The 288,358-nt window shown below is 39.1% G+C and overlaps 2 protein-coding genes across 2 annotated transcripts; one reads left to right on the top strand and one right to left on the bottom strand.

Annotated features, from left to right (window-relative positions):
- The first annotated feature begins 33,252 nt into the window (after window positions 1-33,252).
- Window positions 33,253-219,049, top strand: OPRM1 (opioid receptor mu 1). Its single transcript, XM_062186957.1, has 4 exons — window positions 33,253-33,545; window positions 88,864-89,216; window positions 89,949-90,469; window positions 219,011-219,049. Exons 1-4 carry the CDS (start codon window positions 33,253-33,255, stop codon window positions 219,047-219,049), a joined length of 1,206 nt encoding a protein of 401 aa, XP_062042941.1.
- On the bottom strand, window positions 138,622-219,078 carry IPCEF1 (interaction protein for cytohesin exchange factors 1). The gene is made up of 8 exons (XM_062186958.1): window positions 218,909-219,078; window positions 189,224-189,297; window positions 187,287-187,358; window positions 179,702-179,760; window positions 178,341-178,429; window positions 171,991-172,363; window positions 144,833-145,026; window positions 138,622-138,851 (listed from the first exon to the last, which is right to left on the bottom strand). Exons 1-8 carry the CDS (start codon window positions 219,065-219,067, stop codon window positions 138,651-138,653), a joined length of 1,221 nt encoding a protein of 406 aa, XP_062042942.1. The 5' UTR covers window positions 219,068-219,078; the 3' UTR covers window positions 138,622-138,650.
- Window positions 219,079-288,358: the final 69,280 nt, after the last annotated feature.

A 288,358-nucleotide genomic window follows, 5' to 3' on the forward strand; every position in this document is an offset into this window, starting at 1 on the left:
TCTTCCATCAGTAAGTGGGGATAAGGAGAAAGTTTACTTCATAGAATTTTTACACGGACTGAAATAATTGAATGTGCCAGGGTTGTGGTGCAAGAGATTAAGCCATTGTATCCTATTTAACATCTTATTTGGGAACTGACTCAAGTCCTGGCTGCTCCCCCTTTGATATCTCTCTCCCTCTTTCTCTCTCTCTCTGTAACTTTGCCTTTCAAATAAATAAATATATCTTTTAAAATAAATTTAAACCATTCTAGGATAATTTACATAGACCTTAGTAAATGAAAACAATTAGTCTGTCTTCTCTTAAGAACCCTTTTTCTCTACTTAAGAAGATCACAATTTTATTACAGCATCCCTAATTAGTTTAGTGAATTGATATGTTTCACAGTCAAATCACTCTGAGCCACTTTTGATCCTGTATCTAACACAGACAACTAGAACTTTAATTTCAAAATCTTGGTGAAATTGCCTACCCATCACTGCATATGCACTTGCTTGTTGTGTTAAAACTTCCCCCCTACCAATAACTCTTTGTTTGTCTTCCCATAAAGAAAAAAACAGGAATTAAATCCATCAGCACCAAAGCTGGGAAGCTCTCCAGGTTCATTTGGAGAGAAAACACGCCACAGAGCTCAGAGAAAGTGTGATCTGTCACAATATTGTAGGCTTACATGAAGCCTGCATTCTAAACACTCACTTGGAAGAGGGAAAGAGAACACAAAAGAGCAGCTGGGTCAGGCAGGCTTTTGAGTAATGACTTTGCCTGAACTAATTGCCCTTTTCTCATACAAACAAGAAAAGGCAGTCAAGTGGATGTGGCAGAACTGGGTTACTCTAAGAAGATAGAAATGGGCCTCAGCTTTTTCTGTAACTGCAGCCCCTTGTTCTTGTGCTTGTTACATGCAATAAATGTCATTCTATGAGAAGGACCAGCTCTTGAATCCCATCAAAATCTTTCCTGGAAACCTGGAGCATAGAGCTCTGATATCCTCTCACATCGAGCCGGGAGCAGCAGAGCATGCCATGTGACTAAAAGAGAATGGTCCAAGGAAGGGAAGCATAGGACTGTTTTGTTGTAGAAACCTTTCCTACCTAATTGGCTGGAAAAACAGAAATAAGGGCTACTTGACACTAATCTCCTGAATATTATGCAATCTAGCCAGGCCCTGTTGTAGAAGAACAGGCAATTGAGGAACATCAAGCACAAAAACAATAATTAACTATTTTGAGAGTTAAATGATAAGGCAAGCGTACATGCCTATGCTTTCCCAGATTGGCTATGGAACAAATGATATTTTGGCCAAATGGTATTACAGAAGTTATTTCAGAGCTCCTGTGATTACTTCTTAATTTTATCATACATATGGGAGCTTGGAAAGCTTATACCCAGATCTAGGGCTCCCAGCTACAAAAATTAGATATTTAGAAAAATAACCAAAGTTAGAAGAGAAGAGAGAGACCATCAACAGATGGACAGTTTCACAACTGTTCTTCCCAGCATAAATATAAACTACCTTTTGAGTGACTGTATGTATGTTTCCATATGGTCACACACACTAAGAATTTAAGTCCCTGCCGTTTGAATTGAAATACTGTGTATTTCACAATTATCTGAATGACATAAGAAAAAAGCAAAAAATAATCTAAGCTTACAATACTTTTTAAAGTATTTTCATTAATTTCCATTTAATTTATGTGTAGACTGTTTTAGAATATTTTTTCTTTTCAAAAAAAATCGTATTTGGCAGTCATTGGTATAAAGAAAAAGATTCATTTGTGTATTTATTTCACAGATGAATTGCCAACACAGATGCACTATTAAAAATTATGACACAGCAATGTTTGCAGAAAAGTTGTATTTAATGTCAATCATGAAAGAATGTTCATTCAGTGCTAAAAATAGGGATACTCTGAGGGTCAAGTTGAATTGAATTTTTAAGCAATCCTAGCAATAATTCAACTCTCAACCAATTGAATTATGAGATTTCCACTTCAAAATGCAAAATTTTAAATGTCTCCTTCGATTCTATTCCATATGCACACTACAGAAGTTCTGTCTGAAGGAGAGGATTAACTACATTTCTAGCAGATATGTGATGAAACTAACTCAATAACAGCAGTAGAATTGAATATTTATGATGAATGCTGCAACATAAAGCTTACTATGAGCTAAACAATAGAATTGTAACAAAATACAATATTTATTAAGTGAGTTTGAATAGTTGACAATCTTCCAAAATAATATCAGGCAAGTAAAACAGTACAAATAAACATTTGCCTTCTAATTACTGTTGTGATGAAAGCTCTCAATAACTCATAAATTATTAAGAATCGCTGCTTCTCAGGAAGGAGCAGGAGATAAATCATCAATCTTTGTTCTGGATAATGAACGAATGTATGTCTTTCTTTTTCCTAAAAGCTATTGGGCATATTCTGAGGTCTCACTCTTTTTTTTTTAAAGATTTATTTTTATTTATTTGAAAGACAGAGTTACAGAGAGAGGTAGAGACAGAGAGAGAGGTCAGAGAGAGAGATCTTCCATCCAATGGTTCACTCCCCAGATGGCCACAATGGCCAGAGCTGTGCCAATCCAAAGCCAGGAGCCAGGAACCAGGTCTCCCACATGAGAGTGTCACATGGCATGCTCTGCTGCTCCCGGCTCGATGTGAGAGGATATCAGAGCTCTATGCTCCAGGTTTCCAGGAAAGATTTTGATGGGATTCAAGAGCTGGTCCTTCTCATAGAATGACACTTATTACATGTAACAAGCACAAGAACAAGGGGCTGCAGTTAGTGAGGACTTGGGCCATCTTCTACTGCTATCCCAGGCCATAGCAGAGAGCTGGATCAGAAGAGGAGCAGCCAGCACTTCAGACCATGGCGTTAACCCACTGAACCACAGCGCTGGCCCCCTGAGGTCTCACTCTTGACAAAATTTTGGTCTTTATGGTAACATCTTATTTTCAGAGCCATCTCAAGTATTATCTCTCCAAAAGTTTAAAATGATAGAGAGGGGCACATTTCAGCACCAACAAGCACAGCCTAGAGTCTCACATTCAATGTCAGAATTTTTAGCATGATTAGTCTGATTTCAACTGCATTTCAATCAATTTAAATTTTTTTATATCTTTAAACAAATATATACTTAACAATGTTATGAAGTCAAAATTGATTTCAAGCAGCTGCAACAGAATACAATAGATCAAATGGTTTAAACAACCAATATTTATTCTTTTATAGTTCTGAAGGCTGAAAGTCTGACATTAGGGTACCAGCATGGACGTACTCTGGGGAGGTCCTTCTTCCTGATTTTCAATGCCTGTCTTCTTGCTATATTATCACATGACAAAGAGCAGAAGGAAAGAAGCAAGCCTTCTTCTGCATCATCTTATAAAGACACAAACCCCAGCACAAGGACTCCACCCTTAAAAACTAATTGCTTCCCAAAGGCTCCATCTCCAAAGACAATCACATCAGAGAGCAGGTTTCAACATATGAGTTATGGGGAGAGGTCTCAACCGTTCAGTCTATAGCATATGAGTGAATTTTTTGTATTATCTATTGCTCAATGCCCATCATGATTTAGTGCTACATAAAAGAGAGTTTCCAATTGGACATCAGCCTTAATTCCCAAGTAATTTGTTACTGATTTTTTACCTCAGCCAATAATCAACAGAGCATAATAATAATGGAAGAAGAGAAATACAGAGTCCCAACCAGTTATAGCCAGTAAATTCTCAAAAATAATATATAAAATTCTAAGGAAAGTTTAAAAATCACTATGCTTTTTTTAAATTTAAATCCTTTATATATCTTTATTTTTTTAACTTTTATTTAATGAATATAAATTTCCAAAGTACAGCTTATGGATTACAATGGCTTCCCCCCCACACAACTTCCCTCCCACCTGCAACCCTCCCCTTTCCCGCTCCCTCTCCCCTTCCATTCACATCAAGATTCATTTTCAATTCTCTTTATATACAGAAGATCAGTTTAGCACATATCAAGCAAAGATTTCAACAGTTTGCCCCCACATAGCAACACAAAGTGAAAAAACACTGTTGGAGTACTAGTTATAGCATTAAATAACAATGTACAGCACATTAAAGACAGAGATCCCACATGATATATTTTTTTAAAAATTAATTTTCTATGCAATTTCCAATTTAACACCAGGTTTTATTTTTTTCATTTTCAATTATCTTTATATACAGAAGATTGATTCAGTATATACTAAGTAAAGATTTCATCAGTTTGCACCCACACAGAAACACAAAGTGTAAAAATACTGTTTTAGTACTAGTTATAGCATCATTTCACATTGGACAACACATTAAGGACAGATCCCACATGAGATGTAAGTACACAGTGACTCCTGTTGTTGACTTAACAATTTGACACTCTTGTTTATGGCGTCAGTAATCTCCCTAGGCTCCAGTCATGAGTTGCCAAGGCTATGGAAGCCTTTAGGGTTCGCCGACTTTGATCTTACTCCAATAGTGTCATAGTCAAAGTGGAAGTTCTCTCCTCTCTTCAGAGAAAGGTACCTCCTTCTTTGATGGCCCTGTTCTTTCTGCTGGGATCTCACTCGCTGAGATCTTTTATTTAGGTCTTCTTTTTTTTTCCCAGAGTGTCTTGGCTTTCCATGCCTAAAATAATCTCATGGGCTCTTCAGCCAGATCCAAATGCCTTAAGGGCTGATTCTGAGGCCAGAGTGCTGTTTAGGACATCTGCCATTCTATGAGTCTGCTGTGTATCCCGCTTCCTATGATGGATCATTCTCTCCCTTTTTGATTCTATCAGTTAGTATTAGCAGACACTAGTCTTATTTGTGTGATCCCTTTGACTCTTAGACCTATCAGTGTGATCAATTGTGAACTGAAACTGATCACTTGGACTAGCAAGATGACATTGGTACATGCCACCTTGATGGGATTGCATTGGAATCCCCTGGCACGTTTCCAACTCCACCAACCGGGGCAATATATAACTTTATAAGGAAGAAAGAATAAATAGGTTGAGAAATTTTATCAGTAGTGTTATTCAAGTATCCGAATGACGCAATGCATGTTGAAAAACTCTCAGGGAAGTAAGATGGGATGGAGGGAGGTTGAATAATGTATATCAAATCAAAGTTAGATAATAGGAATAAGTTCCTCATGTTACACAGCCTAGTGGGTTGACTGTAGCTAGCAATAACCTACTATATATTTTATGAACAAATAGAAAGAAGGAGCTCCAAAGGATCCAAGCATAAAGTAACATTATTCAGGAGAAAGTGTTAATTATCTTGTATACATGTATTGAAATGTTACAATATACCCCACTAATATGTACATTGTTAATTTATTGTTAATTTATTTATTAAATTAATTAATAATAATTAATTAATAATTATTCTATTGTTAATTTAAAATGTTTTCAGAAATTTTGGATTTATTTCTCCAACAAATGTTTACTGAAACCAATTTTATACTGGACAAAATTCCATACTTTTATGTATTTAATGTAATAGGAAGAAAACAATGAATGCACAAGTGAAATTTAACAGTGATGAGTGTTAAATAAATCTTAGTAAAGTTAAGTGTCAGTGGTGTGTCTATTGGCTTACCATTGTCACAATATTTCTTTCAGCAATGACTGATTATTGCACATGTGCCTGGGACCAGTTAAGTGTGTTGACCTTGGCTGGAGTTGGCTGACTATAGGCTGAGGAAGGCTGACCTTGCCTGAGGTGACATATGCAACCCATTTCTGACCCCTGAGAGTTTCAACCCCCAGTAGGCTAGTCTGAGAAAGCTCTCAGAGCCTTGGAAGAGATGTGGGGAGCAAGTGGGAACAGCAAGCATTTGTTTGAACCAGGCTTGCAGCTGACACAGTGTTGCTTACAGTTCATTCTGCTGTTCGAAAAGGTCCTCGTACTGAACCTAGAATCAAAGAGCAGGGCATCTCACCACCACCACCACTACCCCCTGTCCAGAGAGCTGGAGAGTCACATGGTAAGTCACAGCTGCAGAGAAAGTGTAAGAAATGAGGCCAATGATAATTTTCCATAATGTGGATGCTACTTTAAAAGAATATTTGGGAAGGAGATGAATTGTTTAGTTAATAAAACACCCTAAGAAGATGAAATAATGAACCACGGAGATATCTAGGAGAAATATTTCAAATGCAAAATCCATGAAAGAGTATGGAGGAAATGAAAGGACACTGGTAGAAAAGGAAGTTACAGGGGATATAGAGGAGGTAAATCAGGTATAAACTATGTAGAGCTCTCCTTCTATGACAATAAAAGAACATTGATGTTACTCTAATAAGATTTAAAGGGGTCGGCACTGTGGCATAGCTGGTAAAGCTGCCACCTGCAGTGCTGGCATTCCATGTGGGTGCCTGTTCAAGGCCCAGCTGCTCCACTTCCAATCCAGTCCTCTGCTATGGCCTGAGAAAGCAGTAGAAGATGGCCCAAGTCCTTTGGCCCCTGCACCTGCATGGGAGACCTGGAAGAAGGTCCTGGCTCCTGGCTTTGAGATCAGCATAGTTCTGGCCATTGCAGCCATCTAGAGTGAACCAGCGGATGGAAAAGACTTTCTCTCTCTCTCTCTCTCTCTCTCTCTCTCTCTGCCTCTCTGTAACTCTGACTTCAAATAAATAAATAAATCTTTAAAAATATTTAAAGATTATGAGAAGGAGCAATATAACTTGCGATTTAAGGGGTTTCATACCACAGAAAAAATGGTAGGCTGCCTTGTGGTCATGAAAAATGTAAGTTGAGAGCCACAGAGAAGCATACTTCTATACTTACAATGAGAGAAATTGATTAATTGTATGTGCAGAATCATATATGCAAAATTATATACTCATAGTACCTTAAAGGCAATTTAATGACTATTCCAGCTAAGGTTATTTACAATTTGATTATGCTGAATTTCAGAAATAGCCAACCTAAGCATAAACTTCAACAAAGCTATGCTCTTGTACATATTATTGCAAGGCTCATTGGGCACAAATGTCTCTTCTTTGATATAGCACATACATTTCTAAAAAGTTCTATGGGATTTTGAATTTTAAGTGACATAATTTCCACATTGCCATGTTTATGCAAAAATTAAATTGAAATTTCCCCAACTAAAAATTTTTCTATAAATAGCAGATGAATTTAATAATTAGAGTTTATAAAAATTTAGCATACAAAATGTAATATCATTTATACATAGAAACATAACCAAATTGAAAATATGATGGAAAGAAGACCATATTTTCAATTAAAAATATATAATTACATCTCTAATCTTTGGTGGCCTGAACTACAAGTCTATAGTCACAGGCATGTTCTGTAGTAGTTTTTCTAAGGTAGACAATGCCCATGAGGAAAATTATATTCTCACTTTAAAACTTTCTTTCCCTTTGGTCTGAAAGGGAGGTTTTTTTTTCTACTTACTGTATACTTCGCTGATGGCGATGTGAATCTAGCTATGAGATTATTAGTTAAGTTCTTATTTTGGCTATGCTATTGCAGAAAAATATTAGCCATCTCTTATAAGGTCTAAAGATTAAATTGTGCATCCTACAGATTCCTTCATAATAGAATTAGTTCCCTACCTTGAAGAGAATAGAGAAGTGAAAGAACAAGTTGGGCTTAGAATAGAGAAATGAGGGAGCAAGTCCTAGATCACTTGCTGACAATAGCAATATTACATGAATACTTTGCAAACCGTTTCAACCCTTAGATAAGAACTTAATAAAACATTTACCGGAAGGTCCAATGCCTTCTATAAATTTTAAGAATCATGTATTTGAAAACACGTCTTAAATATCTAACATGGTGTAGTTTGTTTAACCAGTAAACTTAAGCACAACCATCTAAAATGTTTTTAGTTTCTTTCTACCAACAAGTTTAAAACATATGATACACAGATTCAGGTCATACAAATTAAAATGTATCTTTGATTGATTTTAGCAGCTTAAATTTATGGACAATCTTATCTAAAAGCCATTTAAAATAGAACTCTTAATAAAATTTCCCCCTGTGGACATACAATATGTACGCACATATAACATAGCATAATAGACCAATATCAAAATCCAAAATATCTGGTTGAAATAAGATTCCTTAAAATCATGACATAACATAGACCAAATCTGATCATTGTTACAAGGTGATTATTCAAGTCTTTGAAAATAAGCACATAGTTAAACATAAGCACATAGTTAAACATAAGCACATAGTTAAACATAAGCACATACTCAAACAGTATGTTTCACTTTGTGTTTCTATGTGGGTGCAAACTGTTGAAGTATTTATACTAAATTGATCTTCTGTATATAAATAGAATTGAAAATGAATCTTGATGTGAATGGAAAGGGAGAGGGAGCGGGAGAGGGGAGGGTTGCGGGTGGGAGGGAAATTATGGGAAGGGGAAGCCATTGTAATCCATAAGCTGTATACTGGAAATTTATATTCATTAAATAAAAGTTAAAAAAAATATATATATAATTACAAGAATATAAGATACATATTAAATTTTAATAAGAAATGTCCACATCTCTAAAAGGACATCTTATAAATGCCATAAAAGTAAAATTAAAACATACCATAAGATAAATCGTGTACTTAAACAGGAGGAACCAATATTATATATGGATCAGTTCTCCCGAAAGTAGTTTAGAAATTCAACACAATACTATTTTTAGTTTTCTAAAATTGGACAAGTTAACTATAAATTTAATTTGAAAATAAGCAAAAAAAGTGGGAAAAAAGTGAGGAAGTGAGGGATTTGTCCTATCAGTTATTAAAATGCACTGCAAGTCTCCTAATTTTGTGGAGTTTGTTCTATAAAATGACAGACTAATGTTATAGAATAAATTTTCAGAAATTAATTATGTTTCATACATACATGTATACAAACATGTATATATACTTATAAGATAGTATACCTTTCAAAATCGAGGTTAAAGAGTAAACTTTTCAGAGATAGTCCAAAAAGGCACAATTGGAAAGGTGCTTAATGCTCTAAACTAGAGGAAGTTAGTTTAAAAAATGGAGAAACTGCAATCTCAGGAAAGAGTTAGAGAGAAAACAGCAGTGGAGACTGCACAGAAGGAAGAAAAGGGACACTGTGGCTCTACATGGAGGGTGTGGATGCATAGCACAAGCACGCATACAACACAGGATTCCCCCAGCCATGAGCCTCAGCACCAGCTTTGAAGAGTGAGGTGAGACAAGACTGCAGCAGCCCAAGCCACTGACAGTGTAGCTGCAGGGAGAGCCTGGCATGAGTCAGGCCTGGAGCCCTGTGGGGGTCAGGATATTGCCAACTGAGAGGGGAAGAAGTGGCATGTTTCTCTCTTCCCATCCTCCCAACAATGTCACCCTGAAACTGACTGAGAGAAGGTCAGTACCATGATGTACACACATAGCAGCTAAGGCAGCTTGTGCCCCCATTCCCAACAACCAGCCAAGAGGAGATGCCTGAGTCTGGCTGGGAGGATGGACAGGGGGCTGAGCACCCACATAGGACTGTGAGGTGCCTGCCACCTCTGAATACATTGCTGTACTTGAGCAAGTGCAAACCAAGGAGTATCACACATTGATAAAATGTGTGATGGTCCTTTATTGCCGGTGGTGGAGAGTGGGCTCATGCCCTAAAAAACTCTTGACCCTAAAGCCCAAAGCTACAGGGTTTATAAAGGCAAAAACCTAAGTCTCTTCACCCATAACCAGTTACATCTCTAGTTGTCTCTAGTGTCTCTGCCTCTCTATGAACGGGACTGACTGGCAGGGAAAAGCGGATCTTTGGTGCTCTGTGGCTCAGAGTCTTGTGTGCTGGGACTGTAGGAACACTGTAGCTTCATGGGAGAGCAGGAGGTGTGGCTGGGTCTCTGGGCAGTTGCTTTGGGTAGCTCCACATGTGCAGGGCTCCCTGATTGCCTAGGGTAGGTCAATGAGGCAGGACTCATGCCAACACTGAGGACTGCATGGATCCTTTGTGTGGTTCTTGTGGCAGCATGGATGAATATTGCACCCACTGGGGCTAGCACCAGACATTGATTACCTTGGAAGAGAGGAGGTAAGAGTGAGATTATGTCAACAGAGCTGTTAAAACCCTCCACTCTAATAAAACAAAAAAGGAAATCTGCCATGTCCAACTTGGGTGTCATCCTGGATATTCCCCCTCCAACCCCTGGAGCACTGAACAGAGCTCCCTGGCCACATCCGGCACACTCATGTGAGTATGCACTGAAAAAGCAGATGCTCCACGAAGCCACAGAGGAATAGTCCAAAGACAGAAGCCATCAAAGGAAAGAAAATCAATAAGTATCTCCACAAATGCCTAAAATAAATGCATAAATTCAAGAAATAAGAATAAGAAAGAGGGCTTGATGCCCAAAAAAGAACACACAAACACTTCAGTACTAGAATGTGAATATGAAGAGATTGATGAAATGCTGGAAACAGAATGCAAAAGATTTATCATAGGGTTATTCAGAAGCACCTCAATGTTGATTGCAGCTCAATTCACAGTAGCTAAGTTCTGGAATCAACCTAAATGCCCATCAACAGAAGACTGGATCAAGAAATTATGGGATATGTACTTTATAGAATACTATACAGCAGTAAAAAAAAAAAAAGAAAAAATCTGATCATTTGCAATAAAATGGAGGAATCTGGAAAACATTATGCTGAGTGAAATAAACCAGTCCAAAAGGGACAAATATCATATGTTCTCCCTGATCACTGAAAACTAACTGAGCACCTAAAAGGAAACCTGTTGAAGTGTAATGGACACTATGAGAAAAAATGACTTGATCAGCCCTTGTCCTGACTGTCGAGGAACAACTTAATATTTAATTCCTTTGAGTATTTTTTTGTTCTACTTAATACTATTGGTTGAACTCTTAAATTAACACACAATTATTCTTAGGTGTTTAAATTTAGCTAAAAAGTGATCCCTGTTAAATATAAGAGTGGGAATAAAGAGGGAAGAGATGTACAGTTCAGCACATGCTCAACTGGGCTTGCCCCTAATGGTAGAGTTAGAAACATGCCAGGGGATTCCAATTCAATCCCATCAAGGTGGCATGTACCAATGCCATCTCACTAGTCCAAGTGATCAATTTCAGTTCACCATTGATCATAATGATAGGATTAAGAGTCAAAGGGATCACATAAACAAGACCAGTTTCTGCAAATAATAATTGATAGAATTAAAAAGGAGAGAATGATCCAACATAGGAAGCAGGATACACAGTAGACACATAGAATGGCAAAAGCCCTAAACAGCACTCTGGCCCCAGAATCAGCACTTAAGGCATTAAGATCAGGCTAAAAAGTCCATGAGAGTATTTTAGACATGGAAAGCCAATACACTGTGGCAACAAAAAATGACCTAAATGAAAGATCTCTGTGAGTAATATCCCAGTGGAAAGAACAGGCCATCAAAGATGGAGTTTCCTTTCTCTGAAGAGAGGAGAGAACTTCCACTTTGACTATGACCTTGTCTAAATAAGATCGGAGTTGACGAACTCAAGAGGCTTCTATAGCCTTGGCAACTCATGACAAGAGCCTTGGGTGATTACTGAGGCCATAAACAAGAGTGTCACATTGTTAAATCAACAACAGGAGTCACTGTGCACTTACTCCCCATGTAGGATCTCTGTCCTTAATGTGATATATTATGCGAATTAACTGTAAAACTAACACTCAAATAGTACTCTATACTCTGTGTGTGTGGGTTCAGTCTGTTGAAATCTTTACTTAGTATATACTAAATTGATCTTCTGTATATAAAGATAATTGAAAAAAAAATCTTGATGAAGAATGGGATGGGAGAGGTAGTGGGAGATGGGATGGTTGCAGGTGGGAGGGAGATTATGGGGGAAAAAGCCACTGTAATCCAAAAGTTGTACTTTGGAAATTTATATTTATTAAATAAAAGTTGAAAAAAAAAGAAAAAATAATTCAAAATCAAAGAAAAAAATCACTATATAGAACGATGTAACAAAACAGAGAACCCAGAAATTAATCCATATGCATACAGTAAACTATTTTTTTATTTGAAAGGCAGAGACAGAGAGAGGGAGAGAAAGAGAGAGAGAGAAAGAGAAAGAGAGATCTTCCATCCACTGTTTCACTCCCCTATGGCTGCAACGGCCAGAGCTGGGCTTATATGAGGCCTGGAGCCATGAGTTTCCTTCAGGTCTCCCACATGGGTACAGGGATCCAAGGAACTGAGACATCTTCCACTACTTTCCCAGGACACAGCAGAAGAGAGATGGATTGGATGTGGAGCAACAAGGACTCAAACTGCTGCCTATATGGGATACCAACATTGCCGGCAGCAGCTTTACCTGCTACGCCACAGTGCTAGCCTTCCAGTGGATTTTTGACAAATGTGTTCAGTACACACAGTGGAGTAAGGATAATCTCTACAACAAGTAAGGCTAACAAAACTAGATGTAATATGCAAAAGAATGAAATTAGTTCCACACCTCTCACCATATTCAAAAAACAAGTCACGAGGGATCAAGGACCTAAATTGAAGAGCTGAGACTGATTTTGCTGGAAGAGAATGTACAGGAAACACTCCAATCATTGGTGTAGGGGGTTATTTTTTGGACAAGACACTCAAACACAGGCAACAAAAGAAAACTAAACAAATGGGACTATATCAAATTCAGAAGCTTCTGCACAACAAAGGAAATAATCAAGAGTGAAGAGACATCCAAAGGAATGGGAAAAAAAAATATTGGCAAGCTACCTAGCCAACAAAATATTAATATCCAGAATATATCAGCTTAGAGCAACCTGTGTGTACTGATGGTCCTCTTCCCCACTTAATGCTGTATAATTGTTCAAACCTGGTAAATGCCACTCTTAGGATCATTGGTTACTATCCTCACTCTGTCTTTTAAGACCTTGTCTAAATATGATCAGAGTCGGCAAACTTGGAAGGCTTCCATAGCCTTGGCAACTCATGACGACAGCCTAGGGTGGTTACTGGCGCCATAATCTAGAGTGTCAATTTGTTGGGTCAACAACAGGAGCCACTGTGCACTTGCTCCTCATGTGGGATCTCTGTCCTTAATGTGCTGTACATTTTGATTTAATGCTATAACTAGTACTCAAACAGTATGTTTCACTTTGTGTTTAGATGTGGGTGCAAACTGTTGAAATCTTTATACTAAATTGATCTTCTGTATATAAAGAGAATTGAAAATGTATCTTGATGCAAATGGAAGGGGAGAGGGAGCGGGAGAGGGGAGGGTTGTGGGTGGGAGGGAAGTTATGGGAGGGGGAAGCCATTGTAATCCATAAGCTGTACACTGGAAATTTATATTCATTAAATAAAAATTAAAAAAATATCCAGAATATATCAACAATTAAAAAAACTCAACAACAAAAAAATCAACAAATCTAGTTTAAAATAGGCCAAAAGATTTCAATAGACAATTCTAAAGAAAAAATATAAGTGGCCAACAAATATATGAAATAATGCTCAACATCACAAGCGATCAGGGAAGTGCAAATCCAAACAATAATGAGATATTACCTCACCTATGTCAGAATGGCTAAAATTTAAAATACAGAGAGTAACACATGCTGGCAAGGATGTAGACAAAAGGAAACACTTACGTACTGTCAGTGGGAATGCAAATTAGTGCAGCCGCTGTGGGAAACAGGATAGCGATTTCTTAAACAACTAGAAATAGACTTGACGTATCGTCCAGTGATCCCACTACTGGGTATTTACTCAAAAGACATGAATACACTATATCAAAGAGATGCATGAACCCTCATGCTTATAGCAACATGGTTCACAATAGCCAAAGTTTGGAATCAACCAGGGTGTGCATTATCAGTTAAATGGATAAAGAAAATGTGGTATATATACACAAGGGAATATTATTCAGCTGTAAAAAAAAAAGAATGTAATTCTACCATTTGCATTAAAATGGATGCAACTGGAGAACATAATGTTGAATGAAATAAACCAGACACAGAAAAGAAAATACTCCATGTTCTCCCTTATATGTGGGAGCTAAAAGTTAAAAAAAAAAAGAAAAGAAGGATAAAATAAAAAAATAAAAGAATTGCCTATGTGTACTAGTGTTGCTGCAATATAGTTTGTAAAATTTCATTTTATACTTTTGTCAAACCAGTGGTTTAGAATGTTACTCTTTTATTTATTTATTTATTTTTTATTTGACAGGTAGAGTTATAGACAGTGAGAAAAAGAGAGAGAGAGAGAGAGAGAGAGAGAGAGAGAGAGAGAGAGAGAGAAAGAAAGAGAAAGGTCTTCCTTCCGTTGGTTCACTTCCCAAATGGCCGCTATGGCCGGCACTGCGCCAATCTTAAGCCAGGAGCCCGGTGCTTCTCCCTGGTTTCCATGTGGGTGCACCTGGGCCATCCTCCACTGCCCTTCCGGGCCACAGCAGAAAGCTGGACTGGAAGAGGAGCAACCAGGACTAGAACCGGTGCCCTTATGGGATGCCAGCAGATTAACCAAGTGAGCCATGGCACCGGCCCTGAGAATGTTATAATTCTATAGTTTTAGTGATCTGTGATTACTTTAAAATTTACTGTATATGGGTGAAATGGTTATTTTTCCTTTCAATTATTGTTGTTAGCTATTGTCTATATTTTCACTACACTATTGTTTTTTGCTTTTTCTTTGTTAAACTTTTTTTTGAAGCATTAAGCCGTTTTACTACAACATAAATTTAATATATGTTATCTCAAAAACAAAAAGTAGGAAGGAAGGAAAGAAGTACAAAAACAGAAGATCTTGAAATAATGAAGAAAAGAGCTGAAAATCCTAAAATTAAATGTGATAGAAAATTAAACAGAGGACTTATAGAAAAATAAAATTAAATAGCTCATAGGAAAGATGGTCAACCTTACTGATAATAAAAATACAATCAAAGCTAACTGAAATGAACCATTTCACACAGTCAAAAATCCAAAAGGTTGAAACCATATTCTATTGTCAAATGAAAGAATAAACAGTCAGTCATATAAATTTCTTGATGTTATACAATGTATAATCCCCAAGGAAAGGGATTTGATAATATCCTATAAAATTACATAGGCAAGTATCATTTTGCCCAGTAGTAACTCCAGGAATCTGGCTCAAGAATACACTGGCAGAACCACAGATGGTAAAGGATGCTCATGGCAGTACTGTTTGTAACAGAAAAATAAACTGAGAACAATATTAATAATAGGTTGGTTGAAAAAACTATCATACACCTACACAGATCAATTGCTTAAAGCAGTAAAAGAAATAAGTAATATATCTACATTTCATTATGTTTCATCAAAGGAAAATGTATTAAAGTAGAGGTTATAAATTTATATTAAAAAGACATAAGAAAGGCCGGCGCCGCGGCTCACTAGGCTAATCCTCCGTCTGTGGCGCCAGCACCCCAGGTTCTAGTCCTGGTCAGGGCGCCGGATTCTGTTCCGGTTGCTCCTCTTCCAGTCCAGCTCTCTGCTGTGGCCCGGGAGGGCAGTGGAGGATGGCCCAAGTCTTTGGGCCCTGCACCTGCGTGAGAGACCAGGAGGAAGCATCTGGCTCCTGGTTTCAGACTAACGCAACACCGGCCATAGCGGCCATTTGGGAAGTGAACCAATGGAAGGAAGACCTCTCTCTCTCTCTCTCTCTCTCTCTCTCTCATTGTCTATAACTCTGTCAAATAAAAAAAAAAAAAGACATAAGAAAACAATGAGGAGAAAAAAGTTGTAAGCCTGTCAACAATTACCAAAAATTAGAAAAGGACATACCATTAATATATCTGTTTATGATAAGAATTTGTGTAGAAAACATAACATTCTAAAAAAATCACTTTTAATAAAGAGTGAAGTAGATAATGAGTAGCTAAAACTTTTTTGAATGCACTTTACTTTGTATGCTTGACTATGATAATTCAAGTTGCCAATAACATATATTTCAATACTAAAATTCTTGGAAATTAATTTGAAGAATTTATGCTGAGAGATATTTTTAAGCCTAGGAATTATAATTCAGCATTTTAACAAGATATTAAATTATTTTCTTAAGTTAGTTAAATATAACACATTTTGGCTTGCGAGAAAGCACCATATGCTTGGACTGTATTTTTCACTGGAATGTGAACTCTATTGTAAAACAATGAAAGAGTCTGAGTCTGGTGGTGAATTTCTTAATTAAAAATCAGGTTATCAGCCAAACAGAAAAAAAAGAACATTTTATATATATAAAGAACACCAACAGCTAATCATTGTAAACAAAATAATTATATAGCTATGATTTATCTACAGTGGCTGATTCAATTTATATAAACATATACAAATATCCCAGTATAGTTCTTAATTTGATTTCTCATTGAAATATCAATCTAATTTTGATACAGTATTGATTTTCTCTCCAGTACTAATCACCACCTAACTTTTTTTTTCAAAGATTTATTTATTTATTTGAAAGTCAGAGTTACATAGAGAGAAGGAGAGGCAGAGAGAGAGAGAGAGAGAGAGAGAGAGAGAGAGGTCTTCCCTCTGCTTGTTCACTCCCCAATTGGCCATAATGGCTGGAGCTGTGGCAATCCAAATCCAGGAGCCAGGAGCTTCTTTGGGGTTTTCCACACGGGTGCAGTGGCCCAAGCTCTTGGACCATCTTCTACTGCTTTCCCAGACCATAGCAGAGGGCTGGATTGGAAGTGGAGTAACCGGGACTGGGACTGGCGCCCATATGAGATGCCCACACTGCAGGCGGCAGCTTTACCCACTACACTATAGCACCTGCCAACCACCTAACATTTTATTCTAAGTTATTTCTTTTCCCTCTGTCTTCCCCTTTCTCTCTCCCTGCTTCTTGCCTCTTTACTGCCACCTGCATCACTCTTTCCTGTCTCACTCTATAATGTAAGCTCCACTAAAGCAGGACCTTTGTTTATCTTTTAACTGAGTACCGTGCATCAGTGGCTGCCATAGAGATGATGCCCGATACATGTTTAGGTAAATGAACTTGTCAAGATGTTTTATTTGTCATAACAAAAAAATCTCTTGGAGATTAGGTATGGTTAACAGTTGCAAACCCAGGTGTTCAGTATAGGCAACAACTCTTCCAAACTTGTAATGACATTGATGCACAGGGGTACATGATAGCATGGCAGACTGAAGTGGTTAAAAAGAACATGTGAACCACTCACTCCAACTTCTCCCAGAACCTAGTTTATTCATTCAAATGGAGAGATTTAAGGTAGTATCTATTTTTTAGGGCTATTTACAGTAAAGACCCCATTATGTTGCTTAGAACACAGTAAGATTTGAGAAAATGTGCTATTCAAACTCATAAGTTATGGCAAGGGGTTAAGGAAAACCAAAGGAATCATGAAGATACCCCAGTCCCCAGGTTCCTTAAATCTCCATTGTTATTTTGTATATGGGTAACCACTGTTAGGTTGAAATTATTTGAGCATCTGTTTCTGAACAGTAAAGTGGGAACAAAATAAAATCATTAATCAACAAGAAATCATTTAAGTAGAAGTGCTGTGTTACTGTGTAACTGTGCTGGGTTCTTTGTCATCTACCTACTCAATCCATTTAGCCAATTAAGTCAATCATTCACTCAATCAAACAGTATGTATCATGATCCCACACAGTGTAAAAGGCACTGAACTCTTCACAAAGCAGAATAATATGGCCATTCATGCACTCCTTCAGGAAACCGCAGACAAAAGACTTATTAATTTCTTCTTAATTGTGTTTAACTTTCCTCTACTTGCCCCCAGGTTAAACATAGAGAACTTTTTTTTTTCCTGTAAAGAGCATTTCCCTGATTTCAGACTCCTTTCTCATTTTCAGCTGGGCCCCAATAATTTCCTTCCTTGTCTATTCAAGTTGTGCTCATTGAAAAAATGGAAGTCTAAAACCTATTATAGTTCTGGTGAATAGTAAAAGCAGATGAAGTCCACTTATAATGTCCCAAAAAAAAAGGTGTTAGATAAGTATTATTCTCTTTTCCAAGCTGCAGGCCCAAGAAATTTTCAACTACTGAAAATAATACTGTCCCCTGACCCAGAAGGACCTATCTCTTCATGTTTCCCACATCCCTGGAAAAACAAAGCACTTTCTATTGAGGTTCAAGGTCCATCTTCCCTAGATCCACAATTAAGATATTCTCCCAGGCACCCCACCCACCCACTTTAATAAACCTCTTTTCTTGGGTTGAGTGTTTGATCTAAAGGTTAGGCCACAAGTTAGAATTCTGGCATTCCAGGTGGGAGAACCTGTATTGGTGTCCCAGTTTTCCTCCCTTTGCCAGCTTCCTACAAATGTGCACCCTGGGAGGCAACACATGATGGCTCAAGTAATTGGGTCCATACCGCTCATGTGGAAGACAGTGACTGAGTGCTGGTTTTGCCCTTGTGGGCATCTTGGGAATGAACCAATGATGAGAGTTTTCTGTGTCTGACCTTCTTCTCTCCCTCTCCTTCTCTGTGTCAAATAAATAATTTTTTAAACATCTCTCTCTTCCTGGACACATAATTTCTCTCTTATAGACTTTTTCAGCATATCATAACTTTCCTTAATAGTGTCATCATCTTTTTTGATTCAGCTTATGCATCCCTTCTCTTGTAGAGCTCTCTATGTCTCCTCTAGGGTTTTGCTGAAATCAAATTCAGGATAACATATTGAGATGTGCTATCTTTATGCTATAATATGCCATTAAAATGCTTACATATACATGAGATCAATATTTTCTAAGGTACTGTGTATTAACTTGTTTAAAAAAACATAAGCATTCGAGAACACAAATATCTAAATAAATGTAGTCTTTCAAATTGGCCATTTTTAAGACTATATATTTCTAGAAATATGTGTTATTTCAAGAGCCAATCTTGAAATTGTCCTCAAAAATTTTACAAATCAAATTATTAAAAATTCTTCACCATACTCTAGAGCTGAAAATCATTTTTAAAAACCCAAAATAGGGACTAGCATTTTTGCATAGCAAGTAAAGCTTCCACCTGCAACTCTGGCATTTCATATGGGTGCCAGTTCTTGTTCTGGCTGCTCTATTTCTGATTCAGCTCCTGCCTGTAAAAAGCAGCAGAAGATGGCCAAAGTACCTGAGCCCCTGCCACCTACATGGGAGACCACAATAAAACTTCCAGCTTCAAACTGTCCCAACCCTGACTGTTGACGCTCTTGAGGAGTAAGTCAGCAGGTAGAAGATTTCAGTCTCTTCCTCTCTCTGTAACTCTTACGTTCAAATAAATAAATAAGTAAATAAACATTTTTTGAAAGGCAATATACACAGTGGCAACTAACTGAGCACCTAAATGGAAACCTGTTGAAGTGAAATAGACACTATGAGAAACAATGACTTGATCAGCCCTCCTGACTGTTGAGGAACAACTTACTACTTTATTCCTTTTAGTGTTTTTTCGTTCTACTTAATACTATTGGTTGGACTCTTTGATTAACACACGATTATTCTTAGGTGTTTAAATTTAACTGAAAAGTGATCCCTGTTAAACATAAGAGTGGGAATAAGAGAGAGAAGAGCTGTACAGTTCGCACATGCTCAATCAGACTTGCCCCTAACGGTAGAGTTAGAAACGTGTCAGGTGATTCCAAATCAATCCCATCAAGGTGGCATGTACCAATGCCATCTCAGAATCAGCCCCTAAGGCATTTGGATCTGGCTAAAAAGCCCATGAGAGTATTCCAGGCATGGAAAGCCAAGACACTGTGGCAAATAAATAAATAAATAAATAACCTAAATGAAAGATTTCTGTGAGTGAGATCCCAGCGGAAAGAATGGGCCAGCAAAGAAGGACGTACTTTTCTCTGAAGGGAAGAGAGACCTTCCACTTCGACTATGACCTTGTCTAAATAAGATCAGAGTTGGCAAACTCAAGAGGCTTCCATAGCCTTGGCAACTCATGACAAGAGCCTAGGGTGATTACTGACACCATAAACAAGAGTGTCAATTGTTAAATCAACAACAGGAGTCACTGTGCACTTACTCCCCATGTAGGATCTCTGTCCTTAATGTGTTGTACTATGTGAATTAATGGTATAACTAGTACTCAAACAGTACTTTATACTTTGAGTTTCTGTGTAGGTGCAAACTGTTTAAATCTTTACTTAGTATATACTAAACTGATCTTCTGTATATAAATATAATTGAAAATTAATCTTGATGAAGAATGGGATGGAAGAGGGAGTGGGAGATGGGATGGTTGTGGGTGGGAGGGAGGATATGGGGGGGGAAGCCTCTGTAATCCAAAAGTTATACTTTGGAAATTTATATTTATTAAATAAAAGTTTGAAAAAGCAATATAAAATCCTATGTACACAATACATAAACATGACTCAAAATGGGTTTTATAAGTATTTCATTAAATATATTCTGTCATAGATCAAATAAATAAACACTTACAACTGTTGTAGAGTTTATGTCAATTATAAGGAAGCAGAGTTCCAGAAAAGAATTTCTAGAAAAACCAAACCATAAGTTGTCATTGAGAATTCCATTGCTTCCCGTTAGGGAGAATTTGAAGATATATCCCTAATACATTATATCCAGATCTATTTCCTTAATGGATAGTAGAATACCTGAAATAGTATGTCCTTATGAGAATGCCCTCTTGTTATATATTTATATTTAAGTAATGCATTTTAATATGTTTACAAAGAAGTGTAAATCCTGATTGTTGCTCTAGAGGTTCCTAAACTTGATTAAGGAAAGAAAAAGAGAAATGCTACAGGGACTTCTATGCTCAGAACAAATTTCAATATTCAAAACAGGGCTTCATATGTCTCTTTAAGAATTTGACACTTGACACAGCAGTTAGAACAGTACTTGGGACACCCACGTTCCATATTAGAGTACCTGGTTTTGAGTCTTGGCACTGTTTCAGATTCTAACTTCCTGCTAGTGCACTCCATAGGAAGCAGCAGGTAATAGCTGAAGTGGTTGAGTCCCTGACACTCAAGTGAGAGACCCAGATTGTTTCTAGCTCCTGGCTTTGGCCTGACCAAGTGCCAGCATTTGGGACATTTGGGGAGTGAACCAGCAGATGAAAGATTTTTCTGTTTCTGTCTGTCTCTCTCTGCCTTTAAATAACAAGAATATAAATAAATTGTAAAGAATTTAAATTTCCAATAATAAATTATTTTAAAGGATGAACTTACCATCTTATTATCATCTTATCATCTTGCTTCAATTGAAAGTTGTACTGTGGAGTGGGTGTTTAGTGCAGCAGTTCAGATGTCACTTGGGATGTGTGCATCCTGTATTAGAGTGCCTGGGTCTGAGTCCCACCTCCACTTTCTAATCCAGCTTCCTGATAATGTGCACCTTGGTAGGCAGTGGCGGTCACGCCAGTACTTAGGAACCTGCTACCTATGGGGAAAACTCAGATTTAGTTCCCAGCTCCCAGGTTTGCCTGGCCAAGTCCCAGCTGCTACATGCATTTGAGGACTGAACCAGCAGGTGTGAAATCTCTCTCTGTTTCTTTCTCTCTGTCTGTCTTTCAAATAAAAAAGCTTGTTAATAAAAAAAATCTTACTATATGCCTAGACTCTTCAAGGGGATTGAGGAGAAACCACATAAAAGTTTAACTTACAAAAAGGAGAATAAATAGTATCAACTAAATGCACACACTTATTTTTCCCATTAAGTACACTTTTAGTAAAAAAAAAATAGTGTTTTCTCCAGAGATATAAGAGAAAATGTGAGTTTCAGGCCCCATCCTATATTAAATTGTACAATCTCTTCACTAAAAAGAGAAAGCTTTTGATGAAGATGAAAAAGAATCAAGGTGAAAATTTACATAAAATAAATGTATTTCTTTCATTGTTACAATATGAAAAGAATCACAGAATGGACACAAACTAAGGTGAAGTCATAATAATGTAGTTTTCTCTACCTTTAAATGGATGCATATGAAGATGATAATATGTAATTCAAAATTAAACAGACAGCCACATAGAATCCAAGTGTGTGCTACTTCTACAGTAGAATCTGATCTTATCTTTTTATCAAAAGCAATAAAAAATCAAAATTTCTATGATGGTTTAATATCATCAAAAGCTCTATGATGCCTGCGCCGTGGCTCACTAGGCTAATCCTCCGCCTGTGGCACCTGCACCCCGGGTTCTAGTCCCGGTCGGGGCACCGATTCTGTCCCAGTCGCTCCTCTTCCAGTCCAGCTCTCTGCTGTGGCCTGGGAGTGCAGTGGAGGATGGCCCAAATGTTTGGGCCCTGCACCCGCATGGGAGACTAGGAGAAGCACCTGGCTCCTGGCTTCGGATCAGCGCAGAGCGCCAGTCACAGCGCGCCAGCCGCGGCGGCCATTGGAGGGTGAACCAACAGTAAAGGAAGACCTTTCTCTCTGACTCTCTCTCTCTCATTGTCCACTCTGCCTGTCAAAAAAAAAAAAGTGTGAATAGGAGTTTATATTTCTTTAAATTTTTTTTCCAAAATGTAATCTCTACATGTTAATATAAAAATAAGTATTTAAATAATTTGAAATGATTATTTTACTTAAGGTGCTTAGATCAGTTAGTTGTTGGCACAAGTGCATTTAAGTTCTGAGATACTTTGTCCCATATTTCTAGAATGCATCTAACCATCTGACCTAAATGACTGAAGATCCACCATATTCCATCACCACACATTGTCAACAGAAGCAGTGGCTTACTGTCAGTCAACAAATGTCTATTAAAAGTTGACTATGTACTGGAGAAAATGAGCTAAAATGCAGAGACAAGGAAAGCCATGTTATGTACAGAGAACTATCCATTGTTCAGTACTTAAGGGTAAAGTACAAGCCTAGCAGCCAAAGATGTTGCTAGAAGGATTTTTGTCCTGAAGGACCATAGGTATCAGAAGATTCAATTTTACCCCGTAAGCTTTGGGGAGCCCAGAAGCATGATCAGCAATAGCACAGTTCAATTTGTATTTCAAAATCTCATTTTGGCAAAAGTATATAGGGTGATACAGGGTGAATGTGTGCAGAGGAAGATAGATTAGTTAACAGATCACAGTATCATTTTGTATCAGCAATAAAAGTCTGAGCTAGTAGAGTGCTGCCATGAGGGAGAGAGGACTAAAAAGACAGAATCAGCAACCTGGTGACTGAATGTAGAATGTAGAATGAAAAAGGAAAGAGTGCAGTCTATGATTTTATTTAGCAAATATTTGCATCAGGTTTACATATACTAAAGACTTTTATAAGTGCCTTATTAGCAAAACTCATTTAATACTCATAACAACACATAAATCAGCACTGTTAACCTAATTGTGGGGCCAGGGCTGTGGCATAGCAAGTAAAGCGGCCACCTTCAGTGCCAGTATTTCATATGGGCACCGGTTTGAGTCCTAATTGCTCCATTTTTGGTCAGGCTCTCCACTATGGCCTGGGAAAGCAGTAGAAGATGGCCCAAGTCCTTGGGCCCCTGCACCTGCATGTGAGACTAGTAAGAAGCTCCTGTATTTGGATCGGCACAGCTCTGGATGTTGCAGCCATCTAGGGAGTGAACCAGTAGATGGAAGACCTCTCTCTCTCTCTCTCTCTCTCTCTCTCTCTCTCTCTGCCTCTGCCTCTCTGTAATTCTGCCTTTAAAATAAAAAATAAATCTTAAAAAAAAAAAACTAATTGTAGGGAATGAGTAGTTAGCCTAAAATTTAAGGTACCCATATCCCACAACACCGTGCCTGGGTTCATTTCTCAGCTCTAGCTCCTGACCCCAGATTCCTGCCACTGCAGATCCCGGGAGGCACTGGTAATGGCTCAAGTAATTGAATCCCTGACACCATGTGTGAGATCTGGATAAAGTTTCCAGCCCCTTGGCTGCACCCTGGGCCCAGTACCAGCTGTTTTGGGCATTTGGTGAATAGAAACCTTCTCTCTCTCTCTCTCTCTCTCTCTCTCCCTCTCTCTCTCTCTCTCTATCTTTTTTTTTTGACAGGCAGAAGGCAGAGTGGTCAGTGAAGAGAGAGACAGAGAGAAAGGTCTTCCTTTGCCATTGGTTCACCCGCCATGGCCACTGTGGCTGGCGTGCTGCAGCCGGCGCACTGCGCTGATCTAAAGCCAGGAGTCAGGTGCTTCTCCTGGTCTCCCATGCAGGTGCAGGACCCAAGCACTTGGGCCATCCTCCACTGCACTCCCGGGGTCACAGCAGAGAGCTGGACTGGAAGAGGAGCAACTAGGACAGAATCCGGCACCCCAACCGGGACTAGAACCCGGGGCACCGGCGCCGCAGGTGGAGGATTAGCCTATTGAGCCATGGCGCCAGCTCTTTCTCTCTCTCTCTCTCTCTCTCTCTCCGCCTTTCCTTTTCCCTCTCCCTTCTCTTCTCCCTCTCCCTCTTCCTCCACCTCCCCCTCTCCCTCTCCCTCTCTTTCTCTTTCATATAGAAAATTTATAAAACATGATTTTACCAACAAATGAGGTACTTGTGTTCTTGAGTTTATACTCTAAACCACTATAAAATGACACATTACAGAGTGTGACTGCCAGGTTTGTGATTTGGGAAACCTGGGATGGTGGGATCATTAAATGTTTTTGATAGGAAAGTGGCAATATTTGGGGCAGGTTGCATTTCTAGTACCTTTGACTATTCAAGTGGAAATTTCCACCAAAACCATATATACAAGACTATGAAGCTTTAGATAAAAGTAACAGCTAGAGATGTGATTGGATCCATCCACATACAGCTTTAAATCAAGACAATGATGATTTACAGTTACTTGAAAGTAACCGTAAATGAAAAGGAAAGTAGAGAGGATGCTGAGAAACATTCACAGGTATGATGCAAGCACAGGAAAAAAAATCCTTAAGATAAACAGAAAGAATTGTCGAGTGGGAGGATAATGAAGAAATGAAGTTGTGGAGAGAAGTAGTTAAAAATATCAAGAACAGAGAGTCTGTAAGTCAAAGACTAAACTGATAATGGGCTAAATATTAGGAGTTACTGATGTCTTTAGGAAAGAAGGCAGAAATTTAAAATGTGGAGGAATAATTGAGGCTGTGTGGAAGCAGAGAGAAGCACTTGGGTAAGAGATGAAAATTGGAATAATGAAAATGGAGTAAGCTGAGGGTATTCACACATAAAGAAGACCTTTTACAGATAGGCAGCTGTGCAACTGTGTGTTAACTGCTCAAGCACTGGAAAAGAGCCACCACTTCCTCTGTGATCTGTGCAGCATGGAATTTCATGGAGGAGGGAATAGAAAGAAAACAAAAGAACAAAGGATCAGAGGCCCAGAGCAGAAAATACATAAGAATGCAGATTGATATGACTTTTATTTTCTAGTGAGTCATCAAAGACTATGGTGCAAAGGAGTGATTTTCTCAAGGAAGAATTTTAGGAAGATTTCTACAGCAGTGATACTTATTCAGTGAATTGATAGAAAACAAAAGCAAGAAAGCAAGCATGTTTTTATAAGAGCCAAATTCTGTGGTTCTGAAAGGGTGATTGGTGGACCTTGGGGGTCTGTAAGACTGTTTCCAAGAGTCAACGGGGTCAAAACTGACTAAATAATAATTTTAGGAAGTCATAAAACTTTTTCATTGTATTTATGTTTCCATCAATGTTGCAATAGAAGTGGTGGGCAAATCTACCGTCACCTTAGCAGGGGTCAAGTCAGTCACTCCACAATGTACTTCAGACTCATATCCACAGAGGGGAAAAAACAAAGTTCCACTGATGGATCAGTAAAAATCATTAATTATAATAAATTATGACCCTTCAGTAAGACTCTTTTTTTTTAATGTGAAAAAGATACACATACAGCTCTACTGCTATAGTAGGATGCTTGTCCTAAAGAAAAGCACCTGTGTGGTTGTTCTGAGTTGTGGACTGAACTAATCACTTTTCCAAAGAATATTATTTTCATGAAAAAGAATGGCTGAAATGTAAGCTGAATTTACTCAGAATTGCACGTTTGGCAGATATTTTCCTGAAAATGAAGGAAGTGAGTGTATTGCTGCATGAAAAATTGAAAATACTAATTACTAAAGATAAAATCCAGGTTTTCAAGTAAAATTCGAATTTGGAAAACTTTTTCCTCCATTGTGCTATTGACAGTATCTCATTCCTGGATGATATTTCCTATAAGGTAAGTGGTGATATTAACAAATGTGATTTGTAGTTATTATATTTCTATAATGAAATATTTCACATAGAAAGTAACATGATGCAATCCACTGGTATTCTCTGAATGATCAAGGCATTTCACAAAATCATGCATGAGTAACAGATACATTCAAATCAGGAAACAGATCAATAGACTGTTCCAATTTTAGTATATGTGCTGTCCAAATGAGCACAAAACCAATAGATTTAGTTGTATCACAGTACCAAAAGAATCATTAATGTAGCTTCAATTTCTACATTCCAATCAACGTTTAATAAATTAGAACTTGCTGAATTTAGCATCAGTGAAAAATATGCTCCATTGTGTATATAAAATACACCAAAATGCTTCATCTTCTTCCAATCCTTTGTCTGGGTCAGTCCATGTTTTCTTCATATACTTCAACCTAACATGTTATAACAGATTCAATGCAGAAGCAAATATGAGACTCCAACTGTCCGCTTCTATATCAGACATTTCATGACATGTATGGATTTCTTCAATTTGAGAATTTTCTTCTGATTACTACTAAGTATCCTACAATCAATTTTTTGAATTCCATTTCCAGCATTTCTTCTGTCTTTTCATCTTTACATTCTAGTACTGACATGTTGTTATGTTCTTTTGTGGGTGTCATGCTGTCTTCCTTATACTTGTTTTTTAAATTTCTGCATTTATTTTTAGACATTGATGGAGATATGGTTGGTTTGGGTTTTTGTTTGTTTGTTTGTTTGTTTCCCACTCTGATTGTTTTTATCTTTGGACTGTGCCTCTGTTTCTACTTAGTGGAGTGCCTGCTCTTTCAGTGAATACCCAGAGGCGAGTGCTGAGTGTGAACAAGGAGCTCTGTTTGGTGCTGCAGGGTGAGAGGAGTATCCAAGGTGACATCCAAGTTGGGCATGGTAAATCTCCTGCCGCGGTCTGGTCTCACCTCACTCTCCAAAGCTGCTGAGGAGGCTCTCAGCTGCTGGGATCCTGTGTTGTGTCCGTATTCATACTACATGTCCACACCTTTCACATAGATCCACAGCTTCCATCTAACTTGCACAGATTTTCCACTATAGTTTTCTTCCATACTACCCCAAGATTGCACTCTCTCCACTTATTTCTAACTATCTTCCCTAGACTAGAGCAGTAAGCTCCCTCTCTATTCCACCATCTTGAATTCCAGTTAGATGAATTGTTGAGAGTACTGATAAGTTGGACCCAGAGACACCACCTTCAGTCTTTTGAGAGAATCAAGTCCTTTAAGGTTAATCCTGTGCTATTAAGTACAGTATAATATTTCCAAGAATTCTTATTCATTTGCAAACAATGGGAGTCACTGTATACTTGCTCCCCACGTAGGATATCTGTCCTTAATGTGTTATACTATGCAAATTAATGGTAAAACTATTACTCAAACAGTACTTTATAATTTGTGTATCTGTGTGGGTGCAAACTGTTGAAATATTTACTTAGTATATACCAAGTTGATCTTCTGTATATAAAGATAATTGAAAATTAATCTTGGGGGGCTGGCGCTGTGGCACAGTAGGTTAGTCCTCTGCAGCGCCAGCATCCCATATGGGCGCTTGTTCTAGTCCCGGCTGCTCCTCTTCCAATGCAGCTCTCTGCTGTGGCCTGGGAAAACAGTAGAAGATGGCCCAAGTGCTTGGGCCCCTGCACCCATGTGGGAGACCAGGAAGAAGCACCTGACTTCTGGCTTCAGATTGGCACAGCTCCTACCGTTGCTGCCATTGGGAGGTGAACCAACGGACAGAAGATCTTTCTCTCTGTTTCTCCCTCTCACTGTCTGTAACTCTCTCTCTCAAATAAATAAATAAAATCTTATTTAAAAAAAAAAAGTAAAACCAATCTTGATGAAGAATGGAATGGGAGGAAGAGTATGGGATAGGATGGTTGCAGGTGGGAGGGAGGTTATGGGGGGAAAAGCTGCTATAATCCAAAAGTTGCACTTGTGAAATTTGTATTTATTATATAAAAGTTTAAAAAAAGATAAAATGAGCCAATATGCAAAATAATTATATATATGTAGAACTGCAAAACTCCTTTGAATTTTATTTTATTTTATTATATAGTCATGCATACTAAACAGCAGAGATGTGATGTGAGAAATGCATTGGGAGACAGTTTCTTCATTGTCTGAACATCATAGGATGTACTTACACAAGCATAGATGGTATAGGGTGGTCACTAGAAGTGACCTCTTGATATAATAAGAAGACTAACACAAGATTATGAGGCTGCTGGCAGCATAACACAGTACACTGTTTTTACCCTTTTAGAGTCAAGTTTTTATACACACTAAAATAATAATAAAAATATAGTATGTAAATATATAAATCAATAACACAGTTCAATATTGTTAAGTATTATGAAGAGTACACAATATTTGGGCTATTCTTTTGTATGACTGGCAGCAGAGTAGGTTTTTTACACCAGCACCACCACAAACATGTGAATAATGCATCACAACATGACATCATGGTGGCTACAATAACACAAGGCAATAGGAATTTTACAGGTTCATTACAATCTCATGGTACCACTATCACTGAGTGTGTGGTCTATCATTGACCAAAACATTATTGACCATGTTAACCAACACTCATGGTTTAACTAAGTCACAGAAAGTAAACAATAGAGCTTGGATTTTGAGCTTCTATTTTATTTAAAGTCCAGGGTTTTTGCCTATTCTATCAGATGAAGTTGATGTGAAGATTTTACATTTATTTATTAATTCATGTATATACCATATAAATAAAGAGCATTTATTCCATTTTAGATTTTTTAAAGATTTATTTATTTATTTATTTATTTGAAAGGCAAAGTTACAGAGAGGCAGAAGTAGAGGGAGAGGAAAGAGAAGTCTTCCATCTGCTGGTTAACTCCCCAAATGGCTGCAAGAGCTAGAGCTGAGCTGATCCGATGCCACAAGCCAAGAGCTTCTTCTAGTTCTCCCACGTGTGTGCAAGGGCACAAGGACTTGAGCTATCTTCTCTGCTTTCCCAGGACATAGCAGAGAGCTCAATCAAAAGTGAAGCAGCCAGGAATCAAATCAGTGCCCACATAGGATGTCAGCACCACAGGTGGTGGCTTAGCCCATTAGGCCACAATGCCAGCTCCCCAATTTAGTAGATTTTTATGCAATAATCTGGTGACCAATGATAATATTGTATTTTAATTCCATTAACTATACACATTTAGATGCTGGATGACATAGAAAATATCTACAAACAAATCCATGAAGTGTTCTGCCAATGAAACCTTGGATGTTCCCTTTGTTCTGAGCATCACATCACGAAATTGTTTCATGCATAGTATTTATGTCTGTTCTTCCTCATTAATAGCTGTTAATCATGTGTTCCAATAACACCCACTCAAAAAATCAGGACCAAGCTATTAACATAAGTGTAGGATGCTGGCAATTATATGAATTAATAAAGCCAACATACTTTGAAATTCAAGAAATGGGTGACTTTTAGCGCTCTCCTGGGATACATCCATGCTATGATTAAAGGCATTGTTTTGAAACAATTGTTTTTCTGAAAAATTTGTATGATGTGAGATTTATATCAATACTAAAGCTACATTGATAGTTAGAATTATAATAGATTGATTTATTTACAGTCTATTTTATTTTGATGGGACACTTGAGCTTTCATAATAGTTTTCAGACCACTGTACAATTATAGAAGAAGTTAAAACATAAGATAAGCTAGAATATGAGGTCTTTTTAAACCATGCATTGAGTAGTACTAATTCATTGTTTTTATAACAAACCCAGAGGAGAGCTGTTATAAGAATAATAAGTTAATGTCACTACCTCTTGGTTTCTCAAGACTGTCTTAGTGGATATTATTGAAAGAGAAATAAAATTTGTTCTGTGTTTTCTCAAAATATAAATTGACTGGATAGGAGGTACTGTGATATAAGTGTCAATACAGTTTAATGGAGGATACCCAATGTTGTCCAGAAATTCTGCACCAAATAAAGAAATGATAATTTTTTCCAGAAACTTTTTATTTAAGAAATACAAACTTCATGCATTGCATTAGTACAAGTTTAGGAATATAGTGATTCTTCCCAACATACCAACCCTCCCACTCACACTCTCACCCTTCTTCCTCCTCCCTCTCCTGTTCCTATCCTTATTTTTTACTAAAATCTATTTTCAATTAACTTTATACACATATGTTCAACTCTATACTAAGTAAAGAGTTCAACAAATAGTATGAAAAAAAGCTTCTTGAACAGTCAAGACAAGGGCTTAAAGTGTCGATTTCACTTCTATAGATTATCTTTTAGGTGCTCTATTAGTTATCACAGATCAAGGAGAACATATGGTATTTGTCCTTTGGGGACTGGCTTATTTCATTAAGTATGATGTTTTCTAGTTTCATCCATTTTATTGTGAATGACAGGATTTCATTTTTTTTTTACCACTCTAGTATTTCATGGTATACATATCCCATATCTTCATTTGATGGACATTTGGATTGATTTCATACCTTAGCTGTTGTAAATTGAGCTGCAATAAACATGGGGGTACAGATCAACTTCATTTATTTCCAGAAATTTTTTTTATTTCTCTTTTGATTTCTTCAATGACCCACTGTTCATTCAGGAGCATGTTGTTCAGTCTCCTTGTCTTTGCAAATGTTCTAGAGATTCTTGAGTTGTTGATTTCCAGCTTCATTCCATTGTGGTTAGAGAAGATGCATAGTATGTTTTCCGATTTTTTTTTTTAATTTGCTGAGACTTGCTTTATGGCCTAGCATTTATATAAACCATTGCATGGTCTATCCTAGAGAAAGTTCCATGCAATGGTGAGAAGAGTGTGTATTCTGCAACTGTAGGATGAAAAGTTCTGTAGGTATCCATTAGGTCCATTTGGTCTATAGTGTAGATTAACTCTGTTGTTTCCTTGCTGATGTTCTGCTGGTTGATCTGTCCAGTGTTGAAAGTGGAGTATTGAAGTTCCCTATTACTATTGTATTGGAGTCTATGTCTCCCTTTAGATCCATTAACATTTCATTTAAATAGCCAGGTGCCCTGTAATTAGGTGCATATACATTTATTATAGTCATATCCTCCTGTTGAATTGATCCCTTAATCATTATGCAGTGCCCTTATTAATCTCTTTTAACAGTTTTCTTAGTAAAGTTTCTTTTATCTGATATTAGAGTGGCTATACCAGCTCTTTTTTGTTTTCTGTTAGCATGGAATATCTTTTTCTATCCTTTACCTTCAGTCTGAGGGTATCTTGTTGATACAGGTGTTTCATCAGTCAAATATGAGAAAGAACAACAGAAGGAAAACACCAATCTTAGCTGTGAATATATGGTTAAAGCATAAAGTTCAAATTCTTACTCTGAGGAGAAAACTGCCTCTCCATGAGGTAAAGTAACATTCCCGAATTCATACAAGTAAAAAGTGACAAAGCTGATTCACAACATGATTTGCCTCCCATATCAGGATCTCAGTTCCACATGCCTACTTGTCCTTCATTTGAAGTTTATGTGGGTTGGTTTTATGGGTCCTCAAGGGACAGAATGAATAGCAGAGCTCAGCGCAAATGAGATGACACATTAAATCAAATAATATAATGTTTTTAGGCATTTTTACTAGTCTTCAGAAAACAACTTGTTGCTGAAATTACACCCTTTAATAATAAAGGATAAAAAATAACACTGAACATTGGCAATATCTCCTATGATTAATACAGCTTACCTTTGAGGTATCTGTTTTCAAGACAGATAGCCTAAAAGTAATATTGGAATTAAATGCTGATTTCAGGTTTCCCTCTTCCCTGCTCACAAAACACTGTAGTTATCTTCCCATCAGCAATTGAGAATATTTATTTCCAGTGTTTATGGCTAAACGATATTTTCATGCATGGAAATGAGAATTACTGCAGAATAGTGTTGGCTTTTTACAAATAACATTCTTACTGTATTTACAGATTTGTTTTTTTTTTTAATTGGAAGAGCTCATGGACTTAAAAGTGAATACAATTTTTTTAATGCATCATTGTTCCTCGAGAACATTTTGTGGGCCACTCCAATCCCAGAAGTTTATGTACTTCCTCCTGGAATGTCTACACTAGAAAATACAATGAAATAAAACAAAATTTGTTGGGTTTAACAGCCTTCTTCTGAAAAGTATACGCCTATCTGGGATGTTCGCGGATGGAATGTATAATCATTCCAAAAGGGTCTTGGAGACTTCAGATGTGGATCAATAATATCTTCAGTTGGCTTTTTTGCATGTCACAATCTCCTAATTCTCTGGAAGGATTCAAATGGAACATCTATTCTTAGAGAAACTGAAACAATGAAAAATAAAGGGAACAGGTTTCCTCCACAAAGTTTGTTTGTTTGTTTGTTTGTTTGTTTATTTTCAGAGAAAGGATCTCTCTGGGTACAAACAGGTTTGTAGAGTTGGAAATTTCAAAGACGAGATTGTCTTCTGTCGGGTGAGGCGACGTAGAGGAAAGAGGATCTTGTGCCCCCTACCTCCAGTAAGTGTGGTGGTCCATAGAGATGGAAGGGCATTGGGGTCCAAGGGCTTAGAGTTACATCCTGCCAGCGTCTTTCCTCGTAGATTAAAAAGAGAAACCGGCGCTGGAAAAATGGAGATCTATCAGCCCCCTTGTTTATGCTTCACTGCTATCAAAAGTAGCTCTGTTCCTCTCTGGCCACCCCTCCCCTCCAGCTCCCTTCCAGCTCCGCCCGCCCTGGAGCTGTTTGCTCTCAAGAGCGCGAGGGGTGACACCAACTCCTCCGATTGCTTTGCGCAAAATCCACCTCCCCCCTCCGCCCCTCCAGCCTGCGGAGCCCGCACCGCCTGCCTTGCCCTCCCAGCCCTGTGGTGCGGGGTTGGGATGAGCCTCTGTGTACTACGAAGGTGGGAGGGGCCACCAGCAGAGGATAATGTCAGACGCTCCGCTGTCGCCCTTTGCCTGACGCTCCTTTTGGCTCCGCGAGGCTGGTCCCGGTAAGAAACCGCAAAGAGCTGCGGCCGCGGCCAGAGCCGGTGGCTGAAGCGCGCAGAGTCCGAGTCCCAAGGCTCCGGATTAGCTCGCCTCCCGCTCCCCGGAGCTGTCAGCACCATGGACAGCAGCGCCGTCCCAGCGAGTGCGAGCAATTGCACTGATCCCTTTGCGCACTCCTCCAGTTGCTCCCCAGCACCCAGCCCCGGGTCCTGGGTCAATTTGTCCCACTTCGATAGCAACCTGTCCGACCCGTGTGGACCGAACCGCACCGAACTGGGCGGACGCGACGGCCTGTGCCCTCCGACCGGCAGTCCCTCCATGGTCACAGCTGTCACTATCATGGCCATCTACTCCATCGTGTGCGTGGTGGGTCTCTTCGGAAACTTCCTGGTCATGTACGTGATCATCAGGTAAGGAGGGCGCCAGGGCTGCGAACGGGGAGTTCAGCCGCTAAAAGGGCTCCCAAAAGGTCCTTGCATCCCAAGACTAAGCGTGTGGTTGGGGGCGACCCCAGATGGAGCAGTTGCTGTGTGTGTTTGTGGAGGGGGAGCTACTTTTCTGTTTTTTCTTCCACTGGTAAAGAAAGAATCCAAAAATTCAGGAACAGAGAAGCTGTTCTGATAAAAGGCATAAAGCTCTGGGGGTGAGAGTTGGGGGAAAATGCTTTATGTTGAAGCTCTCCCTTGTACAGAGACAAGAAAACTCTTGGCACAGAGTCCCACGGTGGCTCCTTTTGTAAGAGCTATGGCAATGTAAGTTGTGAAGAATGGAGGAGGACGATTAGGTGTTTTTTTTCCGAATTGGGAGGCTGAGTCCACTCAGGTGGCAACTTTCCTACTTGTGCTGGTACAGAAGGACTTCTCTGTAGACAGCGCCACCCTTGATCTTCACGTGTGCCCTATTCCTGCTTCCACCCTAAGGCCACATGAGGCAGAGGAAGTTTTCCTGGTATCTCTCCCTGGTAATGTCACTGTGTTACCTCCACCCTTTGCAGTTGACAGCTGAGGTTCTGCTACAGCAATTACAAGCTGCATCTTGAGTGGGTAGGGTGGTTCAGGAGAACAGGATTGTTTTTCAGTGTCTCCACACATTGGAACCAATGAAGAGTGACCCATCATAATTCTCCATTAGAAACTGTTACATAGGAAGTTGTCACAGGAACTCTGGGAAAAAGAAATGTGTCTTTATTTAGTAAAATTATTCCAAAAGAATTTATGGTTTACTGTCTGTTTACCCAGATGTTCTAGCTTCATTATACAAGGGGTGAGCAAATTTTCAATTTTGAGTGAGATTGATGTTGTTTGTGTTGGTCTTGATATGTATATCAAACACATCATGTGAATGTGGAATACTAAATATTCACTTTTTAAAAAGTAAACAAATATTTTTAGCTGTTTAACATAATTCCTTAGTAAGGCTTTTTTTTTCCCATTGGGGGTTATAGGTATGCAGCCAATGTGTCATTTTCATATTTAGTTACAGTGTTTGCTTCACCTATTCAGAAGTATTTTGCAGGTTTCAGTGGAGTACTTGAATCCTTTAACAAAAAATCACTGTTCCCATTATGCTTTCCTTAGCAAAGTGCTACAAATTGCTTGTAATTGATTTGTTCTATTTATATGTCTGATTTCTTTAATTAATGTTTGTTAACTAGTAAAGCTAATTTCCCTGATCCTTTGATAAGAAGTGTCTCTGAGAAAAGAGCACCATCTATTGAGTGGACAGCTAACAACAGAAGGAAAATTTCAGGAAAAGAATCAATGAAAGAATTTATTTTAAAAAAAATGCTTTCTGTAATTCAATAAAAAATTCATATCAGAGAAAAAACTAGTCTTATTCTGCAATTATGACAATAAAAAGCATAATTGAAGGTCTACTCTTAAAAAAGAAAATGTTTCTCATTTATCCCTTTAAAAATCACATAGACTGATAAAACTAGAATGACTACAGATTATCCTTGCTCTGTGAATAAAAGGTAAAGAAAATATAAATGATTACTCTTAGATATCACTATGCTCATAAATGTGTATACATGAAATTTGTTCACTTTGTATAAATAAAAAATTGAAAAAAAGATACCACTGAATCAATCTTAGCTAGCATAATTTTCTGTTTGTTAAGATGACAAGCCATGATTTAAATTAGCCAACTATTAGGTTGACAGAGTAGTTTTAGTTAGCAGTAATAATGATAGAACAATAAATTATCAAAAATGTGTATCTATGGAATCCTGCAGCAAAAAACACGATATAAATTACTGAGACATCTATAAACTCTGCCATCTGAATTATAATCTTTTATCCCCTTTCATTGCTTCTCCTTAGCATTTTACTCCCTCCCCCTACCCTCTAGTTTATTCTTTCCTATAAGGAGACATCCAATAGCACAGGGATGGACTGTGAAATAAACAGATTGCCTTTATTCCAGTGTTTAAGAGATTGTTGCTTGGGTGAGTTTGTTTTAAAGGCATTACTTCTGGCTCCTTGTTGACTTGGAGAAACATGGTGACATTGCGTCTTGCTGAGAACGTGATATTATGCTTTCTTCTCTGTACTCAAAGTTCTGAAAAAAATGCAGTACTCTTTTAAATGTCACCCCAAACACCCACCTGTGGTAGGTTGAGTGTTTAATTCCAAGGTCAGATAACCCTCTGAGGATGTGGCTGTGAAACAGAAAACTAGGCAGTTCAACAACAAATGATGTGATGGGAAGAGCATCTAAGGATGGAAGAAACTGTGTCAATTTATCTGATATTATTTAACTGACTGCCTCCACTCCAAAGTTTTAACTATCAACTGATGAGTTCAGGGTATTACTGCCCTGCTAACAAGATGGCTTAATGCTACCTTTATTGAAGTACTGAAGAGAAATGCTCACTTCCTCTCACTATTTAAAATCCAGAGCACTGGTAAATGGTCATCTTGTTAGTTTTGTGAACAGATTAAGATTAGAATGTCTTAGTGCATTGAGTAAATCATGAAGTTCAGATGACTATGGCAACAGCAACATAAACAGCTGGAAATATACATACTGTGACTGATGCTTTATGTTGTGTGTCTCTTGACGCCATCATTATCATACCTTCATCAGCAATGTAATTGGTATTAAGTAAAAGGAATTCTTATACAGTGCTATCCTAAGCTATGTAAGAGTGGAAGAGATACTGCCCTGTGATGTAGAGAATTAAGCACCAGATGTTAAATGACAAAATTTTAGTAGCCATGCCTGAAAGTGGTTTTAGTTGTAAAGAGAAAAATGTTTGTAGGATAATGACTTTTGGAAAACAGAATAATACAAATAGTACAAAAAAGTAGTACTTATTTAAAATTGGATAATAGAATGCTTTTGCCTAGAATCTTAAATAAAAAGTGAATAAAAATAGTACACACAGTACCAGAGATACTTCACTAACAGAGTATTTGATCAAAGTATAGAAGTAGCCATTCCTATAAAAACTAACGTAATACCAGATGTATTCATTTCATGAGTTGTTTTCAAAAAAGATTTGTCCATGTACCTAAGAACATGGTATGGACAAATGTTGTTGAAGAAATCAAAGGGTGAGAAGCATTTGGATCACTGAAGTTCGTGTAAACCTTCCTTCCACTGAAGAGTGCCAAATGCTATTATCTTCATTTTTAAGATAATTTCTTCATTTGAGAAGATAAATTCTCAGTTTGGCTATTATCAAAGAGCACTTAAATATATGGAAGATGGTAATAACATTTTTCTTCCCTAAAATATATTCCTGGTGTTTGAAAAAGTCTAATGCTTGGGCTCCTGTCACCCAAGTAGGAGACCCGGAAGAAAGTCCTGGCTCCTGGCTTCTGCCTGGACCAACTCTGGCATTTGTAGCCATTTGGGAAGTGAACCAGCAGATGAAGATCTCTGTTTTGATTTGTCTCTCCCTCTCTCCCTCTGTAACTCTGCCTTTCAAATAAATTTTAAAAAAATATTTAAATATATGTATGAAAATACATAAATACATATGCACTTGAATTAATTCAGTGCGTATGTCAATAAATATGTTCACCAGTAATTTTTATAAAAAAATAGCAATTGTTAAGGGAACCAAAATACTGATGAAATACACTCTACTTTTTAAGATCACAAACTGTTCTAATATAAAATAGATGTAAAGTGATGAAAATGCCCCAAATAAAATTATGTCCCTACTGTAAGAGGACATCAGAACTTAACAACTTTTTTTTTTTTTTGGACAGGCAGAGTGGATAGTGAGAGAGAGAGAGAGAGAGAGAGAGAGAAAGGTCTTCCTTTTTGTCGTTGGTTCACCCTCCAATGGCCACTGCGGCCGGCGCATCGCGCTGATCCGAAGGCAGGAGCCAGGTGCTTCTCCTGGTCTCCCATGCGGGTGCAGAGTCCAAGCACCTGGGCTATCCTCCACTGCACTCGAGGGCCACAGCAGAGAGCTGGCCTGGAAGAGGGGCAACTGGGATAGAATCCGGCGCCACAACCAGGACTAAAACCTGGTGTGCCGGCGCCGCAAGGTGGAGGATTAGCCTGTTGAGCCACGGCTCTGGCCAGAACTTAACAACTTTTGCACAGTGGTTAAGATTTCACTTGGTGTTCCCGCACCCCATATCAAAGTGCTTGAATTTGTGTCTTAGCTCCACTTCCAATTGCAGATTCCTGCTAATTCACATCCTGGAAAGCAAAAGCAAGTACTTGAGTCTCCAGAACTCAGATTGGGTTCCCAATTTTTTGGCTTTGGCCTCGCCCAGACCCAGTTTTTGCAGGCATGTGGGGCATGAACCAGTGAATGGAAGGTCTGTCTCTGTCTACCTTTCAAAATCAAATAAAAATGGACATGTTTAAAACATTTTTAAAAATGCCTTTCATTTACTATTTCCCATAGGGATTCTATCTCCATTGGGAATACCTCTTTATTTCTCATGAACATACCAAATTGTTTTTCCTTTCTTTAGCTGTATGCTGTGTCTTTAACACTTGCATGGAGATATCACTGAGTCTCTTTCTTTGTTTAAAAGAAAGAATGATTTTATATTTTGTGAATTATTTCCAACACAAATTGATATATGTTATATAATTTTTCTCTCTTAAAATATATGTAATTTTAGTAATTTCATCTATACTTCTGTATATGCATACATAAATCTGAAAATGTGTGTATATATATATATATATATGCACTTATATGGAACAGATAAAGTCTCCTCTCTGCTCACATTACTATCTTCCCTGGAGATTGCACTATCATAACTTTTGTGGTGATTATTCAAACGAATATTTTTCAACAAACAAAATACTTTCTTCCATCTTATAACCTTTACAAATTTTTATTATTACTTTAGAGTTGTATGTACATATGGGACACCAACTGATGTGTCAATAAATGTATTCATTATGACTGGTATCACAGTGATATGTTAAAATAATGCACATGATTTCACTATCTTAAATATTGTATGAAAGTTTAAAATACAAGAATTTCAAATCTTTAGTCCTAATTCAATCAGAGTTACACTCAGAGAGAAGGGGAAACAGAGAGAGAGGACTTCCATCCACTGATCCACTCCCCAAATGGCTGCAACAGCCAGATCTGGGCCATTCTGGAGCCAGGAGCCAGGAGCTTCTTCCAGGTCTCCCAGCAAACATGCTTTTATAGGTAGACATTGATGTCAACAACTTGGAAGTAAATATTAAAAATATATCAGGCCGGCCGGCGCCGTGGCTCAACAGGCTAATCCTCCGCCTTGCGGCGCCGGCACACCGGGTTCTAGTCCCGGTCGGGGCACCGATCCTGTCCCGGTTGCCCCTCTTCCAGGCCAGCTCTCTGCTGTGGCCAGGGAATGCAGTGGAGGATGGCCCAAGTATTTGGGCTCTGCACCCCATGGGAGACCAGGATAAGCACCTGGCTCCTGCCATCGGATCAGCGCGATGCGCCGGCCGCAGCGCGCTACCACGGCGGCCATTGGAGGGTGAACCAACGGCAAAAGGAAGACCTTTCTCTCTGTCTCTCTCTCTCTCACTGTCCACTCTGCCTGTCAAAAAAAAAAAAAATTAAAAAAAAAAATATCAGGCCGACGCCGTGGCTCACTTGGTTATTCCTCCGCCTGCAGTGCCGGCATCCCATATGGTCGCCGGTTCTAGTCCTGGTTGTTCCTCTTCCAATCCAGCTCTCTGTTGTGGACTGGGAGGGCAGTGAGTGGAGGATGGCCCAAGTGCTTGGGCTCCTGCACCCCCATGAGAGACCAGGAGGAAGCACCCGGCTCTTGGCTTCGGATCGGCATAGCTCCAGCCATAGTGGCCATTTGGGGGGTGAACCAATGGAAGGAAGACCTTTCTCTGTCTCTCTCTCTCACTGTCTAACTCTACCTGTCAAATATATATATATTTATATATATGTTATATATATATATATATATATATATAACAAAGAGTTGTTCAGGCTTAATCATGTGTTGGGGTTCAAGAGCACTGCTCAATTTGTCATCTCTACCCTGCTTCTACCATTTGTTGGTGTCTTCAAGGCTCATTGAATTTCTAGGTATCTCTTGGGCAGCAGTAGAAAAAAAAATGGCTTCTGTACTTTTTTCAGATCCTTCTTGGGTCCTGCCTTCTGTGCTTCGCTTCACCATTGACTTCATCCATGATTAGAGTTACCAGGTTTGCCCAGAGTTAACTCAGTAACAGCACCTTAGCTGCATCATGATCACTTGCTTTCATGGTTGAAACTTCTCTAATCCTCGGGCTCTGTCTCACAGCAGCCTGATACTCCCACAGAAACTACCTGAACGTGCGAGAAAGTCAACATCCCATGGAACCAACGTGGACTGAGGAAAAGGAAATGTGTGGGCAAACACTTTCTACTCCCTCTTCTTCTCAGTTGCATGATTTTAAGGCACCAACTACAAGGCACATGAGAGCATCCTGCTCACATTGTGATAATCTCAATATGCCTTGTTTTAGGTTTTCCTCTTTCCTATTTCACTCTTCTAATTCCCCACTGTTTTCCCCTGCAGTCACTTTTCAAAATGATTCACCTTCACACATACTTTGTCTTATAACCTACAAAATATACCCTACATATTTCCTGATGGTTCCTATATGTTAGCACAGTAAACATTAGTTAAGAGAACTCTTATAGTTTTTCTTAATAATTTCAAAGTCTTTAAAAGAATTCTAATAAGTAGCCCCAATCAGATTTACAAAAAGATTTAACAAGCTAAGTTTTTCTTTTGATTTGTGTTCTTAAAGACAAACTTTTTTTCTGAATGTAGAAGGGAGGGGCAACATTCATATTTTCTTCTCACACTGTCAGGGTGTTGAGAGAAGTATGGTCTCTTATATGTAAAAACAAATGAAACCACCTATGTCTTTTGACTAATTATCTGATACCCCGTTATCCCCACTGATACCAAGTTACACATTGACCTCAGTATTTTGTAAGAATCTAGCTCAGGAAAATTTTGGGCCCCTCCAAAGGGAGTTAAAACACCACATACAAGAAGCATTGTGCAGTGAACGTGCATATCAGCTTCTTTCCTTAACCATCCTTTCTTGCTTCAGGAATCTTATGTCCTTTCCCACAGTTCCTTAGATTAAAGTTCTTTGTACCAAGATTTAAATTATAAAATTGACATGTTGAGAATTAATTACTCTTTACAACCCTTGTCTCTACCATTGAGGAGCAGTGTTTATTCTTCCTACTACTTTTTGAATTCTTTACTTAGTGGAGGATTAATTTTATGATTATAAAATAAATTAAAAGTATGTCCTTAAAATGTGTTTAAAAATGAATTATATTTAAAGATATGAATTCAGAAAGAGAAAAATAGCATGGAAGGAGTTTGGTTTTGGCTCAGAAACCCAAGAGCCAACTGTGGCTCAACTTGAAATCATTCTGTAAGTCACTTTCCTCATCTGTAATTTGTGTGAACTGGACTAAAAATCATAAGGTCTTTTCTGGTAACAGGACTTCCTATGGCACACTCAAGAACTATTTATCCACAGAAAGGGTAGTCATACAGAAAATTAAATAATCCTGATTCAATTCCATCAGAACCCCTTGGATTCTACAGGAGCTCAAATGAGTTCTTAGAGAAAGATTGGAAGACAGAGAGAGAGGGAGAGGAGGAAGTAGAGAAGAGAGAGGACAGAGAGAGTGAGAGAACTGAGCTGCCAAGTGTCCTTATGGCCATGTTCAAGGCAATAAGCCACATAGAAAGTAATAGTCAAGCTTTTATTCACTTGGTATAATGTAAGCAAGAGGTTAAGCAGAAAGCAGGGTGCTTTACCGGCTGTTTGTCCTTATGAAAGATGATAGAGAGTGAAGAGAGAAAATAATCTTTTTAAAACATAAGGAGCTCCCAACCCAAGGACACTGCTATTTTATGGACCCAAGGACCTAATAGAGTCATGGGAAAATAAGTTTAGGAGTGAGAAAGTCCTGATAAGATAAGAGTGATAAGAGTGTTCAAAGAACCGTAATAAGGAAGTCTCAACAAGGGCCCCCCGGAGAGCCCTTGATATGGAGGATTCCAAATGGAGACATTCGGGTTATAAATGCATAAATGTGTAAGAGCTTACTTGGGGAAGATGAGCATCTTCCTCTCCCTATCAGTGTTTCTTTTGTATTTATCAATGTTTACTTTAATATTTTCCTACAGTCATATTTGGGATGTCGTACTCCAAAACTGGTGCAAAGAGTTACTGGTTCCACCAAATGTAATCAAGTGAACCTTCATAAAGTAACAACTCACATGCATCATGGGTTTTAAGGAGAGAAATCATTCAGTTCTGGATTAGGTCTCTGTCCAGGCAAGAATAGTTCAAGTAGTTTTTCTAATTCAGTCATGACATAGAGTATCAGTTGTATGTAAGTAGCTGTCTTAGTCCATCGGGCTGCCATAACTGAATGTAATAGACTGCATGGCTTATACACAACAGAAATCTCTTTCTCACAGTTCTGTAGGCTAAGTTCCTGATCAATATGCCAGCAGATTTTGTGTCTGCTGAGAGCCTGCTTCCTGGTTCATAGATAGCTATCTTAGCTCAGTGACCTCACATGGCAAGAGAGGTGAAGGAGCACTCTGGGCCTTTTATATGGACTAACCCAAGTCCTCATGGCCTAATCACTTCCCAAAGGCACAATCTCCAAACGCCATTATACTGGGAATTAAATTTCAACGCATGAGTTTAGAGAGGAATCATTCAGTCTACAGCAGGAGGTGTCCTGAAGTGATGTAAATAGTAACTCTTCATGTTTATAAATAAAGTATATAATATAATATTTGAATAAGCTAAACCAACCTGATTCAGCCTTCTAATGTGCTTCATGTTTAATCTCATCTATACTTTCTCCTTTAGTTTTTCTTTTTCCCCATCTCTCTACTCATTTTTCCCACTAAAATCCTTAAACTATGATATACTTTTAAGTAAACAAAAGAGAGGAACTCCAAAACTATAATCATAAAATAATGACAAAGAGAAAAGTTAATTCCCCTTATTTGATCAGTACATACTGTATACATGTATTCAAATATCACATTGTACTGCATGAATATGCACAATTGTTACCAAACGTCTTTAAAAGCACCACAAATAAAATATTGAAATATTTTTATACAACCCTAATTCAAGTCTCAACTCAACTCCATTCCTCTTTGCAGCCTCCCCAAAGTACTCCTATAGCCAACTCCCCAAGGGATACGCTAAAATTGTGAAGAGTCTTTGCATTTTTTTAGGACCTTACACAATGTCCCATCACAATTCTTGAAGACTTGAACTAAGTGTATTACCCTGAGTGAGCTCAGAAATTTCATGCTTGAAATTGACTAAAAGAGCTGTATATATTTAAAATACTGTATAATTCAATTTTTTAACAATTCAAATTTATGTCACACTATTTAAGTATAAATTATCTTCCAGACAGTTCCCTCAATTCATCTGTTCATGCATGTTTAGCTTGTATCACTTGAGTCTTGAAAAGTAATCTGTACCATGAATTGATATTATCAAATCATAAGTTCAAGTACATACACACACACGTGTGCATATGCACTCAAAAATCCACAAATTTTGAATAGGAAATAGATTTGTACACTTATAATAGAAATGCAGAAAATAAAATGTGAAGAAGTTTTTTTAAAAAGTAGACACAGTTGATTCTCATTAGCCATGATAGATTATAAAGTCTTCCTGACCAATGAATTGGTAACTACTGCAGCTTCATTTCCAGAGGAAATACAGAGCTTGGTTTCTGGGAGCCTCTGGTTACATTTTCACTGACTAACCAATGTAGAACCTTGTTTAAAATGTGTTCTGTCTAAAAATACATTATTGATTATAGATTATTGATTCATTATCATTTGACTCCCCATGAACAATGCTATGACTCATGTCTGAATACACATGCATTCCCAAAGGCTAATCATAGCCAACTTGTGCTTGGGGACCCTAGACAATACTCCAGTACTGTATGTTGAACCATTTTAAACTGTGAAGTCACACCCCAAATGTACAAACCTCAGGAAACATGGCAATAAAGAGACTGTAGAAGTAACCCCTTTTCTCAGAGTGAGCTGGGACAAGGAGGAAGAGTGTCACCTTGCTTGTCTTCACCTGAAAACTTGCACATCAGGAAAGTCGGCATATAGTTCGGGACCTGACGGAGCCGCACAGACCTATGCTGGTACTGACAACCAGACGGACAGAGGGTCTACCCTGCTAGTGAACCTGCTCCACAACCAGCCAACCCAGGTCACCAGTGGGTTCCTGAGCCCAGCTCAACAGCCAGCAAGATGGTGGCCCAGCCCACTGTGGAGTGTACCACACAAATGCTGACCCTCAGCTTCTGTTGGCAGCCAGGCATCAGTCCGGACCTCGGAACAACTGAAATTTTTAACCGTTCTGCACGTGTCACATGAGTCCTCAAAATCAAGCCCACAACTATTGCTTTGAAATTCCAAATAAGCTATAATAAGTGAACACATTCACAAAAATAGGAGCCTCAGATAATGAGGATCAAATGTATATGTAATAATTTTCCAAGAAATGGCTTTTTGAAGATTTAGTTTATTTGAATGGGAGAGAGAAAGAAAAGAGAGATCTTTCTTTCTCTGCTTCACTCCCCAAATGGCTGCAACAGCCAGGCTGAGCCAGGAAGAAGCCAGGAACTGTGTTCTGGTCTGCCATGTGGGTGGCAGGGGTCTTGATCTGCTGCTTTCCCAAGTACATAAGCAGAAAGCTGGATTGGAAGAGAGCTGAGAGACAAACTGTCACTCAAATATGGGATGCTGGTGTTAACCTGATGTGCCACAGTGCTAGCCCTAAAGAAATATTTTAAAAGCACAACTAGACAAGAAAATGAGGAAGTTATATTCCATATAAAATATGGTGACAAACTCATGACTTTTTATACATAATTTATTATAATCAGGCAGAATGGTTTGAAAACAAAATGGATGCCTATTATTAGTCACTCATCAGTCTGTTACCAAATACACAAAAATATATATGGCATATTTTATTTGCATATTAAAATGTTCAAGATTATATTGATTTCCTCATATTTCTAAGAGTAGAAGTTTAAATTATGTAATGTAAATATGTGAATGTCTTGGTTATACTTACAATTTAGGTTTCAGTTTGGGTGTCAGAAATCTTATGCTTTTATTGTTGGTAAAGTTCTAAAATTCAGAAGAAAAATTTACCTAACAAATAGTAACTGCTATATCTATGAAATAATAACATATTGGCTGGCACCGTGGCTCAACAGGCTAATCCTCCACCTAGCGGCGCCGGCATACCTGGTTCTAGTCCTGGTTGCCCCTGTTCCAGGCCAGCTCTCTGCTGTGGCCCTTGAGTGCAGTGGAGGATGGTCCAAGTGCTTGGGCCCTGCACCCCATGGGAGACCAGGAGAAGCACCTGGCTCCTGCCTTCGGATCAGTGCGGTGCGCCGGTCGCAGCCCGCCGACCACGGCGGCGGCAGCGGCCATTGGAGGGTGAACCAACGGCAAAAGGAAGACCTTTCTCTCTGTCTCTCTCTCTCTCTCACTATCCACTCTGCCTGTCAAAAATAAAAAAATAAAAAAGAAATAATAAGATATTGATATTTAAAAATTTTTGGAACAATTTTAAGCCGCACAATCCTAACTCTGGTTTGTTTTTTTTTTTTACTTTTTTTTTTCATTTATTAAACTTTTATTTAATGAATATAAATTTCCAAAGTACAGCTTATGGGTTACAATGGCTTCCCCCCTCCCATAACTTCCTTCCCACCTGCAACCCTCCCCTTTCCCGCTCCCTCTCCCCTTCCATTCACATAAAGATTCATTTTCAATTCTCTTTATATACAGACGATCAGTTTTGTATATATTAGGTAAAGATTTCAACAGTTTGCCCCATATAGCAACATAAAGTGAAAAAACTACCATTGGAGTACTAATTATAGCATTAAATAACAATGCACAGCACATTAAAGACAGAGATCCTACATAATATTTTTTAAAAATTAATTAATTTTCTATGCCATTTCCAACTTAACACCAGGTTGTTTTTTTTCATTTCCAATTCTCTTTATATACAGAAGATCAATTCAGTATATACTTAGTAAAGACCTCATCAGTTTGTACCCACACAGAAACACAAAGTATAAAAATACTGTTTCAGTACTAGTTATAGCATCACTGCACATTAGACAACACATTAAGGACAGATCCCACATGGGGTGTAAGTACACAGTGACTCCTGTTGCTGACTTAACAATTTGACACTCCTGTTCATGGCGTCAGTTAATCTCCCTAGGCTCTAGTCATGAGTTGCCAGGGCTATGGAAGCCTTTAGAGTTCGGTGACTTTGATCTTATTCCGATAGGGTCATAGTCAAAGTGGAAGTTCTCTCCTCCCTTCAGAGAAAGGTACCTCCTTTGAAGGCCCCGTTCTTTCCACTGGGATCTCACTCACAGAGATCTTTCATTTAGGTCTTTTTTTTTTTTCCATGATATCTTGGCTTTCCATGCCTAAAATAATCTCATGGGCTCTTCAGCCAGATCCAAATGCCTTAAGGGCTGATTCTGAGGCCAGAGTGCTGTTTAGGACATCTGCCATTCTATGAGTCTGCTGTGTATCCCGCTTCCCATGTTGGATCCTTCTCTCCCTTTTTGATTCTATCAGTTAGTATTAGCAGACACTTGTCTTGTTTGTGTGATCCCTTTGACTTTTAAACCTATCAGAGCCATCAATTGTGAGCTGAAATTGATCACTTGGACTAGTGAGATGGCATTGGTACATGCCACCTTAATGGGTTGTGTTGGAATCCCCTGGCACATTTCTAACTCCACCATTTGGGGCAAGTCCGATTGAGCATGTCCCAAATTGTACATCTCCTCCCTCTCTTTTTCCACTCTTAAATTTAACAGGGATCACTTTTCAGTTAAAATTTAAACACTTAAGAATAATTGTGTGTTAATTACAGAGTTCAACCACTAGTACTAGAATAACAACAACAACAACAAATACTAAGAAACCAAGAAGGGATCTGCCTACAGTTTAATAACTACAGGTATGTGAATTATCCTGCTCCCTCAATACTGAAAATGGTGAGAAAGCACAAATAGATGAAGGATTTCATATAGAATATAAAAATCTACTTTAAGCAAAAGTTTGTTCATTAGATAAAAAGCTGTAATTTAATAATTCCAAGTAAGAACTCACTTCACTTTACTGCATTTCAATGTGAATGCAGTCATACCCATTGGACCAAGAGTGGCCACCTTACTCAGTCTTTACCTTTAAGGGCTAGAAAGCAAATATTGCAACCCAAAGATCTTTTCCCCAGCTACTCAGCTCTGCTGTTGGAGTCTAGAAGTTGCCATAGATAATACATACATGAGTGACATTGTTACATTCCCATGAAACTCTATATGGACACTCAAATTTGAATTTCTATGTAATTTTCAGATTCCTCAAAATGTTGTTTTTCTTTCTATTTGTTTAACCACCTAAAATTTGAAACCACTTACGTGGCAAGTTATAGAGAGAAAAAATGAACTGGACTTGGCTCACAAGGTATCAATTTGTCAATCATTGGTACAGAATCTGCTAAATAAAATTCATAGTTTTGTAGTGGTCATGAAATCAGAACAGGGTACCTGCTTGGGCATATTTGATTACAAGTTATTTAATAGATGGAGAAAAAATCTTTTGCTATAAATAACCTACTCCCAACTTATGGTATCTTTCAACATCATAAAACATCAATACAAATATGAAGTTATCACAAATCAGCCATGGTTGTCAGGAATTGCTGAGTCAGAGTAAATGCTGCTCTGGCTCTAGTGCTGATGTTGGGTCCTAGCAGCACTCACATAGGATCCTCTCTGTGTCATTCCAGGACCTCATCATAACTCCTAGCTGTGCATTTGGCCAAGAAGATCAGCAACATTCATTATCACCCTTACCCAGTGATTAGGGAGCAAGTGCTTGTAAAAAGATATTTTGGAAAAGTCTCCCTCTATTGGATGACTTGTGGTTATCTTAAATCAGGCAATTTTCTAGGCTTCTTCACAGTATTTTCATCTTCAATCATTTGAAAACTTGAAACTGAAAAGTTGAAACTGTCATCTGCCAATTCGTATTAACTTCTTAGCACTATAAAATATGTCCTCAAAGGTATCTCTGCCTGCACATCAGCCATCTTGCACCCATTGCGTACATCTGGATAATTAGGGGCACCCTCACTAGATTCAACCACTTATGCCATCTCTAACAAAACAGCTTATTGCTTGGAATTTTTTTTCCTTTTCTTACTGACTTATTTAATTTGGTTTTTTTTTTGTATTTATTTATTTTTCTGTGGCTCTCAAAGGTTTTTTTAAAGTCATTTCTTATATTTTAGAAGTAAGACCAGGGGCTGGCGCTGTGGCACAGTGGGTTAAAGCCCTGACCTGAAGCACCAGCATCCCATATGGGCACTGGTTCTAATCCTGGCTGCTCCTCTCTGATCCAGCTCTCTGCTTGTTCCCATCCTATCTGTGCTCTGTGTGGACTCATAGCATCTCCTTGTGGGCAGCATGTCAGTACTCACCTTGTGCTTTTGCTTCCTGCTGGATCAAGTCTTTTACCTATTGTAAGATTTTTAATGATAGTTTATCCTTTCAGAATCACAATTTCTGCACAAAGCAAATCATTGCATAGGTGTCACTGTTTTCACTCTTCTCATTCTCTTCAACTCTTTCCCAATGCACTGTGTCATTTCAAAACCATCTAGTTGGTGACCCATGATGTGAAAGAGAATTCTAAGATCAAATAACTGCAACTCATTTGATTCCCTACTGATCACTCTTTTTGTATCATCTAATAAATTCAGTGGGGAAAAAGATACCAACCAATTATTTTTCAGTAAAATATCATTTCTCTGATTTAATTCTTCTATGTTTGAATTGTTATTGCAATTGAAGAATCAAAAGCACAATTCTAGTGCTTACTGTATCTGATTAAATTCCTATTCTCTGCAGTGGTGCTCATTTGAATCCGAAGAAATCACATGTAATAATAATTCTAACACCAACTTTGGAAATTTAAGCATTTATAATTCCACCCTGACTCCGTTGCATCTATTTCTCCAATCACAGTAAAATTGGTTCCAAAGATGGAGATCTTCATAAAGGGTGATTAGTGATGATTCAGTGACTCTATGAGTCTATCTATCCTGACACTTCCATAATGGATTTTTCCAGGACTTACAAAGTAATGTCTGTCAACTTCCTAAATCAGGCTAAGTAAGTGCTATCAATAAAGCAAGCACACAGATTAGTGGAGAACAACTTTGAGATTTACTTTGCCCCTGAGAACTAAGATTCTCCCAAGTGTAGAAGCTGTGTGAAATAGAAGGTCAATGAAAGGGAAGGCCTTTATTTGCAAGCATTTTTTCAATGAAACCTTGGCTTCAGTGCCAGTGAGAGGCTGAGCTTTCTGTGGGCGAGTATGAAATGTGAATTGAAATGTTTCCAACAGTAAAATATGAACATCAGACCCTCCTTGCTGTGCCTGCAAGAAGAACAAAGGAAATTATTTTTCAACATTATAATTTCATACTTATTCCAACCCCACTGGCTCTGGAAAGGAAATCATATGGACTGAATGAAATTAAACGTGAGCATGCTTCCTAAGATGTTAGTGATGTAAGGCCACCAAATAAGTGGTTCTATTAAAAGCAGACAGCATCAATTAAGATCCTTCAAAGAGTCTTTCCTTCTGATGACAAAAGGAAACTTACTTAACTTCTTGGCAAAATAAACAAAGCATGTACCTAACAAAGTTCAGACTAAAGATGATGCCTGAAACTTTTTCATTATATTGAGTAATATGACCTCATAGAATTTTTACAAGTATATACATGGAAGAAAGTGTTAACTAGACTAATATTACAGAAAATGAAATATAGTTACTGTCTTTATTGAGTACAAAACACTCTTAGGTGCTCTAGAAATTCCAGTATACAACATAGATAAGAGTCTTACCTCTTTCCAAAGGTAACTCTAATGAAAAAGAAAACTAAACCATTTCACCAATTAATAAATACCAGGGACAGGGCCAGTGCTGTGGCGCAGCAGTTAAAGTCCCGGCCCTCAGTGTTGGCATCCCATATGGACACTGGTTCAAGTCACTGCTGCTCCACCTCAATCTAGCTCCCTGATAATGTGCCTGGGAAGGCAGCATAGGATGGTCCAAGTACTTGGGCCCCTGAACCCGCATGGGAGACACAGAGAAAGCTTCTGACTCCTGGCTTTGGTTCAGCACAGCTCTGGCTATTGTGGTCATTTTGGAAGTGAACCAACAGATGGAAGGCATCTCTCTCTGTGTGTCTCTTCCTCTCTCTGTAACTCTATATTTCAAATAAATAAAATAAATCTTTAAAAATAAATAGATATCAGGGATAGCACTACAATAACTAACCTTTTGTTCTCTCCGCCACACTATAAGAAAACTCTGTTCTTGAGCTTTATTGAATCAATTACTGCAGTTCATCTTATTCCATCATGAATCCCATTAATGGTAAAAATCCTGCTTCAGTGTTTATTCTATTTCCAAAATTTGATTAAAGACATTTTTTTGTGTCTCATAGACAAGACAGAGAAAAATTCATAGAAAGTGTCTTGGTTAATTTTTATAAAAGAATGAAAGAGAACACTATTGACTATAATTTGAGTATTTTCCTCAAAATAGATATATAAACATTTTTATAAATAGTAAGGATTTTGCAATAGAATAATAGTATCATGAATGATTGAATAAATAGAAAGAAAATCTCAAGAGTTATTACTTTAGGACATTCGATTGTATGTCATTGTATTGAAACAAAGACATGTCTGCTTATGAATATCCTGTCATATAAATGCAGACAGAAGAAAGATTAAATTGGTAGACAGAATTGCAGCTTCTGACCTTTTTATCAGTTTTTTGGTGAAATTAAGTATATAATTATTTTGGAATAAATTGATGCCATCTTTTTTATTTTACATTTTTTGTGTAAGCTTTTTTTTTCTATTTATTTGAAAGGCAAAGTTACATCAAGCAAGAGAGAAGAGAGATCTTCCATCCACTGATTCACTCCTCAATTGAGTGTGTCAGCCAGGGCTGGGCCAGGCCAAACCCAATGTTCCTGCATTGGTGGCAGGGGCACAAGTACTTGTATCATTGGGTGTGTTCCCAGGTGCATCACCAGAAAGCCAGACTGGAAGCAGAAATGAAGCAGCCAGGACTTGAACCAGTGTTCCAATATGGGAAGCTGGCATCACAGACTACAGCTTCACTTGCTGCACCACAGCGCTGGCCCCTGATGCCAGCTTTAAAAAAAAAAAAAAAAACTTTTAAAATATTATTCTTTAGATTGGTGCCATCCTTTAAGAAAAGAATCGTGGTTCTGAAGAAAGGATAAATTGCTTGGCTGTAACCAAATTTGTCACATCTCCATAAAGTACAATGGTACATCAGCCAATGCCACAAAACTTCCTTCTAACTCAGTCCTTAGGAAGCAGTGATGATGGCTCAAGTGATTGGGCTCCTAACACTCATGTAAAAGACCTGAATTGAGTCCTGGCTCTGGCTTTGGCCCCATCCAGCCTTGGCCATTGCAGGCACTGAGTGAATGAACCAGCAGATATGAGATATGAGCATGCTCTCTCTATCTCTTTCCCTCTCGTTTTCCCTCTCTGTCTCCATCTCTCTCTTCTTCCTCTCCTTCTATCTTTTCTGCCTCTCAACTGAAAGAAAAAAATAACTATTATATTCAGCTTCTTCTAGGAGGAATTTTCAAGTCTCTTATTGAGGATTACTTTGGATAGCTGACAGGTGCATTATCTCAGCTTCTATATCTTACTTCCCAGAATGTTCCCGAATTGGCAACCATTATTGAAAGGTCTGTCTCATGAAAATGGGAATGGAGGAGATAGGAAATCGTTCTTCTTACAAGTATACACCTGGAATTTTCCCCTTGTATACGGCTGTGACATTTTGAATTAACCTTTTGTCTCCGAACTAACTGGATCCAGGTCTTTAACTCAGTCTGTCTTTCAGCCTGGAAGGATATAATTCATCAAAAACTCAAGTGTGATCTAAAGGTTCTCTTATCTTCTCCCTCTAATAGCATTATTTCTTAGGCTGTGACTGCCCAGAGGATACTATTAATTCAGGTCAATAAACAGATCAGAAGACAAGCACTGTGCTAGGCTCAGTATTGCAGTTTTAGATCTAGGTAACATTTTTGGATTTTTAAATTATGCCAAACACCATCACATTTTAGCATTTAGTATTAACACCTGTGATCTCTTTTTATAGTTCTTGGGAAAATGAAATTTCCAGTTTGAAGACTATAAGCTCTTTGAGGCCAAAGAGCATGCTTTCTTTTTCACTTTGATATCCCAGCTCCCAGTGAAGGAGCAAATGGTCATGGGACAGACAGCAGTGAACAGTCTCGGGACACTGAGTTGATTATACTTGTAACATTATGTAAATGCTGCATTTAAGCCAGTCCTTTAGGTTTCAGTGCCCTGTCTCTGGTTTATGAAAATCAGCTGTAGACCGTTGTTCCCCTGCAGTTAATGGTTGAAAGAAACTGGGAAATTCCCAAGAGTAAAATTCTTATGCAAATGGTAGCTATTTTGATTTCTAAGCAAAGATGTTTTCTGAGATCATTTTTCACATTCAAGAGGAGTAAGAAACATGAGCCCATGATGGTTTTGCCTGTTCCTTCAACTTCATTCTCCCAAGAAATCCAAATGGGAGGAGAGTCATGAAGAGATAGTAACAGAAAATTCAATCTGGAAAAAGAGCTAAACCTGGCAGAATCTAAGAGATATAAAATTGAAAAAAAAAAAAAAAGGGGGGGAGTACAGCTTTACTCAAAGATTTCACTTAAAGTATCCACCAGGTTAAATTCAAAGAAAGGCATTCTACTACAAGCCCTTGTCTCCCATCCTTATTGAACAAAACACCAGATGGACAGGCTGAGGGCATGTCAGCTGGGATTCTTGCCAAATGCAAGTATCCAGGCTTGTCAGTGTTACTCCTGAAATCCTAGATGAACAGATACCAGAACTAGAAACCGGCCCCCGCCCCCTCAATCATGGCCAAATTCTTGTCCTAGAAGAATTATTTCTCTCTTCCAGCTTATTCCACATTCCATGCCTTAGAAGCAGATAGGGAAAACATGGAGTACCTAGGAAGATTTTTAGTAAATGAGATATTGCTTTGTTACACCAGTATGATAATATTGAAAACTAGAAAACACTGAGAAAAAAATTCTCTTGAGAATATTTTCCGCTGAAAAATCAATAGACTTATGCCTCCACAGGGGGAAAAAGATGAGATGGCAACGCCCACAGTAGTAGGAAAAGGAAGTAGGATTCACCCCTCAGGAACTGAGGGAAGGAAGATATCCCAAGATAACACATTAATTAAGGAGTCCAGATCATTACATCTCACTAGGAGTTAACTAGGTGCCCAAAGGAAATTTCTAACCTCTACTCTCTATCGACCATTTCACAAACACTGTAAAATGCAAATCGTAGGACAAGAAAGGAAGTCCTGGACCAGGGTTGTGGCATACCAGGTAAAATCACCACCTGCAACCCCGGTGTCCCATTTAGGTACCAGTTCACATCCTAGCTGCTCCATTTCCAGTCCAGCACCCTACTAAAGATCTGGGAAAGGCAGTGGCAAATGACCCAAGTATTTGGGCTCCTGCACATGCATGGGAGATCCAGGTTAAGCCCCTGACTCCTGGCTTCAGCTTGGCCCAGTTCTGGCCCTTGCGGCCATCTGGGGAGTGAACCAGGGACAGAAGATCTCTGTCTCTCTCTTTCTCTCTCTCTCTCTCTCTCTCTGTGTGTGTGTGTTTTACACACACACACAAATTCACTGTCTCTTTGTCTCTCTCATACTGACTTTAAAATTAAATAAACCTTAATAAAAAAGGAAGGAAGTCCTACTTCACAGAATGGAAAATACAATGTCAATAAAATTTACTAATATCTCACATCAGTAAAATAGCATAAAATACATAGTAAAATGTGTGACTTTAAATGTATTTAATATAAGTTTATATTCATTTCTGGAAAAGTACAATGGCTAATTAAAGAAAGAAGATCTACACTTGTTTCTGGTAAAAAAAAAAAAAAAACTCATTTGCGTTTGATCCTATGCTAGTGGATTCCTGCCAGTATCAGACACAAAGTTTTTGGCAGAATGAACGGGGCACATGACCCTGAGAAGCAAATTTAATATTGTCATGTGTGGAAACAATTTTTTGGACAATTACAGCATTCCTGACACATGGGTACTCCTCTCAATATTGCTCTATTTGCCAAAATTTCTAACCATTTTGCCATTTTGAAATCCCTTGGTCTGGTTTCTCAACACAATGACAGCTCCTCTAAGTTAAGAGAGACTTGTCTCAGTTGAGAACCAGTGTCTACCACATATTTAACAAAAATTAAAATTTAAAAATGTTAAATGGATGTTGATGCAACGATGACTCTTAAGATTTTATAGTGAACCAAAGTAGTTATGAAAATGTGCTCTATGAAAATTGAAAACATACAGATAATTCTTTGGTTACAGACATAAAGTCTAATACACCTTTTATCTTTACCTAGGAGAAATTGAGTATGACTCTCATCACAAAATAAGAGTTTTAAATTTACTAGGCCGGTGCCGTGGTTCAACAGGCTAATCCTCCGCCTTGCGGCGCCGGCACACCGGGTTCTAGTCCCAGTTGGGGCGCCGGATTCTATCCCGGTTGCCCATCTTCCAGGCCAGCTCTCTGCTGTGGCCCTCGAGTGCAGTGGAGGATGGCCCAAGTGCTTGGGCCCTGCACCCCATGGGAAACCAGGAGAAGCACCTGGCTCCTGGCTTTGGAGCCTCCTGCTGCAGCGGCCATTGGAGGGTGAACCAATGGCAAAAAGGAAGACCTTTCTCCGTCTCTCTCACTATCCACTCTGCCTTTCAAAAAAAAAATAAATAAATAAAGATAAAAAATAAAAAAAAAAGAGTTTTAAATTTACCACACTGTTCTCAGTGTTTGCTTGCACATGTTGTTTACAAGGATTTATATTTTAACTTTAAATAGTTCAATATTCTTAAGACATCTGAAAATTGAATGTGCAATGGAAAAACACAATAACATGAAAATAAACAAAGGGAGAAATTTTTCATAAGTAGATTATCTTGAAAAGCAATAAAATATCACATTAGAGAGCTTTTTCACTAAAATATAAATCCAAGTCATGGTTGGAGTTTTCCTATTTGAAATAAAATTATCTACTTTAATTTGTAACTAAAAATATTGTTAGTGCGAAATGAAATCTATTCCAAGTTGGAAGACAATCCTGTATTGATTTAATAATACTTACTGCACTGTAAGACTAAAATTTCTTCTTTCAAAAACTAATGGGACTTACATACATTGCCAAATTACGGGCTTATTCATGAATCACATTTTCTCCTAACAAATGCTATTGAATTCTCCACAGGGGAAGGATGGGAAGGAAAATACCTTCCAAAAAACCACTTTGCTTGAAAATATTTAGAAAAAAAAAATTGAGTAAGCCTCATTCTGTTTCCTAGAAAAATCCTAGGGTAGTGTGAAAGTACAGTTGCAAAGGATTATTTACCTCTTAGGTGAAAAATGCTTATCATAAATACACAGTTTCGAATAAATCAAGATCTGCAGGACCAAATTTCATTGGCTTATTTTTTTTCCTTCAATTGGACCTAAAAGATTTTGGAAAATTCTGCTGCAGGAAATAATTAATTGCCAAAATATTTATACATCAGCATGCACAATAAAATGGATAAATGGGGATTGTTAATCAATATGTTTTGAAAAATGAAATTTGAAATTAAACCTTCATGGATCTTAATTAAGTCTCCCTCTTGCAAAACAGAAGCAATAAGAACATTCCTATTTGAATTTCACCTCCCTACACAATATCCTGATATATAATTCTCTCTTTATGTACTATTAATAAAACATTGCAAATGGTTATATCTCCAGGACAATTACACACGCATACACACACATACAAAACATAATTGTCCAGATATTTTGCTTGGGAAGCAACAAAAGCTAGATAGTGTACAGTGTTAAACATTTTCATTATCAAATCCAATGTTATGAGGTTTTGCCTTCTGTTTTCTTGTAATAGTTTTGTAATTTTAATTCTGATATCTTGGTCTATAATCCAATTATTTAGCTAATTTCTAAGTGTCACATTAGGTAAAGCTCCAAGATCATTGTACTAAATAAAATTATCTAGTTTTTCACTCATCATTTGTTGAAGAAGATCACCATTTCCTAAATGAGTCGTCTTCTAACTCTTGTTCGAAATTTGACCATGTATGCAAGAGTTCAATTCTTTGTTTTTGGTTCTAATCCATTAATTGGTATGTCTGCCTTCATGTTATTGTCACAGTATTTTGACTAGCAAAGCTCTGAAATAACTTTTGAATGGGGCCCCAAATCCCATTAAGTTGATATGTACCAATTCCATCTTAGTAGTTAGAGTGATCAGTTTAAGTTCATAATTGATCATAATGATAGGATTAAGTGTCAAAGGGATCACATAAATAAGACCAGTGTCTGCTAATAATAATTGATATAATTAAAAAAGAGAGAATGACCCAACATGGGAAGTGGGATACACAGCAGACTCATAGATTGGCAAAAGCCCTAAACAGCACTCTGGCCTCAAAGAAGGCGGTACCTTTCTCTGAAGGGAGGAAAGAACTTCCACTTCACTTTGATTATGGCCTTGTCTAAATAAGATTGGAGTTTGTGAACTCAAGAGGCTTCCATAGCCTTGACAGCTCATAACAAGAGCCTAGGGTGATTACTGACACCATAAACAAGAGTGTCAAATTGTTAAGTCAACAACAGGAGTCACTGGGCACTTACTCCCCATGTAGGATCTCTATCCTTAATGTGTTGTATTATGAGAATTAATGGTTAAACTAATCTTCAAATAGTACTTTGTACTTTCTGTGTCTGTGTGGATACAATCTGTTGAAATCTTTATTTAGTATATACTAATTTGATCTTCTGTATATAAAGATAATTAAAAATAAATCTTAATGAAGAATGGGATGGGAGAGGAAGTAGGTTATGGGATGGTTTGCTGGTGGGAGGGTGGTTGTGAGATGGGGAGAAACCGCTATAATCCAAAAGTTGTACCTTTGAAATTTATGTTTATTAAATAAAAATTTTCAAAAAAAAAAGAAATAAGTTTTGAAATCAGAAAATATGATGCCTTCAGTTTGTACTTTTTTTCAAGATTGTTTTGGTTGTCCTGGGTCCCTTGAGATTCTATATGAATATTAAAATGCATTTGTCTATTTCTGTAAAAAATTTCCTTAGGATTTGTGTAAACATTGCATTGAATCTCTAGATTGAATCTCTATCAATATCTTGAAAATATTATGTTTCCAATCCTTGAACATGAGATGTCTTTCCATTTATTTGTATCTTCTCTAGTTTCTTTAAACAATATTTTTTATTTTCATTGTACAAGTCTGTCATATCCCTGAATAATCTCTAAATGGTTTATTCTTTTGTGCATTATTGTGAATGGAATTGCATTTCTGATTTCCTTTTCAGATAGTTCATTGTTCACACAGAACCCTAATTGATTTTCATGCATTCACTTTGTATGCTGCTACTTTGAGGAATTCATTTTTTCAGTTTAAAAGATTTTTGTCTGAATTTATCCTCCTTCTAGAAATTTTATATATTGAAATTCCGACTCCCAGATTAAAAATATTTAGAGATAGAGCCTTAAAAAGAGAACTAAGATTAAATAAAGTCTTAAGAGTGAGATCCTAATTTGATGGAATTGATAAGCTTATAGAGAAGAGAAATAGAGCCAGAAAGATGGAGAGGCACCATAATTTTGGATGGCTGTGCCTCCAGAACAAAAGAAATAAATTTCCCCGTTTCATCCACTCATAGTGTAGTATTTGGTGTGACAGGCCAAGCAGAGCATTTCAGTAGGTTTTGTGTATTCCAAAATGTGTCTACTTCATCCAGGTTATCCCATTTATTGTTATATAATTATTCATAGAACTCTCTAGGATTCTTTTTATTTCTGGAGAAGCAGCAGTAATTTCCCACTTTCATTTCTGATTTTAGTAGTTTGTGTTTTCTCTCTTTTGTTCTTAATACATCTAAAAGTTTGCAATTTTTCTGATCTTTTTGAAAATACAACTTCTAATTTTGCCCATTTTCTCTATTGTTTTCCCATTCTCTGTTTCATTCATCTCTGCTCCATGATTTCATCCTGTCCACCAGACTTTGAATTGACTTTTCCTTCTTTTTCTAGTTCCTTAAGATACAAAGTTACGTTGTTGATTTAAGGTCTTCCTTATTTTAATGTAAATATTTATATCTATAAATTTCCTCTTAGCACTGCTTTATAGCACTCCATAACTTAGTATGTTGTGTTTTCATTTTCACTTTTCTTAAATGTTTTCTAATTTTGGTTATGATTTCTTTTCTGAGTCATTTATCATTTCAGAATGTGGTTCGTTTTCACATATGGGTTAATTTTCCTGTTTTCCGTGAGTGATTTTTACTTCACCCTAAGGTGGTCAGAGAGACACTATGTATAATGTCCATCTTTCTAAGGCCATTGAGTCTTAATTTGTATTCTACCAAAACTTGGGAAATTTCTTGTGTGCATTTGAAATGCATGTATTTTCTGTTGCTGGGTAGATTGTTCTGTGTTTAGCCGTGAAAGTTGGTTGATTTACTGTGTTTTGCAAATTCTCTATATGTCCTCACTTGTCTTCTACCTGATTGTTCTATCCATTATTCAGAGTGGAACACTAAAGAACCGTCTACAGTTCTGTTCATTTTTACTTTATATATTCTGATGATCTGCCATTGCATGAGTAACTCTTTACAATCATCATATTTTCTTACTGTTTTGAAACTTTTATTAATATACAGTGTTCTTTATCTTTTAAAAACTTTTCACAGAAAGCCTGTTTTGTCTGCTTTAAGCATAACCACTCTTATTTTGGTTACTAATTTCATTGAATATTTTTCCAGCCTTTCACTTTCTTTTTTTTATGATTTTTTTTATTTTTGTTAAATTTAAGGTAAGCAAATTTCATGTAATTCATATATACAGATTTAGGAAAATAATGGTATTTTTTTAAACTTTTATTTAATGAATATAAATTTCCAAAGTACAGCTTATGGATTACAATGGCTTCCCCCACCCCAAACTTCCCTCCCACCTGCAACCCTCCCCTTTCCCACTCCCTCTCCCCTTCCATTCACTTCAAGATTCATTTTCAGTTCTCTTTATATACAGAAGATCAGTTTAATATATATTAAGTAAAGATTTCAACAGTTTGCCAACGCATAGTAACACAAAGTGAAAAATACTGATGGAGTACTAATTATAGCATTAAATCACAATGTACAGCACATTAAAGACAGAGATCCTACATGATATTTTTTTGAAATTGATTAATTTTCTATGCAATTTACAATTTAAAACCAAGGTTTTTTTTTTTCCATTTTCAATTATCTTTATATATGGAAGATCGATTCAGTATATACTAAGTAAGGATTTCATCAGTTTGCACCCACACAGAAACACAAAGTGTAAAAATACTGTTTCAGTACTAGTTATAGCATTACTTCACATTGGACAACACATTAAGGACAGATTCCACATGAGATGAAAGTACACAGTGACTCCTGTTGTTGATTTAACAATTTGACACTCTTGTTTATGGCGTCAGTAATCTCCCTAGGCTCTAGTCATGAGTTGCCAAGGCTATGGAAGCCTTTAGGGTTCTCTGACTTCGATCTTATTCCGACAGCGTCATAGTCAAAGTGGAAGTTCTCTCCTCCCTTCAGAGAAAGGTATCGCCTTCTTTGATAGCCCCGTCCTTTCCACTGGGATCTCACTCACAGAGATCTTTCATTTAGGTTGTTTTTTGTTTTTTGTTTTTTGTTTTTTTTTTTTTTTTTTTTTTTTTTTTTGCCAGAGTGTCTTGGCTTTCCATGCCTAAAATACTCTCATGGGCTCTTGAGCCAGATCCAAATGCCTTAAGGGCTGATTCTGAGGCCAGAGTGCTATGTAGGACATCTGCTATTCTACACTTTCAACTTAACTTATGCCTTTGGATCCGAAGCAAATCTCCTATATAAAGGATATTGTAGAATCGTATTTTGTTTTACAATCCATTCAACAAAAACTGTTCATCGATTGAGGAGTTGTTCTGTATAAATTTAAACTAACTACTAAGAAGGGACTTACCTCTGTCATTTTGTTTTCTTTGCTATAACTTTTTGCTTGTCATTTCCTTTATTAGTGTTTTCCTTTTGTGTTTAGCTGTTCTTGTAGCAAAGTATTTTAATTCACATCTCATTTTCTTTTGTATATATTCTATAACTATTTTCTTTGTGTTTACCATTGGGAGTACATTCGACATCCTAAAGTTTTCACACCTTAATTTGAATTTATGTTAGCTCAATTCCAATATTGTACAAGAATTCTAATATTTCACAGTTCTATTATTTCACAGCTGTGCCTCCATTGCTACCAATTACTAATGTCACAAAATTGCATGCATATATACTTTGTGTTCAAAGACATAAATTAATCATTTTAAATGTTACTCTCAAATAGAAAACAAAAGTAGAGTTATAAACAAAGTGACAACCATAAAATCAACTACATTAATAATGCTTTTGATGCATTCATCTCTTAAATCATGTAGAACACAGAAAATACAGCATAAACACAAATTAAATCAGTATATGAATTATCTGTACCCTCACATTTATCACAGCTCTGTTCAAAATAGCTAAGATATGGAGTCAATCCAGATGTCCATTAACTGATGATTGGATAAAGAAATGCGATATATATGGAATATATATATATATATGGAATATATATATCACATTATATATATGTATATGTCACATGTACATATATGTATATATCACATTATATATATATATATATATATATATATCACCATAAGAAAATGAAATCCATTGTTTGCAACAAAGTAAATGCTATTGGAGACCACTAGGCCTAGTGAAATAAGCCAAACCCAGGCAGGCACCGCGGCTCACTAGGCTAATCCTCCACCTGCGGCACCTGCACTCTGGGTTCTAGTCCTGGTTGGGGCACCGGAGCCTGTCCAGGTTGCTCCTCTTTCAATCCAGCTCTCTGCTGTGGCCCAGGAAGGCAGTGGAGGATGGCCCAAGTGAGTAGACCCTGTACCCACATGGGAGACCAGGAGGAAGCACCTGGCTCCTGGCTTCGGATCCGCACAGCGCGCCAGCCATGGCGGCCATTTGGGGGGTGAACCAATGGAAGGAAGACCTTTCTCTCTCTGTCTCTCTCTCACTGTCTAACTCTGCCTGTCCAAAAAAAATTTTAAAAAAAAGAAAGAAGCCAAACCCAAAAAGATAGTTTGTGATTTGTGATCTGTGGTAGCTAACATACAGAGTACAAAAAAATGTAATGTATGAGTGAAATTGACATCTTAATATTTGATTATTATTTATAGCCCTTGTCTATACTCCTGAGGTAGAGTGGTCTTTCTACTTGTTGAATTCTTTACTTATTGGAGCTTTAAGCTTGTGATTACAAAGTAAATTGAATGTATGTCATCATAAATATTAAAAGAAAAATAAGAAAGGAAGGAGGATAGAGGAGAGAGAATGAGAGGGAGGGAAGGAATGTGGGAAGTATCATTATGCTCTTAAAATTTCACATATGAAATATATAAACTCTATTCTGCTTATATAAAAATAAATTTATTTTTAAAAGGAATACATAAGTTAACATGTGAAAAAATAAATAAGACTAAACTAAATTGTTACTACAATAGTAGCTTCTGTATTTTTCCAAACATTCACCTTTACTGCAATCATTATTTCTTCATATGCCAGTAGCTTATTTTCTATTCTCTTTTGATTTCAACTTACAAAACTCCCTGTAGTATTTCTTGCAGAGCAGATCTGGATGTAACAAACTCCCTCAGCTTCCGTTGACCTTATAATGTCTTAATCTCCTCTTCACTTCTAAAGGACAGTTTTGCCAGATGTAAAATTCCAGATAACAGGTTTTTTGTTCCCTGCTAGTAGTTTGAGAATGCCAAACTACTACCTGCTGACTTCCAGAGTTCTGATGAGAAATCTGCTGATAATCTGATTGAGGAACCCTTCTATGTGATAAGTTGCTTCTATCTTTCTCCTCTCAAGAGTCTATCTTTCTCCTAGTTTCTTGATGATCTGATCATTTGTCTCAATGTGAGTCTCTGAATTCATCCTACCTACTTAAAAGTCATTTGTATTTATATCTCACCAAATTTAGTTTTCAGTTATTATTTATTTAAATAATCTCCTCTATTTCCCTCTCTCTTTTTCGCTCTTTCTTTGACTCCAACCATGTATATGTTGTTGGTTCACTGGATTGTGTCCCACAAGTCCTTTACGTTGTTAACTTTTATATTTCTTTTTCTTTTTCAGACTTAATATTTTCAATTTCCTATCATTGAGTTCATTGATTCTTCTATGAACTCAAATCTTTTTTTTGAGTCCCTCTAGTGAATTTTTAAAGACTTTCATTCACTCATTCATTCATTTTAAAGAGTGACAGAAGTATGAGAAGAGATACAAAGAGATCTTCCATCTGCTGGTTCACTTCCCAAATGGACATAAGAGCCAAGTCTGGATCAACCAAAGTCATGTGCCAGGAACTCCATTCTGAGTCTCCCTCATTGGTGGCAGCAATCCAAGTACTTGTACCATCTTCTGCTGCCTTCCCAGGGACATTAGCAGGAAGGTGGATCAGAAGCAGAGCAGCTGGGACATGAACCAGCACTCTCATATGGGATGACATCACAAGCGGTACTTAACCCACTACACCACAATACCATCCCTCTTCTAGTGAATTTTTATTTCAATTATTGTAATTTTTAGCTCTAGAATTTCTTTTTAATTTCTCTTTAGATTTTCTATCTTTTTATTGACATTCATTTTGTCTGCAATGTTTAACTTTCCTCACCTCTTCATTTAGTTGTTTCAATATCTTTAAAAAGACATTGTTTTAAAGTCTGTTCTAGTAGGTCTGTCATCTAATCTGCTTCATTGACAGTTTTGCTTGTTTATGGTTTACTGGTGTTGGAACAGAATGTCTTTTCCTATTTTTTGCTTGCCTTATGCTTTTCTGTTGTTGTTGAAAGTTGTATATTTAAATGGGATAATGAAGTAACTTTAAATATGATAATGTAGTTCTGCCAATAACCCTGGGATTCTCTACTATTCTTTTGGCTTCAGTTTCATTTGTTTTGATTTTTAGATTTTAGTCTTCACACCAGTGATAAGCCTGAGATTTTCCAGATTTTGTCTGAGCCTGTAACCATTCCCTGGTAATCTTTACCGAATTTCTAATTTTCCCTGTATATACAGTTGCTTTTGAATGTCTTGGACTTTAACGCTTGGTTCTCAAAAAGAGATTATAAAAGAAAAATGAATAAAGATGAATGGGAAATGCCCTTTAAGTCCTTTATAAGCAATTTCAGCTATAAGGGAAGAAATTTGCAACATTGCTTGATGAGGATATAGCCAGCTGCGTCTCTGTCTGCATCTCCATGGTCAGAAGCAGCAGGCAGCAATTAAAGCACAGATCCTAATATTTGGAAGACAGTTCTTGTTTCCTATCCTGGCACCTGCGAGTTGCATGCCCCCAGTTTGTGGTGAAACATGGAGAGTTTCTAGCCAAACAAAAGTTACAGTTAACCCAAGCTGAGCATAGTTTACTGCCCAGGTGTTTCTCTGAAGTTGTAAGACTTTAACATCCTCCAAAATTTCAAAATATTTACATTGTACAAATCATGCCAGCACAATTGTTATCTGGATGTACAAAGAGATTCTTGGTGCTTCCAACTTGATCTTCTGTCCAACTTGTTATTCTTTTGTTATAAAAAAAAAGATTTTTTAATTTATTTGAATGTCAAAGTTACACAGAAAGAGAAGGAGAGGCAGAAAAAGAGAGAGGACTTCCATCCACTGGTTCACTCCTCAATTGGCCACAATGGCCAGAGTTGCACTGATCCAAAGCCAGAAGCCAGGAACCAGGAGCTTCCTCCAAGTCTTCCCACACAGGTGCAGGAGCCCAAGGACTTGTGCCATCTTCTACTGCTTTCCCACAGTGCCAGCCTCTCAACTTGTTATTCTTGAGCAAGTTATTTAGCCTCTGTCAATCTTAATTAACCATCTTAAAAAAGTGACACTGTGTGTATTAAAGCCTGTTTTAAGTAAGAAAATGCAAGTGAACTCCCTAGAGCAATGTCCAGCATAAATAAACTAAATAAACGTTAGCTGTGATTATAATGCTCAAAGCATAGCATCTATCTACATTATCACTGAATTTGTTTGAGTGATAATTTTTATTGGTAATACAATCTCTTCTTTACAGTTGTGCAAATTGAGGCTAAACTATTTAGGTAAGGTCACAGATACAGTGCTATGTATTCTAATTCCAAACCCAATATTCAGCCTACTAGACTATGCTGATTGTTGTATTCCTAACTTGGTTAAGAAGCCAAGTGAGGTGAAATTCAAAAAATCAAATAAAAAAATTCAATGGTTCATAGCTCTTTGATGAAACTGGCCATGCTTTTAAAATAGAATAAGTAGTTAGTATCATTCAGGAAATCCTAAGAATACCTTTATCCAAAAAGGTAGGGATTTTTCCTTAATCACTAACACTTAAGATTTCAGTTTAGAGAAAATTGAAGTCATTGTAGCATGCAAAATCACTCTAGGAGATATTGAAAATATGTACTATAAATATAAATCATTTCATTACAATTGAGTTAGAAGCTTTTCACTGTAATGATTTCCATAGGTAAAAGCAATGTGCAACTCGTCCTTGCAATGATGTTTCCCATAATAGGGAAAGAGAATTACCTAGACCATGATGAGTATCTAGCTAACGCACAGTGCATGGTCATGGATCTGAAACAAGATAGAGTCTCTGTAAATGGTGACATGCAATCCAATGCCAACTTTTACAATTCCTCAGGTCCACTTTCAGTGGGTTTTGTCTGCTACAGATAGGCATTTGGTGAGTCCATAGATAGCATTCCAAAGGTACAGCAGCCACTGTAGCTACAATGTTCCCTGTACGGCCTATATCCATCTGTGAATATCACTGGAAAATTCCTAATGCTTCCCTCTAGTTGCTGAGCTTCATTTTCCTAGTGGTGCTGATGCAGACTCCTGACCCTCATTGTTATCTGTAAGTGCACTGCACTACCATCATCAGGAATATACCCGTATTTTTTTAAAAATTGATTTATTGAATTTACTGCAACAGGGAAGACAGAATACTATAGATATTTTAGTTTATGTTTCATGATCTGGAAAACCATTCAAAGATATAAAGGAATAGCCATACAGAATGCTGTCCCAAAACAAGAGTAATTTGATTAATGGCATCAATAGCTTTTTATCTAAGAGGCAAAATTAAGAGAGTAAGACTAGAATTTTCATTGACCAGGAAATGGTGGTCATTTAATGTTAACCAGAAGAGGGAAATATTTTTTTATTTATGGGTGCAGGTGAATATAGTTCTATCTCAGTTTCAGATATGGTTACAAAATCAGCTTGTATTTGTCTTATTTCATCACAGTCATGAAGAGTTGACTGAAGTTGATAATCTACAAAATTTGTTTCCAGGAATACCACAACCTAACTAGCAACTAGGCTAGCTCTCTGAAAACTTTTGGGGGATTATTTTTCTTTCCCAATATCATTCACATGGAGGCCAATCCCCTTAAAACTTACCCCACAGAGTAGTGGTATAGAGCTTGTGCTCTCTCTGGGAGTTGGAATCTCAAAGAGGGGGCGGGGATTGGTAAGGCCATACATATCCAGTTCTTCATCCTAAACATATGAATTGATAAAGTCATCCCTCTATTTAAAAAGTAAAATCGTGTTTTCTCTGATATGTGGCAGTTAATACAGAATACAAAAAAATGTATAGGAGTGAACTGCATATATTGTGTTATGATTGTGGCTTCCAGCCCTAGTTTATAATCCTAAGGAACTGTGATCTTCCTACTTTTACTTGTTGAATATTATGGTTAGTGGTGAATTAAGCCTGTGATTGTACAGTGGATTAAAATTGTGTCTTTGCAAAAATTAATAAGAGGCAAAGACAGGAGAGAAGGAGAGGGTTTGTGGGAGGAGAAGGGATGGAGAGAAGTATGGTCATCTTCTTAGAACTAAACTTGCGAAATACATGAAATATTAAAATTTCAAATTTTTTCATAAACAGTAAAAAATGGAACTGAGAGATAAAGAGTGTCAGTCATGGATGACTTTACTCATGAAATGTAAAATCAGAAGAAAAGAAGTCCTCCCACTCCAGATAAAAATCCCAATTTCAGGTAACCCTGAAAGAATATCTGAGACTATGAATAGACAATAGATGCCTCAAATTGTTGAGGTAGCCCCCACTCCATGTTATTCCACAATGAAGCAGATTTCCACAGTAGCAGCAGCCATGTTGTCTCTTGTAAACCTTCCAAAATAGAATCTACACAGAATCAACTGTGTCCATTTTAAAACTGTGTCAGTTCTTGGGCAGAGATATGAGGCTATTTCTGGGAGACTAGCAGTTCTCTGGAGGAGGACATGGCATTCCAAATAATATAACTAGCCCCCAGTGCATTATGTCATTCTCAAGCCCATCTCATCCTCCACTTTCTTTTCTTTAAGATTTTATACATTTATTTGAGAGATAGAGTTACAGAGAGACAGGGAGAGAGAGAGAGAGGTCTTCCATCTGCTGGTTCACTCCCCAGATGGACAGGGAGATAGAGAGAGGTCTTCTATCTGCTGGTTCACTCCCCAAATGGCCACAATGGCTGGAGCTGTGCTGATCCAAAGCCAGGAGCCAGGAGCTTCTTCAAAGTCTCCCACATAGGTTCAGGGCCCAAGCACTTGGGCCATCTTCTACTCTTTCCCAGGCCATAGCAGATAGCTGGATCAGAAGAGGAGCAGCCAGGACACAAATGGGCGCCAATATGGGATTCTGGCACCACAGGCAGAGGCTTAGCCCACTATGCCACAGCACCGGCCCTCATCCTCACTTTCACTAGACATTATATAGTGCACAAGGATAGGGTCCCATTCTGCACAAACAGAGGCAGAGTACAGTTTACCAGAGAATGTTTGTTTTGAGAATCATCTAAAAAAAAAAAAAGAGAGAGAGAGAGAGAATCATCTTAAAATCAATATTCATTGTCTTGTTAATGAAGGACTTCACCATGAAAGGGAAGATAGGGGTAAGAACACAAAGAAAAGAAAAAATGACACAGGATGAAACAAATAAAAAGCAATCGCACAGAACTTTAAAATAAGGGGCGGGTGTTGTGATACAGAGAGTTAAGCCACTGTTTCCAATGCCCACCTGGGATCAAGTCCAATCTAGCTTCATACTAATGAACCGGAGAGGCAGCAAATGATGGCCAAAGTATGTGAGATCCTGTTACCCACGTGAGACAGAGATGGAATTCTAAGCTCCTGGCTTTGGCTTGGCCCAGCCTTGGCTGTTGCAGGCATTTAGAAAGTGAACCAGTGAACGGGAGATTTTTCTGTGTGTCTCCCTTTCTATTACTCTGCCTTTCAGATAAATAATAAAGCTTTTTGAAAAGTTCTATAAGGGGGAGCATTTTAGCCTAATGGTAAAGACACTAGTTAAGAAGCTCACATCTTAAATCAGAGAACAGTTCCTTTCTCTAGATCTTAATTCCAGCTTGATGCTAGCTCTGCAAGGCAGTGGTGATAATGCAAGCAACTGGGCTCCTGGAACTCACATGGCTTTGACTATATCCCAGCCCAGGCCACCGTGGACATTTGGGGAGTGAACCAGCAGATGAGCTCACTCACTTGCTCCCTTGCTCTCCCTTGCTCTCTCTCACTTTCTCTCTTTCTTTGTCTCTCTGTTAAATAAATGAACAAGTTTTATTTCATATTTTCAGAGAGATGAAAGAAAACATTTTTTCCATGAAGTAGTAAGATATAATTAGAAAATAATAGGAGGTGATTAACAAAGCACAACTGAGGGCCCAAATAACCTGTGTTCAAATGCTGTCTCCAACAACAGCTAGTGAGTGCCTCTGAGATCAAACACTTAGCTAATCTGTGTCTTAGTTTTTTCATCTGTAAAATAGAAATGGTTATAGCACTAAATTCATAACTTGGTGGGTAGATTCAATGTTTTAACATTTTTAAAACACTCTGAACAAGGGCTGATATATAAGTGCTTATTAAGGAAACAAATTGGAAATCTTAAAAATAATAACCATTATTTTTAAGATCAAAATTTCTGGGTGGGCTAAAAAACAGAAAGAGGGGAGGGAAAAAGCATGTTAATGAGTTAGAGGGATGTAGTAAGTCTGATAGAAATGAACACTATGCAGAAACAGACAAAATACCAGCAGGATGGACACAGAGAGGCTAGCAGTTACATACTAAAAGTAGATAGACTAGCAGTAAGGAAATACTTGAATACACAATAGTTCCAAATTTCCCCTGACTAAATGATGTGATGAGACTTTGAGCTTGAGGACTTCTCTATGTGTGAAGCACAATATCTTTTTTAAAAAGCTCATACCATGTTTTAATGAAATTCAAGAACATAAAAGATAAAAATAAGATTGCAAATGCTGAAATAGGGAAATGGCATTTTTATAAGGGAATAGAATCCAAGTTCTCATCAACACGTGAGGGATAGAGAAGGCAGTTGCTTTGTTTGTTAAGCCAAACTAGATATTTTAGAAGTTGCATTCACAACTTACACTAGAAGCATATAACTTACTGACATCGAAGTCAAGAGTAAGATAATCTGTTAAAAATATTGAACATCATCTCATGATCAACAGGAATGAGACAAGGAAAGAGAAGAACACAACAAAGTTCTTTGCAACACAGGAATGAAATTATGTTTGTACACTTTGTTGATAGAGATTAGATCTATTTTTAGATAGCCAAATAAAATAAGTGTTTTTAAGTGCATACTGTGTACTGGCCTTTGGAGAATTGTTAAGACTTATCCCTGCTCCCTACTAGAGAAAGACAAGTAGAGCAGGGAACAGACCCAGCCTGTCAATTATTGGTTTTACAATGTGGGAAAAGGAAGCTGATCTCTGAGTCTTATTTTCCTTGTCTGTAAAACAGAAATAATAAAGCGCTAATCCCATAAACTTTATAAATTGCTTAGATCAATACCAGGCACATAAGCAGTATTCACGAATGTTTGTTTTCCTCTTACTCATAGGAAGATGTTTAGAACGAATGCCTTCTTCAGATGGTAGAATTTCAACTTTTAGTTCATTCTTTGTACTTTTCTGGATTGTTTCAAATATTTTTACAGTAAGTTTCTATCATTTTTACAAACCAAATTTAAAAGTACATTCTAAAGAATTGATATTTTTAAATTATAAAATAGAAAATTCAGAGATTAATTTTAATAACCTCAGAATAAGGAAGGTGTATGGTAAACACACATACCCATAAAAAGTTAAAGTTGATATTGATTTTTAACAACCATATAATTTTTTAAATTGTTATAATTAACATGTGATATTTGTACATTTTCAGGGAATCCAGTATAATAATTCAACACATGTATACCATGTAAACTGGTCGAGTTAGGTTATTTGCATTTCAAGCCCCTTATCTTTTTTATGTTTGGAGCCTGGGTATTCCTATCTTTCAGTTTTCCATGCAGTATAAAATACATCGTTGTGAATTATGGTCACCCTACTGTGGTGTGGACAATGGAACTTGTTGCTTCTGTTTATCTGGGCTACTGGTGCCTGTTGTCTACATTCACCCTCCTTCCTGCCACTGTTTCCAGCCTCTATAAATCACATTTTAACTCCAGATTGGCTTTTATTCATCTGAGTGAAAGCATGATATTTCTCTTTTTGTGTCTGGTGTATTTCGTTTAGCATAACGACCTCCTTTGCTACCCATCTTGATGCAAGTGTCAGCATTCCATTTGTTTTTACAGTTGAATAATATTCATTGTTTATGTACGTCATCTTTTCATCCATTATTCTGTTGATGGGCTTCTAGATAATTCAAAACCTTGGCTATTGTGACTTCTGCTTCAGAGAACATGGGAATGCAGGCTTCGCTTTGCTAATGCTACTTTCATTTCCGTTGTGAAATACCTGGCTTATATGGAAGACCTAGTCTCATTCTTTTGAGAAGCCATCATATGGTCCTCCATAATAGCCATATAATTTGCTTTCCTGCCAACGGTGTACAAGGGTTCCATTTTTTCTGCATCTCCACCAGCGTTTGTTATTTGTTGTCTTTTTTTAAAAATGATCAGTCTAACTGTAATGAGATGATGTCTCACTGCTTTTGGCTTGTAATTCCCTGAATGGATAGTGATATTTACCATTCTTTCATATATTTTTGGTCATCTGTTTTCCTCTTTTGAAAATTGTCTGTTCATAATCTTTGCCCATTTCTTACCTAATTTTTTGTGTTATATTTTTGAATTTTTCATCTTCTTATACAGTTTGGATATTAATCTTTTGTCAGATGAATAGTTTGCAATGTTTTCTCCCATTCTATTCATTATCTCTTCACTCTGCTGATTGCTTCCTTTGCTATGGTGCAAAACTCCTAGCTTACTTGCTTATTTTCTTTCTTTTTTTTTGTTGTCTTTTGTTTGATGTATTTTATTTTATTTTGTTTTTTAACTTTATTTAATAAATATAAATTTCCAAAGTACAGCTTATGGATTACAGTGGCCCCCCCCCCCCCATAACTTCCCTCCCACCCACAACCTTCCCATCTCCCACTCCCTCTCCCATTCCATTCACATCAAGATTCATTTTCAATTCTCTTTATATACAGAAGATCAGTTTAGTATATATTAAGTAAAGATTTCAACAGTTTGCACCTACACAGAAACACAAAGTGTAAAAGTACTGTTTGGCCGGCGCCGCGGCTCACTAGGCTAATCCTCCGCCTTGCGGCACTGGCACACCGGGTTCTAGTCCCGGTCGGGGCACCGATCCTGTCCCGGTTGCCCCTCTTCCAGGCCAGCTCTCTGCTGTGGCCAGGGAGTGCAGTGGAGGATGGCCCAGGTGCTTGGGCCCTGCACCCCATGGGAGACCAGGATAAGCACCTGGCTCCTGCCATCGGAACAGCGCGGCCGCAGCGTGCCTACCGCGGCGGCCATTGGAGGGTGAACCAACGGCAAAAGGAAGACCTTTCTCTCTGTCTCTCTCTCTCTCACTGTCCACTCTGCCTGTCAAAAAAAAAAAAGTACTGTTTGAGTACTAGTTATAGCATTAATTTACATTGTACAACGCATTAAGGACTGAGATCCTACATGGGGAGTAAGTGCACAGTGACTCCTGTTGTTGATTTAACAATTGACACTCTTGTTTATGGTGTCAGTAATCACTCTAGGCTCTTGTCATGAGTTGCCAAGGCTATAGAATCCTCTTGAGTTCGCCATCTCTGATCTTATTTATACAAGGTCATAGTCAAAGTGGAAGTTCTCTCCTCCCTTCAGAGAAAGGTACCTCCTTCTTTGATGGTCCCTTCTTTCCACCAGGATCTCACTTCCAGAGATCTTTCATTTAGGTTTTTTTTGTTTTTGTTTTGTTTTGTTTTGTTTTGCCAGAGTGTCTTGGCTTTCCATGCCTGAAATACTGTCATGGGCTTTTTAGCTGGATCTGAATGCCTTAAGGGCTGATTCTGAGGCCAGAATGCTGTTTAGGACATCTTCCATTCTATGAGTCTGCTGTGTATCCTGCTTCCCATGTTGGATCATTCTCTCCTTTTTAATTATTTCAGTTAGTATTAGCAGACATTAGTCTTGTTTATGTGATCCCTTTGACTCTTAATCCTATCATTATGATCAATTGTGAACTGAAACTGATCACTTTGACTAGTGAGATGGCATTGGTACATGCCACTTTGATGGGATTGATTCTGATTTTTAAATCTACTATTAGCACTTTATCATAGAGAATGCTTCATGTGCAGATACAAAGAACATGTGTTCTGCAGCTGATGGGTGAAATTCCTGTGTCTGTTAGACACATTTTGTCTATGGTATTGATGAACTCTGATATTTCTGTGTTGATTTTTTTTATTATTGCTCTGCATGATCTGTCCCCTGATGCAAGGGGTTTTGAAACCCATGTCTCCCTTTAGATTTATTTTTAAGGAATCTATTAATAGATTTTCATGGTCACAGAAAATGCATGATAATCACTACAACACAATTTTCATCAAATTTTCCTGTTAATGTGATGTTAACACAAAGAAAAGCAGCTCGATGTAGCGCCTAGGTAAAATTCTAATTACATAATGACACTTCCCCTTTTCCCTCCCTCTTTTTCTCTTCCTCCCTCTCTCCCTCCCTTCCTACCTCTCTTATTTCCTTTGTTTCTTTCTTTTTTAATTTGTGAAATAATGTTTTTTATTAAATCTATTTTATTTATTTGAAAGGCACAGTTACAGAAAGAGAGAGAAATAGTATGTATGTGTGTGGGCAGGGGTAGGGGGACGTCAATCTTCCTTCTGCTGATTCACTCCCCAGATGACTGCATTGGCTGGGACTAGGCCACACCTAAACCAGGATCCAAGAGCTCCATCCAAGTATCCTACATGGGTAGCGGGGCTCAAGCATTGGGCCATCTTCCTATGCTTTTCCCAGGTGCATTGGCTCGGAGCTGAATTGGAAGTAGAGCAGCTGGGACTTTAATCGGTGCCCATATTGGATTCCAGTGTTGCAGGCCATGGCTTTACCCACTACATCACAAGGCCAGCCCTAGATAGCATATTTTTAATTTACATTATAGTTGAAGGCTTAATATTCTACTAAATAGTTCAACATATAAAAAGTAAAAAGATCATAGCAGAAATATAGGTAAGAGCTATAAAAATAATCAAATGAAAAGATGTCCATTTCATTAAATACAGTAAATTTTAAAATAATCACAGAACATTAAAACTATACTAGTATATCAATCTTAACCATGCATACTATAGAAAGTCACAGGCTGCACCATTACTTACATATACATTTATGATCTTTATATCATCTTGCTGAATTGGTGCCTTGACCGTTATGTTACAACCTTCTTTGACTCATTCGACGGTTTTTATCTTAAAGTCTGCTTTGTTTAATATATCTACTTGTGCTCCCTCTTCCTTTCCATTTGCATGGAATATCTTTTTCCATCCTTCCATTTCCAGTCTATGCATGTTTACTGGTGAAGTGACTTTCTCACTGACAGAGAGTCATTGGGCCTTCTTTTTATTATACATTCAGCAAATCTGTATCTTTTAATAAGGGAATTTAGTTCATTTACATTCAAGATGATTATCTGAAAATAAGGGTTAGGGTTTTGCCATTTTGTTGATGTTTTCTGTTTTGTTTGAATAGTCTTTGTTCTTCTCTGCTTCTATTGCTGCTCATCTTTGTGGTTTTATAATTTTTTTTTTCACTTTTTTGACAGGCAGAGTGGACAGTGAGAGAGAGAGACAGAGAGAAAGGTCTTCCTTTTGCCGTTGGTTCACCCTCCAATGGCCGCCGCGGCTGGCGCACTGTGGCCGGCGCACCGCACTGATCCGATGGCAGGAGCCAGCTGCTTCTCCTGGTCTCCCATGGGGTGCAGGGCCCAAGCACTTGGGCCATCCTCCACTGCACTCGAGGGCCACAGCAGAGAGCTGGCCTGGAAGAGGGGCAACTGGGACAGAATCCGGTGCCCCGACTGGGACTAGCACCGAGTGTGCCGGCGCCGCAAGGCGGAGGATTAGCCTAGTGAGCCGCGGCGCTGGCCTTGATTTTTTGTATTGATAAAATTTAATTCTGTTATATTTATCTTTTGTATATTACTCCTCTAATGGGTTTTATATTTTCAAGTGTTTCTGTTATGGTAATTATCTTCCTTTTGCTTCTATTTGCAAAACTCCATTAAGCATCTTTTGTAAGATTCATCTGATGGTGAAGAATTCCCTACATATTTCCTTGTCTTGAAAAGTCTTTATTTCTCTATATTTTAGGAAGGATAACCTTACTGGCTATAGTATTCTAATTTAGCAGTAATTTTTTTCCTTCTAGAACATGCAATATGTCATTCTATTCTCTCCTGGTCTGTAACGTTTCTGATAAGAAATCTGCTGTTCATTTAATGGAATTCCCTCAAATGTGACATGATACTTTTCTCTTACAGTTGTTAGTATTCTCTTTGTTTTATTTTGACAATTTTACTATAACATGTCATGATCAGGGTCTTTTCTGGCCATGTCCACTTAGGCTTGTATGCGTCAAATATACATGTGCATTTTTTTCCCATGACTGGGAAAGTATGCAGATCTTACATCACTGAATACATTTTTTTCCTCTCTTGTCCCAAAATTCAACTATTTGCTTATTCAATGGATTCCCAAAAGTGTCAGAAACACTCTTCATTGTTTTTTAAGCATTTTTATTTTTTTCTTTCTGTCTGAGTTATTTCAAAAGACTTTTCTTCAAGTTCAAAAATTCTTTTTCTTCAAATAGTCAGTTGTTGAGATTTCCAACTGAATTTTTTATTTGATTCATTGAGTTGTTCATATCTGTTTGGTTCTTTCTCAAGATCTCTTCGCTGAATTTTTCCTTCATATGATGCATTGCTTTCCTAATTTCATTAAACTATTTATCTATATTCTCCTGTATATCTTTGAATATTCTTATAATCTTTTTTTTCTGATTTCATTTCATTTGGGTCAATTCCCATGAATGAAATGTCTGGGTCATCTGGTAGATTCAGTTTCAGAGTTTTGAGGAATTTCTATACTGTCTCTCATAATGGTTGTACAAGTTTGTATTTCTACTAACAATGAATTAAGGTACTTTTTCTCCCACATCCTCATCAGCATTTTTTCTATTTTTGAACAATGGCCATTCTAATAGGGTGAAGCAAAACTTCACTGTTGTATTTATTTGCATTCATCTGGAAGCTTGTGATCCTGAGCATCTTTTCTTGTGTCAGTTGGCCATTTGTATTTGGTCCTTTGAAAAATACCTGTTCATGTCCTTTGCCCATTTCTTAGCTGGATTGTTTGTTTTATTATTGTTGATTTTCCTTAGTTCTTTATATATTCTGGATATTAATCCTTTATCAGATTTATATTTTGCAAATATTCTCTCCCATTCTGTCTGTTGCCTCTTCACTGTCTTGAGTGTTTCCTTTGCAGAACAGAAGCTTCTAAGCATGATGTAATACAATTTGCCTATTTTTTTATTTTATTGTTTGTACTTCTCGGGTCATATCCAAGAAGTCTTTGCTATGCTAACATCTTGCAGTATTTCTCCAATCTATTCCTATAGTAATTTGGTGGTTTCATGTCTTAAGTTTAAATCCTTGATGCACTGAGTTGATTTTTGTATAGGGTTCAGCATAGGGGTCATATTTCCTACTACAGCATGCAGAGATCCAATTTTCCCAACACCATTTGCTCAAGAGACTGGTTTCGCCAGGGGATGATTTTAGCTTATTTGTCAAAGATCCCTTGCTTGTAGATGTATGGATAAGTTTCTAGGTTTCCTATTCTGTTCCATTGATTAACATGCTATTTATGTGCCAGTATCAGGTAGTTTTGATTATATTAGCCCTGCGGTATATCTTGTAATCTTGTATTGTGATTCCTCCAGCTTTCTATTGTGTAAGATTGCTTTAGCTATTCAGAGTCTCTTGCTTTTCAATATGGATTTTGGGATTTTTTAAAAAGATTTATTTATTTATTTGAAAGAGTTACACACTCACAGGGGGTGGGCCGAGAGAGAGAGAGAGAGAGAGAGAGAGAGAGAGAGAGGTCTTCTACCCATTGGCTCACTTCCCAATTGGCTGCAATGGCTGGAGCTGAGCCAATCAGAAGCCAGGAGCCAGGAGCTTCCACAGGGTCTTCCCATGCAGGTGCAGGGGCCCAAGGACTTGGGCCATCTTTTACTGCTTTCCCAGGGCATAGCAGACAACTGGATTGGAAATGGAGCAGTTGGAACTGGAACCGGAGCTCATATGGGATGCTGGCACTGCAGGCGGTGGCTTTACCCACTATGCCCATAGTGCCAGCTCCAGGATCATTTTTTTTTAGATCTGAGAAAAATGTCCTTGGAATTTTGATTGCGATAGTATTGAATCTGTACATTGATTTGAATAGTAAGCACATTTTGATCATGTTACTTCTTCTAATACACAAATATGTAAAATTGTTAAGGTTTTTCTATTTTTGTATGTGTGCCTTTTATTTCTTTCCTTAATGTTTTATAATTTTCATTGTAGATATTTTTCAGGTCCTTGGAAAAATTTATCTTAAGGTATTTAAATATTGGTACCTATTGTAAATAGGACTGATCTTAGATACTCTTTCTCAGACATGACATTTTATTATATTATGAATGCTATTGATTTTATGTGTTTTTTTATATCCTGAAACTCTGTCAAACTCCCTTATGTCAAACTCCCTTATGAGTACCACTAGTCTCACAGCACAATATCTTATTTCCATTTTATATAGGATCATGTCATCAGCAAACAGGGATAATTTGACTTCCTCCTTTCCAATTTGTACCCTCTTTGATTTTTATTTCTTTTTCTTACTAATGGTTCTGAATAGTCTCCAGAATTGTATTAAATTGTAATGATGAGAACGGACATCCTTATCTGGTTCTGATTATTACTGGAAGTGATTCCAGTTTTTCCCCATTCAATATGATGCTGGCTATGGATTTGTTGTTTATGACCTTGATTGTGTGGAGGTATGTTCCTTCTATATCCAATTTTTTAAAATGCTTTTACCATGAAAGGATGTTGTACTTTGTCAAATGCTTTCTCTGCATCTATTGAGATTATCATACAGTTTTTGTTCTTCAATTTGTTAATGTGATGTGTTATGTTTTTTGATTTGTGGATCTTGAAGCATCCCCACATCAATGGGTTAAATCGTACCTGGTCCAGATGAATTATATTTCTTATGTGTTGTTGGATTCAATTATCTGGTATTTTGTTTAGGATCTTTGCATCTAACTTCATCAGAAATATTGGTCCATAGTTCTTTTTCTTTGTTATATCTTATTCTGATTTTGGAATTAAGGGAATTCTGGCCTCATAGAAACAGTTTAGAAAGATTTGCTCCCTTTCAATTGCTTTGAGTAGTTAAAGAAAAGTGGTATAAGTTTTTTTTGTTTTTGTTTTTTTTTAATTTGTGAAAATTCAGCCATGGGGTCATCTGGTCCTGGGCTTTTTTCGTTGGGAGGGCCTTTATAACTGACTCAATATGAGTCTTAGCTATTTATCTACTTGGGTTTTCCATCTTTATCCCTCATTTTTGGTAAATCATATGTGTCTAGAAACCCACTCATTTCTTCTAGGTGTGGCCACTTGTTGGCTTACAGCTGTTTTTAATAATTCCTGGTAATTCTTTTTATTTCTGTAATATTACTTATAATTTCTTTTCATCTATGACTTTATTAGTTGAATCTTTTCCTTTTTGTCTAGTTGGGGCAATGGTTTATCAATTTTATTTATTTTTTTCAAAACACAAATCTTCATTCTACTTACATTTTATGTTATTTTAATTTTAATTTTGCTATTTCATCTTTAATTTTAATTATTTTCCTCCTGCCACTAACTCAGTTTTGGCTTTTTCCTATTTTTCTAAGTCCTTGAGATGCATATTTTAGATCATTTATTTGATACCATTCCAATTTCTTGATGCAGGCACTAATCACTACAAACTTTCCTCTAAACACTATTTTTGCTATATTCCACAAGTTTTGGTGTATCATGTTGTAATTTTCACTTGCTTCAAGAAATTTTTTATTTCTCTTTCTTCCATGACCCTCTGTTCTTTCTGGAGCATATTATTTAGCCTCCATATGTTTGCATATTTTTGTAGTTTTTTTTTTTAGGATTTATTTATTCATTTGAAAGTCCGAGTTACACAGAGAGAGAAGGAGAAGCAGAGAGTGAAAGAGGTCTTCCACCTGCTGGTTCACTCCTCAACTGGCTGCAATGGTCAGAGCTGCACAGATCCAAAGGCAGGAGCCAGGGGCTTCTTCCAGGTCTCCCACATGGGTGCAGAGGCCCAAAGACTTGGGCCTCCTTCTATTGCTTTCCCAGGCTATAGCAGAAAGCTGAGTCAGGAGCGGAGCATCCATGACTGGAACCAGTGCCCATATGGGATGTCGGCACTGCAGGTAGCGCCTTACCCGCAATGCCACAGCATTGGCCCCTCTATAGTTTTTTATGTTGTTAATTTCTGGCATAATTCCATTGTGGTTAGGAAAGATACATGATATGATTTCAATTTCTTTGAAGTTGTTGATATTTGTTTTATGGCCTAGCATATGGTCTATCCTAGAATGCTCCATGCATTGATAAAAAGAATGTATATTCAAATTGTGGGATGAATTGTTCTGCAAATATTACTTAGATCCATTTGATCAATAGTGTAGATTAGCTCTGTTGTTTGTTGATTTTTTTCCTTGTTAATCTGTACATTGATGAAGGTGGGGTGTTGAAGTCCCCCATTATTATTATATTGGATTCTATGTCTCACTTTAGATTCATTAATATTTATTTTGAACAGCCAGGCACCCTATTACTGGATGCATATATATTTACTATAGTTACATCTTCCTGTTTAATTGATCCCTTAATTACATAATGACCCTCTTTGTCTTTTTAACAGATTTTTGCCTTACTGTCTGTTTTGTATGAAGATAGCTACTCTTGTTCACTTTTTATTTCTATTTACATGGAATATATTTTTCCATCCCATCACTTTCAATCTGTTTGCAACTTTGTTGTTGAGGCGTGTTTCTTGTAGGCAGCATATAGACGGGTTTTGTTTTAAATCACTTTAGTCAATCTGTATCTATTAATTGGATAATTTACTCAATTTACATCCAAAGTTATTACAGGTAAGTAATGACTGCCACTTTTCCATAAATATTCCTATTGTTTTTATTTGGGGGTGATCTCTTTTCATCTTTTACTAGGAGGTTTTCTGTCTTCACATTGTTTCGTGATACTAATTATCTTTCTCTGTTTCTTGCATAGTACATCCTTAAGTATCATTTATAAAGTTGGACTGGTAGTGACAAATTCATTCAATTTTTACTTGTTAGTGAAAATCTTCACTTCCCCTTCATTTATAAATGACAGTTTTTCTGGGTAAAGTATTCTAGGTTGACAGTTTTTTTCTTTTAGGACTTGGACTATATTTCTCCATTCTCTTCTAGCCTATAAGGTTTCTGATAAGAAATCTGATGGTAATTTGATTGGACATGTTTTAAAGGTAATCTGACGTTTCTTCTTACACACTTTAGGATATTGTCTTTATATTTTATTTTTGAAAATTTGACTATAATGTGTTGTAATGAAGATCTTTTCTGATCATGCCTATTTAGAGTTCTTTCCACATTCTGTACCTGGATGTTCATATCTTTCTCCAAGTTGGGCAAGTTTTCTGCTATTATTTCACTTAATAAGTTTTCTAAGCCCTTCTATTTTTTCCATACCTTTAAGAATTCCTAAGACACGTATATTTGGTTGTTTAATGGTATCCCACAGATACCAAACATTGTTCTCAGTTTTTCTAAATTTTCTTCTTCTTTTTTTTTTTTTTTTTTTTTTGTTTGTTTGCATGAGATATTTCAAAAGATTTGTCATCTGGCTTGGATGTTCTTTCTTCCACTTCATCAGGTGTGTTGTTATAGCTTTCCACTGTTTTTTATTTGACATATTGAATTCTTCATTTCTAACACTTTGTTTTGGTTTTTCCTTAATATCTCTGTCTCCCTAAAGAATTTCTCAACCGTGTCAAGTACAGATTTTCTTATTTCATGTAACTGCCTTCCTGTGTTTTTGAGTAACATTGTCCTTCTAATTCACATTTCATGTATTTCTATATTTATTTTTATGTATTTGGGGGATCATTTGTTAGTGTCACCTCTGAAAGTTTTGTTCTTGGAAATGTACCTCTGTGGCTTGGTAGAAAGCCCGCATCTAACAGCAGATATACAGTGACGTGTACAGGGTGGGTCCAGGGATCTCTAGTCAGCATTTGTGAGTGGGACAAGAGTCCAAAATTACACTCAAGTTGGGCATGTTAGAGCTCCTCTATTGTCAGTAGGGGAAAGGGATGATCCAGCTGGTTGGCATGTTCACAGACCCAGCCTTTCTGTGTGCCAAGGTGAGCAAATAGACTCACTGCCTAGAGTGAGCTCACAATGCCTGTTTACCCCACCCACTCAGGTGCATGAACCACGCATAGCATATAGGTTCTCTGTAGTATGAGCACAGACCCCTCCAGATGAGCCTCCCCACCACAGAGGGAGTTCTGAGCTTCCAGTGTTGGACCAGGCCAATGACCAGAACATGCCCAGGTGCTTCTGAGTTTCACAGCCTATGCAGAACTTGCACACTCATAGGATTCCCACAGTCAAAGTTTGAGAACTCCCATAATCACAGGGTGCAAGCGATCCATTCTCTGTCCTACAAGCTTCCCATCCTAGGAGGGTGTCAATTGGATTTGGAAGGGGTCAGTTAGCTCCTTGCCATAGGTCAGTTAGAGCCCACCTTAGCAAGCTGAACCTGTTGGCTTTGAGCCATGTGGCCTCCCTTCTTGGAGTTAACAGGACGCCCTGCCCCCTACCAGCTTCCCAGGTCAGACTCAAAGTTAGTGGGGCTGTGTAGTTCTCCCTCAGACAAAATCACCTGTGGTGTGTGAGCACAGCCACATCCTCCTTAACCCTTGCTCTGAGAAGAAGGAACATAATCTCTGTTTGTAAAGAATGGCTTGGGACCAGCATTGTGGCTCAGTGGGTTAAACTGCTACTTTGGGCATCCCGTATCAGAGTGCTGGCTTGAATCCCAACTGCTCTGCTTCCAATCCAGCTTTCTATTAATGTGCCTGGGAAGGAAACAGAAGATGAGCCAAGTGCTTGGGTCCCTGTTACCCCTTTGGGATACTCAGATGGAGTTCCTGGCTCCTAGCTTTGGCCTGGTGCAGGCCTGACTGCATTTTGGGTCTCTCTCTCTCTCTCTCTCTCTCTCTCTCTCTCTCTCTCTCTTTGTGTGTGTGTGTGTGTGTGTGGAGGTTCTCCCCCCGATTTGATGCTATTTCAAATCAATAAATAAATATTTTAAAATATAAAGAATGACTTGCACTAAAGGGATATCATAAGCACATAACCAAAATGTAAAACAGGGACCGTCTCTGTGGTATAGTGGGTAAAGTGCCAGCATCACATATGGGCACCAGTTCAAGTCTCGGCGGCTCCACTTCCAATCCAGCTCTCTGCTGTGGCATGGGAAAGCAGTAGAAGATAAATAAATCTAAAAAAAAAAATTAATGTAAAACAAAGTAACTGGGGCAATAAAAGCAGAAGAAGGAAGAAGAAAGGAGAAAAAAAAGAAGGGGAATAGGAGAAGGGAGTAAAAACATAACAAGAACAAAGAGAGTAAGTAGAGACGCCCAAGCAGCAGTAATCACCAGGGGAACTCACAGGCTAGAAGGATTCCACCTTGGGGAAGAATCAGGAACCATGAAAGAGATGCTATGTGAACCAAGCTTAATAATGCTATTTCATCCTACCTAAGTTTTTCCCTACCTCCCATAGTCACATCCAAGAACTAGCTACCATCAGTAACTCCAAAATCTCTCAACAGCAGCACATCTTTCCAGACTTTGAACATGAATTTGCCCTCAAAATAGTTATCCAATCTATCATCCTCACTATTTTTTTTTTGGGTTTCTGATAAGCTACAAAACTTCTTCCATGAGCCCTTTAATGATGCTAAGCAAAAACTTCTTTATTAAATGTATTTTCTTGCTCTCCTCTCATCTAGGCTTCTTGCTTTCCTCTACCAGCTTCCATTGATGTTTTATGATTTTACTGCATTTATTAATTTAACCAAGATTTGTAGCGTGGCTATCCAATAGAAAACAGAATTTAGATTCTTTCTTAAGGAAAATCAGAAATGGAAATCACAAAATAGAAAATGAGATCAATAAAGGCTTCCAAGGAAAGAATACAAGCAGGCACTATGTCTTCAGCAAGTCTACAGACCTTTTCTATGTAATCAAATGACCAACCATTCCTGATGTGCTTTGAATTCCATCTCCTTCCATTTTGTTTAAGGACATTACTCATCCCAGAAATTTCTATTTCATTTTACCTTTCATGCTTTACCTATTTTGCAAGATTATATCATCACCAAGGAATGATTATCACCAAAAGTGTACATGAAGCTTTATATTATTTATACTAAGTATGATATAAGTCACTTTTACTGATGGTCCATACTCTAAAAATTTATAATTTACAGCATGTACTTGATTTTCTACAAAAAAATCTATAAAATATTTTCTAATACTAATTTTGACATTTTTTCAAAAAGTAAGAACATTTACTCCAATGTAATTCTTTTATCGCATTTCAAATAGTCTTTATTGTTGCTTCAATATTCAAGAAATATCTATGGATGTATCACTATTTGAAGTTTTGGTAATGCATAGTTGATTTTTCTTTATATATAAAACCCTTAGATCCTAAAACAAAAGAAATTTCCTTCTCTCTTAGAAGTCTTACACTTGAAAGCTAAGGTATGTCTAAGTTATAAACACCAAGCCATTAGAATAAAAAATAAAACACTGTCATCTATGAACCAAAAAGCAGCAGCTTCCAAAGTGGATGCTCTGATGCTGATTTTAAATCATTCAATCCAAAAAATGAATATTGTATATATTTTAAAAGAAAAACCTAAAATCACAGATAGGAATATTTTATTCTACTATAACTATTTGTATACATCATAGAATATGGTATAGTAATATTTCCCTATAACACATAAATATCACATAATACAGAAATCAAAAATGTAAAACAATTTTTCATTTAAATTTATGGTAAAAGTTATTTATGCCCTGAATTAAAATTTCAGAAGTCAGATAAAGCAGAAAATTGGCACTTCCAAAAACGTATAATCTAAAAATGAGTTAGCAAGCTCTCTTGGTTATAATGGAAGGATCTTGCCTTTCACTTTCTTTCCTATGCCCAGGGAAATGGAGTCCTGACTTGTGGCTATGTTCTTTCCCTTATCCATCTCAACTTCCAATTCCAGAAAGAGGATTTGAAGAGGCTTATAAAAATTCACACAATAATATGATAGAAATGAAGAGAACAGAAAAATAGAAATCAAAAATAACATCATGAGATCAGGAGAGTTAATACCATAGAATTGTATGACATTAGATTCTCCACCGTTCTTCAGAGACACAAATTTTACTGATATTTTCCTAACACCACATGCAAAGTTAAAAACATTATTCATTACTCACTTCATATTTCTATGTATAAAGCTCACCATTGCGCCAAGAAAGTAGAATTTCCCTTTGCTTTGTCTGATGGATACTTTTCTCATGCCTTGCCATTAAGAGGACCTGGAACAGGAAGAAAGAAGAGAAGAGGAAAGAACCAAAGTGAAGAAAATGTGGATATAGAAAGGTTAACACTCTACCAAAATAACTCTGATGCTCGTCCCACTTTGGTGGCACAGAGAGCATCCAGTGGATCTGTTGGAAGGAGATCTCTCTTTATTTAGTTTCCTGGAAGCCCCTTTCTATCTTCTTTATTGAGGCAACCTAGCAAGCAATAGTCACTTTGCTTCTGCTGGGTTCACATTCTGAGGTCACTACCCGCTGCCTTCACTAATAATATTAGCTCATTAGAAAGTTGATAAATGACTTCATGACATTATTTTGAAATCAATGTTAATGAAGCGTTTTAGAACATTTAACATAAATTGAGTTATCCACTGTTCTCTCCTTCAGTAAGCCAGCAGAGAACATAACAAAAGATACTAAACTAATAAATGGTCTCTTTCTGTTAATACTAAGTGAGAGTATAATCACTGGTTTTGGTTTTAATTATTTTATAACTTTCTCTCTCTCTCTCTCTCTCTCTCTCTCTCTCTGTCTCTCTTTTTCACTTTCTCTCCTCTCTCTCTCCCTAACACACACACACACACACACACCTCTATGGTATCAGAATTGAATGGATAAAAATTAAAGAATCCATGTAGATACTCATTTGATCACTTTCTTCATCTAAATAACAATATGGAATGTAGAATGAATGGATTCATTTCATTGGATTTAACAACTTAATCAGACTATTTAAAAGGGCACTCAAGAGAGTTTCATCTCCATGAAAATTGTGGATATCTATGTAAGTCTAAGTGAATATAAGAATCATGCCAAGTGCAAGAGGTACACCAGTCCAAGTACAATATAGATTGCATAAAAGGGCTCACTGGTGCCAGCATTCTGACAAGGTGGGTTCAGCCACCACCTACTATATTGGCATCTCATATGGACACTCGTTCATGATCCGCTGCTCCAGTTAGATCCAACGCCCTGCTAAAAGGCTAGGAATGCAGCAAAAGATGTCTGAAGCCCTTGGGCTCCTTCAACCCATGTGGGAGACCTAGAAGAAGCTCCTGGCTCCTGGTTTTGGCCTGACCCAGCCCTGGCCATTGTAATCATTGGGGAGTGAAGATCTCTGTCTCTGTCTCTCCCTCTCTTTCTCTCTCTCTGTAACTCTGACTTCCAAATTAGTAAGCAAATAATAAAAGGGACTCATGGAGATATCTTTCTTTGTTTAATTTAGTAGTAACATGAAAGAGCAGAAAAATCAACCCTAAAAAGGGAGACAGCCTTCAGTACATCCCAATTGGCTCTATTTGGAACTCTAATAAAGGTGGTTGGAAAATGTGAAGAGCTGCTGTGGTAAAAAACCACCAGGCTGGATTCTAAAATATATTTTTCCTCTTTTCCTTTGTCTGTTTCATTTCTGAACTTAGATAGAGTCATACAATTCAAATAATTTATGCAAAAACTAAAAAACAATAAATTGCAAAGTCCATCTCATAGACATAAATTATTTATTTAGTGCAGCTTCAATTGGTACAAGTTGTTCAAAATCAAAGATTTGGTAAGTGGTGGTAGTTGAGGAAATGTGTGAATCTTGGGTCTGAAGATAAATAGGAATTTTTTTATAATCATAAAAGGGACATTTACAAATAAAAGGTAAATATGTAACACAAGGCATGTGAGCTGTCAATAAAATACTGCTCTTACCCAATACAGTATCTGGAAACTAAGTAAAATCACTGTATTAGGTCAAACATCAAAGGTCCTAGAAGAACACACTTTAAAAAATGCATAGCAATTTGGGTTCATAAAAAAATCTACTGTGGGGCCAGCTCTGTGGCATAGTAGGCTAATCCTCCGCCTGCAGCACCAGCATCCCATATGGGCACTGGTTGAGTCCTGGCTGCTCCAATTCCACTCCAGCTCTCTGCTAAGGCCTGGGAAGGCAATAGAAGATGGCCCAAGTGGTTGCACCCTTGCACCCACATGGGAGACCCAGAAGAAGCTCCTGGCTCCTGTCTTCTGATTGGTTCAGCTCCAGCCATTGCGGCCATTTGGGGAGTGAACCAGCGGATGGAAGACCTTTCTCTCTGTTTCTCTTTCTCACTGTCTGCAACTCTTCCTCTAAAATAAATAAATAAAGTCTTTATAAAAGAATATACTCAATCTCTTGGACACATTTAAATAAATATACTTGCAACAAAAATTTCAATGGAATGATTTGAAAGCTTAAAAACATAGCTTGAAGTACTGCCTACAAGAGAAGAACCAATTTGGAGGTATCATAGAAACCATCAAGATCAGGAAGAGCCCGTGAGTCCAGATGAGACTGTTTAAGGAAATGCCACATATCCCTCTCAGTCCACTTTGTCCACCTTGCCATTAAACACATTCATGGCACAGTTAACCCACAGAGGATGGAAGTAGGATTGTGTGTTAACAGCCAGAATTGTGCTCAGGCAAAGTTAATCCTTCCTTCAGCTCACCTCTGCTTCGCTGATAAGTTTAGTTTGTATACTCCTGCACGTGGCTTATAGTAGGACTCAGATCCTTCCTTTAGCTCTGCTGAGGGCAATGTTCATACCACCATATAAGAACAGAACAGAATGAAAAAAGCCTGTGTTGCTAAATTACATTACCCCTTTTCTGATGAGAACATCTCTTTAGATTAAATCTTTGAGTATACCTTGGAGACAGTTGGAATTCCAAGACTTGAGTGTTGTATAATCCTCTTTCTTACATTTAAGAAATTGTTGTATGCCTTTTTATATGTTGCTGTGATTCAAAGCATGAGTAATGGAAATCAGAATCATGTATCTTTAGATGGAGGCTTTTGGAATAAATTGGGAAATTTAAACACCTTCACCATTTTTCCTGTAAAATTCCCATTGAATTACTTTCTATAAATAAATATTTATTTGTCTTTTTTTATTCTTTCTTAGTTGACAGATAAAATTGTATATGTTTATGGTGTTCAACAGGATGTCTTGAAATACATATACATTGTTGAGTGGTTAAATCAAGGTAATTGACATATGTATTTCTTTCTACCCTGCTTTGCCTTTTGTGATGTAGGACCTTAACCCAATTTTGTTTCACCAACACATCATTCTGAGGGAGGAAATGAGGGGTTCTTTTTAGTGGAAATAGTCATACATTGTAAGTGCATGGTTTCAAGATAAATCTGAAGAAGTTAGAAGTGTGATGAGTCAGAAACCTGACTGTAAAGAACCTGACTGTTTAACATAAACACTGTATTAAAGATAAGATGTGAAATGTAAGGTTGTTGGGTAGGAAGTGACTCATGCAGTCAATCACGCTAGTAGATCATGGAGGTCTAGCATCAACAATCATCTGGCAGAAACGAGTCTGTGCCTTAGGGAAGACAGCTGCTCACAAACAGAATCAAAATTAACAACTTGAAGTAGAGGTCAGTTACTCTAAAAGCTTCAACTCAGTTTTAATTTTGGTGTTTATTTTTGTACTTTGGAGGAATTGTCTAAATTATTTTTTGTGTGTGTTTGCCACATCTAGAGTCCTCAGTGAAGTCAAATGTCTTTCTCTACTTTTTTTTTTTTAAATCTTTTCAGGAAGTACAGTTTCCATAGTAAGTAGAAAAAAAAATATCCCCCAAATGCAAAACCAGGGAGCATTTCTATCAGTAATATGACTTCTTCAACAATTGCAGACACTATAAGGTATCAGAATTCCAGAGCACAGGAAACAGTTCCTACCTGTTGGCCTGAGGTGGTTCATGAAATCCCCTGTGTAATTTTGGATTTCTTGTCTTTGGTGAAAACAAGTCATTTTCCTGGCACAGTGAAAGGCCAAGAAGGCCCTATCCAATGGGCCCATAATACCATCTCCTCCAACCAGTGACATACTCGGCTGCATCAGTGAGACTTTAAAACCCCTTGTGACTAAGAAACAGGAAACACAAAATGAAGTTTGGGAAGAACATTATTATACCACGTAAATAAAAATTCCAAGAAGACCTGACTTTGATATGGGCTTTTCTCTCATTCTCAAATCTATGACCTCTAGGTTGGGTCCATTTTCAGATCATATCTCTGAGGCAACTACTCAGCTATGCCATTCTGGCATCAAATATTACCTACAGAAAATTAGGCCCAGCTGTTGGACGTTACAGAGTTGATACACCAGAGGGGAACATTCGGGGGAAGGCACACTCTGGGCCCAGATACGCTCTTCCCCTCTTGCAAGTTAACAAGAGAGACTTTAAAAAAATAAAACAACAAAAAAAAAGGGAGCAAATAGTCAAGCAAGTTTCAGGGTTCCTCAGAGACTTCTTTGATATGAAATTTTGGTGGGAGACCAATGTTTTGCCATACATTCCTCTCTTATCTGGGGTTTGCTATTATATGGCCATCTCCTTGGAGCTACAAGATGAACAGTTAGCTTTTGTTAATTAGGTGAAAAAGAAGATCTGTTTTGTTGTTGTCGTTTTTACAATCACAAATATGTGCTAGTCACAAGGTCAGGATGTAGAAGAAAGAGAAACATAGTGAGATTATTAAAAAAACTATAAATATGATGTAAGTCAATACACAGTGGCCCAATTAAGGGTGCAAACCACAGTTTGTCAATCCCTAATCTTAACTATAGTGCTGGCGTCAGGGGTGTATATACATCCAAAGCTTATATAATTATGCACTTTATGTGTCATTTAGTGTGTGTTAACTAGACCTTAATAAACATGTTTAAACAAAAGCAGAACTGTTCCCCATCACAGACTGCCTGGTCTAATCTCACTGCGATACAAGACTCAACGCACTGACTCTTCATTATGAGGATTCTTCAGAAACATCATGGAAAATGCAAACTGTGGGAAAATTATGTGTGGATTTCAACATTTTTGCAGCAAAATAGCATTATCTTTTTATTCCATTTTTATACAACATTTGTGAAATGCCCTCATATTTTTCCTCTGTCATATCCATTGCCATTCCCATTAATAGTACCAAACTCTTACATTATACCATTTCAACTCAATGCTTTTGTTGGGGTTCTCTGGTTTTTCATTGCTTGAATGACCTGCTCCTAGCAAAACTGATTAATTCATACCCTTCCTTACACTTGAGGATTAAACTTGGGCATCTGCACTTTCAGAATGCCTTCCACATCTTACTGCTCCTGTTTCCTTTGCCTTATTCTGTTAGATACCTCTTCTCTATGATTGCAGATGACCCTGTGTGCTTGAATGTACATGTGTGTATGAATACATGTATGTGTATACGCATATCTTTGTGCTGTTTCAAAGTTCAATAATTTTAACTATATCTATATATTTAAATATTTCTTTTGTATATTTAGAATTATCCAGTCTCTGTCTATACTACTTGATTGGGAGCTCTCTGCATTTATTACACCTATCACAGTGAGTGGCATATTGAAAACAATTTCAATAAATCACCATGGCTGCTATTATTATAACCAGTTCACCGATAGAAAACTAAGAAGTGGGGCAATTGTTAATCTAGTCCACAAGCCATGGTTGTAAATAGCCAAGAGAGCAGTTTTTTTAAAAAAAGTTATATATCTAATCTTGAAAGCTTTCCACTAAACAATATAATTTCTTGTTGGAAGCCAGTCTATATTTCAAATTGGTGTCTTCACTGGCTCTGTCATTGTTCTTCCTTTCTCTCTTAGATACACCAAAATGAAGACTGCCACCAACATCTATATTTTCAACCTTGCTCTGGCAGATGCCTTAGCAACCAGTACTCTGCCCTTCCAGAGTGTCAATTACCTAATGGGCACATGGCCATTTGGAACCATTCTTTGCAAGATTGTGATCTCCATAGATTACTATAATATGTTCACCAGCATATTCACCCTCTGCACTATGAGTGTCGATCGCTACATTGCAGTATGCCACCCCGTCAAGGCCCTGGATTTCCGTACACCCCGAAATGCCAAAATTGTCAATGTCTGCAACTGGATCCTCTCTTCAGCCATTGGTCTGCCTGTAATGTTCATGGCAACAACAAAGTACAGGCATGGTAAGTGATGTTGCTGGCCTGAGAGTTGGGAGGTTTGTAGCTCAATATATTGGTGATGTTTTGACCCCAGCAAAATGTATGAAGGGGTCCAATATGTTTGTCAAATGTAATTTTAATTATTCTCTCTATCAAAATGTCTTGGAATATTTTTGAAAAAGAAATTTTTCCTTGTAAGTTCACCAACTATATGATCTATTTGTCTCTGATTTTTCTGTACTCACATCATAAAAATGGTATGGAAATAAGAATATTGATCACCTAAGAGTAATTAAAGATTAAACTCAAAATTACCTTGGGGATTGTGTTGAAAATTCAAGTGGCTGCCTACATGACAAACACATCTTTCTAGATCTAATAGCAGACTAATGAATTACCAATCAAAAAAGCAGAGTGAAAATGACCATTAGCTAAAACCTTCTAATGAATTAGACAGTGATTATATGTTTTATATCAATGTAGACTCTATAAAGAGTCTATCTCATGGTCAGAAGTCCATAATTGTTCTCTGAATGGAAGCTTAATGTGGTCAAAGTGGACCAAAAATAATCAGAAACTTAGAGAAAAATAAGACACTCTCTGAAAATCAACAGAGAGCTAAGTTCTTTCCATTAATTTTTTAAATCTTTTCTTATTGTCTTGTGCAGTAATATCCTTAAGGGCAAGATAAGCACAATGAAAATATTGTCTGATGATATAACCACGTGTTTCTGCCCCTTTTTCCTCTTCATCTAGGCTCCATAGACTGTACACTAACATTTTCTCACCCAACCTGGTATTGGGAAAACCTGCTGAAGATCTGTGTCTTCATTTTTGCCTTCATCATGCCCGTCCTCATCATTACAGTGTGTTATGGGCTGATGATCCTTCGCCTCAAGAGCGTCCGCATGCTCTCAGGCTCCAAGGAAAAGGACAGGAACCTGCGCAGAATCACCAGGATGGTGCTGGTGGTTGTGGCTGTGTTTATCGTCTGCTGGACTCCAATTCACATTTATGTCATCATTAAAGCATTGATCAACATCCCAGAAACTACTTTCCAGACAGTTTCGTGGCACTTCTGCATTGCTCTTGGGTACACGAACAGCTGCCTCAACCCCGTCCTTTATGCATTTCTGGATGAAAACTTCAAGCGATGCTTCAGAGAGTTCTGTATCCCAACATCCTCCACCATTGAGCAACAAAACTCCACTCGAGTTCGTCAGAACACTAGAGACCACCCCTCCACAGCCAATACAGTGGATAGGACTAATCATCAGGTATGCAGTTTCTAGAATTAGATATACCTACTGAGGATGATGTAAAAATTAGAGTTTTATAGGAGTCTAAGATTTTAAATCATTATAAGGAGATCAGTAACTAGAGGATTGCAATTCATTATGAGAATGGGGGGGGGGGAGCAGATTGTGATCACAATGTCACAGAATGGCTTTGTTATATAAATGGCACACATGTATTTGGCTGCATGTATTGTCCAGGTATAAACATAAGCCAACTACAAATCCACAAAGCTGCTAACAAATTATTATCTTCATGGCCTTTGCTTCTATGCAAAATTTAAGATTTTATCATATTATAGAAGTGATCTTGATCTAGAATCCCTATCATTTCCCAAAGAAATGTTATCGATTTCACAGATACTACCTCAGTTCCCTTGGAACTTCTCAAAAGTCACTGCTGCTCTGGTTCTGTGGTTAAAGAGAAGGGATTAGTGCATTAGTGCCTCGCTCACTGTGTCCTTGTTTGCCCCATTACCACCACCCGGTCCCGCCCAGGATCACCGTTTTTGATTAACCACTAATGAAACATGGCCAAGATGGACCTGTCCAAGAATCTGTACACCCCTGTTATTAAGTACTGCTACAAGGATCCCAGAACTCACATGCCCTCGAAGTCATGTAGTAATGCTGGTAGACCCAGTTCCATCCAAGGAGACATTTTCACTTATACCTCACTCTAATTCCATTTCAGAAACAAAAGCCAGAAAGAAATGGTTTCAGATTTTTCTTCTTTTATCTAATTTTTTCCTCACCTGAAGATTTCTGTATCTGCTCTTTTTACTAAGCGGCTCTCCTCTTCCGTTGCTGTCAAAACCTAGAGCCACTTAAAGAGGGAAAGGGTTTAAACAAATTCTCTCCAACCCAATTTAAAACTCTCACTTCTAAGCTTGGGTTAACATGTTCTGCAGAGGAGTGAAATATTCCTATTGGTGCAAACTGAGAGCCATTGTAAACCATTGACTCTCTTTCCTTTAGGGGCTACAGATTCTTCCTCCTCCTTCCACATGCTACTGCCAGGGCCTCCTTCCATATCTGACCTTCTCAGCTCCATTCCCTTGTCTCACTTTTGGGAAATAGCACTCCCAGCATGTCTGCTGGCGCTTTCTCCTGAGTTAGGCGTCATCGTCTTTCAGTAGCCCAGACCCTGTCCTTGAATCCCTTCCAGCTCAGCAGTTCCACCTGAGTGTGTGCTTCTTGCACAGTCAGATACAGAAGAAAAGAAGCTAATTGGAGAAGTTCTAAATTTTCTTTAAAAATGCATCCAATTAGGGCTTATCTTTGTGGTGGCCTCCATGAAGCAGTATCAGTGTCAGATAACAGCAGAAACACTTTACCCAGGATTTGGCTGCTTTCCCAAAATACCCAACTGGGAGAGCTGGACAGAGAAGGAAGACTCCAGGAAAAGAGGAAAAGGCATCCTGACATGTTTGAAAATTAGGATAAATCAAAGATCTCTTTCACTAATCTCTACTGATGTGTCATCATTAGATTTTTGGCAGTAACATGCAAACAACTGGAACAATTTAGAAGCCTCTGATCAGAGTTTCAATGACATATCAAAATAATGAGGTCATTTGGAGAACTCAGAGGCTTTATGGCTGTTTCCATAAGATTTATTCAATTAGAAGTACAAATTGGGAATCTGACAAATAGGTGTTTGGTTTCTTTTTATTTATTTCCTGGTTTTTTTATTTACATCATGGGACATCATATTAGGAAACAAAGATAATTTGATTTGCATTGAATTTTTAAGTGTTTGTTGTCAGTTTATATTGGTTTTAGGTGTTTATGTTCTACCTGTGTATTTGTGTTTTCTCCAAGAAATATGTTTTACTGTACAAGTATATGTCACATTTTAAGTGCATTAGTCCACTTCATATTCTGCAGATCAGAGATCCAATATCAAACCTTCCCAGGGTGTCTGTACTCTGACAACTGTACCCTGAGACCATGTCTGTACCGCGCAAAGTGAAGTGGCGATTTGGCAGTTACAAAGGTAATTTGATAAGCCATATAAGAAAATTCTGTGCCAAAAATAAACTTCCATAGCTAAGGGCTGCTGAACCAGCTGCTGTTGCACAATTCCAAACTTTAGTGATTTGAAGCAGCCATTTATTGAGTTTATATTTCTATAGACTAATGATTCACACTGGGCTGGACTGGAGCATCCCTCCTGTCTCAGCTGGGCTCGCTCTTCACTCAGCTGCCAGATAGGCTGACCTAGAAAGGCCTCAGCAAGACCATCTGGCTCCACCTGGGCTCTCATCCTCAGCATGGCAGTACATGTCCTCAAGGGAGCCACCAGTTCTGAGAAAGGAAAGAGAAGGCGGCTTCTTGAGGTCTATGGCAGGGACTGGTACCAAGTCGCGTCCATGCTTTCTTGGTTTTGCTTTGCTTTTCATTATTTTATTTTTTAAAAGAATTCATTCACATATTAGATTCCAAGGATCACAGCAAATGCATGATAATTACTTCCATCCTTTTTACAGGTCAAGTAAAGTCACCATGTCAACCTATATTCAAGGGGTGGGAAAAAGTACTCCATGCCTCGCCCATAGGATCTGCAGTCACACTGCAAAGGGATGAGGCAATAGGGAGGGGAAGAACTGTGGCCACTTTTGCTAACAATCTACAGTAGGAAAATGCTGCATGGATCAGCAAGCCATCACTTACAGACAGGAAGATACCTGTCTTGCTCTTTCTTCTCCCTCCAGTACTTACTGAGCAGAGGATCTAGCACAGTGGAAAGTACTAAAAAGTACATATGGAATGAATGAATGATGAGAGGATGCACGTTGTTTCAGGAGATGTGAAGAGCAATGGGAATGACCCCTTTCTTGCACAGCCAATTGACAACCTACATGATGGCCTCACATTGTGATATTATTCCACGCTCACCCTTCAGTAACCAGAAAGTATTCACTGTAGGGCTTCTTCATTTTACCCTCCTAGTCTTCGGTGCTGTGATTAAAAGTTATACTTTTCAAAAAATTAGTTACATACATGCTTGTCTTTTTTTATTATTATTTTTAAAGGAAGGGACAAAAGTAGATTCAGAGCCCTGAAGATGTCTTCCCTAGGCTAAGTATTAAAAAATGTGAACTTTCATGTTCTCTTGTTCATTTCAGGGTACAGCTGACTGCTCCAGCTGCAGCATCCATGTGGGGTTTATGTTCAGTTTTTTTGTCTTTATGGCTTCTAGGTCTTTATTTGGTAGACACAGGCATAGGCATTCATTTTCCATCTGTTCTCAGTGTAATTTAATTTCTCTGCCCTGCTGTTGTCTTATTGAACTCCACTTTGCTTCAGAACTCTTCCCGTATGTACTCAGACCAATTCAGATCCAGCTCAAATCTCAAATGCTGGCTCTGCGATTCTGCATTCTTTGTTGATTTCTACCCTGCTGGTATTCAGTAAAGCATTTTTCTATTTTGCCACTTAGGTGATTTTTAAATGTTGCATGTTATTTTGGAAAATGTATGACTTCTAGGTCATTTAGGTCATTATTTAAACATTTTATGCTAATTACCATCAAAATAATAATAATTTCTTATGTTCATATGGCAAGATACAGATTAAAAAGTGCTTTCACATACCCTGTCACATCTACTTCCTACAACAATCATGATGGATAAACATGAGAAAATAAATGCTCACAGAAGTTAAATGATTATAAAATATCAAACAACCAGGAAAAGGCAGAATCCAGATGAGCACCCAAGGCTTCCAACATTAATCCAAAGCTTTTCTCAGCCTCGCCACACAAGGCCACTTGACACTCAAGTGTTATTGTGTGGTCCCAATCAGGGAGTCTCAAACTTTACCATGAGCTCCAGAAAATATAATTTCTTAGGAGTTCCTCTGGTATATTATGGATCATTGTATGGATATGGGGTCCAAGAATTTGTGTTCTCAATAAAGCACTAAACTACAAACTCTGATTTCAACTGTAACTTCTTCTGAAACACTACCAAATTTACTCTTTTGTCTAATGTGAATGACCAATTCAGACAAGCTAATGGATATGAATTTCTTCAAGCAATGTGTTGAACGATGTGTTTTACAAAACAATGAAGTTATCCTTAGAAAAGGCCTTAACCTTATATCACCAGTGTGCTTTAGAGGACAAAGTAATATAACAAAGAGAAAGCTCAGTTTATGGTATGTCCTCCTAATCCCCTCTCATTATGCAGCAAGTCCATTCCTCAACACTGTGACCCAAAAAGCTAGGAGTTGCTATGCATTTGAATTAACCATAAACTGTAGTAGCCCCAGCTAAAGAGAAAGCAGAAGCCTAAAGTTTTAAACTACTACTAACTCTCCAAAGCTGGATCTCAAATTTTTAAAAGACATCTGTGGAGAGTTAATCTGGGAAGGAGATTATTTCAACTCCATGATAAAAGCCCCAAATGAGAATAGCTCACAAAATTACAACACTAGACCACATTAATGCATATTTGTGAATGAAAGCAAAAAAATTTGTTTCAATTCTATAGTTTAAAAAGAAAATGGGTCCAGTTGCATGTGTGTGCATGGTCAGGGGTATGGCTCTTCATGAAGTTCTGGAATTAGAGTATATCAAGGTTGAAAAGGAATACTATCTCATAAAAAAACAGGAGAAACTAGCATGCTTCTATAAATTCATTATAATCTGGGAGGGTAAGTTACTTTTATTGGGAATATGTTTATTCACATAAAGATTTGGCTAATTATTGTTGATAATAACATTTATTGATCAGTTTGGATCTAAGACAAGATATCTCATTTAATCCTGATGTATGGATTACAATTTTTACTCTACATGTGAGAAAACCTATATTTAACAAAGTAACTTACCCATAATAATACTTTAAAAGTGGCTGATCTTGGCTCCAGTTGAATTTGAGCTTATAACCCAATCAGTTCATTACTCAAAGCAATCTCTGTTCTTTCAAGATTTAGTCCTAAAGATTGGATTAACTGATGTAAATGGTACACCATTTTCTGTTGTCTACTCTTTCAACTAAAATATAGCAACATATTATCATTTAAAATGATAATTATCATTTAAAATTTATTATGTAAAAATTTATCATTTAAAAAATGACTTACAGTGAGCTGTCCTCCTATTTAATTAAATTTAAGTAGTGAATTTCTATTTTATAGCCATCTGTGAGTAAAAATGCATTTTCATGTATTGAATTTTTGAACATGTATATCACATAGTTTGAGGATTGAAAGAAATGTGAATGAGGAATAAGATTTATACAATATAATCCCACTAAATAAATAAAGACAAAGAGTAGAAATTAGAGGGAAAGGTAGCTCAGTATAAACAAAGAAGGAATTGTGATTTTTTTAAAAACTATTGAGATATGATTGACACAAAAAAGATCCATTTAAAGTTACAGTATGGGGAGTTTAGAAAGAATTATCCAAGCTTGGAGACACAGCAGATTCCTTGTTACTAGAGATTTCTAATGTTAAAATATCAATGTTTTTCCCAGAAAAAAATGGCTTTGAGAGAATTCAGATATTAAGATTGGATGGTTAGAGAATTGAAGGGATGATTATCTGTAAGCTTTTCAGTTTTTTCATTTCTATTAGATTTCTGTAGAATGTTAATACTAAAGTAAAATATTAATGTAATCCATGAAAAAACTACATAAACAAATGTTTATAAATATTGTCTATTTTATTTTGGTCTGGGGGATGGATTGCATGTGTGTTTGTGTGTGTGTGCATGTGTGTGTATTGCATACATATCCATTTCATTTTTTAGGTCAAAGTTCTCAAATTCATCTGAGCATAGGCCCAGTTTTTTAAGGGACATCTTATAACATCTCACACAAAGCAGCTTTCACTCGGCAATTATGAAAAATCCACTGTATACAAGCATGCCCTGACTAGCCATGAATCTATTAAAATTCAGTATTTCACTGGAATAAATGATGTAACTCACAATTCCAGGTATTAACCAGAATCCTAAAATTGTCTGTCAAACTCTTATTCTCACTCCTTTAAAACAGATGATCTAAATCCTTCAGTATTCAGACGAGACATAAACTTTTCATATCTCTGAAAACAGAGCAGGTTGTATTTTTGTTTGGGTTTTCACTTTTGTTTTGCATTTGTTTTGAAGCTTGACACTTTCTGGTTATAATTATAAGGAAAAGAGTATGTAGCTTTTGGGGTGTGTTTTTATTGGATTAAACTGCACATTGCTAAGAAAAAACCTTATAATTGACACATTCTTTTTTTGAAGGAAATATTTTTGCAGAAAACATACTTCTTTTAAAAGGCACAAATACTCAGCTGTGGGAGGTTGATATGACAGTATTTTCTGGTGAAATAATGCATTTAGAAGGCAGGGAACCTGGCTTCTGGCGCCAGCCCTACTGATGACCACCTGCGTGAGCCTAGTGTCCGAAGCCAGCCATTGCTTCAGTTATACATCTTTACAAGCAGGAGTTTCCTAGCCTCATTTTCCTGCCCAAGAAAAAGGACTCTCATTTGGGCTTGATTGATTACCCTGTTCAGACCACGGAGCCAGTGATTCTTGGTAGACCACAAAAGTGACCACCAAAACTTTCTTTCAGGAGACATAAGTTTTATCACACTGAACAAAATAAGTCCATATCAAAAGCAGGAGGAAGCCTATGGCAGCTCAAGTCTGCATCCTTTGAGCGACCAAACGATTCCTCTGCTCCTTGAATTCTCCCTTCCTGAATTTGGACCCTGGTGCTCTAGTTTTCAACATGTCTAACTAGAACTTGGAAAGATGAATGAGCTCCAATTACTTAGGTACATGGATATCTTTGCTTATGAGTCATCAACACCAAAGAGGTGTGTGTGTGCACGTGTGTGTGTGTGTAATGAATGAGATTATGAACTACCTGAAACTATAATCAACTTAGAAGTTTCCAAGTCTGTTATTGGCTCCAACTGCTAACTCATACAGCATCACAAGTAGTAAAAAGCAAATGAAAGTGAAGGAGATTAACTGAAAATAAAAATACTAAACTATCCTTGTCCAACACACTTGTGCACATTGCTTCACTTCTAACGGTTTCTGCTTCCTGCCATAGATTGATGATGCCGAAAGGCATAATTTCTTAAATTCTCTCCAGCTCCAAGCTATAGGACATGAATATAATTCTTAATATAGATGGAGATTAAAATCACCTCAAATAAGCATTGCTTGAAGCTTGAAAGCTTTTCAAACATTTTATTTGTTTTATCAAGCCCGAAAAATAACCCAAAAGGATTTGCTAGTTGACCTTCCGGAAAAATCACAGTTTATTTTTTCCCAGAAACCTTTTATTTAAGGTATATAAACTTCACACATTTCATAAATACATCTTTAAGAACATAGTGATTCTTCCCACTGTACCCATCCTCCCGTCTGCACTTCCATCGTTCTTCTTCCTCCCTCTCCTATTCCCATTCTCATTTTTTACTAAGATCTATTTTCAAATAACTTTATGCAATAAGATTAACTCTATGCTAAGTAAATAGTTCAACAAATAGTATTAAAAGAAAAACCGCTCCTCAATAGTCGAGGCAAGGACTGCTCAAAGTCATCGCATCTCAAAGTGTCAATTTTACTTCTATAGATAACCTTTAGATGCTTCATTAGTTACCACAGTCAGGGAGAACATATGAAAAATCACAGTTTAAAAACCAATTGACAAAAGTGGTGCTAGAATGTTATATCTCTGTATCTAAGTATTGTGGCTAATATCACATGTCAAATCTATGGAAAGAGCTCCGCCATGGTTACCGTCAGGGGGAAAAGTCCACTCTTAGGACAGAGAAGGTAGTTCCAAGTCTCTGAAGGCAGGAACTCAGCAAGCAAGCAGGTTGGTTTTGTTACTACTCTATGGCTACCAAAAATAGACAAAGTGACTCAGAGACCAGCAAAAAGACTTTATCACTCACAGCACAGCAAACAGTAGGAGCATGATAGCACCAGTTCCACTGACCCAATGTCGATGTCTTACAGCATGACCCAAAGGGTCCCAGTTGCTGCTACACATAGAGTGGGTTACACCACAACTGAAGATCCTACCACAAGGATTAAGTAAGCAGTAAACAAACCAATCTTCCTCCCCTGGGAACAAGAATTACAAAGTGGTCATCTTGTAGTCCTCCTATAGTCAGGAAATGGAGGTTCTTACCTGACTAGGCGGCTAGCTATAGAAAAAATAAGAGTCAGGAGATAGTAAGGTCTTGGAGTTCATCTCAGTAAGAATAGAAGGGGATGATCAGTGAACAACCTCTCCCAATAATTCACCTGTCAGTCCAGTGTGCTCTTAGACAAACTTAAATTTTCATATGATTATATCAACCCATCAGCAATTTGGATAGCACATAGTGGGCTGGAACCAAACCTGTTGCATTCACTATCCTGGGTAAGTGAGGATTATTATCAACAGAATCCCATCAACCAGATGAGGTCAATCAATCAATCATGCAGTGCAGTATCCTAGAAACAGCTAAGTCCCAGAGAGGCTAATTTCATACAACCATGTAGCTTCCTTATTTATTGTTTCCATAGATTGTGTCTCTATAATGTAACTGTTAACAACAATCACAACATGAGCAACTGGGAGTAACACAAACCTTCCCTGTGCAGCCACAAAGTAGTCTAAGGCCAACCTGTAAACCATTTACTGTGAGGGAGGAATGCAGACTGACCTGCTGATCGCTGTGGTTTGTTACATCTCATTACCTGTGGTAGCTAAATTTAAGGACAGGGTCCTGATATGCCTCTAGAATGTGGACGCTAATACCAAAGAACAGTACTCGAGTATATGGAAATACAGCACCACTCTATCCCTTGTTACTTGTGGCCTGAACAAGGACAACATGGCCACTGCCAATATCACAGTGGGTCAAAGATGAGCCAGTAGTAACCCCTGTGTTCAGGTGTGGCTACTGTCTCCCAGGTGTAACTAGTGGATACAAGTTTCTCTAGTTTAGGTTTAATCTAGATGTGAATCACTATTACACAGTTTGATGAAACCACCTCTGCATAGCCTGGGACAGTCCTGCATCCCGAGGGCTCTCAGGTGTCAGGAGAAGCATTTGAAAGGCATGAGCTTAACTGAACAAGACTTCACTTGTGCTTCCTCCCAGAGTGGTCCTCTAATCCCCCACCTCATAGGAAAGCAAGCAGAAATCATGGCAGCTTGCTAAGTTTTATTCTTCTCAGCCTCGATCTATTGATCCAAGTCACAATCTTCGAAAGGTAGCACATAACTGGACCACTCACTACTCCTTTCTTTATCACAAAAGCCGGAATATTTGCTTTCAGCTCCAGGAAGTTTCCAAACTTCCTTGAACCCAGTCCCTGAGTTCTGGTCTTTTTCCTTCTGAGAAGTCATTGTCTATCCTGGTACTGTGTACTTTCTGCCGATTTTTCTGGGATGAATCTTAGCATACTAGAAAGTAGCAAGAGGTAATGAAACTTCAAAGAAAATGACTGAACAAGCCAGTAGGTTGCCTTGCCTCAACTCTAGAGATGCCAAAAGTAAACAGAGACTCAACACAACAAACATTCAAAATTTTGCAAGAGTACCAGTTACCTTGCCCCCATATCCCACAAGGCAATGCAATGAAAGCAGGTGATGATGGCTACACACATAGTGGATTCTGTCACAGTTGAGATCCAAAGCTAAATTTCAACACCTGGAGGAATGATAAACAGATATTTGCCAGGAGACAGCAGCCATATAGTGGCTAGTGCTGTGGATTCCTGCCCATACTGGATTGCCTGTGTGACCAGCTACAGAATTGGTCAGTCAGAGGCCTGTTGGAACAATCAGCAAAGGTATGTAGCACTTCCTGACCCGCAGTGACAGTGATCTGACCTATTATCAAGTTTATGAAACACATAAAAGATCCTTAGGAAGAAAGAGCAAACTTCATGTCAAAGTTTTCTAAAGATAATGTGTGTGTGTGTGTGTGAGTTGCAAGTAGAAGAGAGAGACTCAAAAGAGAAAGCCAAGTATAAAGAACATTTGATAACTCTAATCTGTAAGTGAATCTGGGTAGACAGTAGACCAGAGTTCCTTGTATCATTTAAATTCTTGCACCTCACCTGAAATTTGAAATTGACCAATAATAATTTTAATAAAGTTTTTATTTCACATTCCTTTACATTTACAAATATCTCCTTTTCTCCTCACCAAAACGGCAATGGTGATAACAACAACTACTTGTTATATATGGCACTTGTTTCATTTCCACAGTCTTATTCCTTAACTGAAAAAAATTAAACCACATTTTTTATGCATCTGTACAAGTGTCATGTTGCTACTTAACATAGAGATTTTCAGAAGGTTCACAGAAAATAGAATTTAATAGTAAGCTTATTTTGGTTCAAAAAATGAAATCATGCATCATTTTCTCATACTGTAAATTTTCCATGAACATTTTGAAGACTCCTTGTCATAACTGGTGGCACAATGGGGGAGGGGTGTACTTCAAAGAAGTTACTTCAGGAAAAAAAAATACATTAATTATGAGAATGTGGTAAAAATATCTCTACCTAGAAGTGAAGAACGCAAATGTATTTCAAAGAAAGGCAATGCCTTGCGTTTGCAATCTTAGCCAAATCATAACTGATGAGAGGACAAAGAGAAGGAGGCAGAAGGCAGAGGGAAAGAAACAGCTTGAGTTAAAATAAGCTTTTTTCCAAGGAAGTATTGATAGCACCTCTAGGACACCCAGCATATAATACTTCAGCAGGGGACACAAATACCAGAGCAGGTTCATAATTACCCAGAAATCACTAAAGAAATTAGTTATCATCTTCGTGCTTAGAAAACCTCGGAAGGTGCAGGAGAAAGTATATCTGATGGTCCTCGATAGAGCTCTCCCACCCATGGGATGCTTAATGTGTGCTGCCACCAACTCTGAAGATTTCACTGTCTGTTTTTTTTCTCTTTTCAGCTAGAAAATCTGGAAGCAGAAACCACTCCACTGCCCTGAGTCTCATGCCATTCTGACCATCTCTGAGCTCAGAAGCCACTGTATGTGTGGAAGCAGGCCATTGCGAGAGTATGTAGGCAGGCCTGGTCTCCAAGGAAAGTGACTGCCTGTGAGTCGTCAAAAGTCTTTAGTCTCTGGCCATTCCACTCTGCACAAATCAAGCTCTGGAAGGAAAATAATACATAATACTAATAGTCCAGCTTGTGTATATAATCATGAGAAAGATGCCCAATGAGATCAACACACACCATGGTATGTGAATTGGGGTCATCAGAGAAAGTGACCCTTCTATAGGTAATCTTGTTTCCAAGCAACTACTAATGACCTCATCAAAGAAAAACCAACTATTGTTAAATTCACCATGGCAACACATAAAGTAAATGCTACCTCTGACCCAAGCACCCTGTGCGGAAAGTCCAAGTCTTTCCAGTCTTTTGTAAAAGGGAATACATGATTTTTTGACCAATAATGTCCACCTTAACAGCATCATTTGGTTGATATACCATTTTCGCCAGCTTTCTTGGTTTTGTATTGTTTAGTGAAACCACATCTCCCTTACCCAACTCTTCAATTGCAGGGGAAGAAATTAACACAAAGATAATTCAAGACACAGTCATGGATACGTCAGCTGCAGCAGGACTGATTCTAAGGCACCGCAAGTGCTTCCCAAGAGTTTAAATGGGGCATTCTTAATGCTTAGGGTCTTTGTGATTGGCTCCCCAGTTTCGTGAAATTCCCTTTCTCCCTCACACCTGAGTGTTCACATAAGATAATAGCCAATGAGCTCGCCATTTCACCAGTGCAGGAAGTCAAGCATTCAAATGTACTCTTCAGTCCTCAGTGGGTTCCCCGCACTGCATGCTCCACTTACACTATTTTTTTAACAGCTCAGAATACTCAGACCTTTTCAATCAGCATGATAAAATGCCAGAGGTTTTGTTGAATGTAAAACTTTAAACCTTTTAAAATATATATATACCCAATCAGCTTAATCTCAAGACAAAAAGACTCAAATGAACTTATAAAAAAAGTGTGATCTATTTTTTTTTTTATTCTGTGTAGTTACTTGGACATGAAACACTAACAATAGCCCAAAAATATTTCCCAGATTATGTTTTTATAATGTCACACCAGTATTTTGGCCTTTTTGGTATCTGCTAAATGTCAAGGTTTCCTTTGTAACGTGTTGATCTTCTCGAAGCAGTTTCTCTAAGACAATTCTCTTTGACAGGGTTTCTTTGTTGGAAAATACAGTAGAGATTTGGCAATCATCCACTGTACTTGATCTATGTAGACAGCCAAGTCAGATGGCCCATGACAGAAAGCTTTCCACTTTGAACTTTTGTCAGCATTGATTAAATGAATCAAATGCATTGTAGTTGTCTATAAAATAGAAGCAGAAAAATAGTATCTACTTCCTTCTGACATTCTTGAGTCTATAAGCTGCCAACAGACTCACCTGTAAAATTTGTGTCCCTTCATCAGTTCAGCAAGGTACAATATGCACCAGACACCCACAGGTAATATTTCTGGAAGACAGTTGTTATGGATCAGAATAACTGAACTCACTGTGTCAGATCCAATTATCTATAGTGGTGTGAACTCAACTCATGTATCCATGATAGCAGAAAAAAAAGTTAAATGCTTTAGTGTTGACTTGTGATGATGTCTCATATTTGCCAATAATAATCTCCGCTATTATGTTCCAGAATAGATGTGTACCAAGTTTGATTTTCTTACATTTTCAGATAAAAGTAATTAAAACCAAGGCCTTAAAATATTAGAATGTTAAATAAACCCATTTACATATATACACTACTGGAGATTCTACATGTAAAATGAATCATACAAATGAAACACAACAAGAGAATGAAATATTTGTAGATAAATCATTGGGAAAGAATTTTCTCACTTTTAATAGGCTATGATAACATGAGTTTTATCAAGAGATGACATAGAATTTCTTTTGCTCATAAGATTCTTTCCCAAAAATCATTGTTTCTGCTTCATGATCAGCTCTTTGTCTGAATTAGATGGTGTATGATTGAGAGCAACTTAGCCTCAATGTAAAATTTTATCCATCTTTTCCTGCAAATGTCTTGTGTGTAAACAAGCTTCTCCCTTGCCTTCTCTTAGACTACTTAGATTATTTAATGAAGGGGTTATCTTAAAAGCAAAATATGCTAAAGTGAATAATAAATGTGTTGTCAACACTTTTCATTCAAATCATTTTTTTATTGTGAATTTGCTCCAACTACCTTGCAGTTCCATGGCAAATAGGGAGGTAACACCTCTGACTCAGTCAGGAAGGCTGTTTCTATAAATCTAAGATAAAAGAAAATGCAAGGTTCTTCTTTGTCCGTTCTTCCTATTTCACCTTTGCCCTTTAGAATATCCTTTCTTCCTAGACTTGTATCCCAGGAATGCAGACTGGAGCTGTGAAGTCAAAGTGTTGCTTCTTCATCTGATTATTTCCTGGGGAAAATTGCAGTTGATGAGATCCCCAGTAGTCAGTGGCCTTTCATCTTTCAATTACCACCTGCACTGTTATTTTCTTCCTGCATCATTCTTTCATTCCCAATCACTAGAAAGGAAAGAAGAGGGGAGATGAGACTCAGATGGTGGGAGTGATTTTCCAGGATCCAGCTACCAGCTACTCCATTGTGGGGAGGAGGAGAGTGCCCTCAGAAAAGGCTTTAATCATAAATTTGTTTTAAATCGTGTAATATTCTGGAATTACCATAACAATTTGATGACATTTAATAAAAGAGCTTAGCAAAGAGACTAAAAGCGTGAACTTTAAGGTCATCCAGATCCACATCTCAATGCCCATCGTGAATTTCTTTTGGCTTTGTGGTTTTGAGCAGTATGTTTATGCTCCCCTAGCTTCAGTCTTCTCTTCTAAGCATAGATGATAATAGCAACCTTATAAGAGTATGGTGAGGATCAAATGAGACGATGTATATAAGAGACGTGGCCTAGGAGGAAGCAATTGCTCCCTCTTTGTAGTGGAAATTCTAAATGAAAACCAGCAGTGTCAAAACAAAGAAAATATGAGAAATTCACTGGGAGCCATCTCTGATCACTTCTGGCACAAAATCCTGAGGAAGACTTCATTTGAGAAGGCAGGAGCAGCCTGTAGGACACGTTAACTGCATTGCCTTCCAATGCAGCCATTGGAAGAAGGACTTTTTTTTTTTAACTTTTATTTAGTAAATATAAATTTTCAAAGTACAGTTTATGGATTACAATGGCTTTTCCCCCCCATAACTTCCCTCCCACTCGCATCCCTACCATCTCCCACTCCCTCTCCCATTCCATTCACATCAAAATTCACTTTCAATTATCTTTATATACAGAAGATTAATTTAGTATATATTAAGTAAAGATTTCATCAGTTTGCACCTACACAGAACATAAAGTGTAAAATACTGTTTGAGTAATAGTTATAGCATTAATTCACATTGAACAACACATTAAGGACAGAGATCCCACATGAGGCGTAAGTACACAGTGACTTCTATTGTTGACTTAACAATTTGACACTCTTGTTTATGGCGTCAGTAATCTCCCTAGGCTCTAGTCATGAGTTGCCAAGGCTATGGAAGAAAGACTCTTAATTTGGTCATTTGAAACTTTTCTCAACATCAAAATAGGAGGTTGTCAGTTTTAAAATAAATTAAAAAGCAACTTTCAGTTGAGAGAGGATATTCATTTCCTTAGATATTGGGATTTGTGTTGCCAGAACTGGTATCCATTCCCATGCAAATTTCATTATTTGAAAAAGGCTCACTTAGCTTATCTAATATTACTCAAAAGATGCCTACAAAATGTTGTTCCCAGAGTTTCATGGCATGCCCTTTTCATCTCAGGATCCAGGCAAAAGTTGAAATTCAGAAGCATAGATACAAAGCCTGGTAGGTAAGTGTAGTTGATATAAAAAGTATCTCCCAAAAGACCCACTGACCACAGTTATCATAAAGCAGTCAAAACCCTAAGTTAGATGGACCTACATGTCTGAAAGCTGAAAACAAGAGCTTCCTGGTAATGCTTAAATTAAATGTTCCATTGAGAGTGCATTGAAACACCAAGATGTGTGCTGTATCTTTCATAAAGCTAAGACAATCAGTTTATACAAACATATATTGACAGTTATCAAGGTGAGATGGCCCACTAGAAGTTTTTCCAGTTTCAGTCATTTCACCTGAAGAAGTTGATAGTATTTCTTGGAATATTACAAACTTTGGAGAGTTCTAGCCAAAACAACCCAAGGACAGGACATGATAGCCTAAGCTCACTGGTTTCTCAATTAACCACAAATTCCCCAGCTATAATTGTGCAATGCTTGAAATCACTCATAATAACCAACATAAAACACCAACATACTCACCAACAAAAACAGATTTCTTAGGGAATCCTCACTGCTATTGTAAAAACCTCAAGATTCTTGCCTATTTTCTTAACCTACTTCTTTTCTCACAGGTCATGTTGCTTGGGCTTGGGGATGGGAGAAACAAACATTAAACTTCATGAATGCCTAGGCCACTGCAACCCTCACTACTGTATTTTTCCTGGTTTGAGATGCTTCAGGATCCATGGTCAGAGAATAGGACATGCAGTTTGTATTTTAGACAGTTATATTAAGGTCCAAAGCAAAAATCAACTAAAGCATCCAACTTCGGAACATCTATCCTGGAACCAGTTAAATTTAATTAGAAATAATTTCATATCACATTGTTCTTCACTGTCATCAAAATAGTAAAAAGACAAGAGATTATGTACATTACTAACTGTTCAAAACCAATGGCCAATAGCTTCATGCTATAGTGTGTGGTGAATGTTCAGGTTCTTGTCGTTATTAAACTGTGTGACATTGCTTAAAAGAGGAGACAGGGCCGGCGCCGCGACTCACTAGGCTAATCCTCCACCTGCGGCGCCGGCACCCCGGGTTCTAGTACTGATTGGGGCACCGGATTCTGTCCCGGTTGCTCCTCTTCCAGTCCAGCTCTCTGCTGTGGCCCGGGAGTGCAGTGGAGGATGGCCTAAGTCCTTGGGCCTTGGACCCCATGGGAGACCAGGAGGAAGCACCTGGCTCCTGGCTTCAGATCGGCACAGCGTGCTGGCTGCAACATGCCGGCCATAGCGGCCATTGCGGGGTGAACCAACGGAAAACGAATACCTTTTTCTCTGTCTCTCTCTCTCTCACTGTCTAACTCTGCCTGTCAAAAAATAAAAAAAAAATTTTAAAAAGAGGAGACAGATGAGTCAAGCTCAATTTAATTCAACCAATATTATTGTGTCTTAGGAACTGGAATTACCATCATAAGGACACTTGACACTGAGATTTCAGGATTATGAAAGGTGAATTGAAGCTAGATTGAAGGTGCATCCTCAAATAGAGAAATTTTCTAATAACATTAAATAAATGCTGCATATGCATTTTAATGGAATTCTAAGCACTCAGAAGCCATTAAAATTAAATATATCAATCATTAAAAGAACCTCTTGACTCAAGTATATGAAAATATGATTCTACACCCTGGGCACATATTCAAAGACTGTTTTGCCAGAGTTCTTCCCATCATACATTTAATGCAAATTTAATAAGTAAAAAAAATTTTTTTTTCAACTGATGAGCATTGCTATAAGCTTTTAGAGAGGGAGAATTTACTGAAAATCTACACTTTGAATTCCATTTAAAATTTACAAAGTTATAGAGCAAGTTGGGAGAGTCAGTGCTCCCTCTGCACTTTGAGAGTTCATGTGTCTGTATCTGAGTCAGTCTGGAGGCTAACCCTTAGTGCTCCAATGTCCCAGGTCCTAGCACTTGCACTGGGGAAAATGACCATGTGATCTACTATGGTATAAGGATAAATTCCTTCCATTCCCATCTTCCAGAAACTCAATGTCTCTGATCTATCAATATCCCAAGAACTTTATGTGTTTGAAATAAAAAAAAAGAACAACTCTACCACCACAGCTTAAGTTCCTACAGCATACTATTTGGTCTGAGATAATTATTTATTTATTTGTGAAATACTCAAGAAAAATCAAGTAGAACCAATGAATGGGAAGGAAGGAAGGAAGGCAAGAACATACATTATCATTCCACTTTTAACATCACAATTATCACTTGCTGCCACTCAAAGAAAGTAGTTTGCCTTACCAGGCTTTGTCCAAAAACTTATATTAAAAGTGCTTAAATGTTCTATGGAGCAGGAAACCATCTCTTTAAGTTGCAAATAGTCTATAGAATCTATCAGTCCAGAAATAAGACCTACTGAAGGCCACAGTCGAGTGCAAGCAGCTTTGCGAGATATTTTGCAGCCCAATGTTCCAAGAAAATTGTCCTTGTGAGAACAATGCAGAGCTATACCAGTTCTTTGTTAGTATAAAAACTGTCCCATGTTGATTAGAACAATTCCCTAGATTTCAATGTGAACATAGATACAGTTACATTTTTCAAATGATGCATCTTCATTTTTTGAAGGAGGATACTCATAATATGTGATAACTACAGTCTCCTCTGTCTGTACATTTCAGTGACTTATTATCACCCAAAGCTATTTTATGAATCAAATGCAGCATGCTTCTAACCCCAAAATCATGCACATGAATTCTAAACCTGTGCAATTAAAAGAGATGAGTTACTTATAGTTCAGCTAACACCATCACATTCTTATGAAATAGTCATTGCCTATAAAAAAAAAAAAGATGTGCATTTGTTTCATGGTTTATGAGGGAACAGAGAGGCCCTTCTCATTTTGATGTTGTCACAGAAATTGCAATAGGAATGTTTAGTAAGAAAACCCTTCTAAGAAAATATCTTAAGTGTTGCCTACACTTTCTTCTTACCTTTTAATTTAATTTTGAAAGGATTTAAATCTTAAAAATAGCTTACCACTTTCTATTTGCATTCAAGTCACTTAAAAGATTTTCCAATGCTTTCATTCAAATACATAAATGTTTTATTTAATTAGTACTAACCATTAATGTTAGAAACTTTTCTGGAAGTAGTCAGAAAACTTACGAAGTACCCAATGGAAATGAGGGAAGAGGTGGTTTAGACCAAGAATGATATAAAGCTCAGAGAAAGGGAAGAAATAACAGAGATATCTTATTTTCCTAAGATCTGGGTAAAATGGAACAAAGTTGTATACACTGAACAGCATGAGTGAGCTTCGTTAGTTGGACCACAGTAAAATCACTTTAATGAATGTATACCAATGAAAATGGAGCAGAGATTACATTTGTGTGACCCGTTGGTTGTGATTTCAGTGTTCAAGAGGGCAAAGCTGAGGTCTCTTTGGAAAGAAGAGAAGCAATTATTGTTCCTTATTTCCAGAGGAGAAGTGCCCAACACGACAGGACTCTGCTTCCCCTGATTCCCTCCAGAGTTGGGTTTCTGGGCTGCAGAGATACTTATCTCATCCTGTATCTCACGACGGTGGTCATGTCACAGTCCCACATGGCTGTGACACCTAAAAACCAAACCTAGAGGTGAGCAGATACCTATTTTATTCTGCAAACACCTGGGTAGACTTGGCTTCCTTAGCTCTTCACATCTCTGGGTAAGAAGGTACAGTTACAAGTGTTCATCCCTCAGAAAGTCTTTCCCCAATATGAAAATGTCATTTGCTTGGTTTCCTTTTACAGCATAAGCACAACCACAAGATGCAGTATTCAACTGTAAACTTTGTCTGCCAGGGTGTACATACAGCTTCCTCTTGGATTTTCCTAGACACAACGCTTAAAAATCAGTAGACATCATTGCCAGCAAGTTTAACTAGCAAAGACACCCTCCAAAAGAAGAAGTCTCATTCGTGAGGTGAATCTGATTAAAATGGCCAGTGAGATGTTCCCGCCTAGTCCCTTACTTACACAGTCTTTGAACTTTGTGGTTTGTTTTTGGGGTCTGGGTTTTGTTGTGGTGGTGGTAGCAATTGTTGTTCAGTTGTAGCTGTATTTCTCTGTCATTAAACTGTTACATTCTCCTTAGGATAGGAACTACATCCCCTTCTCAATTTTGTCTTCTGAATGAATTTCCCTTTGTAATGACCAGTATGGGAAATCAATAACACCATTGCAGAAGTCCCTAGGCTCTGGCTTGACAGGTGGTGCCACCTACATTCTCCTTTCTCTCCAGCCTTTTGACCGCAGAACCAGTCAGAATGCCATCCCCAACATCCTAACTAGAACAAGAAAGGCATAAGCTGAATCTTGTTCTGCATCTCTGCAGGTGGTAAACCTGCTGCCCAGGCCTGCTCCTGCCTCTGCAGGGGTCCATTCACAAAACAAGAAAATAACAAGAGCTTCCTGTTACTCTCTTCAGCTATAATACAATTTGTTCCCATCTGCCCCCTAACTCACCCCTGCTCTGACTCAGTGGGGAGCTGCTCCCGATCTGCTGTATTAACTAAAAACTCATTTGCTTTATGGAAATTTTAGGTGCTTATTTCTTAAGGGGATAGAGAAAACCATAGGCCTGCTTCTTTGCTGGGTACTTTCCATGCAAGCTACTATATCCATATAAATTAAGTTAAAAGAACAGGTTATTTTCAGGATTTATGAATTCAGTATTGCAAGAAGTAGTCTGGCAAATGTTCTCAGGATTGCATTGTTGCTTATGAATTAGTCACATAACTTCTGCATGGGTTGGGGGAAAACAAAAATAAGAAAAATGTGGGTTAACCTGAAGAGCTGCCTAGTGATTTTTGCTTGTTTTAATAAACTCCATCCATTTATTGCAGAAACAAAATGGGGATGGGGTTAACCCTGATTATGAGTCCTTTTTCCCTTCTATAATGAATGCCTTCCAACTAAATCTTATAATGAAATCCATAAACCAATTTATACAATTTCCAAAGTGATGATTAATTCATCCTAAGCAATGTTCGTACAACAAAATTTCAGTGAAATCTAAGACTTGGGGTAGTCCATTGAGGTTATTTGCAGGTTGGCCCTTGGGCATGGAAGTGCACGTGAAAATAGGGAGATCTCTTTTTTAAAGCATCATTTTTCTTGCAATAAGGCTGAAGTTCCAGTAGGAAATCGGAGATCAATTTGACCACTGTTTTCTTATTGATTCTGAAGACAGTTGAAGCAGTCCTGCTGCCTGCCCTCTAAATAGCTGGCTTCTCACTTACAGACAGCTGAAAACTGCATAATTAAAAACACAGCGAGGCAAAAGATTCCCCAATGCTTCATGCCCAGCTGACAGGGAGCAAAGGGGAACCTAGCAACTGTCAGGTCACAGCTGTGCTATTTCTCACATACATTTTTAAGAACTAGTATTTCTTGTGGCTTTTTTTGTCTAGTGCACAGATGGCTTTGTAAAAAACAAGGATGAAATTAGTGTTCAATTGGATCTAAAAACTTAAGTCAATTTGACTCCATTATGTTAAAAACAATAAGAATTTTACCCAAAATCTGTATTTTATAATGTTTTGAATTATAAGAATCTCATGTCACTATCACCTGATGTTGGGGACTGTCGCATTCTAATAGAATTGGAGTGTTGGTGCTCTTGGTTCAAGAAAATCTATAAAGGAAAGTAAGATGCCAATGATTCTGTTAGAGGTGCATGTTATTTCTCAAGAACATCTGCATTCACTTGGAAAATAGTTCTGGACATATCCTTGAGAAATATTTAGTTAATTCAAAGCCAGAAAAATGTGTGACAGTCCAGACGGGAGGGAAGAGCGCCTCAGTCTCTCAAGAACCAAAAACGCACCTGTGAATTGTTTAATGTCTGGTGTGGTTGCACATTCTGTTGTCAGTCTGGGACCTTTCATTTTAAGGGCTCTGTTAAATAACCACCACCAGCTCCAAACACTCTTTCCCATGTGCAAGCATGCACACGCACAAAACGTAGTGAAATGAACTGCTGGCATTATGTGTAACTGTAACCAAAAGAGAAAGCAATCAATAAAATAAAATGAATCAAGGGCTGGCGCCGTGGCTCAACAGGCTAATCCTCCGCCTTGCGGCGCCGGCACACCGGGTTCTAGTCCCGGTTGGGGCACCGATCCTGTCCCGGTTGCCCCTCTTCCAGGCCAGCTCTCTGCTGTGGCCAGGGAGTGCAGTGGAGGATGGCCCAAGTGTTTGGGCTCTGCACCCCATGGGAGACCAGGAGAAGCACCTGGCTCCTGCCATCAGATCAGCGCGGTGCGCCGGCCGCAGCGCGCTACCGCGGCGGCCATTAGAGGGTGAACCAACGGCAAAGGAAGACCTTTCTCTCTGTCTCTCTCTCTCACTGTCCACTCTGCCTGTCAAAAAATAAATAAATAAAATAAAATGAATCAAGGGCTTATCTACTTATTTGAAAGTCTGGAAACAATAAATAACTTGCACAATTTTCATTTACATTTGTGCTCTGGCAATAAGCTTAATGCGGCGCCGGCATCCCACATGGGCACTGGGTTCTAGTCCCCGTTGCTCCTCTTCCAGTCCAGCTCTCTGCTGTGGCCCGGGAAGGCAGTGGAGGATGGCCCAAGCGCTTGGGTGTCTGCACCCACATGGGAGACCAGGAAGAGGCACTTGGCTCCTGGCTTTGGATCTGCGGCCATTTGGGGAGTGAACCAACAGAAGGAAGACCTTTCTCTCTGTCTCTCTCCCTCACTGTCTAATTCTATCTGTCAAATAAATTTTAAAAAATGAAAATTAGAATATGCTTTCAACTATACTTTCTCTATTAAATCTCAGTTTGAAATCTCATTCTATTAGCTTTACACAAAACATCAATTTCAACAAAATATTTGAATTGTTATAAAATTCATAAAATATAATACTACCAAATATAATTTGATATTCCTACCTGAACAATTACTATGCTGAGCAAAGCTATATGAATGTCATCGTATATACTTCCATTAATTTAATGGAAATTAAGTTGGAAATATATGGTACATATATTCCCATTATATACTAGTTATATATATATATATAATTGTATATGTATATAAATACATACATACATACATGTAATGGTGCCAATTTTAATATATAGGAATACAAAAGGATACTTCAAAAGGTTCACTTAAAAATGGAATTAAAGATAGTGTGAACTTCCCATGAACTTGTTGAAGATCCCTCTTATAACCATTATATGGGAATATATCTACCAATACAACTGGGATATATAAAGGGAATATGTGTGTGTGCATGTATGTGTATGTGTGCTGATACAAATGGGAATTTGTGTGCCAGTGTAAATTAATGGGAATTACAGAAGTCTCGGTTTTCACTAAGTCATTCTTCCCTTAGCTATACATCTCTTGAATTTTTTCCTAATTAAATAATAATTTTAATGTAAAATGGCAAGTGATCTTGTTTTCATTCCATTGTATGAAAACAAACCATTCCAAAGTGAGGATTCATAAAAATAAGCTTCAAATGTGTTACACCAAATGTAGTAGAAAGACAACTTTCAGAAAACGCGAGTCTCAACATTAGGTGTTATGTCATTTGTTCTTAAATTTTTTTGTAAGGTGTAGGGTTAATGACACATTTTGTTATCCAAGGATATTTTCCTTCAGAAAAAAATGTGCTACATGCTTTTCATTAAATTCAAATGTTTCAGTGGGAAAAATATCAATGTATTATAAGGAATCTGTTTGGATTCTTTCAAGGGTGATTAAGTTCAAATACAATTATGAATGAATTGGAAAATTTTTTCAAGCACAAAAACCTTTTTTTAAAATGCATCTTGTTTTTTAAGAGGCAAAGAGACAGAGACAGAGTGACAAGCAAGAGAGGGGATTCTCAGACATTGGTTCATACTCCAGTTTCCTGCCAAAGTGGAAGCTGGGATTCAATCTGCTTTCCCACAAGGGTAGCAGGACCCCAACTGCTTGAGTTACCAGTGCTCCCTCCAAGAGTCTGCATTAGTAGGAAGCTGGAATCAGGAGCTGGAGCTGAGTATCAAAACCAGATATTATGCGGGATGCCTAGCCTCACCGGTTTTTTAATTGGTAGGCTAAACCTCTAAACTTATCTTTTAATTTCATTTCCATGAATTTATTGCAGTACCCTGGAATTTTAAACAGATTCTTGCCCACAAATTAGTTTTCTTCCCAGCAATAGAAATGGCAACAGAATTACCCCTTCTGTGTTCTCCAGGATTAAATCAAATGTAAGCAAACAGCCCATTGCTCTTTCTAGAGGCTTGCATTCAGGAATATGAAAGAGCAGAAGTGAAAGTGCTGAGGGGGACATGAAAGCTGGTATCCTGCTGCTGGGCATGTGGATCCAGCTTCTTAGGGCAGGGTAACATTTTAATTTGCAATAATCCAAACATCTAAGATCACACATAAATACCCACTGGTAGCATGAAAAACAAGCTATAATGATTCAGGTTTTACAGATTTTGTATTCAAGTAAATGAAAACATAACCATATCTTGCAACACATAGCATAAAATCCATAGAGTGAGCAGTCAGCACAACATTGCTTCCTGTGTTTGCTTTTCACATCTTTCCTTCATCTGCCTTTTAAATCCGTTTGCCCAGGTATCTATAGTTCACTTCAAATGTGTTACATATTTGAAGGATCCACTGCTGAGAAAATAGAGACAAAATATACACTGCTTGTTGTGGCAATGCATAAAGAAGAAAGTTTCATTGTTTTCATTTTAAAAGTCTGGGGGTTTTTCTTTTCATTTTTTTGTTTTGTTTTGTTGTTTGGTTTTCATTAGTATTTCAGACCTAACATAATATCCTTTTATTGTTGAAAAATATGTATCTTCACTTGGAGTAGAGACTAAGCTATTATATCATAATTTACATTTCTAGATAGGACATGATGCTCAGATGTAGCTTTGGAAGGAATTATCTGCCAGATTAGAGTGGTTTTCTGTACACATCAAAATGTTAATCAGTACATCAAACAGGAAGCACATCAGTGAATTTACATTATTTCCACTCAACTGTTCATGATTGTTGTAAATAAAAATTACAAATTTTGCATTGTGTATTGTTGATGGGCCAAAATCCATAAACATTATGGGCAATATTGTGATTTCCTTGCATGTAATATGTGATATTATATATATATGACTAATAAAGAGAATAATAGTGATACAAATCTAAATCTCTCTTATCTTTATTATTCCCACACAATAACTGACTTCTTTGCAAAAAATATTCTCCAGGTAAATATTGAAATGTAGGAAAACAGCCTAAAAATTAAACTAGCAGATGACTTTAATAATGATTAAGTGGGGCCAGCACTGTGGCTCTGCCTGCAGTGCTAGCATCTGATTGCAGTCCCAGCTGCTCCATTTCTGATCCAGTTCCCTGCTAATGTGATGGCCCAAGTCCTTGGGCCCCTACACCTACATGGACAGTCAGATGAAGCTCCTGGCTCCTCGCTTCTGCCTGGCCCAGCCCTGATGGTTGCAGCCATTTGGGGAGTGAATGAACAGAATGAAGATCTATCTATATCTCTAGCGCTCTCTCTCTCTCTCCTCTCTGTAACTCTGCCTCTCAAAATAATAAATCTTAAAAAATACAGAACGAGAACTTCAATCTGAATGAAGGATTTCTATTTTTAGAACTTACATATACTTAAACTTTGATAACCACATTCCAGAAGCCAGAGCTGGGGAAAAAAAAAAAATGTTCTGTTGTGAAGTGCATAGCTGAAAGAATAGGAAGATAAATTCACTTCTAGTCTACTTTTTAAAAAATATGAGCTACCAGTTGTTTAAGCAGTGAAACTGCAAGAAACATGGAGTTCAACAAGTGAAATTTATAACATACTTTAAGTTGTTAAGCATGAAAGAGAGTTGGGGAAGGGGCTTATTAGGTAAGGAGAGAGAAAGAGAGAGAGAGAGAGAGAGTTCAGAGCTCCCATCTACTGGATTTCTTCCCCAGATGCCCACAATAGCCAGGGCCAAAGATGGGAGACAGAATGTAATCCAGGTCTCCCACTTGGGTGGAGGAATCCCATTACTTGAGCCATCACCACTGCCTCCTAGGGTCTGCACTGGCAGGAAAATAAAGTCAGAAGCCAGAGCTGGACATTGAACCTGGGAACTCTAATATGGGTTGCAGTTGTCTTAACCACCAGGCAAAATGCCCACACCACGCATGATTTTTGAATGTGGAAGCAGTCTCACTTTGAAAGCATTTTATGGTTTAAAAAAAAAGCTACTTCAAAATGACATTGTACAACTTCCGATTGCCTATTAAAGCAAGTTAGTAATGTGGACCTTTCGAAAGTATGAAAATGTGAAAAACCCCTTCTCTGCCTGACATTACCAGATGCAATTTCCTGACACAGTTTTATTGTTCTCTTGCTGCTATTCCAAACCCTCGAGTGGCGTTCCATTACCTAACACTTAAAGTCCAATGCCAGCCCATGATATTCAAGGACAGGACACTTTACGTGAATTTACAACTGATTTTTCCATTCTGCCAGTTATAGACATTTAGGTTGTTTCTATTCTCAGACAATCATAAATAATGCTTAGATGCACACATCTTCTAGCGAACATATATATGCATTTTTTCTGAGTGTATACCTAGGCATAGAATTGTTTGACAAATAATAGAAATAATCTCTTAAAGTGACTTTACCAGTTCACTCTCCAGTGCTACTGAGTTGCAAATACTACTCGTCCTGGTCAACATTTGATATTGTCAATTTTTAACAATGTTAGCCATCTTAGTAATACTTAGTGATACCTTATTTGGATTTAATTTTCATTATTCTGATAATAATTATGCTGAGCACCTCCCTGTATCCCTACTGGCATTTGGACTATTTTTATATAAAATTTTTACCTACTTTTTATTGAGTTGTATGTTATACTCTATTAAGTTGTAGTTGTTTGTATTTTCTGGATATAAGTCCTTCATTGGATAAACATTGTAAGTCTCTTTATTTGCATTTTGCAGCTTGCCTGTTCACGGTTTGAAAGGTATATATGGATAAATTAAGGTTCCAGATTTTAATATAGTATGATTTTCAAGTGACAGTGGTTTTATGACCTGTCTTAAAACATATTTGCCTATTTCAAGATAAAAAAAAATATTCCCCTATGTTTTCTTCTAGAAGCTTTTACCTTTCACAGTCTATAATCCATCTGGAAACTGCTTCTGTTTATGACATGAAGTAGGCTCAATGTTCATCATTGTTTCCATATGGACATTCAATTGACCCAGCAAGTTTTATTGAAAAGATTAATATTCCTTGCTGCATTGTCCAGTCCCTAAGCTGTCACTCATGTAATCCTATGTGCATAGGACTGTTTTTAACTCTTTAATTTCTTCCATTGGTTTGCTGACACTGTTTTAGATTCTGCAACTTCACAATCAGTGTGGAGTATCTAGTAGGCTAAGTCCTCTGAGCTGTTTTCCTCAATACTTTTGACTTTGCTATTCTTGGTCCCTTACATTTGCATACAAATTATTTTAGAATGAAATTGTTAATTTCTACAGAAAAGGCCAAAGAGATTTTGATGAGGACAAAGCTCTCCTGCTGGGAATGCCTATAATTTGGTAGACAGGAGCAGAGGTCCAGTTGAGAGCTGACAAATGGAAGCAGCTTTGTTTGGCTAAATACACATTTTAAACAACCTTGAATGCCACTTGATTCAGGGGAACACAAGGAGCCACCAGCCATCTTTGAGCAAGGAGAGCAGATGGTTAGATTTGTAGTTTCGAAAGATCTCCAGGAAGCAACATCCATGCCCAACTCTATCCTAAATTTGTGTTATGTTCATAGTCAGGTGCTGGGAATCGGCTATGTCTTCTAGTGCTAGAAGGCACGGGGTAAGCTTTACGCCCCACATTGAGAGCAGAAATCTCCCCATTTGATAAGGTAAAGACAGCCAAGAGAGATGCTCATTCTTGATGCACCAACACTCAATCCACACCTTACTCTGATAGCTGGGAGAGGGCTACTCTCACTGAATCGGTTGGTGTCTTCTGGGAAGACAGGTTAAATTCCATGGGGTGTGAAAGCTGCTGGCAGCACAATGGCTCTGGCTCTACAGCTATGTCTGAAGGACCATCAGCCATTCCACCCCTCCTGTTCCCCCTAATGCCCAGGCTGAAACTAGAACATACTCAGCACCAGAAGACCTAGAGACATGAAACGTCCAGAAGTCACACTGCGCACAACAAAGACTAAGAACCCCCTGTAAATAGGAATAGTCTTGATTTCATCCAGATCCAGGGATGAAACTTAGCTCTTTTTGTTTTAATTATTTTTAATTCTATCTTCTCTCTACTAAGGTACCCCAGGGCTAGCTGATGAAAGGTTTGCAGCAGTTATGGTGTTCAATTTCTCTGAGCTACCTAAGCCTCATAGTCAAGCATATAGACCTTCTCACCTTGACAGGGACACAAAAAGAGTCCCAAGGAATGAAGATAGTTGCTGTGGGATCCATACAAATTTTTTGCTGGCACAGCCTGGTAGTTTCAACCATGCAAAGTTGCTAGTTTCCCACTGAAACTAGACATGTGCTTCCTGAAACAAAAATCAAAGCAGGTATGCCAGGCATCAAAGCGAATAATTTGATATTAAATAATCCCTAAAGAAACATAGTAAAATTTTAAAACTCACTGGGCTTTATCTTTTTAGTGTTGATGATTTCACTATTTTTATTTACATGTGCAAAGTAAGGAAATCATTATCTCTTGAGTGGTCAGTATCTATAAAGACATAGTTCAGCTCTGCCCATCTAAAAAGCCTGAGTCAACAAAACCCAGAGCCTGGTTGGCTGAATGCATTTTTTGGGTTCTGGCTGTCAGGAAACATGAGAGGCCATGTCAAAAGGATCATGCATCCCACTGGTCACTGGTGCTACTGGGTTCCCAGACCACCACCTCTCTCTCTCTCCCTGTCACCATTCTTCCAACTCTCTCATTGCTGCCTGCATCCTGGCCCCATTTTGAGGGTAAATATTTAATATGAAAAATCCTCTGTCTAGGTGCAATGAGATAAACCATCACTTGGGACACCTGCATCCCATATCAGAGGGCCTGTGTTTGAGTCCCATCTAACCCAAGCTTCTGATCCAGCTTCCTGCTAATGTGTCTGGGAGATAGCAGATGATGGCCCAACTACTTAGGTTCCTGCCACCCACACGGAAGACCTGGATAGACATACTGACTTCTGGCTTCAGCTTTGTCCAGCTCTTCCAGTTTCAGTCATGTAGGAAGTGAACCAATGGATAGAAGATTCTCTCTCTCTCTCTCTCTCTCTCTCTCTCTCTCTCTCTCTCTCTCATTCTGCCTTTCAAATAAGTAAACAAATTGTTTTAAAATACCTACTTTTAAAATCCTATGCCTAAAGAAGAAGGAGAGAAATAAAAGAAACTCCCATGGGGATTTATGCTATTAGGCTACCCTTGACTCTTCTAGTAACTGATAATGGTATCAATTTCAGCTGAATAATCCAGAAAGAAATGTCATACACAGCCAAGTGAGTCTGCAGCTGAGCTCCTCTAAATCTCTCAAACCTTCTTACAAGAGGGACTTTTGAACAGCTGAGGACCTCATGTCCCACATAATCCCTCAGCCCCTAAGTCCCATTCCTCCCACTGGCCATCCAATTCTCCCACTGGCCAGCATCCCCCATGGACAACGTTTCAGACACATTCTGAATTTCAGGCACAAGAAAAGTGGGTAGCTCCTTGAATCATACATGGGGAGAGTAGTGAAAACTTGAAACTGCTTTCCACAATATGCCCATGTAATGTGGATGGAACTGAGGGTTGAAGCTCTAATCTGTTACTGACAATGGAAGAGCAAAGAGTGATCCAGACAAGGTCATGGGTAGCTGCCCACACCCATCTACTAAAAAACTCCCACTCTGATTTGGATACAGAGAGTGCCCCTTTAATGATAAGAAGGGTGTTAATCTTGACATTGTGAATGTTCACCAAGGACAAACTATTTATATGTCCACCACTATCATCTCATATAATCTTTACAATAGCCTTATCAGAAAGTTCTACAAGACACCTGTTTTATAAATGAGACCTCAAGACCATGAGATCACATTATCCACAATAACCTAGCTAATATGTTAGTCAAAACTGTGCTCTTAACCCCCATATCATATGTCCTCTTTCAAAAATTATTCCTGAAGCCTGCCAGTGCCATTGAAATGTAAATAAAAATCATGATGGGAAAAACAAAGAGAGAGGTGAAAGGTGGGCCTAAGGGCAAAAGAATATTATATCTGTGCAATGAAAAAGAGAAATGCTAAGGTAGGAGTGCATTTATCATTTCAAGGAGTATCTGTTACCTCCAAATATGCTTGCTTTCTGGGATATTACTTGTGTAGGATTAACAAATTATTTTATACAAATTATTTTTAAAATATTCTTTTACTCAAATTAATTTAAAAAAACAAACATTTATATACTCAATTCTTTATGTAGATAATTTTATTTCCAAAGTTAGAAATATTTTTCTATAATTCAGGTGGAATAAATTAGGCAACAATTAGTTAGCAAGTACTTCATACCCAAGGCTACATGGGGAGCTACTGGAAATTCAAAATAAAAGATTCTGGTGATGTTTTACAGTCTTACTAAAATTATCTCACAGATCAAAATGCAAGTGAAGGGTTTTTAAATACAAAACAATGAATAGTGTAGACTCAGTTGTAAATCAAACAATATGAGTATGCTTCACATGTCATGGCGTTTGGAAAAAGAAAAACCATTTCAGCCTAAGTGAGTCTGGAAAAATGTACAGGTAACATAAAGCAACGGAGAATGAAATCCGGATGAGTGAATAGCAAAACGAAGGGCACTGCAGAAAGAGGGCTTTGCATGAGGCAGGTGCAAGAGGATGACTAATTCCCAAGGCTCTGAACTCAGGGCTAATTCCCTTTAGAAAGACTGACATTCGTGAATAATATCCAGTATTCATCCGTTTCCAGCTAGCATCAAGCATAATGCTAAGCACTAGAAACAGAAATATAAAAAAGCTTTTCCTACAAGGAATTTTGAGCCCAGTAAAAAGCAAGAAAATTAAGCAAGTATCTACAAGAGTAATTAAAATTCTCGGATTTTGAGTCACAGTGACCAGGTGCAACCCTCCTCAACTTTCTACTTAATAGCATACCCTTAACCTCTCTGAACCTGTTTCTCTTACTGCAACATCACACGAGGGTTAAAGTAAACAATATACAGAAATCCTTCAGTACAAAAAAAAATCTTTAGAATGCCTTCATGTAGAAATGATTCTCATCCAAGCCATTCATTAGACACCCTTGGTTGCTTTACATTTAAAAATTTCAGTGTCTATGCCCTGCTCAGCTGAATTATATCAGGTAAGCGTCTGGAAGTAGTTCCTGGTCATCAGGAATTTTTTTTTTTTAATTTGAGAGAGAAGACAGAGATGGAGATAAAAGAGACATCTGTCATATGCTGGTTCATTCCTCAAATGTCCACAACAGCCAGAGCTGGGCCAGAGCAAAACCAGCATCCAGGAACTCAAACTGGGTCTCCAACATGGCTGGCAGGATTCCAAGTGCTTGACGCCATCCCCTTCTGACTCCCAGAGTGTGCATTAGCAGGAAGCTGGACCTGACAGCAGAGTCAGCACCTAAACCCAGGTAATTTAATACGGGATAAAAGCATTCCAACCGGCATCTTAACCTGGGGCAAACACTGGCCCCTAATCAGGTGACTCTCATGTGTATGTTTTATAGGTTGAGCATATTGAAGATATAAATAGTTCTGCTTACGTATTTGGAGAGAGGCAGTCAAGTTGACCTCCTGGAATTGGTGATTCCTGACTCTGTAGCTGGTATAAGAATCTGGCAGGAAAGAAGGTCAGATGCACACCGAATATTAGAGAGGTCAGGAGCACAGGATTATGCACACCTCAAAATATCTTTGAGTTCTCCCCCTCAGAATCACTTGCCTTTAAAATTTCTTTCAATCTGGAACACATTAAAAATAAGAAAATGTGAGCAGCTACAGTGCTACAAGGTAGAGTAATTAAAGCAGTGGCCCTCTGAGTGGTCCCATGTCCCTCTTCACATCCTCACCTAAACCAGTAGCACGTCACAACAAAACCCTAAATATGCAGGGCACTGGGAACGCCTCTTTTTGGTTTACAGGACTTTTTAAGGATTTATTTTATTTATTTGAAAGGCAGAGTGAGAGAAAGGGGGAGATACAAAGAGAGAGAAAGAGAAATTATCCATCTGCTGCTTCACTCCCCAAACGCCCCAATGGTGGGGGGTGGGCCAGGAGGAAGCAAGGAGCCCAGGACTCCAGCCAAGTCTACAGTTTTGGTGGCAGGATTCCAACTACTTGGACCACAATCCACTCTCTTATCACAATCCGCAATGCACTATCAGGGAGCTGGATTGGACCCAAGCAGCCAGGAGTCACACTGTCACTCCAATATGAAATGCTGGCATTACAAGTGGTGTCTTTACCCACTGTTCCCCAACGCTGTCCCCAGTTTACACTTGTTCTTAAGGAAAGAAAGGGCATTGCTATGGTTGCAGCCAAGTCAGCCACATAGCCATAAATCTGCCATTAGCTAACTGTTTTTCAGAGAGGCAATCAGAGGGAAAAACACTGAAGACCCTGGCAAGCATAGTAGAACTTAAATCATCCCCTAGCTGGTGTCTAGTTTGCAAGAAATTTGATCAAATGCTCTTTATCTTCACCACTGTATTTTAAAAGGAAGATACGATATTCAGATCAAAATGGCCAGAAACAAGGAAGCTTAATCCCACTAACCACATTTTAAGTTTCCAAGGGATGTTGGTTCCTGACAAAAATTATACCTGAATCTGTCTAACCCAAAAACATCAAGGAAGCAAGTGGGCTGACTTCAGTAACATGTTCCCATCCTTAAGATAAAACCAGCAGAGAGGGCCTCCAACACTGAGATGCAAGTCACTCTCTGGCGATGAGTCAGTTTTCTTCTTAGAGCAATTAGCAATTACCAGCATTTATTCATTGAACAGGAATCAGGCACACCGACAGACACTGACAGTCTGTCATTATCGCAACAAAAGAACCAGAGATTTTATCCTCCCCAGAGGAAGTAAGACTTTAAGAACTCTTTAACTTTCAAATTCACACACTTACCAGACCTATGATTTATTTCATCATCAACCCTAAAAATAATATAAGGTTAAACTTCTATATTTATGGAGCTACTTGCAGGAAGGCCTCCCAAGACTCAGGGGCATCTCCAGGAGGTGCTGAGGGAGACGATTAAGCATGGATGTGGTGGGTCAACCCACCGAAGGCACTATGTGTCACTCCACCCTGAGACACCTTTTGTGCAAGCTTCTTTCTTTTGCCGCACCCTAACTGCCCAGGTGCTGTTTGTATATGGTCAATTTAATTGAATAATTCCTTGTCACATGCCGATTGAGATGAGCTGTAAAGGCAAGAATAAGTCAACAGCCCCTGGATGGACCCAGCTCTCAAGTATTAGACTTGAAGTTTGGGCAGAGCCTGAGTCATGGGGACAGAGCCAATCCTGAATGGACACTTCCTGGGAGTCTGCTAGTTAGGATCCTGCACTCTGGGAGGTCAGTCAGATCCATCTCCAGTGTCACTGGATGCCTGACTTTGGCCAAAGCATTCAGCTACTCTGAGTCTTATTCTAGTTTCTTATCAAAAAGGATGTGAGGGTAGAGTACTTCACAAGCTCCTGGGAAAACTAGAACTTAAAAATAAGTTTATATTGGTATAAAAAAAGTTGAAATCTATGAACTTTTAGAATATCTCATAAACAAATCTCATGTAAAAGAGGGGAAAATTATATATACATATGTATGTACATGGAAATATATATATATATACACACACAAACTGTACAGAACTCATGTGCTAAAAATTAAAAAAACCTAATGACAGAAATCAAAGAGACCTAAATAGAGGGATATCCTTTGTTCATAGCTTGGGGTATTCAATAAAGTAAAAATATTATTTCACCCTAAACTGGTACATAGGTTCTTATGCAATTCCCATAATACTCTCAGCAAGACTTTTTTGTAGATATAGATAAGATTATTCTAAAATTTACATAAAAGGGCAAGGAACCAGAATAGCTAAAACACTTTGAAATAGGAGAATAAAGTGGGAGGAAGCAATCTGCCCTATTTCAGTACTTACGTAGCTACAGGAATCAAAGTCTGTAGATAGTGACATTGAGATAGAAACATAGATCAAATGAACAGAATAGAGATCCCGGAAATAGACCCATAAAAATATGCCAAACTTATTTTTGACAAAGGTGAAAAAGCAATTCAATGGAGGAAAGAACATTTTCAACAGACAGTACTTAAGCAATTAGACATCCCTAGGCAAACAATGAAACTTGATTCATGAAGTTCATAATTTTCACACTTTATTAAAAAAAATACCATTGTCCTTTTAAAAAGTGTCCTAAAAATAAGGCAATATTAGGATGGGTCATCTCTGCAAGGCAGGACCTTTTAAAGATATTTGATTTACTGGATATTTAGATAATGAAATACAGTGAGAGAGCAAATTTCATACTATCTACCTTGTTCAAAGTTTGTAATAGTGAGTAAATACTTCAATTTCAAGCAATGTTTTTGAGGACCACAATGGGTCATTTTGTGCAAAGTCCATAAAATCAATGTTTATTACGTATTATGTATTTGCTCATGAATGATTCTGATACTTTTTCATAGACTGGAAGATATGTTAAGGGGAAAACTTAGGGACAATAGTGCTTGCATTTAGGTTCATTCTCAGGGCTGATAAACTATTGAGCAGGAGAAAATATGAGTGTGCTTCAAAAAGTTCATGGCAATGGAATTCAAGAATAAGTTTATTTTGGTGCACAAAAAATTGAGGTCAATTCATAGTTTTTCCATAATACATATTTTCCATGAAGTTTTTAAAGACCATTCATACAATATCATCCACAGTATACTGTTTCCCAGGGCACCCTGAACAACATGGGATAGAAAGAGCATCCCACTTAAAAGAGCCATTCAGAGGTAAGCAACTGTCTAAGGTCAGGTTCAAAGAAAGAAAACAAGGGATGGGAATTTTTACTGAAGAGGTGAGTTGAAGACAACCCTCAGACCAAGGGGAGCTGGGGAAGCAACATGCAGCAACGGGAGAAAGCTACGTAACGAAATGCTCTGGGTGGAAATTAGCTCCAGTCTAGTCTCAAAAGCAAAACAAGATCACACATTGCTCCACCACGCTGGACCTATATTAAGACAAGAAAAATGGACTTCCACACCCTATGCAAATCAGTTGTTGGTCCCTGGCTGGTAGGCCAGGAAGAGTGAGGAAGAGGAATGGAAGGACAACTTCTCCAGGGAGGTGGCTGCCACTGAGCCACAACCCGAGCTCTGAACAAGGGGCCGGCCACTGGTGAACTGTTAGTAGCCACCATTTACTGGACCTTCAGTCTTTTGTCTGGAAAGGGAGATCTAACAGGATCCCATAAGTGCCCAATGAAGTCTACCTCTTGCGCTATTCAGATCTTCTAGCTTTTCGTACTAAGTTTGCTATATAGGCATGTTCACAATTCTTGGAAAATCTTCCAAGAAGCAAGTACAGGTGATGAATTACACAGCCTTGTTGTGCCATTGATCCTAAGGCCTTAGATGATACATCACCCCCTGAGCTCATACTTCTGCTATCTAATATCCGTAGGCATCACCCCTGAGCCATCTGAGCCCCTGGTTACTATACACTTATCAGGCCAGTTGCTACACCTGCCCAACATTGGAGTACCAAACAGTGCCCCTGTAAATAATCTAAGAGCCAAACATATTCTTCTCCTTCTATTAAGTACCAGAAATCCCACCTCCCTTTGGTTATCATGGCCAATAATCCGGCTAGTTTCAGTGCCTTTCAATGTCTGCTTGTCTTCAAGCTGGAAGAACCCAAAGTAATTAGAAGGCATCCACTCTTTTAGATTTATTGTGATTCTCACAATGTCCTCTGGAAGAAGCAAGACTTCTTGATCCACAGAGCTTAAAGTTGTAGGGATGGGAAAACTCAAATTCTCCAAGTGGATTATTTGGAATCTTGTGAGTTGGGCCAGTACAGCTTCAACTCTTGTGTCCATAACCTATGGAAGTAAACCTACTGGGACCATTATATTACATAAGAGCCACTATTTTTAATATATCAAATTCTGATTTTAATATAGCACAATTCTGAAGAATGGTGCTCCACACACACAAGGTATCTTCCAGCTGCACCTTCAAGAGAATTCTCCAGGGCTCTTTCAGGCCAGCATGTTCTGAATGGCACAGAACAGAGAAGAACCACTGGACACCATGGCCATGTGCTCATTACCCTGCTTCCTAGCTGCTTGTCTAACAAGATATTTTGTGAGATCCCATGCGTGGATCAACGGTTCTGTGAGTCCTTGAATAGCAGTGTTCACTGCAGTACTGAATGAAGGAAAGGCTAATCCATATATGAAACACTTGTCAATTATCATCAGAATGAAACATTGCCTTTTTCCAGATGTAAGAGGTCCAATCTAAGCAACTTGCTGAGAAAATGTAATACAGTACTCAGATTCTCCATTGGTTTTGTTACAAGTGGCAAAACATTCAGCAGCATTAGTATTTTTATTTTTAAATTTTATTTAAGGTATACCAAATTCATGCATTTTATATACACAGACTTAGGAACATAGTGATTCTTCCCACCCTACTCTCCTTCCAGTCCAGACTCCCACCCTTCTTCCTTCTCTCTCTCCTATTCTCATTCTTATTTTTTTGAAAAAGATCTATTTTCAATTAACCATATACTCAGAAGATTAACCTTGGGGCCGGCGCTGTGGCGTAGTGGGTAAAGCCTCTACCAGAAGTGCCTGCGTCCCATATGGGCACCAGTTTGAGACCTGTTGCTTCACTTCCAATCTTTGCCTCTGCTATGGCCTGGGAAAGCAGAAGATGGCCCAAGTCCTCAGGTCCCTGTACTGCATGGGAGACCTGGAAGAAGCTCCTGACTTCTGGCTTCGGACTGGCCAAGCTCTGGCTATTGTGGCCATCTGGGAAGTGAAAGCTCTCTCTCTCTCTCTCTCTCTCTCTCTCTCTCTCTCTCTTTCTCTCTCTGTCTCTCTATAACTCTGCCATTCAAATAAATAAATAAATCTTTTAAAAATAAAAAGATTAACCTTACACTAAGTAAAGAGTTCAATAGATAGTATGAAGAAAAAAGAAAAAAAACACTGTTCCTTAACAGTCAAGACAGGGCTGTTCAAAACCATCACATCTCAAAGTGTCACTGTCACTCCTATAGCTTACTTTTTAGGTATTCTACTAGTTGTCTAATTATTAATAACTCTATTAATTAGGATTTATTTTTTACTGCTGTGTAGTATTCCATAGTGCATCCAAACCATAATTTCTTTATCCAGTCTTCAGTTGATGGATATTTGGGTTGATTTCATTTCTTAACTATTGTGAATTGAGCTTCAATAAGCATGGGGGTACAAATCACTCTTTCATAAACCAATTTCTTTTTCCTTTGGGTAAATTCTCACTAATGGGATGGCTGGACCATATGGTAGGTCTATATTAAGATTTCTGAGGTAGCCCCATATGCAGCATTATTTAAAAAAAAAAGGATGTATGTATGCATGTATGTATTTAGAAGGCAGTTACAAAGAAAGACAGAGTATATCTCCCATCTACCCATTCATTCTCCAAATGATGGCAACAGTAAGGACTGGGCCAGATTAAAACCCTGGAACTCCGTCCAGGTCTCCCATAAGGGTGTAGGAACCCAAGTACTTGGGCCATCTTATGCAACTTTTCCAGACACATTAGCAGAGAACTGAATCAGAAACAGAGCAGCCAGTACGCTAACTGGCAGCATCCATATGGGATGCCAGTGTCACAGGCAGCAGCTTAACCCACTACACTACAACATCAGCCCCAGCAGTAGCTTTTAGCAGTGCTGAGTATGCAAGTGTCTGGGGGCCATGGCCAGCATCCAACTCTGCTGGACCAGCAATCCTACCTGCCTTTGAATATCATGGCAAATAATCCAGCTAGTTTCGGTGCCTTTCAGTATCTGCTTTCATTCAGTGTCCTTTAATTTCAGTCCACCACAATTTCTCTGGTCATGAGCCCTTTGCACAAGTCCAGGGCTGGTCAGTGATTGAGGCTGTTAGATGTCAATTAATTTATCTTACTTGGTTACCCAATGCTTCTGAAATGGATGCTCTCTGGTGGCTATTAACAAACTCTGTAAAGATCAGATTGGCTCACACACTGTTCCCACTCAGGAGTACATCCATAAGCCTCTCCCTCAGAACTCCTTGACTTTGATGATTTCTGGGTCATGTTTCTCTCTACACAAACCTGATAAACAGACACATTACCTGGAACTTTTCCTCACGGGAGGTTTTCCACTCATCATTGGCTTTCAGAGGCAGTCACAAATGCGGCCATAGGGTATTAGTAGTCTGTATTACTCAGTTTTGTGTTACTATAGTGAAATACTTGATGCACTCTACTTATGAAGAAAACAGTGTTCACAGATGTGCTAGGGCATGGTGTTGGCATCAGCTCAGTTCTTGGGAGGGCCCTTTGGACTGCATTACCCCATGGCAGATGGCAATAGCAGGAGAACCTGTTAGAGTGAGAGATAACATCTCAAACAGGAAGACAAGGTGAGACCAGGCTCGAGCTTTTATAACAATGCTGCTGCCAGAGCTCACCACAGTAGCATCAGAATTACCTTAATCCCTTTCGAGAGCATGCCCCCAATTCACCTACAGATGCTCCACTAGGCTCCACTTCTGAAATGCCCCACTTCCAACAGCATAATACTGAGGACCAAGCTCTTATCATATAGACCTTTCTAGAACAAGCCACATCAAACAATAGTAGAGTCTATTTTTGGCTCAAACCCACATATCAGGCTCATACAATAATGGACTAAATTCAGATAGTTTTCTCCTCTGTATTACAGTGAGAATTCCCCTGTGAGGTCAAATGTCTGAGCTGGTAAGAGATGACTATGCAATAGTGGTAAGTGACTTGGGTGCCTGGCTCACTTGTCAATGTCATTTTCTCCTGCCCTATGCCACTGCTTAGCTCAGCTTATAGTATCCTAGCTCTTGTGAGTTAGAACTGGTTGCAAAGGTAGCTGATATCCTCTTGTTAGACACTCTGCCATGGTTATTGTCTGCCAGGGCTAAGTAGCATGTCAGGAACTAGTCTTTAGTAGTGAGTCTTTCTATCAGAGATGGCATGCCCTTGCCTCAGAATCCTAGGGCTCTATTCTGTGACTCTCCTATTGGAAACTATCATAGATTCAATATTTTTTAACCATATGTGCAAGTATCTCTAATACTATGAGATCTTCTAAGTCACATGTCCAAAACAACAGAGCTATTTATATCACAGCCTGATCCTGTTGCACAAAAATGTCTTGGTCCAGTTCTCACTCAAAATGGAAACTTTCCCATTTCACTCAATGAATGAAGTCAAAACAGTCTTCCCAACTCCAGAATATGTTACCTTGAAATCTTGAACAGGACCACCAACTTAGTGCTTCTTTCTTTACTGGTAGAAGCATAAGGTATAATAATTTGACCTTTATTTTCAATGAGGTGTCCTGGATTGCCTCAGCTCATTGGACCATGAAATATTTCACATATTTGGAAGGTTCCTGAGTGTTTATAGAGTTTAGCTCTCACTCTCTAGAGTTCATGTGTCTAATTGTAGTCTCCAGAATGCATGCCACTTCTTGCTCACCAAGTTCTTATTGTTTATTATATGGCCTGATCGGTAGAGTGGAAGAAGGTAATGCTGTGTGGAGTGTCCAACTGCAGGTCCCTTGTCACTTTATTGTGACACAATGCAGAAGCAATCACCATGGCGTAATAGTATAAATATAATAAATTATGCATTGTTTCCATCCCACATAAATCTGAAATGCTCCCATCTTCCTTCATGGGTGATATTGAGAAGAATGTACTCACCTAGCCAAAGCCCACCTGCTTACAACTGTAATCTGTGTCAATAAAAAAACCACACCCCAAACAACAGCTATAATTGGAGCTGTTGCTTGGCTGAATCTGCAGGAATATGTGTTGGGTGTGGCATTTTATTAACAGATTATAACTGTAAGCACGTGGGCTTTGGCTGTACAGGAATATATTGTAATTGGTCATGATTCATCTAGATTTGTCAGTGGACAAACTGGTGAGTTGAATAGGATGCATAGGGACCACTATCCTTGCATCTTTAACGTCTTTAAAGGCAACACCAATCTCTGCCATTCCCTTTAGATGAAACATTAACTTTATATTTTCCCCTGAAGGAGGTGGATTTGAAGATTCTGCTTGGCCTCTCTCTCTATGGTAACTATTACTGGTCAAAGAACTGACATGAGAATTCTTCCACTGCCAGGTACGCTTAGTCCAATTATACATTTAGAAACCAGTGAATGTATGAAGCATTTATTAGTTGACCTCCACATGCCCCTACCTTAACAAAGGGGCTGTGATATTTTCCAGTTGTTCCCAGAAATCGAGAGCAATTTGGAAGCAATTTGGACCCTGTATCTAATTTCCCTGGAAAAACATACGTATTCCACTTCCCCATTGTGTGATTTCCCAGGTAAATGGTTATTGGCTCCCTTAGGAAAGACTTGGGGAAACACCTGTATCTCATGGTGTTTCTAAGATCTTCCTCATGGGAAATGGCCTCCTCTTAAGTCTTAGGTCTAAAAACAGAACAAGAGATTGTGACTTTTTTTTTAAAGATTTATTTTATTTATTTGAAAGAGTTACAGAGAGAGGTGCAGGACAGAGAGAGAGGTCTTCCATCCACTGATTCACTCCCCAGATGGCCGCAACAGCCGGAACTGAGCCGATCCGAAGGCAGGAGCCAGGAGCTTCTTCCAGGTTTCCCACATGGGTGCAGGCACCCAAGAATTTGGGTCATCTTGTACCGCTTTCCTAGGCCATAGCAGAGAGCTGGATTGGAAGTGGAGCAGCCAGATCTCAAACCAGCACCCATATGGGATGCCGGCGCTTCAGGCCAGTGCTTTAACCCACTGCGCCACAGTGCCAGCCCCGAGTGACTTTTGTTGAAAGAACTCTATTTGCTCATTTGTTTTTTATAATTCATTTTATATCCCTTTACACCACACCTCCAGGCCTTTAGATCCATTCCTCCACAGTTTGCTTCCACGGTTGTTATCATGGACTGTCACTTTTCCAGGCTTCCTGGGGAGATCATGTCAGTGGCATGTTGGACCTGTGTCCCAAGACTCTTGCCAGGGCATCAACTCCTGTGGCCTGGAAAAGATTGGTGCATTGAAATTGTGTTAATAAGCTTTCCCATATCTAACTTGAGGTCCTCTCCTTGTTGTCCTGAATCCAGCCCCTTCAGGATCTGTTCCCCTGCTTTGCTCCCTGGTTCTTGCCAGCCAGTCAGCCAGGTTCTGAAGTGAGTTGATGTGTACGTGTTCCCCTCCTTTAACCAACACAGTCCTTCTGCAGTTGGATTATGCTGAGGTGGCTCTAACGACAGGCTGAGTGAGCAGGAAGGTGAGTAAGGAGAAAGCCTGACAAAGACAAGCGTCGTCTTCTAAGACACCTGCCTCACAGGAAGCCTCTGAATAATTGTTAAGCATAATGGTTTGGAGGCACAGATCTCCCAGAAAGCAGGGCTAAGCCTCATAGGTAGGCTCGCAAGTTTCAGGTGAAGCAAGGTTCAAGTTCCTCAAGCGCATTTCTCAGGATGTCCCCACCCAAAGCAGAGGGTCCTGTTACTTCCCTCTCAGGCTCCTGACTTTTGCATTGGAGACTTGCAAAGGCTAGGAATTTAATCTTGTTTGAAGTTCTGTCAATCTTAGTGATTGAGTTTTGCATCTGTTTTTTTTTTTTTTTCAATTCTGCCCTTTGACTACAGAAAATTATTTTATCTTTAAATACTGCCAAGGGGGGGCCGGCGCTGTGGCACACTAGGTTAATCCTCTGCCTGCAAGGGCTGACATCCCATGTGAGCGCCGGTTCTAGTCCCGGTTGCTCCTCTCCAGTCCAGCTCTCTGCTGTGACCTGGGATAGCAATAGAAGATGGCCCAAGTGCTTGGGCCCCTGCACCCACATGGGAGACTAGGAAGAAGCTCCTGGCTCCTGTCTTCGGGTCAGCACAGCTCCAGCCATTGAGGCCATTTGGGGAGTGAACCAACAGATGGAAGACCTTTCTTTCTCTCTCTCTCTCTCTCACACACACACACTGTCTGTAACTCTACCTGTCAAGTAAATAAATAAAATCTTTTAAAAAATACTGCCAAGGAGCCTCATTTTCACACTTTGCTTTAAATTGTTCATAGATCTGGGCCTGGTACTGTCTTTTTGCATCAGTTACCAGAACCCCCTCAAACACCAGAAACATTGCACCAGCTGTCTTTGAATGTAGGTATTATGAAACTCTGACCACAGTGTGGAAATGCAGTATTTTATTACACCTGTGACCATGTGATTTTTTAAACCCATGAGTTCCTTCCTTTTCTCCTCATAAAGACAGAATTAACCTTCTTATAGTAAACATGTCTTGAAAGCAAATTAAAGCCACATGCTATGAGAAAGAACTCCCATGCATGCAGTTAAAACATGGGAATCCTGGAATTTAAGGGAGATACTGATGGTTCCTGGGGACTAAGCAAGCTCGCTCTCTGAAATGTGTGTTAATCAGGACAACATCCATGTTGTCACCACTGGAACCTCTGCAACAAAGGTAAATGAATGGCCAGGGGAAGCTAAAGTTGCAGATTCACTGACTTTAAAATAGATTATCTTGGATTATCCAGGTGGGCCCTCTGTCATCCTGAAGGGCTTTAAAGATTAGTCTGAGGAAACTGTGGCTACAGAGGAAAGGCTCAGAAAGACACACAGTTGCAGACTTGGAAGACAGGAAGAGTGCCAAGAGGAAGGCAATGTGGGCGCCCTCTTGAGCCCAGAGAAGGTAAGGGAATGGATTCGCTCCGGAGCCTCCAGGAGGAACACAATCCTGCCAAGACCTCAGTTTTATCCCGGGGGACCAGCCTCAGACTCCTGACCTGCAGATCCCCGAGATAAAATTGCTTAAACTGTTAAATCCAGGTCCTTTTTCCCAGAAGCAAATTAGGAAACTAATACAAGACAGTTCTAGAAATCAGGAACACACCATACCTATGCCTTAACCAACCCCCCCCCCACCCTTTTTTTTGACAGGCAGAGTTAGAGAGAGAGAGGAGAGAAAGGTCTTCCTTTTTTGTTGCTTCACCCCCCCAAATAAATGGCTGCTATGGCCAGCACTGCGCTGATCCGAAGCCAGAAGCCAGGTGCCTCCTCCCCGTCTCCCATGGGAGTGCAGGGCCCAAGCACTTGGGCCATCCTCTACCACCTTCCCAGGCCACAGCAGAGAGCTGGACTGGAAGAGGGGCAACCGAGACTAGAACCTGGGGTGCCGGCGCCACAGGTGGAGGTTTAGCCTAGTGAGCCACAGAGCCAGCCATACCTAATCCCTTTGATCTAAAATAAATTTTACTTACATGTGGGAATCTAGAAATATGTGGGGGTGACAGGATGGAAAGAAGAGACTGCAGCTCAGCACGTAAGGTCAGAAGTGAAGGAGGAGAAGGAAAAAATGAAAACTCTGTGTAGTCAGCAAACAGGGAGAGGTGAATCACATCCAAGTGCAGGCTAACTTCCTCTGATCAGCGGATTCAAAAGAAAGAATTTATTATGCTATTTCAATATTTTCTGTTTGATTTTCACATAAATGTGTTACATATTTTTAAAGAAATTTATATTCCATAGCATATAACGTTTATAATATGCAAGCATTAAAAATTTTTCAAACTAGATGTAGGTACCTAGTAGTGGTAAGAAGTAATATAATGCCAACATCAAATTTTTGAACCAATAGCAATTTTTGAAAAATATATATATTATCTTATAAAAAAAAAAAACCTGCAAACAGAACCATCAGAGAAGACCGCCGCAGCTATAGTTGAAACAGATTTCTCAATGTAATTAGATCTTTTGAGTCTAGAAGCCATTTTCCTTCTGACTCCACCAGAGGGCACTGTAACCTTTGGAGAAGATCAAAGAGCAGCCACTAAGTCCCAGAGATGTTTTCTTTTGAGGAAGCCAGAGCACAATGCAGAAAATGAACACCAGAAATGCATTTCAATTTTTTTCCATGTCATTTTACTAGATACATTTTCTCTTATTTCCATCTTACAGGTCAACCTTGAAAACAAAAAGGAGAAACGAGCCATGCCGCTTTTCTCAGTTTCGTCAAAAGGACAAGGTGACAAAGAACAAAAAGTACAATTAAATTTCAGGTATCATTCTCACATTAACATCTTGCCCCAAACACCATGCAGTGCTAGAAGTCACATCCCCGACATGCAAGAACACGGTGACCAGAAGGCCTGGTTTTCAGTGGGGGATATAAAATGTCCCTATGGGTCATGCTCCCCCTTCAGACTAAAGGTAAAGAGAGATCTACACAGAGCAGTTACCTCTTCTCACAACAGGAGAGAGATTAAAGCAAATTGTTAAATGCAGACTCCATTTTTTAATGTTTTCTATGGTATGATGGGAAAGAGTTGAGAAGTGCAGAAGAAGCAAAAGTAAAAATGAAATAAAATAGCTTCCTGTGTCTCTGCACACTGAGAAACATGCAGCCGCTCGACACCTTACCATGGAGATAGGCGGCTTTCCCTTTCCATCAGGGGTAGATTACGTACCACCACTCCCAGCGCATTTCAGGTAGGGTGAAAGGCAGAGTTAGACTGGAGAAACTCCAGTTCCCCAGACCTTTGATTAGCAATGATGTATTTCAAAACCTCATCAAGGCCACCACCTCCCATGCCTGAGACTCGGTTTCTCTTGGGAGATAAGTATACAATAGTGGAAGGGAACTAAATTGGCAACTCCCAATCAGATACCATATTCTATTAGACAGAAGAAGAGACGCTTTCTAGAACTTTGCATATAATAGCTTTTCAATATAAAGTGATTTGGGGACAGGAACACTGTGTACCTAAATTACTTACTACATCATCTGTGTGGCTGTAACAAAATATCATCTTTCTTACAAAGAGGTATGTGTCTGTGAATCTAAATATGGCTCGAATCTGTGCAGTACCTCTCCTCAAAAGACTTAAAAGTATTTTTCCTTTATTTTATTTACCTTAATGGCATTGTGATGTGAAAGCTACATGATGAAATTATAATTACACAAGAGTAGAGTAAGGATGGTTAAGGGACTAATCCCCAATCACAAATCGAGTCTGCGATTATCCCCTGACAAGACTTTAAATGGCAAACAAAACTAGCATCGCACTCTTCAAGTCTTTAACCATACCTCTTCCCACAGGATCTCACAGGGCTACCAACAAGTGTAATCCACAGTGGAAAAACAGGACCATCTAGTGACCGGGTCAGACCACACTGCAGACAGTGCGGCAGCAGATCACAGCAGAGGGCAAACAGATCCTTCAGGGCTCAAATGGAAAATTTAGCAAAAAGCCACCACAACCAGCCCAGTGAGATGCAGCCCATGCCCCACATCACAGGCATTGTTCCCTGAGGGGCTCTACTACAACAGGCATTTTCAAAGTATTAGGGGAGGGAGTGCTGAGAGTCCAGGGGCTCAAGCTAGAGTTCTGGCTCCACCATTTGGGGCTCCAGGCCAGGCATTTCACTGCGCTGATAATCCACACTCATGCTGCCTGGGCCACTGGGGGGGCAGGAGAAGTAGGGGTTGAGGGAGGGAGGAGGGGAGAAGATTGTGGCTGGAACACACCAATTTGCAAACCATAAGAGCTCTGTAAAAAGGCATGGGTTTCACACTGAACTCTGAGTACAAACACAGTCTCTGTCTTAGGCTTCTAGGAGTCCTCAGCATCATATGCTGTATGATTCTTTCCAGTACTTTCATCTTATTCTATTTGAGCTGTTGTGGCAGAGCTATGAGTTCCTAAAGGTCACAAATGCCCTTCAAATGCAAGGCTGACAATCGGACTCAGCATGTGTTTGCAATCCGCCAGTCAGGAGGAGTCTGTTATATAAGGTTCCAGTCTAGATTACGGGTTGGCAATAGAGAGATGTGCTCCCCACAACCCCAAAATGGAGCCCTCTGCAGACCTTAATCCTTAACAGGTTACATGGGTCTGAACCGACGTGGAGAGTCTCACCCTCTTCCGGAGCAGCTCACACATCCAATGGCCATAGGAGTCTCACCTCAGGCCCCATCAAACTATCTAAAATCCATTTCAGAGAGGACTCACTCCCCAGCAATAAACAGGAAGTAATCCAGTTCTCCCAATATCATTTGGACCAGAAAAGCGATCCGAGGCCCAGAGAAAAGTTACCAGGGTTGCCCCTGCGTAAGTGTCATGGAAAGTGTCCCCTCTGTTTCACTTAGTCTACCCTGGCTCCTACATCCCTTTAGTGGCCACAGCGGAGAGTGGGGCATCATGGAAGCAGCCCCTTACTTCTTAGTACACAGTAAAAGCATTTATAGAGGTATAAACACTAACGAAGGGGTGATTTTGGTCTAGAAGGGCAGGGCGAAAAATCGGGCAGTTCCCTCTAGCTTTCATCACAGGAGGTTCCACTAAGTAAGCTTTAACCAAGAAAATAGAAACTGTAGGCCAATCTCCCTGAAGCAACTTTGAAAAATGACTCTAAGTCTTGGTTAAGTGATCTCATGGAGATATTTTGCTTTTAAGTCTGAATGGTACTCAAGGAGTTCCCGCTGAAAGATCAGTTAAATACAAGGGCTTAAAAAAGTTCATGGAAGATGGAATTAAGAGACAATGCACATTTTCCTTGAACTTTTTGGAGACCTGTCCTTTGTAACAAGGAAAAGCCAAAGCATTTCAAGGTTTTGCCAAACATGGCCAAAAACTTTTGGAGCTCTTCCACTTAGGAAAAATCTCTGGAAGTTTATCGGAGGTGCAAACCAAATCAAAAGGCTGGAAGAACACTTTATGCTGTACTGGGGGCACTCTGAATTATTATTTCTGCTTGCTTTAGCACCTTGCTGATATGGTGAATCCCAAACCAATAACCTGCCAATCACAGAAAGAATCCATGGCCTTTTCCGGAGTAAAGAGGCTAAAGGCAAGGCCTCTCAAACTGGAAGCAATAGCCAGAGGATTTGAACAGCCACCTCTCCCAGGCACTGACCACAACTTCACCTGGGGTCAGAGCTCCCCTTCTCCATACCCACTTGGTAGAGAAAGGAGGGTCTAACCACTTGCTGGAACTGACTGATCATGGTGCCTCTTAGCTTAGAGAAGCTTCCAATACTACACCTTGTTTTCTTCATTCTTCTCGCTGAGGTTGATTTGTTTACAAAGTAGAGAAAAAAAAAAAAAACTTTTTAGTAAAGCTTGAGGAAATATTCAACAACTATTTCCATTGAGCTTGCAGACACAGTTTAGGTGGTTATTTCCATCCAACTGTCAAGTCACACTTAGACTACAACATGAAATGTGTTATGTCAACAGTTTGCTAGGACAGGGAGGGCCCAAATGACTCCTTGGCGGATTATGATAATTCTCACGGTGAGAAGTTCAAGCAGATAAACTTGTTTTGGTATAAATAAATTTTGAAGTTCAAAGTTCTTTCATATATGTATTTTCCATAGTTTGTTAAAGACCCCTTATATTCATGGTGATTAAAAGACTTTCACATTATTTCTCTATGGGATACCTTGAAAAGTGATCGCAAAGTTTTCTATCTGTCCTTTAGTCAAAAGATTACATTATTTGTGTTTTATTTGGTAGAGGTTTGTGGGCATAAGTGGCACAAAGTGTAAAGCTTATTAAAAAGAAATAATAATGTATGATGGAAGTCTTTTTCTGGTTAAGATCAGTGCTTAAAATAGAGAAACCTACAAGCTGGAGGGTATGGGGAATGGAGAGTGAGAGAACTGAAATTTAATCCACGCCCCCATATTTTTCCTACAAGATTTCCTGAGCATTCCTCATACATTATAGTGCAACATATTAACTCCAATGAATCACTAGTATTCTTATTTTTCTCAAGCAAAAAGTATATACTTTAAGAATATACGCGAGCAAAACATATAATAGTATATCATCTTTTTAAAACACTAGTAATTTTAACTTCTATAAATATATTTAAATAACAAACATATTATTCACATAGCACACAAAGTAATGAACAAACATACAAAAATAAAACAATCGTGATTTTAACTCTTGTTGGTTTTGTTTCGTTTGTGTGTGTGTGTGTGTGTTCTGTCTGAGGTTTGTTTGCTTGTTGATTTCTTGAGTGAGGATATTAAAATTTCAGACATCAGAATCATCTTGTCAATATTGATCCATGGAAAACTGGATATAAATTCATATCGTGTGAAGGTGCCACAACCAAGGACAAAAGCAGCAAACATTCCTTTCTGGGCTTCTTACCCTGTCCTATAGTTGCTTAGATAAGAGAGGAAGGAGCATAGGTCTCCAACCATAATGGGACAGTTTCCTCTCACAGTTTCAAGAAAAAGAAACATTAATCAGATCCTTCAATAGGGGTGTGAAAATAGCAAGCCGTCCTCTGAGTGAGTGGAATGTAGAACACACCCCCTTTTTGGGCTTTCCTGTGCTCTATGAAGTATTTCCCAACAAGCGGAAAAGGCACCACACCATTCTGCACCAAAGGCAAGAAGATTTGGTCCACAACATCACATCTGTCCTCCACCAATCACTGCTGAAGGAAGTTTTCCTCCACTCAGAACATGATTCATAGAACTCAGCTACCCAACCAGGTAGAAAGTGCATATTCTTCTTTTTGGAAAACAGAACATTTCTATGAATAAGTACCTTATTAAAATCTGATCTTTTGTCCATAGAATGCTGTAATTCTTTTGAGAGCAAGGAACAAAAGATAAATTTCTCATACTCCACCCAGAACCTCGCATCCTTGTGAGCTTCCAATAGAAACACACAGCTGGGAACACACTGTTCAAGTGAAATTAGTCATTGTGTCCTCGATGGTGTGTTATAAATGCAATGAGAAGAATGCTGTCTTTGGTGATGTTTTTCATCTACATTGCATCTTCAGAGGGGAAGCTGATGTTTGAGGAACTGGGTTTCAGTTTTCCTTTTAAGGAAAGACCTAAGTTCTTGCAACCTCTTGAAGAATTGCCTTGGTAAAGTGTGAGATGAGACAATCCTGGCGTGTCTTCAAATAGAATTTTCAACACAGCCAGAAGGTGACTTCCTGAGTTCTGGGGGGTCACCCTCGGGGACAGGTGCAGCCCTCTGCTGCTGGTAGATGTCCTGGATCAGCAGAGTGTTCATGACTTTCCACTCTCTATATTTCCTTGCTGTCAGCTTTGGATCATCCAGCAACTGGTTAATCATGGCCAGGTCATGTTCTTTACACTGTTCAAGTAGGAAAAAAAAAAAAAAAAACAGGAGATGGTATGTTGTCAGTGTCTTAGTTTCAATAGAACACGTTTGTCAACACTTTCACATGTACATTCATGAAATAATTATCAAAGCATTTTAACACATTAATATTCTAAGCCGTGCACTCAGCCTAAAGAAATATGTCAGGACATCCATTTACATATGCTAACCACAAAGATGTTTAATATCGTCCCCAAGAGGAAGCAGAAGAACTAGGCATACAGCCAAGGTTTTCTTTGCTGCTCTCCCTGATAAATCCATTATTCCACATATAATGAAGATTCTGCCTTGTGTGAGCATTATCCCTCCTGGAACTTATAACTGAATTGACTATGCAAACTTCACTAAGTAAAACCAGGACATAATTACCTAAGACATGAACTTACACAAAATATATCTTATTATTTTTATTAAATTATTTTAACATTAACAAATCATATTTAATTACTATACATAGAAGAAATGTATAGGTTATCTTCGTATTTTAAAAAAGAGCCTACTAATCTCCCATCAAAATAGTATGTATGGGGGCGGTGCTGTGGCATAGCAGGTAAAGCTGCTGCTGCAGTGCCGGGATCCCACATGGGTGCCAGTTCGAGTTCCGGCTGCTCCACTCTTCCAGCTCTCTGCTGTGGCCTTAGAAAGAAGTAGAAGATGGTCCAAGTCCTTAGGCCTCTGCACCCATGTGGGAGACCTGGAGGAAGCTCCTGGCTCCTGGCTTCAGACCAGCACAGATCCAGCCGTTTTGGCCAATTGGGGGGTGAACCAGTGAGTGGAAGACCTCTCTCTCTCTTTCTCTCTCGCTCTATCTCTCTCTCTCTCTGCCTCTCCTTCTCTATGTGTGTAACTGTGACTTTCAAGTAAATATATAAATCTTTTAAAAAAAGCATGTATGCCAATAATGCTAATAGTGTGAACAATCCATGTGTGTAATTTTACCCTGCCTGTGGATTCAGTGACACCCATTTTTTAAATGAATGGCTCAGTTTTGTTTTCTGTACTCAAGGAGTGGGGTAAAATTAAGACACACCATCCTCCACACTAAAGAAAAAAAAAACACTCAGCCCCGACAACTTTATCACAAACCCATTACTGTGTTTTCCATCCCTATGCCTACAGTCTTAAATTTGCTTTTTTTTTTTTTTAAATTTATTTGACAGATAGAGTTAGACAGTGAGAGAGAGAGAGACAGAGAGAAAGGTCTTCCTTACGTTGGTTCACCCCCCAAATGGCCGCTATGGCTGGAGCTATGCAGATCCGAAGCCAAGAGCCAGATGCTTCCCCATGCGGGGGGAAGGGGCCCAAGCACTTGGGCCATCCTCCACTGCCTTCCCAGGCCACAGCAGAGAGCTGGACTGGAAGAGGAGCAACCGGGACTAGAACCTGGTGCCCATATGGGATGCTGGTGCCGCAGGCAGAGGATTAACCAAGTGAGCCACGGTGCCGGCCCCTTATAGTCTTAAATTTGTACATACAGTCCAATACCTCACACTGATCCACTGCTGTACCTCCCAAGTGAGGTCTCCACCATGTCTCCCCACTTTAAATCCATCCAGTACCTAAATGCTGGGTCCTCTCAGATTCCCCTTTTAAAAAAAGATTTTCATTTATTTGAAAAGCAGAGAGAGAAAAAGAGAAAGAGAGCAAGAGTGAGAGAGAGAGAGAGACTTTCCCTCCACTGGTTCACTCCTCAAATGGCCCCAATGACCAGGGCTGTTCCAGGCCAAAGTCAGGAGCTTGGAGCTTCTTCCAGGTCTCTCATGTAAGTGCAGGAGTCCAAGCGCTTGGGCCATCCTCTGCTGTTTTCCCAGGAGTATTAGCAGAGAGCTGGATCAGAAATGGAGCAGCTGGGTCTCAAACCAGCACCATATGGGATGTCAGCATAGGAATCAGTGGCATAGCCCACTATGACACAATGTCAGCCCCTTACGATTCCTCTTAGTGTCCAAAGTTCCTCACAGACTTTCAGCTGCACTTCCTTCTTACTCTCTAGTCCAATAGTATGAGAGCATTTTTCTCATCTCCACAAGTCTACTTCCATGACACAAGGCTACTCCATAAAAGCTCATGGAAAATCGAATTAAAAAGTAAAAAAAAATTAGTGAAAAAGGCTTTGAAATCTACGCACACAAGAGATAGTCAAAAGGTTAATGAAAATGAATAGTAGGCCGGCGCCGTGGCTCAATAGGCTAATCCTCCCCCTGCAGGGCCCGCACACCGGGTTCTAGTCCCAGTCTGGGCGCCAGATTCTGTCCCGGTTGCCTCTCTTCTAGTCCAGCTCTCTGCTGTGGCCCTTGGAGTGCAGTGGAGGATGGCCCAAGTCCTTGGGCCCTGCACCCGCATGGGAGACCAGGAGAAGCACCTGGCTCCTGGCTTCGGATCAGCACAGTGCGCTGGCCGCAGTGCAGCGGCTGCAGCAGCCATTGGAGGGTGAACCAATGGCAAAGGAAGACCTTTCTCTCTGTCTCTCTGTCTCTCACTGTCCACTCTGCCTGTCAAAAAAAAAAAAAATAGAATTATACCGTGAAAATGAATAGTAAGAAAAGCTATGCATGAATTGAAAATCTGTTTGTACAAAGATAACTTATCTTTTAATTTCATTTTCCATGATCATGTTGAAGTTGCCTTATACTGTACCACACAAAGAACCTTCCTCACCTTTCTTCATCTGATGAACTCCAATATCTAGAGTGTCTTTCACACTTTCCAATCAGTTATTCAACTTTTAACATATAAATTTATACTCTTTTCCGGCATCATGTTCGCCAGAAAAATCTTCATTGAACCCCCAAACTGGACTGAGAAACTGTTTAATTTTGTATTCTCATAACTTCCAAGGCTTAGAGCCCTCTTAGAACTACAGCGACACATTTCTTTTGATGCTTATTGATCCTCTATGTTACCTTGTTTAAAGTTTACAGGAGAAGTATTTTCTATCCTGTATTCCCTGCACCAAACACAGTACCAGCACCACGTTCATATTCATGGCATGTTTACCTTTGCACCAGTTCCTCTGCCTACCCCAAGGACAGCATGCATGCAGCAAAACCACCACACATTCACTTGTCTTTCTTCGAATTCAAAACCACTGCCAGTGGACTTTCACTCCCATCCAGTACCCAAACCTTTACCGACCTCTTCTCTCTCCAAACACTGCTTCAAAGGTTCTCAACTCAAATCTTTGCCCCCATCCACACCTGCAGCTGATGACCTTGCCCTATTCTTTGAGGAAATAGAGACAATCAGAGGAGTATCCCAAAGTTTCTTGCCCACCACCTACCTCTGCACAAATATTTGCTGCCCTCCCTCCAGTACAGGCACATGAAATGTCTGCACTCCTAACCACGCCAACCTTCTCTCTGCCCTATCTATATTCAGGACCTCAGTCAGGTCATGTAGTCTCCACAACTCTCTGTCATGTATAGACAGTCCCAAATTAATACCTCCTCTATTTCTCTCCTGGAATCTAAAGTTTGTCTAAAGTTCCTCCTTAGCAGCTCCATTTGGATACTTAAGAAGCATCTCAAGTATAAAGTGCCCAAAACTTAGTTCCTTGTATTCTACCCAGCCAGCTCCTGCTCCTACCCTTGTCTTCTGCAAAGCAAAGATGGTAACTCCATCCTTCAATTGCTCAGGGGCGCCCCAACTGAGACTAGAACCCGGGGTGCCGGTGCCGCAGGCAGAGGATTAGCCTAGTGAGCCATGGTGCCAGCCGGTTTGCACTTTCTACACAAAATAAACACACCCATGGGGGCAACACTGAGGCCACAAAGGACCCTTAGCCAGCAATTCAGGGGCTCCGCGTGTGCCCCTCAAATTCCTATCATGCCCTGTTCCTCAATGGAACTAACTGCTCTCCTGAGTGCTTTGAACTTGAAACCCAGTAAGAAGCAAACCATCATCTTTGACAGGAATCAACATGCAAGCGTCAAATCACCTGCTACTGAAGAGGCTGATGGGCTTTGTTTTGTTTTGTTTTGTTTTGTTTTGTTTTCCAGCAAAGCCAACTCTCACATCACATGACTGCCACTTCCTGAGGTTAGTAGGACCACGGGGCGTGGGTACCATGTCATTAGCCCCCTACACTACACATTTGTGAGGCCTCCAGGATCCTTGGAAAGGACTGCCTTCCACAAATGTCCACAGAGCAGTTCTTTGCTGGGTGTGGGAACTGGCCCCTGAGATGACCCTCAACATTCCCTGCTTCCGGTTGTCATTGCCTCCCTGAGTATAAACTGACCAGCAACTTGCTTTCACTGAATAGAAGATGGCAAAAGAAACATGATGTCACCACTATGACTGTGTTATAACCCAGCTTGCTTACGGCTCTCCCTGTCTGGCTCACCCAGAGGGAAGCCAGCTCCCAAATGGTGAGCGGTCCTATGAAGAAGCCGGCATAACAAGGAACTGGGGGTAGCCTCCAGACAATAGCTGGTGAGCAATTTGAGACCCTCAACCCAACAAGTACTAAGGAACTGAATCTTGCCAACAATACATGCGAGAGCTTGAAAGCCAGTGTCCCTAGGGAGGAATGAATGCAGCCCCAGGGGACAGCTTATCACAACTTCGTGAGAGACCTGGGCAAAGGCATGCCCAGATTCCTGATCCACAGGAACTCTGGAATGATAAATACTAACTGCTTGAAATTGTTAGATTCAGAAGTAATTTGTTACCTAACACTAAATAACTAATATACTACATTGCCCAATGAAGTCCACTTAACAATCCTGATGCCCATAGAATAGTGTTTGCTCCTTAGTAAGGATCAGGAAATATCTGTTCAGTGAAATGTATCCACTCACATCAGCTTTCAGAGATAAACATGACAGTAAAATCCTAATATCCCCTGGCATGTTACACCGGATGACCCAGCACAAGCAGACTTATCAACGCTGTACATCTTGTGGGATGAGTTCTTAGTGACGTCATTCATCATTAAATATTGCAGAATTTCACTGCATTTAGATTTTCTTTCTATGTGAAACATGTTCTCCCTTTTCCTTTCTAGCCTCATTTTTTGCAACATTTTAGGGTGCTTAGCTCTTCTGCTGACTAGCCGGGATGTCTGAATAAGAGCCACTCCACCCCGTTTGTAGCCTTGTCCTTTTCATTGAGGACAATTCTTCCTGGAATGGGACTCAAATTCTTCATGTAAAAGAACATGTACAAAGCAGAATCAAATTGCAGGATGGATCTATTAAGGCTAAAAGAACCTGATAACTCTTCTGCTAATTCAGGACTACTTTACAAAGTATCCTGGTCTACCCCTGTCTGTGCTATAATCTAAATGCAAAAGCAGCATGCTTTTGTTACAAGGAACCATGTTAGTCACAAGAGGCCCTGAAAATAGCTTCAGTACATCCTGTACACTGTCCCTTATTTCCACAGTGAAAACATCTGTGGGTCTCTTACCACAAATTGTATACTTCCCACTGCCCAGCTCTTATGGTGTTCCTTGGCAGCAGAGCCTAGAGCTGGGAGTTTCTAAGTCTTTGCTGTATGTGAAATCCAGACATTTCCTTTGGGTGCACTACAGAAGAATGGCACACTTGAGTGAATCAGTTGAAAACTTAAGACCTTACAGATATTAGTGCTTATTCTCATCAATTGATGATCCTGTGTCTCATCAACACCAGTTACTGCAGTAGGTATGAGAAATACAAAAACAAATTATACACGGTCCTTAATGTTTAGGAGCTTAAAATTTGAACTTTATAGTGGAGTATACATAAAAACCAGGGCATACTGTGGAAAATGGTATTAGGTGCTGCTGTGTGACACTTCTGATGCTTTTAGAATACCCAAGATCATCTTATCACATGAAGACTCTGTTTACTTTTCCTGCCTTTCTTCTACCCACAGAAACACACAGTGGTTATCATGGCTGTCACAGGAGAACCACCCACGCTTCACACCATCCCTGCAGAGTTCACCACGATCTTTAATGGCTTTACCTTTAATGTGCTATTCAAGGTTCGAATTTTGTGGAGTTTCTCATTTATGGATGGGTTTTTGCACCGCTTAACAAAGGACTTCCTCAACTCCTTTTTGGTTGAAGGTCGTCGGTCCCCAAGAGGAGACAAACTAGCTTGCTCGAGTGATTTGTAGAGTTTCTCCATTTCATCATCTTCAGATGCTTTTGTTTCTTCTGTTGAAAAACAAGGCAACAAGAAAACAAGAATATTAGATAACTGTTATCCTAAGTCACGTCTCGGCTGGCATCTTAATTTCAGTCTCAGGACTGGAGCTGATATATTTTTGTTGTCTGGACCACTTACTTTGTGTTTTTGCTCCTGCAGGGCCTCACTCCCTTTGAAAGCTCTGCAGGATGAGCTGCTCCAGGACTCTCTCTTAGCTTCTGGTGGTTTCTTGGTTTGTGAACTCTCAAAATGCATGCTTTCCCTGTGTGTATGTCTCTGTGGTAAGCTTCCTTTTTTTTTTTTTAATAAGAACACCAGCCTTACTGGATGAGGGCCTCACTCTACGGAACTCATCTTAAATAATCACACTTGCAACCACCCCATTTCCCAGTAAGTAACATCCTCAGAATCTGGAGTTTAGGATTTCAACACATGAATTTTTTAAGGACACAATTCAATCCTTAACAGTCTGCACTCTTGTCTCCCAACATGCATGCCCTTCCCACACACAAAATACATCCTACACATTTCAATATCCCCAGAAGTTTTTGCCCAATATCAACTTTAAGAGAAAAATGTTATCCCAATACCATCTACGTGAACTATTGGGGAAGCAAGAGTATGGTTCACTCTAGGAATAATTCTTCTCTCTTTAACCTGTGAAACTACACAAATTGTCTGTTTCTAAAATACAATGGCAGGATAGGGAAGTCCTAGTCAACTATTACATCCCCAAAGGTCTGAGAATCATTGCCTTGGATGACTCCTTACTATACTCTTCCAGTTCTGCCCTTTGAGAGAAGAATCCTGCTGGTGATCTGTGGTTTTCAGGAGATAGTGATCATGATCATCCTGACACAACAAGGCTCCTGCCCTTCTTCACCATGTCTTGCCAGCAACAACCCAAGTGATTCCAATAAGGCAACCTCAGCCCACGACCCACGGGGGATCACATGTTCCAAAGCAAGCCATTGGCAAGCTCATCATGCTGGCTGCAGTCATGGGTTCAGGGATGGGCATGTGATTTAGATCAAGTCAGCTGGGGCCAGGAAAACTCAGCTTTGGGACTTTGGAGTATCAGAGAAGCATTTTTTTTTCTTTCTTTTTCAAAATCTATTTGTTTGAGAGGCAGGGAGACGGAGACAGAGACAGAGAACAGCCATCCACCAATTCACTCCCTAAATGTCAATGGCTGGTATTGGGCTGAGCTCAAAGATGAGAATCAGAAATACATACAGAGCCCCCCACAATGTGGGCAGCAGGAACCCAATTACTTGAGCTATCACTGCTGCCCCACAGGGTATACATTAGCAGAAAGCTGGAATTAGGAGCAGAATCAGGACTCAAACCCACACATTCTGATATGGGGTGTGAGCATCTTAACTAGTATGTGACTGCTAAGCCAAAAACTATCCCTCCCTTTTTTCTTGAAGAGATTGTTGAGATGATGTGAGCTGGAAGCCTCCAAGAATCATGAGAAATAAACCAATCTGTTCTGAGCCATTGATATTAATGATATCATTGGAGCCATTACATGACCTTTGTTAAGCTGCATGGTTATATGCAACTGAAAAGGCCTCAATTGATGAAGAGATTACCTAAAGAAAATCTTCATTTCTTGATGTTGCTTTAATGTATCACTAAGAATTAGTCCTTCATTCTCAAAATAATCTTGGAAATGACACACCATGAGATTTATTTAGCCACCAAATCCTTCTTAGTGTTTATATACGTCATTTCCTTCCCTGAGAGAAGGCTCTATGAAAAGAATAGGTTGGGTCAAACAATTAAGATACCAACAGGGACACGCACATCCCAAATCAGAATTCCTGGGTTCAATCTCAGCTCCACTTTAAATTCCAGCTTCTTGCTCACGTACAACCTGCAAGCAGCAGGTGATGGCTCAAGTATGTGTGTCCCAGGCAACCACTTGGGATACCTAGATTGAGTTCTTGTCTCCAGCTTCACCTTGGCCCAGCTCCAGTCATTGTGGGCATTTTGGGATTGATCCACCATATGTGATCTCTCTGTGCCTGTCTCTACCTCTCGAATTATCTCATTAACTAAAAAGTGTGGCTTTAAGAGAAAATAAAAATAACAACCTTTTCAAAGGGGAGAAAAAAGAATGTAGTGATAATCTAGAATGATCAGATTCAAACACGCTTTGCTTACTTTATAGTTTACTCCTCTATGATTAGAAATCTTTAGGGAAGAATTAGTCTTCCTTCCAATAGAGAGCAGGGATGTTGGGCTGACTTTGTAACTGATGCAGAGGACTGCTCAGCACAAACTTTGTTCTCTGCCAAAACAGTATCAAAAAAGGGAGAAAATATTCAAAACTGTATGTGAAGACAATTAAACTTTTTGGCTCAGATTGTGTGCAGAATCAAAAATGGGCTTTTGTCAATACGGACATGAAAAGATGCTCAACATCATTAGTTGTTAGGGAAATGAAACCAAAAGACACAGTGAGAAACCACTTCACACCCACCAGGATGGCTAAAACGAAAGAGGCAGACAGTAATAACTGTGGGAAAGCATGTGGAGCAACGGAAACGCTTACACTTTGCTGGCGGAAACATAAGACAGAGTCGCCATGTTAGAAAACACTTCAGCCGTTCCTCAAAATGCTAAACATAGAATTCCCATATTCCACTCCTGGAGATACAACAGAGAACTGAAAGCCGACATCTACTCAGTTGTATCTGGATGCTCATAGCAGCACTGTTTGTAACGAACAAAAGGTGGAAAGAGCTTAAATGGTTCAACTGATGAATGTGTAAGCCAAATGTGGTACACAAGGGAATATTGTTCAGTAACTAAAAGAAATACAGTAATAATTTGCCCACAGCGCTACAAACATGGATGAACCTTGAAAATATTAAGCTAAGTCAAAGAGACCAGACACAAAAGAGCACATATTGTATGAGTCCCTTTGTATGAAATGTCCAGAACAGGCGAATCCCCAGACAGCAAGTTGCATAAGGTTTGCCTGGGGCTGGGCAGGGTTGAGCGGGAATGAGGGATGATGGCTCATGTACTGGTAGATAGGATTCTCTTTGTGGTCATGTTGACATTTGCAAATTAAATTCTGATGATCATGGCACAACTCTGATTATTCTAGAACCCACTAACTGCACATTTTTATCTGAATTTTATGCCATATGAAATATACCTCAGTAAATATATTTAAAAAATTAGACTTTTATGAGATGGCAGGGATAGCTCCTGTTCACACAGCAGAAATACTAAGCATGGCAACAGTTCTGGGGTTAAACTAGAGATATTTGAAGGTCTTTAAAAAATTAAGTAAAAAGGCATCAGACTTTTAGACGAGACATTAGAAATAAGGACTCTGTTTCAGACACACAGGACATGCAATTTTACATGTTCTTTTTTCCATCAGCAAGCCAGGTAGGATGCTACTTCAAAAAAGCCTAAATGCATTTCATATGTATGTATGTATCTCATAGCTTTCAATAAAAAATCAGTATTTTTAAAGTAAATAAGATATATTTGACAAACCTAAGCAAACTGAACAAGCGTGTAATAAATAGAACAGTTTGTTTTCACCAAACACCTCAGTTCTGCCAAAGACTGTGATCGAAAAAAAAAATAATTTTAGCTAATACATTCAGCTTCTAATTATGGTAAGGGTCAAAATTATTATATTAAGACTACATAACTGTCGATGGATACTAACTAAATCAGTAAAGATAAAAACAACTTTAGAATCTGGGAATAGAGCTTTTTCCTCAAATGGAAAGTAAAGAGAACTCTAGTTTGGATAATTTTATTATTATTTACTATATTTATATGAAAATACATGATTTTATGTTAAAAATGCCAAAGGCTATCTTCCTCCCTCTTCCCCATTGTTTTTCCTAACTTAAATGTCAGAGAATCTAGCTGTGTTTGTGACTGAGTATGAGTGTTTGTAAACATCTTGATCCTCCAAGAAATTATTTGGCTTAAAGTTAATATACAAGTAAAATGAATCTGTTGGGGGGTAACTGAAAGTTCATACAAAATTCACCTAAAATTCACATATAATTTAAAAAAAAAAAAGCACTTTCTATCTGAATTCATCTGGAAATGAGATAATTTAAAATGAGCACACACATCCAGATAGGATTAAAGCACTTTGGGAAATGAGGAAAACGTGAGAGGCAAATTACCACTGGGTTCTTGTCTCCCAGCACCTGATTGTCCTCAAGGGAGACCTGCAACAAAGATTGCACATGTGACCTCTAATGACCTGATTCTAGAATCACCCAGAAACATAAGGACAGTAAAACAATAAATGGTGATTTAGGAGTCAAGAAAATACCTTTATTGGCCTTTTTGGTATCATAATCTGAGAAATGTACAGCATACTTCTAAGTACTCAAGGGACGTATGTGTGAGCCAACTAAGTCCACAACTTAGAGTATGGAACTTTATATTGTTTTTACTGTTGCTATTAGCTGGTGCTTAGGACTTCATGGGACCATAAAATGAACACCCAATAATAAAGGAAGCAGGTGATAAATAGGATTGTAGGACAAGAAAGGACCCAAAGGGTCCATGCACTCAATAAAACACAGCTTGCCCCTGACCTTAAAGCAGAGGTGAGAGTCCACATTGCTGTACTAAGACCAGCCCTGGCATGTTAACCCTTTCTGGCTACCCCTGCACCTCCAACAGGTTTTTCAGTAAAGCAATATTTGTACGTACCGTTTTAATTTTTTATGTAAACATTTTTGTGAATTATAAATTCATATTAGAAAGCACCAGATTATTTTGCCATACCTTATCCAATCACAAAGAGAAAAAAATAAATAAGATGGCACAAAAGATCACTCATCTCTCTCCCACTGGAAATGGAAGCCAAGTTCATTATTTCTGCCTCCCTTACCTTCTGAAGCTAAATAAATGAATTCTGTCTGATAGTCAAGCGTTTCCAATTCAATTTTTATCCTTCCACTCAAATGCCTATCTAAGTCTTCCTACATAAAATATGAGGACTTTGATTTCCATTATCATGGAAGGTACTTTATGGTCTGGCTCAACTCAACCTCACACGCTCTTTGTCAAGCAAGGTAAAAACTATTTTTGCTTCACAGACAAGAAAAAGAAAAGTTAAATTCTTGAAAAGATATGATCTTTTCAAAATGCAAATTGATGATGGAGAAAAGATGATAATCTCAATTCTACCCTGTGCAGGCCCATGTGCTTCTACGGCAGTTCTCAAACTTAAAATCACCTAGGGATCTTGTTAACATGCAGCTCCTGCTTTACACCATCTGGGATGGTGCAAAGATTCTAAATTTTTAACAAGCTCCGGGGGGATGCCAGAACTGCTAGTCCCCGAACCATACTTTGCCTAGCAAGACTAGAGTATCTGTTAGCTGTTTTTGACTCAATACCAGTTTCAACTCAACAGAAAAAGGGACTGAGTTACAACTAGCAAAGAGGACCCTGTCCATAAAGCAGAATTTATTCTTTCTGTGCCATATCCTAATTTATAAATAGAAAGGAATTTGGCTTTGCTAAAAGGAGTGGTCCTGCTTTAAAGTGTCATTAGCTCATGTATGGCGTTAGTAGGAATTTGAGGTAAATGTTTACTATCCCTTAAATCTGTTAGAAGAACTCAGAATGTCTCAAGATGTTACATTAGTAAACAGTCTCCAAACTTGGTCATTTATCTAATAGTTAGATCCAAGAAAGGGATTGTATGTGTGTGCATGTATGTGTAATTATGGGAAAATGGAATTCAAGATTTGATTCTGATGCAAAAAAAAATTGATATCCATGTATTGTTTTTCATGATACCTGTTTTCCACAGATTTTCAAGATCTTTCTTGTGTGTGTGTGTATGTGTGTGTGTTTTATTAAACAAGACCCTTCTTAGTGACATTAGCAAATGAGACAAAACAACATTTTTTAACTAATGGTTAGAAGTTCACTCTTTTCCAAGAGTATGTCAAATGAATGTGCAACTCCCTCTTCTTCCTCCTACGTACACAGCCTATTGTCTGTTTCTGACAGGACAGGCCTGCTCCTGTAGGCCCAGAATTTGGCTGTCAAGAACATTGTGTGCAGATTATCTCTTAAAATACTGTATTTTCTCCTTTTCCTCCCCCACTATCTTATTTTTGGTCTTCCCTTGTGCTTTCTAGAATGGGTTGCTTATTTTCTATTTAGAACATAAAAGCTGGCTTCCAAAGACAGGAGAGGAATTCATGTGCCAGATTCCATAGCAGGATATGAAGGGGAATTTTCTGAGATGAGAAAAATCTGAATGATGGCCTAAGGAAGAACATTTTCATTCCCAAAGATGAAACACTGGGAAAGCTTTAGGTAGAAAATAACAGTTCCAGTTTTCAGTGGAAGGCATTTGTGACAAAGAAAAGAAATAATCATATAGTCAGCCAGCGCTGCGGCTCACTAGGCTAATCCTCCACCTTGCGGCGCCGGCACACCGGGTTCTAGTCCCGGTTGGGGCGCCGGATTCTGGCCCGGTTGCCCCTCTTCCAGGCCAGCTCTCTGCTGTGGCCAGGGAGTGCAGTGAAGGATGGCCCAAGTGCTTGGGCCCTGCACCCCATGGGAGACCAGGATAGCACCTGGCTCCTGCCATTGGATCAGTGCGGTGCGCCGGCCACAGCACGCCGGCCGCAGCGGCCATTGGAGGGTGAACCAACGGCAAAGGAAGACCTTTCTCTCTCTCTCTCACTGTCCACTCTGTCAAAAAAAATAATAATAATAATCATATAGTCATTCAGACAATCTGCATACTCTTTATGACTTTCCTAAGGCTATTTAGTATAGCACCTGGTTCTCACAGGTCAAAATAATTTTGCAGGTTTTCTCTACTTAGTGATTTTAACAACTCCGCAAGTTAAGAAGACTTGAAATCATGACAGATTTAAACTAATCAATTAAGAAAAACATCTAGATAACTCATCTTTACAATAAGTACATTACTAATATTAGGATAGTATAGTTTTTGAGAGAATAGTTCCTATTTCTACTGCTGCAAATCAGGCAATCAACATTAACCAAGATGGTAGCTGGCTGGATTGGACAAGGCTCGCACTGCTCATACTACCTTCAAACTTAAAGCCTTTGCAGCCGAGGTGCTAGGGTTTGTATGGCAAGCTGTGCTGCCACAACCAAACACGACAGGACATTCATAAGCTGTCCAGTAACCCGGGAGATAGGCCAGATGATCAAATTCTCTGTGTGGGGATTTGTTAATTTTAGTTTTTATTTGAGTCAGAAAGAGAGACAGACAGACAGACAGTGAGCAATCTTTACCACTGGTTCGTTCTCAAGTGCTCACAACAACCAGAGCTGGGCAAGGCCTAAGCCAAGGAGCCCAGAACTCAATCAGGGAATCTCAAGCATTGTGCCAAATACCTGCCCCAGTGTGGGGATTTGAAAGATACAGGGAGATGATGAACCAGTTCAAATAAGCAGAAAGTAAGCGTCATATATATATATATATATATATATATATATACACATATACGTATACATGTATATATATATGTATACATGTGTTCTCAACAGCAGCCATGTATACAACAAAGGCATAAGTACTTCAACAAAATAAGATTGCAAATTTGGGAGAACACCAAGTAAGTGACTTCAAAAAGTTCACAAATAAAGGAATCCTATAAGAGAGAAATCAAACTAAGAGAAAATTGGAGAGAATACCTAATCATAAAGCTATTATGAGGAGCCTTCAAAAGTTGATGGAAAGGGTTGGCATTGTTGCACGGTACTGGGTTAAGCTACTGCCCATCCCAATGAGCACCAGTTCACGGCACATTGTTCCACTTCCAAACCAGCTTCTTGATAATGCACCTGGGAAACCAGCACAAGATGGCCCAAGTGCTGCAGCCCCTGCATCCACGTGGGAGACCCAAATGGAGTTCCAGGCCCCTGGCTTCAGCTTGCAGCAGTCTTTGCTGTTGTAGCCATTTGCAGGTATTTGGGGAGTAACCCAGCAGATGGCAGATCTGTCCCTCTCTCTATCTTTCCCGCTTTCTCTGTTACTCTGCCTTCCAAATAAATAAGTAGCTTTTTAAAAGCTGATGGTTGGGGCCAGTGCTGTGGCATACAGGTAAAACCACCGCTTGCAGTGCCAGCATCCCATGTGGGCACCAGTTCAAGTCCTGGCTGCTACACTTCCGATACACCTCTAAGGGAAAGCAGTAGAAGATGGCCCAAGTCCTTGGGCCTCTGCACCCACATGTGAGACCCAGAGGAAGCTCCTGACTCCCAGCTTCGGATCGGCACAGCTCCAGCCGTTACGGCCAATTGGGGAGTGAACCAGTGGATGGAAGACCTGTTTCTGTCAGCCTCTCCTTCTCTCTGTGTAACTCTTTCAATAAATCAATCTTATAAAAGAAAACTTGATGATAAATGTATATTATGATATCTGCGTGAATTTTTAAAAAAAATTTACACTGAAATAAACTTATCTTTTACTTCCATTTTCCTGTGAACTTGTCGAAGTTCCCTTGATTTTTAACTTGTACTCATATGAGTCTTTGAGAGGAGAAATTTCACTTTGATATCCCTCATGTTTCTCTATTCATTTTACTTTTTTCTGCCAAATTAATGTACCTATCTCCTATGGAGTGTTTTTTTGTTTAAGTTTTTTTTTCTTTTTTTTTTTTTTTAAGTCAGAGTTACATAGAGGCAGAAGCAGAGAGAGAAAGAGAGAGAGAGGCCTTCCATCTGCTGGTTCACTCCCAAGATGGCCGCAATGGCCAGAACTGCACCAATCCTCTGGGTTTCCCATGCAGGCGCATGGGAATATCCCTCCTAAGGAAGACACAAAACCCAAAAGGAAAATAATAAAAGTTGACTATATTAAAAATTTTTATGAAGATAGCATAAATTTTTATTACTGTTATATACATGAGACATATTTCTAAAATCCATAGAACATGTGACTATTGAAATGCATGCAGCATCTGACCAACTTCCATCGCCCTCCTATGTTTCCAAGGCAAGCCACCATCACCTATTACCTGAACACATGCATTGGCTTTTGGCTGGCTATTCTGCTATGCCAATGTTCCCTAATGGCTGTCTTTTACCAAGAAGCCTTTAAATCATAAGTCAAATTATATCACCCCTTCTATCAACCCCATCTAGCAGCTTTCTCTCTCAGAGCAGAACCAAGAGTATTTACCATGGCTCTAGGTGATTGGATCCCTGCCAACCTATTGTACCTCATCTCTCATTCTCATTCTCTCCACTCTACGCAGTCTACCTTCCTGCTCCTGGTCTTTAATCAGCTCAACACTGTACTACAGCTGGGCCATTGCATTTGGCGTACTTTTTGCCTAGAAAACACTTCAACAGATACCAATTAGTTCATCCTTTCCCCACCATAGTTTTCTGCTTAAATGTAAATTTGTCAGAAGACATTCCATGACTGCTCATGTAAAATAACATACCCATCCCTGTGTCCCACCTCTGCCCAGTCTCTCGCTAACCTCCTTAATTTGCCTCTTGTAAAACAAACAGAAAACACGGCACTTCTAATGACTGAACATGTATTTATGTGTCCTCTCCTATTATTTTCCCACAATCCCTCCCCCAAGCTCTGTAAGGGTATTTATTTTGTGTTTTGTTTTGCTTGCCCTCCCAGTGGATGGCATAGTCTTGGTATACAAAAGACACTTGATAAGCACTGTTGAACACAACAGTTCCCATACCCAGGGATGTAAGAAGTAGCACAGAATTAATGTATGTTTCTGTCATTAGGTGACCAATATTACTTCACCAGTAGCTCTTCAAAAACATGTGATATAATGATTGTCTAAGGAGAGGTTTTTCTGGTTGTGCGTGAGTTGGCTCACATCATGTCTAACTCAACCCTATGTCTCACTTATCGTTTATTTGGAACTATTCTTAGGTACTCAAGGGATTAAAATTGCAGGCTCTGAAGTCAAACAGACCTGCATTTCAAATGCAACTTCCATGCTGGCTATAGCAAGACCATTTTAAGGAATTTACTTAAATACTTTAAGCCCCAGTTTCTTCATCCATAAAATAGAGGTGATAATAAATATCCCAATTCTAACTTTGTTGCAGCTGGGACCATTGAACTTTCCCTTTGAGGTCAAGCACAGAACAAAAATGCCACCAGTCATCATTTCTTTCCAATATTGTGCTGTAGGGCCTAGGCAAAGCAAATGAATTAAATTATAGCTATAATGTTTGAAAAGGAAAAAAATCAAAATTGTCATCATTTGCAGGGATATGATTATAAATGTTGAAAGAATTAAGATAGGGGCCAGCGCTGTGGCACAGTAGGTTAATCCTCTGCCTGTGGCGCCGGCATCCCATATGGGCACCGGTTCAAGTCCCAGTTGCTCCTCTTCCAATCCAGCTCTCTGCTATGGCATGAGAAAGCAGTGAAAGATGGACCAAGTGCTTGGGCCCTGCACCCACATGGGAGACCTGGCTCCTGGCTTTGGATCAGTGCAGCTCTGGCCATTGTAGCCATTTGGGGGAATGAACCAACAGAAGGAAGACCTTTCTCTGTCTTTCCCTCTCACTGTCTGTAACTCTACCTCTTAAATAAATAACAAAAAATTAAGATAAAATATTAGAATTAAAATCAGAATTTAGTAAGTATGCTTGATTTAAACAATACATTGAAAAATTCATTTTCATTTATTTGTATCATGAACAAATAGTTGCAAAATGAAAAAAATATATATTTTAAAAGTAACATTTAAAATAGTAAAAATGTAGAAATAAATCTAACAAAATGTGTTCAAGACTTCTATGGAGAAAACTGTAACATTTTTTATAAGATGTAAAAAGGGGTCAGTGCAGTGATGCACTAGGTCAATCCTCCACCTGCGGCACCAGCATCCCATGTGGGTGCCAGGTTCTAGTCCCGGTTGCTCCTCTTCCAGTCCAGCTCTCTGCTGTGACCTGGGAAGGCAGTGGAGGATAACCCAGGTGCTTGGGTCCCTGCACCTGCATGGGAGACCAGGAGGAGGCACCTGGCTCCTGGCTTTGGATCAGCATAGTTCTGGCCGTTGCAGCCATTTGGGGAGTGAACCAATAGAAGGAAGACCTTTCTCTTTCTCTCTCTCTCTCTCTCTCTCTCTCTCTCTAACTCTATCTGTCAAATAAATAAATATCTTTTTAAAAAAAAGATGCTGAAAAAGAGAAATGAATGAGAAAGAGTAAAAAAATAAATTTCATGAACTAGAAGATTTTATTTTAAATATTTATTTATTTATTTCAAAGTCAGAGTTACATACACAGAGAGAGAGAGAGGGAGGTCTTCCATCCTCTGGTTCACTCCTCAATTGGCTGCAACAGCCAGACCTGAGCCAATCTGAAGCCAGGAGCCAGGTGCTTCCTCCGAGTCTCCCGCTTGGGTGCAGGGGCCCAAGGACTTGGGCCATCTTCTACTGCTTTCCCAGGTCATAGCCGAGAATTGGATTGGAAGTGGAGCAGCCGAGACTTGAACCAGCGTCCATTTGGGATGTCGGCACTGCAGGCGGCAGCTTAGCCTACTATGTCACAGAGCCGGCCCTGAAGATTTTAAATTGTAACAATTCTTGATTACCCTAGACTGAATCTAAGAATATAGTATTGTCCATACCAGAACCCCACAAGATCCTGTGTATACATATGTATAACTCAACTAAGTGATTATAAATGGAATATGGAAGTTAAAATATCCCAAAATATGGAAGTCAAAAATATCCCAAACATCCCTTAAAAAAATACAGGAAGGTATGATTTATTTTATATTACAACTTAACTTCTTCTTAGACAAATGGTATGAGCGGGAGTAGAAAAAGCAACAACACTGAATTTATAAGAGATGGCACTGAGGATGTAAGTGGACGTCTGGGAGAAGGAATGAGTCGACAAAAATGATGCTAGGAAGCGCACACCTACATAGAGAATAAGATGATGGTGTTTCGTAGTCACAACTTTCGTAAAAATAATTCTTCATGAATTAACGTTTACAGAGCATGGAAGAATATCTTCATGATATCAGTTTTGGAAGAAAACTCTTTTTCAATTCTTTTTTCTTTATATAAGAGGGACAAATTTCATACATTTCAAAGATATAGTTTTAAGAGCACAACGATACTTCCTACCCTACCCTCCCTCACTCCCCCGCTTCCACCCTCCCTCAATTCTTCCTTTTTTATTTTTCTTTTAATTTTTACAATGACATACTTTCAATTCATTTTATTTATTTATTTATTTTGACAGGCAGAGTGGACAGTGAGAGAGAGAGAGAGAGACAGAGAGAAAGGTCCTCCTTTGCTGTTGGTTCACCGCGCTGATCCGAAGCCAGGAGCCAGGTGCTTCTCCTGGTCTCCCATGCGGGTGCAGAGCCCAAGCACTTGGGCCATCCTCCACTGCACTCCTGGGCCACAGCAGAGAGCTGGCCTGGAAGAGAAGCAACCGGGACAGAATCCGGCGCCCCAACCAGGACTAGAACCCGGGGTGCCGGTGCCGCAGGCAGAGGATTAGCCTATTGAGCCGTAGCGCCAGCCTTCAATTCATTTTATAATCGTAAGTTTAACCTTCCATTAAATAAAGAATTCAACAAGTGAGGAAAACTTCTTAATCAAGACAAAAGCACATCAACCATAGAGGAAAAGTTTGATGAATTTAAGCACATTAAATCTGAGCTTTGTGAGGCCTGCATTGTGGCATAGCAGTAAATCTACATGTGATGCCAGGATCCTGTGTGGGCACCTGTTCGAGTCCCAGCTGCTCCACTTCTTTTCCAGATCCCTGCTAATGGCCTGGAGAAAGTAGAGGAAGATGGTCTAAGTATTTCAGCCCTTGCCACCCATGTGAGAGACTCAGATGAAGCTCCTGACTCCTGGCTTCAGCATGAACCGGCCTTGGCAGTTGCAGCCATCTGATGAGTGACCCAGTAGATGGAAGATCTATTTCTCTCTCTCTCTCTCTCTCTCTCTCTCTCTCTCTTTCTCTGTGTGTGTGTGTTTGTGTGTGTCTCCTCTCTCTCTCTGACTTCCTAAATAAATATTTTTTAAAAAGTGGGTTTTGTTAAAATACACAATCAAAAACTAAAAAATTAAAGTAAAAAGCAGAAAATGTATTTACAATATGTGTAACTGACAACGAAATGAAAGAGGATCCAGAATGCATAGCCTCCTACAATAGCTTTCCATCAGAAAAACAAGAAGAATCCAATAATATCCTGGGTAAAAGAATGAAAAATGTGCCAAGCAATAATCACGACCACCACCTGCCAATTTTGCAAAACTTTGGAAAGCTGGCATTACTGATAAGGATGTGGGACTTTGAGAGTTCTCACCCACTCTGGAAAGACATATTTTTACAGAACCAATTTAGAAAGAAATTTGTCATCATCTGGAAAAGCTAAAGCTATACATGCATCACGGCCAGCAATTCCACTGTCAGGTCATTGCCCATAGGGGAATGCAGACATGTGGAGGACAACACACGCGCCACAGTTACAATTAAAGAAATTAAAAGGCAAGTCACAGGCTATAAGAAAATATTTGCAAAACACAAATAAATGACTTGATAAAGGATTTGAATACAAAATATGAAAATAACCCAACAATAAGCAAACAAAACCCAGTTAAAAAGTGGGCAATATATCTCAACAGGTATCTCACCAAGGAAGATACACAGATCAAATAAGTATACATAAAGACGTTCTAATGCTTTCATGATCATATGTCACAAAAACATCCCAAATTAAAACAACTTCCCACTGACAACACTAAGTACTGGCAAGAACATGGAGCAACATGAACATTTATTCATTGCTAGCAGGAATAAAAAATGGAACAGCCACTTTGGAAGACAGCTTAGTATTTCTTACAAAGTTTCCCATGCTCTTGTCATACAATCCTGCAACTGTACTTCATGCTATTTATCCAAAAGAGCTGAAAAATTGTATTTACATATCTACATGAAAACCTTTCCAAATATGTTTATAGCAGCTTTATTCATAATTTCACAAATTTGAAAGCAACTAAAATGTCCTTTCTGTATGATGACAGATAACAAACTATGGGTCATCCATAAAGTGGGATTATTCAGTAATCCTTAAAAAGTGACCTATGAAGCCACGTCATGACAGATGCAGATTCCATTGGGAATAAATGTGTGTTCTAGAAAGGAATGCTATGGCCATGAGCAGTGATATGACCTATGGAGTAACAAAAAGACATAAATTCATATTACTAAGTGAAAAAAAGCCATTTTGAAATGACTCCATATACTGTATAATTTCAACTATGTGATGTACTAGAAAAAGTAAAATTACAGAGATAGTAAAATGATCAGTGGTTGTCAGCTGCTTGGGGAAAGGATAGAAGAATGAACAGGTGGAGCCCAGGGGATGCTCACAGCAGTGAAACTGACCTGTACAATGAGAAAGTTGTAACGGTGCATATGTGAGACAGGATACATTTGTCCAGACTGCAAGAACTGTACAGCACAAAGATTGAACTTAATGTTAACCGTGGACTTAAGTTAACAAAAGTTTATCAATATTTGCTATCAAGTGTAATTAAATTAACCACAATAATGCTGATGTGAATGAGAGTAAACTTTTCATAGGGGAGGGAAGGGGTGTATGGAAACTCTGTCTTTCCTGCCTTAATTTTTTATAAATCTAAAATTGCTCTTAAAAGTGAAGTTTGTTATTTAAAAAAAAAAAGGAATTCCAAAGCAATATTTTATGGAAGAGTCTGAAGCTGGGTGGAAAATGTTTGTTAATAGTTGATCCATTTCTTGTGGTGCAATAAAACAATGGAGTACTATAGAGCAGCACAATGAACTAATTACAGCTATACCCAGAAGGGATTTTTTACAAGGGGCGTCTATAGTGCTGGTTAATTTCTGTGTCTTGATCTGAATGGCGGTTTCAAGGATATTACATGTCTATGAGTAGACACGTTCGTAGAGGAGCATATACATATAAAATACTCTTCTAGGTACACGACATTTTTTACTAAAATAAACAATGCCCATGAAACCGAAGAAATGCTGAAGCATGTAAATATGAAAAAAAATAAAAATCAGGCATTTACTCAAAAACAAGAAGTTATAAGAAAGAGGGGGGAATTGAAAAGCATTCTGATACTTTTCCTAACCATCCACAACCACCAGGCCACATGATAGGGAAAATAGGAACATCTAGGGGCCGCCGCTGTGGCGCAGTGGGTTAAAGCCCTGGCCTGAAGCACCAGCATCGCATATGGGAGCCAATTTGAGTCCCGGCTTCTTCCAATCCAGCTCTCTGTTGTGGCCTGAGAAAGCAGTAGAAGATGGCCCAAAAATATTGTTCAAAAAAAGAAGAAAACATAATTCTTGTAGCAAAGTATTGAAAAGGGTGCCTAGGCCGGCGCCGTGGCTCAATAGGCTAATCCTCCGCCTAGCAGCGCCAGCACACCAGGTTCTAGTCCTGGTCGGGGTGCCGGCCCAGTTGCCCCTCCTCCAGGCCAGCTCTCTGCTGTGGCCAGGGAGTGCAGTGGAGGATGGCCCAAGTACTTGGGCCCTGCACCCCATGGGAGACCAGGAGAAGCACCTGGCTCCTGGCTTCGGATCAGCGCAGTGCACCAGCTGCAGTGCGCTTGCCGTGGCGGCCATTGGAGGGTGAACCAACGGCAAAGGAAGACCTTTCTCTGTTTCTCTCTCTCACTGTCCACTCTGCCTGTCAAAAAAAAAAAAGAAAAAAAAAGAAAAAGAAAAGGGTGCCTAACATGATGGACTTCAAAAGCTTAGTTTTGACATGACAGTCACAGAACCTTCTGGAATAAGTTGGTGTTCCAGGCAGGAGTGCTGTGCCATGAGCAGTGATGGACACAGCAGTCTGACTCCCAGAGCAGATCATCGTTCAGTCCCCCCAGCTCAAATCTCCTTCCAATCTTCAACCTTCACTTCTAAATTTACTTCTTGCTGAGTACACAAATTCTCCTTTACCTTATTCATGTTCTCTCCCTTCCGTAACTCAGTCTCTCTCATTTTTAGTTATGACCTCCAATTCGTTAACCCCTCCTACTTCTACCAAACTGCCATTGCAATTCTCAGCAAGTCTTACCATCTTCGAAACTGTTGCTACAGTGACTACCCATCACCTCCCACTCCTAACTCCTAGCCATCGGAAAAGTTCCAGGAAATTAGAAGACTAAACGATAGATGAGATAAAAGTCTGAGTTCTACAAAGAACCTAGCTGTATTGCACAACTCTACAGGTGGCATAACCAGCTTATTTCATGACAGTTTACAGGGATCTTAACATAGGAGCAGAGAAATCATATCACCCATGTCTGAGATCAATGCCATTAAGGTCAACAATAATATATTCAAGGTTTTCCCAACATAAAAATTTGTTTCCAAATTCAGATCAATTCTCAAATTATGGTTTTTCAAAAATAGTGTCATACAGTAGGAAGTAGTCTAGGTTCTAAATTAAATGCCAAGGATGCAAAAATCAAGATCAGTCCTCACCCTAACCAGCATGACACAGAATCTCTCCTTTCTCCTGGCTTCCTATTTCTAACCGCTTCTGCCATTATAGATGATTGCTAGCTTAATTCCTGTCTCCTCTTATTCTATCCTACCCTTGATTCTAAAGCCAAATTAGTCTTTCTAAAGGCAGCTCCAATTATATGATTAGACATGGCCATCCATTAACTCCTGAAATGAATGCCTCTCCCAGCATTCAACATCCTGCAGACTTTCTCTTCCTCTTTCCCATGGCTCCCCTCTATGCACAGATCCCCCTCTTAGATGTGCTCTTCCTTGTCTTGAACCCCTGCTCTGTTTTAAATCTATACAGTCTGTTTGTATCTTTCTTGTGCCAACCATTTTACTGATTTCTTTTGTTAAATGTGTCATTCTTTCTACTCACCTGTTAGAAGTTAAATTTTTTTAGACCAGAAATTGTATTTAACTCATATTTGGATTCACTTTATCACAAAGCACATAAGCACATTAAGTACTCAAAAATAGTAATAAAGCTAAATTGAATCTATTTCGTACTGGACTTATTTTTCATTATCTACCCACTTCCTGAATTAGCATTTCACATAAATCCTACAGCAATATTCAGGGTAGCTAAAAAGTATATTATGTACAATTTTTGCTAATATTTATTAAATCCTAAAATCTGGCTAATTTATGTCACTTTCCTGATATATCTTGCGTGCTCTAGAATGCTTGCCTCTTCATTAACAAGGCTTTTTTTTTGTCACTTATATTCAAGATGACTCCCAGATAGATTCTAGCTGTACTTGGACTTGACAATTTATTTGCATAAATTGGGTATTTATCTTATTAATTGACATGCAGGTTTCCAGTGTCTGGGATATATTTATTCCATTCATTAAGTAGATATGATGTAGTCTCTACATTGTCAGTGGTTAGTGTGTTTGCACAAGCAAGAGTATATTAAATTAAAATTAAACATTTCATGGAAATGAAAATAATAAACAAAAATAAATAATAAATAATAAATTCATTTTGGTGAAAAACATTGAAATTCATGCATACTATTTTTATAATAAATATTTTATGAACTTTTAAATGACTCCTTTTATGCATGGATTTCATTTCTTTTTCACCAAAAGGGATTTTTCCATTGGCTCCATTTTCCATGAACTTAGTGGTGTGCCTTTGTAGTACATGGAGACATACTCTGTGACTTATCATCACATAGGTGTGGGTCATGGGCTGCAAAACATTTCATGAAAGAAAGGAAGATCACAGGGTAAAACTGAGCTGATGAAATTCCATTAACTCTGTCACCTCTATTCCCACTATGAGACTCACGAATGAAACCCAAGAGTCCTGGGACTCTGTAGCCCCCAGTGCGGAAAGGCAATAGGATACAATTAATACTGCTTCTTTTTTTAAAAAGTAGCTTAAACTACAGGAAGAAATGCCTAAAAGGATATTTAAATTCACTATAAAATTCTAGCAACCACAATTTTAATTGCATACCAACTGCAAAAATATTTCTTTCATTGTCTAAATAAAAGAAAGGCTATAATAGATGCTGTCTGCTTGTTTCAGGACTCGGTTATTAACCTTTAAGAATCTTTTCTAAGATAAAAGCCTCTTTCGCAGCAAATGCATCTTGAGACAGGGACTTAATCTTTTAAAATCCCGACTCCTCTCCTGGACCATTTTGAGATTTCAGTCTCTGACACAGAAACACCCTGAACAAAATGTTTCAGACACAGAAATTTCAAAGCTTTTTTTGGTGGTGGTGGTGGTTGGCAACTTCAAAATTATTTAGATGTCACAGAAATGAAAAAGCTGACTTTTCAACATACAACCACACACGTAAAAAAATGCACAATATGCAATTTGATTACTCAACAGCAAGTCATCACAAATGCAAGCAAAGATTAGGTTGTTGTTTCCATAGAGATCACTTTATGTGGTTCAGCTCTCATGGGAATTTAACCAAATCCCTCGTAGCAAATGAAAATCATCAGCAAAATTCTAACATATGGCTACTGCCAACACATCAGTGAAGGAAAAACACTTTTATTTTCTCTTCCTGTCTACTGAGAAGAATACCTTCACAGCAAGCTACTTGAAATAGCACACAGATTTCCATGGTCACTCTTCATATAATTCAAAACTAAATACTAGCAGGTTTCTTTGCTCTTAGATCAAGGGTTCTGTTGAGCCCCAGTCTGGCTCTGCAGCACGTGCCCTCCCAGAACAGCATTTAGACATAGATAAGAACTGCACACATCTTCCTGTGACTCAGGTTATTGCCTCTGAAGAAAACTCTCAATCAATATAAGTATCTCTTGAGAAGGATGTACATGTAATTTCATCTTTTTTTATGTTGGAAGTTATGCTCATCCTGATGTGTGTATGTATGTGTTTGGATGTACCTTTGCATGTGAAACTCTTAATGCTATTTATGGTCCACTGATTAAATCAAAGGCTTTTAACAGGAAAGTAGCACATATTTTTACTGTTTTACACAGTTCCACCAATCCTATAACTAAAAGAATCTTCTAATTATCAAGTTATAGGTCATTCAAGTTCAAAATGCCTAAATTCTCTCAACATATATTTGCAACAAGAGAAATTATAATCAATATGCAATCAATAATCAATGAAAATCATTGCCTCAGAAAAAGCATACAGCTCTAGTGAAATGGAATTTATGACCTTTCAAAGAGCCCATTCTATTATGAACAACTCCCAATCTTGAAAAGAAATTTCTCAAGCTGAAATTAAATCCACCTCTTCTTTACTTCTACCACTGACCTCAAATCTGAACTTTCAAGGAGATGCAGTTAAGCCCGACACTTCGTCCACACAGCAGCACGCAGCACACCTCTAGCCAGCTGGTGTCTACTCTTTCCAGTCCTCCCTCCATGCCCTGCATCCGTCAGTGGGGTTGTTTCCTTTTGCCCCCTATTCTACTGAGTCACTTCTAGAAGTAGGTTTGCCAAAGACTACACTTCAGGTTTTCTAACGTAAAATAGATGTTTGGCAAACTGGGGCTATGGAACAAAAATGTCATCAGAGCCCAGGCAGGAAATTTGACTGTGTAAAGCATCTTCAGGTAAAATCTCACCAAGTTATGATAATTGTGGTGTCTTGAAGAAGGAGATAAAAATCTGGTTAGTCAAATTCACATTTTAAAATACTACACATGCACACATGTACATATACACAACTTGACTGTCATTTTTTGTCTCTGACCTGAAATATTATATCAAAACTTAAATTAACATGGTACTAAATAAAAGATCTCTGTGAGTGAGATTTTGGTGGAAAGAAGGGGCCAGCAAAGAAGGAGGTACCTTTCTCTGAAGGGAGGAAGAGCTTCCACTTTGATTATGGCCTTGTCTAAATAAGGTCAAATTTTGTGAACTCAAGAGTCTTCCATAGCCTTGGCAGCTCATGACAAGAGCCTTGGGTGATTACTGACATCATAAATAAGAGTGTCAATTGTTAAATCAACAACAGGAGTCACTGTGCACTTGTTCCCAATGTAGGACCTCTGTACTTATTGTGTTGTACTATGAGAATTAACAGTAAAACTAGTCTTCAAACAGTACTTTATACTTCATGTGTCTGTGTAGGTGCAAACTGTTGAAATCTTTACTCAGTACAGAATTGATCTTCTGTATATAAAGATAATTAAAAATGAATCTTAATGAGGAATGGGATGGGAGAGGGAATAGGAGATTGGATGGTTTGTGAGTAGGAGGGTGGTTATGGGGAAAAGAACAGCTATCATCCAAAAGTTGTACTTTTTAAATTTATATTTATTAAATAAAAGTTTTCTATTAAAAATTAACATGGTACATCTGAAAATATGATATCTTAAAGAAACATTCACTGAGTTGGTTATGGGAGAGGGGAGAGCAGTCATCTATGCCAGGCTAATTCTTACAGGATTTAGAAAGTCAGCTTGCTCAAGAGTATATGGGTAAAATACAAACCAAGTTCATAATTCTCTCACTTCTCAGAATCTCATAGGAGGTAAGCCTATTTTTTATACCAGGATGGATAAGGCACAGTCAGTTGAAAAAGATACATCAAGCTTGAATAGTAATAAAAAGAGCTTAGTCGTGAATAAAAGATAAGGACCAATTACCACAGGGTATTTTTATTTTTATTTTTTATTTTTTTGGACAGGCAGAGTTAGTAAGAGAGAGAGAGAGAGAGAGAGAGAGAGAGAAAAGTCTTCCTTTTCCATTGGTTCACCCCCCAAATGGCCGCTATGGCTGGCACTGCGCCGATCCGAAGCCAGGAGCCAGGTGCTTCCTCCTGGTCTCCCATGCAGGTGCAGGGCCCAAGCACTTGGGCCATCCTCCACTGCACTCCTGGGCCAGAGCAGAGAGCTGGACAGGAAGAGAAGCAACCAGGACAGAATCCGGCGCCCCAACCAGGACTAGAACCCAGTGTGCCGGTGCTGCAGGCAGAGGATTAGCCTAGTGAGCCGAGGCGCCGGCCACCACAGAGTATTAAAAAAAAAAAAAAAAAAAAAAAAAAAAAAACAAAAAAAAACATAAGCATACCTCAAAAAGTTATTGAAAAATGAAATTAAAATGTTTATCTTTGAGCCGGCGCCGCGGCTCACTAGGCTAATCCTCCGCCTTGCGGCGCCGGCACACCGGGTTCTAGTCCCGGTCGGGGCACCGATCCTGTCCCGGTTGCCCTTCTTCCAGGCCAGCTCTCTGCTGTGGCTAGGGAGTGCAGTGGAGGATGGCCCAATTCCTTGGGCCCTGCACCCCATGGGAGACCAGGATAAGCACCTGGCTCCTGCCATCGGAACAGCGCGGTGCGCTGGCCGCAGCGCGCTACCGCGGCGGCCATTGGAGGGTGAACCAACGGCAAAAAGGAAGACCTTTCTCTCTTCTCTCTCTCTCACTATCCACTCTGCCTGTCAAAAAAAAAAAAATGTTTATCTTTATAAATTTTTTTTATTTTATTTTATTATTTAAGACCTTTATTAGCAGGTGCTTGCAGTTTGTTGACTTTTTTGAAAAAATCAAGTTGTAAACTTTTATTACAAATTAAAAATGAAGTTCTTAAAAATCTCAACTTGACCAGATATGAAACAATTTAAAAACCTTTAAAGGTGTATTGAGAAAAACCAGGCTTTTTTAAAAAACACGTTTGTCGTTACCAAAAAGAGACATCTTTAGGTAAAAATAATAAAAACCCCATGCTGCATAGATAATGCAGATAGTTCTAGTAATCTGGTCAACGGGCAAAAAGCAAGCACTTAAGGTCTTCAGCTCCAATCTTTTGTTCATTTCTTATTGCTGGAATTTCATATTCATTTCTTCTTGTTGGATGACTAAACCGGATGATGGTAGAGATGTTAAGCCGGCATTTACTCAGCCCCGCCCTGCTCAGCCTCGGGAGCGGACGAATTCTCAGCTGGTGGATCGGCTGCTTTTGTCTCTTTGCCATCTTGTGGTTTAGGGTTATCTGGGCGTCTGCGTCGGTAATTGAAGTTGCGGCGGTACCGACGCTGAGGTGGCTGCTGACCCTGGGTCTCATCTCCTTGGTTTTCCTTATCTTCTTCATTGTATAAATTTTTTTCTTTAAATTTTTGTTTATTTGTGAAACAGAAAGAGATAGAGACAAACAGATGGGGGGCCATTACTGTGACACAGCTCATTAAAGCCCTGGCCTGAGGCACCAGCATCCCATATGGGCGCCAGTTCTAACCCTGGCTGCTCCTCTGCTGATCCAGCTCTCTGCTATGGCCTCAGAAAGCAGCAGAAGATGGTCATAAGTGCTTGGGCCCCTGCACCCACGTGGGAGACCTGGAGGAAGCTCCTGGCTCCTGGCTTTGGATTGGCAGAGCTCCAGCCATTGCGCCCATCTGGGGAGTGAACCAGCGGATGGAAGACCTCTCTCTCTGTCTCTACCTCTCTCTGTAACTCTGTATTTCAAATAAATAAAATATATCTTAAAGAAAAGAGAGAGAGACAAACAGATGGAGAACATTCCCATCTTCTGATTCATTCCTGAAATACAAATGACCATTGAAGCTAGAACCTGGGAACTCAATCCAGGTCTCTCACCTCAGTGGCAAGAACCCAATAACTTGAGCAATTACCATTGCTGCTGCCTTCCAGAGTCTGCATTACCAGGAAGCTGTTATTAGGAGTAGAAATTGGGAATCAAATGCAGGTATTCTGATGTGGGATGTAAGTTTCTCAACCAATGTTTTAACTTCTAGGCTAAATGTCATGCATGGTGCAAAAAATGTTTGAAATAAATGCATAGATTTTTCACAACATGCATTTTCCATGAAGTTTTTAAAAATATATTAATCTTCCCCCTGGAAACCTCTTTTTTCAAAATTTATTTATTTATTTATTTATTTGAAAGTCAGAATTACACACACAGAGAGAGAGAGAGGTCTTCCATCCACTGGTTCACTTCCCAATTGACCACAATAGCCGGAGCTCCACTGATCCGAGGCCAGGAGCCAGGAGTTTCTTCCAGGTCTCCCACACGAGTGCAGGGGCCCAAGGATTTGGGCCAACTTCTATTGCTTCTCTGGCTGTAACAGAGAGCTGGATTGAAAGTAGAGCAGCCGGAACCTGAATCAGCACCCATATGGGATGCCAGCACTGCAGGCAGCAGCTTTACCCACTACGCCACAGTGACAGTACCAGCCCTAGAAACCTCTTTTTAAGATATACAAACTTCATGCATTTCATAAATACAACTTTAGGAACACAGTAATAGTGATTCGTCCCACCATACCTGTTCCCACTCCCACTCTTCTTCCTCTTCCCTCTCCTATTCCCATTATTATTTTTTACTAAAACCTATTTTCAATTAACTTTATACACAGAAGATTAACTCTATACTAAGTAAAAAGTTCAAAATATAATATGAAAAAATAATTACTCAACACTTTCTTATTTCTCTGTTGCTTTCTTCTATGATGCACTGTTCATTCAGGAGCATTGGTCAGTCTCCATGTGTTTGCACATGTTCTAGAGATTCTTGAGTTGTTGATTTCCAGCTTCATTCCATTGTGGTCAGAGATGATGCATGGTATGATTTTTTTTTTAATTTGCTGAGGCTTGATTTATGATGTAACACGTGGTCTATACTAGAGAAAATTCCATGAACTAATGAGAAGAATATGTATTCTGCAACTTTAGGATGAAAAGTTCTATAGATATCCATTAGGTCCATTTGGTCTATGGTGTCAATTAACTCTGTTGTTTCCTTGCTGATTTTCTGTCTGGTTGATCTGTCCATTGATGAAAGTGGGGTATGGAAGTGCCCCACTATGGGAATCTATATCTCCCTTAAGATCCATTAACTTTTTTTAAAAATAGCCAGGTGCACTGTAATTAGGTGCTTATACATTTATTGTAGTCACATCTTCCTATTGAAGTGATGTCTTAATCATTGCATAGTGCACCTCTTTGTCTTTTTAACAGTTTTTGTGCTAAATTCTATATTCTATATTCTATATTAAGACAGCTACACCTGCTGTTTCTTTGGTTTCTGTTAGTATGGAGTGTCTTTTTATATCCTTTCACTTTCAGTCTGTGTGCATCTTTGTTGGTGAGATGTGTTTCTTGTTGGCAATAAATAGATTTTTTTTTCCCATCCAGTCTGTATCTTTTAACTAGAGAGTTGAGGCCATTTACATTCAAGGAGACTATTGATAAATAATGAATTGGCCCTGTCATTTTTCCATAAATATTCCTATTGTTTACTTTGGATTTCCTTTTTATTTTTACTGGGAGATTTTCTGCCTTCATCTTCTTTCAAAGTGATGACCATGTTTCTGTGTTTCTCTTTGTAGCGCGTCCTTAAGCATCCATTGTAAGGCTGGATGAGTGGTGAAAAATTCTTTCAATTTCTGTTTGTTATGGAAGGTCTTTCTTTCACATTCATTCATAAAAGAGAACTTTGCAGGATAAAGTATTCTGGGTTGGCAGTTTTTTTCTCTTAAGACTTGGAATATATCTCACCATTCTCTCCTAGCTTGTAGGGTTGTGATGAGAAGTAAGCTCTGAGTCCAATTAGAGATTCTCTGAAAGTAATCTAGAATTTCTCTCATGCACATTTTAGAATCCTTTTTTATGTTTTATTGTGGCAGTTTGACCACAATGTGTTGTGGTAATCTTTTCTTGTCATGTCTATTAGGAGTTCTATGTGCTTCCTGTACTTGGACATCACTTTCTTTCTCCAAATTAGAGAAGTTTTCCATAATCATTTCACTAAAGAGGATGTCTAATCCATTCTATTTCCACGCCTTCAGGAACTCTTATTTCCATATGTTGGATCAGTTGATAGTATCCCATAGAGCTCCAACACTGTTTTTTAGTTTGCTAATTTCATCTTATTGTTTTGTTTTTTTTTTTTTGGTCTGACTGTAAAATTTTCATAGATTTGTCTTCCAACTCAAATATCCTTTCTGCCGCTTCACCAATTCTGTTGTTAAAGCTTTCTACCCCATTTTCTGGTTTGTTCTATTGAATTATTCATTTCTAATATTTTGTTTTGATATCTTTATAATCTCAACTTTATGAGAAAAATTTTTTTCATGTCCTGTATCATTTTTTTTAGTTCATGGATTTGCTTCTGATTACTTCTAAGTAATCCTACAATCATTTTTTGTAATTCCATTTCTGGCATTTCTTCAATCTCTTCATTTTCACATTCTACAATTAAAGTGTTGTTATGTTCCTTTGGGGGTGTCATGTCATCTTCCTATTCTTATTTCTTGAATTGCTGCATTTATTTTTAGGCATTTGTGGAAATACTTGTTAGTTTAACTTTTTCCCCTGTGATGGCTTTTATCTTTGGACTACGCCTCTGTGGATTAATGGAGTGTCTGCACTTTCAGTGAATACCCTTATGTATGTGACAGGTGTGGCCAGAGAGCTCATTCAGTGATACAGGGTAAGAGGAGTGTCCAAGGTGACTCCCAAATTGGGTGTGGTAAATCTCTCCATTTTTTTTTTTTTTAAATCACAGGAGAGCTTTGTTCAGCTCTATTGGCATAGTCTCATGCTCACCTCCTCTCCTTCAAGGAGACTGGTGCCTGGACACTAGCCCTATTTAGGCACAATATTCATCTATGCTGCCACAAGAACTACATAAAGGATCCATGTACTCCTTGGTTTGAGCACAGATCCTGCAACAATGACCCTCCTAGGAATCAGGGAACTCCAAGCATGTGGAGCTGCCCATAGTGTCTGCCTAAAAATCTAGCCCCACTCTGTGCCCTCCCACGCAGCCATAGTGTTTTCACAGTCCCAGCACATAAGGTTCCCACAGTCACAAGCACCCAGCCCTCTATCAGTTCTCCAAGCCAGACTCAGGTGTCTCCTCTTGACTAGTTGCTGGGTATGGGGACATTAGCTGGCACAGCTCTTACCTATGTCCAAGATGGCTCCTGCCCATTGTCCACTAGTTACAGGACACATGTGCTGGGTGATCAGGGAGAGAGAAACATGTCTCCTTTATTTTCCTCTAGGTTGGCAGGTATACTGTCCCCCCACAAGGCTCCAAGCTAGACACATGCCAGGCTCTTCCCGCAGCTTTGTTGCTAGTGGCTTGGGCTTCTGCAGTCTGGTCTCACCTCACTCTCCAAAGCTGGTGCTGAGGCTTTCAGCTGCTGGGGTCCTGAGTTTTGCACATCCACACCCTCCAAGTAGGTCTTCAAGGTCCCTCTAATTTGCATGGAGCTTCCTCTGCCATTTTCTCCCTAACTCTTCTCTGATGTTGCACTCTCTCCATGTTTTTTTAACTATCTTCCCCTAGACTAGAGCAGTAAGCCCCCTCCATATTCTACCATTTTGGTGCCTCTCGTCTTCCATACTAATTTCTACACACCATTAACTTAACTTTGTTAAGACTTACAGTGTTTTTCAAATGCATAATCTGTGTTTTCCTTTATATTTTAAATTTACAATTTAAATTTATATTTACAAATGCAGTCCAAAATGTAACTTTGTCTTTTTATGAACTACACAAGCAAACATAGGAGCCTGCTGACTAGGAATCAAATATTGTCTATGGACATACCAATGCTCTTAACTAATTTGAAAGCATTGTGATGATGTTGTGAATACCAGACTCAAAACTCTGATTTAACCAATGCAAACTACAGAGTATGGGATATGGAATAAAAAGGAAATATTTTTTTCTTAGACAAGTGGAAAAGTACTATTATTTTATGACCATACATCTCATAGTTTTAAAGTATTTGGACTTTCATGGCAAGTAATTAGTGGTTTGGCATTTGGGTTCTCCCCATGCAAACTCCTCTACAAAAGCAAAAACCTGGGTTTAGCCTTCTTGATTGACTGATTAGTGAATCACCTTTTATGAGGCTAAACATTCTTAATACAAATTCACAATAGAGTTCCATAAACACACCACTCATAGTCATCCTCTAAAGAAGAGCAAACAATTTCTTGGCTTACCTCGGTCCATCATCCTGGATTCAGTAGGTTTGTCTGGGACAGTAAGATGGTCTTGGTTGCTACTCAATGAAGACGTGTCATCCCTAGACAAAGAGTTCAAAAATCCACTTTCTGATGTGACAGAGCTGTTTTCCAGGGCCTTACAACTGTTTACCTCTGAGGGTGCAGGTGAATGAACGTGCACAGCGAATGCTGTGGAGTGTCCCACATCTTCATCAGCAGGTGAACTGTTAACAGTGTCAAGCCAGGACTGTCTTTCTTTAGATACAGAAGAAGAAGAATTGCTGGGCATCTTTACTGTATTTTCCAGGGAAGAGAAAGAGCATGCTGTTCCACTCAGTTTGGGTGAGGATGAAGACGCCTGCTGTGCACCCTATTTTTCACAAGTAGGACCAAAAAAGAATAAAATAAATCATCATTTAAAACCATTATTCTCTACTGTTTCTATAAAGGTACCCCAAGTGCTGCTTCAAAAGGTGAAAAACAAAAAAAAAATACCCAAAAGATAAATATATTATATTTATTTCCATGTGACAGTCACTTAGGATGTCCTTTTCTAAAACAGATTAGTTTAACTTTGAATTCACTGTTAGATCACTATATCACTGCTTATCATGATTTATCTTACTCTTTAGTGCTCCCCAAAAACTTAAAGGACCTCTTTGGGAAATTCTTTACACCACTGAAGCATCATTTGAGCAAAAAATTAATTTGCAATCTGTGTTGGAATTCACACGGATGGCGCAAAAACTCATGAGCCCAAGGGCTGACTAAGAGAATGAAAAGAAAATTAGATCCAGACAGGAAGCAAAATCATGTTAACGGAGTGGTGACCAGAGAATGGGTAAATCATATGTTGAGGGGCTCCCAAACATGTGTGGGAAATGGAATTATAAAACACTTCACATTTCCCACACATGTTTGAAGCCCCCTCATATGTAAACCCTTAAATATTGCTCAATGTCCCTAGCATGTGCTCAGGACTGGCTCATAACTACACAGTTTGAGTGAAATCATCTTTATTCATTCACTCAATAATTTTAAAACTTTAATGAAACTTTGCCATAGAAGGAAATATATATTTTCAGCTTTCTATCATAATGCGAGAAGAAAAGCTCCTCCACAGGCAATGAGAAGTGGATTGATATGTCAGATCTTCTAACATACCCCAAAGGCAAATGACAATACTTAGGAACATTTTCACCAGTTCACAGAGAAAATATCAATACAGTAACACCAACAAGGATACTCTCTTGGGAAAGACTTCATTTATTCTGAAATTGTATCCTTGTTAGGCTTTGATCATGATATGCATGCCTTCTTTTTGAAAAACGATGATGATTTATATGAGAGCCTTTGTCTTTTAGGAGTTTTCTTTAAAAAAAAAAATGTCCTACAGAGAAAAATAAAGATTCAGCAACTCTATGTTGCTTTTCCACTTTTAATTTTATTAGTCAGTAAAATCTAAACATCTCAATTCCATTGCTCCCTGGATCCTCATACTACTGTCAATGACAGACAAGACAGAAAGACCTCTTTATCAGATACTCTGGTCAATCATTCATTTAAAATTCCAAACAAGTGTCAGGAAAGAGATGGTTATACAGAGGATGCCAAAGAGAAAACTGGAATCCTCCCCAAAATCCTTAAAACCATTGCAAGCTAACACAAAATGCTTAAATTTGCTTCAAATCCATACTGCCCCAAGATGATTCCTAGTTCTGAGTTTTGATGTCAAAAAGATAGTATTTCCCCAATGTGTGTCCAATACATTGAATACTAGACATGGATAGTCAAATAAGCAATAAATTTCATTTTTTTAGATTTTATTTACTTGAAATAGAGCAAGAGAGAGAGATTCTATTCCCTAGTTCACTCACCAGATGACCAAAACAGCTATGACAGGGCAAAGTACAAAGGTGGAAGCCAGAACTCAATCCAGTTCTCACACATGCGTAGCAGGAACCCAGTTATTTAAGTCATCACCTAAGCCTCTCAGGATCCTCTAATAGTAGGAAGCTGAAATCAGGAGCCATAGGTAGATGTGGAACCCAGGCACTCCAGTGTGAGACATGGATGACTTCACTAGCCTCTGTACCTCTATGGCAAAGGTTCACCTCATTAAATCCACTTTTAAGGAGCATAACATTAAAATATCTAGTTAACAAACTAATCAATCACACACATTTTTTGTTGATTGTTTATGACCCCTCTTTCTCAAACTCAGCTCCTGAAGAACATGAGTCACTAATGTGTCTGAGCATTAAGAAGTGTGGCTCTGAACACTTGTTAATGAATGAATAAGCTTGGAACCACACAGCAGGTCATCACAAAATGTTTCTAAAATTAAACATAGAGTGAAAATACATGGAGCATATATTAGTGACCTTGATGGTTCTTAAATCACTTATTAATTTGGAAAACTACTAGGTTTGAAATGTGGCTGAAGATGGCTCCTTTTCTGCTCTTTTGTGAACATCTAGGAGCCATGGACAGTAATTTCTATAAATTATCTTCCAAAGTGAAACTTCCATCTATTTAAGCCTTTTGAATAAGCTTGTCATAAGCTCCACATTTCTAATTCCCTTTGAAACAAATGGATGACTTTCTCACAATCCTATGAAGCCTCTTCAAGAGAGAGAATAAAAACAAAACCTCCTCACTCAGACAAGACTCAGAAGTGTTCTTTGTTCTCCTGTGGAATGTGGTTCAGCCCCCTAGACTCAAACTCCAAACTGGACTGGTGATGAGGTTTCACTGCTTCTCTTTATTCATTAACAGTTGGAACAAATGGACACTGGATTATGTCTTTTTCAAGATTTTACATGCTTAGACATAATATTCCAGAATACTATTATTCATACTACAGAGTTTCTCATCATGAAATGAAAGTTCATTTTCCATAATGATTTTCCAAAGCAAGAACTTGGGAGGGAAATTATTTTTCCCCTAGGTGTCTATATTTAATTCACAGCTAGTCTGTCTCATATTGAGTTAAATAATAACTTGATTCATACACTGGGTAAAAGTTACTATGATTTCTTAGTTTCATTTGTTAAAATAAAAAGCTTAAATATTATCCTAGCCAAGTGCCTTGTATGTCTGTTTTTTTAGAAACAAGAGAAAAGGAAAACAAAATCTATCTGGAAAATATATGAGCAGAAGGAACATATTCTGTTGCTAAGGAAAAAAACTACCCATTAAAAACTTGACTATTTTCCAATATATTTCTTTAGAAAACATTAGCCTTGGTGGCCTACAAAAAATGATCAACTTAAATCTTCAAAAATAACATTTGAATGATGATTCAGAAAATTCTAAAGAATCTTCTGAGTTGTTACTTAACTCACTGGTCACCTAACGCCCATTCATTTATCTGTTTTGAAGCAAACAGTCCCTGAACTTCCACTGTAACATCAAGCTAGACTGTCATTATATCATGCAGTCGAGCCAGGCCTCTCATTTCAGAAGACAATCTGGTTGCTTTATTTTTACCAAGTAGAGTTCTAGATGCCTGACAATCCTCTCAGTAATCTGTGATAGTAGTTTGCTATTATAAAACTGAAAGTTACAGTATTTTAGAGCCAAAATAAACCAGGAAAAAAGAATTATGTTGGCAGTCACAGGGGGTGGGAATTTCTGGAAGAGATGGAGAAGAGGATCCATCAATTCCTTGTCTGTTACAGGTTAAAATGGGGAAGAAAGACAGAGGAAGACACACATGGGAGAAGAGACAATGAAATAAAGAGACACAGAAGCAGAAGGAAAGAAACAGAGACAGAAACTTAGCAAAAACACATGAGTCTACGAAATCAACAACAAGGAAGACCTACTGAAGACATATTCCACACAAAGGCAATGGCTTCTTCAGCAGCAATAAAGGACAATCCAACAAGAAGCTGTTAAAAGCTGGGAATCGCTTCAAGATAATGATATCTCAGAAATTTCATTAAGTCTGAGTGATACGGAGAAAATAAAAGTTTTTTCTAAATTTACAAAACTGATTTTAAAGAAAAGATTGCATTGAGGGAAAAGCTATATTAAGGACACACAACAATGAGTCTTATAGTATCATATCATGTTTTCTCTGATTTGTGGTAGCTAATATAGAGAGCATAAAAAAACTGAATATTTAAGAATGAAATTGACATCTTATGATTTGACTATCATTTATAACCCTTGGCTATATGCCTGTGAAACAGTAGTCTTTTATTATTAACTTATTGAATATTATATTTAGTGGAATATTAAGCCTGTTATATAAAGTAAATTGAAATTGTGTTATTGCAAAAATTAAAAGAAAAAGAAAGTAAGGGAGGGAGGAAATGAAGTATCTTAGAATTGAACTTTTGAAATACACAAAACTTGTTCTCTTCATATTATTAAAAAAAGTTTAAAAACTGGTATAAATTTTATAATTTTAAACTTTAAAATTTTTATATGTATCCTAATTTTAATTTTGGTTAATCATTTTTACATACAGATTTTTAGTAACATATTCACCTGACAAATACTTGTTCCTTGTCTTGGTTGTTAGCCTAATAAATTAGAACAGTGACAGTTTGACACTTTAAATTCAGGAACTGGCAAAACACAAACAAGGAGAAAATTTTAACACAGAGAATAGAAATTCTGGCAGAATGGGTCTGGCAGGTGAACGAGCTACCACAAACCTGTCAGACTCAGTTGTAATTTAGCCTTCAGATGGCTAAGTGTCATATTACAGTGGAGAGAACATATGCTGTAAAGCTACATGAGCTGGGACTCTCATCTCGGGCACCATGCTTGCTGGGTCCTTGGCCATGCCATTCAACATCTCTCAACCTCACTCTTCTCAAACACATATTGAAGACAATACAATGACTTCCTGGGGATAGGCAACATTTTTTTAACTAGGAAAAATGGCATTAACCACAATGAAAGTGCTGGACAAGTATGAAATATGAAAATCAAGAAAATCTGTTTACAAAGAGAAGCCATGACAGGGTTAAAAAAAAGGGGGGGGGGGAGTAAGATTTTCTCACATTTAGCTGAAAAGGATGAACGTATTGAATAACAAAGAAATCTTCTCCATGTACTACTGTATAAATACTGTGCACTAACCAATTGAGCCATAAATCAAAAAGAAAAAGAGGAAGAAGAGGGGGAGGCAGAAACAGCATCTAAAAATGTACAAAAGACTTAACAGATGCTTCATAAAACAGAAAACACAAATGGCAATAAATATGCAAAGATGCGCATCCTCATTAGTAATCAGTAAAATCCAAATTAAATAATACCACTTTTCAAGGCTATTTGAGAATTAAATGATTGTACATTTCAAGTGCCTTCCTGAAGTCCTGGCACACATGAGGTGTAAAATCTATAAATCTACTTCCCCAATAGGGTTTGTGATTCCTTTTCCAGAGGTCATCACTGTAAGGTTAAAGAGCACCCAAACATGAAGCAAATCTCCGAAGTCTGAATACCCATTAGCAACCTGAACTTCCACTGGGTGCTTACAAAGCTCAGATAAAATTTAGACAACTCTCTAGTGAACATATAAACATCATTCTATGTGCAATTTTTAAAGATATATTTATTTAGTTGAAAGGCAGTGTTACATTAAAAGATGGAGAGACAGAGACTGAGAGATCTTCCAGCTGCTGGTTTACTCCCCCAAACAGCAGCAACAACACAGGGCTAGACCAGGCTGAAATCGGAAGCCAGGAACTCCATCTGATCTCCTACATCACATGGGTGGCAGGAGCCCAAGTACTTGGGCCATAATATGCGGCCTCCTAGGCACACTAGCAAGGAGCTGGATTGGAAGTCGAGCAACCAAGACTCAAATCAGTGTTCATATGGGATGCTGGTGTTACTGTGCCACTGTGGCAGCCCCTCCATATGCAATTTTAATGCATTATCCTCCTTCCTGGCTTCCTTTCTTTCTGCCTCTCCTTTTTATGCTATTTTTTCATCTCCTTTAAATTCATTTTGCATTTATAATACATGCACCTAGGTAAGGCACTTTAAATGCTTTCTGAGGACAAGTAGGTTACAAATAAACATTGTAAGACAAGCCTCTGCAAACCGTGGCCTACCACCTAGAAGCCCTTTGCATTCCCATGAGTCCAATGAGTGTGAAACAGCCTCAGGTCACACACAGACACACTGAATTTGTCATCCCAGTGGGCTCTTTGGGAGAAGGCTCAAAAGTCAGCACCATGAGAATTGCCCTTGCTCTTTGGAAGGTACCTTAATTTATCCTATTCTAAAAATGTGTCAGTCAGTGTTGTTTCTACCTTCATGGGGGAAATGACTGCCACCCATGTGGTCAATGACCACGGAGTACTTACACTGGTACCTACCAGAGGAGAGGGGGCCTCTGCAGTGTAAGGAGGGGGCGGTGTCTCCACAGCTATTTCAGGATCCTCCTGTTCACTTTCACTGTAACATTCTATAACAAAAATGGAAATTCCTAATGTTTTAATGCTGTTATCACTTATTCCATAATACATGAGCAGAGGTTTTCCTCCATCTGGTTATTCCAATTTCAGTCTAGTTCAGAAGGGTGTATCTAGTGAACAATCTGGTACAAGGAAATGAATTGCATAAGACGGAGAAATAAATGGCCATCTCAGAGCCTCTATGTGCAGGAAGAGGGACCAACCATAGCTCAGGGAAATACAATACATACTCAAGGGCAATGTGAGTCATACACTAAAAGAGCATAAAATCAGTAGTGATTAATTTTGAACCTGGGAAACATAATGAGCTGACACTTAGCAGATAACTGAGCCATCAACATACACAAAGAAGGAAGGGAGCACTGGGACCAGGAGCACGCAGAGCCACACGTAGGGAGAGCCCTGATGGAAAAGGTAGAAAACAAAGCAGAGGGGTCAATGAGACCTTACCATGGGTGGACCTTAAATACCAGAACAAGGAGCAGTTGTATAGTTCCCTATCCCTAACATCTATAAATACATATTTCATAAAAGAGGACAAGAAGATTTCATAGTATTATAACATAATCCTTTATTGTTTTACATCAAGTTGCCAGTTTCTTTTTCTAAATTTAGGATCTTATGACTTTGTTATCAAAGTATATGACTCCTCACTTCCAATTTTTGAGACTTACATAGCCTGAGCATTTTGGAGATAATTTCAAGTCAGTGACCCTGGCAACTTAAGCCTTTCTCTTCTCAATGCTAAAGAGCAAGTGCATCATTAAGAACTACATTCCTGTAGCATTTGAACCCTGAAAGCCAAACTGAGCTAAAAATATGGCCTGTGCCCCCATCTGAACTTCAGGTTCTCACTCCAGTCTTGGGGTAATTAGTCTCGGCAAACACCTGGTGGAAATGTTGGACTCTCAGAGAGGAAATAGTGGGATGAAAGTTGTCTAATTAGATCATGACAAGTTCATGTCTGTGAGTAAGAGTTCGGCAAGCAGGGCAATAAAACATTTGCATTGGCAATTGTTTGAGATTATCTGTGAAGCCAACAGCTGCTGAAGTGTGGGTGTAGTGTGAAATCAGAAAATGAGCCATACCCAGTCTGGGGAACTCTATTCTGTGTGAATATGTCTGTCTCTACATATTTTCAGATAATTTTAAATGTCAAAATATGTTTCATTGGGATCAGACTATATATAGAACTTGACATTGTTTTTTCATCTTGTTCTAATATTCTTACTAAATTTTCAGAAATTTAAAATAGAACATACCTTCATCCTTTGTAGTAGATTCACGATGGATTACGGCTAATCCAAGTTTATTTAACCACCTGAAATTCAAATAGAATGTAAATATCTGACTAAAGAGATTGGCCCCTATCTAGTCACCCTTCCCATAGACCCTGAAGGAGTGTCTTGTGCAAGAATTTGTAATGAGATAAAGTCATAAATCTGTCAGTCTGAACATTTCCCCAAAACAGCATAAGTTTGTGGCACCAAAAGCTAAGGTCTCTGGTTTAACTTAATACAGGCCCTCCTTACTCAGGATAGCCTTTTCAGGTGAGATGGCACATCATTCACTTGGTTAGTGTGGATGTTACAGTAGCCATCCGAAACATCTGGACAAACACATCTTCTTCTGTAACTCTGCATTTGAGATGTTAGCAACCATCAAAACCTTTATCAAATAATCTAATAACTTGGCAATTGAATTTCCATCACTATAATTCTTTTTTAAACCTGTTTATTTTTAATTTGAAAGACAGAAAGACAGGGAGTCAGACAAAGACAAAGAGAAAGAAAGAAATCTTCCACTCATTGATTCAGTCCCCAGATGTCTGCAGCAGCCAGTGTTGGGCCAAAGCCAGGAGCCCTGAACTCAATCAGCATTTCCCACGTGGGCATCAGGGACCCAAGGATCTGAACCATTACCTTCTGTTTCCCAGGGTGTGCATCAGGAGGAAGCTGGAATCTGATGCAGAGCCGGGATTTGAACCCAGGCACTCTGAAATGAGATGCAGGCATCCCAAATAGCATTTTCACTGCTAGGCCACAAATTTTTAATTATGATAGTTTATTTCAGAAAAACAAAGACCACCTGTTTAATTACTAGGAATATTTTTATGCCAAAATGAAAAAGATCTGGCTAGATCTTCTTTAACTAGGTCTTCCCTAAGAAGGGGAATTTTTAATTCTTTGAAGAATTTTAGGTAAAATAAAAATTGACTATGTCTTGCCTTTGTTGATGTACCATTTTATTGAAAATGAATTTAAGTTAAGTATCAATAAGAAAAATAGAAATAGATAAACATTGAGGTATTTAAACCTGGCTTGGTCTTTTTACTAGTGTAGTTCCTTTACAAAGGCTTAGTTCGGAACACATTTTTTAAAATACAGTTTTAAAAAATAACACATAATTTTATCTATCATGATCCCTAGCTATATATTCAATCTTTTAATTACTTAAAACTAAGTAATCTTAGGCCGGCGCCGCAGCTCACTAGGCTAATCCTCCGCCTTGCGGCGTCGGCACACCGGGTTCTAGTCCCGGTCGGGGCACCGATTCTGTCCCGGTTGCCCCTCTTCCAGGCCAGCTCTCTGCTGTGGCCAGGGAGTGCAGTGGAGGATGGCCCAAGTCCTTGGGCCCTGCACCCCATGGGAGACCAGGAGAAGCACCGCCAGTCGCAGCGCGCTACCGCGGCGGCCATTGGAGGGTGAACCAACGGCAAAAGGAAGACCTTTCTCTCTGTCTCTCTCTCACTGTCCACTCTGCCTGTAAAAAAAAAAAAAAAAAAAAACTAAGTAATCTTTAAAGCTACTTAAAGGTAAAGTGTTGAGGCTGGCACTGTGGTGTAGCGGGTAAAGCCACCACCTGCATTGCCGTCATCCCATATGGGTGCCAGCTCTCTGTTATGGCCTGGGAAAGCAGTAAAACCCAGCCCAAATTCTTGTGTCCCTGCACCTGCGTGGGAGAACCAGAAGAAGCTCCTGCCTCCTGGCTTCGGATCGGGGCAGCTCTGCCCGTTACAGCCAATTGGGGAGTGAACCAGCAGATGGAAGACCTCTTTCTCTCTCTGCCTCTCCTTCTCTCTCTATGTAACTCTTTCAAATAAATAAATAAATCTTAATTTAAAAAAAGGTAAAGTTTTGTTTTAAGGTGTTAAAAATCTAGGTGATTTATTTCCCACTTATTTATAGTTTTCTGTATCTTTTTAAATACTCTATATTGTGCATTCTTTTTTTTGAGCATTTAATAGTAGCCAAAGAAATCAACAATAATATTATACATTTTTGTCAATTCATTTATGCTTTCATTTCTTCAGGTTCTGCCATGTCGCGTGAACTCTAGCATGCAATGTTGACATAATGATGTAAGTATTGCACATTCCCAAGTCTACAGTTGTCAATGATTCAGCAATCCTATCCAACCTTCAACATGCCAGTGTTTTGCTGTGCCCATTATTTTTTACAGACAAAAGGTATTTGATTTTTAAAATTAAACAAAATAAAAATCTCTCCAAGAAGGAGGGTGAACCACAGTCTCCTTTAAGAAAGTCTCTTAACCACTATGACAAACATGAGTTCTCTAATGACTGTTTAAGAAGTACTAGGGCCCAGGAACCCAAAAGTGTTTTTCAAGTCCTAGTAGAATAACAGACAAAACATAGAAACAGAAAATCACACACATATACACAAATACAATTGCTAATAAACACACTGAAAATATCCTTAGCCTCAATAGCATATTGGGGAATGCATGTTTAAACACAGGAAACAATTTTTCTCCACTAGATTGGCAAAAATTTAAAATATTGTTGGGGTTGATATTGTGGTACAGCAAGTTTAGCCACCGCCAACAATAATGGCATCCCGTAAGAGCACTGGTTGAGTCTGGCTGCTCCACGTTCTATCTGACTTTATGCTAATGTGTATAGGAAAGCAGTGGAAGATGGCCCAAGTGGTTGGACCCCTACTACACACAGAGGAGACCTGGATGGAGCTTCTGGCTCTTGTCCTCAGCCTGGCCCAGCCTTGGCTATTATGGCCAGTTGAGAAGTGAACTAACTCTCTCTCTCTCTCTCTCTCTCTCTCTCTCTCTCTCTCTCTCTTCCTGTGTTTGTGGTGTATGTGTGTGTCTCCCCCATTCTTCCTTCTAACTCTGCTTTTCATTTAAATAAATAAATCTTTAAAAAATATTAATTTTTGGTACCTACAAGGAAATAGAAAAATGGGCATTCACATCCTTTGTTGAGTTAAACATGAAAATAAGTATAGCCAATTTTGAGCGGTAATTTCATACTGTTATTAAAAATTCAAATACCCATCCCTTTCACCCAACAATTAAAATTGTAAATTCTATCATTTAAAGCACATCTTCATGTACATAAATAAAGTGGGAGAATGTTAACTGCTAACAGGCTGGGAATGACAAAATGAAAAAGAAAAAAATTGAGAAAATATAATTATCCATTAATTTAAAAAATGGATAAATAAATTTTGACACTGATTCTACTGATACTGTGTAACAAATAAGCTAATAAAAGGTCTAAGATGGAAAGATACTTTGTAATGATGTAGAAAATTTGTAACAAATTACTGTTCACTAGACAGTAATATAGAACATTGTGTTTGCTTTGCGTTAATGTACTTCTAAAACTGTAGAGTTGGCCAGCGCCGGGGCTCAAGGGGCTAATCCTCAGCCTGCAGCACCAGCACCCCAGGTTCTAGTCCCGGTCAGGGTGCTGGATTCTGTCCAGGTTGCCCCTCTTCCAGTCCAGCTCTCTGCTGTGGCCCGGGAAGGCAGTGGAGGGTGGCCCAAGTCCTTGGGCCCTGCATCTGCATGGGAGACCAGGAGAGGCACCTGACTCCTGGCTTTGGATCAGCATGGTACGCTGGCCACAGCGGCCATTGGAGGGTGAACTGATGGCAAAGGAAGACCTTTCTGTCTCTCTCTCTCTCACTGTCCACTCTCCCTGTCAAAAAAAAAAAAAAAAACAACTGTAGAATGTTGCGTGTGCATGAATTGACTTCATTGTAAAGTCTCAGGAAGGATAGACACCACACTGCTAAAAGTGGCAACTCCTACAAGAAGTTAACTTGGAAGGGGAGGGCTGGGGTGCGGGAAGTTTTCTTGTTTTCTACTTCCATTTTATTTAACAGTCTTATAAGAATATGTTTCATGTATTATTTAACTCAAAGAGACATTTACAGGTACATTTTAAAACACTGATTAGACAAACATATTCAATTTAATACTTTACTTTTAAAAATAGCAATTTTTAGCATTTGTCTGCTTTCATAATCAAATATGCCACCCCCACCCTTAAGAAAGCATCTGAGAGTAAAATGGACAAAATCCAAAAGAAAAAACAAAATGTAGACAAAAAAATTTTTGAATTAAGAATGCCTGATGGGACCAGCTCTGTGACGTAGGGAGTAAAGCCACCACCTGCGGTGCTGTCATCCCATATGGGTGCCAGTTCAAGTTCTGGCTGCCCCACTTCCAATCCAACTCTCTGCTATGGCCTGGGAAAGCAGTAGAGGATACCCCAAGTCCTTGAGCCCCTGAACCCATGTGGGAGATCCAGAGGATGCTCCTGGCTCCTGGTTTCAGATCAGTTCAGCTCCAACCACTGTGGCCATTTTTAGGGAATGAACCAGCAGGTGGAAGACCTTTCTCTCTCTCTCTCTCTCTCTCTCTCTCTATTTCTCTCTCTCTCTCTCTCTCTCTCTCTCTCCCCCTCCCTCCCTCCCTCCCTCCCTCTGCCTCTCTGCAACTCTTCCATTCGAATAAATAAATAAATATTTTAAAAAAAGAAATGCCTGAAATAAGGCCAACTCTAAGCTTATTTCCCCAACACAGAATTAAAGGAAAATGGAAGAATATTGACAATAACAAAGTTTCCTCTCAGCCCTTATCCACACTCGAGCCCCCTTGTTTTTTTTCTTTTGTCACCATTATCATGTGCTATGAAAAAAATGATTGCTCAGACTCTTATCTGAATGCTTTCCTTCTAGGAGTCACTGGTTTAGAGCACCTTTTTTGCTAAGACCTTCTTTTTTAGACATCATGACTGCAGGAAAACTTCTATTTGTGGCTAAATGGATGGATGCACAAGAGAACTTATATTTATAGAAAAGAAGATGACAGATGTTTCCTGGGAGTTTGTTGTATATTAACTTGATCTGAATGTGTGTGTTGGAGAGATATAAGTGTTAAGACATAAATGTACAAAACAAGAGCATTCTTCCCACAAGCAACGTCTGAGAAAGGCAGCTAGCCCCAGACTTTGCTTAGAAACTCTTTCATTACCTTTATTTACTATCCCTGTACTTAAAATGTTTGAGAGAGAGAAAGACACAATGCTCTCATCAGCTGGTTCACCCCTAAATGCCCTCAATGGCCAGGGCTGGGCCATGGTCAGGCTGAATGAAAGCCACAAAACAGAAACTTAATCTGGGACTCCCATGTGGGTGGCAGGGAACCAATTACTTGAGCCATCACCAGCTGCCTCCAAGTCTGGTGTCTGGAGCCAGAGGCAGGTATTAAACTCATCACACAAAATGCCACACTCTCTCCCCTTACACCACTACGTCTCAACAAGGAATTCACAGATGGATCACTTGCTTCTTTAACAGACCACATCACTAAGAAAGGAAGACCTTCAGGTGTAACTGCAAAATATAAATCTCATCCACATAATGTACGGAAAAGTGAAAAAGTTAACCTGGCAGCCAAGAGAACTCTACCATGTTGGCTATTAGAAAAATCATTTTCACAATGCCAAATTTCAAAACTGGTAATATAATTATAGGAAATTATGTTATACTCCAGCATGTAGATCAATGAGCCATTTACCTATGAGTGACCTGACAGGAAACTTTCTAGTGTAAAGTTCACTGAGAGATTTAAAAACATGGGAAACATGGGGGTCAAAATGCTTGAAGTTCAAATTTCAATTCAGATCCTTGTTTGTAGACCAGGAATATAAGACTAACAGAATTTCAAGTGAAAATTAACAAATTTAAGCATAACAGCATACATAGGCAATAGGATCTTGACTTTGAAAATGCAACCACAGGATACAGTCAGTATGTAATATCTAGAGCTAATACTCAGGCCACTCTACTTGCCATTAGAAAGTACCTCTGAAGGGAGAGCTGAAGATAAGTGGTCTGGAAATGCAAACAGAACCTCCAGAGATGGGGGCTGCAGCAGCAGGGGGGCAGGAGCAGCCCAGACCCATGGAAGGGTCTCTCACAATTTCACTGGTTTAAAAATGCATTCTACTGTGTGGGCAGAGCATTCACTAGTAACAAAACACTTAGGGACCATTAATTGTCTGGTACTCTCAGTCTCACTCCCTCCTTGCTGTTGAGAACTACCGTGAAAGAATCAGCTCCAGGATGGGTGCGGAGGATGGTGATGGGAAGGGAGTGTGGTATGGGGTTAAAGGTGTAGTTAGTGAGAGAAGCAGGGGAAGCGCTCATGGGGCTTCCCTGATGGCTCAGCTGTGTGTGACACTCAGCATCACAGGGCTCCCAGTACTGCTGGGCAGGGCCTCACACCTCCCCACACACCACCTACATGGCAAGGGTTTGCTCTTCAACGGAATTCAGTGACCCATGCAAATAAGTTAAGACTTTGTGAAGCATTTAAGTCCTCTTCTTTGCTGTGTCTGCTCTAACTATTCTCAAATGTCTCAAATGCTGGAGAAAGCCTAAGGAACATGTTAACATTAGAAATATCATAGGAACAATTCTAAGTAAGTCAGACGTGTGTGGAAGGCTCAGTTGTCAATTCCTTGCCTGGTTATGTCTAACTCAGTGTTTCCAACTTTGTGCCCTGTCAGAGCAGATGTGTGAGCAGATAAACGTAGAGGACAGATAAGCATGCTTCTAGCTGCCGGGATGTCCTGTAAGAAATTCTGTGTGTGTGTGAATATGTTTGGCAAAAAGCAGCTGGTTTCTCTTCCTTTAAGTTGCTAGAACAAGAGGCCAAAGGAACATTACATAGGGTAGACTGGTAAGGAAATCATCATGCATAAATAAAATAGATTAATCTATAGGTTTATGACTGGAAGAGTTATGTCTTTTTAACTACTGCCCAACATCTACTAAAATGGGACACAGAGTAAGTGGTCCATAAACATATTTTAATTGTTATGTGAAGGTAAAGAGAGACACTAAGAAGTCTGAGAATTAAGCTTAAATTAAATGAAAGGCTCTCTGATGCCTGAAGGCAGTACCTCAGCTTCAGCCTCATTCAAAAAAGAGCCACTATGGCCACAGCAGTGATGTTAATCAGGAGTGGAGGGCACAGGGTAGGCAGACCTCCACATAAACAGTCCAAGCCAGCAGAAAATGATAGGGGTGTAAAATCCCGAGGTAGATGCACTCTCAGCAAGGGCATTTTGCAAAATGTTCAGGATGAGATTTGAAGAGGTGATACATATCTGAATCACCAGGATAATTACACAGCTCTCCTTAAATGCTATAGAGGTATTTTGCATAAGCATTCTGAAAGCTACAAGATCAATTACAAAATAAAGTCTTTCTCCTTGTGATGCTGATTCTCATTCTAACATTGTCTTATGACTTCTATCTACTCTTTGCTCAACTTTGAAGAATCTTACAATTAATCTTCCTACAATAGCTATCTTGATGTATTCTGTGTTCCAAAATGCTTCCAAATACTAAAGAAAGGAAGAAGACTTTATAGTTGCTAAATATTTTAATCCTTAAAGTAAAATGAATAAATAAAAAATTGATATGAAAAAATGCTCAAAATTCCATTGCATGGCTAAAGTAAATCTATTCCCCAAAAGAGTTGGATTTTTCAATTTCCTCTACTTACACATTCATTTCCTGCAAATTTTCAGCTGCAAAATAAAAAGTCTTGATCTGTGGATGGCTGATTCTAAATGCACTTGAAAAGAGAAAAACAAAAACAGATGAGAAATCAGTACCAGATCTGAAAGTAAATGAATCAAATACCAGCATTGTACATTCATCTCCTTTCTTGTAAATTTATAAAAAAATAATTTAGCCACATTAAATAGCTATTGTTTAGTCCTTATTTCTTATAAGGTACTGAGGGTCAGTTTATCATGTCAGAATATCTAAAGAAGAACTGAGTTAAAGCCAGTCAATAGTTTTCATTGAAAACATATGGATGGAAAATCCTTTTATTTTCATTTGTTAACTGCATTGCCATAAAGATACAATAAATTAAAATTTAGAGTGACAGAAATGCCAGTTCAGCATATTGAGATCAGCTCTTTCACACTAAGTATGCACTCAAGCTCAATTAACTATAAGAAGAATTTGTTTATAGAAGTATATTCAGGAATGGAACTTCCACACTGTATCAAAAACCTTATCCAAAGCACTCTTTATTAGTAAAGGAAAATGTAATGTAGATTTTAGTTTAAAGGAAGTATAAAATATTAAAGATGACAAAGTGTTGATACTTGACTATTTAAAATGGAAGTCTGCAGTACAAGCCAAGTTTTCATAAACAACCAGTTAAAAACAACAACAGTTAAAAAAAAAAAAACAGTTAAAATCAACACCTTTGTGCATCTCTGGACACATACAGCTCAGTGAGGCAAAAACTAAAAGCTGACTCCAGTTTGTTAATTTTCTTAGAAGAAAACAATCAGTTGTGGCAACTAGTAACAAAAGTCAACAGGAATGGGGCTGGCACTGTGATGCAGCAGGTTAACGACCTGGTCTGAAGTGCTGGCATCCCATATCGGCGCTGGTTGGAGACCCGGCTGCTCTCTGATCCAGCTTCTGATCCAGCTCTCTCCTATGGCCTGGGACAGCAGTGGAACATGGCCCAAGTCCTTGGGCCCCTGCACCCATGTGGGAGACCCAGTAGAAATGCCTGGCTCCTGGCTTTGGATAGGCGCAGCTCCAGCCATTGCACCCAGTTGGGGAGTGAACCAGCAGATGAAAGACCTCTCTCTCTCTCTCTCTCTCTCTCTCTCTCTGCCTCTCCTCTCTCTGTGTAACTCTGACTTTCAAATAAATAAAAATAAATCTTTTTTTAAAAAAGTCAATAGGGAAATACTCCTTTCTGATAAGATTGAAAAAAAATGTCAAATGTAGAAGAAGGAATAAAACGAATGAAAAATGTTACATATGCAAAACACAGCAGGAGGCTATCATATATAGAGGATTTGGCTGGGTGTCTGGATGCCTGGGTCCAGAGCCAGCTCCCCTGGGAGCACTAGGTAAGTTACCCTCTCTAGGCTGTTTCCTTCTCAGCAGTATAAGGACCATGAATTTGCTTCCTCTTGGTTCTCAATTCTCTCAGATTTAAATTATGCCAGAATATAATCTCCATGCTTAAGGCATCTAAGAATTAAATCCCAAGGGTGCTACTAGCAATTCTGTGAACTAAGAAAGAGAAATTGGTCATGCAATCATATCTGAAACTGGTGAGTCCTGTTCGATCCATTTCTTCTCTTTACAAGGTTAAAACCTTGACATCTGAACCCCCTGCCAGTTCTGGGTAGGAGCTTGTTTTTTATTCCCTCATAGACACAGCCATCAACAACATTCCATGCCAATGTTTCATAAGGGTTTTAAAATCCATCTGCTCCACAAAATGAAATTTCAGGAAATGAGAGGTTAAATGTTTCTATTACCACTTAGGTTGCCAATCCATAATGCTCGAAATTCTCAGGTTTTTGGATGTTACCTGTACTCATTTCCAAATCTATGAACATTTAAAATGGAGAGTGTCCTGGCTCAGAGTTTTGTGGAGGATGAGAGACAACTTACTGTTTTTTCTTGCATTCGGATGCTCTTTCTATGGTGAAATCAGGCAGATTGACAAATCCATCGGCTTTCTCTGCCTGAAACAAATGCAGTCCAGAAACAATAATAAATGCATCAATCCTAGCAACTGGTTTATAAGATCATAAACACATACTAGAGATTGTATAAGTGAAAGAGACTCAAACAACATCTCCCTGAATCAACATTAATTAACCACAAGCCTATCCCAGACACATAGTTTGTGAGAGAAATTAATATTCTCCTGATAATTCACCCCAAATCTCTCCATGAGCCATAACATAACACAGATTAAGGATGGTCAACATTTGGCAAACAGAGGACCTGCCCCTACACTCATAGTTTTTATGGAAAATATAACCCATAAGATCCCTACTTTTGTGGAGCCCACAGGCATCCCGGCATTGTTCTCATCCTAATACTCCAGTTAACTATAAAAATATAAAGTAAAACCTCATTGGTACTCCTTATACAGTGGACAGAGCCCTGACTTTGGAGTCAGCAATTCTACATCCCTATCATGGGTCTACCACTTACTGGTTGTTATGACATAGATGAGTTCAGATAAATAAAACACTCAGACACTCAACAAATATTATTTACTCATCCAAATCTGTAGGCAGAGCCTTGATTAAATCACATAGCCACAACTTACAGAATCTCAACTTCATGATCAATTCCCAAAAAGGACAGATCGTGGGGAGGTTTGGAGGGGTAGTATAACACATTTGAGGACATAGAATGACTATTGCCAAAACTATCATAGGAATATAATCACACTCTCATCTTTCTAGGAACTGTTACTTTAAGATGCATTTGCTTATTTGAATGGCAGAGTTACAGGGAGAGAGAGACAGATCTATCCACTGGTCATGTCCAAATGGCCATAATCAATAGGACTGGGTCAGAGTGAAGCCAGGAGCCAAGAGCTTCTTCTGGGTCTCCCATGTGGATGGCAGGGTGGACCATACTCTGCTGCTTTTCCAGACACATCAGCAGGGCACTGGATTGGAAGTGTGGCAGCTGGGACTCAAACTGGTATTCATATGGGATGTTGGTGTCACAAGTATTGGCTTTACCCACCATGCCACAATGCTGCCCCTTAAGAATTTCTTAATCTGTGTTTTATGAATGAAGCTTAACTGAGCCACTAAGCTACACTGTTTCTCCCAAACAAAACAAATCTTTCATCTACACTGGCATTTCTGAGTAGAAAAATTTCTAAGTAGTCCACAAGATTCAACATAAGTAAGTCAGGGGTCATAGGGAGAGGAATAAAATGGTTTCTGCAATACAATGCTAATTTTGAAAGCTGGCTAGCTATTAAATTAGTGCCATGGGTGCTCTTCAATCATTTCTGCATTCTATGTCTCTCTCCTGTATTGCCAACTGGTGAGCAACCTGCAATCCTTCTTCAAAAAAATTAAGCTCTGAGACATCATCCCTACGCCCATCTCTCTACTAAATGATTCAATTTATCCAAGTCATTCAATTGAAATATCTTATTCTTATAAGATTCAAAACTCAGTCCTAATGGGTACTTCCGTCTTAAAAAGGATATATGCATAACATGTATGTGTGTGTACTGAGTGAATACATAGTTATTCACACACATACATATACATGGGGCTTTCAGAAAGTTCATGGGCATGCATATTATGAAAAATTATGCATGGATTTCATTTTTGTTCTAAAATAAACTTATCTTTTAATTCCATTTTTTAAAAAATTTAAAATACCGGCCGGCACCGTGGCTTAACAGGCTAATCCTCTGCCTTGCAGCACCAGCACACCGGGTTCTAGTCCCGGTTGGGGTGCCAGATTCTATCCCGGTTGTCCCCCTTCCAGGCCAGCTCTCTGCTATGGCCCAGGAAGGCAGTGGAGGATGGCCCAAGTCCTTGGGCCCTGCACCCGCATGGGAGACCAGGAGAAGCACCTGGCTCCTGGCTTCGGATCAGCGAGATGCGCCGGCCGCAGCGGCCATTGGAGGGTGAACCAACAGCAAAAAGGAAGACCTTTCTTTCTGTCTCTCTCACTATCCACTCTGCCTGTTAAAAAAAAAAATTTTAAATACCTTCATATGTATCTTCATTTATGTGTGTTTGTATGTGTATGTGTGTGTGTATATACTCAACTTACCTATTGATTTTCCATTTAGTCCTGGATGGTAATTTCACAAATCCTATCTCACAGAAAATATAAAGTGTTTGAAGATTATATTGTCTACCTTTTGTATAATGTACCATGTTTGGTGTGGGTTCTCAATTAACAACATGTAAAAGTATAATTTTGAAAAAGTATACTTTTTCAAACAATTCCACTTCTAGATATATACCCCCCAAATTGAAAACAGGCACTCAACCAGGTGCACGTCCACAGAAGCACTGTTCACAACAAAAGGTGAGAACACCTGAATATCATCAACAGATGAAAGAGTAAACAAAGTGTCACATGTCCACCCAATAAACTACTACTCAACCAAGAAAAGACGAGGTACTGGTACATGTTACATGATGAACTTCAAAAACATCATGTGAAGTGAAAGAAAGCAGACACAAAAAGTCACACACTGTATGGTGCGAGTTATATGAAATGCCCAGAGTGGGAAATCAGTGTAGACAGAACATAGATTGGAAGTTGCCAGGAGCTGTAAAAAGAGGGGGAGGAGGAGAAACTGCTCAAAGGATCTGGAGTTCCCTTTTGGTGTGAAGAAAATGTTTTGGAACTAAATAGAGGAGGAGGTTGCACAATATCCCGAATGCACTAAAAGCCATTGGATTGCTTACTTTAAATTAGTTAAATTTGTATTATGCAACTTTCATCTCAATTTTTAAAATTTATGTTAGGCTAAAGTAGTCTTATGTAAATTCCCATAACAGATTTAGAAAGAAAATATTATAGTCAATCTTTGTTTCCTCTTCCTACTCCTTGCTAAGCTCATTGTTCCAGACAAACTATAGATACCATGAACCCCAGTGACTTCCATGCTACTAACCCCCATCTACCCATTTGAGTCCTCACTTGATGGGACTCTGGTAACCGTTACTACAGCCCATCCATTCCTCTTGAAATTTCTTATTTTGCCTTTTCTGACAACACATTACTGCCACACTTCTTTTCCTCTAACTACCACTTGCTGCCTTATGGAGCCTTCTTACCATGTCTACTTCTAAAGTGGAAGGGTTCCCTAGAGTTCTGTCCACAGACCTACCCTCCTTTCATTCCAACACTCTCTATGAAAATCATACACATTTTATGGTTTCATCCGTCGTCATTGTACACACATATCCAAAATCTGCACCTCAAACTGAGGTTCAACCCTGGAGCTTCTCTCCCAGATTCCCAACTACCTAATGTATGTGCCTATACACAAGAGCATTCCATGGGCTTTCCAGTAGTGACAAATAAAAACCAAATTCGTTATCTGACCCCAAGACATATCTGCTCCTCTTTCTCCTGTGTTCTCTACTATAATGAACCATACTAATTTCTATTTAGTTGCCAAAAAAAGGCAGTCTTGAGATATCTCTGACACTTGCATGCCCTCCTCAGCACCCAGGCAAGTATAAGGAAGGTAGTATCATTGATCTGTCTGCCACAGGGCTTCTTCAGTCTGTTATCTACCCCTCCCTCTGATCACCATTAACCTCCTGAATTACTGCAAAAGTTTTTGAAACTGTTCCCTTTCTCCCTAATTCTCTCCTCTCATCCAATTTAGTGTTCAAATCACAGGCATTTCAGTTTACATCATGAACATTTTTCATGTCACTTCTCTAATTAAAACTCTGCATGGCTCCCAATTGCCTTTGGATAAAGTCTAAATGCCTTAGCCAAGTACAAAAGCTCTTTATGATCAAGCTTGATTAATTCCACACTTTCATCATCTCTAATGTCCCAGTCTCCTAGTCAACCAAAAACAACAGAAAAAAACTTAAACAAAAAATAAAACGATACTTACATGAGGCTGAAATAGAATGAACAACCTAATTTATATCACAAGAAGTCTCTAAACAATTTATTTGTAGCACAAGAAGTCCATCTCAAGTGATAATGACACAAGTAGCAATCAACAAAAATAAAACACGTATGTATATATACATAGATATTTTACTAATATTTTTATTCATTTAAAATATATCAATATAAAACATAAGTTGTAATCTGGGCAGTCTTTATCTGCATAACTGAAATGCCTGAGATTCCCTCATATAAAAGACCAAATAAATTTGAATAAAGATACCTTATCATTATCATTCTCCCCCACAGTGAATCTTCCCTTTATAAAGAAAGACATTTTTTCATTATTTTAAATACATTTGAGCTGTATTCAAAAATCACAAATAACTGCTAAAATTGGTCCTTGCTTATTTGATTTACAAAAATGACTCAACAAGGCCGGCGCAGCGGCTCACTAGGCTAATCCTCCGCCTACAGCACCGGCACACTGGGTTCTAGTCCCGGTCGGGGAGCCGGATTCTGTCTCGGTTGCCCCTCTTCCAGGCCAGCTCCCTGCTGTGGCCCGGGAGTGCAGTGGAGGATGGCCCAAGTGCTTGGGCCCTGCACCAGTATGGGAGACCAGGAGGAAGCACCTGGCTCCTGGCTTTGGATCAGCGCCGTGTGCCAGCCGCAGCGGCCATTGGAGGGTGAACCAACGGTAAAGGAAGACCTTTCTCTCTTTCTCTCCCTCTCTCGCTAACTCTGCCTGTCAAAAAAAAAAAGACTCAACAGTGACAGTCACAGTGGGCAAACTTTGAGAGAATAGTAGTTTCCTTCTCTGTTTCCTCCTACTTCTCAGATTGCGCCTTGCCTATAACGTACATACTCTTCAAGGATTTTTAACTTTCTAAAAAGTCACTGGAAACTTTTGCATTGGTACTTGCATGCTTTCCTCTGAATTTTTATGTGATTAAAAAGATTGTCTTGCAGCAGGTATCAGACTGTCTTTTGGCCATTGTCTAGTCTTAAATCCTGAAGCACATAGCAGCTTAGTTTGTCATGCTAATCTGCAGTCTCAGAGGTCTTCCTCCTCACAACTCAGCACGTCATCCACTTTTCCTAGCATCTCTGCCTTTAATCCTCTCAATGCGATGTCATGTGCAGTTGCTGTCATTAGGCAGCACTAAACAAACATTTTTATCAAAACAGTGCTAAAATGTCAGGAGGAGAAAAGGGTTGTTGCCTATATTTCTTGTGTCATGAGTTACTTGCATTTACATCTGCCTGGAATGTTTGCTCTTATTTACCTCTAGGGTTTTACACTCTCATTTATTCAACAGATATTTATAGGGTACCCTCTGTGAATCAGGCACTGTGTCAGACATATGGGGAAATGAGGACAAGGACAAATGAGAGATCTCTTCTGTCTAGGGAAATGAGACAACAATTCCACATGAAAACACACAAATTACACAGAGTGCTGTAAGCCACAACTGTTATGGAAAAAAGTAAAACGGATCCCGAGTAAAGCAGTTCTGAGAAATGGGCAGAACAGGTTGCCCGGTGGACCCACAATTGCCCTCCTACTTCATTCCCCCATAAAAGTTTCCAGGATTCGATTCAGGTGTGAATATCTCCAAAATTTTCCCCTGCTCCCCAGGCCTGCAATAGGTATCTTCCAGTTTGCTACCAACATTCAGAATTCTCTCATTGTAGTTATTCAGATAATTGCCTGCATCTCTAAAGACTACTTTGAAGAAAATAATTCTCTTACTTATGTACTATTTATGTACAAAGTAGGTCTTCAATAGGTGTGGAATAAACAGTTTTATGAATAAATGAATGATAGCGACATTATCCTGGGGCTGGCACTGTGGCATACCGGCTGCTCCACTTCAGATTCAGCTCCCTGCTAATAGACCTGGGAAAGCAGCAAAAGATGGCCCAAGTCCTTTGGCCCCTGAACCCATGTGGGAGACCCAGAAGAAGCTCCTGGCTCCTGGATTGGGATTGGCCCAGCTCCAGCCTTTGCAGCCATTTGGGGAGTGAACCAGCAGATGGAAGATATTTTTCTCTTTCTCTCCCTCTCCCTCTCTCCCTCTCTCCCTCTCTCTCTCTCCCCCCGCCCTCCCTCCCTCTCTCCTCCCCTCCACCTTTCAAATAAAAAAAAACTTTTTAAAAAACGGTAGATAGCAACATTATCCTTTTACTCCAAAAAGAATGAAAGCACTAAGATTAGAAGCCAATCTGGAAAGCGGGTTATAAAAAATATTAACATGTAATTACCATTGGACCCAGCAATTCCATGCCTAGGTATCTACCCAAGAGAAGTAAAAGCATATGCCCACGCAAAGATTTGCATGCAAATATTTATAGCCGCACTATTCATAATAGCCCCAAACTGGAAACAACCTAACTGTCCATCAACTGGTAAATAGAGTGACATATTCATACAATAGAGTTCTATTTAGTAATAAAAATAATCAAAGTACCAACACAAGTTAAAGCATGGGTAAGCTATGAAAACATTATATTAGTGAAAATCAGATACTACATAGGATTGCAAATTCCATTTGTATGGAATATACATAGGTAGTAAGTGCAAATGTGCTTTCCAGGGGTAGGAATGGAGATTAACCGTAATGGACAAGAAGTATCTTAGCAGTACGATGAAAAGGCCTAAAACTGAATTATTATGATACTTAATCACTCAGTAAATCCATCAAAAATCATTAAATAGTAAATTTAAACAGGGCAAATTTTATGATTCATGAAATGTACCTGAATAAAACCATCTAACCATCTTTTTTAAAAAATTTATCTATTTATTTGAAAGAGCTACAGAGAGAGAGGGAGAGACAGAGAGATCCTCTATTCATGCAGTTTCATTCCCCAGATGGCCACAGTGGCCAGGGCTGACCCAGGCTGGAACAAGGAGCCAGAAGCCTCATCTCCATCTCCCACATGGGTGGCAGTGTCCCAAACACTTGGGCCATCCTCCACTGCTCCTCCCAGGCCACTGGCAGGGAGCTGGACCAGAAGTGGAGAAGCTGGGACACAAACCAGAGTCCATATGGGATGCAGGCATTGCAAGCAGCAGGTTTACCCACTACACCACAAAGCTGGTTACCAATAGAGCCATCTTTAAAAACACAAGATGCAGGCAAATTTTTGGGGAAATAAAAACTATGGATGAAAAGTTCCTCTTATTTGACATTCAGTAAGACCTGGAAGAAGGTGCAAAACAAGGCCTCTAATAATTGATTTATGACTTAATACAATCTGTCCAAGTTTTAGACACAAAGTTGAGCTAGTATTTCTAATATCCAATGGTTTAAGTTAATTATGATTTCGTTTGGCTTATAGAGATTTTACATAGATAAATATTTTATAAAAGCCTTGACACAATTTATATATTTTTTAAAAATTAACTAAATAGGGCATCATATTTTAATATTTAAATGGCAGAGCACAGAGATTTTTTGAGCAGTGAAAATACCCCAATTTTACACTAGTGGATACAGGTTGTTATACCTTTGACCACAGCCTGAGAATGCACAGCATCAAGTGAACCCTCTTGTACCAGGCTCTGGGTGTTGACATATCTTCATAGAGAGTCACCGACTGCAGCAAACACATCCCTTTGCTGGAGGTGTGTATAATGACAGACTCTATACATGTGTAAGTGTAGGGAGCAAACGGGAAATCTCTGTATCTTCCCTTCAATGGTGCCATGAATCTAAAGCTGTTCTATAAAATAAAGGCTTTTATGAAAGTAATGAAAATAGGGCATTAGATGGTAATATTTACACAAAAAATAAATAATGACAAAGTTTAGATTTTTGCTACCACATGTACCATGTAAAATAGACAAAGTACTTCTTAAGTAGCTACAGAGGTCAGGAAGGCAGGACAGAGCTCGAGAAAGAGTCATGTATAACACTTAAAGGCTAAGTAGGTCAAAGAAGACAGATCAGAAACAAATTACCAGTAATAAAGGAAATGATTATGTGTGTCATGGTTAAAAATACAAGCATAGTTATCTCTGTTTTCAGTGGAACCATATTTCCTTGATTCTAAGAGAACTGATTTTGTTGCCCTTCAATAATTTTCCAAATGGCACCTTAGAATTTATGCATCCTCTTATTTTCATGTGAGCATTTTCTCCCAAAGCCTGCTATTAAGTAAATTATAAACTATAATCCTTAAAATAAATAATATCCTAAATGTGAGGAAAAACAGTTTTAAAAAACAGACTTCTTTGTAATATGCTATTGTGTTTACAAATGAATATGGATTTAAAATTTTTGGAATTACTTTAAATAAATTTAAGTGAAGTTATCCAATGAATTTCAGAATCGGAAAAATCTGCAAAACTCTCGAATTCCCCATTTTCCCAGTTCTGCAGTGAGAATTCCAGCATGTGCGAAATAGATGTGATCTAAAGTCTAAGCAGAGTGGCTCATTCCCATGCTACCTTGAACCAGATGGCACTAAATTCTCATGGTGCACACAGGCTTGCAACCACTGGAGAAATATGCATTTTGTTCTCTAAAGATAAGCTGAAAGTCAACTGAGATTGAGACAAACGCAAATAAAATTTATTGCTAAATTTCAAGTTCCACAGAGATGTCATGCTCATACATTGCTGGTGGTAACATAAAATGGAACCCAGTGAAAGAAAACTAGGTGGTAACTAGCAAAATGCCTTTATCTTTTAGACCAGAAATACTGCTTCCAGGATCAAAAATACATCTTTGAAAACATGTATACTGCAGCATATTTGTATTTATAAAAGTCTATAAAAATACAAATGTCTATCATAAGACAGTTCAATAAATAGTATTCACATACAATGAATGACTAACTATACAAAATGATGTACATACATATAATCTCCAGATCATAGAAGAGAAATAGTAAGGTATAGTAAGTATATAGTATACTAATTTTGTATATGAGATATGACTCAATATATAATTGCCTGCATCTGTAGAAAGAAACCATGTAGGGGTAGATATTTGTTCAGATATTTGAGAAACCTGCACCCATATTGGAGTGCCTGGGTACCAGTCCTGGCTCATTTTTCTGCTAATACTCACCCTGGGAGGCAGCAGGTAACATCTCAAGAGCCTGATTCCTACCACTGACATAGGAGACCTTAACTGAGTTCCCAGCCCCTGGCTTTGACCTAGCTTAACTCTAGCTATTATGGGCTTTTGGGGGAATGAACCAGCAGATGGAAGATCTCTCTGTGTCTCTCCATCTCTGTGTAATTCTGCCTTTCAAACAAATGAGTAACTCCTTTTCAGAAAAAAAAAAAAAAAGAAGGAAGGAAATGTGAAGATTCATGAACCCAAGCAATGCCTATTCTGCAAGCCTCGCATGGAGTGGCAGAGAGCCACACTGAGCCTCGGGCTGCAACAAGCACAGAACAAGATCTAAGAAAAATGAGTTTTTGTTGGGTTTGGTTGGTTTTCTTCTAGGTATTAGAAGCAGGCCTGACAGTGAGAATTCTTGAAATGCTTTTTTTTTTTTAATTTATTTATTTTACAGATAGAGTTAGACAGTGAGAGAGAGAGAGCCAGAGAGAAAGGTCTTCCTTCCGTTGGTTCACTCCCCAAATGACCACTATGCCCAGCGCTGCGCCCATCCAAAGCCAGGAGCCAGGTGCTTCCTCCTGATCTCCCATGCAGGTGCAGGGGCCCAAGCACCTGGGCCATCCTCCACTGCCCTCCTGGGCCACAGCAGAGAGCTAGACTGGAAGAGGAGCAACCCGGACAAGAACCTGGCACCCACATGGGATGCCGGCACAACAAGGCAAAGGATTAACCAAGTGAGCCAAGGCACAGGCTCTGAAATATTTTTTGTTTTGGTTTGGTTTTTTTTTTTTTTTTTTTTTTTTTTTGACAGACAGAGTGGACAGTGAGAGAGAGAGAGAGACAGAGAGAAAGGTCTTCCTTTTCCGTTGGTTCACCCCACAAAGGTCACTGTGGCTGGCACGCTGAGGCCAGCGCACTGCGCTGATCTGAAGCCAGGAGCCAGGTGCTTCTCCTGGTCTCCCATGTGGGTGCAGGGGCCCAAGCACTTGGGCCATCCTCCACTGCACTCCCGGACCACAGCAGAGAGCTGGACTGGAAGAGGGGCAACCGGGACAGAATCCGGCGCCCCCACCGGAACTAGAACCTGGTGTGCCGGCGCCGCAGGCAGAGGATTAGCCTATTGAACAGCGGCACCAGCCTGAAATGTTTTTAAGACATATAACAATCTTGAGTGACACATAAGAAAAGTTTACAATTATGGAGTGTTAACCATATGCCAGTGAGGTACTTTTATCACTGCCTTTTGAGGAAATTTAATCTCACTCCAAGTATTGGAACTCATGAAACTGATCAGTTTCAAACATAGAACACTAAATTAGACTGGCATTATAAAATGGGAAAATTATGTGACATTAATAAAATGACACAACTTAAACCAGGACCAGAATTCAGTTTAGTAATCTTAACATGCAACTGAAGAACATCTTCCCAGCTAAAACAGGAGGAGAACAGAACCTGCAATCAGAACATGACACAGAAGAAAGAACCCTGGATTTGGAATCACAAATCCCTGTGATCTTAGTAGCACACTTATCCTCTCTGTGTCACTGTCCCCACCTTGACAATGCAGATACAGATAGAATCAACAGAGACATAGGAAACACTGCAAAATGGTTAAACCTATATTAATTTAAGATTGTATTTCCATTAACTCTAGGGAATGAAGAAAAGGAGTGAAAAAAAGCAAAACAAAAGTCAAAGAATGACCCAGGAAGAAACAGGCAATGTACAATAACTGCTGGACTCGGCTGAGCCCTCTGCATAGCAGTGTCTGCATCTCAGCTTTCCCTTGTCATCTTTGCCTCACATTAATGGTTGCAAAGAAAAAAAAAATGCTTTAAATTCCTTGGAGGATAATAATGCGAGCAAGCTTACTGAATTCTTCATTTTTCATTTAGGCTATATTTTTTTATTAAAATGTTGCTGCATGTGTATTTATCTAACATTACCCTATGAACTTAGTTAGATTTTAATCTGGAGAGATGTTCTTACAAATGCCTAGAAATAGATACCCTACATAGAAAACATTTGGTAAATATATTTGGCGAGTAAGCACAAAGGCTTAATTTCCTGCACAACCCAGATTCTTGGCATGAATTCCAGAAATGCTCTGACTCTGCTGCTGCTGCTACCATCATGATGGCTCCAACAAAGGGGCAGGCCACTTGCAGCACATGCTGCTGGCGACTCCAGCCACATCCCCTGGTCCTGACCACCCATGGCACCTGGACAGTTTCCCAGTGCCAGCACCTGCAGCTCTTGGTGGGAAGCCTTCTCCAGCTGCCCTGTCCCAGTCTCCCCTCTGTGCAGAGGCTCGAAGGAGTCACCACCCCCAGGACACATTCTCAACTCATGACTGACGGGACCTAGTGTATAAATCGCCCAGCTGCCCTGTCCCTTGGTATGAAGACTTCTGCATTAGGGTTTTTCACAAGCTCTCAGAATTCCCAAGCACAATTAAGCTACCATTACCCACAGTGATAATTTGCTTGCTACGGTGAGCTTTATTGCTTACATTGCACCCACGCTCACTCTCCCATTCCCTTTCCAATTATCATAGTGAGCCCTCCACATTGACGGATTCCAGATCCACGGAGTCAACCAATCATGGACTGAAAATATTCAGGAAACTGAACATGTACTTTCTTGTCATTATTCCACACACAGTACATCTAAAAACTATTTGCATAGCTTTTACTTTGTATTAGGTATTGTAAGTAATCTAAAGATGGTTTAAAGCATACCATAGGATGTGTGTAGATTATATGTCAATACTACATTACTCTGTATAAAGAATTTGAGCATCCTCAAATTTTGGTGATGCAGAGGGACCTGGAATCAGTTTTACACTTTCACTTCCCAAATCACTTCCCAAGTAACCATTTGCACCCAAATCCTCTTCTCAGGATTTGCTTCAAGGAAACCTAACCCAAGAAGCAACTGTCACTCTCCTCACAGGAAATACTTCTGTCCTTAATAACCATGAACAGTCCAACTGCTCAGCTCCACAATGCTTCTTATTTCTCCCAGAATTCCACAAGAAAGGATGATGTCACTATCACATTAGCTCATGTTTAAGTGGTGAAAAGGGCTGGCATCACATTCTGTGACTTGCAAGCCAACTCTCCTAGCTAGCATCTCTTACTTATATTCTTTCATTGTTTCTCTGGAATCACATTTTAAGTGAAATAAAGTTATGAGTGCATTTCCAGATAGTCTCACATACAGAGATAGTCATTACCTTCAGACAAATCATTTTCAAAAACAATGAGGTTGGGCCGGTGCTGTGGCCAGCAGATTAACACCCTGGCCTGAAGCACCAGCATCCCATATGGGCGCTGGTTCGAGACCCAGCTGCTTTACTTTCAATCCAGCTCTCTGCTATGGCCTAGGAAAGCAGAAGAAGATGGCCCAAGTCCTTGGGCCCCTGCACCCACATGGGAGAACCAGATGAAGCTCCTGGCTCCTGGCTTCAGAGCGGCCCAGCTCCGGCTGTTGTGGCCAACTGGGAGTGAACCAACAAATGGGAGACCTCTCTTTCTTTCTGCCTCTCCTCTCTCTGTGTAATTCTGACTTTCAAATAAATAAATAAATCTTTAAAAAAAAACAATGAGGGGGGGGCGGAGCCAAGATGGCGGATAGTGAGGACGTGTGCCTTAGTTTGGGAAAATAAACTTTCATAAAAGTGGAATTACTGTAGCCTCAGGAAAAGACTCAAAAAAAAAAAAAAACTGCAGAGGAAACGCTTCCGGATCTTGTGGGTGAGACACAGAGGACTTACAGGGAACCCACCGCGTGGAAAACCAACCGAGAAGAGCCGAGCGGGAGAGGAGCCAGAGCCACAGAATCTCGCCAGCGCGGGAACGGAGGTCGGTAAGACAAAGACCTGAGAAGTCCGAGACATTGGGGGGAGGGTGAACAGAGGCCTCTCCCTTCACTCACCAAGCAAAACAAAGAGCACCGCGATTTTACATATGTAAAGCTCAGCCAAACTCAGTATCTTTAGCGAAACTAGAGAACACATTGAGGGCTGCATAAACGCTGTGTATGTTCCCAGGCATAGATCAAACAAATACCCACAGAGGCTAGATTTCAACTACCCTCAACTCCACTCCCAACTGAGTCAAAAGAAAAAAAAAAAGAGAGAGAGAGAGAGAGCGCGTCCCAGCAAGGAGCAAGTAATCCGGGAGAGTCGCTCTTTACACGGCCTTAAACCTCAAGAAACAAGCATAGCTCTCTAGCCACACCCATCACAGCCCCTAAGGCTCCAACAAAACAGACAGCTCACTCAGAGGCACAGTATAACGAGAGAAAAAAAAAAAAACAAAAACAAAAACAAAAACAAAAACACCACAAATTATCTCTAACATGCCAAGCAAGAAACATAGAAGCGGAGGTACCAAAGATAAGGATAGCACTATGACGCCCCCAAGTGAACAAGACACGCCAATGCAAGATCATGAAGATCAAGAGTTAGAGCAAATGCACGAAGCAGATTGCAAAAATTTCATAAGAACATTAAGAAGTTCTCAAAAACAAATTCTTGAACTACAGAAATCCTTAATGGACAAGATAGAAAATCTCTCCCGTGAAAATGAAATATTAAGGAGGAATCAAAATGAAATGAAAAAATTAGTGGAACAGGAAACTGCAGTACTGGCAAAAAATCTCAATGAAATGAAGAACTCAATAGATCAAATGGCAAACACATTAGAGAGCCTTAAAAACAGAATGGATGAAGCAGAAGAGAGAATATCGGAATTAGAAGACAGAGAACAGGAAAGGAAACAGTCAAATCAAAAAAAAGAAGAAGAAATCAGTAATCTAAAAAATACTGTCAGGAATCTACAGGATACTATTAAAAAACCCAACATTCGGGTTCTAGGAGTTCCTGAAGGCATGGAAAGGGAGAAAGGATTAGAAGGCCTTTTTAGTGAGATACTAGCAGAAAATTTCCCAGGTTTGGAGAAGGACAGAGACATCCTAGTACAGGAAGCTCAGAGAACCCCTAATAAACATGATCAAAAGAGATCCTCACCAAGACACGTCGTAATCAAACTCACCACAGTGAAACACAAAGAAAAGATCCTAAAATGTGCAAGAGAGAAACGCCAGATTACTCTCAGAGGATCTCCAATTAGACTTACAGCTGATTTCTCATCAGAAACCCTACAAGCCAGGAGAGAATGGCGAGATATAGCCCAGGTACTAAGAGAGAAAAACTGCCAGCCCAGAATATTATATCCTGCAAAGCTCTCATTTGTGAATGAAGGTGAAATTAAGACCTTTCACAGCAAACAGAAATTGAAAGAATTTGTCGCCACTCATCCAGCCCTGCAAAAGATGCTTAAAGATGTGTTACATACAGAAACACAGAAACACGGTCACCAATATGAAAGAAGGTAAAGGAAGGAAACCTCAGAGCAAAAGATCACAGGAAGCTCAAACCAGATATTAGAAAATATCTTTGGCAAATGGCAGGGCAAAGTTACTCCTTCTCAATAGTCACATTGAATGTTAATGGCTTGAACTGTCCAGTTAAAAGACACCGATTGGCCGATTGGGTTAAGGACCAAAACCCATCCTTTTGCTGCTTACAAGAAACCCATCTATCCAACAATGATCCATACAAGCTGAGAGTGAAAGGCTGGAAAAAGATATACCACGCCAACAGAAATGAAAAGAGAGCGGGCGTAGCCATCTTAATTTCGGACAACATAAACTTTACCACAAAAACTGTTAGGAGAGACAAAGAGGGGCACTATATAATGATTAAGGGATCCATTCAACAGGAAGATATAACGATTATCAACGTATATGCACCTAATTACAGGGCACCAGCCTATTTAAAAGACTTGTTAAGAGACTTAAAGGGAGACTTAGACCCCAATACAATAGTACTGGGGGACTTCAATACTCCACTCTCAGAGATAGACAGATCAACAGGACAGAAGATGAACAAGGAGACAGTAGATTTAAATGACACTATAGCCCAAATGGATCTAACAGACATCTACAGAACATTTCATCCTACATCTAAGGACTTTACATTCTTCTCAGCAGTACATGGAACCCTCTCTAGGATTGACCACATACTAAACCATAAAGCAAGTCTCAGCAAATTCAAAAGAATTAGAATCATACCATGCAGCTTCTCAGACCACAAAGGAATGAAATTGGAAATTGGCAACTCAGGAATCCCTAGAGCACGTGCAAACACATGGAGATTGAACAACATGCTCCTGAATGAACAATGGGTCATAGAAGAAATTAAAAGAGAAATCAAAAATTTTCTGGAAGTAAATGAGGATAACAGCACAACATACCAAAACCTATGGGATACAACAAAAGCAGTGTTAAGAGGAAAGTTTATATCAATAGGTGCCTACATCAAGAAATTGGAAAGGCACCAAATAGATGAGCTTTCAAGTCATCTCAAGGATCTAGAAAATCTGCAGCAAACCAAACCCAAACCCAGTAGGAGAAGAGAAATAATTAAAATCCGAGAAGAAATCAACAAGATTGAATCCAAAAAAACATTACAAAAAATCAGCCAAACGAGGAGCTGGTTTTTTGAAAAAATAAACAAAATTGACACCCCATTGGCCCAACTAACTAAAAAAAGAAGAGAAAAGACCCAAATCAATAGGATCAGAGATGAAATGGGAAACGTAACAACAGACGCCACAGAAATAAAAAGAATCATCAGAAATTACTACAAGGACTTGTATGCCAGCAAACAGGAAAATCTATCAGAAATGGACAGATTCTTGGACACATACAACCTCCCTAAATTGAGCCAGGAAGACATAGAAAACCTAAACAGACCAATAACTGACACAGAAATTGAAACAGTAATAAAGGCCCTCCCAACAAAGAAAAGCCCAGGGCCAGATGGATTCACTGCTGAGTTCTACCAGACATTTAGAGAAGAACTAACTCCAATTCTTCTCAAACTATTCAGAGCAATCGAAAAAGAGGGAATCCTCCCAAATTCCTTCTATGAAGCCACCATCACCTTAATTCCTAAGCCAGAAAGAGACGCAACACTGAAAGAGAATTACAGACCAATATCCCTGATGAACATAGATGCAAAAATTCTCAGTAAAATTCTGGCCAATAGAATGCAACAACACATCAGAAAGATCATCCACCCAGACCAAGTGGGATTCATCCCCGGTATGCAGGGATGGTTCAACATTCGCAAAACAATCAACGTAATACACTACATTAACAGACTGCAGAAGAAAAACCATATGATTCTCTCAATAGACGCAGAGAAAGCACTTGATAAAATACAACACCCTTTCATGATGAAAACTCTAAGCAAACTGGGTATGGAAGGAACATTCCTTAATACAATCAAAGCAATATATGAAAAACCCACGGCCAACATCCTGTTGAATGGGGAAAGGTTGGAAGCATTTCCACTGAAATCTGGTACCAGACAGGGATGCCCTCTCTCACCACTGCTATTCAATATAGTTCTGGAAGTTTTGGCCAGAGCTATTAGGCAAGAAAAAGAAATTAAAGGGATACAAATCGGGAAGGACGAACTCAAACTATCCCTCTTTGCAGATGATATGATTCTTTATTTAGGGGACCCAAAGAACTCTACTAAGAGACTGCTGGAACTCATCGAAGAGTTTGGCAAAGTAGCAGGATATAAAATCAATGCACAAAAATCAACAGCCTTTGTATACACAGGCAATGCCACGGCTGAGGAAGAACTTCTAAAATCAATCCCATTCACAATAGCTACAAAAACAATCAAATACCTTGGAATAAACTTAACCAAAGACGTTAAAGATCTCTACGATGAAAACTACAAAACCTTACAGAAAGAAATAGAAGAGGATACCAAAAAATGGAGAAATCTTCCATGCTCATGGATTGGAAGAATCAATATCATCAAAATGTCTATCCTCCCAAAAGCAATTTATACATTCAATGCAATACCCATCAAGATCCCGAAGACCTTCTTCACAGATCTAGAAAAAATGATGCTGAAATTCATATGGAGACACAGAAGACCTCGAATAGCCAAAGCAATCCTGTACAACAAAAACAAAGCCGGAGGCATCACAATACCTGATTTTAGGACATACTACAGGGCAGTTGTTATCAAAACAGCATGGTACTGGTACAGAAACAGATGGATAGACCAATGGAACAGAATAGAAACACCAGAAATCAATCCAAACATCTATAGCCAACTTATATTTGACCAAAGATCCAAATCTAATCCCTGGAATAAGGACAGTCTATTCAATAAATGGTGCTGGAAAAATTGGATTTCCACATGCAGAAGCTTGAAGCAAGACCCATACCTATCACCTTACACAAAAATTCACTCAACATGGATTAAAGACTTAAATCTACGACCCGAAACCATCAAATTATTAGAGAGCATTGGAGAAACCCTGCAAGATATAGGCACAGGCAAAGACTTCCTGGAAAATACTCCAAAAGCACAGGCAGTCAAAACCAAAATTAACATTTGGGATTGCATCAAATTGAGAAGCTTCTGTACCTCGAAAGAAACAGTCAGGAAAGTGAAGAGGCAACCAACAGAATGGGAAAAAATATTCGCAAACTATACTACAGATAAAGGATTGATAACCAGAATCTACAAAGAAATCAAGAAAAACCACAACAACAAAACAAACAACCCACTTAAGAGATGGGCCAAGGACCTCAATAGACATTTTTCGAAAGAGGAAATCCAAATGGCCAACAGACACATGAAAAAATGTTCAAGATCACTAGCAATCAGAGAAATGCAAATCAAAACCACAATGAGGTTCCATCTCACCCCGGTGAGAATAGCTCACATTCAGAAATCTACCAACAACAGATGCTGGAGAGGATGTGGGGAAAAAGGGACAGTAACCCACTGTTGGTGGGAATGCAAACTGGTTAAGCCACTATGGAAGTCTGTCTGGAGATTCCTCAGAAACCTGAACATAACCCTACCACACAACCCAGCCATCCCACTCCTTGGAATTTACCCAAAGGAATTTAATTTGGCAAATAAAAAAGCCATCTGCACATTAATGTTTATTGCAGCTCAATTCACAATAGCTAAGACCTGGAACCAACCCAAATGCCCATCAACAGTAGACTGGATAAAGAAATTATGGGACATGTACTCCATAGAATACTATACAGCAGTAAGAAACAATGAAACCCAGTCTTTTGCAACAAGATGGAGCAATCTGGAAAACATCATGCTCAGTGAATTAAGCCAGTCCCAAAGAGAAAAATATCATTTGCTTTCCCTGATCGGTGACAACTGAGCGCCAAAGAGAAAACCTGTTAAGTGAAATGGACACTATAAGCAACAACGAACTGATCAGCTCCTGTCCTGACTTTAGATGTACAATGTAATACTCTATCCTTTTTAGTATTCGTTGTTGTTCTTGTTGTTCTAGTACTATTGGTTGAACTCAGTAATTAACACACAATTATTCTCAGGTGTTTAAATTTTAACTGAAAAGTGATCCCTGTTAAATCTAAGAGTGGAAAAAGAGAGGGAGGAGATGAACAATTTGGAACATGCTCAATCGGACTGGCCGCAAATGGTGGAGTTAGAAAAGTGCAGGGGATTCCAACACAATTCCATCAAGATGGCATGTACCAATGCCATCGCACTAGTCCAAGTGATCAATTTCAGCTCACAATTGATAGCTCTGATAGGTCTGGGAGTCAAAGAGATCACACAAACAAGATAGGTATCTGCTAATACTGATAGAATCAAAAAGGGAGGGAAAGATCCAACATGGGAAGTGGGATACACAGCAGACTCATAGGATGGCAGATGTCCTAAACAACACTCCGGCCTCAGAATCAGCCCTCAGGGCATTCAGATCTGGCTGAAGAGCCCATGAGAGTATAGCAGGCATGGAAAGCCAAGATACCATGGGAAAAAAAAAAAAAAGACCTAAGTGAATGATCTCTGTGAGTGAGATCCCAGTGGAAAGAACGGGGCCATCAAAGAAGGAGGTACCCTTCTCCGAAGGGAGGAGAGAACATCCACTTTGACTATGACCCTATCGGAATAAGACCAAAGTCAGCGAACCCTAAATGCTTCCATAGCCCTTGCAACTCATGACTGGAGCCCAGGGAGATTACTGACGCCATGAACAGGAGTGTCAAATTGTTAAGTCAGCAACAGGAGTCACTGTGTACTTACACCCCATGCGGGATCTGTCCCCAATGTGTCGTCTAAAGCCAAGTGATGCTACGACTGGTACTGAAACAGTATTTTTATACTTTGCGTTTCTGTGTGGGCGCAGACTGATGAGGTCTTTGCTAATTATATACTGAAGTGATCTTCTGTGTATAAAGAGAATTGGAAATGAAAAAAAAAAAAAACAACAACCTGGTGTTAAAATGGAAAAGGCATAGAAAATTAATTATTTTGAAAAAAAAAATTATGTAGGATCTCTGTCTTTAATGTGCTGTACATTGCTATTTTATGCTATAATTAGTAATCCAATGGTAGTTTTTTCACTTGATGTTGCTATATGGGCAAAATGTTGAAATCTTTACCTAATATATACTAAACTGATCTTCTGTGTACAAAAAGAATTGAAAATGAATCTTTACACGAATGGAAGGGGAAAGGGAGTGGGAGGGGGGAGGGTTGCGGGCGGGAGGGAAGTTATGGGAGGGGGGAAGCCATTGTAACCCATAAGCTATACTTTGGAAATTTATATTCATTAAATAAAAGTTTAATAAAAAAAAAAAAAAAAAAAAAAAAACCATGAGAATGGGAACTCACAAGTTAAAATAATTGTGTGTAGAGGTTCTCAAAGTATAAAATCCTTGGCACAGCTCACACACCTTTGCACACAAAACTTTTCATGATCTGCACCTGTCCGGCCTCATCTCTCACCTGTTCTTTTAGAATACTTAAAACACTGAGATGCCATCATTTCCACCTATATAGATTGGTCTCTTCAACAACATAGTCAAAAATAATGCAGGGCAGGCATTCAACATAGTAGTTAAAATGCCACCTGGGATGCCCATTACCCTCATTGGAATTTCTGGGTTCATGTTCCAGGTCTGCTCCTGATTCTAGCTTCCTGCTAACGTGCACCATGGTAAGCAGCAGTGATGGCTCAAGTACTTGGGTCCCTGCCACCCATGTTGGGCACTCAGATTGAATTCCAGGCTCCTGCCTTCAGCCTGGCCCAATGCTGGCTCTTGTAGGCATTTGGAGAATGCATCAGGAAATGGGAGATCTCTGTGTATTTGTGTGTGTGTGTCTCAGTCTATCTTTCAAATAAACAAAAGTTATAAAAATAAAGAAGAAAGCAATAAATATAAAAAAAAGATTAAATCAACTTGAAATTTAGCCAAATCTCACTATTACTGTGTTGTTCAATAAAATGCATCTACTCTCTCTGGTTAGAACAAGAGTAGAGCAAGAACAAATAAATGAAGATCATTTAAGAACATTTAAAATCTGATGCATTCTTTTCAATATCAGAGATATAAGAGTAACAAAAAATAAGACTACTTTTAACAATCATCATCATCAGTATAACAGCTAAACTAGCTTTCACACAATGTTATATTAACCTTCAAATATTTAGGAAAGCTGTTTCCATGAGCTTTGTGAATACCCTTAAGATACCACTCAACAAGAACAAAAATCTGATTTAAAAATGGAGAAAAGACATTCTCCAAAAAAGACATATGAATGACACACGTGAAAGACACTCAAGGTCATTCATCTTTGGGAAATGCAAAATAAAACCTCACACTCATCAGCATGGCTACTATTGAATAGCAAAACAGAAAACACCATCCTGGAAGAGATATGGAGAAATCGTAAATCCAGTACACAATGCTATGGCAAACAACATGGCAGTTCCTGCAAAAAATATAGAATTACAATATGATCCAGAATTCTAATTCTGGATGTATATCCAAAAGAACTGCAAGCAGTGTCTTGAAGAGACCTTTGTATGTTCATGTTCATAGTATTTTTATTCTCAGAGCATAACAGAGGAGAAACCCAAGCATCTTGACAGCTAAAACAAGAAAACCAAATGTTGTATTTACATACAATGGAATATTATTCAACCTTATAAAGGAAGGAAACAATGTCATGTTACAACATGACTTTATATTAAATGAAGTAAGCCAATCACAAAAGAACAAACCCTATATGGTTATACTAATACAAGGAAACAAGTAGTCAAATTCATAAAAACAGAAATAGAATGGTTGTTGCCAGGTAGTGGGACAAAAGAAGTCATGGAAAGTTATTGTTTATGGATCGAGAGTCTCAGCTTTGCATCAATTTCTGGAGATAGATAGTAGTGATAGTTGCACAGTTATGTGAATGTATTTAGTGCCACTCAGCTGCACCCTAAAGTAGTTCAGATGGCAGACTTAATGGTATGTGTATTTCATCACAAATTTTAAAAATTTTAAGCTACTATTCTGAAATCATTATTTGTCAGTAAAGGATGGAAATGCATTTGCCATAGTAAGTTTTCCAAGAGTCAAAGCGGAAAACGTCAACGACTGACACATGGTTAGTAGGCAAAATTTCTTTCCCAGATAATAGCCGTCCATTCAGATTCTATTCAACAGATGAGGAAACAGACACCCAGAGAGGGTGGGTGGCTCCCCTGCTTGTCGAGTGGATGCCACATCAGGAACGAATCTGTCTGCTTAATTCTGAACCTAGAGATATATTGACTGCTAACATGCCATTTCCTTGGGTTGGTTTAGAAGATGATGTTTAAAACATTGTTCTCATCAATTCTTACTCATTAAAAAATATGAAGCTATAAAATATATAGCTCCCATCTGCAATGTTCTTGAGACATGCTTGATGGAAATTAGACATAGCAGTATGGCGGCAGCTGAGTCTATCGGCTAGCTTGTCTGTGGAAGCAGGAGACCCTGGCCACTAAACACTTAGTCAGGAGGGATGAAAAACCTCCAGCTCAGGATAGGCCATAGCTGACAAAATAAACCACTTAGAATATCTGAAAATCCTTACCACAATGCTTCTGCCTCCTAAAATCACAATACTTATTCAAGCATAGTGCTTCTAATGAATTCATAATTGCTTTTCATTTTATGCACCCCTTTGATTTTTTATATTTCTTTTAGGTACATTTGATTATCTCAAAGTAGCTCTAAACTACATAGAAATAATGTTTTTGGTAATGTTTGCTCATAAAATCGAATGTTTAGAGATTTACATAAAGGACATGGAAGTAGACAACTTTGTAAGAAAGTACAGGAATCTAGGTGTTATTTCCCCTTATACCATGTGGGCAAAATCCACTTTGCTGCTTTCTTGTTTTAAAAAATTGACTAAAATAAATTTAGGAGTACACACATATACATATGTTTTTATACACATATATATTGATGTATGTATGTACCTGTAGTACTACTGAGATACACATATTAATACTCATTGATATTCATAATACTAATATTCATAATGGATATTCATAGTATTCATAACATTTCAATATATACCACACTTTATTTTGTTTGTGTATACACTTGTATATTCTATCCCTCATTAACTATTTTAAGTGATTTGAGAATAAAAGGCATTTCTGATTTTTAATCCTATTCAAGTGGCAAACAGCAGTCTTCATATGTAATATAGCCATTAGAAATTATGTTGTGGGTATATGTGTATCAACATTAAAATATGCTTATAATATATTATTTAGTGAGAAAATCAAGTAATAACATCATGCTGGCATCCCATATGGATACTGGTTCATGTCCCAGCTGTTTCACTTATGATCCAGCTCTCTACTAATGCATCTAAGAAAGCAGTGGAAGATGGCCCAAGTGATTCAGACTCTGACATCCATGTTGGAGACCCAGATGGAGTTTCAATCTCTTGGCTTCAGCCTGGCCCAGCTCTGGACCTTGTGGCCATTTTAGGAGCAAACCAGAAGATAGAAAATCTCAGTATCTCTCCCTCTCCCTCTAGTTCTGCCTTTCAAAATAAATAAATAAATCTTTTTAAAAAAATAGCCCACCCCAACTATGGAAGGGGTATAAATGATGGCAGGGGAATCAGGGGTCTTGAAAATACATTCCAAGTTCTACAATGGAAAATCAGTGTTTGGGACACACTCAAAGGCTGGTTATTAGCTGGGACAATGGATACAGAGTTCAAATAAATTAGGACACAGTTTGAATCAGACAAGTCAAGAATATGTCTTCATGTGCTTACATTGTGATAAGTAAAAAAAAAAAATTCTAACCTATAATAAATTCAGATACTTTTCCAAAATTTATGCTAACAGATGATCAGTGATGAAAGGTATAGAAAATGTAATCTCTTTCCCAGGGAGAATTTCTCTATTCTTTACTGTTCTTAAGCCTAAAGAAAGATTCTCTATATTTACTAAATATAGAAGATTTTCATGTTAGTCATTCCATAAAAAGAGAAATTTGGTGTGTGTGTTTTTTTGTTTGTTTGTTTGTTTGTTTTTGTTTTTGTTTAATTTCTTTGAGAAGTAGAGTTACAGACAGAGGGAGAAACAGACAGGTCATCCATCTGCTGATTCACTCCCCAAATGGCTTCAATGGCCAGATCTGAGCTGATTTAAAACAGCAGCCACGAGTTCCTTCTGGGTCCCCTATGAGGTTGCAGGGGCCTAAGCACTTGAGCCATCTTTCACTGCTTTCCCAGGCCATAGCAGAGAGCTGGATTGGAAGTGGAGCAGCCAGGACTCAAACCAGTGCCCACTTGGGATGCCAGCACCAAAGGCGGAGTCTTAGCCCACTATGCCACAGAACCAGCCCCCTAAGTTTTGACTTTTAAATAACACTTTCTATGAGGATAAATTTTTGCCTCCTCTAAAAGTTGATGCAATTTTTACTATAGAAATTCTCACAAAACCTATTCCAAATCTAAGATCCTCCAGAATTCACATGAAGTACAAAAGCAGAGGAATATAGAAAACATGTGATGTGTGCACACACACAGTTAATCCACAGACATGTAAAACCATTCAGATGGGCCAAAAAAAAAAAAAAAACACATTTGCACAGGCATTCTGAAGTCTCAAAGAACTGAAAAGTTTGCATAACACATATTAAAGCAGATATTAACCCAAAACCTCATCAACTTACTTAGAGTTTTATGAAATAAAATTTGGATGATTGACCAAGAGGACCCTGTTGAATTGCTGATACAACAGCACAATGGGTTACCTTATTTTTTAAAAAGCCAATTTCTAGTAATTTCAAATAAAGAAATAGTATACAAAACAAATTTAAAAAGTAAATGACAATGATTCAAAATGAAAGTCTGTATTTTTTGCCACAAACTCTACCTTCCTCCATTTTCATATCATTTTCCCAGGCTCCCCAGGCTCTAAAACTTGGAATTACTCTTCCTATTGTCTCAAATGCTTGCGACCTACATCCAAGCACTTTCTTGCCCATTTTTAGGAGTGTTGCATTGCCACATTTGTCACTGTTATTCCTCTGGTCCATGAGTTCATGTCTTAATGCCTGCATTTCCTCACCATCTCAACTGCCCTTCTCAAAGTGCCCTCACCCTCCAATACATCTGATTTATTGCTGCTGGGCTAGTATTTTTTTGCCTGTCAATTTCACTAGATAACATTCCACTCAAGAACATTCAGCAGCTCCCTACTTCCTGCTGGATCAAATCCATATTCCTGGTCTGTATGAATGAAGCCCCTACTTACTGTACCAGGTCATTGGTGTGTAGGAAAGATAGCTCCAATGTAGAGTTGAAGAGCCATGTTTATGTTCCTAGTGCAGTCATGTCTTCCTTATGAGACTTGGAACAAGTTATTTAAATCCTTTAAGCTTTGGCCAGCGCCATGGCTCAACAGGCTAATCCTCCACCTAGCGGCGCCGGCACACGGGGTTCTAGTACCAGTTGGGGCGTGGGATTCTGTCCCAGTTGCCCCTCTTCCAGGCCAGCTCTCTGCTGTGGCCTGGGAGTGCAGTGGAGGATGGCCCAGGTGCTTGGGCCCTGCACCCACATGGGAGACCAGGAGAAGCACCTGGCTCCTGCCTTTGGATCAGTGCGGTGCGCCGGCTGATTGGAGGGTGAACCAACGGCAAAGGAAAACCTTTCTTTCTGTCTCTCTCTCACTGTCCACTCTGCCTGTCAAAATAAATAAATAAATAAATCCCTTAAGCTTCAGTGGACTCACTTGGAAAATGAGATTAATTAAGTCTATCTTGCTTGACTCAATATAATGCCCAACATTGTGGTTTCGCACTTCTCAATGATATTTTTGGGCCTTTGTCACATTAGTTCCCATACTGGAATGTCCATCCCCTATGTCTCAAAACTCCTAACAAGGTATTGGCAAAGTGACAACCATAGTGCAAGACCTACTTGGGACCATGGGGCCTTCCTAGCAAACCTCAAATGGCACCTTTTCTTGTATCTATTTTTAAGAAGTAGAAATTCCTTTACTGAAAAATGATTTCCTGTCAAAATCAGACCTTAATCACAAGCCCATTTCTCAAAATTCTCATGGGCAATGTAATGTTGATGATTCCTACGTTTCATATATGAAGTCAACAGTCTTGGTTGAGTGCCTGTTAAACACCAGACACTAAGGTGCTGTGCTGCAGAGACTAGTACTCCTTATGGAAAACACCAAGTCTGACCAAGTGTACAGAAAAGAGGTCAAGTATGACAACAGGGAAACTAAAGCCTGCTCAGGGAGCAGACAGAAGTGGCCAAATTCAGGTCACTGGAGAAGGCAAGTCTGCCTAGAAGAAAAGCTCTTTAAACTAAAATGTGACTTAGGAGGAGGAATAAGCTTGATGGAAGTGGGTGGGAGAAAGACTTCATGACATGGAGACAAAGAATTTTCTGAGCAGATTAAAAGCATATGCAAGGCATAGCGAGAGCCAGCACATGTGGTAATGAATTAAAACAAGTTCCATCGCTGAAGCTTGGGTTGGGGTGGCAAGTGTGGGAACGTAGGAAAGGTACTGGCTAAGGAGACACCCATGAGCCAGGAAATAAATTTGTACTTTATACTAAGGGCAAAAGAAAACAAGAATGCAGATTTTAAAACCAGATTTTTAAACAGCCTGGATTTGGGGGTCTGTTAAACTTACATATGGCTTTGTAGGACTTGGCATGCAATCTTCTGTGCTCTCTTGCATTCTAAGCACATAAAACGTGGTGTGAAAAATAGCACATGAGTCCCTGGACCTGACTTTCCTCCAAGAAGTCTGGGCAGCACAGTTTGCAGTCACAATGTGTGGTAGAAGAAAGCACACAATGCAAATATAACAGCAGCTAACCCAGGAGACAGGAGAGGATGATATGGCTCCTCCAGCACTATCAGGGAGCAACAGGGACCAGAAAAGGGACCCAATGGGGCCACATTAAAATTTCTCTGGAGAATTAGCCTAGGAATCATCTCCACAGGTGTTCTCTCAGAGCCCTATTGAAGGTAGAAAACAGGAGGGTCTTAACTATGTCATTTATCTCGGTCTCTAGATGGAATCGGTTGACATGTTGCAATAACCATTGGTTTACAGTCGAAAGGATCTCAGTGTGAATCTGTCTTCTTCTATTTATGACACGTGCAATTTTTTTTCAATTTTTTACAAAGTCCTAATTTTAATTCACTCTATAATCACAGGCTTAATTCACCACTAACCGTAATATTCAAACAAATAAAAAGGAGGAAGACCACTGTTCTACAGGAGGATATAAACAAGGGCTAAAAACAACAATCATATCACAAGATGCCTATTTCATTCCTGTACGCTTTTGTATTCTATATTAACTGCCTCATATCACAGAAAACATGAGACTGGCTTATTTGGGATGATTGTACAATATCTCTAATTTTCAGTGTTCTCAACTTTTAAAATTGGTGACAATTACTACCTCTGAGAATGCTTTAAGGGAGTTAAAAAAAAAAAAAAAGCCCATATGAAAGAAATCTACAATATCCCACGGCACAAAGTAGACCTTTGGTAAGCACTGGCTCTTACTGAAATGCTGTTGACTCTGCTATCTCTCAGCACTGCACTATGTAAGAAGGTATGAATGACAAGACAAGTCTCGCCATTTGTAGGAAGAATATAGAAGGTAGAACAGGAATTCTACTAATTATGGTTGGATGCCTCAGGAGCAACATTTCTGGATATGAATTCAAGTAGCCAAAAGAAAGTAAATGTTCTTAACTTGAGAGCATGGCTTAGCTCTTGTTTCACAGTTGATATTCACAGCGATAGCAGGCATATGGCTGCTAATTAAGTTTTAATTGAGCACTTTTTTCCCTACAACAAATGTAAGATGAAGATGTCAAGGTATGTATGCTCAGGTATGTGTGTGTGTGAGCATGCATATGTATATGCATATGGCAGAGAGAGAACTCCTCTCCGGAAGAGTCTTTCTGTTAGACTATTAACTTTAATCTTGTATTTCCCTGGCCAGATAGCAGCAAGCCTGTTGTCCATTCAATGCTGGTTGTCTAACTGTATTCAAGAATGTGGTTTGCTACCTGGATGTTGATTTCTGTGTTTGCATAAAAGCAAGTCCGGACAAGGGTGCCTGAGTGTGCCTGAGGATCTGTCCCTTTCCCCCTCTCCAGTCTAGTCTCAGTCAACACTGCTACTCCCTGTGGAAGCATAAGGTTCCTAACACCAAAAACAGTAAAAGCATAACACCTAAAGGTAACTCCCAGCTCCTCTCCGGGACACAAACACCAAATAAGCCGGTGGAGACCAATAAGCCAAATCTGCAGGCATGTATCCTTTAGAGAGGCTGGATTCTGGGAAGACCGGACAGCACGCAGAACATATTTGCAGAATGACTTGATTGAGAAGGCAAAGGCCCTGCTGATAGCCGAGTATTATTATTTCCCACAGATGCTCCATGCTCCATCAGTACCCAATCTATCCAACAGCCTCTTTAAATTCCCCAAGCACTACTAAAAGGTAAATATGTAAGTCCTCTCATTTCCTAAAGGATGCAAATGACTACCATGTGCTGTAGCTGCTCAAATTCAAGGGTCTACAATAATTGGGAAAAAGGGGGACGTTTATATTAACCTTAATGCTTCCTCAGAAGCAGCTGTATTTGGGGGGGAACTCCCTTACAATAGAATGTAAGCCCACAGCTCCCTGCACCCCTTGTTGTTAAATTGGGTATAACTGTTCTATGCTACACAAGGTGAGGATGCATCCATGAGAGGAGGAGAAGATACGAGAGAGAAATGAGATGGTGAACAGCTACACACCCTGCAAGGTGCCTCATTGTTGTGAGAGCAGTGAAGTTATTAAAACTCAACAAATGCTTGAGGAAATGTATTTCACCCCATGCAACAATTCCAGTGGCTTTTCATGGGGTGAAAACTTAACTGATAAACTTGGGAACTTGGAATAACAGACAAGCCCAAGAGAGTGCACTTAATCCAGAAAACTGGAATTGGATTTGGGTTCAATTTAGCCAGATCTTCAAAGGTACCTAGAGGTATATGTTTGATTAGTGGCCAGGGAATATAAGGTCATCAACTAAAAATCTGACTCACAAACAATATGCACATTTTAATTCATATAAATATTCACATAGAAGTGTGAATATTACTCCACATTTATAAAGTTCTACAGCTCTGTTGCCTAAGTGGAGAGCAAGCACAAGTCATGCAAAAGAATGATGTCATTTAGAAAGAATTTTTCTAGCATGGGAAATTCCTGAGTACTTTTCTCTAATTAATTAAAGAATATTCATTACTGATCTTCACTATACCACTAGAAGACTCAAGCTGCCCTAAAGTCAGCAATCCACTCCACTGGGGCAGTGTGGAGAGGTCCTACTTAGAAAGCATATACTCTTTCAATATTCAGTAATAAAATCATTTTCAAAATATTTTCAGCCATTCAAGATCAGCACAGTTTCTTATAGTAACCTTATTTCAAGCCTTTTTCGGGAGTAAACTAGCCTGTGAAGCAGATCACAATAGTGTATTGCCTATTATAGGATAAATCAGGCAACATCTTGTCAAATGCTGTCCAAGCATCAGTTGTTAAATGCCACCATGGAACAAGAGGCGACAGTTGCCAACAAAAAAACTGGACTCAGGTTAATGATTTCACATCAGCTCCCACAATGAAGGTCAGAGAAGACAGGGAAGATGACAGCAAAGGAAGAGAAATGGAAATAGCTTCTCCAAACTGAATCAATTTCTACCCTTAATAGTTCCTAAAGCTAAGTCCCATTTTAGTAGACTCCAACAGTTAATACCACGAAAATCTAGAAACAACTAAGACCTTTCATGGAATAACATTAGAAGAACCGGGAAGCCTCCTTTAGCAAGGATGTACACTGGGGGACACATACACACTCTCACACTCACATACACACTCACACACTTCCTCCCCAAAGGGTCATTCAGTGGAATGATCTTCTCCTTGGTGAAATAAAATAGACTAACCTACATGTCTACCGGATCAGACACAGTTTCTGTAACTTATTTACCTATTTACTCCGTTTCAAGTTCCAGGAATCAAAATTTGCTTTCCCACAGAGATCACCTGATGCATGGCTTTTAATGCACTTTTGTTAAAGAGGCTGGCAGCAGGAGAAAGAGGGTGGACTCACCATTTGATTGCTGTACCAGTACAGCGACGACCCCTTCAGCACCACCCAGAACTTTTTCCATTTGTTGCTTAAGAAAGTTCCCTTTTCCTTTTTCTTGTACAGCCACCCTTGGCAGTCAGCATGTCCCAGATCTTTGCATGATATCCTCCTCCGACTCATCGTGAAAAAACCTGCGACAATTACATGAAGAGGAACAGAAAGTACTACCCTGGTTCATGTGACACAGTAGAAAGACAACTTTTAATTGCTTAGCTCCTAGGGGTTGAAATTTTCATCAAGATTTATGCAAAGTAAATGCAGAACAAAAAAAGGCATGCATCTTTTATTTTTATTCATCTGATGCCTAGAAGGTCTAAGACATGGCCAAAGAAACACTGAGGCTAATGTTGCAAGTATTAGTCTAAGAACACTATTCACCAAGAATAAGTTGAAAAAAATAAAATCATGAGGCTGACAAGCACATTATTGCAGCCACAGAGCTCCTTTCAAAGATAATAGCGGTAGTTATGCAATAGATGTGGAAGGGTTAATGCCCACCTCAAAACACAGCTACTTCCCGACTGAGTGCCAGTGTTTCCAAGCTCTGTTGACATACCACGAGGGACTAATCCAAATGAACAGCATGTCGTCATTTCTTAAAATCCATCCAAAAATAACCGAAAATTAATCTGCCGTCCACCTCCTGATATCAGCATTCAGACAGTCAAAAATCTGATCCCCAAGAAGGTACGGAGGAGAAAATCCACGCTCACTCACACACACAGAAAGGGGATAAAGAAACAAAAGAGATCTAATTACCTTGAGTTTTCTTCCTCGGCTTCTGACGCAGGGGAACCTGCTGAAAATGCAGGAAGGAAAGAAAAGAGGAAATTTCTGATTGTGTTGTAACATTTGTAAAGAGAGAAGGAGGGAGGAGGTGGCAGTGTTTATGAGCAGGGTGGAATCTAAAAAAAACTCTCCAAGCAGAGCTGAAGGAGAGCTACTAGCTGAGGCACAAAATGTGCTAATTAGAATCAATGTACATCGAGCTGAACCTGAAAAAAAATCTAACAGAGCATTTATCACTAATGTTTCCTGTTTCCACCCACAGTGCTCTCACTACTACTTTAGTTATGATGGCAGGTTGTTCACTCGAGTTTTTAAAAATCATAAAATATTTCCCCTTTGATATTTTTGTTAGAGGAAAAATATACCATGCTTGTTTTCATGTAATTTCTAAATAACAATGATTATTTAAATAAAGTTGGAAGATAATTGCCACAATCTCAAAATATTACAGATTGACTCTGGACTACTAAATTTAAGATCCAGCTACACATAAGGACATAGGGTTACACCTGAACCACATGAACTAAATACCCTCCCCCTCAAAAGTTCCCAATTTCTCTTGGTGAGATCTCAGTCCCACTCAATCCTCCTTATCAAGAAATTCTTACATTTTAAAAGATTTTATTTATTTATTTGAGAGGTAGAGTTACAGAGAGAGGGAGAGACAGAGAGAAGAGAGAGACAGAAAGATAGGTTTTCCATCCGCTTGTTCACTAAATCAGGCATTCGACAACATATCCAAAATGCACATTGTTTATAGTACAATTTAAACGACTCATGTAAAGTCAGATTAGGAAACAATGAAAAAAAGCAGTTTTCAAGTGATTCTATGTGTGTGTGTGTCTCTTTATGTGTGTAGAGACAGAGAATTGTAGCTTAAAGACATTTTGATTTTCTTCCAGAATATCTAAACAGAGTTTACTTGGGTATTTTTTTGAGATTTAAAAGCAAGTTTATTAGAGTCAGAGACCTCCAGTCAGAGTGGCATTGGGGTGGGGGGCTCCAAGAAAGGCAAAACTCAAAGGCGCTGTGGTAGTGGAGTTTTTAAGCACAGTTTTGAGGAAGAAAAAAATCTTAATCAGTTTGACATTCAAGCAGGGACCAAACCCATCAAAAGCAGAGTGGACAGTGAGAAAGAGAGAGAAAGGTCATCCTTTGCCGTTGGTTCACCCTCCAATGGCCGCCGCGGCCGGCACACTGCACACCACGCTGATCTGAAGGCAGGAGCCAGGTGCTTATCCTGGTATCCCACGGGGTGCAGGGCCCAAGCACTTGGGCCATCCTCCACTGCCTTCCTGGGCCACAGCAGAGAGCTGGCCTGGAAGAGGGACAACCAGGACAGAATCCCACGTCCTGACTGGGACTAGAACCTGGTGTGCCGGCACCGCTAGGCGGAGGATTAGCTTGTTGAGCCATGGCGCCGTCCACTCATTTACAATCTTATTTGCCCTGTCTGGCTAGCTCATAAAACAAAAAAGCCATCCATAAGCATGAGATAGATAACTAGCTTTCACAATCAACTATGAGTTCAGGAGGACAGAATCACCACTCCCTTGCTATTCTCATTGTAAAATTGGGAATTACTAAGGAATGGGGCTGGCACTTTTTTTTTTTTCTTTTTTTGACAGGCAGAGTGGACAGTGAGAGAGAGACAGAGAGAAAGGTCTTCCTTTGCCGTTGGTTCACCCTCCAATGGCCGCCGCGGCAGGCGCGCTGCGGCCGGCGCACCGCACTGATCCGATGGCAGGAGCCAGGTGCTTCTCCTGGTCTCCCATGGGGTGCAGGGCCCAAGGACTTGGGCCATCCTCCACTGCACTCCCTGGCCACAGCAGAGAGCTGGCCTGGAAGAGGGGCAACCGGGACAGGATTGGTGCCCTACGGGGACTAGAACCCGGTGTGCCGGCGCCACAAGGTGGAGGATTAGCCTAGTGAGCCGCGGCGCCGGCCGTGGCACTTTTGAACTTACTAAAAGTAACTTTTAGAGAAAGCGAAAAATTTGCACCCTAAATTTCCACCAGGACTACCCTGACTGCCCATTAACCCGTCTGACTCCTCACATTCCCTCCCCCGGAAGGAAGAGACCCTAACTTCTGTTAGGGGAACTGGGCAATGACTGTTCTGGCTGTTTCATGCTGAAAAGGGGTGGAGTCAAGACAGGATTCCAGCTGGAGGCGTCTTTTGGAGGGGGACGCAGTCTTGCCAGCTTGCAGAGACCACTTCTATCCAAGGTTTCATGCACATGGCCATCTAGAATTTCAGTGTTTTAAGTCTGGAGAAAATGAATCTAACAAGCAGATTAAACTCAGAGTCTAAAACAAAGCACAGAGTCATTATTAGAGGACCTAAGAAAGGAGCTGTCTAAACCATGAGGAAGTTTTCCCACTGAGAGACAAATAGAAACTGACAGAAGAGGGCCTGATAATAATCAGGTGGGCTTTAAGGCCTGGCCAGATCTGAGGCCCAGACCTGTTTATCTCTTAAGATGGGGTACCAGACAAGGGAGGTGTGAACCTCCTTAGGGAAGACACCCTGTTGACTTCCACTACCCAGCTGCCCTAGGAGGAGAGCTGGCCTGAAGAGAAAGCAGGTGGCATCTCTAAAAGGAAACTTACAGTTCTGCCTGCAATGTTGCTGACCCTACTTGGGCATCCCCTCAGCAGTAGTGGTTACTTTGGAAGCTGGGCTGAGTGAAGGGCATTTTCAGCTTAGAGCCAGCAGAGTCTGTGTCTCTGACCTGGAAGTCCTTGAACCCCAGGGCAGTTCCATTTCCAGTGACCCAGCTCTTGGCTGGCTGAGTTGCCAGGGCTCTTCATAAGCTGACTTTTGCTGAAGCCCTGGCTTTCGACATCAAACACCAATTCCATTTGTGGTGGACTGGCCTGTTGGGTCTCCTTGATAGCAGATTACTGTGTAAAGCAGCCACTAATTGGCCTGCCACCTATTTTTACATTACTCATGCTGCCTAACTTGCTCCTTTTCCTCCTGGTTTCTGGTAAAGGAGACCACAGAGACAGCCTTTAATGTCAACCAAGGGGATGCTCTGTCCCATCCCTAAACTTTGGTAGCCTGAGCTAGAAACCGATAGTCACAGGCACGTTCCAATAGTAGTTTTTTCTAAGAGGTAGACAAAGCCCACAAGGAAAGCTGTGTCCTCACTTTAGCATCAAACATGACGACCAGCTTATCTATAAATTTTGAAGTCATTAGTAAAATGTTTTCTTCCTTTGTTTGGTTTGAAAAGGGAAGTGAGGCCTGCACTGTGGCATAGCAGTAAAGGCACCACCTACAGTGCTGGCATCCCATATGGGCACTGGTTCATGTCCAGGCTGCTCCACTTCTGTTCTAGCTCCCTGCTAATGCCTGGGAAAGCAGCAGAAGGCTGCAAAAGTGCTTGGGCTCCTGTACCTGTGTGGGAGACCCAGAAGAAGCTCCTGGCTCCCGCTTCGGATCAGCCCTGATCAGGTCACTGAGGCAACTTGGGGAGTGAACCAGTGGATGAAAGTCCTCTATCCATCTCTCCTCTCTCTAACTCTGTCTTTCAAATAAATAAATAATTCTGAAGAAGAAGAAGAGGAGAAAGAAAGAAAGAAAGAGAGAAAGAAAGAGAGAAAGAGAGAAAAAGAGAAAGAGAGAAAGAAAGAAAGAAAGAAAGAAAGAAAGAAAGAAAGAAAGAAAGAAAGAAAGAAAGAAGGAAGGAAGGAAGGAAGGAAGGAAGGAAGGAAGGAAGGAAGGAAGGAAGGAAAGAGAGAGAGAGAGAGAAAGAAGAGGGAGGTTTTGCCTGTTTTCTGTGCTCATGGCAAAGTAAATCTGGCTGTGAAATCTAATTTAAGCACTCATTTTGGCTATGTAATTTGGTCTTCTATGTGGCCAAGCTAATATTACAGAAAAATGTTAGCCATCCCTTTTATGAGGTCTAAAGTTCAAACTGAACATCCCAATGGAGAGTCCTTCAGAACTGAATCAGTTTCCCATCTTGAATAGAGAAATGAAGGAAAAGTCAGCCTTCCCCAATCACTTACTGTCAATAATTAATATCAAATGAAAACTTAGCAAGCTTTAACTGCTAAATAATAACTTATGGAAACATTTACCAGAAGGTCCAGTGCTTTCTAAAAATTTCAAGACAATAGTACATGTATTTTGGAAACATCACTAAAATATCTAACACAAGTATGACTTGTTTGACCAGCAAACCCAAGTACAAAGATGTCAATGACGTAAACATTTTTAACGTCTTTCTACAAACAAATTTAAAACATCTGATACAGAGATTCATTTAGGTCACATGAACCAAAAATGTATCTTCAATTAATTTAGCAGTTAAATTTACGAGCAATATTTTATCTAAAAGCCAATAAACACAGAGCTCACAATAAATAAGTATTAGGTTTAAATCCATTGTTATCAAGTAGAGAGGTTTTTTTTAAGTATACAATTGTAAAGTAACTCTAAACTTTGTTATATAATCTCATGGCATCTTTTAATGTTATTAGAGATGCATTTTGGTAGTATTCCACATATCTAGCTATTCATCTATATATTCTAGTATATGTTTTAGGAGGGTATGTGGCATGTATATAGTGGAAATAGGATAGGATTTTAAAATCTAGAGCTCCAGAATTAATTCAGAGCTGTGACAATGAGCAGCTGTGTTACCCAAGGAAAAGTCACCCTCTGAACCCACTTCATCATTTATCAAATCAAAATATTTGTAAGAATTTCAATCCTGTATGTCTGAAAACAAACAAAACAAAACCTTCATATAATCACTATACATATAAAGGCCTCATAATATTTTTTTTGGATAAGTATGACTTGTGCTTCCTTTGGCTATGATGATGAAGTTAAAGAACTTATTTCCTGGGGAAATATGTATACCTTGGGGAATCCTACAATAACGTTTTTTAATTTAATGAATGTTAGGGTAAAACCTTATTCCTGAGGAAATTAATCACCTGTGAGGAAAACAGGACACAACAAACGTAATAAATGCCCTAGGCTTCAAGCAAAGGTGGACAGGTGACAATCATGACACGTTGCTAGACCCTGAGCATACCATCACAGAAAGAACCTAGCCTCACAAGTATCTCCCATGCTGCTCGCTTCTTTGTCTGAACTTCCCACCCTTCCCTCAAATGGTCTGTCCCACCTTTTGTGATATGCAAATCAGAGCAGCAAACCCGGTTAGTACATATTGAAAAAACATATTGCCCAGATATGTACTCCATCTGGGCAGGGAAAGCTTAGCTGAGAGCCAGGCCTGGAGGCAAAGTGGAGGATGTGTCAATTCAGATGGTGTTCAGATTAGGAAACCCCAAGGCAAGGTATGAAGAAAGAGGGGCTATAGACTATCACTGTGAGAATTCTCAGGCACCAGTGAGAAGATGAAATGACATTAGTTCAAACAAGGCCGAGGAAATCCTGAGAGAACAGCTATAGGACCTGCAGAGGGTTGTGGGACATGCCACTCATTTCATCGCTGCTGGCTGGGTACCAGTGAGTCTGTTCCATTCATCCCTTGTGAGATATTACCTAAGATCATCGCTTGGTGTTAGGCTGGATTCTTTTATTATTTAAAGATTTATTTATTTATTTATTTATTTATTTATTTATTTGAAAGGCAGAGTTACAGAGAGGCAGAGGCATAGGCAGAGGCGGTGAGAGAGAAAGAGAGAGAGAGAGACAGAAATAGAGACAGAGAGAGAGAGAGAGACAGAGACAGAGGACTTCCATCTACTGGCTCACTCCCCAAATGACCCAATGGTCAGAGTTGGGCCAATCTGAAGCCAGCATCCAGGAGAGTCTCCCACACAGGTGCAAGGGCTCAAGGACTTAGGCCATCTTCCACAGCTTTCCCAGGCCATAGCAGAGAGCTGGATAGAAGTGGAACCGCCGGGACACAATCTGGAATGCTGACACTGCAGGCAGCAGGTGGCTTTACCCGCCACACCACAATGCCTGCCCCCTTGGCTGGATTCTTAAACCTAGGTTAAGATGAGAAATGGGAATCCAAAGCATGATTATAACAGTGCTGCAAACAGAGGGAGCACTGGCTCCAAGATGAGGCCATAATCAGCCTATTTAAGGATGAAGAACTTAATTGTTGAGTCAACCGTGCTCTGTCCTCCTAAAAGAAAGTATTACTGTCCAAAGTGTCTTTCTGTCCAGAAACAGACTGAATATGATAGAAATAACAAATTACAGGGAGTTTTGGTTTCATTTGACATACATGAATTTGAAACCCACACTGGTTTATACTGCAAAATGAAAACAATCCTTGAGAACTTTAGAGAGTCTGAGACACATTTTACCTTCACAACAGGAAGTGGAACCCACAAACTAGTCAGTTTCTAAAGATCTTAATGTGGTTTTTTTTCTCACTAGGTAAGTCAAAAAAAAAAAAATCGAGCAAGCAGCAGCTGGGCATTTTATGAGACTGTTTTTCAAAGAACAATTATCACTTGTTGTCACTACAAATATTCAGAGCCTCATAAGGTATTTTCTGACACTATTTTCTTCAAGTTTGGATGCTGTAGTTAAAACTGAAGAATTATTCTAAAAACATGAATTTGCTCTAAGTTGGGAGAAAGATTTTTCTTTGGAAATATATGCTTCCTTTTTACTGAAGAAGTGTACTATTGTTTTGATTCTTTAAGATGGCTCAGAAATGTCATCTGGGGGCCACACTGTGGCATGGCGGGTTAAGCAGAATCCCACACTGGTGCCAGTTCCAGTCCCAGCTGTTCCACTTCTGATCCAGCTCCCTGCTAATGTGCCTGGGAAAGCAGCAGAGGATGGCCCATGTGTCTGGCCCTGCACCCATGTGGGAGACCTGGAAGAAGCTCCGAGCTCCTGGTTCCACCCGGCCCAGCCCTGGCTGTTGCAGCCAGTTGGGGAGTGAACCAGCAGATAGAAGACATCTCTCTCTCCCTGCCCCTGCCTTTCCTTCCCTATATCTCCACCTTTCAAATAAATTTAAAAAAAAAAAAAACTTCATTTGGCCACTAATCACTAGAAAATACATAGAAATACACAAAGGAGCCAGTATAAAATATACAAAGCAATCTCCTTTGATATTGAATGATAAAAATAACCCCCAAGATTATGGGTAAATTATATTAATGTCTAATTCATAGACACGACTTACTCCATGTTGTACAAGGGTGCTTCAAAAAGTTCCTGAGAAAGGGTTGTCAATAAAAAATTCAGTATAGGTTGCAAAATTTTTGCACCAAATTTATTTATTGTTTAATTCCAGTTTTCTGTGAAATTTTCGAAGTCATTCATATTCAAGTTCACAGTAAGACAGGTTGTCATTAAATTGAATTTCACAGTGATCTTGGCCATGAATAAAAATTGTATAATGATCTGCTGGTCAGCACGCTCTCTGCTTGCAGGAGACCTGATTCGCAGCATTTGCCTCTTTCTGTAGCACAACTTCTCATGTTTCTCGCGTTCTTGATAGTTTCAAGCTAACACTACTTTAACAAAGCCACAGCAATGTCTGATGATTTTGGAGACAAGCCAACCTAGCACCGCACTGGAGCTGTTCAGGAAGCCTCTCTACAAACACCTGATGTCGCCACAAACATCCTTTCCCTTCCTGGAAAAACTCGGCTTTGTAAAGGGAATTGTGAAACTTGTAGTTAGCAAAATTTTACCTGTGAAAATACATGGAAAGCTTGTGTAACTTTTTCAGTCTAATCACTTTAAGTAATAATAAATTAACATGAAATGAAAATCTGTAATGGCAAAGGGAGGCAGGTAACAGACATTATAACAGATACAGTAACAAAAGCAAGGACAGCTAAGAAACATGGGTAAACCTTACAAGCATAGTGGTCAGCATTGTGGCTCAGTGCTAAGCCACTGCCTGTGATGTTAGAATCCCATTTGAGTGCTGGTTTGAGCCCAAGATGCTCCACTTCTGATGCAGCTCCCTGCTAATGTGCCCGGGAAAGCAGCAGAATATGGCCCAACTGCTTGGGCCTCTGCTATCCACACAGGAGACCCACATGAAGTTCCAAGATTCTGGCTTCAGCCTGGCCTAGCCCCAGCCATTGTGACCATTTGGAGAGTGAACCAATGTGTAGAAGACCTTTCATTTTCTCTCTCTCTCTCTCCCTTTCTCTGTAACTCTTTACAATAAATAAATAAATAAACAAATCTTAAACAAATAAAAGCTTACACACATTTCATGTTAACCATGCACCAGGTACTGCTCCTAATCTTTTCAGATCTCTGCATTGAGTTTCCACAGATATCTTTAATTTAGATGCTATTATCATCTCCATTTTACAGAAGAGAATACTAAAGCAAATAGAGGTTGTATATTTTGACCAAAGACACAAAAGTGAAAGGTTTAATGCAAATAGTCATTTCAAGAACAAGACCCAGGACCCACATTGTGGCATAGCAGGTAAAGCTGTTGTCTGTGATGCCGGCTTTCCACGTGCATGCTGGTTCAAATCCCAGCTACTCTACTTCTGATCCAGCTCTCTATTAATATGCCTGGGAAAGCAGCAGAAGATGGCTCGAGTGCTTGGACCCATGCACCCACATGGGAGATCTGGAGGAAGCTCCTGGCTCCTGGCTTTGGCCTGGCCCAGCCCTAGTCATTGTGGCCATTTGGGAAGTGAACTAGAAGATGGAATACTTCTCTGTGTATCTCCCTCTCTCTCTGTAACTCTGCCTTTCAAATAAATGAAAATAACTCAAAAAAAAAAAAAAAAAAGAACAGGACCCTCAGAGTATAGACTCTTAATGGATTTGCTTTTATTGTTGCTATTTTATAAAGAAGTGGGGCAGGGAAGTAAGAGCTAGTGTAGGAGAAAAGCTGATGCGATGGTTTTTTCTACCTAGAAGTGAATCAGAAGAAGAAACAAAGGAAGATGGGCTGGGAAAAATGGGAGGAAGGAAGAGAGTGGAGATAAGGAGCTGAAGGAGAAGAGCAGAAGGGAGGGATGGGGGGCGGGACTGGAGGAAGAGGAAGATTAAAACCAATTGGAGATTAAATTGGAAATTGCATAGAAAATTAATCAATTCTTAAAAAAATATCATGTAGGATCTCTGTCCTTAATGTGCTGTACATTGTGATTTAATGCTATAACTAGTACTCCACCAGTATTTTTCACTTGGTGTTGCTGTGGGCAAACTGTTGAAATCTTTGCTTAATATATACTAAACTGATCTTCTGTATATAAAGAGAATTGAAAATGAATCTTGATGTGAATGGAAGGGGAGAGGGAGCGGGAAAGGGAAGGGTTGCGGGTGGGAGGGAAGTTATGAGGGAGGGGAAGCCATTGTAATCCATAAGCTGTACTTTGGAAATTTATATTCATTAAATAAAAGTTTAAAAAAAGAGAGAGAGAGAATACATAGAAACACAGTGAAAAAAAAAAATGAATGGAGAAAGCAAAGGAATACCAAGTGCCAGGAGTGATTCAGAAGTTTCCAGCTTACACAACTGAATAAGTGACTTAGCAACATAGGTAGAGAAGTCAGTTTGAAATAAACCTGTACTGGTTCAGTAGGAAACACGAGTTTGATATGTGTGTGAAGCACCCAAGGAGCTGAGGTCTGGCAGCCCCTTCCCTACCCACACAATACAGTGGGTCACTGATAGACAGTTCCAACCAAACCACTATGGGCAGGTCATCACTGACCTTCACCGCCCAGTGATTGACAGTTCTAAGCAATCCTTGGTTTGACAGCCACTGCTGACCTGCCAGGGGACAGCTACTATTGGCGCATATGACAGCCTATCCTGGTCTGCACAACAAGTCCCCTCCTGTTCACCATCCAAACTTCCTTCCCTTCTTATGTGTAATCCAAGTCTCCCTTTCCATGCACCGTGGAGGCATGTCTCCCATGCATGTAGCGGAACCACAAGTTCCACAATGCTGTAAACTTGGAAGCAGTGCTAGCTTCCATCATAGCCATCACGGCTGCAGGATGGGTCCCACCATGACCTTTAGGTGTTCATGACGTCATAATAATTACCATGGTGGAGCAGGGGCACTTCCACTCCCATCATGCTTCTGACAGTCACGTGACACTTTCAATACTACCTGAAAAGGACACGGAAATGGGCAGTGCTCAAACCCTGCCCCCAACTCCATCCCTTTAATGAATATTCAATTGGGTTCCACCAGGGACATCATGCCCTGTGCCTCTGGAACATATAGAAGGCCTAATCTTGTTGAGCGGGACTTTCTTCCTTTGTCAGGGGTTTTTCCCTTTGTTGAAAGCAAACAGGACACTGGGTGTTTTTCCTGGGTGAAGGGTTATCTTTGGGGTCTTTCTGAGTTTTTGGCTGCACATTCCTGTACTACTTGGTTCTTGAGTTTGCAGTTTTTTGCTCTGAATGAATCCTGCTTTTCCGTGCATCTTTAGGCCTCCACCTTGGAATTCTTTCACGCATGGAGAGAGGAACCTGCAATGGGCCTGGCTGGGAGTCCCCCAGCCAACAGCATGGGGACTTAATAAAGTTACAAAATGGTGAATCATCAGTGTATAGATAGTAGTAGACCTGAACTTGGATAAGATCACAAATAGAACAAAGTCTTGAAGTCAGTACATGAAGGAAGATCAACTGGTGTCAGACAGCAGAAGAGGAGCCTGGCAAGGAGACTGAACAGGCAAAGCCAGAGAAACAATCCAGAAAACAAAGGGAGGGAACCAAGAGAAATGTGGATCCAAACCAGAAAATACTGCTGGCATGAGAAAAAAAAAAAAAAAGTGCACCAGAGATCATTAGAGCTATTGGCAAAAACAGCTTCGTTCATTGTTATGTGGGGCTGGGAGACGCCAGTAGGTTTGGAAACAAACAGGAATTGAAGAAATAGACACAGCAATGCATATGATTCTCAGGAGAATCTTTACTGAAGGGGAGGCATGATAGCAGCAGGAGGCATGGTGCCAAAGGACAGAGCGTGCCACATGCTGCCTCCAACACCAAGCTCTGCACTTAAAATCTCTATTTCAGCAAGAAATAATCTGACTCATTGTGTATACATTTCTTTCTTTTTTTCATTGTTTTGAGATTTTTTAAAGGAATAAGATATAAATACATTCATGTCTCTGAATGCCTTCTCTTTCATTTCTCTCTGATACTCCCCAGGTTAAGCTAACTTAAAGGGAATGTTCATCAACCCCATGCATTTTCAGTGGCCATAAACAATATTTTAACAATACTCTATATAATAACTAATATAGACAATTGATCTTCAATATTGTGGTTTTGAGCATTTTTTATGTTGATACATGTAATTCTAGTTCATTTCGATGGTGTATAGTATTACAATTAATAAAAATGCAATTTATTCATTCATTCTCATATTGATATGCATTTAAGTTCTTTACCATTTCCACTAAGACTACAATATTGCCTTTAGCAACTCTGGATAACTAATGTTGTGCATATATGCGGGTCTTCCTCTGGACTAAGTATTTATCTGAGAGTAGAATTGCATGGTGATAGGATATGTGCACCTTCAAATATTTGATATTCCCAAACTGCTCCCAGAGTGTCCTATTTATAGTCCCTCCTGAAATATATACAATTTTCAGCTCTCTACTACCAGGAATGTATTCTGATTCTTGCCTCAATTTCAGAATTTCCCTAAACCTCCTTCTACCAATTTCTTTATTTTTCTTTTGTAATTTCTGCTCTTGAGTTATTATTCTTGTTTCTTTACATTTCTTTAAACTTACTGTTATTCCTTTTCTACTTCCTAGAAATGATGCTTACTTTATTTTTATTCTTTGCTGTTAATTATACATTGAAAGCTATAAAGTTACCTCTGAACTCTGCCTACATCATCCTGTTTTTCATTCTCAATCATTTTAAAATTTCTAGTTAGATATTCAAATATTTGTAGATTTCTTAACATGAAAATATTTTATTAATTTTTTCTTTCTGATTTCTAAATTTTGTTCAGAAAACATGATCTACATAATACCAATTTCTTACAATGTATTAGCATTTATTTATTCTTGTAAATATTCTACAGAAACCTTAATCAAAGTTGCTAATTTTGGTTTCCAATGTTTATGTTCATATTTCTACTTAATTTTTGTTGTTGAAATTATAGCTTTGTTAATATTTCTATCATTTTATTTACAACCTTTCTGTGTTAGTTTTTGTTATTTCTTAGAAGCAACATATAGATTTTGATATTTTAAATAAATTAAGATTACTTGTGCCCTTATATCTGTGAGTTTAGACTATTTACATTAAGTATTTTTATTTTTTCAGTTTATATCCACTTTTTTTCCCTTTCCTTTGATTAAATGTTGCATCTTTAATGTTAAATTTAGCATTTGTAAACACAATGTGGATATAACATATGTATCAGTACATTTTAACATCTGCTTAAATGCTTACTCTCCTGTTATTACAATCTATATTTTCATTTTTGCATTGAAAATATAAAGAATAGTATTAATTACTCATAAATTTATTGTGATCAAATTGCTTTATCAAAATCATGAATCATAAGTTTATTGACATATTTTGCCAGTTTCTGCTATAATGTTTGTTTAATTTATCACAAATATTTCCACAAGACTCACTTCCTTTTAAAGATTTATGTATTTATTTGAAAATCAGAGTTACAGAGAGAGAAAGAGGGAGAGACAAAGAGTGAGATATCTTCCATCTGTTGGTTCACTCCCCAAATGGCCACAATGACCAGGATGGGGCAAGATCAAAGCCAGGAACTTCTTCCAGGTCTCCCAGAAGGGCTCAGGGACTTTGGCCACCTTCTGCTGCTTTTTCTAGGCTATTTAGCAGGGAGCAGGACCTGAAGTAGAGCAGTGAGAACATGAACTGGTGCCCATAAGGAATGCCAGCATCATCACAGGCAGTGGCTTTACCTGCTGCAACACAATTCAGGCCCTGGGACTCTTTTTTTTTTTTTTTTTTAAGGATTTATTTACGTATTTATTTGAAAGTTGGAGTTACACAGAGAGAGAAGGAGAGGCAGAGGCAGAGAGAGGTCTTCCATCTGCTGGTTCACTCCCAATTGGCCGCAATGGCCGAGCTGCACCAATCCAAAGCCAGGAGCCAGGAGCTTCTTCTGGGTCTCCCACGTGGGTGCAGGGGCCCAAGGGCTCGGGCCATCCTCACTGCCCTCCCAGGTCATAGCAGAGAGCCTGATTGGAAATGGAGAAGCTAGGACTCGATCAGGTGCCCACATGAGATGCCGGCACTGCATGCAGCTGCCCCACTTGCTACGCCACAGTGCCAGCCTCTCATTTTTTTTTTTTTTTTAAGATTTATTTACTTGAAAAGCAAAGTTACAGAGAGGCAGAAGCAGAAAGAGGGAGAGAGAAAGAGATATTCCATCTGCTGTTTCACTCCCCCAAGTGGCCACAACAGCCAGGGCTGGACCAGGCTGAAGACAGGAGCCAGGAACCTTGTTTGGGTCTCCCACATGGGTTAAGGGATCCAAGCACTTGGGCCATCCTCCACTATCTTCCCAGGCACATTAGCAGAGAGCTGGACCTGAAGTGGAGCACCCAGGACTCAAACCAGCATCCACATGGGATGCCAACACCACAAGCAACAGCCCTGGGACTCAGTTTTTATACTAGAGTATCTCTTTTCCTTTTATGAGGGTCTGTAGGTAGTAAATTTTTAGTCTGTGTATGTATTGTAATGCATTTTGCCCCAGTATTGAATTATAGTTGAGTATAAAATTATTTTCACATAGCACTTTGAATAAAGTGATCATTTGTCTTCTAATGTCTATTGTACCAATGAGATTTTTGTTATCAATCTGTAATTCATTGAATAGAATCTCTTTCTACTCTTTTAAGACATTCCTAATATTCTCCAGTTTTTCTACAGCATGCCTGTCTGGTTATGAACTTCAGTCTTCAGAGTAAACTTTGATTAGATAATTTGCATCTTTTCTGAAGCATAAAAAATTAACAGAGATCTTCAAATACTGGATTTTCTTTATCATTTTTCTCATTTTCTTCTTTTGAGACTAGAGATGAATGTCTTCTCTAGTATCTCAGTCCCTTTACCTTAATTTTTAAGTTTTTTTTTATCTCTCTGTCATTTGTGTCTTGTATAAACTTGCAAAAATGATTCTGTTACTAATATTTTTGAAAATGTCCAGTGTTTAATGTATGCTCTCATGATCATTGTATTTCAAGAAATATATTTTTTGTTAATATTTCAATTTTTTTTCAAAACTCACTTACACTTTTCCATTTATGACCTATTTTCTTCCAAAAATTTATAGAAAGATTCTTTGGACATCATAGTTAAGATTTTGTCAGATTTTTTAGAGTAAATGATGAAGTTATCTTCTGATCTTTCATTCTACGTCATATTTTTCTCAGCAGTACTTTTTAATGTATTTTGGAATTTGTCTTAATTTCAGTTGCTATAGCAACATATGATACATCAGGTATATTAAGCAACAAGTAATTTATTCTCACAGTTCTGGGGCCTGGGAAGCCCTGTTTAAAGTGCTGAGAAATCTGGTAACTGGCGAGGGCTCTCTTCCTCTCCCTAGATGGCCATGGCTCACTGTGCCTTCACCCGACCAAGGAGAAACCATTCCTCTGTGTCTCCTCTTGGAAGGGCACAAATCCCATTCATTGGGGGCTTTATCCTCCCAAAGGCCCCACCTCCTAGGACTATCACACTGGGGAGTGGGACTTTAATGTACAAATTGATGTGAGGGTTTCAGACATTCAGTCCATAACAGAACTTAAGTTTACACAATTGCAAGCGGAAGGGTTTTATATCATTTCTTACTCCTACTCTCTGACCCAATGCTTTCTCTCCTTTCTCTCTTCTCTCTCTTCTCTCTCCTCCCCTGGCCACCCTCTTCCCCACCCTCTTTTCCTCCTTCACCTCCTTGTTTTCCTTCTTCCCTGAGCTTGCAACCCCTTCTTTAGCAATTTGGAGGTTGTCTCTCCTCGGTGCAGAGCAGGTCCAGTGATCCTGTCCTGAGGTAATTGTAGCGAATCTTGACTGTCCAATCATCCATCTAGCTGGTGACCTGGGCTGCTTCCTGGTTGTGAGCCATGTCTGTTTCTCCTTCCTCTCTGGGTTCCTAGTTGTCTACATGTGAAACCTCAGGAAGTGGTTGAGCTACCATTTTCTCTTTTTATCTTTGAACTTTTCACAAATGGGGGAGCCCCCAATTACCCTTGTCACACAGAAGTGAACTAGCTCTCCCAATGTTCAGTGGAGCATTTTTTACCACCACTTTAACCTGTAGCAGGAGAAAAACTACTTCCTACTTACAAATCAGGTGCTGTCTGGCCCATGGCTTTGGTCATGCTTGCTGCTTTGCCATTTCTGATCCACGGAGAGAGTTGCCATGTTTTTAAGCTTTTTGGATTTCGATATTTTTCTAAGTTTATCATTGCTATATGTTTGAAGAAGATTGGAGGGTCCAAGTGTATACTCATGAAATTATCCTTGAATGGAAGTCAGTTATCTCACTCACAATATTTTACCTTAAAATCACAATCTTTTTTTTTTAAACTTTCATTTAATGAATATAAATTTCCAGTGTACAGCTTATGGATTACAATGGCTTCCCCCTCCCATAACTTCCCTCCCACCCATAACCCTCCCCACTCCCGCTCCCTCTCCCCTTCCATTTGCATCAAGATTCATTTTCAATTCTCTTTATATGCAGAAGATCAATTTAGTATAAAGATTTCAACTGTTTGCACCCACATAGAAACACAAAGTGAAACATACTGTTTGATTACTAGTTATAGCATTAAATCAAAATGTACAGCACATTAAGGACAGAGATCCCACATGAGGAGCAAGTGCACAGTGGCTCCTGTTATTGACCCAACAAATTGACACTCTAGTTTATGGCGCCAGTAACCACCCTAGGCTGTCGTCATGAGTTGCCAAGGCTATGGAAGCCTTCCAAGTTTGCCGACTCTGATCATATTTAGACAAGGTCATAAAAGACAGAGTGAGGATAGTAACCAATGATCCTAACTGAGGTTACTAAAAACAAAAAGCAATTCAAATCAATTGGCAATCTACAAAAAGAGTTAAAGATTTTAAAAGCTATTATTAAAATTGCTATATTGGTCTACTATGCTATGTTATATGTGTGTACATATTGTATGTCCACATGGGGAAATATTATTAATAGTTCTATTTTAAATGGCTTATAGATAAGATTATCCATAAATTTAAGCTGCTAAAATCAATCAAAGATACATTTTAATTTGTGGGACCTGAATCTGTGTATCATATGTTTTAAACTGGTTGGTAGAAAGAAACTAAAAACATTTTATATGGTTGTGCTTAAGTTTACTGGTTAAACAAACTACACCATGTTAGATATTTAAGAGGTGTTTTCAAATACATGATTCTTAAAATTTATAGAAAGCATTGGACCTTCTGGTAAATGTTTTCTTAAGTTGTTATCTAATGGTTGAAACTGTTTGCTAAGTATTCATGCGATATTTCTATTGTCAGCAAGCGATCTAGGACTTGCTCCCTCATTTCTCTATTCTAAGCCCAACTTGTTCTTTCATTTCTCTATGCTCTTCAAGGTAGGAAACTAATTCTATTATGAAGGAATCTGTAGGACGCACAATTTAATCTTTAGACCTTATAAAAGATGGCTAACATTTTTCTGTAATAGCATAGCCAAAATAAGAACTTAAATAATAATCTCATAGCTAGATCCACTTCGCCATCAGCGAAGTAAACAGTAAGTAGAAAAAACCTCCCTTTCAGACCAAAGGGAAAGAAAGTTTTAAAGTGAGAATATAATTTTCCTCATGGGCATTGTCTACCTTAGAAAAACTACTACAGAACATGCCTGTGACTATAGACTTGTAGTTCAGGCCACAGAAGATTAGAGATGGGACACGGGCACTCCCTTGACTTGCATCCTCTGGTATGCTTTAACACAAACCAGGAGGAAAAGAAAGCTAGGCATCAGAAGCAATGGGTGGCAGGCCTATTAATGGCTGATCTGTACAGTGATCTGCCCTCAAGGAGACCCAACAGGCCAGTCCACTGCAGTGGCTTTCAATGTGGTAAGCCTGGGCTTCAGCAGAAGTCAGCTTGTGAAGAGCCCTGGCAGCTCTGCCAAGAGGTGGATCACTGGAAATGGACCTGCCCTGGAGTCGAAAGATGCCCAGGTCAGAGCCACAGATCTTATTGGCTCTAAGCTGAAAAGCCCTTCACTCAGCCCAACTTCCAAAGTGACCACTGCAGCTGAGGGGATGGTCAAGTAGGATCAGCAACATTGCAGGCAGAACTGTAAATTTCTTGTTAGAGATGCCCCCTGCCTTTACCTGGCCAGCTCTCCTCCCAGGCCAGCCAAGTAATGAAAGTCAACAGAGTGCCTTTCCCTAGGAGGTTCACACCTCCCTTAGGATATACCCCATATGAAGAGATAGATAGGTCTGGGCCTCTTAACTTACAAGGCCTAAAGCCCAACAGATTATTATCAAGCCCCTTCTATCAGGTTCTATTTGCCTCTCAATCAGAAAACTTACTTGTAGCTTAGCACCTTTCTTAGCTCCTCTAATAATGACTCTGTCCTTTGTTCTAGACCCTGTCTAGTGCACTTGGGCCTCATTCCTTTGTAATCATAACCTCTACTCCCAACCTGTGTGTACTGATGGTCCTCTTCCCCACTTAATGCTGTATAATTGTTCAAACCTGGTAAATGCCACTCTTAGGATCATTGGTTAAAATCACAATCTTAATGACAAGCTAGTCCCTTCTTATACTGGTCTCATTATACCACCAATACCTACCTCCTCTCCTGGTACCTTAAACTTTATTCTGCAGAAATAGCAGTTTTAATACCTTCATGCTTTTAAGTATGTTGTTTCCTTCTCCCATTCTTCTCTTGTTTATGGTTCCTCTTCCAAGTCAAATGACTCCTCTACATGAAGTCTTCCCTGACTTCAGAATACAGTTTGCTCTTATAATGGTCTCACATTCACCCAATGTCATTTACCTGTATTTACTGTAATAACTGGTTTATGTTACTGCCTAAAGATCTTCATGATGGGTACTATTTCTATTCTCCCTTTTACAGATAAGGAACTTCAGCTTGCTGTGGTTAACCCAGAGATCATGCACAATTAGTAGCAAAGCCAAGACCAGGACCCAGTCCAATAATACTCCTGGTCTATTGTTTATCTGCATGGTACTCTGCTTCTTCTGTCTTCTATATTCCCACAATGCTTTGCTGATTGCTTCTGCAATGGATATCATAACTTAGTTGCTTATTTTTCTTTGTGGTACATACATTGTAGTAACACTATCCACCCACTGGCTCAACCCAGAACCAGTGAGTAATCTCATATCAACCCTTTCCCTAGCCCACACATTTACTCAGTCACCATGCCTGTCCAGGTTACTTCCTAATGATTCTCAAAACTTTCTTCCCTCTCATCTCCATGATTGCTGCTTTAGATCTTAATCAGTTCTCTTCTATACAATGACCATTTCATTCCTGATATCCCTGTCTATAATGTACACTCTCAACACCCCATGCAGCACACCACTGGACAACTAGACTTCACCTTAGAATATGTCCATGACTGGCCAAAACCCCAAAATAGAATTGCTGTTCTTGAACCTGCTATGCCCTTAAAATCTAGTGCTTAGCCCCATATTGAACACACAATGAGCACTCAAAAAAGATGTAATGAAAAGACTGTATCTTCTATCAGTTTTTACCTCCTATGATGCCTTCCTATGTGTCTCTCCCAGCATGGAGATTTGGATACATATCTAGAAAACTACCTACTGCTTGATTATTTACAGATACAAAGTAACTCTCCCTAGTAAATAATACTAGCAACATAAAGTTGTTCCAATAGGTTTCTCATCCCAAAAGTGGTAGAGAAAACCCCCTGGGATAGACGGACATTAAACTTGAACTCCGTTGAAAATTGGCTGTTGGTATTTTCTACAAGATACAATGGACTTTTGCTAAACAGATCTCTAGTTTTACCTAAAATACTGTTTCCTTAAAACCCTCAATACCTTTCTCCAGCATCATGTTTCAACTTCACCATACCAATACTGAGATCCGGATCTCAAGAAATAGAGAATGCATGGGGCTGAGGTGGCAAAAGGACAGGAGTTTGCAGGGGTAGCTAATAAGCCCTCCTACTCCTCCTCAGAGCCTCGTCCTCAGGAGGCAATCGTCTCTTCCACTGGAAGTTCTCATGCAGCAGATGTGTTAGACATGTGCACAGCAGCCTTAGCAGTTACTTCAACTTAGGGCGATGATCACGTAACCCGAAAACAAGCTGCCAAAATTTCAGCTGCTTTCAGTTGATCAGAAATGTGACAAACTCCTCACTTTGTCCCTAAATGTTACAACATGCCTAAAGTTTACACAATGAGCACAGAGATGGAGTGAGGGGTAGAATGAATGAATTATAAGGGGGCAGATTTGGGGTCTGAGCTATTAACTGGATATGGTCACAGAAAGAACAGGCTATAGGTGTTTGGTGAGTCATGAACGCTGAATTTTCTTGTGAGGCCAACACAGGAAGTACCAGTTTGCTCTTAGATCTTCCCACAGATGAGAGTCCACACAGCAGCAATGAACCTCACCATGGTGCCAGAAGGAATTGGTCATTCACACTCACTGACCTTTTCCTCCTCAGCATGGAAACTGAGCACAGGAACCACAACTGAGAGACATAAACTTTTTAGTTTCCAGAACAACTTTTCACGTGACATTCTCTAGTCTGGCAGTATTTAATGAAGAAATTATATTTAGAGGAATTCCTCCTAAAGCACTGTGGTACAGCTTTGATCTGAGATAATTCTGACATTTTCTTCCCCAATAGGACCATCCCAGAAATCCAGAGGATTTAGAAGTTTTATATAAAATAATTATATATAATATTAAAAGAGAATGTCCATTGCCCTCTTGTGAGACCTGTCATCCTTAAATGAAGCATGTTTTCCTTTCTTAGCCAAAACACTTTACTAAAATCTAACACTAGAAAATTTTCTAATTTGGCTTTAAAGAGCAATATTTGCTATTTTTACTTGTTTATTTTTAAATTTTTATTTGTTCATTCATTTGTTTATTTTAATGTGAAACTAATGATAAAAACAAACTAAGTAAAGTGACTTAACACATCATACTTTGTTATCACTGTAATGCAATGCATGGGAAGTTATCAACTTCAAGGACTAAATAAACAGACCCTTGGAGATGTTCAAGTTTTGCACCAAATCTAATGTCTATGCTGAAGATTTTCTAACAAACTGTGACCCAGGTCCTGAAAGGGGTTACATTAATTCTTTCTTTCAGGTCACAATCTATAAATTGTGTATTTTGTTTATTGCACAGTTACTCGGTGCCACAGACCAGAGACTTGATGGTAACTAAGCTCCCACACAGCTTGCAGTCAAATATGGAACATAGACAAAGAAGCCTAACAAGATCTGCACAAGGGTCCATCAGAAGCTCAAAGGAGAAATTCATGCTGTCCAGAACTGGGGAATCAGGGGGCAGGCAGCCCGCAGATGAATAAGATCAAAAAGACAATGCCCTGAGTCACACAGCGTTGGATACAGTGATGCAGGTACAACCCAGTGTGCACCAACCTCAGAGAGTAGGGGTCAACCACTGCAAGAGTGGCAAAGTCACCTCTGCCAGGGCCTTGTGAGTTACGTTTGTGCAGTTTGTCTGAAGGCCACTGAGAAGCTACTGAACTCATGGAAGCTGTAGAGTAGCACAGACTTCCATTTAAGACGATTCAGTGTTGTGGGGCATGCAGATTAGAGTGGGACAGATGCAGAGGGAAGATCCCCAGGAGCAGCAGGAAGGAGCAAGCATTGAGGCTGTGAAAGATGGAAATATTTAAGAAACCAAACCAATTATTCTTGGGCTAATATTTTGGGTTCTACCTGCAATTTAACTTTGAAAACTCTATTATTTTATTCAAGAGAGATAAAAGAATACTACTGGGCAAAAAGCAGCTCTACTAAAAACAGCAGTACTGCTCGAATATAAACATATAGCATAAACATAATAAAATGTCAAATATTTGTAATTCAGTTTTAAATTCTGAGCTGTTTTATCAGCACCATTTGTCATACCAATTGCAATGACAATTATCAGGCTAGAACCAATGAAAATGCCTTGAAAGTAGCTTCCTTCTAGGGACCAGTGCATGGCGTGACAAGTGGACCACCTGCAGTGCTGGCATCCCCATGGGGGCATCAGTTCCACCACTGGCTGTTTCATTTGTGATCCAGCTCCATGCTGATGTGCCTGGGAAAGTAGCAGAAGATGGCCCAAGTGCTTGGGTACCTACACCAACATGGGAGACCCAGTTGGGGCTTCTGTCTCCTGGCTTTGGCCTGGTCCAGCCTCAGCCATTGTAATTATTTGGGGAGTGAATCAACAGATGGAAAACTCTGTGACTCTCTCTTCCCACTTTCAACTCTGTCTTTCAAATGAGTAAAGTAAATCTTTAAAAAAAATCTTCCTTCTGATGAGTTGCTAAACTTGTCTTCTTACCCAAGCCCCAAGCACAGGGTACAGCACAGAAAGCTCAGTAAATATCAGTTTAGTGAAAATGAAGTGTAATTTGGGATGTGACTAGGTCAGAGGTGTCAAACCCATGGAAACGAACTACAAGGCATAAAATTAGATCTCCTGAGCTATGTTTTACTTAGAGAACAAATGACAGCAGAAAATTGAACTAATTTTCTGAATGGAAAGATAAAACAGGGTAATCACTGAAAAGCAGCTGGAAGATGGGCAGACCTATCACCCAGACACTGACAGTACACAAGGACAGCCTGACTGGTTGAGTATAGGAGCAGAGCACAGCCCCTGGAATGACAAAGGTCGAAAAACACCCAGAGTTGCTACCAGGAGAACATTTTCTCCATCAGTGCTACTGCAACCTGCTTGATACCCATTTTCTAATTGATTTCAGGAAACCGTTGTCCACGTTCCAGATTTGGCAGGAAGTCTGCATTGTATTCTCTGCTCACATTGCATCTGGTCCTGATTTAAGATCTACTCCAAGAATTTTGTCCTGTGCAACCATCATGAAGTCTTAAATTTGCCAAACGTGTATGCCATAGAGCCCCACATGGCTGTACATCCCCTTCCATTAGAAATGCCACGTTACTAATACTGGTTGTGACTCAAGTTGCACATGCTGATTCCCAAATTTTGCTTGGCTTGACCCTCAACTAAATGACACTGGGATTATGAGGTCCAAGGGCAAACAGAAAATAAGAAAAGTGACCGAATTTTATATGCTAAGAAATTCTAAATTTAAAAAATATTAATTACTACATCATGAGGTACCTCTTTCACTGCTTTGGGAAGTAGAAGGAAGGAACCTAAAGTCTTGCTTGGGGAAGAAAGCAGGTACAAATAAGTTTCTTTATCTAACAGAGAAAACATGCTAACTCAATTTACTTACCAATCTTGGGCAAACTTGTGGTCATAAAATTGTTTTAAATCAAACCCACAATTTCAACAAAATTATTAACGGAATTCTTCCTATAGAGATCACACTAGTACTATGTCAGCATCTTTATAAATCATAGGGATAATTACACACAGTACATTAAAATGGTCATGTTTCTTAATAAAATAAAGCTCCAGAGGTCTTAAATTCTTGCTGACCATAAAGTCCTTGAAACCTGACAACAGCTTCACTTGATTCTAATATGGCTAATGAAATAGAGGACAATAAATAAACAGCCAGCAAAGATAAAATGAACTTGTCCATTATTCTTCTATGTTGTCCACCTAATAATATCTAAAACCCAGGTGTTCCAAAGGGTACTTACAAGAGCATTGCTGCCAGAAGCCATGTATGTGATCAGATTGGTAGAAATCAAAGCTGGAAGAGAACAAAGATTCCCCATTACATGCAAGATTAAAGTGGTCAGAAAAGCATGAATCTCTGGGCAAGGGGAAAAAATACATCTATGGTATTTGATCAATTTCACAATAAAAATAATGCATAAAATGGTTTTCTTGCAGAACTTAAAAAGCCAACTGTTAAAACTTAAATTCATAAAACTAAATTCATTTGCACATCTGTCAGTATTCTTTCAAGTCTACAAATAAGACCTGCACATGATTTACCCAGTTAACATTGCAGTATACACATATTTTGGGGAGAAATTAAAGCACTTCCTTTTTCATAGCAAACAATGCAATGAAAGATGAGGAAGCATTTCCTCCATTACCTGTTATCGAACTTCAAAGATGTAACAAACTTCCCAGTAGCAGAACTCCCAACTCTAATACCGAGATGAGCCCCTTTTGATGTGTGGTACTTTGTAGTGGATTACCTGAAAAACAAGACATGCTGAGGCTTCAACTAAAGCAAGTGAAAACAAAAGAAAACCCCTCATGTTTTCATACTTTGAAAAGCAAAACATCTGTTAAAGATAGCCAAGCCACAGAAAGTCTCTCCAGAAGATAGAACTTTTCAATTCTTTCCAGCAACACCACCAATACAAGACCAGCCCTACTTGACTTTTTTTCTTATACTAAGGTCTCCAAATTTTGGAGATTCAATATCTGTTTCTTACATCATAAATTCCATGAATAAGACATTTAAATGTGAAATGTAAGAGTAACACTATGATAAAAAAAACTGATAAACAATTTTTAATTCATTATTAAAAAAAATAAACCTAAAACCTAGATAAAATCAACTCGAAAGCTGGAAAAAACATTTGCAATATACCCTTAATATGTAAGATTCTTAATTTAGAGGGAGTTTATACAAACTAGAAAGAAAATGAGCCAATTGATAGAAGAATAACTGAAGAAAAATTCAAAGAATACAAATGACTAATGTTAATATTATTAACAATAAAATAAGCACAAAATAAAATGATATGATTCCATTTTTAATCTTCAACATTGACAATAAAAGAAATTCAGTGAAAGAAGCCATGTGTGATGAAGATAGAAGCATGTTGGAATGAAATCATTTCCCAAGAGCAACTCGTGACATAGCAGGTGAGATGCTCGTGTCTCATATCAGAGAAACTAAATTTGATACCCAGATATGGCTCTTGACTCCAGCTCCCTGCTACTGTAGACCCTGGGAGGCGGTAACTATAACTCAAATAATTGAGTCCCTGACACCTATGTGGCACCTCCAGTTGGATTCCTGATTGTTGCTTAAGGGATTCTGGGCATTTGGGAGTGAGCCAACAGACAGGATCTTGCTCTCTCACTGTCACTCAAATAAATAAATACACTTTTAAAAAGAATAGTCTTGCATATTTTGGATGTCACCCTTCTTGGAGGACGATTTGTCAAGATGACAATGATAATAACAGTGGCATCTAACAGTTGCTGAGTCTTTACTATGTGCCATGAACTGTAATAAGCACTACCATGTCAAACACAAAGATGCTTAAAGATGTGTTACACACAGAAACAGAGAAACACGGTCATCAGTATGAAAGAAGATAAAGGAAGGAAACCTCACAGCAAAAAATCACAGGAAGTTCAAAGGATAAATTAGAAAATATATTTGGCAAATGGCAGGCAAAGTTACTCCTTATCAATAGTCACATTGAATGTTAATGGCCTGAACTGTCCAGTTCAAAGACACCGATTGGCTGATTGGGTTAAGGAACAAAACCCATCTTTTTGCTGCTTACAAGAAACTCATCTTTCCAACAAAGATGCATACAGACTGAAAGTGAAAGGCTGGAAAAAGATATACCATGCCAACAGAAATGAAAAAAGAGCGGGCGTAGCCATCTTAATATCAGACAACATAAACTTTAACACAAAAACTGTTAAGAGAGACAAAGAGGGGCACTATATAATGATTAAGGGATCAATTCAACAGGAAGATATAACGATTATCAATGTATATGCACCTAATTACAGGGCACCGGTTTATTTAAAAGATATGTTAAGGGACTTAAAGGGAGACTTAGATTCCAATACAATGGTACTTGGGGACTTCAATACTCCACTCTCAGAAACAGACAGATCAACAGGACAGAAGATCAACAAGGAGACAGTAGATTTAAATGACACGATAGCCCAAATGGATCTAAAAGATATCTACAGAACTTTTCATCCTGCACATAAAGAATTTACATACTTCTCAGCAGTACATGGAACCTTCTCTAGGATTGACCACATACTAGGCCATAAAGCAAGTCTCAGCAAATTCAAAAGAATTAGAATCATACCATGCAGCTTCTCGGACCATAAAGGGATGAAGTTGGAAATTAGCAACTCAGGAATCCCTAGAGCATATGCAAACAGATGGAGACTGAACAACATGCTCCTGAATGAACAATGGGTCATAGAAGAAATCAAAAGAGAAATGAAAAACTTTATGGAAGGAAATGAGGATAACAGCACAACATACCAAAACTTATGGGATATAGCAAAAGCAGTGTTAAGAGGAAAGTTTATATCAATAGGTGCCTACATCAAGAAATTGGAAAGGCACCAAATAAGTGAGCTTTCAATTCATCTCAAGGATCTAGAAAATCTGCAGCAAACCAGATGCAAAGCTAGTAGGAGAAGAGAAATAATTAAAATCAGAGAAGAAATCAACAGGATTGAATAAAAAAAAAAAAACATTACAAAAAATCAGCCAAACAAGGAGCTGGTTTTTTGAAAAAATAAACAAAATTGACACCCCATTGGCCCAACTAACTAAAAAAAGAAGAGAAAAGACCCAAATCAATAAAATCAGAGATGAAAAAAGAAATGTAACAACAGACACCACAGGAATAAAAAGAATCATCAGAAATTACTACAAGGACTTGTATGCCAGCAAACAGGGAAATCTATCAGAAATGGATAGATTCCTGGACACATACAACCTACTTAAATTGAACCAGGACGACATAGAAAACTTAAACAGACCCATAACTGAGACAGAAATTGAAACAGTAATAAAGGCCCTCCCAACAAAGAAAAGCCCAGGACCAGATGGATTCACTGCTGAATTCTACCAGACATTTAAAGAAGAACTAACTCCAATTCTTCTCAAACTATTCAGAGCAATCAAAAAAGAGGGAATCCTCCCAAATTCTATCCATGAAGCCAGCATCACCTTAATTCCTAAGCCAGAAAAAGATGCAGCATTGAAAGAGAATTACAGACCAATATCCCTGATGAACATAGATGCAAAAATACTCAATAAAATTCTGGCCAATAGAATGCAACAACACATCAGAAAGATCGTCCACCCAGACCAAGTGGGATTTATCCCTGGTATGCAGAGATGGTTCAACATTTGCAAAACAATCAACGTAATACACTACATTAACAGACTGCAGAAGAAAAACCATATGATTCTCTCAATAGACGCAGAGAAAGCACTTGATAAAATACAACACCCTTTCATGATGAAAACTCTAAGCAAAATGGGTATGGAAGGAACATTCCTCAATACAATCGAAGCAATTTATGAAAAACCCACGGCCAACATCCTATTGAATGGGGAAAAGTTGGAAGCATTTCCACTGAGATCTGGTACCAGACAGGGATGCCCACTCTCACCACTGCTATTCAATATAGTTCTGGAAGTCTTAGCCAGAGCTATTAGGCAAGAAAAAGAAATTAAAGGGATATAAATTGGGAAGGAAGAACTCAAACTATCCCTCTTTGCAGATGACATGATTCTTTATTTAGGGGACCCAAAGAACTCTACTAAGAGACTATTGGAACTCATAGAAGAGTTTGGCAAAGTAGCAGGATATAAAATCAATGCACAAAAATCAACAGCCTTTGTGTACACAGGCAATGCCATGACTGAGGAAGAACATCTAAGATCAATCCCATTCACAATAGCTACAAAAACAATCAAATACCTTGGAATAAACTTAACCAAGTACATTAAAGATCTCTATGATGAAAATTACAAAACCTTAAAGAAAGAAATAGAAGAGGATGCCAAAAAATGGAAAAATCTTCCATGTTCATGGATTGGAAGAATCAATATCATCAAAATGTCCATTCTCCCAAAAGCAATTTACAGATTCAATGCAATACCAATCAACATACCGAAGACATTCTACTCAGATCTAGAAAAAATGATGCTGAAATTCATATGGAGACACAGGAGACCTCAAATAGCTAAAGCAATCTTGTACAACAAAAACAAAGCTGGAGGCATCACAATACCAGATTTCAGGACATACTACAGGGCAGTTGTTATCAAAACAGCATGGTACTGGTACAGAAACAGATGGATAGACCAATGGAACAGAATAGAAACACCAGAAATCAACCCAAACATCTACAGTCAACTTATATTGGATCAAGGATCCAAAACCAATCCCTGCAGTAAGGACAGTCTGTTCAATAATGCTGCTGGGAAAATTGGATTCCCATGGGCAGAATCATAAAGCAAGACCCCTACCTTTCACCTTACACAAAAATTCACTCAACATGGAATAAAGACTTAAATCTATGGAAGCCATAGCCCTGGTAACTCATGACTAGAGCCTATGGAGATTACTGACACCATGAACAGGAGTGTCAAATTGTTAAGTCAGCAACAGAAGTCACTGTGTACTTACATCCCATGTGGGATCTGTCCTTAATGTGTTGTCTAATGTGCAGTGATGCTATAACTAGTACTGGAACAGTATTTTTACACTTTGTGTTTCTGCGTGGGTACAAACTGATGAGATCTTTACTAATTATATACTGAATCGATCTTCTGTATATAAAGATAATTGGAAATGAAAAAAAAACTGGTGTTAAATTGGAAATGGCATATAAAATTAATTAATTTAAAAAAAATATTATGTAGGATCTCTGTCTTTAATATGCTGTACACTCTTATTTAATGCTATAACTAGTACTCCAACAGTATTTTTTTCACTTTGTGTTGCTATATGGGGGCAAACTGTTGAAATCATTACCTAATATATACTAAACTGATCTTCTGTATATAAAGAGAATTGAAAATGAATCGTGATGTGATTGGAAGGGGAGAGGGAGCGGGAAAGGGAAGGGTTGTGGGTTAGAGGGAAGTTTTGGGAGGGGGAAGCCATTGTAACCCATAAGCTGTACTTTGGAAATTTATATTCATTAAACAAAAGTATAAAATAAAAAAAAAGACTTAAATCTACGACCCGACACCATCAAATCATTAGAGAACATTGAAAAAACCCTGCAAGATATATATACCGGCAAAGACTTCTTGGAAAATACTCCAGAAGCACAGGCAGTCAAAGCCAAAATTAACATTTGGGTTTGCGTCAAATTGAGAAGTTTCTGTACTTCAAAATAAACAGTCAGGAAAGTGAAGAGGCAACCAACAGAATGGAAAAAAATATTTGCAAACTATGCAACAGATAAAGGGTTGATAACCAGAATCTACAAAGAGATCAAGAAACTCCACAACAACAAAACAAATAACCCACTTAAGACATGGGCCAAGGACCTCAATAGACATTTTTCGAAAGAGGAAATCCAAATGGCCAACAGAATCATGAAAAAATGTTCAAGATCACTAGCAATCAGAGAAATGCAAATCAAAACCACAATGAGGTTTCACCTCACCCCGGTGAGAATGGCTCACATTCAGAAATCTACCAACAACAGATGCTGGAGAGGATGTGGGGAAAAAGGGACACTAACCCTCTGTTGGTGGGAATGCAAACTGGTTAAGCCACTATGGAAGTCAGTCTGGAGATTCCTCAGAAATCTAATATAACCCTACCATACAACCCAGCCATCCCACTCCTTGGAATTTACCCAAAGGAAATTAAATTGGCAAACAAAAAAGCTGTCTGCACCTTAATGTTTATTGCAGCTCAATTCACAATAACTAAGACCTGGAACCAACCCAAATGCCCATCAACAGTAGACTGGATAAAGAAATTATGGTTCATGTACTCCATAGAATACTATACAGCAGTAAGAAACAATGAAACCCAGTCATTTGCAACAAGATGGAGGAATCTGGAAACATTATGCTGAGTGAACTAAGCCAGTCCCAAAGGGACAAATATCATATGTTCTCCCTGATCGGCGACAACTAACTGAGCACCAAAGGGGAAACCTGTTAAAGTGAAATGGACACTATGAGAAACAGTGACTTGATCAGCTCTTGTCCTGTTGATGTACAATGTAATACTTTATCTATTTTAGTTTTTTTTTGTTGTTGTTCTAATACTATTGGTTGAACTCTGTAATTAACACACAATTATTCTTAGGTGTTTAAATTTTAACTGAAAAGTGATCCCTGTTAAATATAAGAGTGGGAATAAGAGAGGGAGGAGATGTATAATTTGGCACATGCTCAATCAGACTTGCCCCAAATGGTGGAGTTACAAACATGCCAGGGGATTCCAATTCAATCCCATCAAGGTGGCATGTACCAATGCCATCTCACTAGTCCAAGTGATCAATTTCAGTTCACAATGGATCACACTGATAGGTCTAAGAGTCAAAGGGATCACACAAACAAGACTAGTGTCTGCTAATACTAACTGATAGAATCAAAAAGGGAGAGAACACTCCATCATGGGAAGTGGGATACACAGCAGACTCATAGAATGGCAGATGTCCTAAATAGCACTCTGGCCTCAGAATCAGCCCTTAAGGCATTCGGATATGGCTGAAGAGCCCATTAGAGTATTTTAGGCATGGAAAGCCAAGAAACTCTGGCAAAAAAAAAAAAAAGAAGGCCTAAATGAAAGATCTCTGCAAGTGAGATCCCAGTGGAAAGAACGGGGCCATCAAAGGAGGAGGTACTTGTCTCTGAAGGGAGGAGAAAACTTCCACTTTGACTATGACCCTGTTGGAATAAGATCAAAGTCGGTGAACTCAAAAGGCTTCCATAGCCCTGGCAACTCATGACTAGAGCCTATGGAGATTACTGACGCCATAAACAAGAGTGTCAAATTGTTAAGTCAACAACAGGAGTACAACAACAACTGTGAACTTACTTCTCATGTGGGATCTGTCCTTAATGTGTTGTCCAATGTGAAGTAATGCTATAACTAGTACTGAAACAGTATTTTACACTTTGTGTTTCTGTGTGGGTGCAAACTGATAAAATCTTTACTTACTATATACTAAATTGATCTTCTTTATATAAAGAGAATTGAAAATGAATCTTGATGTGAATGGAATGGGAGAGGGAGCAGGAGATGGGAGGGGTGCGAGTGGGAGGGAAGTTATGGGGTGGGGGGGGAAGCCACTGTAATCCAAAAGCTGTACTTTGGAAATTTATATTTACTAAATAAAGAAAAGAAAAAATTTTAAAAAAATATCTCTAATAAAAAGGTAGGTTTTATGTACACAGTATTCTCATTCATTTTCTGTCACAGAAATATAAGTTTACATACAACCACACTCAGACATCAATGCTTTGAGGGGGAAAAAGTCTGAATATACTTTCCACAGAATGGATATGCTAATGTTTTGTGGAATCTGGGATAACTGCTGGTTTATTTTTTTATCCCCCTATATGTATGTGGTCTATAATAAGTACTTACAAGATATTCAGATAAAGTGCTGTAAATATTTTATTGTCTATTTATAGAAATGTATTTTTATTATCAATTGAATGGATACATAATGAGCAAAATCACATTGAATATTGTGGTGGTTCTACGCAAAGAAGGAAATATTATAAAAGTTCAGAGTCAAAGGTTTGGACTAGACTGGATCTAAATTCTACTTTACAACCTACTTAACTGAATGATTTAGGGGACTCTGGACTCCTGTCTGTGAAATGATGATAGTAATTAGTATTTATTTTTAGGGTTGGATGAGATTTAAATCAAGAAATATCTTTAAAATGCTCATAGCAGAACTTAACATTTCACAAATTCCCCATAAATTATTTTATTCCTATAAAACATTTGCTGCTCACATATGCATTTGTTAAATTTCGACCATGTGTACCTTTAAGTAATATGTAAATGCCGTACTGTGAAAACATCCCTGACTGTACTCAGATGATGAATTGGCCCCTTCCTATGATATTACAATAGTTAAATTTATTGCTTTTATTAAGCAGTTGCTCTGGGCCTGGTGGATTGATAATACTCATGTATCATGCCACATAATTGTCACAGTTATCTTATGATGATTATTCCCATTTCTTAGAAGAGAAAATTTAGAAGAGGAAGTTAGTAAACAGACATGTCCAAATTCCAACCAAGCTTCAGAGCCGGTTCTCTTCACCACCATGATGCTTTCCTGGCTCCCCTAATGTCTCCCACGAACTTAGTCCAAAGAGTGGGTAGGATTGTGGCACGGCTCTCCACATTAGGAGAATAGGAACATGAGAGGCAGTGACCAAGACCCAGTCTTCTCTGTGGCCCGGTGCCTAGCCCAGGTTAGGTAAATTTGATAAAATTATTTTTAAATCGATAGATCACATCCCCAGATGACTTTACTTCAGTAAATCCTTTTTTTATTCAGCCAAATTTCTATCTGGCAGCAGATGATGGAAGACAAAAGCAAAAATTCACCTCTAATTCTCCCTCTAAGCACTGGGTTTTGTTGCAAACACAAGGCCCTAGCCATTGACATTAAGCTTCCCCTGGTTCCTGAGGAATCCTTCCCCTACACTCATTTTACCTGCTTTCACCTTATCCATCTCTACTCTGTCCATGCCAATTGCCACCACTCTAATCCAGGGAATTAGCAACTGCAAGAGCATCCTAACTGATATCCCAGCTTTCACTCTGGCCCCGAGTGATGTTTTCTTTGATTCACAAATCATGGTTCATCTCTTTCCTTAAATCCCTACAGTGGCCACTGGTCTTGAGATAAAACAATAGCATGAAAGTCTCCTATAAGGGAAGCTCTCCATCACCTCCTCACATGGCCTCCGTATCTCTCTTTCTCCATGTCCTTGGCTGACTGGATTCTTTTTAACTCCTTAAACATGTTTCTCCCAATCTCGGAAGCTCTGTGCATGCTTTTCTCCAACAGCCCCTATGGGAGATGGTTTAGCTAACAATCCCATCTGACCTTTCAACCCTCTGAGCAAATATCACTGATCAAGAAAAATCTCCCTGATCCTTGTGAGAGATCAATCCTCTTTTAAACACTCATAGCACCTTTTCTTTCATCCATAGATGTTTTCATCACTGTAGTGAATGACCCATTCCTCAATTCATTCTTTAAAATCTTTTTAATCCTCTGCCTGCGGTGCCAACACTCCAGGTTCTAGTCCCGGTCGGGGCACCGATTCTGTCCTGGTTGCTCCTCTTCCAGTCCAGCTCTCTGCTGTGGCCCGGGAAGGCAGTGGAGGATGGCCCAAGTGCTTGGGCCCTGCACCCACATGGGAGACCAGGAGGAAGCGCTTGGCTCCTGGCGGCCATTTGGGGGATGAACCAATGGAAGGAAGACCTTTCTCTCTGTCTCTCTCTCTCTCTCACTGTCTAACTCTGCCTGTCAAAAAGAAAATCTTTTTAAAAGGTTTACTCACTTATTTGGAAGGCAGAGGGATGGGGCAGGAGGAAGACAAAGACAGAGAGAGACAGAGAGACAGAGACTGATTTTTTTTTTTTTTTTGACAGGCAGAGTGGATAGTGAGAGAGAGATAGAGAGAAAGGTCTTCCTTTTTGCTGTTGGTTCACCCTCCAATGGCCGCCGCGGCCAGCGCATCGCTTCTCCTGGTCTCCCATGCGGGTGCAGGGCCCAAGGACTTGGGCCATCCTCCACTGCCTTCCCGGGCCCTAGCAGAGAGCTGGCCTGGAAGAGGGGCAACCGGGATAGAATCTGGCGCCCCAACCGGGACTAGAACCCGGTGTGCCGGCGCCACAAGGTGGAGGATTAGCCTGTTAAGCCACGGCGCCGGCTACAGAGACTGATTTTATCCACTGGTTCACTGGCAATGGCCAGGGCCGGACCAGGTCTGAATTCCATCCAGGTCTCCCACATGAATGGTAGGGACCCCAGTACTTGGATCATCATTTGCTGCTTTTCCAGGCACATTAGCTGGGAGCTTAATTGGAAGTAGAACAACTGGAACTTGAACTGGCAATTTGATATAGGATGCCAGCATTGCAAGCCATGAGTTCATCCACTGCTCCACAACACAGGCCCCAGGTTCTTTAATATCTGAGACCCCACTGTATCCCAACCCACCTGCGTGCAGATAATGTTGCCTCATTCACTTGCTTACTGCTGTATCCCCAGTCTTTGCATACAGGATGACTCAAGAGATATTTGTTGACTAAATGAATTAAAAGTGAAAAACTAAACCCACAAAAGTATAGATGAGTTTCCATAAAAAAAAAATCTGTGAATAAGCAATTTTTGTTTTATGGAATATTACCTTTATGGTAATTAGAAACACCCTTCCCAATCTGCAGGATGTGGAAATGAAATCGTGTTGTCAGACTTCATCCAGTAAAGACTACATGGGTAAACACAGCACAAATCATGGGTCATTGCTGTGGCGTAGTAGGTTAAGCATCCATCTGTGGTGTCAGCAACCCATATAAGCACCAGTTCAACTCCTTGCTGCTTTACTTCCAATCTACCTCCCTGCTGATGGCCTGTGAAAACAATGGAAGAGGCCCCACATGCTTGGGCCCCTGCGTGTGGTCCAGCTCTGGCTGTTGCAGTCATTTGGGGAGTGAACCAGCAGATGGAAGACCTCTCTCTGTCTCTCCATCTCTCTGTCTGTAACTCTGCCTCTCAAGTAGATAAATGTTTTTTTTAAAAATAGCACAAAATCACTGTCAGGATTGGGGCATGGGATGGGAGAGAGCTAAGGATGGATATATTTGTGCAAGCTATTTTGTGTGCTTAGCTAATGATTTTGGAGTCTTGATGTATTTTACATAAAGACAATCTAATGTCTTATCAAAATGATAAAAAGTTAATTTGGGGCTGAGTAATATTCAAAATCATATACGTTCAGCTCTTGTTTCTTCTCTTTTATACAAAGCAGAAGAAAGTCACAATCAGGAAGAATTAAAAAGTGAAATGGTGGTCAAGGAGTCTCACGTAAATACCTTTGCTTATTGTTTGTATGTTGAAAATTGATCTAGGGGCCCACTGCTGTGGCATAGGGGGTAAAACCTCTGCTTGCAGTGCCAGCATCCCCTATGGGCACCAGTTCGAGTCCAGCTGCTCTATTTCTGATCCAACTCTCCACTGTGGCCTGGGAATGCAGTAGCAGATGGCCCAAGTCCTTGGGCCCCTGCACCCGCATGGGAGACCTAGAAGAAGCTCCTGTCTCCTAGCTTTGGATCAGCCCAGCTCCAGCCGTTATGGCCATTTGGAGAGTAAACCAGTGGATGGAAGACCTCTCTCTCTCTACCTCTGCCTCTCTGTAACTCTGACTTTCAAATAAAAAAAAGGAAATTGATCCAGGTAACTATATGATAGGACATATGTATCAATATGTTGATAAGCCAAATAAGCATCTTCCTGGTTTTGATGAAAATGTATTTAAAGCACACAATAAGATCACCTCATGAAAAATTAATGATGCTGGCCAAGTTTCTAAGACGTAGCATTTTTTTGTATTCACAACCTTCTGAGTTTCAGTTTAAGAAAGGTACATACAAGTAAAAAAGTTAAAAGAAGGAAGAGTGGTTATTTGATTTACCTTGATAAGGAATTTTGGCCAGTATTATTTTTAACTGTAGAGGATTCGAAAGTTATGAGTTAATTCGTAGGTTTTAAATTTTCTAGTTGCTCTCATACAAGGCTCTGTAAAACAGAGGATAAATCTAGCTCATATTTAATAGTGGGAAAGTCATTTCTACACAAAAATCATAACAAATTTCCAGCTCTTTAAAAGCCTTTAAAACATTAAGCGTGATGTTTATTTTATTGCACCATTATGAAGATTATAATGTCTATTAAGGAATAACCAAAACAATCAGTTCTGACCTGTTACTCCTGCAACACCCTTTAGTGATTTTTTTTTCTTAGTTTTAAAAGAAAAATCAATAGTACTAGCCTTCTTTTTCAACAGAATATTTGCTTCATGTTGATATTCTTGGTTTATTTTCTGGTTTTAAAATTTACATAGAATGGAGTCCATATTTCTGACCTAACTAACTTACCAAACAACTTCTAAATTGTTAGAATGCCCCCAATTTAATAGCATGCATTATTGTTTGCATCAGAAACACAAACAGGCTGGCGCTGCGGCTCAATAGGCTAATCTTCCACCTGCGGCACCGGCACCCCGGGTTCTAGTCCCGGTCGGGGTGCTGGATTCTGTCCTGGTTGCCCTTCTTCCAGTCCAGCTCTCTGCTGTGGCCCGGGAAGGCAGTGGAGGATGGCCCAGGTCCTTGGGCCCTGCACCCGCATGGGAGACCAGGAGAAGCACCTGGCTCTTGGCTTCGGATCAGCGCGGTGCACTGGCCGCAGCACGCCAGCCGCAGTGGCCACTGGATGGTGAACCAACGTAAAGGAAGACCTTTCTCTCTGTCTCTCTCTTTCACTGTCCACCCTGCCTGTCAAAAAAGAAAAAAGAAAAAGAAAAAGAAACACAAACAGAAGGATTCTTCATTAGTATATATTAAAGAAAATCTCTTCTTTGAAATTAACTTTATTATTCATTTGATAGTAAAATTTGTTTTCCACTTTTTAGTTGCAGAGCTTTTTATGAACATCTTTTATTTTATTTCACAAACTTAAAGTTGCTAGCTTTATTGCATGTTGTGAGGTTTTAACGAATCATTCTTTAAAAAAGATAACTGTCTTAAGTATGACTGAGAAAACAATTCTCTTAACCTCTGTAACAAGGACCCAACAATCACTGGCAGACCCTGCCAGGGAGCTCAATCAACCTTGAAGTATGAAAGCTCTTTTATTGGATGAAATCTGCTATCACACTTACTCAACCCCTTTAGTTGCATACTAATTCCTGTAGGAAGAACAGCTTTGTATTACAAAGGTGTTTCTAGGTGATTATGCCCATTCTAGGTAGTTGCTACCACTTATTGAACATGTGTTGTGTTTCCTGTATGATTTCCTTTAATTTTCACAAAACTCCTATGAGTCACTTAGGATTTATAGACAGTCCAGCAACACAGGCAAACAATGTACATTATTCTGAATCTAGAAACCAGAGCTAAAGAAGCAAACAGGAAAGGCTGGTGCCTCTTGGAGCAGAAGTCTCCATCATCAAAGAGCGAGTAATCCATGTGGCAGCAAATGTGCTCTCTTCACCTGCCACAGGAGCTGTGGATAAGCTAGCATCTCTGCTATGGGATGTCCATCAGAGCAACACCATGAAAGCAGAAAAGAAAATTTATCTTTGCCCATACTTAAAAACAAGGTACATGAACTACCCAGTAGTTTTGCCAATTAGCAGAGACCTGTCTCATCAAGGGGGAGCAGGAGAGGAGCAAGCAACATGCCAGATGTTGTCCCCAGAAGTGTGCACACAGACATGTAGTGCGGAGAGGGTGGTCTTGGGTCGCTGCTTTCTACAGGGAATTTATGAAGGAGGAAATGGCACTATCTAAGTTATTTCAATTTTTCTTCTTTTTGATTTAAGCTCTACCACCCTGATTCCAGCACATTTTCTACTTGCTTTTAAAAAATGCATTCTTTCTCTTTCATTTGCTTTTCCTTTGTTGTTCTCTATTCCACCCATTTGCTGCATTTATTTTCTGCTGTCTCTCCACTGAGACGATGAATTGACAGATGGTTTCAAGAATTACAGCTTTTTTAAAGCAGAGAAATGATGATGCTTAAAATTACTTTATTCTCAACACCATTAAAATGCTGTAACATCATCTGAGGACATTGGCAGGCTCCTTCCTTCCTCTCCCTTCGAGCATCCCACATAAGCTGTCACTCCTGACAGTCAAGGCTCAGACACAGAATTCACAAATCTAAAGAAGAGAATAACCTTCTCTCAGATGATGGTGTCAATCTTTGCTCCCAGAAGACCATTTTAGCATAGTAATAACCAGGTGGCAAACTGAAAGTGATGGGAAAAAATATTTTTTTTACCCCCCTGGAAGAGCCTAACTGGAGGCAAATGGCTTTTGGCCCTGCCCCTCTGTGTCTCTGAGAAAGATCCTCTGTGGGGGTCGCCTGTCCTCCCTGCCTCAGGAGCCTGTAACTCCTGAGGTCTCAGTCTTCACCCACAGCACACCCCCAGGCTGTGGCAAGCTTGGACCTACCACCTGCTGCACCCCAGCTCTGGTGCAGGAGCAGGGTTGCTCTCAATCAAGGCACTCTGCCTTTACCAGCATGTGCAAGTGAGTAGATGCCCAGAAAAGCACAAGAACCTATTTCTATGGAGCTGACTTTGTCCCACGGCTGCCTTAAGCTCCATGACACTTGCCTGGTGAGCACTGGTTCCTGCTGGCACACCAGAATAGTGCTGGCATACAGACTTTCTGTGGCTCGAGCTACTTAATAGGCAAGGCAAAGTACACAAGTTGCACCTCCACCTCAAACACACACACACAGAGAGAGAGAGAGAGAGAGAGAACTTCGTGGCAACCCTTGTTCACCAACTCAGATAAAACTTATTATCTCAGCTGCATCTTTCTATACCAACTCCAGATGCAAAGAATTTCGAGGATCCAGCCATTATAATATCTAAACTAGCTGATGCAGAGTTTAATTTTCAAACTCCAAGATGACATTCAACGGTTTGTACCAGTTTGCACTAGTTCCGAGCTGTAAGTCATGTAAGGAAAGGAAAATCAGGCCCATAATGAGGTCAGAGGACACGCTGGCATCTCTGAGGTAAGGTATCAGATATTCAACCCACTACAGCCTGTCCATGAGCACACCATGCTTCCCACCAGGGTGGCCCCCAAATAACACCTGATTGCTAAGCTCACTCAACTCCAGCACACTGAAGTGAGAGCAGATGCACCAGGCAAGTACGGAAAACGATGGATAGCCCTCATCTTGCTAGAATTTGTGTCCCTAAATTTGTCCACATGAATAATGATCCCATGTTTTTCTCTATGGGAGATGGCATGATTTTTCTGCTCAGTGACAGCCAGACAACGTGTGCAGTGCTCTGAGCAGCCAGTCACTTCAGTTGAGCCTTGCCAAACAACATTCAACTCAACCCCCTTCCCATCCACCTGAGTAGACAGATAAAACCACATTTAACAGGGGTCTCTGTAGGGGGAGCATCACTGGCTGGAAGGAAGTCAGAAAAAGAGAAACAATTACAAAATCTGCCAGTGGTTTACACTCATTGCTCTGTAAATTGGAGCTGAAATTCCTCTTTTGTCTGGCTAGCTCTTTCATTAGGAAATATCTTTTTCATGAACCTCATAATTTTGCAATGGTAGTTACCAAATCTAGTCAGACAAGAAAGGTAGAGGCCAGATTGAACCTTACAGCTGTGCATAATCACAGGAAAGACACTGTTATCAAAATATGGGCACCTGCTCTTGGTGCCCATTAGAATAGGATACTTTGCAGAATTACTTACAAACCGGTTTCTCTCTTCACACTGGCTCTGGAAAGTATACTACCTATACTTTTAGAGATGGAGAAACTGACACAAACATCAGGTAAATAGTCTACAGAGCTGCAAAGTATAAAGCCAGAATTTGAATTCAGGTCTTCAAACTCCAAGCCCAGGGCCCACTGATCATTGCAGTGCTGTCTCTTAGACTAATCTCTGCCTTTTCACCTTACCAGCATGCTGAACTTTGCTGCACCTCTTCTAAAACAAATAAGCCCCATAATTCTCATAGATGCTCCAAGACAGGCATACAGTAGGCACCTCATAAATACCTGCTGATTTTATTGATCCTGCCTCAACTTTAGGACAAATTATTGTGGATAGGCTACTTACCAGATATGGGCAGTTCTCAGAGACGTCTCACGGCTCCATGTGGAATCACAGATCAGCTGCCACTGAGTGGTTTTGAAGGATCAGGCCAGCAACACCCACATCTCCCAGCAGGAGACACTGGAGAGCCAAGTGCACCTTGCTTTGGAATTGCATATCCTTTCCAAAATGTCATCGAGAAAGAACATGGGCTACTTTCTGGCCGGACTCCTCAAAGGAAAGCTTGTTGAATCTAAGGCTTCCATCCCTACCATCCTGCCACCAGTATGGGCAAAGGGGTCTCAATATATCATTCGCTGACACTTCTCGGTCTCCTAAATTTCTTTTTTTATTATTATTTGAAAGGTAGAGTTACAGAAAGACGGGGGGAGGGGGAGCAGGGAGAGAGAGAGAGAGAGAGAGAGAGAGAGATCTTTCATCCACCAATTCACTCCCCAAACGCCTGCTGGATCAGGCCGAAACCAGGAGCTTCTTCCATGTCTCCCACATGGGCGCAAGGGTCTAAGCACTTGGGCCGTCTTCTACTGCTTTCCCAGCACATTAGCAGGGAGCTGGATCAGAAGTGCAGCAGCCGGGTCTTGAACTAGTGCCCATGTGAGATGCTGGCACTGCAGAAGGCAGACCACAGCACCAGCCCCTCTCCTAAATTTCTAAAGCAAGAATGAGAAATGAAGCCAAGATACACCTTTTTAATTTTTAGGAAGAACTGCTAAATTAAAGTCATTTTTAACTATTCCCAGAACTGAGATATCTGGTCACACAATCCACTTAAGTTAATGCTTTCAAGAATCCATCGGCTTTCTTGAGAATCATAACATGTATGCAAAGAGACACCTAGTGGAAGAACAGGTAAGTACAGCGTTCAGTTTAGGTAAGATTAAATCATTCAGATGCCTCAGTTTAACATTCTCTTGATTTCAGTAGAGCATTTTTTTTAAACTATTGGAATCATAAACCAAGATATTTAAGTTTTACAGAAAAAAAAATTTGCATTTACTTCTCAAGGAAATGTTTGCTCTTTGTTTTTAAATTCAGACGACCTTATTGTATAAAACCCTGAGAACTTACAAAAATTACAGATTGTGCTTGACCTGCCACTTTAGGTCACCTTTCTCTGAACACATGCACTTTGTATTTCCACCCTTCTGTGGAGTAAATGTGTGATTTTCCACTTGTCTTTGGGTTGCTTTAATCTTGCTCTTAATTAAGTACAGCCAATGGTTTTTTATTTTCCATCCAGCCTCCTGTGGTCCACCTAGCTTCCTGTGGTACACCCACTCTCCTTATTACATACTCACTTTCTCACACACACCTCACCTACACACTGAACTAGACCCACCTCCTCACCCTCAGCTTGCATATGCACCTGCCTCTCACTCCCTGCCCTAGATAACTTCATCTGACCTTAAATGCCTGTCATCACAAAATACAAAAGAATCATTTTTTTCCTTTGCTCCACGCTGCTAAACACTTGTTATGTTAAAAGTTTTTCAATTAAGTAGATACATTTAATTGCAAAGTATATGCTCCCTCCCGAAGGCTCCAGGTCACAGGATTGCAGATCTGAAAGAGGAACCTGTGCTCTAGTAGACTGACATGTACAAAGTCCGACTACTCAAACCGCTGTGCTGTAAAGAGCCACACCTTGTGCACAGGCCCAGGAGAACCAGGCACCGTGTGTAGAAACGGAAATCATGAGACAGCAAGTCTCCAGGTGTGAATGCAAACCTTTCCCCAGGTGCAGACCCCCAATGCAGCCATGCCAGCTACAGCCACACTTAGCAAAAATGCTCCGCCAAAGGCAAGCCCTTCCCAAACTCCTGTCATGGCCAAACGAAGAGGGCCCTGGGCCATTGTCAGTGAGTACGGAGTTCTCTAATTCTTATATCTCATAGGTAATGGTGGAATGTTGAGGCTTTTTTCTGTAATCTTAGGAATAACCCAAAGATGTCCATAATCATTTGATAAAGTTCCATTAAAATCTGCTAAAAAATAATAAAAGTTACAATGATTAAAATGTAAAAAATTAATACTGCCAATGTTTTCAGATGCCAGTTTTACAAATGGAAAAATCTACATATTCATTATTAAAGTTAACAGACCAACATAGTCTTTTTGTTTTAAGATTTGTTTATTCATTTGAAAGTCAGAATTACACAGAGAGGAAAGGCAGAGAGAGAGAAAGGTCTTCTATCCGATGGTCCACTCCCCAATTGGCTGCAATGGCCAGAGCTGCGCTGATCTGAAGCCAGGAGCCAGGAACTTCTTCAGGATCTCCCACACAGATGCAGGGGCCCAAGGACATGAGCCATCTTCTACTGCTTTCCCAGGCCACAGCAGAGAGCCTTGTTGGAAGTGGAGCAGCCGGGTTTCGAACCTGCATCCATATGGTGCACTTCAGGCCAGGGCATTAACCCACTGAGCCATAGCGCCGACCCCTCAACCAAGTCTTATACATTGGTGGATTCCTTCTAATGTATTTGAAATCTTATGTTGTTGGATTAAAGTGTTTCAAAAAATTATTATACATACATTGTATACACAAAATGGAGAAAGATATTATTGATTTCTAAAAAAAAATAGAAAATATAGCCTTCATAAACACATAAATATTTTGTCTTAAAATATATCAAGAAATCATGAATCACACAACTGGAGACAAATAACAGTAATTACAGTTGCAGTCCATGGCATACCTCTCTCAAAGATTAGTAGCACAATGGGCTAAAGCCCTGGCCTGAAGCACCGGCATCCCATATGGGCACTGGTTCTAGTCCCGGCAGCTCCTCTTCCGATCCAGCTCTCTGCTATGGCCTGGGAAAGCAGTAGAAGATGGCCCAAGTCCTTGGGCCCCTGCACCCACATGGGAGATCCGGCTCCTGGCTTCAGATAGGCTCAGCTCTGGCCGTTGTGGCCAATTGGGGAGTGGACCATCGGATGGAAGACCTCTCTCTCTCTGTCTCTACCTCTCTCTGTAACTCTTTCAAATAAATAAAATAATTCTTTAAAAAATATTAATACCTTGAGCAGACAATGAAAAAACAGATACACAGAGAATCCAAATGATGCAAATTAGTAAACTCAGACTATTGGATCCATAAACTTAACACATGAAAAACAGAGAATGCATACTGATTTCTAACACATGTTGTATATTGTAAAAGCTGACAAAGTGCCATATTATTAAGGAAGTCTGGATAAATTCTAATCTCAGTTTAACACAGATTATATTCCTGGCAAAAATGCTTTAATTATATAACTTAATAATGAAATCATAGCTTTAAAAAGTCTATATGTCCAGAAACTAAATCTCACACTACTAAAATAAATTGGGTAAAAACAGAAATCAAGTGTAAAATTTTTTCTAGTTTATTACCATTGAAAACACATGCATTTGGGGAGGAAATTCATTCTTCAAATACACTTATCCAAAAAAAAAAAAAGGATAAAAGCATATAAAGGGCTCAACACATGAGCTTTTAAAAATAGCAAAACAACAAACCCACGGAAGCAATAAGAAAGCTAAGAGCAGAAATCAATGACGTATGTACGGAAAGGATCAACAAAACCAAAGTCTAGTTCTTTGGGAAATAATTGATAAGATAGAAATCTAGAAGAATTATGAAAGGGGGACAATGAGATACAAAAAATAACTTCCCAAATTATAACACTCAATTATTTGCCAAATACTGAGCCTGTGATTTTTAACTTCAAAAATTTCATTTGGTTGCAAGTAAATAGTTAACAAGAAATTTAACAAGATACAAAGATTGCCAGATAATTTATCTTGCAACCTTGCTCTCTTGAAAATAATAAAATATTCCTTTCCCAATCTAACTTATTTTTTCATACACTGACCAGTTGCAATAGAAACTCTAAATAAAAGTAGAAACAAATTATTAAGGAAATCATAGAAACACTTGGCCCATAATTTTTCCAGGCACATGACCTAATATTGAAAGACTATTATAACACAAAGGACAATTACATATATTCAAAATCAAACAGCAAATTACTGTCAGGTTTCATAGCCTGCTGCTTCCTTCCACTTATTAATTCTATGCCTTTCTTATAGGGGTTCCCATTTCTCAGTGCTCACCAGAAGGGCTACTTATTTAGACACTCATTTATTTTGTTTGACAGGCTTCTTTTACTCTTCCCCTCCTTGTAGGACTTTCAGTCATAGGCTACAATGTAGGAACCAGCATATGGCCAAGGTGGGCCACCAGTTCACTCATCCATTCTTTCATCAAATATGTATTGACTGAGTATGAGCTTCCAACAGTTTTAGGGCCTGAATATACTATATTGAACATTGTAGATAATATTTCCTTCTCTAATGAGCTTTGCACTTCACAGGAGTAAGAAAACAATTAAATGTAGTAACTAAAATAAACAGTATATTAGATGGAGATAAATAAAGAAGAATAAAACAGAGAAGTATATTTCAGAGGGTTATTGTTGTTGTTGTTGTTTTACTTTTTTTTTTTTTTTTTTGACAGGCAGAGTGGACAGTGAGAGAGAGAGAGACAGAGAAAGGTCTTCCTTTGCCGTTGGTTCACCCTCCAATGGCCGCCGCGGCCGGCACGCTGCGACCGGCGCACCGCGCTGATCCGAAGCCAGGAGCCAGGTGCTTCTCCTGGTCTCCCATGGGGTGCAGGGCCCAAGCACTTGGGCCATCCTCCACTGCCTTTCTGGGCCACAGCAGAGAGCTGGCCTGGAAGAGGGGCAGCCGGGACAGGATCGGTGCCCCGACCGGGACTAGAACCCGGTGTGCTGGCGCCGCAAGGCGGAGGATTAGCCTGTTGAGCCACGGCACCGGCCCCAGAGGGTTATTGTTTTATAAAGGTGGCAAGACACAGCTTCACAAACAGCTGACATGTGGGTAAACAAACACCCCTGGCTGCGACTGGCAGGTATGAGGGACACCACGAGTAGGCAGCCAGCACAGCTAAGACTGGGTGAATGATGGGAGGAGAATGGTAAAAGATGAGGGGATGGATATTGGAGGCCAGATTGTGCCTCCAGTTGATGGGTGGTCTTTTAAGCCATGGTGGAAGACATTTGTTTTCCTTGAAGTGAAACAGGCCAGTTTGACAGGGTTTTGATCTAACAAACAGATCTGAAGCTCTGGCTTCAGCATTGGGAACAGGCAGCAGCAAAGACAAGAAAAAAAAAAAAAAAGTTAAGAGACTACTATAATGATCCAAAGCAGACATGATAACACCTTGGACCAGAGTGATAGAAGTAGAAAGGTGGAAAGAAGTAGATAGATAAGAGCACTTGTCTCTTTAGCTGCAATGATTGTTTCAGAAAAGAATACGTGAGTGAAATCAAGCTCATCAGGAAATCTCCCTGAAATACTAGGCAAGAGGCTTGTCTTTTTTGTGAGATTTTAGCTGTGACTGCAATGCATACATGGAGGTAGTAGTAGCCTTCCCGATTACCAGGGGAGGGAATAGGTAAAGAAAAAAAAACAAACCAGCAAGAATCAGATCATAGAGAAAGAGAGGAATAAAGAAACCTTCCTACAACACTAAATGCTAAACCAGAAAAGTTTTTTAAGGTTTATGCCTTAAAATACATCTTGTGAAATTTCAAAGATATACAGAGAAGTCTGAAAGTTAACAGACAGGATAAAAAGATGTTATCTATTAGGAAACAAAAATTTATTTCTCACATACAAATCGAAAGGTTGAGGGGCACTGAGTAATGCCTTTGAAGTTTAGAGTGAAAATAAATTTGCACAGAGAATTCTACATCCAGTCAGACACACAGTCAAGTATGAAGGTGAAATAAAACCTGTTTTATTCCTATGTTGTATATGAAAATATGGCTTGATAAAATACACTAGTAAAGTGACTGAGTTGGTCAGTTCTTCATTAGCTTAACTCTGATGCCTGAGAGGAACTCCTTATGAAGGGAGATTTATTTGTTTACAGTTTGGAGGGTGCTAGTCCAAGAGTAGGTGACCAGATTGGTTTAGGCATCTGCAGAGGACATGGGACCCCTAAGAGCACATGGTGACCCGGGAAGCAGAGGAGACTGGAAGCACTCTTAGATTATATATAGTCTGTCCTCTCGCAAGAACTGCCCTCTGAATGAAGCTCCCGAAGGCCTGAAGACCTCCCACCAGGCTCACCTCCCAGATGCCCTAAGTAGGTCAAGTCTCCATCCTCAATCCATCAACCATGAATGTTGACAATAAGACTACGGAGTTTAAATGTCTGTAGGAGTCTTTTCAAAACATAGTATTGACAAAAAATTAAGGATAAAGACATGAAAGACAAGAAGGAAAAGAACATAAGATTAAGGTTCAGAAGCTCACGCATGGGAGCAGGCACCGGATGCCGTGGTTAAGCCCACATCCCACAGTGGACTGCTGACATGTGAGTCCTGACCCTCTACTCCTGGCCCCAGCTGCCTGCTAATGTTGCACTCTGTGAGGTGGCAGGTGGCAGGTGGCAGGCTCAAGTACTTGGGTCCCTGTCACTTATATAGGAGACCTCTAGATTCAGTTCTTAGTGCTCAGGCACTTGGGGGAGTGAACCAGCTAATGAGAACACTCTCCCTCCTTCTCCCTCCCTCTCCCTCTCTCTCCCTCTCCCTCTCCCTCTCCCAGAAAATTAAAAGGTTTTAAAAGAAAGCTAAATATTAAATAAAAACAAAGTTCGAATTATAGATAATATATTAAAATTGTTTCATATTCCTAATTTGATATCCCTTGAACTGATTCTGTACTCAATCATCTCTGTATTTGAACTTACATTTAATTTCATTTAATTTCAATTTATGGTCTTATTGTAAAGAAAATACTATTAATACAAAAAATATATAAATGCATAGACTTATGAGGGTCAAAATATTATTAGACATTTTGTTTCCATTTTTGGATATAATACAAAGTACTTTCACTAATTTCTTGTCAGCACCCTTGTTTCATTTATTCCTAGATGAAGTTTTAAAATGTGAAGTTAATTTAAAAATATTAAAATAACTTACCTGCATAGTAAAACATAAAAAAAATTATGATGTGACTGATTTCAGAAGGAAAGTTATTGCAGGTAGATGTCAAATATAAGAATTTAATGGTATATTTTATCAAAAAAATTACTAGTTCTGTATATATTTGGTTCTCTCCTCCATAGGCACCCAAGAAGAACTCCAGACCCATGCATTTAAGAAAAGCTGTGTGGGCCGGCGCTGCAGCTCAATAGGCTAATCCTCCGCCTGTGGTGCCAGCACACCGGATTCTAGTCCTGGTCGGGGCACCAGATTCTATCCTGGTTGCCCCTCTTCCAGTCCAGCTCTCTGCTGTGGCCCAGAAAGGCAGTGGAGGATGGCCCAAGTGCTTGGGCCCTGCACCCGCATGGGAGACCAGGGGAAGCACCTGGCTCCTGCCTTTGGTTCAGCGCGGTGCGCCGGTCGCAGCGTGCCGGCCACGGCGGCCATTGGAGGGTGAACCAACGGCAAAGGAAGACCTTTCTCTCTCTCTCTCTCTCTCACTGTCCACTCTGCCTGTCAAAAAAAGAAGAGAAGAAGAGAAGAGAAGAGAAGAGAAGAGAAGAGAAGAGAAGAGAAGAGAAGAGAAGAGAAGAGAAGAGAAGAGAAGAGAAGAGGAGAGAAGAGAAGAAGAAAAAGAAAAGCAAAGCTGTGTGGTTCATCTTGGTCAGCTGGTCTAAGCTGAGGTGATGTGCACCACTGTGAGCCAGGGAAGGACTGTAGGCGCTCTACACTCCACCTGTCAGGGCAAACCCTGAAACCAGCAATTGCCATGATATTCCACAAGGCAGGGGAACGTGCATCCACCTGCATCCCTGAGTGACTGTGTGGAGGAAGGGAGCCTTCTCAAACTTCCCTTTAATTATTAAGAACTATAAACCTTAAAGAAGAAGATATATGTAGTCATCTATTCTTCCACTTCCAGTACAAGATTTAAACACAGAGTTTACTTTACAATAAGCCAAAAATTTCTTGGAGTTAAAATTGTTTCTTTAGTAGAGGTAGAAGACTTGTCTACACAAATTTCTATTCTGGGAAAAAATACATTGATACCCAAAATCACTTGGTATTTGGTAACATTAAATTAAAATTAAATAGGTCTTAGAACAAGACTTTATAGGCACAGCAAGCAAAAAGAATAGGAAAATATAACCTTGTATTCAAAATGTACTTAATAAAACTTCACAATATTCACTGCCCAGGAGTAACATGTCAGACTAATTACACAAGCAATCTATACTAAGAATTCTGTGAAGAACTCAACATAATCCTAGAGCCAGAAATTGAGGTTCATATGAATGAGAGCTACACATGAACTCTTTGCTCACACTACACACACTTGAACTAAGAACTACACACACTTGAACTAAGAACTATGCCTGCAACATATCAGAGAGACTAGATTGGTGAAGTCCCTTCTCTGTTGCTTCATGACAGCATTCAAGTTGACTAACAAGGTTTCAGAGACAGTTACAATAGAATTGGAAGTGGTAGGATACACAGATAGGGATGAATAATATTATTACTATTCTCTGGCCCATAGAAAAAATAGTAGTATTTAAATTAACACACTGAGACTAAGAAATTATCCTAACTTCAGTTATATCCAGGGAGTCCAAATGAAGTGCTCTTGATAGATAGCCGTGAGAATGCTTCCCTTGCATTCCGCAGCAAGCTTGGAATTAAACCGAAGTAGGGATGGATCTTCCCATCAGGATCTTAGACATATAAATCTTTTTAAATCAAGTTGCAAGTAGAAAATCAAAAGAATAATGAGAAGAACTACATGTATATTCACGTAACTCCAGTCTTGCCTAGATCATTAGAGATGAACTTTATATGTGGAACCATCATAAGTTTATTTTACTTTCATATTATAATGTTTAAATATACAAAATTTAATTTTTAATAACTTTAGATCAGTAAGTGCCCTAATACTAGAGCATTCGACTCTCTTTTGGGCATCTAACTATACAATTGCATATGAATTAGTTTCTCTCTATAATTATAGTTGTACTATGGTACTTCAATAGCTATGGTGTGTTCTTCACCCTGAGGGTACCAGAAAAAGTCAACCCATAAATAATGAATGCTTCCCTGAACAGCTCTCCCACCAAAAATAAATCACCACCAAGAATGTGTTTTCAAAAAAAGCCAGAGGATCAAGTATAATTGGTAATTTTTCCATATCATTAGGTTCCCTCAGCCTAAATCATAGCCTAGGGATAAATACACCTAGGCTATTCTAATTTGGCTCACAAATTAGAATAACACATTGGAATCTGAGTCCTTTGGATCTTAAATATCATTAAGAGAAACAACTACTTTTGAACAGTTTTCAATTACATACCCAAAAGTTGTGAGGTTCCTTGGTCCAGTTCTACTGCTTTTGATCTATATATAAGAAGACAAGAAAGGAAGCCATGAGATTTCTGCTTGGACTCAGTGACATAGTAGGAAATCAGCAAACCCCATAAGAGGCAACAAAATAATAAATTAGTCATTGTGATAACTATGCAATCTGTCTCCAGGAGAGATCTCACATAAAAGAAGAAGACCCAGGCAATAAATTAACAGGAAATCATTGAACTGAGATCCTTGGAGTTGATTTTTTTCTGAAAGACAATGTGACAGCAGAGGCAGGCTTTTGCTTAATAGTTAGGATGTTAGTTAGGACACCCATATCTCACATTGGAGCACATGGGTTCAACAGCTGCTCCAGTTCCTGACTCCAGCTTCCTGCTCATGTAGAACGTGGGAGGAAGCAGTGACGGCACACATAATCGAGTTTCTGCCACGCACAGGGAGACGCAGATGGAATTCCTGGCACCCGGCTTTCCCAGGACGGACCATTGGCCAGCATTTAGGAATTAAACTCGCTGAAAGAATCTCTCTTTCTCTCCCCTCCCCCGGCCCCTTCCTCTCTTCCTGTCTCAAATAAATAGTTTCCTCTCTTCTTGTCTCTGTTTAAAGGATTTTTAAGATAAAACTAAACATTGTCCTAAATCTTTGAGTATCTCCCAAGATATACAAAGAGGCTTCAAAAAGTTCGTGGAAAAGGGAATTAAAAGATAATGTGCATTTTTCATGAATGTTTGGAGCAACCTCATAATTTCACTTGACTTTATTTTTTTTAACTTTTATTTAATAAATATAAATTTTCAAAGTACAGCTTTTGGATTACAGTGGCTTTTCCCCCCCATAACTTCCCTCCCACCCGCAACCCTCCCATCTCCTGCTCCCTCCCCCATCCCATTCACATCAAGATTCATTTTCAATTCTCTTTATATACAGAAGATCAATTTAGTATATATTAAGTAAAGATTTCAACAGTTTGCACCCACACAGAAACACAAAGTGTAAAGTACTAGTAAACTCCTGTTGTTGATTTAACAATTGACACAATTGTTTATGGCATCAGTAATCATCCTAGGCTCTTGTCATGAGTTGCCAAGGCTATGGAAGCCTTTTGAGTTTGCCAATTCCGATCTTATTTAGACAAGGTCATAGTCAAAGTGGAAATTCTCTCCTCCCTTCAGAGAAAGGTACCCCTTTCCTTGATGGCCCATTCTTTCCGCTGTATCTCACTCACAGAGATCTTTCATTTAGGTTTGGTTTTTTGTTGCTGTTGTTTTCTGTTTTGTTTTGTTTTTTGTTTGTTTGTTTGTTTTTTGTTTTGCCAGAGTGTCTTGGCTTTCCATGCCTGAAATACTCTCATGGGCTTTTTAGTCAGATCTGAATACCTTAAGGGCTGATTCTGAGGCCAGAGTGCTGTTTAGGACATCTGCCATTCTATGAGTCTGCTGAATTTCACTTGAATTTAAATACCTCCGAAGATGTGCACATTGATTTAGAACTTTTGTTTCGCTGAAATGTTCTGGGAAAATGTTTCAAATAAATAATAATCCTACTTGTTACCTAAACCATAAATTTAAATAACTTGAATTATTCCTCTTTTTAACCTATACATTTGTATTTCACAGTAAAATAACATGGTAGATGGGCAGACATTGCGGCACAGCAGGGTAAGTGCCATTGAGATACCCCATCCCATATCAGAGTGCCTGGCTCAAGTCTGCACAATTCCGCTTCAGACTCAGCTTCCTGCTAATTGCCTGGAAAGGCAGCAGAGGATGGCTCAAAAGATTGGGTCCTTGACACCCACATGGGAGACCTGGATAGAGCTCCTGGCTCCTGGTTTCAAACTGGCCCTACTCTGGATGTTGTGGGCATTTGGGGAGTGAACTAGCAGATGGAAGGGGTGTGTGTGAGAGAGAGAGAGAGAAATAGAAATATTCTGCCTTTCAAATAAGTACATCTTTTAAAACAACAAGATGGTAGAAAGCATGATCAGAAAAGGATGTGCTAATATTCCAAGGTCTGTATTTTAAGAACTAAGCTAGTTGAGTATTTGGTTTTTTCACTTTTCACATCTTTCTCCAATGTTTTGACTTTGGAAATGTTCAAATGCCATTTAAAAAAAAAAAGAAGTAGGAAGAGTTACCAATGAACAAATAAATAGTTTCACCTCAATTCCCAAATTATTAACATGTTGCCAGATTTGGGTTTTTTTATGATTTTATTTATTTATTTGAGAGGTAGAGTTATAGACAGAGAGAGGGAGAGGTCTTCCATCCACTGGTTCACTCCCCAAAAGACTACAATGGCTAGAACTGAGCCAATCTGAAGCCAGGAGCCTCCTCCCGGTCTCCCATGTGGATGCAGGGGCCCAAGCACAAGGGCCGTCTTCTACTGCTTTCCCAGAGCATAGCAGAGAGCTGGATTGGAAGAGGAACAGCTGGGACACAAACCAGTGCCCATATGGAATGCCAACACCACAGGCAGAGGCTTAATGTACTATGCCACAGCGCCAGCTCTGCTAGATTTTTTTTAATCTCTGTCTGTATAAATACTTGGCAGAATCATTAGAGGGTTAGTGGCAGACATGAAGACATTTCATCCCTAAATACTTCAGCATCTACTTCCTAAGAACAATGGTTCTACTTAGTTACACAGTAATGATCACAGGCAGGGAATTTTAAATTGCTACAATGATCTAATACAGTTATTATCCAGTTAAAATTAACCCAATTGTCTCAACAATTTCCTTCTCAGTTTGGAGGGTTTTATATTATAGTTTGCTTATATTCAGCATTCAAGCAAGAATAGCCATGGTTGTGCATCTATTATCACCTCTTATCTTTGATAACTGACATATTTACATAGTCCTGGCCAGTTGCTTTACATAACATCCTCTACTCTGGATTTCTGAATCAAGCTCAGATTGAACACTTTTGGCAAAGAGACTTGCAGGTTGGAATGCTTATCTTCTTTTTATAGGTTAGACAAAGCACATAACAAGTTAGATTAATATTTTCTTTGAATCCTTAATAACACTTAATAATTGCCCCTTTTGAAGTGAATTTCATGTCACAGTTTATAATTCACAACATCCTTTAAAAATGGATTATTTTTTCAATTTGCACTGCCACCCAGATAGGTATTTTCTTTAATTATTTTCTCTTTTTAAATGGAAATGTATCCAAGTTCCCATGATCAGTAAGACTATTTCCATAGCCAAAATATAAGTGCAGAAGGAATGCACATCTCACCCTATCATCAGAAACTCTATTTGCATGACAAATAAATCTAGATACTCCTTTTCTGTGCCCCATATTGCCCATTGTCCAAACTCTATGACTTAGTTTTTATTTTGCTGTACTATACTACAAGATAGTATGAAAATATTTAGATGAAATGTAACATACTATAATAATTTGAAATTACAATAGCTAAACCAGAAACAGTGTAAAAAATATAAAAGTAAATGAATGTTAGCTATATTGAATATCAAATCATTGGCTTCTGCTCCTATTTTTGTCTGATTTGGTTTAACTAGTAACTTATCAGCACTTCCTTTCTCCCCAGAGCAACACTTTAATGCCCCTTCCTTCTACTTCCCAAAGCAGTGAACAAAAGCATTTCATGATGTAGTAATCAGCTTTCTTACTAGAACTTCTTAGTATATAAAATTAGGTAACTTCCCTCATTTTCTTTTTGCCTTTGGGTTTTGCATTCCCAGCGACATTTAGTTTAGGGTCAAGTCAAGCAAAATTTGGGAATCAACATGTGCAACTTGAGTTGCAACCAATAACATGGATTTCTAAGTAGACACTCCAGCTGGCAAGAGCCCAAACAGGTTTTCTCATTCTATAGTTCTAGGCTACTAAGCAAAGTGAAAGTCAGACAATGTTTATAGTCACACTGAAATTTAAAAAGCAACACCACCCAAGTCCAGGTCAGGATGACTGCAGATGCTTATCTGGGTGGGATTAGACTCAGAAACACTATGTGAATCATTCTGAGGTTGGGAAGATCTTGAAGAAAATTGGCTGTTATTTTCCACAGATAAAAACCACTTTACCACTTCTAGAAAGCCTCGGGCTGAGATGACAAATCAAAATCCATTTACTGCTTCATCCATGCACAATTTCCCTAACACTCCAGGATTCAAATATCTCGTTTCAAAGTAAAAGAGTAATTTAAAATGCCTGAATAATGACTGTGATATTGTTGTCCTTGTCTGGTGCTCAATTTCATAGAAAATGGGGGGCAAAGTCCTAAAAAAAAAAAAATCAAAGAAGGAACTAAACTCTTTTCTATGTGCACAGAGTTCTTCAAGCATAACATTTTCTCTTGAATTAGCATTTCATGCACTCCCTTAAAAGAAAATCTATACTTTAATCCTAGGAAAATCATTATTCTCATTCTTCATTGGAATTAGTTTTTAGGCCAAATACTATAAAGGAACCTGCATTGAAGATTATGCCTTGAATAAATAAATTATGGCAAGACCGAGTGGCAAAAAAACGTTTTTCCCACTATGAAGTCTTTAATAGAACATGTATCATTCATTTTTCCACACTAACCCTCAACAGATTCCTATTATCTTCAAGTAATAATGAGAGGCTGCCTGCAGTTAATTCAATCACTGTAATTTCCTAAGAAATAAAGACTGATGTCTATTGAAAATTCTTCCAATTATATCTTTTGAACAGGAGTTCAAAACTGTTAAAATTACTACTTTCAATGGTATATTAACCTCCTCAAGTATTATTAGTTATTCCCCAATCTTCCTAAATGACATTCGTGCCCAATTTTTTATTCAGTAAAAATTCAACTTTGAGACATAATTATTTTTTAAAACTTCACTCAAGTTCATCTCACTTCAGGTTTAATCTAACAGAATTTCTCTGCTTAAAAACAAAAACAGGGCCAAATCCATTCTGTCACATTATGTAAGATCAAACTTTGTAACCACTTGAAAATTATTAGACAATAAGCAGATAAAATGAATAAAGGAATATCACGAAAGAAACCCTGATAAATAATAATAGCTAATTACATTAAGCTCTGATTACCATCTCACTTGTGCAGTGTGTGCTCAATGCTGTGCGTGCATTAATCATTCAGTTTACACAACACTGTGACATTGGTGCTGTCTGTATTCCCATCTGATGGATGCAGACTCCCACCCTGATGTCTGCTCCTCCATGGCATGGTCTAAAGTATAGTCAGTAGCCACCCTACTGTTCACACAACTGTCCCCAACCTCCTCTGCACACCTACCCCCCGCCTCAAACATCCCCCCCACACACACACACACATTCCTCTTTATTATCGTTGCTTTGTCCAAGAACTTCCACAGTAACACACGCTTTTCTTTGAACACAGCTTGGGGAACAGACAGCAAATGAGGGTCCTCGAATTCTGCACCAAGAGCCACTGCCTTCTCCCATGCTGCCAGACTACAGTGATCCTCTTGGCTTTGGTCGGGAGCCCATGCTCATGGCTCTCTCTCCATCCCAGACCCTTTGGGGACCTTCAGTCCCATCAGTCATACCTGTGTGTGTCTAAACCACAACTGCAGAAAAGTTTAGACCTCCCTTCTCTCCAAGGTTGGACCTCATGCAATGCACCCGCTCATGTCTCTGATCCCTGAACCTCCTGCACTGGTCTGGCTGTTCACCAAATACCATGGACAGCCAGGAAGTGACCCTGGCTGAGCACACATGCATATCAGGCGGGCTGGGTGCTGTTACTTTAGCAGGTCATGTCGCATACTCTCTACCCTGAACTATACAAAACACGAAGTTCCAAATTATCAGCTGTATAAAGGAGCCACAATTATGATTCTCAAACTTTTCAATGTTTTCAGTTTAATACATTATGAATTGTATGCATATATTTGATGAGGAAAAGGCAAAGGACAGAGAGAAAGGAATAAAAGGAAAATTGAAGGGAAGGGAGCTCTTTGGGGGTGAGCACATTCTATGGAGTGTTATTGTAGGACTTGGACCAACGAAAAGGCAGCCAGGAGAGGAGGCAGGGGAAGGAAACCAACATTTAAAAATAAATAAATAAATAAAAAGAACAGGAAGATGGCAGGAGAGTACAGAAAACAAACTTCACTTCTCGGTTTTGCCATTCCCTTCTCTGGTTCTCTCATGTGCCAGTATCAGGTCTTACAACCTCTTTAGCCTGCCTAAAGCTCTGCTGCATGCCCAAGAACCTTCCAGAGGATTCACTGATGTTGACTATAAATAGCCAAGCAAAATTGTCCTACTGTTCCGCTCCTTGACCAAAACGTGTGTGCCATGTAACATGCTGTTAACATAACAGCACTGATACTTAGGGAAAAGACAGATGTAACATTGCAGGAAAAGAGGCTGAGGAGGCCCCTGACACTGGTAGAAGGGAGGCTCGATGCAGATGCTAAATGTATATTAAACAATCCTTCTGCCCCTCCCATTCCCTATTGGGCGCATATCATTGTATTTCTAGTTGTTTGGCTCTTCTTACCAACAGCAGGCTACTCACTTGTCATGAGCATTTTTAAGCCCAAAAGTGACCCAGACATATGACAACAGGGACATACTCTTGAGCAATGCACATTCAGGGTTCTTGTTTATTTTACCATGTCCCTACTTTAAGGTAGTAATAGATGTAATAGATGGGGGTATCATCTATTCCAATTTTTATGAAATTAAGCCATTTTGGTATTTACAAATACATATTTGCATCATTGTAAACTTGAACATGCAAAAGAAAAAAGTGAATGAGAAGCAACCACAGTCTGATAATCTACAGGTACCACTCTTAAATAGTTTTCTGTTTCTTGTTCCATTTCCTTCTATTCATTCTGAAATTTTGTGACTTAACCAGAGGTGGTCTGTATATACAGCTTCGTGTCTGCAAGGCCTAATCTTACAGCTCTGCATAGATGGGGATTCGAGCTAACAGCTGAATTGCTCAACAAGTCACATTCTTTCAAAACTGCAGAGACCCCGGCATTCCACTAACTTTATCAGGCATGTACAAGATTTTGGACAGGACCCTAATAAGTCATAGTGATCCGAAGAACATTCTTTCCTTATCTCAATTATTGAGCATGAAGTCCCAGGGTGCAGGATAATGTGAAAGTCCACATGTGCATGTTCAGTGTTTTAAATCAGCATACAAAGCCCAGAAGAGCTTTATGATAATAAGACCAGTACCATTGCTGCGGGTCCATGGATGGGGCCATGGCAAATATTTCATTGTACATTCTTTTAGGGAAAAGCTACATAAATGGCTGAATACAAAGATTGAACTGAAGATTCACTGTTGAAAATATAGGATTCAGGATCCTCAAACTCAATTTTAGAGAACTATAAAAAAATTTTTTCTCAGAAGAAATTTCAAGGAGAAACTACAAAGTATATTTTAATAAGCTTCCACTTACACACTACTTTGTTTCCCAAATAATGTCTTCTTAGAATCTGTTTGTAGAAAATTTCTGAATAAAAAACTAAACTTAAGCCAGAAGTCTAACTTTAACTTTCCAAACATTTCATGAGCTATTATAGTCAATTATATAATCTCAAATCAAGAGGACATTTTTATTTTTTCATGGGAGATACAGACTGTGCCCAACTCATTCAACCGAAAAATGACTCAAACCCAAAGAAAGCAAAGAAAATAGAGTGCAATTTTCTTTTAAAGAAGGAAGAACTGTTAAGGGTCTCTTCTCCTTTCAACAGAGAATGAGTAATCTCTGTCATGGATACCAACATCAGTATTACACACACATGCACACACACACGTAAGCAGAGGAAGAAAAAATGCCAGTGTTTCTATTTTCCAGGAGGAGAATTCACAGATCTCAGAGGAAGCACTGATATTTCTTTCCCAGATAGGTTGTGAATCATCCATGCCCTAAAATGCTATTTTCAGGGGCCAGACTCCTTCCTACACCTTTACCTATCCATCCTCCCTCAAGTGCTGTATCAGGTCAGGCACCTGTTCTTCACCCACCAATAATTAGGGTTCTAAGCGGTGGGAGAAGAGACCACGTGAGGGCTACTGAGCGTCCAGGTGGGGTGGGTGAGTCCATACTTGTTGGTTTCACTCTGAACTGCAAGGTAGTTTCATTCCAATAAAGAGTTCTATGGTTTTTCTTTTTTTTTAATTCTTTAGAAAATCATGTCTATGCTTTTCTAATTTATTTTCCCAAAATGTAAGAATTCTGTGACTGGATAACATAAAATTTGCCATTTGGCTTAGTGCTTAAAAGAATACCCACAGATAGAATTATTATTATTAACAACGAAAGCCAGTGGAGATTTGTGACCTCACTACTCATTGCATTCCTCCTTTGACATTGAATGGTGTCTTGTCTTCCCTTCCATGAGGAAACAAGAACTGGGCTTCAATTTCACTAAAAATAAAATGCAGATGTAAAGTCCACTTCCATGTAGTGGAAGGTTCATGTCAAACAGAGAAACAGCATTTTTAATCCAATTTCTTAACTGAGACTTTGAAAACACTTATTTTCAATTTATTTAAATGCAAGTATTGAGAAACACAGCCTTTTCTTTCCTTTAACAAACAGGCAAAGTAGACTCCCCCTTGCAAAATACAAAGCCAGGACTGGGCATTTGACCTAGTAGTTAAGATGCCACTTGAGATGCCCCTATCCCATGTAGAAGTACCTGGGTTCCTGGGAAGCCATAGATGATGACACAAATAGTTGAGTCCTTGCCCCCAGCATGAGAGACCCAGATTGAGCTCTTGGCTTTCAGCTGTGCCTGGCCCAGCCCCAACCATTGAGGGTATCTCAGGAGTTAAGCAGTGAATAGGAGTGCTCTTAGTCTCCCCCCTCACCACTCTCTCCCCTTTCTCTCCTTTTCTCTCCTTCTCTCCCTCTTTCTCCTCCCCAATATTTCTCATGATCTCTGAAGAGGCAGGCATTCCATGCTCTGTGCAATTTACTCTTCTCTTAGATGAAATTGACAAACACTCCACTTTTTACACAACAAGAATTCTTATATTTGAAAACAGTTACTTTGACTATTGTGAGCCAGGAGTGGCTCTAATGGAAAAGTGGCCTTCACATCTGACCAATGAGAAAAATAGCCAGAGATCGACTCTTCTGAAGCCAAAGGAATCGACTCTGTCAGCCTAAGCTCCACATTGAAGTGGCTCATAATCAATAAATCCATAAAGCAAGTTAACTCAGCCACTTACTCAAGCATATATTTTACAGTCAACTATCTTAGGGCACATACCAGAAAGTTACATTAATTATCATTACAATATTTTGTGTGTACTCAATTGAAAATTTTATAGCTGAAATTACATTATGGTTCTATCTATTTAAGTTTGCCAGGCAAAAATCCTTGTGGTCAAAGTCTATATGAGGCCTTTCATCTGTGAGTGAAAATAGATCCCACACTGTTCCAAGAGCTGCTTGCTGACAATGATCTTAGCCAGGTGTCTTCTGAAACTGTTGTCCTGTTAGGCCATTATGGTAATGCCACATTCCCACAACTGGAAAGGAGTTGTTGGCAAAAGAGATTATACATTCCCGTTGTCAACAAACTTAAAAGAATCTGAACTCAGACAGAGTAAGAAAAATTTCTCCCCTGCTTCAATCCGGGTCTAGGTCTCTTGAGCCTGTAATCTGAGCATCTTAACTAGAGGGCCCTATGGAAGTGTTGTAAAAGTGTGTCAGCCACGTGGAGGCAGTCCTAGGATAGGATGGGGAAGAAGAGGAAAGAGAAGAACATATGTGCATAAGCTGTGGCCAATGATTGCCGGGAGCAGACAAATCTAGAGATGAGGATATACTTGATTTATGATTAATGGGACATCCTAATGCTGCTTATAGTATCTTCCTTGTAGATATTGCTGGCTGTCCAAGTATACTAATAACTTCTTGTAACACACTGCTTCCACTTTGCCAGTCCACCTGCTGTGGTGATGGGATAGCCCAGGACCACAGATGATACCATAGTATGATTAGGTATTGTTTCTCCCAAACTGGAGATCTATGGTTAATGAAAGAATAACAAGAATGGAAACAGATAAACCCAGAAGCAAAGTTATGGAAAATCCTTTTGAATTTTAAACTTCAGTAGTAGAATAAAACATAAGGAAGATATCTTAGTAATTTTCATGATCAGCAACAACTTGTGAAGTCAAACAATATTTTTCTAAGCAATCAATAAAAATAGAAAAACAATCTTGATCAACTACTCTAAAGGCAAGGCAGGATGGTCTTTCTATGTTTTCTAGGAAATGTTATACCTTCATTATCATGTGAAAGCACACTCAAAAAGTACATAGCAAAAAAAAAAGGGGGGGAATATTTTAGTTAATTCTAAAATTCTGGTGTATTTTGGATAATGTACTGTTTATGGTATATTTATCATCTAACATTTTTAAAGTTATTGTCATTCCACTTATTCCAGTTAAACATTGTCTCTAACAACTCACTGTTTGCACTTTTGTATTATTTTTCCTAAAGAAGGAACCATGCCCTGGCACCAGACTGTGTGGTCTTTGGGCTCCACAAAACCCGGATCCATTCTGGCTGTCCCTAATTCTTCATGGTATAGTTTGGACTTGGCTGGGATGTAGAGTGATAGAACTGAGGACAGTGTCCACATTTGGGCTACCATATTGTGGGGCAATGGTGGGAACCAAAGATTTGTGATGATCTTCAAGGAGCATGAGAATCCTGTGCACAGGGTTGAGGTTATATGATGCATGTACCCTGCTGACCTTGAAATACTAGTATGGTGTTTAGTTAATGGACCTATGGGTTTCCTGTTCTCCAGGCTGTTAAAGCACTTGTTTACAGCACAGAATAGCTGAATTCCTGTACTTGCCAGAAGCAGTAAATCCAACTGGCTGGCTCTCGATCTTTGTCAAATGATCAGTTACAGTAAACAATACTTATATAACATGTTTAAAGTCACATCTATTACTCTACATTCCAGGGTTATTTATGAGTCCTGAGACTTAGGAAGATCTGGGATCCATGAAATTGTGTATAGAATATAATGTGCTTTAATTCATAGTTTTCTAACTGAGCACCTAAAAGCAAACCTGTAGAAGTGAAGCTGACACTATGAGAAGCAATGACTTGATCAGCCTTTGTCCTGACTGTCGAGGAACAGCTTACTATTTTTTTTTACAGCTTACTATTTTATTCTTTTTAGTTTTTCTTTGTCTACTTAATACCATTGGCTGAACTCTTTAATTAACACAGAATTATTCTTAGGTGTTTAAATCCAGCTGAAAATTTATCCTTGTTAAAAATAAGTGTGGGAATACGAGAGGGAGGAGATATACAGATCAGCACATGCTCCCTTGGACTTACCCCTAATGGTAAAGCTAAAAACTTGCCATGGGACTCCAAATCCCATTAAGTTGGCAGGTACCAAAGCTATCTTACTAGTTAAAGTGATCAGTTTAAGTTCATTACTGATCGTTAAGATAGGATTAAGTGTCAAAAGGATCACATAAATAACACCAAGTGTCTGCTAATAATAATTGATAGAATTAAAAAGTAGAGAACTATCCAACATGAGAAGTGGGATACACAGCAGACTCATAGAATGACATATGCCCTAAACAGCACTCTGGCCTCAGAATCAGCCTTTAAGACATTTGGATATGGCTGAAGAGCCCATGAGAGTATTCCAGGCATGGAAAGCCAAGACACACTGGTCAAAAAATGACCTAAATGAACGATCTCGGTGAGTGAGATCCTGGTGGAAAGAACGGGCCATCAAAGAACTCCTTTCTCTGAAGGGAGGAAAGAACTTCCACTTTGCATATGGCCCTGTCTAAATACTGATGGAGTTTGTGAACTCAAGAGGCTTCCATAGCCTTGGCAGCTCATGACGAGAGCCTCTGATGATCACTGATGTCATAAATAAGAGTGTCAGTTGTTAAATAAACATCAGGAGTCACTGTGCACTTGCTCCCCACGTAGGACCCCTGTCCTTAATGTGTTGTGCTATGCAAGTTAATGGTAAAACTAGTCTTCAAACAGTACTTTATACTTTGTATGTCTGTGTGGGTGCAAACTGTTGAAATCTTTACTTCACATAGAGTTGATCTTCTGTATATAAAGATAATTAAAAATGAATCTTAATGAAGAACGGGATGTGAGAGGGAGTAGGAGGTGGGATGGTTTGTGGGTGGGAGGGTGGTTATGGGGGGAAGAACTATTATAATGCAAAAGTTGTACTTTCAAAATTTATTAAATATAAATTTCCTGTTAAAAAATAATTTACAGTTTTCATTAGTCTCAAATTAATCCACACCATATAAAAATAAAAGTCACTAATCTATGTCTTAAAAGTAACTACTTCCATACATAGTCATACATGTACATATATATACACTTAGATATTGTACTCCCAAAAGATATTTTAAGACCCATTCTGATATTAAAGTGGACCAACAGAAATACATGTCATTGATTTATACTAAGAAATTATAAGAGATAGCCCAATGAAACAATGAAAGTGATTAAAGTACTGTTAATTGAACTATATGGTATATCATTATTATGGAATGAACCGAGTCCTCTAAACTCATTTGTTGATGTCTTCTTCAAAGCAATGGTATTTGCACATGGCACCACGGGAGGTGATCAAGTTAATGAGGATGGAAACTTGATGATGAAATTAGTGCCTCCATAAAAAGAGATTCAGGATTTTGTTCTCTTCCCCTCTCCTCTTCATCTCTTTTCCACCCCACCCCACCACCATCATGTGGGGAAATAGAAAGAAAATGCCCATGTCCAAGCCAAGGAGAGAACTCCCACACCAGAGCCCAATTGTGCTGGCCATCTTATCTCAGACTTCAAAGTCTCAAGAACTGTGAGAAATAATATCTGTTGTTTGAGCACCAAATCTATATTTTGGTATGGGAGCCGAGCACACTGAGACAGAGGCAAAGCCTACATGAGAAATGTCTGTCTAGTTTCAGCAGTGAAACAGTTGGGCATTTCCTTATTTATATTATGGGAGATGCAGTTATGAGTGTGAAGCTGGTTATTTCTTGTTTTTACATTGAATATCATAAAAGTTAGAATCAAACTCATCACCAGACTCTAGTAAGAGTATAGAGCCTTCCCATACACACTATATATATTAACTTCACTCCCCGATGCCAATGAATTTTCATTCTCATATTCTTTTTCCTCTTTGTTGTCATTTGCTTACTTTCAATGTTATTACATTTTGTTCTAAGGATCTGTGCAAATTGCCTCCAATTTCAGAAACAAGGCAGATTTTAAATGGGAACATAAATGATTGAGTGACATCCCCATTTGAGAATTAAGCAAATAAATATCCAAAACCGCACTTGGGATTATATACTAATATGTGTCTAAAGAAACTTAATTTATCTCAGCCATGCTCATAATCCTACAAAAGTAATCTTATTCCAGGACTCCTTAAATCAGAGTTCAGTGTGCCTGTGAACAGAATTCAAGGAATCAGTATACTTGGGTAGGGAAAATATATCTTCCTTTTCACTAATCTCTAACTGGAATTTAACATCCTTTGAATATAAATATTGGCAACAATCCACAGTAGTATTAGCAGTATCTGTGGTACAGTAAGCCTTCTGTATCTGTGTGGATTTGCCCTGGGGCCCTGTGACACCAAGCTCCACGAATGTTCAAGTCCCATGAATAATACAGTGTTCTTGCATACAACCTACATATATATTCTCATATACTCAAAATTATCTTTAGATTACTTCTAATACCCAATACTATGTAAATAGTGATTATAACATACTTCTCAGGGAATAATGACGAGAAAAATAGTTAATACATGCTCAGTATAGATGCAATTTTCTTCTAAATCTGTTCTATCCAAGGCCAGTTGAGTCTGCAGATGTGGAATCCAGACACCAAGGGCAACTGAATGCATTCCCCATAGAAGTCAATATTATCTTCATCTCCCACTATGGTCATTATAGTTATTTCAAAATATCATTTAAGCACATCATCACCCTGCAGATGTTACTAGACTTGCTGCTAGATTATGTAACAATGTGTTAATAAAGTAGCACATATATTACTACATCACAAATTTTTTGAACCTTTTCAATTATATTTTCATAGTTTTAGTTTCTCTGTAATCCTTCTTATTATGCTTTAGGCATATGAAAACATTATTCCAAAAATGGGCCCATAAGCTACCTCAGATCGTCCAGGGTGTTCAGGGCACAACAGAAGTTAACACTGTGACAGATGCAAGCTCTGCTTCCATAGCATCTTTACACAGTGTTTGCTAAGACTTTGCTGAGATCTGAACTATGACCAGGGACTAAAGAGTTTGCTTAGCAAGGAGTGATGTCCTCTTTTAAATAAAAAGGACTATTTGACAAAAAAGGGGCCATAACCAGCAGGAGAGCAATAGAACTTCCAGTTCTAACACTGCATTTGCATCTTCTGGAAGACAGTCTAACAGCTTTGGGAAACCTTGGGTCAACAATAATACTTCTGGGGCAGAGCCAAGATGGCAGATAGTGAGGACGTGCGCCGTAGTTTGGGAAAATAAAGTTTCATAAAAGTGGAATTATTGTAGCCTCAGGAAAAGACTCAAGAAAAAAACTGCAGAGGAAACGCTTCCGGATCTAGTGGATGTGACACAGAGGGCCTACAGGGAGTCCACCCCATGGAAACCCAACCGCGGGAGCCGAGCCGCAGAATCTCACCAGCGCAGGAATGAGCGGGAGGTAAGACAAAGGCATCAGAAACCCGAGACATTGCGGGGGGAAAGGCAGAAACCTCTCTCTTCACTCTCAGAGCAAAACAAAGAGCAGGTGCCATTTTACATATGTAAAGCGCCACCAACGAGTACACAAGCTCAGTAACTTTGGAACTTTGGTGAAACTTGAGAACACATTGAGGGCTGCATAAACTCTTTGTGTGGTCCCAGGGGTAGATCAAATGAATACTCACAGAGGACAGATTTCAACTACCCTCAATTCCAATCACCTGTGCCAAATTACTTACCAACTGAGTCAAAAAAAAAAAAAAGAGAGAGAGAGAGAGAGAGTGATCCAGCAAGGAGCAAGAGACAGAACTATCTGGGTAAGTTGCTTTTTGCACAGCCTTAAACTTGAAGAATCAAGTAGAGCTCTCTGGCCACACCCATCACAGCCTCTAAGGATCCATCAAAGCAGACAGCCCACTTAGAGGCATAGTATAACGAAAAAAAAAACACCACAGCCAAAAACAAAAACAAAAACAAAAAAAACACATAAATTATCTCCAACATGCCAAACAACAAATGTAGAAACCGAGGTAACAAGAGCAAGGAAGACACTATGATGCCCCCAAATGAACAAGACACCCCAATCCAAGATTATGAAGATGAAGAGATAGAGGAAATGCAAGAAGTGGATCTCAAAAAATTGATAAGAACATTAAGAAGTTCTCAAAAACAAATTCTTGAACTACAGAAATCCCAACATTCGGGTTCTAGGAGTTCCTGAAGGCATCGAGAGGGAGAAAGGATTAGAAGGCCTTTTTAGTGAGATACGAGCAGAAAATTTCCCAGGGTTGGAGAAGGACAGAGACATCCTAGCACAGGAAGCTCATAGAACCCATAATAAACATGATCAAAAGAGATCCTCACCACGACACGTCGTAATCAAACTCACCACAGTGAAACACAAAGAAAAGATCCTAAAATGTGCAAGAGAGAAATGCCAGATTACTCTCAGAGGATCTCCAATTAGACTCACAGCTGACTTCTCATCAGAAACCCTACAAGCTAGGAGAGAATGGCGAGATATAGCCCAGGTACTAAGAGAGAAAAACTGCCAGCCCAGAATATTATATCCTGCAAAGCTTTCATTTGTGAATGAAGGTGAAATAAAGACCTTTCACAGCAAACAGAAATTGAAAGAATTTGTCGCCACTCGTCCAGCCCTGCAAAAGATGTTTAAAGATGTGTTACATACAGAAACACAGAAACACGGAAACCAATATGAAAGAAGATAAAGGAAGGAAACCTCACAGCAAAAGATCACAGGAGTCTCAAACCATATATTAGAAAAAATATTTGGCAAATGACAGGGCAAAGTTACTCCTTCTCAATAGTCACATTGAATGTTAATGGCCTGAACTGTCTAGTTAAAAGACACCGATTGGCTGATTGGGTTAAGGAACAAAACCCATCTTTTTGCTGCTTACAAGAAACTCATCTTTCCAACAATGATCCATACAGACTGAAAGTGAAAGGCTGGAAAGATATACCATGCCAACAGAAATGAAAAAAGAGCGGGCGTAGCCATCTTAATATCGGACAACATAAACTTTACCACAAAAACTGTTAGGAGAGACAAAGAGGGGCACTATATAATGATTAAGGGATCCATTCAACAGGAAGATATAACGATTATCAATGTATATGCACCTAATTACAGGGCACCAGCTTATTTAAAAGACTTGTTAAGGGACTTAAAGGGAGACTTAGACCCCAATACAATAGTACTGGGGGATTTCAATACTCCACTCTCAGAGATACACAGATCAACAGGACAGAAGATCAACAAGGAGACAGTAGATTTAAATGACACTATAGCCCAAATGGATCTAACAGATATCTACAGAACATTTCATCCTACATCTAAAGACTTTACATTCTTCTCAGCAGTACATGGAACCTTCTCTAGGATTGACCACATACTAGGCCATAAAGCAAGTCTCAGCAAATTCAAAAGAATTAGAATCATATCACACAGTTTCTCAGACCATAAAGGGATGAAGTTGGAAATTAGCAACTCAGGAATCCCTAGAGCATATGCAAACACATGGAGATTGAACAACATGCTCCTGAATGAACAATGGGTCATAGAAGAAATCAAAAGAGAAATCAGAAACTTTCTACAAGTAAATGAGGATAAAAGCACAACATACCAAAACCTATGGGATACAATAAAAGCAGTGTTAAGAGGAAAGTTTATAGCAATAGGTGCCTACATCAAGAAATTGGAAAGGCACCAAATAGATGAGCTTTCAAGTCATCTCAAGGATCTAGAAAATCTGCAGCAAACCAGACCCAAAGCTAGTAGGAGAAGAGAAATAATTAAAATCAAAGAAGAAATCAACAGGATTGAATCCAAAAAAACATTACAAAAAATCAGCCAAACGAGGAGCTGGTTTTTTGAAAAAATAAACAAAATTGACACCCCATTGGCCCAACTAACTAAAAAAAGAAGAGAAAAGACCCAAATCAATAGGATCAGAGATGAAAATGGAAACGTAACAACAGACACCACAGAAATAAAAAGAATCATCAGAAATTACTACAAGGACTTGTATGCCAGCAAACAGGGAAATCTATCAGAAATGGACAGATTCTTGGACACATACAACCTACCTAAATTGAGCCAGGAAGACACAGAAAACCTAAACAGACCCAATACTGACACAGAAATTGAAACAGTAATAAAGGCCCTCCCAACAAAGAAAAGCCCAGGACCAGATGGGTTCACTGCTGAGTTCTACCAGACATTTAGAGAAGAACTAACTCCAATTCTTCTCAAACTATTCAAAACAATCGAAAAAGAGGGAATCCTCCCAAATTCTATCTATGAAGCCAGCATCACCTTAATTCCTAAGCCAGAAAAAGATGCAGCATTGAAAGAGAATTACAGACCAATATCCCTGATGAACATAGATGCAAAAATACTCAATAAAATTCTGGCCAATAGAATGCAACAACACATCAGAAAGATCATCCACCCAGACCAAGTGGGATTTATCCCTGGTATGCAGGGATGGTTCAACGTTCACAAAACAATCAACGTAATACACTACATTAAGAGACTGCAGAAGAAAAACCATATGATTCTCTCAATAGATGCAGAGAAAGCATTTGATAAAATACAACACCCTTTCATGATGAAAACTCTAAGCAAAATGGGTATGGAAGGAACATTCCTCAACACAATCAAAGCAATATATGAAAAACCCACAGCCAACATCCCATTGAATGGGGAAAAGTTGGAAGCATTTCCACTGAGATCTGGTACCAGAGAGGGATGCCCACTCTCACCACTGCTATTCAATCTAGTTCTGGAAGTTTTAGCCAGAGCTATTAGGCAAGAAAAAGAAATTAAAGAGATACAAGTTGGGAAGGAAGAACTCAAACTATCCCTCTTTGCAGATGATATGATTCTTTATTTAGGGGACCCAAAGAACTCTACTAAGAGACTACTGGAACTCATCAAAGAGTCTGGCAAAGTAGCAGGATATAAAATCAATGCACAAAAATCAACAGCCTTTGTATACACAGGCAATGCCGCGGCTGAGGAAGAACTTCTAAGATCAATCCCATTCACAATAGCTACAAAAACAATCAAATACCTTGGAATAAACTTAACCAAGCACGTTAAATATCTCTACGATGAAAACTACAAAACCTTACAGAAAGAAATAGAAGAGGATACCAAAAATTGGAGAAATCTTCCATGCTCATGGATTGGAAGAATCAATAACATCAAAATGTCCATTCTCCCAAAAGCAATTTATACATTCAATGCAATACCAATCAAGATACCAAAGACCTTCTTCTCAAATCTATGAAAAAATGATGCTGAAATTCATATGGAGACACAGAAGACCTCGAATAGCCAAAAAAATCTTGTACAACAAAAACAAAGCTGGAGGCATCACAATACCAGATTTCAGGACATACTACAGGGCAGCTGTTATCAAAACAGCATGGTACTTATACAGAAACAGATGGATAGACCAATGGAACAGAATAGAAACACCAGAAATCAATCCAAACATCTACAGCCAACTTATATTTGACCAAAGATCCAAAACTAATCCCTGGAATAAGGACAGCCTATTCAATAAATGGTGCTGGGAAAATTGGATTTCCACGTGCAGAAGCTTGAAGCAAGACCCCTACCTTTCACCTTACACAAAAATTCACTCAACATGGATTAAAGACTTAAATCTATGACCAGAAACCATCAAATTATTAGAGAGCATAGGAGAAACCCTGCAAGATATAGGTACAGGCAAAGACTTCTTGGAAAAGACCCCAGGAGCACAGGCAGTCAAAACCAAAATTAACATTTGGGATTTCATCAAATTGAGAAGTTTCTGTACTTCAAAAGAAAGAGGAAATCCAAATGGCCAACAGACACATGAAAAAATGTTCAAGATCACTAGCAATCAGAGAAATGCAAATCAAAACCACAATGAGGTTTCACCTCACCCCCGGTGAGAATGGCTCACATTCAGAAATCTACCAACAACAGATGCTGGAGAGGATGTGGGGAAAAAGGGACACTAACCCTCTGTTGGTGGGAATGCAAACTGGTTAAGCCACTATGGAAGTCAGTCTGGAGATTCCTCAGAAACCTGAACATAACCCTACCATACAACCCAGCCATCCCACTCCTTGGAATTTACCCAAAGGAAATTAATTTGGCTAATAAAAAGGCCATCTGAACCTTAATGTTTATTGCAGCTCAATTCACAATAGCTAAGACCTGGAACCAAATCAAATGCCCATCAACAGTAGACTGGATAAAGAAATTATGGGACATGTACTCCATAGAATACTATACAGCAGTAAGAAACAATGAAACCCAGTCATTTGCAACAAGATGGAGGAATCTGGAAAACATCATGCTGAGTGAATTAAGCCAGTCCCAAAGAGACATATATCATTTGTTTTCCCTGATCGGTGACAACTGAGCACCAAAGGGGAAACCTGTTAAGTGAAATGGACACTATAAGAAACAGTGACCTGATCAGCTCTTGTCCTGACTCTAGATGTACAATGTAATACTTTATCCTTTTTAGTATTTGTTGTTGGTGGTGTTGTTGTTCTAGTACTAGTGGTTGAACTCTGTAATTAACACACAATTATTCTTAGGTGTTTAAATTTTAACTGAAAAGTGATCCCTGTTAAATTTAAGAGGGGAAAAAGAGAGGGAGAAGATGTACAATTTGGGACATGCTCAATCAGACTTGCCCCAAATGATGGAGTTAGAAATGTGCCAGGGGATTCCAATACAATCCCATCAAGGTGGCATGTACCAATGCCATCTCACTAGTCCAAGTGATCAATTTCAGTTCACAATTGATGGCTCTGATAGGTCTAAGAGTCAAAGGGATCACACAAACAAGACAAGTGTCTACTAATACTAACTGATAGAATCAAAAAGGGAGAGAAAGATCCAACATGGGAAGCGGGATACACAGCAGACTCATAGAATGGCAGACATCCTAAACAACACTCTGGCCTCAGAATCAGCTCTTAAGGCATTCGGATCTGGCTGAAAAGCCCATGAGAGTATTGTAGGCATGGAAAGCCAAGATACCATGGAAAAGAAAAAAAAAAAGAAGAAGAAGAAGAAGAAGAAGACCTAAATGAAAGATCTCTGTGAGTGAGATCCCAGTGGAAAGAATGGGGCCATCAAAGAATGAGGCACCTTTCTCTGAAGGGAGGAGAGAAC

Source organism: Lepus europaeus, chromosome 3, assembly GCF_033115175.1.
Source record: "Lepus europaeus isolate LE1 chromosome 3, mLepTim1.pri, whole genome shotgun sequence".
NCBI lineage: Eukaryota > Metazoa > Chordata > Mammalia > Lagomorpha > Leporidae > Lepus > Lepus europaeus.

Excerpts from the sequence above, each read along its gene's own strand:
- IPCEF1 (XM_062186958.1), bottom strand. The coding sequence starts at position 219,067 with ATGAGTCGGAGGAGGATATCATGCAAAGATCTGGGACATGCTGACTGC. Across the intron at positions 179,761-187,286 it reads AATTTGCAGGAAATGAATGT|GTGGTTAAATAAACTTGGAT; the intron begins GTAAGTAGAGGA and ends TTTGAATTTCAG. Across the intron at positions 172,364-178,340 it reads CAGAGGCCCCCTCTCCTCTG|GGTGCACAGCAGGCGTCTTC; the intron begins GTAGGTACCAGT and ends TGTGAAAAATAG.
- OPRM1 (XM_062186957.1), top strand. The coding sequence starts at position 33,253 with ATGGACAGCAGCGCCGTCCCAGCGAGTGCGAGCAATTGCACTGATCCC. Across the intron at positions 33,546-88,863 it reads GTCATGTACGTGATCATCAG|ATACACCAAAATGAAGACTG; the intron begins GTAAGGAGGGCG and ends TTTCTCTCTTAG. Across the intron at positions 90,470-219,010 it reads TGGATAGGACTAATCATCAG|CCACCCTTGGCAGTCAGCAT; the intron begins GTATGCAGTTTC and ends TTTCTTGTACAG.